The sequence below is a fragment of the Rhinoderma darwinii genome, chromosome 4 (genome assembly GCF_050947455.1).
Source record: "Rhinoderma darwinii isolate aRhiDar2 chromosome 4, aRhiDar2.hap1, whole genome shotgun sequence".
NCBI classification, from domain to species: domain Eukaryota; kingdom Metazoa; phylum Chordata; class Amphibia; order Anura; family Rhinodermatidae; genus Rhinoderma; species Rhinoderma darwinii.
In genome coordinates this window covers 294,961,287-295,227,184 of record NC_134690.1, presented here as the reverse complement: position 1 = coordinate 295,227,184, position 265,898 = coordinate 294,961,287, and the positions used below count along the sequence as shown (strand labels likewise).

The 265,898-nt window shown below is 42.4% G+C and overlaps 1 protein-coding gene across 3 annotated transcripts; it reads left to right on the top strand.

The window, feature by feature from the left end:
* Positions 1-33,940: 33,940 nt before the first annotated feature.
* Positions 33,941-255,752, top strand: CEP170 (centrosomal protein 170). 3 transcript variants are annotated; one of them, XM_075862609.1, is made up of 18 exons: positions 33,941-34,278; positions 51,471-51,616; positions 63,693-63,782; positions 83,073-83,154; positions 105,532-105,587; positions 105,693-105,816; positions 115,507-115,635; positions 129,413-129,886; positions 131,084-131,691; positions 166,520-166,646; positions 172,147-173,874; positions 175,613-175,859; positions 180,642-180,789; positions 186,448-186,612; positions 194,427-194,515; positions 210,986-211,079; positions 234,906-234,957; positions 251,104-255,752. In XM_075862609.1, exons 2-18 carry the CDS (start codon positions 51,512-51,514, stop codon positions 251,385-251,387), a joined length of 4,602 nt encoding a protein of 1,533 aa, XP_075718724.1. In that variant the 5' UTR covers positions 33,941-34,278; positions 51,471-51,511; the 3' UTR covers positions 251,388-255,752. The 3 variants fall into 3 exon arrangements, with proteins under 3 accessions (XP_075718724.1, XP_075718723.1, XP_075718725.1); XM_075862608.1 differs by having other exon boundaries at positions 105,666-105,816; XM_075862610.1 differs by having other exon boundaries at positions 33,942-34,278; positions 105,666-105,816; positions 131,084-131,244.
* The last annotated feature ends 10,146 nt before the right edge of the window (positions 255,753-265,898 follow it).

Here is a 265,898-nt window from a genome sequence, read left to right as displayed (position 1 = left end):
TTTTCACACCGTCAGGGACCGTAAATGGGCCTACCAGCTCTCTCCCCATGATTCCAGCCCAAAACATGACTCCGCCACCTCCTTGCTGACGTCTCAGCCTTGTTGGGACATGGTGGCCATTCACCAACCATCCACTACTCCATCCATCTGGATCATCCAGGGTTGCACGGCACTCATCAGTAAACAACACGGTTTGAAAATTAGTCTTCATGTATTTCTGAGCCCACTGCAACCGTTTCTGCTTTTGAGCATTGTTTAGGGGTGGCCGAATAATAGCTTTATGCACACTTGCAAACTTCTGGAGGATCCTACACCTTGAAGTTCGCGGGACTCCGGAGGCACCAGCGGCTTCAAATACCTGTTTGCTGCTTTGCAATGGCATTTTAGCAGCTGCTCTCCTAATCCTATTAATTTGTCTGTCAGAAACCTTCCTCATTATCTGAACGAACCCATCTGTGCTCTAAATCAGCCTCAAATCTTTTCACAGTACGATGATCATGCTTAAGTTTTCTTGTAATATCCAATGTTTTCATACCTTGTCCAAGGTATTGCACCATTTCACGCTTTTCGGCAGCAGAGAGATCCTTTTTCTTTCCCATATTGCTTGAAACCTGTGGCCTGCTTAATAATGTGTAACGTCCTTCTTAAAGGACGAGTGTCGCGGAAATTATTTTTTTTTAGATCAATTTGCTTTTAGTGTTTTATTTAAAAAATGTTTATTTATTTGTGTTTTACTTTTTTTTATTTTTTCACTTTTTCTTGTCTATGGGGGCTGCCATATTTTTTTCCATCTCTGTATGTGTCGATTAACGACACATACAGACATGGAATACGGCACATACAGCCCCATAGTGAATGCGAACGGTGCCCGTTCCATCCACTATGCTGTACGCCGTCTGTGTGGGAACGGCGCATGCGCCGCTCCCACACAGCCCAAATTGAAGGTCTTCGGCCGAGCGACGTCCGGCGCCATTTTCTTGTGGACCGGAAGCCGCGGCCGGACAGTAAGATTACTACTTTCGGTCGCGGCTTCCGGACTTGTGCACTTGGAGCGGAGGGAGCAGACGGAGCGAACGGACCGGAGGGAGCGGCGGCGGCAGGAGCAGGTAAGTTAGGTCTGTGTATGTACGTGTTTTACTGTGTGTTTACTACTGTATGTTACTGTATGTTAACCTACTACACTGTGTGTTAGCTCAAAAAATGGCGACACACAGTGTAGCATGTACCATCCATGAGTTTAATTGAAAAACTAATAATTAAATGTTTATGACACTTAAACCCAATGTGCATTAATAATTTGGAACACAGTGTAGATGTAATAAAATTCTGTTTCAAAGCAGTTAGATATAGATGATATAGGGCTAGGCAGCAGCACATTAGTGTTTTGATGTAAATAAGTGCCTGCTCCATTACCATTCAATGAATATTGCAAAGTTGCTATGATTCACTAAATACTGTCAAAAAGTCTGTGATTCACTGAATATCGTCAGAGTGGCTATATTCAGTAATCTAGCCCCCAAGGACTACTATTATAAATAAGAAGGAAGAACATGCACAAAGAGAGATAATAATTTTTTTTAGATAAAACTTTCTATCTGGAGGATCCTCTTCCAGTCACCTCCCCTACAATGTTGGGGAACAGTTTGGATGCTAACAAATTTAAGTGATTTGGGATCTCCATTATGTACCAAGCGTACATATCTTGAGAAAAAATTACTCAATCAACCTGGTATAAAGAAGGCACTCGACTCGTTTCTGTAATGATGGGGGTAATCAGGAGGCAGAGACGCCCCCCTCGCACGCATCTATAACTGCCCTTGTAATGACAGGGATAGGGAAACAGACAAGTGAGCCCTAATCTACCCGCCACTCAGTCCCTGCCTACTTGCAACGACCCGCCCTAGGCAACGGGGTACAACTGGGCGACGGTCCCTACGCTCAATAAGTGCACGACAGACAAACAGACAAGGGTACACAGAAGCAAGGGAAAAGGGGTAGTTGCCCACGGCAACACCGTGAGCAACAAGAGTGGTGAACGAGCCGAGTCAAACCAGGAGTGTACGAGGTACCAAACGCAGAGCAGGAGAGTAGTGAACAAGCCGAGTCAAACCAGGAGTGTACGAGGTACCAAACGCAGAGCAGGAGAGTTGTCAGTAAGCCAGGGTCAATATGAAGCAGGGTCAAATAGTTCAAGAAGCTGCAGCAGGGCCAGGAAAAACCAAACGAGAAGAATCACAAGCAAGGAGGAAGAGGAAAGGCAGGTATAAATAGACAGAGGGCGGGAGCTAGCTCTGTCTGGCCAGGCTGTGATAGGCTCTCCCACTCCTAAGCCTGCCATCCTGAGCGGTGGAAGATGGAGTCAGTCTCACAGACATAGAAGCAGGTGCAGACTGATTACCTATGGGCGTAGATACAGAAGCTGTGCCTGGCAGATCCTTAACAGTTTCTTAAAAAATAGAAAATTCTTTATTCGTACAAAGTCATATTAAAAATGTAGCGTCCATGGCCGCAATCCGTCGGGTTTACTCACCTCCCGACGCCCGCAGCCATGGATCCGTGAGCGCTGGTCCCCATCTCCTTCCTAGGAGTCGCCAGCGCTCACTTCCGCTCCGTTCTGCTGTGTCCCGTAGGGTGCGAGCGCACGCTCGTGCCCGGCCTTAAAGGCCCAGCGCGCGCACATCAGGAAATCATCATCAACGGCCCATGATTTCCTGGTCTATAAGAAGCCCCCAGCCCTTCTGATCCTTGCCTGAGCGATGTTAGTTATCCGAAGTCAGTCTTGCAAATGGTCCCTTAGTGTTTCCCGTTCCGGTTGTTACCCGTACCTTGTTACCTGTTCCTCGTACCTTGTTACCTGTTCCTCTTTCCCATGCTGTTCTTGTTCCTGTGCCTACTAGTGTCGGAGTCGTGTCACGTCCTGTGTCATCTGCCACGTCCGGAGGTATTCGCCACGTCTGGCGCAACCTGCGGCACCTGTGTCATCCGCCATGTTTGGCGTTACCTGCTGCACCCATCTCCATCTGTAGCAGAGCTGCGGCCACTGTTTGGACTATCCAGGTACCCTTGTGCGAGACATTGCATTGCTGGGGTTCCCTGTTGTTTGGCCAGCTGCCTCCCCGCTATGGTGGTACGGCTTAGTAGGTCCACAAACCCGCTACGTGACAGTACGCTCAGGCCATGGACACCGCTAGTCAACCTGAGACCTTGAAGACACAAGCCATGCTGACCGAGATTGAGGATCTCCAGTCACGACAAGACCAACTCCTCCTGTCGGTGAACGCCATCGCCCATCGGCTGCTTGCTCTAACCACAGTCGTCACCGCACCCATTCCTGCTGTTCCACCTGCTACACTTCCTGTCTGTACCAGTACAAATCCCCTGTGCTTCCTGCCACTACCTCCACGCTATGACGGAGATCCGAGGTCCTGCAGGGGATTTTTGAATCAGTGCCAGATCCACTTCAAACTACATGCCAGGTCCTTCTCTTCGGATGACGTCAGGATCGCCTTCATCACTCCCGGGATGACTCCCGGGACCCTCACCAATCAGCTGTTTTGAAGGGGGTGCATAGCTCGTACGAGCGATGCTTCCCCTTTATTTCCCTCACTGTGAATCGCTGACACCCCCTTCAAAACAGCTGATTGGCGGGGGTCCTGGGTGTTGGACCCCGACGCATCAGCTCCAGCCAGACCGTAATATTAAATTTACCCACCTCTTCGGCCGCAGCGGAGGTCCTCACTCCATCGAGTGTCGGGATGTTGTGCGCAGCGCATAGCGTCGTGATGTTATGCTCTGCGCACAGCGCTGTGACGTCAGAACCTCCACTGCACTCCGGAAAGAGGGAAGGTAAGTACTGTCAGTTCTTATAGTAACGGGCCCATGTAGTTTATTACATAGGTCCCAGTTACTATAGTAACTTTTTATTGATGTGGCGAGGTGGGCCTCAGGCCCCCTGGCTTCGGGGCCCGGTCGCAATTGCGACCGCTGCGACCCCTATAGTTACACCACCGTTGGTGGTGGTTTACCCATAGCCATACAAATCCCTGTAAGGATTTTCAAGCCTTAGGCCTAATTCACACGACCGCGCGTCTCACGGACCTATGTTAGTCAATGAGGCCGTTCAGACATTCCGTGATTTTCACGCAGCGTGTGTCCGCTGCGTAAAACTCCCAACATGTCCTATACTTGGCGGTTTTTTGCGCATCACGCACCCATTGAAGTCAATGGGTGCGTGAAAATTACGCGCAGCACATGGAAGTACTTCCGTGTGTCGCATGTGATTCGCGCAACAGTAGATAAAGTAATGAAGGAAAAAATAAAAACACTTCCCTAATTTCTTTTTCTAAACATCAAAACCGTGTGTCATAAGGATGGCATATGCGTGAAAATCACGCAGCCACGCACCATTCACTGATGATACACGGAACTGCAACGGGCGAAAAAAACGCTGCATTTTTTGCACGCGCAAAACTCACACGTTCGTGTGAATAAGGCCTTACTACTGGGCTCTTATAAGGTCCTGGTGAATTTTTTATATAGATTAGCTCAATCGCCTGGACATTTCCTTTCAGCCCTAATAAAAACTACTTTGAAAGTTTGGCAGATGTCCTTATTGTTACTCCGCACTGACGAGGTGACTTGGTCACCTGTGACACCGCTGTGATATAATCCACTTCTTCCACATCTACGAGGACTTACTGACCCTGTTGAATGGGTAGATATGGGTATAATGACTTTGGGAGATGTAGCTGTGGATGACAAAGTCTGACATGTTTCACTTTATGTGGTAATAACTTTGGAATGCTTTTACCTATCCAAGCTATTCTGAGATTGTTTTCTCGTCACACATTGGACTTTAAGATAGTGGTAAAATTTGGTCGATACATTCAGTATTTAATTGTGAAAAACACCAAAATTTGGCGAAAAATTGCAAAAATTAGAATTGTTATCATTTTAAATGTATCTGCTTGTAAGGCGTTATTTACACGAGCGTATTTCACATCCGTGATATGTGCGTGAAAATCACGCACATCGCACGGACCTATGCAAGTCAATGGGGCCATTCAGACATTCCGTGTTTTTCACGCAGCGTGTGTCCGCTGCGTGAAACTCACTGCACGTTCTATACTTTTCTAGCGCACCACACACCCATTGAAGTCAATGGGTGCGTGAAAATCACGGACAGCACACGGACGCACATCCGTGTGCTGTGCGTGATTCGCGCAACAGTTGCTCAAGAATTATGGGAAAAAGAAAACCACCTCCTTCATTTCAATTTGTTAACGTCAAAACCGCGTGCCATAAGGATGGCATACGCACGAAAATAACGCAGACACACAACAAACACTGATGACACACAAAACTGCAACGCGCGCAAAACGCTGCGTTTTTTATGCGCGCAAAACGCACACGTTCATGTAAATAAGGCTTAAGGGAGGCAGTTATACCACACAAAATTGTTGCTAATTAACATCCTCCATATGTCTACTTTAGATTGGCATCGTTTGGACGTTACAAGGCTTAGAACTTTAGCAGCAATTTCTCAAATTTTCAAGAAAATTTCAAAAGGCTATTTTTACAGGGGCCAGATCAGTTGTGAAATGGCTTTGAGGGCCTACACAATACAAACCCCCACAAGTCACCTCATTTTAAAAACTGCACCCCCCCCCCCCAAAGTATTCAAAACAGCATTTAGATTTTTTTTTTTTTTTAAATCAAATAGTTTTTATTAACACAAATTTTTCAGATAATACAAACATATATCACATGAAACATGAACACCCCACCCACCCCCCTGGCAAAGAGTACTATGCACTTTATCGTCTTATCAAGGTACATCAAACATTTCAATATTCCCCTACCAACCCGCTGTCCTCTAACAAAATAGTATCCAACCTAGCCCACTAACCCTACAGAGAGCGTAGTCAGAAGAGACATCAATGGCAACCCTGGGGTCTGCAACCACTCAGTCCCCTGACCCACAAACTTTTTAATGCACTGCGTCCAGTGGCGGATTAAGTAGACCATGGGCCCTGGGCTGTTACCAAAACTTGGGCCCCCCCCCTTCCTCACCGCCGCCCTGCCGCGCCGTAACTATTTTTAACACTACTTTTTTGTGCAAGCATTAACAGTGTTACGATTTCCCTTGTCACAGGGCAGTGTCCCTACATACTGACAGTATCACACTGTGCTGGGACACATCCTCCTGACAAGGGGAATTGTCTATCAGTCCTGGACTGCAGAAAGACTTTTTGTGAAATACAAGGATTTCCTATAATAAACATGTCAGGAGAGGTGACAGATTCTCTATAAGGGCATGACCACACGTGGCGGATTTCCTCCGCAACTGTCCGCATCAATGCCGCACAGAATCTGCGTTGCAGATTCTGCTGCGGATCTGCACAAAATGTGCAGAAAATTGATGCGGACTAGCTGCTGCGGACTGCGGGAAAAGTGCTTCCCTTCTCCCTATCAGTGCAGGATAGAGAGAAGGGACAGCACTTTCCCTAGTGAAAGTAAAAGAATTTCATACTTACCGGCCGTTGTCTTGGTGACGCGTCCCTCTTTCGGCATCCAGCCCGACCTCCCTGGATGACGCGCCAGTCCATGTGACCGCTGCAGCCTGTGCTTGGCCTGTGATTGGCTGCAGCCGTCACTTACACTGAAACGTCATCCTGGGAGGCCGGACTGGAGACAGACGCAGGGAGTTCTCGGTAAGTATGAACTTATATGTTTTTTTACAGATACATGTATATTGAGATCGGTAGTCACTGTCCCGGGTGCAGAAACAGTTACTGCCGATCGCTTAACTCTTTCAGCACCCTGGACAGTGACTATTTACAGACGTCTCCTAGCAACGCTCCCGTCATTACGGGAGCCCCATTGACTTCCTCAGTCTGGCTGTAGACCTAGAAATACATAGGTCCAGCCAGAATGAAGAAATGTCATGGTAGCAAAACCAATACGCTCCGCAGCACACATAAGATCTGCGGACTTCATTGCGGAATTTTGACTCTCCATTGAAGTCAATGGAGAAATTCCGCCATGAGTCCGCCACTGCTCCGCAACAGACAGAGCATGCTGCGGACACCAAATTCCGCTCCGCAGCCTATGCTCCGCAGCGGAATTTTACGCCTCGTCTAAACGAACACTGCTAAATTAAAGTGTAAGTCAATGGACAAACGGCACCGCTGCGGATTAACGCTGCGGAGTGTCCGCAGCGGAATTTAAGTGAAATTCCGCCACGTGTGAACCCGCCCTTAATCTAGTGACTCACAGGTCACGACATCTCAGATTCTAGTAGATTTTTTTCTCTTTTCTTCTCTATCCGGTCCAGCGCTCATGACGACTTCTCCCGGCTATGACTCATTTCTGCAGAATTTGACACTCAGACGTCTCCTCACTTTTCCAACATTTCCACACCTATAAACGAAAATAAAGTTATCATGGTGCCACATACTGTACCCCTAAATATAATAGCACCAAACACTGCATGCCTGAATATAATAATACCACACACTGTAAAACACCACATACACACAGCCCCCTGTACATAGTGCCACACACAGCCCCTGTAGATATTACACACCCCCATAGACATCGCCATACACAGCCCCCTCTATATATCACACATCCCCCCCATAGAGAGCGTTACACACAGCCCCCTATAGATAGTGCCATACAGCCCCCCCTGTAGAGAGCGCCACACAGCCCTCCCCCTCTTGTAAATAGCACCAAAAAGCCCCCCCTATAAAGAGCGCCACACACATACCACTGTGGATAGCACTACACAGCCCCCCCTTGTATATAGTGCTACACAGCCCTCCCCCTTGTATATAGTGCCACACAGTGCTCCCCTTTGTATATAGTGCCACACAGTGCTCCCCCTTGTATATAGTGCCAAACAGCGCTCCCCCATGTATATAGTGCCACACAGCGCTCCCCCTTGTATATAGTGCCACACAGCGCTCCACCTTGTATATAGTGCCTCACAGCGCTCCCCCTTGTATATAGTGCCTCACAGCGCTCCCCCTTGTATATAGTGGCACAAGGTTATTTGCACATTTAAAAACTTTATATTATAATTTTATATATATATATATATATATATATATATATATATATATATAATGTATGTGTGTGCATCAGTGTGATTGATGGATTTTATTAAAAAATATTTTAACTTTTTGAGATAAAGCTGCTTTGTATCCTGTATCTGTCAGGTCAGCAGGACTGACAGGATCAGTGACACGCAGGATCCACCTCAAATCTATCACATCTAAGATTTTAATTTAGCGCAGGGCCCGTTTCACTGATCCCGTCAGTCCTGCTGACCTGACGGATACAGGATACAAAGCAGCTGTATCTCAAAAAGTGAAAATATTTTTTAATAAAACGTAATTTCAAAGTTGCACCAAACACACATTTTTATTTTAAAAAAATATATATAATAACTGCTGACAGCTCTATGGGGGGGGGGAGAGTTAGGGTATGTTCACACGGCCAAATTACAGACGTAATTCGGGCGTTTTACGCCTGGAATTACGTCCGAAAATACGGCTTGAAAGTGTTGACATACATCTGGCCATTGAAAGCAATGGGCTGACGTTTATCTGTTCACACGAGACGTATATTTACGCGTCGCTGTCAAAAGACGGTGTGTCAAATAGTGTCATGTCACTTCTTCAGACGTAAATGGAGCCGTTTTCCATGGACTCCATGGAAATCCAGCTCCAGTTACGTCCGTAATGGACGCGGCGTTCAAGCGCTTGCACATGCCGTTACGGCTGAAATGACGGGGCTGTTTTCTCCTGGAAACAGCCCCGTAATTTCGGCCGTTACGGACGCTGCCGTGTGAACATACCCTTATACTGCAAGGGGGTCTAACCATCTGACTGCAGGCAGAGGGGAGGGCTCTAGGAATAATCCCCCCTTCCCCCATAGGGTCCTCAGTAGTTACTATACTGCAAGTGGGGGGGGGTTGAGCGTCTAACTGACTGAAGAGAGCTCTATGGGGGGAAACTATTATCCCCCCCATAGAGCTAACTGCCATCAGTTAGATGGATAGCCCTCCCCCTTACTGCATAATCCCCCACCTAGCGTCGGCCAGTGACTTTACCCAGTTCAGGTCCGAGCTATTTTGAGCCTTCAGGACCAGACACCGTTTAGCCATTTTTAGCACGCATTAGTTAAATGGCTCTAACTTTTTTATTTGTTGGGCTAACGATGTGATTTTTGCAATGTTTTTTCCGTAGACAATGCAGGTTTCTTTTTTTATCGTTTTTATACACACCTTTTTTGCTATTTTAGAATTTTTATTCATAAAGTTTGAAAATAATAGTAAAAAAATAAGGTTTTTTAAGTTTCAGCTATTTTTTTGGGGTAATAACATAGTTTTACCCTAAAATAGACCTTTTATTTGTAATCGTCATAGTTTACCGTAAATTTTAATATATTACATGTCTATATTAGGGTAATTGGGTCAGCGCTAGCGTTACAACAATGATTGGCGGGGTGGAACGTTTTTTTTTGGGGTGGGTATTTTATGTGTATTTATTATTTAATTTTTTTTTGCACTTTACTTTACTATTTTTTTATTACTATGGTCTGTCCCTCAAAGGTCAAAAAAGACCTTTGGGGAACTTTATATATATTTTTTCTTTATTTTACACCATGTTTTTCCACTGTAACTGGAGCTGCACAGCAGCCCCAGTTACATGGGAAATCAGCCCTCTCATAGTGACGATTGTCACTAACTGGGCTGTGCTGGGTCTAGTAAGACCCAGCAGCAGTCTGTCAGTAACGGCACCCGGCGATCATGTGACCAGTCACATGATCACCGGGAGGAATAGAGACAGCGCCGCTGCTGCTGTCTCTACTCCTGTACACAGCGTTCATTGAGCGCTGTGTAAAAGAGATCGGAGCAGATAGAAGCAGCGAAAGCTTCTTCTATCCTCTCCTCAGGGTCCCCGGCAGTCACTGACAGCCGGAGACCCGACATTCAGCTGCCCGATAGCGCGGGCAGAAAGTTAAAACCCGAGCCGTAAAAAGTCTATGGCTCGGGTTTTAAGGACCCGTCCCTGACCACTGGCCGTAAAAATACAGCCAGCGGTCGGGAACCAGTTGGGAAGGAGGATAAGCCAGTACTAACCTCAGCGACGGTGATCGCCCGCCCGGCTCTTCTCTTCCAGCTTTGGAGTAACAGAACAGCCGTCCGTCGCTGTTCTGTTACTCAATGGCGGCGCCCGCTCTGTCAGGGAGGCGTGTCCTAAGCACTTGCAGACGTGCTTAACGCCTGCTACCTACCCCTATCCCGGCCAATTCCCTGCTCCTCCCCATCTTCGTAGCGGCAGTTAGCAGCGCTAGCGCGCTGAATAGTTTTATAAGACGATGTGCGCCCATATGATAATCCGCCACTATCTGCGTCTGTGGTAAATTGCCCTCTCCATCCGTATAATATTATTCATATTATTTACTAATTCGCCATAAGGAGATGCAGAGGAGTCCAACCACCGTGTAGCTATCAGCTTACGAGCCTGATACAGTACTTTTTGAATGGCCAATTTTTGCAAAGCAGTAACGTCGAGATCCTCCACATAGCCCAGAACCCTTATCAGAGGAACCCGAGACATCCGGAGACTAAACACCTCCTCTATCAATACAAAAATCCCTTCCCAATACCTCTGTAAAGTAGGACATCCCCACATCATATGGAAAAGGTCTGCCTGTTCCGCCGAACATCTTGGATACCTCGCATCAGTCCGGAGGCCCATTTTCTGCAGAAGCACCCGTGTGCGATAGACTAGATGCAGTAAAAAGAGCTGAGACCTGCGGTAAGCCACATTAAGTGAAATCAACGGGACATCAGCCAATATACTTTTCCAAACCTCCTCAGTGATAGGGCCTACATCCCGCGACCACTTCACTCTCACCTTCTCCAAAGGTGATTGCCACACAGACGGCAGTAATTGACCATACAAGAACGAAATGACACCCTTCACACTACCTGCAGTCTCAAGCACACGTATAACTACTAAAGTCTGTACCTCCGGAGAAGAGTCACCATATTGTAAATACTGATAGAAAAACGTATTGGGTAAAGTAAACTCCTCCTGCAATTGCTGAAAGGACTTAAGGACACCATCTTCATATAATTGCACAACATACTTAACCCCAAGATTATCCCACAGGTCAAACCCCTGTAAGTTATACAATTCCCACAAACGCACATTATGCCACAGAGGGGTAAATTTAGTGATCCCCGTTATATTTTGCAAATCTCGGGTCTTCCACCAAATCTTGTGGAGCAAAGAAACCGTCGGCATAGGACTGGAAGAAAATCTAAAACAATGTGCCTCAAGTAGAGACTGTAGGGTCCCCTGACCTAACAGATGAGACAATATGGCTCCGCTGGAACTGCCATGATCTGAACCTCCCCAACCTTTAAGATGCTTCAATTGCGCTGCCAAAAAATATATTTGAGGATTAGGAACTGCCAGACCTCCCTCATCCGTAGCCAAATGCAAAGTCTCCAACTTAATCCTAGGAGTTCCCTGTCCCCAAATAAACCCCCTAAAGATTTGATTCATTCTGTTAAATAAAGAATTGGGAATTCATACTGGAGAGTTATGTAAAATATAAAGTAGTTGTGGCATCAAGATCATTTTTATTAAGCCAACTCTGCCCACCAATCCCAATGGCAATTTGCCCCAGGCATCAGTCTTCAACTTAAATTTGCCCAAGAGCGCCAAGATGTTCAGAGAAATGGAGTCCATAACTCTACGGGTAATCTGTATCTCCAAGTGTAATGACGGGGGTAGGGAAACGGACAAGTGAGCCCTAATCTACCCGCCACTCTGTCCCTGCCTACTTGCAACGACCCGCCCTAGGCGACGGGGTACAACTGGGCGGCGGTCCCTACGCTCAGTAAGTGCAAGAGACAAACAGACAAGGGAACACAAAGCAAAGGGAAATGGGGCAGTTGCCCACGGAAACACAGTGAGCAACAAGAGTGGTGAACGAGCCGAGTCAAACCAGGAGTGCACGAGGTACCAAACGCAGAGCAGGAGAGTAGTCAGAAAGCCAGGGTCAGTATGGAGCAGGATCAAATAGTCAGAAGCTGTAGCTGGGCCAGGAAACCACACGAGAAGAATCACAAGCAAAGGAGGAACAGGAAAGGCAGGTATAAATAGACAGAGGGCGGGAGCTAGCTCCGTCTGGCCAGGCTGCGATAGGCTCTCCCACTCCTAAGCCTGCCATCCTGAGTGGTGGAAGCTGGAGTCAGTCTCAGAGACATAGACTCAGGTGCAGACTGATTACCTATGGGCGTATACACAGAAGTTGTGCCTGGCAGATCCTTTACAGTACCCCCCCTTTTATGAGGGGCCACCGGACCCTTTCTAAGTGGACCTGGTTTATTGGGGAAACGAAGGTGGAACCTCCTGACCAATACCCCAGCGTGAACATCCCGGGCGGGTACCCAAGTCCTCTCCTCAGGCCCGTATCCTCTCCAATGGACCAGGTACTGGAGGGAGCCTTGGACCATCCTGCTGTCCACAATCTTGGCCACCTCGAATTCTACCCCCTCAGGGGTGAGAACGGGAACAGGAGGTTTCCTCGAGGGAGCCAAGGACGGGGAGCAGCGTTTAAGGAGGGAGGCATGAAACACGTCGTGTTTTCGAAAAGATAGGGGCAACTCCAGTCGGAAGGAGACAGGATTGAGGACTTCAATGACCTTATACGGCCCAATAAGCCGGGGGGCAAACTTCTTGGACGGGACCTTAAGGCGCAAGTTCCTAGACGATAACCACACCAGATCCCCGACCATAAACAACGGGTTAGCAGAACGTCTTCTATCAGCCGGAGTTTTTTTGTACGCTCTGGGACGCCTCTAGGTTCTTCTGAACCTGGGCCCAGACTGTGCACAGTTCCCGATGAACAACCTCTACCTCGGGATTGTTGGAACTACCAAGTGAGACGGAGGAGAACCGTGGATTAAACCCAAAATTACAAAAAAAAGGGGAGACCCCTTACGGTTATTAAGGGAAAATTCGGCGAGGGGAATGAATGAGACCCAATCATATTGACAGTCAGAGATAAAACACCTTAAATATTGTTCTAGAGATTGATTAGTCCTCTCGGTTTGACCATTAGTTTCAGAATGGAAGGCAGAGGAGAAGGACAGATCAATCTCCAACTTTTTACAGAAGGCTCTCCAAAACAATGAAACAAATTGTACCCCTCTGTCCGAAACAATATTGACAGGGACCCCATGGAGACGCAGGATGTGTTTGACAAACAAGGTAGCTAACGTCTTAGCATTGGGTAGTTTCTTGAGGGGCACAAAGTGGCACATCTTACTGAAGCGGTCTACTACGACCCACACCACCGACTTGCCTTGAGATGGAGGCAAATCGGTGATAAAATCCATGGAGATCTGGGTCCAAGGTCTCTGGGGAATGGGCAAAGAACGTAGTAAGCCCGCTGGTCGGGACCTGGGAGTCTTGGACCTAGCACAAACCTCACAAGCGGCGACGTAGGCCTTAACGTCTTTAGGCAACCCAGGCTACCAATAGTTTCTGGCAATGAGGTGCTTGGTACCCAGGATGCCTGGATGACCAGATAGTGCGGAGTCATGATTTTCCCTAAGTACCCTTAGCCGGAATTGCAGGGGAACAAACAGCTTGTCCTCAGGAAGGTTCCCGGGAGCTGAACCTTGATCAGCCGCAATTTCAGAGACTAAATAAGAACCAATAGAAGAAATGATTATACCAGGAGGCAAAATACAAGCAGGATCTTCCTCCGAAGGAGGGCTGGCCATGAAGCTACGCGACAGTGCATCAACCTTAATATTTTTAGACCCAGCCCTATAGGTAACCAAAAAGTTGAATCTGGTAAAAAATAGCGCCCATCGAGCTTGTCTCGGGTTTAGCCTCCGGGCAGATTCTAGGAAAACCAGATTCTTGTGGTCGGTAAGGACCGTTACCTGGTGCCTAGCCCCCTCCAGGAAGTGGCGCCACTCTTCAAATGCCCATTTAATGGCTAAGAGTTCGCGGTTGCCAATATCATAGTTACTCTCAGTGGGCAAAAACTTCCTGGAGAAGTAGGCACAGGGACGGAGATGGGTGAGGGACCTGGTACCCTGGGACAAGACAGCCCCCACTCCCACCTCGGATGCATCAACTTCCACGATAAATGGCTCCATTTGGTTGGGCTGAACCAGCACCGGGGCCGAGATAAAGCACTTCTTAAGGACCTCAAAAGCCTGGACAGCCTCAGGGGGCCAGTGGAGGAGATCAGCACCTTTGCGAGTGAGGTCCGCAAGAGGCTTAGCGATGACCGAGAAGTTAGCAATAAATCTCCTGTAATAATTAGCGAACCCCAAGAAACACTGTAACGCCTTCAGGGAGGCAGGTTGGACCCATTCCGCCACAGCCTGGTCCTTTTCACGCGGAATTCATGAGGAGTGAGGATTTTACCCAAAAATGGTATCTCCTGTACCCCAAACACACATTTTTCGGTTATCGCAAACAGTTTGTTTTCCTGAAGGACCTGGAGCACCTTCCTGACATGCTCAATGTGGGAGGACCAGTCCTTGGAAAACACCAGTATGTCATCAAGGTACACTACAAGAAATACCCCCAGGTAATCTCTTAAAATCTCATTTATGAAATTCTGAAAGACCGCAGGAGCATTACACAACCCAAAGGGCATGACGAGGTATTCGAAATGACTTTCGGGTGTGTTAAACGCAGTCTTCCACTCATCCCCCTCTTTGATGCGGATAAGGTTATACGCCCCCCGTAGATCAAACTTAGAGAACCATTGGGCCCCCTGAACCTGATTAAAGAGATCAGGAATCAAAGGAAGGGGATACTGGTTCCTTACAGTGACCTTATTCAAGTTACGGTAGTCAATGCATGGCCTAAGACCACCATCCTTCTTCCCTACGAAGAAGAAGCCAGCACCTACCGGAGAAGTAGAGGGGCGAATGTAACCCTTGGCCAGGCATCCCTGGATATACTCTCTCCTGGCTTCACGTTCGGGACAAGAAAGATTAAATATCCTACCCTTAGGGAGCTTAGCTCCTGGTACCAATTCGATAGCGCAATCATATTCTCTATGAGGAAATAACACTTCGGAGGCCTCCTTAGAGAAAACATCAGCGAAGTCCTGAACAAACTCAAGTAGCGTGTTCACCTCCTCAGGGGGAGAAATAGAATTAACAGAAAAACATGACGTCAAGCATTCATTACCCCATTTGGTAAGCTCCCCAGTATTCCAGTCAAACGTGGGATTATGCAACTGCAACCACGGAAGGCCTAAAACCAAATTGGACGATAATCCCTGCATCAACAGTACAGAGCACTGCTCCAAATGCATGGAGCCAACAAGGAGTTCAAAAACAGGGGAATGCTGTGTAAAATTACCATTAGCAAGAGGAGTGGAGTCGATACCCACTACCGGGACAGGTTTAGGCAAATCAATTAAAGGCATAGCTAGAGACATGGCAAATTCCACAGACATGATATTAGTAGAAGACCCTGAATCCACGAAGGCACTGCCGGTAGCAGACCTACCCCCAAAAGAGACCTGAAAGGGAAGCAAGATTTTATTACGTTTCATATTTTCGGGAAATACCTGTGAGCCCAAGTGACCTCCCCGATGATCACTTAGGCGCGGAAGTTTTCCGGCTGCTTATTCTTACGCCTAGGGCAGGTGATCACTTGATGCTTGTCATCCCCACAATAGAAGCAGAGACCATTCTTCCTGCGGGACTCTCTACGTTGTCGGGGGGACACGGAGGCCCCGAGTTGCATAGGTACCTCCGAGTCTTCCGTGGAAGAGCGAAGCAACGGGACCTCGGGAGGCATCATGGGGGAGTCAGAGGGGAAAACACAAAAACGTTCAAGTTGTCGTTCCCTGAGACGTCGGTCAAGTCGTACCGCTAAAGCCATAACCTGGTCTAGGGAGTAAGAAGAGGGATAGCTAACTAGCAGGTCTTTCAGGGCGTTCGACAGACCCAACCTAAACTGGCACCTTAAGGCAGGGTCATTCCACCGAGAAGCTACGCACCACTTCCTAAAGTCAGAGCAATACTCCTCCACAGGTCTCTTACCCTGACGTAAGGTCACCAGCTGACTCTCGGCAAAGGCAGTCCTGTCAGTCTCGTCATAAATGAGTCCGAAAGCAGAAAAGAAAAGATCAACGGAGGAAAGTTCAGGGGCGTCAGGAGCCAAGGAGAAGGCCCATTCTTGGGGCCCTTCCTGGAGCCGGGACATAATTATACCCACCCGCTGGCTCTCAGAACCTGAGGAGTGGGGCTTTAAACGAAAATAGAGCCTACAACTCTCCCGAAAGGAGAGAAAAGTCTTCCGGTCCCCTGAGAAACGGTCAGGCAACTTGAGGTGGGGTTCAAGAGGTGAGGGGCACTACTATGGTAGCATCAGGTTGGTTGACCCTCTGAGCCAGGGCCTGGACCTGTAGGGAGAGACCCTGCATTTGCTGAACCAGGGTCTCAAGGGGGTCCATAGTGGTGTGAGGGACCAGGGTAGAGTAGGTATATGGGCTTGTGATTATGTAATGACAGGGATAGGGAAACATTCAAGTGAGCCCTAATCTACCCGCCACTCAGTCCCTGCCTACTTGCAACGACCCGCCCTAGGCGACGGGGTACAACTGGGCGACGGTCCCTACACTCAGTAAGTGCACGACAGACAACCAGACAAGGAAACACAGAAAAAAGGGAAACGGGGCAGTTGCCCACGGCCACAACGTGAGCAACAAGAGTAGTAAACGAGCCGAGTCAAACCAGGAGAGTACGAGGTGCCAAACGCAGAGCAGGAGAGTAGTGAACAAGCCGAGACAAACCAGGAATGTACGAGGTACCAAACGCAGAGCAGAAGAGTAGTCAGTAAGCCAGGGTCAATACGAAGCAGGGACAAGTAGTTCAAGAAGCTGCAGCAGGGCCAGGAAACCAACAGAGAAGAATCACAAGCAAGGAGGAACAGGAAAGGCAGGTATAAATAGACAGAGGGCGGGAGCTAGCTCCGTCTGGCCAGGCTGTGATAGGCTCTCCCACTCCTAAGCCTGCCATCCTGAGTAGTGGAAGATAGAGTCAGTCTCATAGACATAGAAGCAGGTGCAGACTGATTACCTATGGGCATGGATACAGAAGCTCTGCCTCGCAGATCCTTAACACCAGAATCTTTTTTACCTCAAACACCCGGAACGACCTCGCTGGGAGCAACTGCAGACCTAGGAGCTTTAATGAAGGGGTTCAGGACCACAGGCTTAACCCCTTAGTGACCAGCCCATTTTAGGCCCTAATGACCAAGCTATTTTATTCGTTTTTCTATAGTCGCATTCAAAGAGCTATAACTTTTTTATTTTTTCGTCTACATAGCTGTATGAGGACTTGTTTTTTGCGGGATTAGTTGTACTTTTTAATAGCACCATTTTAGGGTACATATACATTTTTTATTAACTCTTATTAACTTTTTTGGGGGGGATTATAAAAAAAACCTGAAATTCCACCATTGTTCTATGCGTTTTTAAATTGACGCCGTTCACTGTGCGGCGTAAATAACATGTTACCTTTATTCTATGGGTCGGTACGATTACGGCGATACCACATATGTAGAGTTGTTTTATGTTTTACGAATTTTGCACAATAAAAACACTTTTGAACTAAAATTATTTGTTTTTGTATCGTCCATTTCCAAGAGCCGTAACTTTTTTATTTTTCCATCAATGTAGTGATTTTTTCGACTTGTTTTTTGCGGGACGAGACATAGTTTTGATTGGTACTGTTTTGGGGTGCATGGGACTTATTGATTCATTTTTATTATGACTTTTTTGGGGGGCAATGGAAAAAAATTGAAATTTCGCCATAGTTTTTTGTGCTTTTTTTTTACGGCGTTCACCTTGCGGTTTAAATTACATATTAACTTTATTAATGGAGTCATTACGGTCACGGCGATACCATATATGTGTACTTTTATTTAATTTTACACTTTTACTAAATAAAACCACTTTTTATGGAAAAAAATGGTTTTATTAATTTTTTTACTGTACTTTTTATTAATAATCTTTATTTCACATTGGTGACTTATTTTATTAGTCCCACTAGGGGACTTTACTGTGCGATCTTCAGATCACTGCTATAATGCTTTGGTATACTTTGTATACCAGAGCATTATTGCCTGTCAGTGTAAATCTGACAGGCAATCTGTTAGAACGTGCCTTCGGCGCGTCCTAACAGGCATATGTCCAGGGCAGACCTGGGGCTTTTATCAAGCCCCCGGCTGCCATGACACCCCATCGGAGACCCGCGATTGCATTTGCGGGCCGCCGATGGGTGACAGAGGGAGCTCACTCCCTCTGTAAACAAAGTTAAATGCCGCGGTCGCTATTGACGGCGGCATTTAACGGGTTAAACGGCCGCGATCGAAGTAAACTTCAATCACAAGCATTGGAGCAGGAGCCCAGCTGTCATCAGACAGCTGAGCCCCGGCTCCAGCCTGCACGGGAGACCCGTGCAGGACTTAGACTAGGCGAACGTGAAAAGGCGTCAGCCTAGCCTAAGGCCCCTTAGTGACCGACGTGAAAAGGCGTATTTGTGGTCACTAAGGGGTTAAGAAAGGACACGTGGAATCAGTTGGGGATTCTGAGAGTGGGAGGCAACCGAAGTTTATAGGATACAGGGTTAATCCGTTGCAGGACTTCGAAAGGACCGAGGAACCTGGGAGTGAATTGTGGGAGGGCATCTTGAGACTAATGATTCTCGGGGATAGCCAGACCTTGACTCCAGGAGAGAACTGAGGAGGAACTTTCTCCTTTTATCTGCATGCTTTTTCATGCGGTCCACTGCTTGGAGAATCGCAGACTTAGTCTCCTGCCAGATGTGAATAAACGTGCCAAAAGTAGAATTTGCTGCAGGGACCTAAGTCATGGCTGGCACAGGAAGGGGAACTTGAGGATGCTGGCTGTACACGATGTAGAAGGGAGACGAAGCAGTAGACTCACTTGTGTTATTATTTTACAAGAACTCCGCCCAAGGCAGAAGTTGCACCCTATTGTCGTGTTGGGCAGAAACGAAATGGCGGAGATACAGTGAAGGAAATAAGTATTTTATCCCTTGCTGATTTTGTAAGTTTGCCCACTGTCAAAGACATGAACTGTCTAGAATTTTTAGGCTAGGTTAATTTTACCAGTGAGAGATAGATTATATTTTAAAAAAAACAAAAAATCACATAGTCAAAATTATATATATTTATTTGCATTGTGCACAGAGAAATAAGTATTTGATCCCTTTGGCAAACAAGACTTAATACTTGGTGGCAAAACCCTTGTTAGCAAGCACAGCAGTCAGACGTTTTTTTGTAGTTGATGATGAGGTTTGCACACATGTTAGATGGAATTTTGGCTCACTCCTCTTTGCAGATCATCTGTAAATCATTAAGATTTCGAGGCTGTCGCTTGGCAACTCTGATTTTCAGCTCCCTCCATAAGTTTTCGATGGGATTAAGGTCTGGAGACTGGCTAGGCCACTCCATGACCTTAATGTGCTTCTTTTTGAGCCACTCCTTTGTTGCCTTGGCTGTATGTTTCGGGTCATTGTCGTGCCGGAAGACCCAGCCACGAGCCATTTTTAATGTCCTGGTGGAGGGAAGGAGGTTGTCACTCAGGATTTGACGGTACATGTCTCCATCCATTCTCCCATTGATGCGGTGCAGTAGTCCTGTGCCCTTAGCAGAGAAACACCCCCAAAACATAATGTTTCCACCTCCATGGTTGACAGTGGGGACGGTGTTCTTTCGGTCATAGGCAGCATTTCTCTTCCTCCAAACACGGCGAGTTGAGTTAATGCCAAAGAGCTCAATTTTAGTCTCATCTGACCACAGCACCTTCTCCCAATCACTCTCAGAATCATCCAGATGTTCATTTGCAAACTTCAGACGGGCCTGTACATGTGCCTTCTTAAGCAGGGGGACCTTGCGGGCACTGCAGGATTTTAATCCATTACGGCGTAATGTTTTACCAATGGTTTTCTTGGTGACTGTGGTCCCAGCTGCCATGAGATCATTAACAAGTTCCCCCCGTGTAGTTTTCGGCTGAGCTCTCACCTTCCTCAGGATCAAGGATACCCCACGAGGTGAGATTTTGCATGGAGCCCCAGATCGATGTCGATTGACAGTCATTTTGTATGTCTTCCATTTTCTTACTATTGCACCAACAGTTGTCTCCTTCTCACCCAGCGTCTTACTTATGGTTTTGTAGCCCATTCCAGCCTTGTGCAGGTCTATGATCTTGTCCCTGAGATCCTTAGAAAGCTCTTTGGTCTTGCCCATGTTGTAGAGGTTAGAGTCAGACTGATTAATTGAGTCTGTGGACAGGAGTCTTTTATACAGGTGAACATTTAAGACAGCTGTCTTTAATGCAGGCACCAAGTTGATTTGGAGCGTGTAACTGGTCTGGAGGAGGCTGAACTCTTAATGGTTGGTAGGGGATCAAATACTTATTTCTCTGTGCACAATGCAAATAAATATATATAATTTTGACTATGTGATTTTCTTTTTTTTTTAAATATAATCTATCTCTCACTGGTAAAATTAACCTAGCCTAAAAATTCTAGACTGTTCATGACTTTGACAGTGGGCAAACTTACAAAATCAGCAAGGGATCAAATACTTATTTCCTTCACTGTATTTCTCCAAAATTTGATTGGTCCTCTCCACTTGACCATTGCACTGTGGGTAATAGACACAGGAGAAGTCCAGTTTTACATCTCACAGGGATCTCCAGAACTTGGATGTAAACTGTACTCCCCGGCACGAGACAATATGCAGAGGAAGTCCGTGAGTAGCGCCCAAGGCCGCGGGCCGTCGGGTTCACTCACCTCCCGACGCCCGCAGCCATGGATCTATGAGCGCTGGCCTCCGTCTCCCTCCGAGGAGATGCCAGCGCTCACTTCCGCTCTCCGTCCGGCCGGCGCCCGCTCTTAAAGGGCCAGCGCGCGCACATGAAGACAATGATCATTAACCTACATGATTCCCTGCTCTATAAGAATGCCCCAGCCCTTCTGATCCTTGCCTGAGCGTTGTTAGTCTTTCCCTGTCTGTCTCGCAAATGGTCCCTTAGTGTCTCCCATTCCAGCTGTTACCCGTGCCCTGTTACCGTTCCTGTATTCCGCATTGTTCCTGTGCCTACCCATGTTCAAGTGCCATCTGCCACGTCAAGTGCCATCTGCCACGTCAAGTGCCATCTGCCACGTCAAGTACCATGTGCCACGTCAAGTGCCATCTGCTCATTGGATACTGCCCGCCACGTCTGGCGCCACTTTCCGCTCCTGCCTCCATCCGTGCTGAAGCCACAGTCACCGTCCGGACTATTTCAGGTACCTAAGCATTACTGTCTGCTATCTTACTTTCACATAGACTGTGACCTGGTCAGCTGCCTCCCCGCTACGGCGGAGCGGCCTAGTGGGTCCACAAACCCAGTGTCCGTGACACTGTGCAGACAGAATATGTGTAGAATAAACAGATTTCCCAGGCAAGGAGCAGACGGTAGACCAGTCAGTGGAACGAAATGTGCCATCTTTAAGAAACTATCCACTACTACCCAGATTGTAGTACATCTAGCAGAAGAAGGAAGGTCAGTGATGAAATCCATCGCAATATGCTGTCAAGGAGCATCAGGAACAGGCAGGGGTAGTAGAAGACCAGTAGGTTTGGAGCGGGTAGATTTGTTCGAGGCACAATTCATACAAGAAGAGACATAGTCCGCAACATTACCAGGCAGAGTGGGCCACCAATAGTGATGAGCTATCAAATCCTGTGTCTTCCGAACACCAGAGTGCCCAGCTAGTTTAGGGTTGTGGCCCCAGCGTAGAATTTTCTTCCTATCAGCAAGACGGACAAATGTTTTTCCATGCGGAATGTCTCTGATTTGCAGGGGGTTAGCAGCAAGAATCCTAGAAGGATCTATGATGTATTGAGGGATCTCCTCAAAGTCATTGATCTCAAAAGAGCGAGACAGGACGTCTGCCTTCACATTCTTGTCTACAGGACGGAAGTGAAGCAGAAACTGAAATCGGACAAAGAACAACGACCATTTGGCCTGGCGTGGATTTAACCGTTGGGCCGACTGTAGGTATGTGAAGTTCTTGTGGTCTGTATATATGATAATCGGATGACTAGCACCCTCCAGCAAGTGTCTCCACTCCTCTAAGGCCAACTAGATGGCCAGCAATTCCCGATCACCGATGGAATAGTTGCGTTCTGCTGGGGAGAATAATTTTGAGAAGAAGCCACAAGTCACCATCTTGCCTTTGGAATTCTTTTGGCACAGTAGTGCTCCCGCACCTATGGAAGAGGCGTCCACCTACAGAAGAAATTGCAGAGTCCAGACCTTGGTGTTCACTCCCTTTTTGGTGGGGGCAGAGATTGGAGCAGTCAGAGATGAGAAGTTCTGAATGAACTGCGGATAGAAGTTTGCAAATCCCAGAAATCGTTGTATGGAACGAAGACACTGAGGTCGTAGCCACTCTAAGACGGATCTCACCTTCTCTGGATCCATCCTGAGACCACGGTCATACACGATGTAGGCCAGGAAGGGTAAAGAGTTCCTCTCTAATACACATTTCTCGAGTTTAGCATATAGACGGTTCTCCCTTAACTGCAAGAGGACTTGGCGAACATGCTTCCGATGTGTCAACAAATCAGGTGAGTAAATCAGGATGTCTTCCAGATAGACCACCACACAGACAAACAGTAGGTCTCGGAAAATGTCATTCATAAATTCCTGGAACACAGCTGGGGCATTACATAGTTCAAAAGGCATCACGAGGTATTCATAATGGCCATCTCGGGTGTTAAAATTGGTTTTCCACTCGTCACCCTTGCGAATACGGATCAAGTTATAAGCTCCGCGTAGATCCAGCTTTGTGAACACCTTGGCCCCATGAATTTTATCAAAAAGTTCGGAAATGAGTGGTAGAGGGTTACTTATTCTTGACCGTAATTTGATCCAAACCCCGGTAGTTGATACATGGGCGAAGAGATCCGTCCTTTTTTTTTTACAAAGAAGAATCCGGCTCCTGCTGGGGGGAATACTTCCAGATGAACCCTCTCTCGAGGTTCTCCTTCACATAGGCATACATGGCTAGAGTCTCTGGCAGGGAGAGAGGATAAACTCGACCTCAAGGTGGCGAGGTGTCAGGAAGTAATTCAACAGGGCTGTTAAGGATCTGCCAGGCACAGCTTCTGTATCCACGCCCATAGGTAATCAGTCTGCACCTGCTTCTATGTCTGTGAGACTGACTCCATCTTCCACCACTCAGGATGGCAGGCTTAGGAGTGGGAGAACCTATCACAGCCTGGCCAGATGGAGCTAGCGCCCGCCCTCTGTCTATTTATACCTGCCTTTCCTGTTCCTCCTTGCTTGTGATTCTTCTTTGTTGGTTTCCAGGCCCTGCTGCAGCTTCTTGTACTACTTGTCCCTGCTTCGTATTGACTGGCTTACTGACTACTCTTCTGCTCTGCGTTTGGTACCTCGTACACTCCTGGTTTGACTCGGCTTGTTCACTACTCTCCTGCTCTGCGTTTGGCACCTCGTACTCTCCTGGTTTGACTCGGCTCGTTTACTACTCTTGTTGCTCACGGTGTTGCCGTGGGCAACTGCCCAGTTTCCCTTTGTTCTGTGTTTCCTTGTCTGGTTGTCTGTCGTGCACTTACTGAGTGTAGGGACCGTCGCCCAGTTGTACCCCGTCGCCTAGGGCGGGTCGTTGCAAGTAGGCAGGGACTGAGTGGCGGGTAGATTAGGGCTCACTTGTCTGTTTCCCTATCCATGTCATTACATAATCACAAGCCCATATACCTACTCTACCCTGGTCCCTCACACCACTATGGACCCCCTTGAGACCCTGGTTCAGCAAATGCAGGGTCTCTCCCTACAGGTCCAGGCCCTGGCTCAGAGGGTCAACCAGCCTGATGCTACCATGCTAGTGCCCCTCACCTCTTGAACCCCACCTCAAGTTGCCTGACCGTTTCTCAGGGGACCGGAAGACTTTTCTCTCCTTTCGGGAGAGTTGTAGGCTATATTTTCGTTTAAAGCCCCACTCCTCAGGTTCTGAGAGCCAGCGGGTGGGTATAATTATGTCCCGGCTCCAGGATGGGCCCCAAGAATGGGCCTTCTCCTTGGCTCCTGACGCCCCTGAACTTTCCTCCGTTGATCTTTTCTTTTCTGCTCTCGGACTCATTTATGACGAGACTGACAGGACTGCCTTTGCCGAGAGTCAGCTGGTGACCTTACGTCACGGTAAGAGACCTGTTGAGGAGTATTGCTCTGACTTTAGGAAGTGGTGCGTAGCTTCTCGGTGGAATGACCCTGCCTTAAGGTGCCAGTTTAGGTTGGGTCTGTCGAACGCCCTGAAAGACCTGCTAGTTAGCTATCCCTCTTCTGACTCCCTAGACCAGGTTATGGCTTTAGCGGTACGACTTGACCTACGTCTCAGGGAACGACAACGTGAACGTTTATGTGTTTTCTCCTCTGACTCCCCCATGATGCCTCCCGAGGTTCCGTTGCTTCGTTCTTCCACCGAAGACTCGGAGGTACCTATGCAACTCGGGGCCTCCGTGTCCCCCCAACAACGTAGAGAGTTCCGCAGGAAGAATGGTCTCTGCTTCTATTGTGGGGATGACAAGCATCAAGTGAACACCTGTCCTAGGCGTAAGAATAAGCAGCCGGAAAACTTCCGCGCCTAAGTGATCATCGGGTAGGTCACTTGGGCACACAGGTATTTCCCATAAATATGAAACGTAATAAAATCTTGCTTCCCTTTCAGGTCTCTTTTGGTGGTAGGTCTGCTACCTGCAATGCATTCGTGGATTCAGGGTCGTCTGCTAATATCATGTCTGTGGAATTTGCTATGTCTCTAGCTATGCTTTTGATTGATTTGCCTAAACCTGTCCCGGTAGTGGGTATCGACTCCACTCCTCTTGCTAATGGTTATTTTACACAGCATACCCCTGTTTTTGAACTCCTTGTTGGCTCCATGCATTTGGAGCAGTGCTCTGTACTGTTGATGCAGGGATTATCGTCCGATTTGGTTTTAGGCCTTCCCTGGTTGCAGTTGCATAATCCCACGTTTGACTAGAATACTGGGGATCTTACCAAATGGGGTAATGAATGCTTGACGTCACGTTTTTCAGTTAATTCTATTTCTCCCCCTGAGGAGGTGAACACGCTACCTGAGTATGTTCAGGACTTCGCTGATGTTTTCTCTAAGGAAGCCTCCGAAGTGTTACCTCCTCATAGAGAATACGATTGCGCTATCGATTTGGTACCAGGAGCTAAGCTCCCTAAGGGTAGGATATTTAATCTCTCTTGTCCCGAACGTGAAGCCATGAGAGAGTATATCCAGGAATGCCTTGCCAAGGGTTACATTCGCCCCTCTACTTCTCCGGTAGGTGCTGGCTTCTTCTTCGTAGGGAAGAAGGATGGTGGTCTTAGGCCATGCATTGACTACCGTAACTTGAATAAGGTCACTGTAAGGAACCAGTATCCCCTTGCTTTGATTCCTGATCTCTTTAATCAGGTTCAGGGGGCCCAATGGTTCTCTACGTTTGATCTACGGGGGGCGTATAACCTTATCCGCATCAAAGAGGGGGATGAGTGGAAGATTACATTTAACACGCCCGAAGGTCATTTGAAATACCTCGTCATGCCCTTTGGGTTGTGTAATGCTCCTGCGGTCTTCCAGAATTTCACAAATGAGATTTTAAGAGATTACCTGGGGGTATTTCTTGTAGTGTACCTTGATGACATACTTGTGTTTTCCAAGGACTGGTCCTCCCACATTGAGCATGTCAGGAAGGTGCTCCAGGTCCTTCGGGAAAACAAACTGTTTGCGAAGACTGAAAAATGTGTGTTTGGGGTGCAGGAGATACCATTTTTGGGTCAAATCCTCACTCCTCATGAATTCCGCATGGACCCCGCCAAGGTCCAGGCTGTGGCGGAATGGGTCCAACCTGCCTCCCTGAAGGCGTTACAGTGCTACTTGGGGTTCGCTAATTATTACAGGAGATTTATTGCTAACTTCTCGGTCATCGCTAAGCCTCTTACGGACCTCACTCGCAAGGGTGCCGATCTCCTCCACTGGCCTCCTGAGGCTGTCCAGGCTTTTGAGGCCCTTAAGAAGTGCTTTATCTCGGCCCCGGTGTTGGTTCAGCCCAACCAAATGGAGCCATTTATCGTGGAGGTTGACGCGTCCGAGCTGGGAGTGGGGGTTGTCTTGTCCCAGGGTACCAGGTCCCTCACCCATCTCCGTCCCTGTGCCTACTTCTCCAGCAAGTTTTCGCCCACTGAGGGTAACTATGATATTGGCAACCGCGAACTCTTAGCCATTAAATGGGCATTTGAAGAGTGGCGCCACTTCCTGGAGGGGGCTAGGCACTAGGTAACGGTCCTTACCGACCACAAGAATCTGGTTTTCCTAGAATCGGCCCGGAGGCTAAACCCGAGACCAGCTCGATGGGCGTTATTTTTTACCAGATTCAATTTTTTGGTTACCTATAGGGCTGGGTCTAAAAATATTAAGGCTGATGCACTGTCGCGTAGCTTCATGGCCAGCCCTCCTTCGGAGGAAGATCCTGCTTGTATTTTGCTTCCAGGTATAATCATTTCCTCTATTGATTCTGATTTAGTCTCTGAAATTGCTGCTGATCAAGGTTCAGCTCCCGGGAACCTTCCTGAGAACAAGCTGTTTGTTCCCCTGCAATTCCGGCTAAGGGTACTTAGGGAAAATCATGACTCCGCACTATCTGGTCATCCAGGCATCCTGGGTACCAAGCACCTCATTGCCAGAAACTATTGGTGGCCTGGGTTGCCTAAAGACGTTAAGGCCTACGTCGCCGCTTGTGAGGTTTGTGCTAGGTCCAAGACTCCCAGGTCCCGACCAGCGGGCTTACTACGTTCTTTGCCCATTCCCCAGAGACCTTGGACCCATATCTCCATGGATTTTATCACCGTTTTGCCTCCATCTCAAGGCAAGTCGGTGGTGTGGGTTGTAGTAGACCGCTTCAGTAAGATGTGCCACTTTGTGCCCCTCAAAAAACTACCCAATGCTAAGACGTTAGCTACCTTGTTTGTCAAACACATCCTGCGTCTCCATGGGGTCCCTGTCAACATTGTTTCTGACAGAGGGGTACAATTTGTTTCTTTGTTTTGGAAAGCCTTCTGTAAAAAGTTGGAGATTGATCTGTCCTTCTCCTCTGCCTTCCATCCTGAAACTAATGGCCAAACCGAGAGGACTAATCAGTCTCTAGAACAATATTTAAGGTGTTTTATCTCTGACTGTCAATATGATTGGGTCTCATTCATTCCCCTCACCGAATTTTCCCTTAATAACCGGGTCAGTAACTCGTCAGGGGTCTCCCCCTTTTTCTGTCATTTTGGGTTTAATCCACGGTTCTCCTCCGTTTCACCTGGTAGTTCCAACAATCCCGAGGTAGAGGTCGTTCATTGGGAACTGTGCACAGTCTGGGCCCAGGTTCAGAAGAACCTAGAGGCGTCCCAGAGCATACAAAAAACTCAGGCAGATAGAAGACGTTCTGCTAACCCCTTGTTTATGGTCGGGGATCTGGTGTGGCTATCGTCAAAGAACTTGCGCCTTAAAGTCCCGTCCAAGAAGTTTGCTCCCCGGTTTATAGGGCCGTACAAGGTCATTGGAGTCCTCAATCCTGTCTCCTTCCGACTGGAGTTGCCCCCATCTTTTCGAGTACACGACGTGTTTCATGCCTCTCTCCTTAAACGCTGCTCCCCGTCCTTGGCTCCCTCGAGGAAACCTCCTGTCCCCGTTCTCACCCCTGAGGGGATAGAATTAGAGGTGGCCAAGATTGTGGACAGCAAGATGGTCCAAGGCTCCCTCCAGTACCTGGTCCATTGGAGAGGATACGGGCCTGAAGAGAGGACTTGGGTACCCGCCCGGGATGTTCACGCTGGGGTATTGGTCAGGAGGTTCCACTTTCGTTTCCCCAATAAACCAGGTCCATCTAGAAAGGGTCCGGTGGCCCCTCATAAAAGGGGGGGTACTGTTAAGGATCAGCCAGGCACAGCTTCAGTATCCACGCCCATAGGTAATCAGTCTGCACCTGCTTCTATGTCTGTGAGACTGACTCCATCTTCCACCACTCAGGATGGCAGGCTTAGGAGTGGGAGAGCCTATCACAGCCTGGCCTGACGGAGCTAGCTCACGCCCTCTGTCTATTTATACCTGCCTTTCCTGTTCCTCCTTGCTTGTGATTCTTCTCTGTTGGTTTCCTGGCCCTGCTGCAGCTTCTTGTACTACTTGTCCCTGCTTCGTATTGACCCTGGCTTACTGACTACTCTTCTGCTCTGCGTTTGGCACCTCGAACTCTCCTGGTTTGACTCGGCTCGTTTACTACTCTTGTTGCTCACGGTGTTGCTGTGCGCAACTGCCCCGTTTCCCTTTGTTCTGTGTTTCCTTGTCTGGTTGTCTGTCGTGCACTTACTGACTGTAGGGACCGTCGCCCAGTTGTACCCCGTCGCCTAGGGCGGGTCGTTGCAAGTAGGCAGGGACTGAGTGGCGGGTAGATTAGGGCTCACTTGTCTGTTTCCCTATCCCTGTCATTACAAGGGCAGTTATAGATGCGTGGGAGAGGGGCGTCTCTGCCTCCTGATTACTGAAGACGTCTGCAAAACTGGCATAGTGTGACGGTAGATTGGAAAGTGACTGAGGCAGTGGAGGCAAAACAGGACGAACCTGTGGGAGGCAGCGGGTAAGGCATTTGGGGCCCCATTGGAGGACCTCTCCGGAACTCGATTCGAGCATCGGAGCATATAGTCGCAGCCAAGGCAGGCCCAGCAGGACAGGGTTGATGGCTTTAGGCAGGATGAGGAAGGTGATCTGTTCCGAGTGAAGGACTCTGATTTGTAAGGTCAACAGTTCAGTGATGGACACAATAGGATCTGGCAATGGCAGTCCATTCACAGAGGATACAGCCAGGGGTCTCTCCAGAGGAACTGTGGGTAGATGTAGACGATCCACTAAATTCTGCTGGATGAAATTTGCAGCTGCCCCGAAATCAAGATAGGCAGAGGAGGAATGTGATGTCTCTCCAGAAATGAGGGTTACAGGTTTAGATAATTTGGAAGAGGTTTTGATGTTAGGCGTCCCATCCCCCCCTAGAGTTGCCTCTCCAACCAACCCTAGGTGCTGGAGTTTTCTGGCTTCTGTGGACATTGGCACACAAAATACACAATAAAGGCATAAACCAGAAGAGTGTCTGCACTGTTTCTGCCGCTCAGACAAGTTGACTGTCTACCTGCATCGGCTCTTCAGGTAGCGCAACAGGGGAAGGCAATAGTGGTCTCTGGGCCGAGGGTACCAGTCTGTGAAACCGTCTCTCCTGCCGAACCTCCTGAGTGCATTCCTGAATCCTCATGTCGACCCGGGTGGCCAATAGGCTGCTAGCTCATCCTTGAAGCGAGAGGAAAATCCCTGCCAAAGGGTCGGCACCAACGCCTCGTTGTTCCAAGCCAAATCTGCTGCCAGGGTATGGAAAGAGATAGCATACTCTCCAACTCCTTGTTTGAGGGCTAGCAGAGTGGCTGCGGCAGAAGATGTTTGGCCCGGCTGCTCCAACACGGCACGGAAAGACTGCAGGAACAAGGCTAGGTCCGAGGATTCAGGTCCCTGCTGTTCCAAGATGGGGTTCGCCCATGCGAGGGCCTTGCCAGAGAGGAGGGAGTCAATAAATGCCAATAAATGCAACTCAAGGAGTTCATCCTGATGTACCCGTAAGTCATGCATATCCGTCTGTATCGTCTGAACTGCGGTCTTAGTCTTGCCAGCGGGTTCCATGGCCTGAGCATACTGTCACGATCCAGGGGTATGTGGACCCACTAGGCCAGAGAGGCAGCTGACCAACTCACAGTCTACACACAAAGTCTATGGTAGGAGTGTAGCACACTGGTACCTGGGATAGTCCAGATGGCGGCAAAGGGCTCTGGCACAGATGGGGCTGGAGGTGGTGGGTTGCGCCAGGCGTGGTAGCTGGTATCCAGAAGGACAGGCGACAGCCGACGTGGAGAATTCCAGCAGGCAAGGTACTGCTCAGGTATTACACAGGCTCAGAACAAGGCACAGCACAAGATACAGGATATAGGAGGCAGGACAAGTAGCTGTAATATGCTGCCCTTACATGCCCTGGATGGAGTCAGGACCTCCACTGCGACCGAAGAGGAGGGTAAGTTTAACCCCTCACCAACATTTGACGTATCAATACGCCAAAGTTTGGTAGGGGAAGTATGGAACAGGCTCACGGAGTGAACACGCTCCATACGATGCTGTTGTCGGCTGTATGTTACGAGCGCTGCACCCCCGTCAAAACAGTTGATTGGCGGGGGTCCCAGGTGTCGGACTCCGACCCATCAGCTATTGATGGCCTATCCTGAGGATAGTCCATCAATGTTTAAGGTTTGGACAACCCCTTTAAGCCTACCATGTGGCAGGCTTAGATCCAGGACTCCAGCAGACTAATCTTATACTGTATAAGATTACGGTCTGCTGGACCCTGTATCTAAGCCTACCATATGTGTTAGGCCTCATGCACACAAACGTATTTTTGTCGTCCCGTAAATACTGGCATAAATACGGGTCCTTGGTCACACGTATTCGACCCGTATTGCACCAGTATTTACAGACCCGTGCCCGTAAATACAGGGTCCGGTGTCACCCGTATTGTCGGGCACGTTTTCGCTGCAAAATTACACTGCAGTAATCGGCAGCCCTTCTCTCTATCAGTGTAGGATAGAGAGAAGGGACAGCCCTTTCCGCAGAAAAAGTAATTCATACTTACCCGGCTGTTGTCTTGGTGACGTGTCCCTCTCTTGACATCCAGTCCGACCTCCCTGGATAACGCGGCAGTCCATGTGACCGCTGCAGTCTGTGATTGGCTGCAGCGGTCACATGGGCTGAAACGCCATCCCAGGAGGCCGGACCGGAGGAAGAAGCAGGGAGTTCTAGGTAAGTATGAACGTCTTTTTTTTTTTTACAGGTTGATCTATATTGTGATCGGAAGTCACTGTCCAGGGTGTTGAAACAGTTACTGCCGATCCTTTAACTCTTTCAGCACCCTGGACAGTGACTATTTACTGACGTTGCCTAGCAACGGTCCCGTAATTACGGTTGCACACACGTAGTCACCCGTAATTACGGGAGCCCCATAGACTTCTATGGGCCTGCCCGTGCCGTAATTATGGCCTGAAATAGGACATGTTCTATATTTTTCAATGGCACGGGCACCTTCCCGTAAGCATACGGGGAGGTACCCGTGGCCAATAGAAGTCCATGGGCCCGTAAAAACATGCTGTAATTATGGCCCATAATTACGGGCATTTTTAAGTTTGTGTGCATGGGGCCTTAGGCTGTGTTCACATCACTGTTGCCCTTCCTTTGAGGGGTTCCGTCGGGTAACCCCTCAACGGAAAGGCAAACTGAAACCTCAGCTTCCGTTTCCCTCACCATTGATCTCAATGGTGACGGAAATGTTGCTAAAGGCTTCAGTTTGTCACCGTTGTGATAGGGTTCTATTGTTCTTGACGCAGCCAATAGCGCAGTCGAATGCGCTATTGACTCCGTCAAAATAACGGAACCCTGTCACAGCGGTGACAAACGGAAACCTTTAGCAACATTTCCGTTACTATTGAGATCAATGGTGAGGGAAACGGAAGCTAAGGTTTCAGTTTGCCTTTCCGTTGCCGTTGATGGGTTATCCGACAGGAAGGGCAGCGATGATGTGAACAGGCCCTTACTAATGTGGTTTTTTTTACAGGTTCGGTCGTTGGACTACTTCGATAACAGCTTTTTTTTTTTTTATTAATAAAATGGTTAACGAGGTTTTTTTTTTAAAATTTCAATAAACCTATTTTTTCTATGTCTTTGTATTTTTTTTCAACTTTAGAACTACCGCCTTAGTAAGGGCCGCTGACTGATTGACAGAGTCCATTATTAAGGCGGGGCTTAGTGTGAGCCGGTGAAAAGGCCAACACTAACCCCAATTATTACCCCAGTACCTACCGCCACCAGGAAGAGTCGGGCACTGGGGTGGCTGTAGGCTGGTGTTATTAGGCTGGGAAAGGCCAAACACAGTGGCCCTTCCCACCCTGGTAATGCTAGGCTGCTGCATTGTATCTGGCTGGTTATGAAAAATGGGGAGACCCCATGTGATTTTTTTTTTAAATAAATAATTGGAAAGAACGATGTGGGGTCCCCCCATTTTTATAACCAGCCAAATACAACATAGCAGTAACAGGCTAGCATCACCAGGGTGGGAAGTGGCACTGTTTTTGGGCTTTCCCACCCTAATAATATAAGTCTGCAGCAACGCCAGTGCCCCTCCATCACTACAGATGATCGGGTACTGGATCGTACCCGGCTCTTCCCTGGTGGTAATGGGAGCCGGGGTAATAATAGGGGTTAGTGTTAGCCTCTTTATGTCTAACATTAAGCCCCGCCTTAGTAATGGACGCTGTCAATCAGCCAGCGGCCATTACTAAGGTGGCAGTAATAAAGTTTAGAAAGATACAAACACATAGAAAAAATATTTTATTTAAAAAAAAATCCCACACACAATCCTCGTTATCCATTTTATTGAGAATAAAAAAAATGCAGTAATCGAAGTAGTCTTCGAATCTGAAGTAGTCCTCGAATCCGAAGTAGTCCAACAACCGAACCTGTAAAAAAACACGAACACACGAAAATAATTAGTAACACATAAAAAAGCAAAATAATTCTAAGGCTGGGTTCACACGACCATGTTACGTCCGTAATGTACGGAACGTATTTCGGCCGGAAGACCCGGACCGAACACACTGCAGGGAGCCGGGCTCCTAGCATCATAGTGATGTACGATGCTAGGAGTCCCTGCCTCGCTGCAGGACAACTGTCACGTACTGTAATCATGATTACAGTACGGGACAGTAGTTCCACGCAGAGGCAGGGACTCCTAGCGTCGTACATCACTATGATGCTAGGAGCCCGGCCCCCTGCACTGTGTTCGGTCCGGGTCTTCCGGCCGAAATACGTTCCGTACATTACGGACGTAACATGGTCGTGTGAACCCAGCCTTATACTTACCTTTCCTGGGTCCAGCGCTGGAGCCGCAATGTCAGCGAGCTAGGCCCTATATCTAAGCTTATCATGTGTGATACTGTCTGCTGAGCCACTGTATCTAATCCTATCCATAGCTATAGGGTCATAGTGCTATAGATATGCGGTCTCCTATATACACATATACATACTTTTTTTTTGGGGGGCAGGTATAGTATTGGGGTCATTTACCCTGATGTTTCAAGACCTTAGTGACGCCCCTGGCTGCTAGTGCTGCTTCGTTGGGTCACTTAGGAGACCCAGCGATGCAGCTGAAAGCTGTGGGCCGTCGGCCATGGGAAGTTGAGGGGGCCCTTTGCATCGGGGCCCATAAGTCCTTAGCTACGCCCTTGTCCAACCTGTAGTACACAGTTTATCGTAGCTGCGTAAGTCCTCACAACCTAGGGTATGTTCACACCTGTTGGATTTTTTAGAAAATCTTCAGCCGAGATCAAAGACTGAAACTGGCATTTCTGCCTCGGATTAGGCCAGCGGATCTGCATGTTAGGGCTAATCCGCAGATTTTCAGAGCGGAACCCCCGCCAATGTTGAACATGCTGCAGATTTTAAAATCTACAGCTCGTTGATTATTTCACAGCATGTGAATGGGGTTACAAAACCCCCATTAGCTTGCATGTAATTCAGAATCTCAGCAGATTTGAGGAGAACTTTGGCGCGCATAAATTAGCATTAAATTCCAACCGAGTAAACTTGGCCTACTCCACTCTAGCTGCCAGATGTAATGGAGAGGGGGAGACGTGAGTCTGGGGGCTCCTGGCCGGGCATCCAGGATGCAAAAGTGCAGCTGTCCGCAAACGACGAAACATATTACCAGTCCAAGTGCTGAGCCCAGCAGTACCACACACACCCTCCTCCTGACCAAACGTTGCAGCAACGTAGCTGATTAGTGCGCATGCTCTGTAAATGGTCTCTTCTCTCTCCATCCTTCCCAGCCCCGCCCTTCTTCTCGGTGCCGTTAGTCGTCGATTGTCGTTGACAACCTCCATCTCGATGATACAAGGGCGATAATTTATGGGCACAAAGGGTTTCTTAATTAACTCTATAAGTTCTGGAGACCAGAGGGGACGCGCGGTGACCTGCTGGCGGTGAGTGATGACTCCATACTGGCGGCCTTTATCATGCTTGTCAGAGTTCAGGGAATGTTCCGGGAAAAATCACGTCTATTACCGCAGCCTTTGTGTTGCTATGCACTAGAATACTAGAATCCATGTGAGCTTTATTTGTTTCCTATGCTTCGGTCAGAAAGCTGCAGAACAAAGCCGAGCAGCTACTTCTCCCTTTTTGCCACGACTGTGCCCATATTCGCTGGTCATGTATGTGCCAGACAATCATCTTAGTTCTGGTTATGGGATGACGTTGAGTTACTTTGGGTGAGGAGTCATATGATGTTACATGGTCGCAGGGCTCTGAATAATGAATGGCTGCTGTCTGGTAATACAGTATCTGGATTGAGGTTGTGGATTCTGTTGTAGAATATACACAATATCTTAGAATGGAATAAAGCATAACTGATAGAAATCCGAAGACTCTTGTAAAAGGGTCCTTGACTTGTCCTCTTGCCATATTGTGCCGCTTCTTAGCTGTACTGTATCTCTTCCTGGGAAAGCAGAGTAACAACCAATATTGTCCCACAGCTCCCGCCTGTTCCTGCCTAGATATGTACAGTGATATGTACTCCAGTACCACATCTCATACTGTGCTAGGAATATATATATAGGCCGAAGCAGACGAACGCGGGGAAACTCGGACGTGAAAAACGGCCGTTTTCACGGATCCCCATAGACTTGAGTCTATCGAGGGGTCTGCGAAAACAGAACAAAATAGGACATGTAATAATTTTTTCTACGGACTCTTCACACGGACATATACTACAGTCATCTGAATTCGGCCTAAGGGCTCGTTTACACAAGCGTGATATACGTGCGTGCTTTTCACGCGTGTCGTACGGACCTATGTAAGTCTATGGGGGCATGCAGACAGTCCGTGAGTTTTGCTCAGAGTGAGTCCGCTGAAAAAAAACCACGACATGTCTTATCTTTGTGCGCTGTTCGCGCATCACGCACCCATTGAAGTCAATGGGTGCGTGAAAATCACGCATGCCACACGGAAGCACTTCCGTGTGACACGCGTGATTCGCGCAACAGCTGTCAAACTGTGAATGTAAACAGAAAAGCACCACTTGCTTTTCTGTTTACAAACATCCAAACGGAGTGTCATAATGATGGCGGCTGTGCGAAAAGCACGCAGCCGCGCATCATACAGGGCTGACACACGGAGCTGTCAAGTGACTTTTGCGCACGCGAAATGCCACGGTTTTTGCGTGTGCAAAACGCACACGCTCGTCTAAATGAGCCCTTAGACACAGGCCAATGCACCTAGAACCTTGCAACTGGCATAACTTTTTGACATGTTTTCTATTAATGCGTATGAAAGTTTATATTGCATGTCTTGGAAATTCTTTTTAAGGCTGCATTCACACTACAGTGAAAAACAACCGTGTGACGAACGTTTTTTTAACGGCCGTCACACGGCCGTTTTCACTGGAATAAAGTTCTATGGGTGTATTTACACAACCGTTTTTTTTAATGGCCCGTGAATACAGGCCGTCAAAAAATAGGACATGTCTTATTTTTGTCCGTTTTCACAGTCAGACGGCTGCCGTAGTAGTCAACTGATCAGTTTTTACCGGCCGTTTTTCAGGAAACAATCCTTGTAGCGGCTGGTAAAAACTGATCCTGGCCGAGGACTCACCGCACATAGAGCTACTTTGAGCACTGAGACCGGGGATGCCCTTGACATTACGGTCTATATAAGGACAGTGAAGTGAGGGCTGTCAACAATGGAATCCCGGGCCAGGGCATTGCAAGATCTCTGGCCGGGGACTCCTGTCTTGTAGATAGCACCCCCCATCCCCCGTAGATAGCGCCACTGTAGCTCCCTGTAGGAGTAGAATCCTCAGCGGCCAGACCCCACTCTGGCCTAAATCCGTTCCCGGAGAAGCCCCCGGCGTCGCTATCCATATATGGAGAGTGACGTCAAGGGGTAACTCCTGGAGCGGCCCACTGCAGGGGATTCCGCTCTCCTGACGTCACTGTACATATATGGACAGAGACGTCAGGGGCACCGTCTTTGAGCGGAATGCCCGGCCCGCTCTGGCAGGGGATTCCGCTCTCCCAACGTCACTGTCCATGTATGGACAGAGACGTCAGGGGCTCAGTCTATGAGGAATCCCCAGCCAGAGGTATTCAGCTCCTAAAGTGAGCTACAGTGGCGCTATCTACAGGGGAGGGGGTTGTATCTACAAGTAGGGGTGCTATCTACAGGGGGCATGGTACTATCTACAGGGGACACTGGCACCATCTACATGGGCACTGTCCCTTTATATGCGGGCACTGCAGCACTATCTACAGTGGGCACTGTGGTGTTTTCAGGGGTTCTGAGCAAAAAAACAAAAAGAACTGACAAATGAAATCCATCATTCTTTTTTTTTTTTTTTTTTTTTTAACGGCCATGTAAGACGGACTGGAAATAGATGAAAGTTTTGAGACACACTAATGCAAAATGGCCAAGAAAATCTGACAGTTGATCCGTCTTTAATGGCCATTTTTTTTCACTGTCGTGTGAATGTAGCCTAAGGGTATGTTCACACGCAAACTCAAAAACGTCTGAAAATACAGAGCTGTTTTCAAGGGAACACCGCTCCTGAGTTTCAGACATATTTTAAGCCACTGCCGTTTTTGGAGCTGTTTTCAATAGAGTCTATGAAAAATGGCTCCAAAAACGTCCCAAGAAGTGACCTGCACTTCTTTTTCGCAGACGGTTTTTTTACGCGGCCTGTCGGAACAGAACGGCGTTTTTCCCATTGAAATCAATAGGCAGATGTTTGGAGGCGTTCTTACGATTTTTTGGGCGTTTACGGCCCAAAAAACGGTCGAAAATAAGCCATGTGAACATACCCTAAGAGTATGTTCACATGGCAAACGAAAAACGACCGTAAAATACGGAGCCGTTTTCAAGGGAAAACAGCCTCTGATTTTCAGCCGCTTTTTATGCATCAAGCGTTTTTTGATGCATTTTTTTTTACGGCCGCTTTTTTATTGAGACAATGAAAAGCGGCTCCAGAAAATGGCTCATTAAGTGACATGCGCTTCCTTTTACAGAGCGTTTTTTTTTACGTTCCGTTTTTACAAGCGGCCATGTAGAAAAATGCCCCATGGTTACGAAACGCAGTTTTTCCAGTTGAAATCAATGGCCAGATGTTTGGAGACATTCAGCCCGAAAAACGGCTGAAAATAAGCTGTGTGAACATAGTTTGGAATTTTTGACCGAATACTTCTAGCAGTTTTCTCCTTGGGCTTGTTATAAACAGCTGTCATTTATTTTTTTATGCTATGAAAGGGATTTTTATGTCTTTTTTCGGGACAGATCGGGCTTTATTTTCTTTTACCATTGTAAGGGTATGTTCACACAGAGTTTTTTGCAGGCTGAAAATTCTGCCTCAAAATTCTGTCTGGAATTTTGAGGCAGATTTTGATCTGCCTGCACGCCGTTTGACCCGTTTTTCGTCTGCGGCCATTGAGTGCCGCGGGCAAAAACGCAGTGAAAAACGCTTTCTCTACCTCCCATTGATGTCAATGGGAGGTCAGAGATGTAAACGGCCGAAGATAGGGCATGTCGCTTCTTTTTCCCGCGAGCCGGATTTACTGCTCGTAGGAAAAAACGCCTCCGCCTCCCATTGAAGTCAATGGGAGGCGTTTTTGGCGCATTTTCCGACGCGTTTCCGCATCAAAAAACGCTGTTTGAATAGGGCCTTACACATGTAGTATTTTTTTTACATTAGCGTATGAAAATTAGTAAATTATAAAGAGAAACCCCAAAATTGATTTTACATTTGTGTTCACTATTGTCTACCTTTTATTTTGACATAACGTAGCCCCTGATCTAGTTAGATAAATTGTGTCGGAGCTGAGTCCCCGTTCAGTTTTTTGCAGGCAGAAAAAAAAATTTTTTTTTGTGATGTTTTTTGCCCACGGCCATTAAAGCCAATACAAGGACCAGGGTGAAAAAAACAAACTAAGAAACAAGCGCTGCAAAAATCGCAACTCCAGAGAAAAAAATAATAATACTTACCCAGAATGCTCTGTCTTCCTGCAGCCCAGCCTCCTGGGATGACGCTTCAGCCCATGTGGCAGTACAGTGGTAACTCCCCAAAAGTGACTCCATTTGGGCAACTACACACCTTGAGGAATCTAGGGGTTTAATGAGAATTGTTTTTGTTTTTTTTGCTGAATTAATAAGGGTTAAAGTATAGCTAAATGTTTGACAAACCCCTGACATGTCATAGTGACATGTCAGAGGTTTGGATTGGTGGGGGTCCGAGCACTGAGACTCCCACCAATCGCTAGAACGAAGCAATTCTCATTTAACCCCTAGATTCCTCAAGGTGTGTAGTTTCCCAAATGGAGTCACTTTTGGGGGGTTTCCAGTGTACTGGTTCCTCAGGGGCTCTGTAAATGTGACATGGCGGCCAGAAACCAATCCAGTGGTCACATGGTCTGAAGCCATAATCATCAACATTAAAATAAAAAAATGCTGGAAATTGATTGGCCAGCAAACTCGCCTGCCCTAAACCCCATAGAGAATCTATGGGGTATTTGCGAGAGGAAGCTGAGACACCAGACCCAACAATGCAGATGAGCTGAAGGCCGCTATCAAAGCAACCTGGGATTCCATAGCACCTCAGCAGTGCCACAGGCTGATCGCCTCCATGCCACGCCGCATTGATAACACCTCAGCAGTGCCACAGGCTGATCACCCCCATGCCACGCCGCATTGATGCAGTAATTCATGCAAAAGAAGCCCCGACCAAGTATTGAGGGCATATACTGTACATACTTTTCAGTAGGCCAACATTTCTGTATTAAAAATAATTTTTAAATTGGGCTTATATAATAATCCAATTTTCTGAGAGACTACATTTTGGGTTTTCATTAACTGTTACCATAATCATCAACATTAAAAGAAAAAAATGCTGAAAATAGATCACAATGTGTGTAATGAATTTATATAATATATGAGTTTCACTTTTTATATATACATAGATATACACACACACACACACACACACACACACACACACACACACACACACACACACACACACACACACACACACACACACACGTGTGTATATATATGTAGATATATATTATATATGCTTGTGCGTGTATATATATGTAGATATATATTATATATGTGTGTGTATATATATATATATATGTGTGTGTGTGTATATATATATATATATATATATATATGTAGATATATAATATATGTGTGCGTGTGTGTATATATATATATATATTATATGTGCGTGTGTGTGTATATATATGTTTGTGTGTGTGTGTGTGTGTGTGTGTATGTATGTATATATATATATATATATATATATATATATATAACTAGGCAGCCCCTTTCATTTAAGCCTGTGCTGCTGGATTCTATTTTTGTGTATATATATATATATATACAGTCCAATGGTAGATGAACACAGCACTCCAATGGTTTCCAGAAAATCAGGCCATGTGCTCGTTACCTGGGGGTGAATCAATTCCCCAAAAGAATAGAGAAAAGCATAGAACACAGTAACGGCACCAGGACTTCAGAGTAGATGAAAGCAAAAAGTGGATTTATTCACCTCAATAAAGCAACGTTTCGGTTCAACAGGAACCTTTCTCAAGCCATCATGGCTTGAGAAAGGTTCCTGTTGAACCGAAACGTTGCTTTATTGAGGTGAATAAATCCACTTTTTGCTTTCATCTACTCTGAAGTCCTGGTGCCGTTACTGTGTTCTATGCTTTTTTCTATATATATATATATATATATATATATACACACACAGAGCAAGAGCAAGTAAACACAGCACTCCACGAATCCAGAAAATCAGGCCATGTGCTAGTCACCAGGGGATGAATCAATTCCCCTTCTTTTTAGACTGAAACCAGCATAGAATATAGTAACGGCACCAGGACTTCAAGGCAGATGAAAAACAGGGTGGATTTATTCACCTCAAACACAGCAACGTTTCGGTTCAACAGGAGCCTTTCTCAAGCCATCAATGCTCGAGAAAGGTTCCTGTTGAACCGAAACGTTGCTGTGTTTGAGGTGAATAAATCCACCCTGTTTTTCATCTGTCTTGAAGTCCTGGTGCCGTTACTATATTCTATGCTGGTTTATATATATATATATATATATATATATATATATGTATATGTATATCTATGTATATGAGAGAGAAACACAAAGAAGGCAGCACATCCAGTCGTAGTTAGAAGAGAAAGAGCTTTATTAGCCCAGATGTAACGTTTCGGCTCAAACACCTAGAGCCTTTCTCATGATTAAGAAGGAGTGTTTGCTCGTTCGTCGGCTGATCATTGCCCTGCTTACATAGGGCAATGATCGGGAACAAGCGTTCATAAGAAACGCTCTTTTGCCTGATCATTGGCCCATGTGGAAGGGCCTTAACTGTAAAAAATCATTTCCGATATTGATGTCTGAAACGTCTTTCTTTGACACACAATGAATGTACGCATGTCCTTTGTAGAGTCTTTGGAAAGAACAGATTACATGAGGGAAGTGAATCACATTGATTTAGCAGATTTACTACTTATCAGCCACTAGCAGAATTACTGCGCCGCTGCGTTCACCATAACCTCTCTCGCTGGCTCCCAGAAGCTGCACAGTGTATAAGGCTGGGTTCACACACCCTGTTTACGGACGTAATTCGGGCGTTTTAGCCTCGAATTACGTCCGAAAATACGGCTCCAAAGCGTCGACACACATCTGCCCTTTCATTTGAATGGGTTTTACAATGTACTGTGCCGACGGTCATTTTTTTTACGCGCCGCTGTCAAAAGACGGCGCGTAAAAAAGACGCCCGCGTCAAAGAAGTGCCTGTCACTTCTTGAGACGTAAATGGAGCCGTTTTCCATTGACTCCATGGAAAAACAGCTCCAATTACGTCCGTAATGGACGCAGCGAAAAGCGCCTGCACATGCCATTACGTCTGAAATTCCGGAGCTGTTTTCTCCTGAAAACAGCTCCGGAATTTCAGGCGTAACGGAGGCTGCCATGTGAACATACCCTTATTCTGCAGCCTGCCCATACAAACCAATCGGCTTGTATGCTTTTCAAAGCAAAAGCTCTTAACTAGCCTCTGGCGCTGCCTACCATTAACTGCAAGTAAGGAGCTTTCTTATTTGCTCTCCTGCCTCGGCTGAACGCTGTTGTAGCGCTGCGGCGCTCCTCAGTACATGGCTCCGTCTCATGCGTAGAAATATGCCTGAGACTGTTTTTAAAGTGTAAAATTGTCTACACAGTTGCCAATGACGTTTGTGAAGGGCATTATTACGATCAATATATCTGACAGTATCTCTTCAACCTGTTTGTGACATATAACGTAACTATGTCATAGCCGCCAAGGGGGGAGTATGGAGCAGGCTCACTGGCAGAGTCCACTCCATACTTGCCTCAATGCAACAACAGCTGGGATTGGAGATAACTGTGATCCCAGAGGTTTAACTTCTTATAAAAACCACCTTAGCCTCCTTTGTCAGCCCATCCCACCCCATTACAGGATCGCGGGTGGTGATGGTCGTCATGACAGCCTGGGAGCATAATGAAGGCGGTAAATAGCACAATACACTGCAATACATAGGTATTGCAGTATACTGTATCAGCGATCAAACTATCACTTGTTCAAGTTCCTTAGGGGGACTAGAAATAAAAAAAAATAAACAGTTAAATACATTTTTTATGTAAAAAAAATATATATTAAGGCCCCATGCACACGAACGTTCTTTTGCGGCCGCAATTCCCCTGAAAATCCACGGGAGAATTGCGGCCCCATTCATTTCTATGGGCCCAGGAGCCTGCACCGCAGAAAGAACGGACATGTCTTATTACGGCCGTGTTCTGCGGTCCAGGCTCATAGACAATAATGGACGCGGCCATGTGCACGGCCCGCGATTTGTGGGCGGGCCGTGGGTGACACTGTCCCCGGCCGACCCGAAAATCACAGCTGTGTTCATGGCTATGGTCGTGTGCATGAGGCCTAAAAGTAGAAAAAAACTTTTTTCTTCATTTTCCTCTAAAGTGATGTAACAAATAATAAAAGCAAAACATAATTGGTACCATAAAAGTGAGAGCTATTAAAATATGTTTGTTTTTTTACCCGTAAGATGAGATCTGTAGGAAAAAAAATAAAATTTGAAATGCCAGAATTTGTGTTTTCGTCATCTAGTTTCCCAAAAAAATTGGAGTGAATAGTGATCAAAAAGTCGTATGTACTCCTAAATGATACTATGAAAAACTACAGCTCGTCCCACAAAAAACAAGCTCTCAAACCGCTCCATAGATGGAAAAATAAAGTTATTGATCTAAAAATGTGGCGACAAAAGCTTTTTTATTTTTTTCCCTTTAAATAGTTTTTTTTCGTAAAAGTGTACATCATCAAAAAAAAGTTAGATAGAAATAGGGCATTGTCGTTTATCGCATTGACTCGAAGGGAACTCGAAAAACAATGGAGCAATTGAAGGTTTTTCAACTCCACCCCAGAAAGAATTTTTCTGTTTGTTTCCTAGTACATTATATGGAACTTTAAATCGTGACGATTAAAAACTACAAAAAACATACACTCATACGGCTATGTCGACAGAAAAATAAAAAGATATATGGCTTTTGAGAAGAAAATGAAAAACTGAAAAATGTCTGTGGCACCAAAGGGTTCAGCTCCCATTTAGTGGCGCTGTAGGGAAATTGTAAATCTTCTGCCGGTCTCCACACAGATAACAGCTGGTCGCTTGGTGATCATCCTATTAACCCCTTAACGCTCAGTGACGTACTATTCTGTCATGGAAACCGCCTTGTTCGCTCTCCATGACGGAATAGTACGTCACGGGAGTAACGGCCATTTCGGCCGTCCTCCCGACACATACAGGAGCTGTGACAGTTGCTGCCTCGTACAGCAGCTGTCACAGCTCCTACAGCGGGGACCGATCGCTGTGTCCCCGCTGATTAACCCCTGAAAATACGTGTTCAATAGCGATCACGGCTTTTTAGGGGTTAAGCTGCCTTCGCCGGCCTGCTACACGATAGCGGCCGGTGATGGTGACTATGGCAACCGGACACCAAACAATGCCATCGACAGAAGCCTAGTGGGTCCTGACGAAGTCAGGACCCACTATGCTTGCTGTCACTGAGTAGCTGACAGCTCTGATACACTGCACTACGCATGTAGTGCAGTGTATTAGAATAGCGATCAGGGCCTCCTGCCCTCAAGTCCCCTAGTGGGACAAAGTAATAAAAGTAAAAATCCCCCCTTTTCCCTTATCAGTCCTTTATTATTAATAAAAATATATAAACAAACAAATAAACTATACATAATTGGTATCGCCGCGTCCGTAACGGCCTGAACTACAAAATAATTTCGTTATTTATGCCGCGCGGTGAACGCCGTAAAAGAAAATAATAATAAACCGTACCAGAATCACAATTCTTTGGTCACTTCACCTAGCAAAAAATGGAATAAAAAGAGATCAAAAAGTCGCAGGTACCTAAAAATGGTATTGATGGAAACTACAGTTCGTTACGCAAAAAATAAGTCCTCGCACGGCTTTATTGATGGAAAAATAAAAAAGTTCTGGCTCTTAGAACATGGTAACACAAAAAGTAAATGATTTTTTACAAACGTATTCTGCAAACGCCATAAGACATAAAAAAAACCTATAAACATCTGGTATCGCCGTAATCGTATCGCCACGCAGAATAAAGTGAATATGTCATTTATAGCGCACGGTGCACGCTGTAAAAAAAATAGAATAAAAAAACAATAGTAGAATTGCTGTTTTTTAGTCACTGCGCCACTTAAAAATAGAATAAAAACTGATCAAAAAGTTGCATGCACCCCAAGAAAACGACAATAAATTCCTCAAGGTGTCTAGTTTCCAAAATGGGGTCACTTTTGGGGGGTTTCCACTGTTTTGGCACCACAAGACCTCTTCAAACCGGACATGGTGCCTAATAAAAAGGAGGGCTCAAAATCCACTAGGTGCTTTTTTTCTTCGGAGGACGGTGCTTCAGTCCATTACCGCACTAGGGCCACATGTGGGATATTTCTCAAAACTGCAGAATCTGGGCAATACGTATTGAGTTGCGTTTCTCTGGTAAAACCTTTTGTGTTGTAAAAAAAAGTGGTATAAAAAGGATTTTCTGACAAAAAAAAAAATAGATTTCACCTCTACTTTGCTCTGAATTCCTGTGAAACACCTAAAGGGTTCATAAACTTTCTAAATGCTGTTGTGAATACTTTGAGGGGTCTAGTTTCTAAAATGGGGTGTTTGATAGAGGTTTCTGATATATGGGCCCCTCAAAGCAACTTCAGAACTGAACTGGAACCTAAAAAAATAAATAAATGAGGCAATACTTTGCTTCTTACATTATACTGATAATGAGCCGTGCCCACCCCGAGATGACCCCAGTTTTGACCATTTGTATAAATGGAGACCCCTATTAGACCGTTTCAGTGCCCGGTTTTCCTAAGCATACACCCCCGAGAAGTGTATTTCTATTGACGAGTCCTTGGCATATTTTAAAGGGAGGGTTCAATTCCGCCAGTACCTGCTGGGTAAGAGGGCAAGGTATGGCGTAAAGATGTATAAGCTGTGCGAGAGAGCATCAAGGTATACCTACAAATTTAGGATATATGAAGGGAAGGACACCAGTGCTCAGCCCCCAGAATGCCCCCCCCCCCCTTTACTGGGAGTTAATGCAAAAAGTGTGTGGGATTTGGTGCACCCACTGCTGGACCAGGGTTACCACCTCTACCTGGATAATTTTTATACCAGCGTCCCACTCTTCAACTGCCTCGCTCGCAGAAGTCCTGCGGCATGCGGAACTGCTAGAAGAAATCTGAGAGGCCTCCCTAAGACTCTGCAGGGCAAACACCCAGAAGGGGTGAGAGCAGGGCACAATCCAGCAGCAACATATTGTCCTTGTACTTGACACACAAGAGTGATGTCACACCAGTACCCATGTACCTCTACGAGGTACCAGTACAGAGACCTCCAAACCAGACTGCATCTTGTACTACAATAGGTACATGGGAGGGGTGGACTTGTCAGATCAAGTCCTGAAGCCCTACAGCGCCATGCGGTGTGGTATAAGAAGCTGGCCGGGCACATCATACAGATGCCATTGTACAACGCGTACGTGCTACATCGATATACAGGCCAGACGGGAACTTTCCTGGAATTTCAAGAGGTGGTTATCAAGAAACTAATTTTTAGGGACCAAGAAGGGGGGCACCCAGTACTTCTGGAAGCGAGGCCACACGCATCGTACCAGGGCAACACTTTCCAGGAGAAGTTCCCCAAACTGGCAAGAAAGGAAAAAGTCGAAAGAGGTACAAAGTCTGCTATAAGAGGGGGATAAGGAAGGACACAATATATCAATGTGACACGTGTCCCGAAAAACTAAGGCTCCGTATGAAAGAGTGCTTCAAAATGTATCATACATCCCTTGATTTTTAATCTACCCCAGTTTTACTTACCCTGATGTACTCCACACAGCTTATCCCCCCTCGTCTTTCCCCTCTGAGCCCTGCTGCGTGCCTAGGCAGCTGATAACAGCCACATTGAGGGTATTGACGTACCCGTGAGAACCCACATTACAGTTTATGGGGTGTATGTCTCCGGTCAAAATGCTCACTACACCTCTAGATGAATGCCTCAAGGGTGTAGTTTTTAAAACGGGGTCACTTCTTGGGGGTTTCAACTGTACTGGTACCTCAGGGGCTTCTGCATACATGACTTTGCACCCAAAAAATCCCCAGTAGGCCAAATGGTGGTCCTTTCCTTCTGAGCCCTCCCATGGGCCCAAACAGCAGTTTATCACCACAAATGGGGTACTGCCGCACTCAGGACAAATTGGGCAACAGAATGGGGTATTTTATTTCTTGTGAAAATTAGAAATTTTCAGCCAAAACGACATAATATTGGAAAAAAAAATTTGTTTTAATTCCCAGCCCAATTCAAATAAGTTCTGTGAAAAAACTGTGGGGTCAAAATGGTCACAACACCCATAAATGAATTCCTTGAGGGGTGTAGTTTCCAAAATGGGGTCCCTTCTGGTGGGTTTACATTGCTTTGATACCTCTGGGGCTCTGCAAATGCGACATGGCACCCGAAAACCAATCCAGCAAAATCTGGACTCCAACAAACACATAGCATTCCTTTGCTTCTGAGCCCTCCCATGAGCCCAAATGGCAGTTTATCACCACAAATGGGGTATTGCCTCACTAAGGACAAATTGGGCAACAAAATGGGGTATTTTGTTCCCTGTGAAAATAAGACTTTTTGATCAAAAATGACATCTTATTGGAAAAAATGTCATTTTTTTTATTTCACAGACCAATTCAAATAGGTGCTGTGAAAAAACTGTGTGGTCAAAATTATAACAACAACCATAAATGAATTTCTTGAGGGGTGTAGTTTCGAAAATGGGGTCACTTCTGGTGGGTTTCCATTGCTTTGATACCTCTGGGGCTCTGCAAATGCGACATGGCACCCGAAAACCAATCCAGCAAAATCTGGACTCCAACACTCCAACAAACACATAGCGCTCCTTTCCTTCTGAGCCCTCCCATGGGCCCAAACGGCAGTTTATCAACACAAATGGGGTATTGCCGCACTCAGGACAAATTGGGCAACAAAATGGGGTATTTTGTTCACTGTGAAAATAGGAAATTTTGATCATAAATTACATCTTATTGGAAAAAATGACATTTTTTAAATTTCACAGCCCAATAAAAATAGGTGCCGTGAAAAAACTGTGCTGTCAAAATGATAACAACAACCATAAATGAATTCCTTTAGGGGTGTAGTTTCCAAAATGGGGTCACTATTGGGGGATTCCTACTGTTTTGGCACCTCAAAACCTCTTCAAACCTGGCATGCTGCCTAAAATATAAATATATTCTAATAAAAAAGAGGCCTCAAAATGCACTAGGTGCTTCTTTGCTTCTGGGGCTTGTGTTTTAGTCCACGAGCGCACTAGAGCCACATGTGGGACATTTCTAAAAACGGCAGAATCTGGAAAATACATATTTAGTAGTGTTTCTCTGGGAAAACCTTCCGTGTTACACCCAAAAAAATTGAATAAAATTGAAATTCAGCAAGAAAAATGAAATTTGCAAATTTCACCTCCACTTTGCTTTAATTCCTGTGAAATGCCTGAAGGGTTAAAAAACTTTCTAACTGCTGTTCTGAATACTTTGAGGGGTCTAGTTTTTAAAATGGGGTGTTTTATCGGGGTTTCTAATACATAGGCCCCACAAAGCCACTTCAGAACTGAACAGGTACCTTAAAAAAAAGGCTTTTGAAATTTTCTTTAAAAAAAAGAGAAATTGCTGTTTATGTTCTAAGCCTTGTAACGTCCAAGGAAAATAAAATAATATTCAAAAAACGATGTCAATCTAAAGTAGACATATGGGAAATGTGAACTAGTAACTATTTTGGGTGGTATAACCGTCTGTTTTACAAGCAGATGCATTTAAATTCTGAAAAATGCTATTTTTTATAAATTTTCCCTAAATTTTGCAATTTTTCACCAATAAACACTGAATATATCGTCCAAATTTTACCACTAACATAAAGCCCAATGTGTCACGAGAAAACAATCTCAGAATCGCTTGGATAGGTTTAAGCATTCCGACGTTATTACCACATAAAGTGAAATATGTCAGATTTGAAAAATGGTCTGAGCCTTAAGGCGAAAACAAGGCTGCGTCCTTAAGGGGTTAAAGGCCTGGACAGGTCTAGGAGCCAGAAACAACGCACTGTAGTTCCGGGTCCACACAATCCAGTTGAGGAGCAATCACTGCACACTAAAAACAAATGCAACAAACACAGTGCAAACAAGAGCCTGACCTTAAACCTCACTTGAGGTGCCCGTCCCTCTTTTCATTCTAGTTCCGTTTCACGGAATTTGCCGCAAAAATTCTGCCGTTTGAACTAACACTTAATTTATCCTCCCCTATAGCAGTAAAAATTGTGTTCCACTACTCCTGTCGATGTAAAACTGACAGATGTATTACACTGTACTCTATAAGTAGTGCAATGTATTATAAGAGCGATAAAAGGTTCAGGCCTTCAAATTCCCTGGTAACCTTAAAAAAAAATAAAAAAATAATGCTTTGTAAATATAAAAAAAAAAAAAGTTTTAAGAATTAAAAATCGCCCTCTTTTTTTAATCTTATCAGGTCCTTTATTATTGGAAGAAAAATAAAAAATTAAACAAACTACATAATTTGTGTCGCTACATCCATAATCACCTGAGCTAGAAAATATTACATTGTTTATCCCGCCCGGTGAACGGCATATAAAATTATTATTATTTTTTGCCAATGCTAGAATTATGGCTTTTTTGGTCACCAAAAATAAGAAAGTTTACACAAACAAAAACAAACATTTTTACAAAAAGTACATTTATTGTGAAAAAAATATGTAAAACCTATATAAATTTGGTATTACTATAATCGTACTGACCCACACAATTAAAGTTAACATATCAGTTAATAACGTATGGTGAACGCCGTAAAAAAATAAATCACAAAACACTAAAAAATCATGCCACATATATTTTTCACTTTTCTATTCTTTTGGCTTTCTGAATAACAGTCAGAAAGATTCTGTGACTTGATTATGCTGAACTAATTTTCACTTATGTGACTGACTCTTGTTCTATTGCCAGGTTTGTATTTTCTTAAAAAAAACTGCCATAGTTAAACATAAAAACGATATAAATTTGGTATAGCCATAATTGTACTGACCTGCAGAATAAAGTTAGCATTTAATTTATACAAAACATTTCTCACTTTGCCTCCCAATTTTTTTTATAAAAAGTGATCAAAAAGTTGCATGTACCCCATAATGGTACCAGTAAAAACTACCAGTTTCACATTATGTGGTACAATAAATGATACCATGAAAAACTACAATGTTTGCCACAAAAAATAATTATTATTATTATTACTAAACAACCAGCTACACTGACCTTTAAAACTGTTGCCATACGCAAGCGCCACCGTTTAGCTCTCTGACATTTGGTGATTTATCTATCACCTCACTTCCTGTCACCACGCATGCGCATTTATTCGTATGTTCACTGGTGGGTTCTGCATAGCCCTGACATTATCGCTGTGTGGTCCACAGTGATTATTTCTATCACTTGCGTTTACTCTAATGCGCCTGCGCATCTAATCATACATCCATTGGCCGCTCCTACAAGCTGGTAATTTGTGGCGCCGGCTGTCTATTACAGAACAGGCCTAGCCATTCTCCAGACATTAATCCCATCGAAAACTTATGGAGGGAGCTGAAGATCCGAGTTGCCAAGCGACAGCCTCGAAATCTTAATGATTTACAGATGATCTGCAAAGAGGAGTGGGCCAAAATTCCATCTAACATGTGTGCAAACCTCATCATCAACTACAAAAAACGTCTGACTGCTGTGCTTGCCAACAAGGGTTTTGCCACCAAGTATTAAGTCTTGTTTGCCAAAGGGATCAAATACTTATTTCTCTGTGCAAAATGCAAATAAATATATATAATTTTGACTATGTGATTTTCTGTGTTTTTTTAAATATAATCTATCTCTCACTGGTAAAATTAACCTAGCCTAAAAATTCTAGACTATTCATGTCTTTGACAGTGGGCAAACTTACAAAATCAGCAAGGGATCAAATACTTATTTCCTTCACTATATATATATATATATATATATATATATATATATATATATATATATATATATATATATATATATATATATATATATATATATATATATATATATGATATTATCTGTCTTACATCAGATACATTCAAATTTAGAAAAATGTACACTTTTTTTCAAATTTTCTCTAAATGTAGATGTTTTTCACAAATAAACACTAAAGGTATCCACGAAATTTCACCACTAACATAAAGTACAATGTGTCACTAGAAAACAATCTCAGTATTGCTTGGATAAATAAAAGCAATCCAAAGTTATTACCAGATAAAGTGACACGTGTCAGATTTGAAAAACTGGGTCTGAGCCTTAGGCTGGATTCACACGAACGCGGCGTTTTGCGCGCGCAAAAAGCACTTGACAGCTCCGTGTGTCATCCGTGTATGATGCATGATTTTCGCGCTGCCGCCATCATAGAGATGATTCTAGTCGACGTCAGTCACTGTCCAGGGTGCTGAAAGAGTTAACTGATCGGCAGTTAACTCTTACAGCACACTCGACAGTGAATGCTGATCACAATATCGAGAAACCTGTTAAAAAAGAAAAAGTTTGTGCTTACCGAGAACTTTCCTCCCGGCCGTTGCCTTGGTGACGCGTCCTTGGTGACGCGCCTCTCTTGACATCTGGCCCCACCTCCCTGGATGACGCCGCAGTCCATGTGACTGCTGCAGCCTGTGCTTGGCCTGTGATTGGCTGGAGCTGTCACTTGGACTGAATTGTCATCCCGGGAGGTCAGACTGGAGGAAGAAGCCGGGAGTTATCGGTAAGTCAGAACTTATTTTTTTTTTACACGTTCATGTATATTGGGATCGGAAGTCACTGTCCAGGGTGCTGAAACAGTTTAACTCTTTCAGCACCCTGGACAGTGACTATCTCCTGACGTCGCGTACCGGAAATTTTTTTGCCGGGTTCGGCCGAACCCGGTGAAGTTCGGTTCGGTTGTCCAGTTTCGCTCATCTCAAAGATACTCCGTTTGGATGTTTGTAAACAGAAAAGCACGTGGTGCTTTTCTGTTTACATTCATCCTTTTGACAGCCCTTGCGCGAATCACGCAGTTCGCACGGAAGTGCTTCCGTGCGGCATGCGTGGTTTTCACGCACACATTGACTTCAATGGGTGCGTGATGCGTGCAAAACGCCGAAAGAACGGACATGTCGTGACTTTTTTTCAGCGGACTCACGCTGATGAAAAATCACGGACATGTCTGCACGGCCCCATAGACACATATAGGTCCGTGCAACGCGCGTGCAAATCACGCGCGTTGCACGGACGTTTTTCCCGTTCGTCTGAATAAAGCCTTATGGTCTAAACTAGGCTGCGTCATTAAGGTGTTAAAATGGTTCAAAAACACATCTTAGGTGATCATCCACAAAAGTAATGCGCTTTTGTATTGGTTGTATTGGTAAAATATGTTTCTTTTTTTATTTAGAGAATTTCCACATATGAAAGATTAGGAACAGAAGTTTAAAGATGAGTTTGACATCGTGGTTTTTAGTGAGCAGTGGAGGCACACGACATAGACTACCAAGGGAAATGATTTTCGTTGGAAGAGATGATTGTGAGCTTATGTTACAGGTAAGTTTCAACCTTTACTATTTATTATTTCTGCCTAATACAGTCCGGTATAAAGTAGAGGTTTCTCCAAAGCAAGTTTTTTAAATGGCCACTTTCTATGGCATCTGCAGTTATAGGGGAAATATCTAGTTTAAAGGGGTTTTCCCATCCGGGACATTTATGACATATCCACGGGATATGTCAGATAGATGCGGGTCCCACCTCCGGGAACCGCACCTGTCTCTAGAACGGGGCCCCCTAAACCCTGTTCTACCTCTGTGTTCCCGCTGAAGCGTGTGATTTCCGACTATGAAGAACAAAACGGCTACGCTGTTTCCATAACTCCCATAGTGAATGGCAGCTACGGAAGCATTGTAACATGCATGCTGCGCTGTTTCCTTAATTACCATTGAGTTCTGAGCTATGCTGTTTTCTTCTTCATGGTTGAGAATCACACGCTTCAGCGGGAACACAGAGCGGTAGAACGGGTTTAGGGTGCCCCGTTCTACAGATTGGTGCGGGTCCCAGATGTGGGACCTGCATCCGACATTTATGACATCTTGTGGATATGTCATAAATGTCCCTGATGGGAAAACCCCTTTAACCCCCCTACATCTGCAGCCATTTTTTTGGATTTTCACTTTCCTTTTTGCCACCCAACCTTCCGAAAGCCATTAACTTTTTTTTTTTCCCGCTGTCTATATAGCTGCACGAAATACTTGTTTTATGCTGGACGAGTTGTCGATTTTCATGGCACCATATAATTTAGTGGAAAACGTGAACATTTTTCTTTGTGGGGGGGAATAGGAAAAAACTGCGATTCGTAAATTTTTCGTTGGGCTTCCTGTTTTTTGTTTTTTTTGTACAGCGTTCACCGTGTGGTAAAAAATGGCATGTGAACTTTTATTTTGTGGGCCAATGCGATAATGACAATACCAAATCTATGTAGTGTTTTGTTTTTTTTTTGTTTTCCTACTTTTACAAGTATAAGGCCATGTTCAGACGTGGCGGAATTTTTCCGCTGCAAATTTTGGTGCAGATTCGGGCCAATTACGCAACGAATCTGCACCAACATTTGCATATTTGACAGGTAATTCAGACATTGCAGATATCACAGTTTACTTGACACCGATTTCAGTTTTTGCATTGCAAAGGCTGAAATCCGCAGTGAAATTCTGCTTCTTCTCTGCAACATAATGAGCATGCTGCGGAGGGAAAATCCTGCACCGGAGCCTAAATTCCGCAGTTAATTACAGCAACAGCAATTCCGCCACGTCTGAATGTGCCCTAAAACTGATTGTTCTGTGGGTTTGAGCAGTGTGAGGGCTTATTTTTTGTGGGGCAAGCCAATCAAAATCTGCGCTCCAAAATCCAAATGCTGTTCTCTCCCTTTAGACCCCTACATCCTGCCCAAACAGCAGTTCACATCCACATACATGTAATTTCCATGCCTGGGAGAACCCGGTTAACAGTTTATGAGGGATTCGTCTTCAGTGACACAAACTGGTCACAACATATTGTGCACCAGAATAGCATATCTGTGGAAAATCCACTGCACATTATTTTCTAGTAAAAGAGTAGTATTGGGTCAAAATACTCACTGCACCCCTTAATAAATGCCTTGAGGGGTGTATTTTAAAAAATGGGGTCTCTTCTTGGGGGTTTGTTTTTCTATTTGACCTCCGAGTCCTGCAATTGGTGGCCAATGCTGTGAAAAATCTTCAAACCAGACCTAAAATGTGCATGGTTCCCTTTTCGCTCATAAGCCCTGTCATATGTCCAGGCAAATGATAAATGCCTTGAGGGGTGTAGTTTCCAAAATGGGGTCACTTCTCGGGGCTTTCAACTATACTCTGGTACCTCAAGGGCTTTGCGAATGTGACATGGAGCAAAGCAAAGGCTGAAATCTGTGGCAAGTCCGTTATGATATCCGCCACGTCTGAATTACCTGTCAAATATGGAAATTTTGCTGCAGATTAGGAGTAGGAGTGCTATTTGGGCATGTTCAGGCGTTGCAGAAGTTTTCCGCTGCAGCTGAAAATTTCTGCCACGTCTGAACATGCCCAAATAGCACTCCTACCCTTCTGAGCTCTGCCATCTGCCCAAACTGCAGTTTAGGGCCACACATATGATATTACTACACTCGCGAGAAATTGGGCAACAAATTGTGTGTTTTTTTTTTTTTCCTATTACCCCTTGTAAAAATGAAAAGTTGGGAGCTAAAACACAGTTTTGGGAAAAAATATATTTAGCATTTTCACCAACTAATTCTAATGAAATCTATGAAAAACCTGTGTGTGAAAATGGTCACTAACCCCCTATATGAATGCTCTGACGGGTGTAGTTTGCAAAATGAAGTCACTTTTCAGGGGTTTCTACGGTACTAGTACCGCAGGTACTCTGCAAATGCGACATGGCACCCAGAAACCAATCCAGCAAAATCTGCATGCCAAACAGTGCTCCTGCCATTATGAGCCCTGCCATGTATCTAAACGGTAGTTTAGTTCTTAGCGATTAATGAAAAGTAACATATTCTGGGAGGGCAGTTAGAAAAAATAAATATATAGCAAAAAAAGGTGATTTTAAATATCTGGGGATTAACGTCTCTAGTGATATAAAGGAGTACGAAAAGTTAAATGTAGCCCCACTCTTGAAATACATAAGAGAAAAGGTTTAGATATGGAAAAAAATAGATATGCAAGGGTGGTGCTGATTAAAATTATCTTATTACCACAAATTTTATATGTTTTGATGAATAGTGTGATTTGGTTGGCAGAAGCGATATACAAAACTTCTGATAGTTTGTTCTCAGAGTTGGTTTGGAGGGGGAAACGTCCTAGAATAAAACTTGAACAGCTGAGGAAACCAGTTGATAAGCATGGTTTGGCAATTCCAGCAATGAGAGACTATTTTTTGGCTGCGCAAGTTAATAAGTTTATCAAAATAATAAACTAATAATGTTTGGGTAAGGGCCCTAGGACATAGATTCCCAATCTGGCAGAATTATAACATGCTTGAAATTCTGGAATCCGGAATGCTGAGAAGATACAGGATTGAGTTTCCCTCTTTGTATATGTACACTATGGTATGGAAAGTAGTAGCTTAGAGACTGGAAGCGTGTGGTTACTATAGTGGCACACCTATATGGGGGAATACAAATATGGGAGATGATCATTTTACTAATGAGAATAAAGTTTGGAAGCCGAAGGGGATATATAAATTAGGACAGATCCTTAACCCCTTCGCGCCATTTCACGTACAGTTACGTGATGGGAGATGGCCTTTTCGCGCATCTCCACGTAACTGTACGTGATGGAGATGAAGCTGGCTCAGGAGCTGAGCCAGCGACATCACCGCCGGGTGACAGCTGTATGTTACAGCTGGCACCCTGAGGTATCGGCCAGGACCGGAGCTAGCCGCCGATCCGACCGATTAACCCCTCACATGCTGCGTTCAATAGAGATCGCAGCATGTGAGGAGTTTATAGCCACCGGCGCCCCAGCAACGTGATCGCTGGGTTGCCGTTGGCTGCAAAGGCGATCGGAGGGCTAATGCTTACCTCCCGATCAGCCTGTAACGGAATCCTCCTATGCCCCGTCGTCGGCGGGGCCCAGGAGGCTTCCGGTACCATCGGCAAGATGGCGCCGGCTCAGCTTCCGGCTCAGAAGCTGAGCCGGCGTCATCAGCAGTGGGTGTCCGCTGTATGTTACAGCGGACACCCCGATCTATCGGCAGGAACCGGAGCTAGCTCCGATTCCTGGCATTAACCCCTTCAATGCAGCGATTCAATGCAATCGCTGCATCAAAGTGGTTTGTATGCAATTGGCAGCCTTGCCATGCGATGGCAAGGCTGGCGACTGCTACTATGGCAACAGGATGCCTAACAATGGCTTCCTATCTGCCATTACGTTAGCCGATTAGGCCCCGCCCGGAGGCGGAGCCTGATCGGCTTGCTGTCAGTGAACAACTGACAGTTCTAATACATTGCACTACATAGGTAGTGCAATGTATTAGAACATCAAACAAACAGTTGGACCTTCAAGTCCCCTAGTGGGACCAAAGAAAAGTGTAAAAAAAAGTGTAAAAAAAGTAAAAATAAAAGTTGTAAAACATACAATAAAAGTTTCAAATAATAACACAAAACACAATCGCCCTTTTTCCTTTATCAAGTCATTTTATTATTGAAAAAAATAATAAAGCCATACATATTTGGTATCGCTGCGACCGTAACGACCTGAACTATAAAAATATTATGTTATTTATTCCGCACAGTGAACGCCGTAAAAAAACAAAACTAAAAAATACTGACATAATTGCTATTTTTTGGTCACTTTGTCTTCCAAAAATTTTAATAAAAAGTGATCAAAAAGTCGCATGTACCTAAAAATGGTACCTATAAAAACTATAACTCGTCTCGCTAAAAACAAGCCCTCATAGAGCACCGTCGACGAAAAATTAAAACCGTTATGGTTCTCACAACTTGGCGACAGAAAAAATCCATTCGCTTTACAAAAGTTATTTTATTGTGCAAAAAGTTGTAAAACATAAAAAGTGCTATAAATTAGGTATCACCGGAATCGGACTGACCTGCAGAATAAAAGTAACATGTAATTTATAATGCGTGGTGAACGCTGTATAAAAAAAACTAAAAAAATATGCCAGAATTGCTGTTTTTTGGTCACCTTGCCTCCCAAAAAAAAAAGGATAACAGGTGATCAAAATGTCGCATGTACCCCAAAATGGTACCAATAAAAACTACAGCCCGTCCCGCAACAAACCAGCCGTCATACCACTACGTCTATGAAAAAATAAAATTAGTCAAGGCACCAATAAATCAGGAAAGAAAAATATGTAGTTGTGCCGGCTCGAGGGGAACATTTCTTCTGTTTCAAGTGGCGAATTATCAAGGCCCCTAAAATTAGGGAACCAGGAAGGGGTGGGCCCAAACATATCTGCTGGAAGTGAGGGCGCCCGTATTATACTTGGACAACACTTTCCCAGCAAAATTCCCCAAACTTCAAAGGTGCCGAGTGTGGACCAAAAGGGGAATAAGTAAAGACCATTTATTAGTGCGACACCGGCCTGTGCAGAAAGGATTGTGTCACAGCATAACACACATCTATGGATTATTTTATTGTTTTTTTTTACCCCACTATACCACCTGACTATGCCCCTTATATACTCCGCCCGCCTTACATGTGCCCCGACATTATAAACGGAAACACCAGTAAGACTCAAAACAAAACTACTACAAGCAAAATCCACGCTCCAAAAGCCAAATGGCGCTACCTCCCTTCTGAGCCCTACAGTGTGCCCAAACAGCAGTTTACTTCCACATATATGGCATCGCCATACCCGGGAGAACCCTTTTAACAATTTTTGGGGTGTGTGTCTCCAGTGGCACAAGCTGGGCGCCACATATTGGCATATCTATTGAAAAACCATTTTCACTCTGCAATATCGAGTGCACACCAATTTCTGCCAATCACCTGTGGGGTTAATATGCTCACTACAGCCCTAGGTGAATACCTTGAGGGGTGTAGTTTCCAAAATGGGGTCACTTCTGGGGGGTTTCCACTGTTTTGGTCCCACAGGGACTTTGCAAATGCGACATAGCGCCCAGAAACCAATCCAGCAAAATCTGTACTCCAAAAGCCAAATGGCGCTCCTTCCCTTCTGAGCCCTACTCTGTGCCCAAACAGCAGTTTATGACCACATATGTGGTATTGCCGTACACAGGAGAAGTTGCTTTACAAGTGTTGGGGTGCTTTTTTTCATTTATTTGTTGAGAATATGAAACATTTTCAGCTAAAACTACGTCTTATTGAAGAAAAAGGATTTTTTTTATTTTCACTGCCCAATTCTAATAAAATCTATGAAACACCTGTGGGGTCAAAATGCTCACTACACCCCTAGATGAATTCCTCAAGGGGTGTAGTTTCGTGAATCGAGTCACTTTTGGGGAGTTTCCACTGTACTGGTACCTTAGGAGCTTTGCAAAAGTGACATGGTGTCAAGAAACCAATCCAGCAAAATCTGTGCTCCAAAAGCCAAATGGCACTCCTTCTCTTCTGATCCTTGCCGTATGCCCAAACAGCCGTTTATGACCACAAATTGGGTATTGCCGTACTCCAGAGAAGTTGCTTTACAAATGTTGGGGTTATTTTATTCCTTTATTTGTTGAGAAAATGAAAAATTTTGAGCTAAAGCTACGTCTTATTGGAAAAAAATGTTTTTTTTTTATCTTCACTGCCCAATTCTAATAAAATCTATGAAACCCCTGTGGGTTCAAAATGCTCACTACACCCCTAGATGGATTCTTCAAGGGGTGTAGTTTCCTAAATGGAGTCACTTTTTTGGTGTTTTCACTGTTTTGGTCCCTTAGGGGCTTTGCAAATGTGACGTGGTCTCCGCAAACCATTCCTGCTAAATTTGATCTCCAAAAGACAAATGGCACTCTTTCCCTTCTAAGCTCCGCCGTGTGTCCAAACAGCCGTTTATGACCACATGCGGGGTATTGTTTTACTCGGGAGAAATTGCTTTACAAAAGTAGTGGTGCATTTTCTCCTTTTAGTCCTTGTGGAAATTAGAAAAAATTAGCTAAACCTACATTTTCTTTGAAAGAATGTAGATTTTCATTTTCACGGCCTACTTCCAATAATTTCTGCAATAAACCTGCGGGGTCAAAATGCTAACTATACCCCTAGATAATTTCCTCAAGGGGTGTAGTTTCCAAAATGGGGTCACTTTTGGGGGATTTCCACTGTTTTGGCGCCGCAAGAGCCTTTCAGACCCGACATGGTGCCTAAAATATTTTCTAATAAAAAGGAGGCCCCAAAATCCTCTAGGTGCTCCTTTGTTTCTGAGGCCGGTGCTTCAGTCAATAAGTGCACTAGGGCCACATGTGGGGTATTTCTAAAAACTGCAGAATCTGGGCAATAGATATTGAGTTGCATTTCTCTGGTAAAACTTTCTGTGTTACAAAAAAAATAGATGAAAAATGAATTTCTGCAAAAAAAAAAAGAAATTTGAACATTTCACATCTACTTTGCCTTAATTCCTGTGAAACATCTAAAGGGTTAATAAACTTTTTAAATGCTGTTTTGAATACTTTGAGGGGTGAAGTTTTTAAAATGGGGTGACTTATCGAGGGTTTCTAATATATAAGGCCTTAAAATCCACTTCACAACTGAACTGGCCCCTGTAAAAATAGCCTTTTGACATTTTCTTGAAAATGTGAGAAATTGCTGCTAAAGTTCTAAGCCTTGTGAGGTCATAGAAAAATAAAAGGATGTTCAAAAAACGATGCCAATCTAAAGTAGACATATGGGTGATGTTAATTAGCAACAATTTTGTGTGGTATTACTATCTGTCTTACAAGCCGATACATATAAATTTAGAAAAATGCTAATTTTTGCAATTTTTCGCTAAATTTTGATGTTTTTCACAATTAAATACTTAATGTATCGAGCAAATTTTGCCAGTAACATAAAGTCCAATGTGTCACGAGAAAACAATCTCAGAATCGCTTGGATAGGTAAAAGCATTCCGGAGTTATTACCACATAAAGTGACACATGTCAGATTTGAAAAAATAGGCTGTGTCCTTAAGGCCAAAACAGGCTCAGTCCTTAAGGGGTTAAAGAAGGAGGACTAAAACTATTTCATGAGCTAACTAGGGAATATGAACTTGAGGAGAAAGATGGATTATTATTCTTAGAGCTCAGACATGCACTTTGGTCATAAATGGAGGGAAATGACTGAGGATTTGGAGGAGAACCCATTTGTAACCTTGATGTTGGGTTTAGAGGAATGTGGTAGGAAAGGGAGACTCCAAAAGATATGAGTTATATATAGAGTAACATTATTCTAATCCCTGGTCAGGGGAGATGGATACCAGATATGGGGGGAGATAGGAGAGCTCCAATGGAAGAGAATACATGGAAATATTGCTAAACTATCTCATGGACCTCAGCTTAGGGTCACACAACTCTTTATTGTTATGTTGTAGTCATGTCCCCAATTAAAGGGATTCTGCGAGGACATCCTCAAAGAAATTGTATAGAGATATGGGGTGGAAATCCCTTGGAATCCGGTTATTTGCGTTTTGGGTTATGATGGACTTAACGGTACAAGAGATATTAACCCCTTAGTGACCAGCCCATTTTAGGCCTTAATGACCAAGCTATTTTATTCGTTTTTCTATAGTCGCATTCAAAGAGCTATAACGTTTTTATTTTTTCGTCTACATAGCAGTATAAGGTCTTGTTTTTTGCAGGATTAGTTGTACTTTTTAATAGCACCATTTTTGGGTACATATAATTTCTATATTAACTTTTATTAACCTTTTTGGGGGGGATTATAACAAAAATCTGAAATTCCGCCATTGTTCTATGCGTTTTTAAATTAACGCCGTTCACTGTGCGACGTAATTAACATGTTACCTTTATTCTATGGGTCGGTACGATTACGGCGATACCACATATGTAGAGTTTTTTTATGTTTTACGACTTTTGCACAATAAAAACACTTTTGAACTAAAATTATTTGTTTTTGCATCATCGCTTTGCAAGAGCCGTAATTTTTTTATTTTTCCATCAGTGTAGTGATTTTTTGGGCTTGTTTTATGCGGGACAAGACGTAGTTTTGAATGGTACTGTTTTGGGGTGCATGGGACTTATTGATTTATTTTTATTATGACTTTTTTGGGGGGCAATGGAAAAAAATTGCAATTTCGCCATGTTTTTTTGCGTTTTTTTTTTACGGTGTTCACTTTGCGGTTTAAATTACATATTAACTTTATTAATGGAGTCATTACGGTCGCGGCGATACCACATATGTGTACTTTTTTTTTTTTTTTACACTTTTACTAAATAAAACCACTTTTTATGGAAAAAAATGTTTTTTTTTTTTTACTGTACTTTTTATTAATAATCTTTATTTCACTTTGATGACTTATTTTATTAGTCCCACTAGGGGACTTTACTGTGCGATGTTCCGATCTCTGCTATAATGCTTTGGTATACTTCGTATACCAGAGCATTATTGCCTGTCAGTGTAAATCTGACAGGCAATCTGTTAGGACGTGCCTCCGGCGCGTCCTAACAGGCATATGTCCAGGGCAGACCTGGAGGCTTTTATCAAGCCCCCGGCTGCCATGACACCCCATCGGAGACCCGCGATTGCATTTGCGGGCCACCGATGGGTGACAGAGGGAGCTCACTCCCTCTGTAAACAAAGTTAAATGCCGCGGTCGCTATTGACGGCGGCATTTAACGGGTTAAACGGCCGCGTTCGAAGTAAACTTCGATCGCGGGCGTTGGAGCAGGAGCTCAGCTGTCATCAGACAGCAGAGCCCCGGCTCCTGCCTGCACGGGAGACCCGTGCAGGACTTAGACTAGGCTGACGTGAAAAGGCGTCAGCCTAGCCTAAAGCCCATTAGTGACTCACGTGAAAAGGCGTATTGGTGGTCACTAAGGGGTAGAATGAAGTCCTAGCGAAATTGCTATATTGGGTGCGTAAGACCATTATGTGTAAATGGATCAAGCAGCTATGGGAAATTGCTGGAGGAAATACACTACCGTTCAAAAGTTTAGGGTCACTTAGAAATGTCCTTATTTTTTTAAAGAAAAGCACAGTTTTTTTCAATGGAGATAACATTAAATTAATCAGAAATACACTCTATACATTGTTTAATGTGGTAAATGACTATTCTAGCTGCAAACGTCTGTTTTTTAATGCAATATCTACATAGGTGTATGGAGGCCCATTTCCAGCAACCATCACTCCAGTGTTCTAATGGTACATTGTGTTTGCTAACTGTGTTAGAAGGCTAATGGATGATTAGAAAATACTTGAAAATCCTTGTGCAATTATGTTAGCACCGCTGTAAACTGTTTTTCTGTTTAGAGGAGCTATAAAATTGACCTTCCTTTGAGCTAGTTGAGTATCTGGAGCATTACATTTGTGGGTTCGATTAAACTCTCCAAATGGCTAGAAAAAGAGAGCTTTCATGTGAAACTCGACAGTCTATTCTTGTTCTTAGAAAAGAAGGCCATGCGAGAAATTGCCAAGAAACTGAAGATTTCCTACAACGGTGTGTACTACTCCCTTCAGAGGACAGCACAAACAGGCTCTAACCAGAGTAGAAAGAGAAGTGGGAGGCCCCGCTGCACAACTGAGCAACAAGACAGGCACCTTAGAGTCTCTAGTTTGAGAAATAGACGCCTCACAGGTCCTCAACTGGCAGCTTCATTAAATAGTACCTGCAAAACACCAGTGTCAACGTCTACATTGAAGAGGCCACTCCGGGATGCTGAACTTCAGGGCAGAGTGGCAAAGAAAAAGCCATATCTGAGACTGGCTAATAAAAGGAAAAGATTAATATGGGCAAAAGCACACAGACATTGGACAGAGGAAGATTGTAAAAAAGTGTTATGGACAGACGAATCGAAGTTTGAGGTGTTTGGATCACACAGAAGAACATTTGTGAGACGCAGAACAATTGAAAAGATGCTGGAAGAGTGCCTGACGCCATCTGTCAAGCATGGTGGAGGTAATGTGATTGTCTGGGGTTGCTTTGGTGCTGGTAAAGTGGGAGATTTGTACAAGGTAAAAGGGATTTTGAATAAGGAAGGCTATCACTCCATTTTGCAACGCCATGCCATACCCGGTGGACAGCGCTTGATTGGAGGAAATTTCATCCTACAACAGGACAATGACCCAAAGCACACCTCCAAATTATGCAAGAACTATTTAGGGAAGAAGCAGGCAGCTTGTCAATGTCTTGACTATATATTCTAGAAATTTTGCAACTCATTTGATAAATATAATTGTGAGTTTTCATGGAAAACACAAAATTGTCTGGGTGACCCCAAACTTTTGAACGGTAGTGTATGTGAGGACGATGCCACAATACGAAAAAAATCTACCTAGCAAACAATAGGAAGGTAGAGTTTGAAGAGTAGTGTGGAAGATGGCTGCAATAGGATGGAGGATGGAGGATGGAGGAGGAGGAGGAGGGAGATGGAGATGGAGATGGAGGAGGAGGAGGAAGGAGATGGAGGAGGGAGGAGTAGTAGTAGTCTTGGTCTTTTTTGGGGGGAAAAAAAACCCCAGCAGTTTATGACCACATATAGGGTATTGCTGTAGTCTGGACAAATTGCTTTACTAATGTTGTTGTTTTTTTTTTTTTTTCCCCTTTTAACCCGTGTGGAAATTAAAAATGTCTACATTTTAGTGGAAAAAGTTTTGTATTTTTATGGCCTAATTCCAATACATTTTGCAGAAACCTGCTCACTATACTTCTAGTTAGATTCCTTGAGTGGTGTAGTTTCCCCTAATGGGGTTGCTTTTGGGGGGTATACACTGGTATTCGGGTGCCATGTTGCATTTGCAAAGCCCCTGAGGGAGCAAAACATTCTGGCAAAATTTGAGGTCTAAAAGCCAAATGGCGCTCCCTTGCGGTGTGTCCAAACAGCAGTTTATGGCCACATATGGGGTATTCTACTCAGAAGAAATTGCTTTACAAATGTTTTACAAAAAATACAAAAAATTCCAAATTTTCTATAAAAGAGGTGTTTTTCACAAATAAACACTAATGTATCAACCAAATTTTACGATTAACGTAAAGTACAATGTGTCACGAGAAAACGTTCTCAGAAAAGCTTGGCTAAATAAAAGCAATCCAAAGTTATTACAAGTGAAAGATTGGACAAATGGGGTCTAAGGCTTGAGGCCCAAACTAGGCTGCATCATTAAGGGCTTAAACAAGCAATTCTTGATGCATTTTTTAAATCCGTTTTTTCATAAAAATGTGGATGGGATAAAAAAAAAAAAAAAAGAGGAGATGGTGCATATAGTAACACTGTGGGTCTGCTGAACACAGATTCATACTGTCGTCTTGCTTGCCACTATGCAGCACTGTATACTTTCCTAGAAGCGTATGGGCTATTTGAAAATTTGTTTTTTTTAACCTCATACACACAGGAGAGTCCTTATGATACAGCAAACATTTTATCCTATAGGTAAGTTTTAATCATGTTTTTTCAAGAAGTTTACTAACTTACTGCAATTCTTCCATTATTTAATTTTTGTAGTCAAGAAGTGTGGACAAACAGCATGCAGTTATCAACTATGAAGCATCTAGTGATGAACATTTAGTGAAGGATCTGGGGAGTCTTAATGGGGTAAGTATACTAGTTATTGCTCCAAATCTGAAAGTATGTTTTCAAGAATACTAACATGTTCTGTGTATGGTGATTCTATCAAACTGCCCAAAAAAAGGTCGTTTTTTTTTTTGGTGTTCTATATCTCTTTATAATAAAGCTTCATGGTACCTCGAATAAGTTATGGTCATCTGTACATGGAGTTTTTCCAGAGATGTTATGGGAAAAATCCACCCAGGCACGTCATTTATTTTATTAAGCCAGGGTCATCATGCTAGAGGGTAAATTAAAATATGGATTGCACTAGTGAAAATGGAAAACAGCACTCTTAAAACCCTTCCCAACATCCGGAATATATATACGGCAGAGGTTGGGTGGGGGGAGTATGGCTGAGCCACTTTCCCCGAAAGCAATATAAAAAAATTAATAATGGAATAAAAGGTGATCAAAATAGTTAAAAAAATAAACTACAGCTCGCCCCGCAAAAAATAAACCCTCACACTACTCAATCGACGGAAAAATGATAACGTTTATGGCTCTCAGAATATGGCGACACAAAACAAATTTTATTTTTAACAATTTTATTTTTCCTTGTAAAATTAGTAAAACATAAAAAAATATATACATTTGGTATCGCCGTAATCGTATTGACCTGCAGAATAAAGTTAACAAGTCATTTTTACCACGCAGTCAACGCTGTAAAAACGAAACCACCCTTCCATAAAATGGAGGAATCCGTTTTTCTTCATTTTACCCAACAAAGAATTTTTTTCCCAGTTTCTTATTATATTATTTGGTACAATAAATGGTTCCATGAAAAACTACAACTCGACCTGCAAAAAACAAGAACTTACACGTCTATATTGACTGAAAAATAAAAAAGATATGGCTTTCAGAAAGGTGGGGAAGAAAAAGCGAGAGTGAAAATGGCTGTGGCAGGAAGGGTTTTACCCCTTCCCGACATCCAACGTATATATACGGCGCTGTCGGGCAGGACTTCCCGCAAAGCGCAGTACCAATACATTGCAGTGATAGTGCAGGCTCAGGAGCTGAGCCCGCACCATCACTGCCGGGTGACAGCTGTATGTTACAGCTGGCACCCTGAGGTATCGGCCAGGAAAGGAGCTAGCAACCGATCCGGCCGACTAACCCCTCAGATGCTGCGTTCAATAGAGATCGCAGGATGTGAGGAGTTTTTAGCCACTGGCCCCCCAGCAAAGTGATCGCTGGGTTGCCGGTGGCTGCAAAGGCTATCGGAGGCCCAATACTTACCTCCCGGTCTGCCAGCAACGGACACCTCCTATGCCCCGCTCGGCAGCGGGGCCTAAAAGGCATCCGGTATCATCGGCAAGATGGCGCCGGCTCAGCTTCTAGCTCAGAAGCTGAGCCGGCGTCCTAAGCAGTGGGTTCCGCTGTGTATTACAGCGGACACACCGATGTATCGGCAGGAACCGCAGCTAGCTCCGATTCCTGCCATTAACCCCTTCGATGCAGCGATCCAATGCGATCGCTGCATCAAAGTGGTTTGTAGAAAATCGGCAGCCTGCCATGCGGTGGCAAGGCTGCCAACTGCTACTATGGCAACAGGTGGCCTAACAATGGCCTCCTGTCTGCCATTACGGAAGCCGATTAGGCCCCGACCGGAGCCTGACCGGCTTGCTGTCAGTGAATAACTGACAGTTAGGGTATGTGCACACACACTAATTACGTCCGTAATTGACGGACGTATTTCGGCCGCAAGTACCGGACCGAACACAGTGCAGGGAGCTGGGCTCCTAGCATCATAGTTATATACGATGCTAGGAGTCCCTGCCTCTCTGCAGGACAACTGTCCCGTACTGTAATCATGTTTTCAGTACGGGACTTTCAGTACGGGACAGTAGTTCCACAGAGAGGCAGGGACTCCTAGCATCGTACATAAGTATGATGCTAGGAGCCCGGCTCCCTGCACTGTGTTCGGTCCACTACTTGCGGCCGAAATACGTCCGTCAATTACGGCCGTAATTAGTGTGTGTGCACATACCCTTATAATACATTGCACTACATAGGTAGTGCAATGTGTTAGATCATAAATCAAACAGTTGGACCTTCAAGTCCCCTAGTGGGACTAAAGAAAAGTGTAAAAAAAGTAAAAATAAAAGTTGTAAAAAATAAAATAAAAGTTTCAAATAATAACATTAAAACACGATCGGCCTTTTTCCCTTATCAAGTAATATATTATTGAAAAAATAATAATAAAACCATACATATTTGGTATCACTGCATCCGTAACGACATGGACTATAAAAATATTATGTTATGTGTCCCTCGCAGTGAACGCCGTAAATAACAACTTTCAAAAATTTAAATAAAAAGTGATCAAAAAGTCTCATGTATCCAAAAATCGTGCCTATTAAAACTATAGCTCGTCCCGCAAAAAACAAGCCCTCATACAGCTCTGTCGACTAAAAAATTAAAAAGTTATGGTTCTCACAACATGGCGACAGAAAAAGTCCATTCTTTTTACAAAAGTAATTTTATTGTGCAAAAAGTTGTAAAACATAAAAAAGTGCTATAAATTAGGTATCGCCGGAATCGTACTGACCCTCAGAATGAAGGTAACTTGTAATTTATAACGCATGGTGAACGCTGTATAAAAAAAACTAATTAGCAGAATTGCTGTTTTTTTATTACATTGTCTCCGAAAAAAATAAATAACAAGTGATCAAAAAGTCGCATGTACCCCAAAATGGTATCAATAATAACTACAGCTCGTCCCGCAAAAAAGCAGCCCTCATACCACTATGTCTATGAAAAATAAAATTAGTTAAGGCTCCAATAAGTCTGGAAAGAAAAATATGCAGTTGTGCCGACCCGAGGGGAACATTTCTTCTGCTTTCAAGTGGCGATAGTTTTAAGGCCCTAAAATTAGGGAACCAGGAAGGCGAGGACTCAAATATATCTGCTGGAAGCGAGGGTGCCCGTATTATACCAGGACAACACTTCCCAGCAAAATTCCTCAAACTGCAAAGGTGCGGCGTGTGGACCAAATGGAAGATAAGTAAGGACACCTATTTATGGATTATTTTTATTGTTTACCCCATTATTATACCACCTGACTATCCCCCTAATATACTCTGCCCAGCTTACATATGTGCCCAAATTATAAAACTGAAATACCAGTAATACTCCAAACAATACTACTACCAAGCAAAATCCACGCTCCAAAAGCTAAATGGCGCTCCTTCCATTCTGAGCCATACAGCGTGCCCAAACAGCAGTTTACTTCCACATCGCCATACCTGGGAGAACCTTTTTAATTTTTGGGGTGTGTCTCCAGTGGCATAAGATGGGCACAACCTATTTCCCACTGAAATGTCACATCTAGGAAAAAATTTAAATTTTTACTTTGCATCATCCGCAGCTCAATTCTTTATGGAAAAGAACTGTGGGGTAAAAATGCTCACTACACCCCTTAATAAATGGGTTCACTTCTCAGCGATTTTCTTTTATTATTTTACATCAGAGCCTCTGCAATCGTGAACCAATACTGTGTAAGTTGCCAAATTAGGCCTCAATTTCGCATGGTACTCTTTCACTCCTGAGCCTGGTCGAATGTCCAAGCAAAAGATTAGGGCTACATGTAGGGTGTTTCTAAAACCGGGAAACACAGCATAATAATTAGAGAGCTGTCTTGTTATGGTGGCACAAGCTGGGCACCACATATTGGCATATCTATGGAAAAATTGACATTTTCACTGTGCAACATCGAGTGCACACTAATATCTGCAAAACACCTGCGGGGTTAAAATCCTCGCTACACCCCTAGGTGAATACCTTGAGGGGTGTAGTTTCCAAAATGGGGTCACTTGTGGGGGGTTTCCACTGTTTTGATCCCACAGGGGCTTTTCAAATGCGACATAGTGCCCAGAAACCAATCCTACAAAATCTGCACTCCAAAAGCCAAATGGCGCTGCTTCCCTTCTGAGCCCTACAGCAGTCTATGACCACATATCTGGTATTGCCCTACTCAGGAGAAATTGGTTCACAAACGTTGTTGTCCCTTTTTTAATTATTTATTGAGAAAATGTTGTTGTTTTTTTAGCAAAAGCTATGTCTTATTGATGAAAAAGGATTTTGTTTTTATTTTCACTGCTTAATTCTAATAAAATCTATAAACCCCTGTGGGGTCAAAATGCTCACTACACCCGTAGATGAATTCCTCAAGGGGTGCAGTTTCCAAAATGGGGTCACTTGTGCGAGGTTTCCACTGTTTTGTCCCTTCGGGGGCTTTGCAAATGCGACATTGCCTCCGCAAACCATTCGCTAAACCTACATTTTCTTTGATAGAATGTAGATTTTAATTTTCACGGCCTACTTCCTATCATTTCTGCAATAAACCTGTGCGGTCAAAATGCTCACTATACCCCTAGATAATTTCCTTGAGGTGTCTAGTTTCCCAAATGGGGTCACTTTTGGGGGATTTCCACTGTTTTGGCACCGCAAGAGCGCTTCAAACCTGACATGGTGCCTAAAATATTTTCTAATAAAAAGGAGGCCCCTAGATCCACTAGGTACTCCTTTGCTTCTGAGGTCGGTGCTTCAGTCCATTAGCACACTAGGGCCACATGTGGGATATTTTCTAAAAACTGCAGACTCTGGGCAATAAATATTGAGTTGCATTTCTCTGGTAAAACCTTCTGTGTTACCCAAAAAAAAAAAAAAATGGATTAAAAATGAATTTCTTCAACAAAAAAAAGGAAATTTGTAAGTTTCACCTTCTACTTTTCTTTAATTCCTGTGAAACGTCTAAAAGGTTAAGAAACTTTCTAAATGCTGTTTTGAATACTTTGAGGGGTGACGTTTTTAAAATGGGGTGACTTATTCGGGGTTTCTAATATATAAAGCCCTCAAAGCCACTTCACAACTAAACTGCCCCCTATAAAAATAGCCTTTTGAAATTTTCTTGAAAATGAGAAATTGCAGCTAAAGTTCTAAGCCTTGTAACGTCCTAGAAAAATAAAACGATATTAAAAAAAAGATGCCGATCTAAACTAGAGATATGGGGGATGTTAATTAGCAACAATTTTGTGTGGTATAACTGCCTGTCTTACAAGCAGATACATTTACATTTAAAAAATGCAAATTTTTGCATATTTTACTAAATTTTGGTGTTTTTCACAATTAAATACTGAATGTATCGAGCTAAGTCCAATGTGTCACGAGAAAACAATCTCAGAATCGCTTGGATAGGTAAAAGCATTCTGAAGTTAATACCACATAAAGTGAAACATGTCAGACTTTAAAAATGAGGCTCTCTCAGGAAGGTTAAAAGTGGCCAAAGCGGGAAGGGGTTAAGGAGGGCATACCAACTCTCCTGACTTGTCTGTTTTAGTAAATGCTTGTATTCCCCATGAAATAACAATTCTGAAACCTCTTTCCTTAGAATTCTGCATTGTGCCGCTTGTCTGTTATTCTTTAGGGTATGTTCACACGAGGGCGTCCGTAACGGCTGAAATTACGGGGATGTTTCCGCCTGAAAACATCCCCGTAATTTCAGACATAACGGCATGTGCAGGCGCTTGAACGCCGCGTCCAATACGGACGTAATTGGCGCTGCTATTCATTGGAGTCAATGAATAACGGCTCCAATTACGGCCAAAGAAGTGACCGGTCACTTCTTTGACGCGGGCGTCCATTTACGCGCCGTCATTTGACAGCGGCGCGTAAATATACGCCTCGTGTGAACAGACAAACGTCAGCCCATTGCTTTTAATGGGCAGATGTTTGTCAACGCTATCGAGGCGCTATTTTCAGACGTAATTCGGGGCAAAAACGCCCCAATTACGTCCGTAATTAGTGCGTGTGAACATACCCTTAGGGAAATCTAAAAATAAATGGACAACTAATTTCCCTTGTCAGTGGGAGCATCCTCACTCCGTACAATGCTGTCAGTGATGCATCCTATTGACAAGGGGAATGGAAAAACTCAGTTGTCAAATTATTGATATATTTCCAGGAGGAACTCTAGAGGCCCTTTTCATGGGACGAAGATCGCCTGAGTGTTCATTTGTACGAATGTTTGTTCTTGATCATTGCCCAGTGTAAACATTCCCAGTGATCAAACGATAAACGATAAAATGAGAGGGTAAAAATATAACTGAACAAACGATCGTTGACACATGAAAATGAAAGCAAACAAGCGACAATCGATTTCCTATATCATCGATTTTTGATCATCATTTTGATTTTTTAACTGTAATGCACTGGCATATATTTATATGCCAGTACATTAGCCTGTGTACTGATTCTACACAGGCACTTGTTAGGGCATACACGGTTGTCACACTGGACGAGAATACTCATCCTAATGTGCGAAGTACCTGCCGCTCAGGACGAGTATTCTCGTCCTGTGTCGGCAAGTAGTTAAAGAAGACCTGCCACCTCTCCTGACATGTCTGTTTTTGTAAATAATTTTGTTCTACTTGAAATAACAATTCTGGAACATATTTTCTTAGAACTGTACATTGTGCTGCTCACCTTTTATTTATAAATAAATTGACAACTGAGTGTTACCAGTTGGGGATGTGTCCTTACACAGACTCTTGATGTCCAATTAGTGCTGACAGAGTGAGATTGTGTAGGGACACCCCTTTTACAAGGGGAATAGTAACGCCTGGTTGTCAATTCATCAATACGTTTCTTGGAGGAATAACAGACGAACGGCACAACGCAGAGTTAGGCTATATTCACACGACAGTTAAAAACGGCCGGTGACATTAAATACGGCCGTTTTCAGAACAATGACCTTCCTGACAGAGCCTCGTTTTTCAAATTTGACATGTTTCAGTTTATGTGGAAATCACTTCAGAATGCTTTAACCTATCCAAGCGATTCTGAGATTGTTTTCTCGTGACACATTGGACTTTATGTTACTGGCAAAATTTGCTCGATACATTCAGTATTTAAATGTGAAAAACACCACAATTTAGAGAAAATTTGCAAAAATTAGCATTTTTCTCGATTTAAGTGTATGTTTGTAGGACAGGCAGTTATACCACACAAAATAGTCGCTAATTAACATCCCCCACATGTCTACATTAGATTTACATCGTTTTTTGAACATCCTTTTTCTAGCATGTTACAAGGCTTAGAACTTTAGCAGCAATTTCTCACATTTTCAAGAAAATTTCAAAAGGCTATTTTTACAGGGGCCTGTTCAGTTGTGAAGTGGATTTTAGGGCCTTAAATATTAGAAACCTCCAAAAAGTCACCCCATTTTAAAAATTTCAACCCTCAAAGTATTCAAAACAGCATTTCGAAAGTTTCTTAACCCTTTAGACGTTTCACAGGAATTAAACCAATGTACAGGTGAAATTTACAAATTTCACTTTTTGTTGTTGCAGAAATTCATTTTTAATAAAAATTTTTGTAACACAAAGTTTTACCAGAGAAACGCAACTCAATATTTATTGCCCAGGTTCTGCAGTTTTAGGAAATATCCCACATGTGGCCCTAATGTGCTAATGAACTGAAGCACCGGCCTCAGAAGCAAAGGAGCTTCTAGTGGATTGTGGGCACCATGTCGGGTTTGAAGGACTCTTTAGCAGGAATGGTTTTAAGAGGCCATGTCGCATTTGAAGCTCCTAGTGTTGAGGTATACAAACAATGCTAGTGTTCCCAATGCTAAAAAATTCCTATTCACAATACTCATCATCAGGGGTCTGTAGCTTGGTCACTCTGGCCGGGACGCCAGCGATATTTCGTTCAGCAGCAGGTATTCTGCTGTACTCCACTCATGCCGCTGACATCTATGCGAGCATGCTTCCGTGGAGTACAGCAGAATACCTGCTGCTGAACTAAATATCGCTGGCATCCCGGCCAGAGTGACCAAGCTACAGACCCCTGATGATGAGTATTGAAACGCGTAGGGTCAGTTGTGAATAGGAATTTTTTAGCATTGGGAACACTAGCATTGTTTGTATACCTCAACACTAGGAGCTTCCGGTGCGGTTATCACGGACTCTAGTGTGAATTAGGGTCAAGACTATTGTTATGCCCATTTTTCAAATGCTGATTCCGTATTGATATTCTTGTTGAACACTGAGCTATAGTAGGTTCACTATTGAATTAGAACTCAGAGTTTATTATTTAATACGTTTTTATACACACGGTGGGGCTTTTTCACAGTGGTGATTGTACCCCTGTTTTTAGAGAGTTATAAATAAATGTTATATTTTACTCATATATCACACCAGTGAATCCTTTAACCCCTTCCTCCTGCTGGCATTCTGGGCCCTAATGTCCAAGCCATTTTTTAGATTTTTCCATTGTCACATTCGAAGAGCTGTAACTTTTTTATTTTTGCGTCGGCATAGCTGTATAAGGTCTTGTTTTTTGCGGGACGACTTGCAGTTTTTATTGGTACCATTTGAGAGTAGATGCGACTTTTTGATCACTTTCTATCACATTTTTTTTAAGTCAGGATTAACAGAAAACAGCAATTTTTCCATTGTTTTTTATTTTATTTTTTACGGCGTTCACAGTGCGGGTTAAATAATGTAACAGCTTTATAGTCGGGGTCGTTACGGACGCGGCGATATCAAATATGTGTAACTTTTTTGCTTTATTGTAGTTTTTTTTAATAGTAAAGCATTTTGTAAGGGGAAAAGCTGGGTTTTTCATTTTTTTTTTTTCACTTTTTTTTAAAATTAACTTTATTAAACTTTTTTTACTTTTTTACTAGTCCCACTAGGGGACTTCACTATCCTCCGATCGCTATTATAATACACTGCAATACTTTTGTATTGCAGTGTATTACTGCCTGTCCGTTTAAAACGGACAGGCATCTGCTAGGTCATGCCTGCGGCATGATCTAGCAGGCATTCTCTGCAGGCAGACCTGGGGGTCTTTATTAGACCCCCGGCTGCCATAGAAGACACAGACACTCGGCGATTTTATCGCCGGGTGTCAGTGAGATGAGAGGGAGCTCCCTCCCTCTCTCCAAAACCATTCAGATGCGGTGCTCGCTATTGTGCACCGCATCTGAAGGGTTAAACAGGTGAGATCGATACTAATATCGATCTCACCCGGCAGAGCAGGGACGCCCCCAGCCCTCAGCTGCTTCTGGCAGCTGAGAGCAGGGAGATTTCACGGCTCCCTGCTCTGTTTACTTTATTCTACAGCAGCGACGTAGTTTGGCGGCGCTCTAGAATAAAGCCCACTAATGACCGCCGTAAAAAGACGTATCGGCGGTCATTAAGGGGTTAAAATTGTTATGTTGTGGGAGCACAATTGAATATATCTTTGAAATACAGTGAATTCATGTCGCATTTGCAAAGCCCTTGAGGGACCAAAACAGTGGAAACTCCCCACAAGTGACCCCATTTTGGAAATTATCTAGTGGTATAGTTAGCATTTTGACATGCAGGTTTTTTGCAGAAATTATTGGAAGTAGGCCGTGAAAATGAAAATCAACATTCTTTCAAAGAAAGTGAAGGTTCAGCAAATTTTTTCTCATTTCCACAAGGACTAAAGGAGAAAAAGCACCGCAAAATTTGTAAAGCAATTTCTCCCAAGTAAAGCAATACCCCATATGTGGTAATAAACTGCTGTTTGGATACACGGCTGGGCTTAGGAGGGAAAGAGCGCCATTTGGCTTTTGGAGCTCAAATTTAGCAGGAATGGTTTGTGGCGGCTATGTCGCATTTGCAAAGCACCTGAGGGACCAAAACCATGAAAACGCCCAAAAATTTACTACATTTAGGAAACTACACCCCTTGATGAATTCATATATGGGTGTAGTGATCATTTTGACCCCACAGGTGTTTCATAGAATTTATTAGAATTGGGCAGTGAAAATAAAAACATTCCTTTTTCTTCAAGAAGATATATCTTTAGCTCAAAATTTTCATTTTCTCAACAAATAAAGGAAAAAAAAAGAACCCCAACATTTGTAAAGCAACTTCTCTGGAGTACGGCAATTCCCCACATATGGTCATAAACTGCTGTTTGGGCACATGGCAAGGATCAGAAGAGTAAGAGCGGCATTTGTCTTTTGGAGCACAGATTTTGCTGGATTGGTTTCTTAACACCATGTCGCATTTGCAAGTGGAATCTACCCAAAAGGAACTCCATTTGTGATACTACACCCCTTGAGGAATTAATCTAGGGGTGTAGTGAGTATTTTGACCCCACAGGTATTCCATAGATTTTATTTGAATTGGGCAGTGAAAATAAAAATTACACTTTTTTTCCAATAAGACATAGCTTTAGCGCAAAATTGTTAATTTTCTCAAAAAATAATGCAGAAAAAGAACCCCAACATTTTTTAAGCAATTTCTCCCGAGTACGGCAATACCCCATATGTGGTAATAAACTTTGGGCACACGGCAGGGCTCAGAAGTGAAGGAGAGCCATTTGGCTTTCGGAGTACAGATTTTGGTTTCTGGTCGCTATGTCACATTTGCAAAACCCCTGTGGGACCAAAACAGTGGAAACCCCCCAAAAGTGACCCCATTTTGGAAACGACACCCCTCAAGGTATTCACCTAGGGGTGTAGTGAGCATGTTAACCCCGCAGGTGTTTTGCATAAATTAGTGTGCACTCGATATTGCAGAGTGAAAATGGGATTTTTCCATAGATATGCCAATATGTGGTGCCCAGCTTGTGCCACCATAACAAGACAGCTGTCTAATTATTATGCTGTGTTTCCCGGTTTTAGAATCCGCCTATATGGGGCCCTAATCTTTTGCCTGAACATTTGACAGGGCTCAGGAGTGAGAGAGTACTATGCGAAATTGAGGCCTAATTTTGCGATTTACACAGAATTGGTTCACAATTGCAGAGGCTCTGATGGGAAATAATAAAAGAAACCCCTGAGAAGTGACCCCATTTTGGAAACTACACCCCTCAAGGCATTTATTAAGGGGTGTAGTAAGCATTTTCACCCCACAGGTCTTTTCCATAAATGAATGCGCTGCGGATGGTGCAAAGTAAAAATTAAATTTTTTCCCCAGATATGCCAATTCAGTGGCAAGTATGTCGATCCCAGCTTATGCCACTGTAGACACACACACACACCCCAGAAATTGTTAAAAGGGTTCTCCCGGGTGTGGCGATGTCATATATGTGGAAGTAAACTGCTGTTTGGACACACTGTAGGGCTCAGATGGGTGGGAGTGCCATTTTGGCTTTTGAAGCGTAGATTTTGCTTGGTAGTAGTTTTGTTTGAGTATTGCTGGTGTTTCCGTTTATAATGTGGGGCATATGTAAGCTGGGCAGAGTATATCAGGGGCATAGTCAGGTGGTATAATAATGGGGTAAACAATAAAATAATCCATAGATGTGTATTACGCTTTTGAAGCAATCCTTTCTGCACAGGCTGGCGTCGCACTGATAAATGGTGTCTTTACTTATCCCCATTTTGGTCCACACTCCGCACCTTTGCAGTTTGGGGAATTTTGCTAGGAAGTGTTGTCCTGGTATAATACGGACGCCCTCACTTCTAGCAGATATGTTTGGGCCCTCCCCTTCCTGGTTCCCTAATTTTAGGGCCCCGATAAATCGCCTCTTGAAACAGACTAAATGTTCCCCTCTGATCTGCACTGCTGCATATTTTTCTTTCCTGACTTATTGGAGCCTTAACTCATTTTATTTTTTCATAGACGTAGTGGTATAAGGGCTGTTTTTTTTAAAGTGACGAGCTGTAGTTATTATTGGTACTATTTTGGGGTACATGCAACTGTATGATCACGGTTAATCCAATTTTTTGAGAGGCAAGGTGAACAAAAAAACAGCAATTCTGGCATAGTTTTTTTTAATGTTTTTTTTTTAATGCAGCTTTCACCATGCGTCATAAATTACATGTTAACTTTATTCTGCAGGTCAGTACGATTCCGGCGATACCAAATTTATAGCACTTTTTTATGTTTTACAACTTTTTGCACAATAAAATTACTTTTGTAAAAAGAATGTATTTTTTCTGGCGCCATGTTGTGAGAACCATAGTTTTTTAATTTTTTCGTCGACGGAGCTGTATGACGGATTATTTTTTGCGGGATGAGCTATAATTTTAATAGGCACCATTTTTGGATACATGAGACTTTTTGATCACTTTTTATTTAAATTTTTGTAGGACAAAGTGACCAAAAACCAAAAGTTTTTTTTTACGCCGTTCACCGTGTGGAATAAGTAACATAATATTTTTATAGTTTGGGCCGTTACGGTTGCGGCGATACCAAATATGTATGGTTTATTTAATTTTTTTCAATAATAAAGGACTTGATAAGGGAAAAAGGGCAATTGTGTTTTATTTTATTACTTAAAACTTTTATTATATATTTTTACAACTTTTTTTCACTTTTTTTTTACACTTTACTTTAGTCCCACTAGGGGACTTGAAGGTCCAACTGTCAGATTTGTTTTTTCTAATACATTGCACTACCTACATAGTGCAATGTATTAGATCTGTCAGTCATTCACTGACAGCAAGCCGATTAGGCTTCGCCTCTGGGCGGGGCCTAATCGGCTTCCGTAATGGCAAACAGGAGACCATTGTTAAGTCTCCTGGAGTCATAATAGCAGTCGGCAGTCGTGTGATTGCAGGGCACAGCTGGCGATCTGCTAGCAACCACAAAGATGCAGCGATCGCATCCGATCTCTGCATCTGAGGGGTTAATGGCAGGGATCGGAGCTAGCTCCGGTTCCTGCTGTTACAGGTGGATGTCAGCTGTAACATACAGCTGATATCCACCGCTGATGACGCCGGCTCATCTCCTGAGCCGGCACCATCTTGCCGGAGGCTACAGAAGAATTTCACACCCCACCTCCGGTCAGGAGATGGAAGTTTTCCGTGCTTTGCACACCGGGAGGCCAGTATTAGGCCCCCGGTTGCCATTGCAGCCACCGACACCCCCGGTGATTTCATTGCTGGGGTGTCGATGAGCTGCAAACACCTTAAATGCAGCAATCGCTTTTGACGGCTGCATTTAAGGGGTTAATGGCGGGGATCGAAGCTTACTTCGGTCCCAGCCGTTACAGCAGGATGTCAGCTGTCAGATACAGACATCCGGGGATGATGGCACCGACTCAGCTTCTGAGCCGGTGCCATGCATTTGTCGTAAGTATACGACATTTTGCGGGAAGCACTGGCTTTCCATGACGTATACTTACGACATATGTCGGGAAGGCGTTCAAAACGGACAGACGGACTTGAAATGGATGAAAATTTGGAAGCACACTGATGCAAAATGGCCATGAAAAACTGACAGTTGATCAGTTTTTAATGGCCAGTTTTTTTTTTCACTGTCGTGTGAATGTAGCCTTATAAGAAAAGATGCTCCAGAATAGTTATTTCTAGGGGAATGCAAGTATTTACTAGAACAAACATGTCAACAAAGGCGACAGGTCCTTTTTGAAGCCCTGTTCACATCGTGTTTGTGATGTATGTTTAGCGTGTATGTCAGGAAAGCTCTAGGCGAACATGCTAAATGTGTCCATAGGGTTATATTACCCCTATGGAGGCCAAAAATAGTACTCTTTTGGCCTTTATCGGGCCGGTAAAAAAAAAAAAAAAAGGTGTGGAATACCGTAGTACATTTGTCGCTACTTTTCCCTCCCCATTGAATTTAATGGGTAAAACCGCATCAAAAAAGCAGCGAATATAATTGACATGCTGCGTATTAAAAAAAAAAAAAAAGATCTCACTTCAGGTCAGTTTCTGAGCAGTCATAGTTCCGTTCATAGTTTACGTAGCGTTTGGATGACATTTGTTTAAATCTCATCCACTTTGCTCCTACTGTATTATGCTGTGGATTTTCCGCAATTTAATCCGTTGCGGAAAATCCACAGGTTTTTATGCTACGTGTGAATTTACACATACGATGAGGAGGTGAGCAGTTGCTTATCTAATCACCCTCTACACCTAATCAGGCTATTTGTTAGCTCTCACCTAAAAATGTCATTTAGAGATCTTTAGTCTTTGCTGTTCTGACAATTTTGTGAATACGGTTTGAAATCTGCACATCTTGAACTCTTATATTAACAGGTTCCCGACCGCTGGCCGTAAATATACGGCCAGCGGTCAGGGTCTCTAAAGTCCGCCGTATAGACTATTTACGGCGGCACTTCAGAGACTGTGCACGCGCGATCGCGTGCACACAGCTCTGTGCCCTGGCTGTTGCTAACAGCCATGGGCACTGGGCAGAATGTCAGGGGTCAATCTTTTGGCCCCTGAACATGTGATCGCTGTGACAACCAATCACAGCGATCACATGCATTTCTGCATAGAAAACAGCTCTGGGCACTGGGCAGAGTATCAGGGACCAATCTGATGGTCCCTGAACATGTGGTCGCTGTGAAAACCTATCACAGCGACCACATTTGTTTTATTTTGACTTTTCTGGCAGTAAATCTCCTGCCTCTTTTCTTCTCCTCAAACATTGTTTCAGTTTGAGGAGAAGAAGAGACTCGGGAGAATTGCTGCCAGAAGATTACAGTTACAGTTACAAAAAAATACAGTTACACTCTAAAACATTCTCTGTATAGATAGATTTCTATCTATCTATACAATCTATCTATCCATCTATCTTTTTTTCTATATATCTACCTTTCTATCTTTTATTCTATTAGAGTAGGCAGGTAGGGAGTATATAATTATATATATATATCCACATATATATAATATATATATAGCAATAGCGGTTTATTTTTTTGTTAGCGGTAGTGTAGATATATATAGCAGTTAGTTTGTGTGTTTTATATAAAAAAAACAAAAAAAAAACAACAATTTGTTTAGTTAGTGTTAGTGTTAGTTACGTTATGGCGAGGAAGTTGTTTAGCGCCGAGGAGGCATACGCCATGCTGTGGTCTGAGTCGGAGACCGCATCATTGATGGCGTCCGAGATGGAACCTGTTTTAGGTAGTGACGATGACAGCGTCACTTCAGGTTCATCTTCAGGGGACGTTGTCCCTGATGCAGTTGAAACTGCAGAACTTGAAAGCGCAGGGCCAAGTAGCGCTGTAGCACGGGACAGCCTGGTCCCTTCAGTCCAGGCTCTTGTATGGGCACCTGCCCCATCTTTTGGGCCTAGAATCCACGGATTTACTGCCACTCCTGGCATAACCGTGGACAATACAAATTTTGTCCAAATGGATTACTTCCATTTATTTATAACGGACGACATCCTAAATCAGATTGTCCACGAAACAAATTTATATGCCACTCAATATATAAGGCAGAAACCTTCATCCACCCATGCCAGAGATTGGACGCCCACCAATTTGCTGGAATTAAAAAAAAATTTGGGGCTCACCCTAAATATGGGTATTGTCAAAAAGCCCTCCATTAGGTCTTACTGGTCAACAAGACCCGCCCAAGCCACCCCAGTATATTCTGCAGTAATGCCCAGGTCTCGTTATGAGACAATAATGAGGTTCCTCCACTTCAATGACAACGCACAGGCCCCCCCAAGTACCGATGCAAACCGGGATCGGTTGTTCAAAATAAGACCGCTAATAAATTCCCTGAATAATTTATTTCTGCAACTTTACACCCCTGAGCAGAATGTAAGTGTGGACGAATCCCTCCTCAACTTCCATGGCAGACTTAGCTTTCGCCAATATCTACCTTCCAAAAGGGCAAGATATGGCGTTAAGCTCTACAAATTGTGTGAAAGCGGGTCAGGATATACCACCGCCTTCAGAATTTATGAAGGGCGGGACCGCACAATAAATGTTCCTGGATGCCCCCCTGATCTTTCCACCAGCAGTAAGATCGTGTGGGAGATAATGCAGCCTCTGCTTCACAAGGGGTACCACCTTTACTGTGATAATTTTTATTCGAGTGTGCCCCTGTTTAGGCATTTGCATGCTGCAAGGACTGGGGCATGTGGTACCATGCGCAAAAACAGAATTGGTTTTCCACAGCAATTAGTGGGGAAGCGCATGGTAAAGGGGGACTCCTGTGCTTATGCATCTGAGGAATTGCTGGCGGTCAAGTTCAGGGATCGCAAAGACGTGTATGTGCTAAGCACGATTCATACCGCAGGAACAGTGGCAGTGAGGGAAAGAGGGGCAACATCGGACAAGCACAAACCAGTGAGCGTGTCCGAATATAACAAGTACATGGGGGGGGGTGGATTTAAGCGACCAGGTTTTACAGCCCTATTTAGTGAAGCGAAAAACAAAAACCTGGTACAAAAAAGTGGCCATTTATTTGTTACAGGTGGCCATCCACAACTCATTTGTGCTCTACAAAAAAAACAGAGGCAGAGACACATACCTGGATTTCCAGGAAAAAATTATTGAAGGCCTCATTTTTGATGTTCAGGACACCCGAGAATGCCCCCAGTCTGAGGATGTCACGCGACTGACTGAAAGACACTTCATCAGTCGGATTCCCCCAACACCAACCAGAAGCAACCCTCAGAAAAAGTGCCGCGTCTGCAGAAAAGACGGGCACCGCAAAGATTCCCGATATTTCTGTCCCTCATGTCCCTCACAACCAGGCCTGTGCATTGAGCCATGTTTTAAAAAATACCACACTGTTCTGAATTATTAGATTTTAGTTAATTCGTTGAAAATATATTTGCCCTACATTACGTTTTTATTTTTCCCCTGATTTTACTCCAAGGGTGAGGGAGGGAATGGGTGGGGGGTGGATGTCATGTTTGCATATTCTCTAAAGTTCATCTGCTGGATAGCTCCATTTGCATAAACCTGCAATTTCTTATTTTAGAAAACCCCAAAAAATTAATTCCCATTATACCCCTAGATGAATATTTTGGGATTTCTGCTTCAAGAGCAGATATTTTGGAAGTGTTATAGAAACTCTGTTGAGTTTTGTAAAACCAGCTTTGAAAAAAAGCGATATGTGAAATAATCTTCTTCTATCCTCCGCCCTCCTACATCTCTATGTGATAAATAAGACACACATATTTGGTATCCCCATGCTCAGGAGCAGTGGCAGAATGTGAAAGGAGATGAATTTTGGCCGTGGTCTATACCGTGTGTGAAAAATGCTGGTATAAACTGACGCATTTGCTAAAAAATTGCTAATTTTATTTTGATCCATCTTATTCAAGAAACTTTCAGAAGAAAACTGGACTGTCTAAAAATATGATAAACCCCTTGAAGAAAACCTTGTGGGGTCTACTTGCGTGAATGAAGTAATTTATGGGGTGATTCTAATCTTTCAGCAGCATTAGGCCCCCCAGAAAACAGTATGCGGCTATAAAATCAAGTGCAGAATTCCTGGACCGAAAAGGCCAAAAAGCCTCCTTTTATGCCAAGCCCTGGCACATGCCCGTGAATAAAGCACACATATTTGGTATCCCCATGCACAGGAGAAGTGGAAGAATGTGAAATGCGATGAATTTTGTCCGTGGTCCATTTTGTGTGTGAAAAATGCTGGCATAAACTGACGCATTTGTTAAAAAAAAAGGTAATTTTATTTTGTTCCATCTTATTCAAGAAACTTTCAGAAGAAAACTGGACTGTCTAAAAATATGATAAACCCCTTGAAGGAAACCTTGTGGGGTCTACTTGTGTGAATGAAGTCATTTATGGGGTGATTCTAATGTTTCAGCAGCATTACGCCCCCCAGAAAACAGTATGCGGCTATAAAATCAAATGCAAAATTCCTGGACCGAAAAGGCCGAAAAGCCTCCTTTTATGCCAAGCCCTGGCACATGCCCGCACAGTGAATAAGGCACACATATTTGGTATCCCCATGCACGGGAGAAGTGGAAGAATGTGAAAGGAGATTAATTTTGTCCGTGGTCCATACCGTGTGTGAAAAATGCTAGCATAAACTGGCGCAATTGCTAAATTCTTGCATTTTTTTCCAATTTTGCCCACTTTAGAGAAAAAAATAAAAATGATATATACTGACAAATGCCACTAAAACAAAGCCCTATCTGTCCTTTAAAAAGAGTGTAAAATTCAAAGATGAACTTTATTCACCTACAGAGTTATAGTCATCTAAAGAAGCGCATAGCAAAATTGTGAAATTTGCTCTGGTCATTTAGCTGTAAAACAGCCTAGTCCTTAACCGGTTAAGGAGGTGTTGTTTGTCTCCGGCCTCTGGTCAGATTTTTAACCACAAACATGAATTTGTATGCATTATTTTTTTTTTAACAGTTTTAATGCAAATTTGTATGAGTGTAAAGTGCAGGGTGGGATTTTTAGAATGTGTCAGGTATCTTGTTTCAGAAAATATTTGAGTATGTCAGAAGTCTGAAAATTATACTGAAAACCCTGGCAACGAAGATTTTTGTTTTTTTTTAAGAACAATGTATATGTGAAAGGCTTCCATTTAAATGCACCTATTGGTTTAAAATGCGTGTTAAAAGGGTTAACCCATGAATCATTTTCATACCAAAATTTCATAAATACTGTTTGTTTGGTACTTACAGCAGAGGAAGCGTAATCTCGCGAGATCTCGCTGTAAATGACAGGTTACAGCGAGATTACACTTTGCTCTGCTGTAAGTACCAAACATACGTTAACGAAGTGCAGGGATTGTGAATAGACATCCTGTCCTGTCTGGAAGGCATGTCTAGTCACTGTCTAAACACTTCAGTAACGTTAATATGTCCGTATAAGACAGCACATAGTGAACAACCCAGTGTCACTATGTACTGACTAAATGAATTTAGAGAACTTAAGTGCATGATGCTGGTTGGTCACTGATTGGTCAGTGTCATACTCTGTACAACGCCCACTTGGTCTAAAGTAAAAACACGCCCACTTGGGCATTAAGAAACGAATTAGCATAAAGCTAAAATCGCTCCTAATGTGGTGAAAATAGATAGTTTTTCTAAATAAAAAGCACTGCTGTCACCTACATTATAGCGCCCATCTCCTTATGTAGGAGATAGGGCACTTATAATGTGGTGACAGAGCCTCTTTAACAATGCTAACATGCTGAGAAGATTCCCCACAGCTATTCTGACAGGTTATTACAGAGACTCTGCTCATTCCCTGACAAGCTGGGCAGAAAGCTATTTCTATTGGCTGATCTGCAGTAAACAGAGAATTATGCAGAGAACTGCCTGTGGGGAGAGAGACTGAGCATGCCTGTCCACCAACACTCTGCTTATTAGGTGGACATGTACATTGCTATACACTATGAACACCAGGTGGTGCCAAATTACGTAAGTATATGTAATAACGCTATACTGGATAATTTTTTAACAACATGTAAATGGAAAATATTGTTCATTGTTTATGATCTATACAATGAAGATAATAATAGATGTTTTTAGTACCTATCTCTGTACATTTGGTATTTTATATTCATATTCCTCCATCATTTTGATCTCTTTACAGACTTTTGTAAATGATGACCGGATTCCTGAGCAAACGTATGTTACCCTGAAGCTTGAAGATAAGCTGAGATTTGGTTATGATATCCTTTTTTTTTTTTTTGTGAACTGCTTTTCAGGTTTGACAAATGTTAAATTAAGTAAAAAAAAAAAAAGAAGTGCACACATTTCCAAATTATACTACAAATGAACCGTAAGCCCATCTGGCACTGGACCCGTGGGCTAACGTAAAGGGGTTGTCACACAAAAAATATATATCACCTCGCCGTAGGTGATAAATGCTTTTTGTGTGCCAATTCCTTTAAAGGGGTTGTTCTAGAGTTTATTAGAATAAACTAGTAGAAGGAAATGTTATAAAATAAAAAAAATTAAACAATACTCTGTAAAATTCCTAGCTGTTTTAGCGCCGATGCTCCGTTAAAATGGTTGTCTGACGACAGAAAATGTTCCTAAATGGTTAGGAAATGTAAAATGAAGACACTTACTAATATTCTTTTACTTTTAAAATTTGAAGGTAGTCCAGATTTCCCTACCATGTCAAGTCATGTGGTCCCGGATGTGGACCTTCTCCGCTTAAAGAGGCTCTGTCACCAGATTTTGCAACCCCTATCTCCTATTGCAGCAGATCGGCGCTGCAATTTAGATAAGAGTACTGTTTGTTTTTTGTTTTTTTTTTAAAGCGAGCATTTTTGGCCAAGTTATGACCATTTTTATATTTATGCAAATGAGGCTTTCTAAAGTACAACTGGGCGTGTTTAAAGTTAAAGTACAACTGGGCGTGTATTGTGTATGTACATCTGGGTGTGTTTACTTCTTTTACTAGCTGGGCGTTGTGAATAGAAGTTTATGATGCTGACGAATCGGCATCATCCACTTCTCTTCGTTAACACCCAGCTTCTGGCAGTGCATAGACACACAGCGTGTTCTTGAAAGATCACGCTGTGACGTCACTTTATGCCCCAGGTCCTGCATCGTGTCGGACGAGCGAGGACACATCGGCACCAGAGGCTACATTTGATTCTGCAGCAGCATCGGCGTTTGCAGGTAAGTCGATGTAGCTACTTACCTGCAAACGCTGATGCTGCTGCAGAATCAACTGTAGCCTCTGGTGCCGATGTGTCCTCGCTCGTCCGACACGATGCAGGACTTGGGGCAGGAAGTGACGTCACAGCGTGATCTCTCGAGAACACGCTGTGTGTCTGTGCACTGCCAGAAGCTGGGTGGTAACGAAGAGAAGTGGATGATGCTGATTCGTCAGCATCATACACTTCTATTCACAACGCCCAGCTAGTAAAAGAAGTAAACACACCCAGATGTACATACACAATACACGCCCAGTTGTACTTTAACTTTAAACACGCCCAGTTGTACTTTAGAAAGCCTCATTTGCATAAATATAAAAATGGTCATAACTTGGCCAAAAATGCTCGTTTTAAAAAAAAAAAACAAAAAACTTTATTCTTATCTACATTGCAGCGCCGATCTGCAGCAATAGGAGATAGGGGTTGCAAAATCTGGTGACAGAGCCTCTTTAACTTTGACGTGCCGACACAGACTCTGGATACAGGGAGCCCCCTTCCATTTTTTTTGTCGGTGAGGTGATGAAGGGGATTGCTGCTTGGCCCAGTTCATTAGCTAAGCCAGTCCCATCTCTCTCTGCTAATAGACAGTAGCTTTATGTTTAGTCTGCAAGTGTTCCTTCTCCTTCTGCTCTCCTCATTTTCTGTTATCTCACTTAGCTCCTTGCTGACAGTCAAGGGGGAAATCTGATTTTAGAGTGGGCCAAACACCGCAATAAAAATAAAGACGGCTCAGTTCTGACAGTCAAGGGGGAGAAGTAAGATAAAATAATAAGGAGAGGAGGAAGAAGGACAAACAAAATATGATTGCAGTACGGGACAGTATTATTGCGGGGAGGCAGGGACTCCCTGCATCATAGATGTCTGAATTCGGCCTAAGGCTGTGGCTAGACCTAGACTTTTGTTTTGTAGTGAGCGATAAATCACTGTCAATAGGAATGCATTAGACTAGGGCTATATACAGAGTATTTATCTCACTAAAAAAAATACTACTTCCCTCAAAGTGCAATACAGTTACTGCGTGTAACACACATGGCCACCTGCCGTCAGGATTTCTCACCTCCCGACAGCCGCAGCTATGGATCTGTGAGCACTAGCCCGCATCTCCTCCTCAGGAGACGCCAGCGCTCACCTACGCTTCATTCTGCTATTTCCCGTAGGGTGCGCGCGAACGCAAGTGCCTGGCCTTAAAGGGCCAACGCGCGCACATGAAGTAAATATGTAATTAGCCCAAACTCACCCTGGACTATAAGAAGGGCCCTGCCCCCTCCCTCATTATCTAAGCATTGTTGTGTTTACCCGTATTAGTCTTTGCAAATGGTCCCTTAGTGTTTTCCAGTTCCCAGGGTTCCCGTATCTGCTACCTTTATCCCGTGCCACCTTGTTCCTGTGCCATAGAGAGTTGGAGTCGTGTTGTGCCATATACTACGCCTTTTGTGTTACACCGCGCCTGGTGTCTGCCTGCTGCCAAGGTCCCATGCGAGCCTAACATCGCTACTGTCTGAACTACCACAGGTACCCTTATTCGAACTATAGACATTGACTTGGAATCCTGTTGGCCACCTACTATCCCTCTCCGGCGGTACGGCCCAGTGGGTCCACATACCCACAGCCACATAACCACAGATTGTGACACTGCGTAGCGCGAAGTGGTCACCGTGTCTAATGGCATTATGACAAAGTAAAGATAACTGCTGTCCCTGCAGCCCATCTCTACTAATTGCCCAGGGGTTGCCATTTTTGTCCTGGAGTTACGGGGCATAGTTAGATGGGGGTGATTGGTGCTGTCTAAGACCGCAACCGTCACCACCAACATCAGGTACCGTCTATTTAAAATTCATACCAATACCTGCCCAATAAGATGGCAAGGTATGGAATTTAATTGTACAAAATTTGTGAGAGTACCTCCGGGTATACACACAGGTTTAGGGTATACAAAGGGAAGGACTCCATGATTGAACCCCAACCTTCTGTGTTAGAAGCCTGATGAAGACCCAGGTTCTGTGTCGAAACGCGTAGCACACTAGTACTGTTTTATTTGTTTTTATTGTTTCATAATATATATGGAATGAATTCAAAATTTTACCCAAACGAGAAGTGAGTGGATCGTTCCTTACCTAACGGAAGGGAAACCACTAAATATACCACCTACATACAGGAGCGCCTCGAGAAGGAGTGAATTTTTCTGCATAATCCATTGGATATGTGTTACAGAAAAAAAAATGAATTACAAATTAATTTTGGCAAAAAAAATAAAATTTGTAAATTACATCTCTACTTTGCTTTCATTTCCGTGAAACGCCTCAAGGGTTAAGAAACTTTCTAAATGCTGTTTTGAATACTTTGAGGGGTGCAGTTTTTAAAATGGGGTGATTTTGTGTGTATTTTATGGGCCCCTCAAAAGCCACTTCCCAACTGAACTGGCCACTGTAAAAAAAAGCCTTTTGACATTTTCTTGAAAATATGAGACATTTCTGCTAAAGTTCTGAGCGTTGTAACGTACTAGAGATATAAAAGGATGTTCAAAAAACGATGCCGATGTAAAGTAGACATATGGGAAATGTTAATTGGCAACTATTTTGTGTGGTATAACGGTCTTACAAGCAGATACATTTAACTTTATTCAAATTAAAAATTTTCGCAAAATTTGGGTGTTTCGCAAAAAAAAACAACAATCTCAGAATAGCTTGGATAGGTAAAAGCATTCCAAAGTTATTACCACATAAAGTGAGACATGTCAGATTTGAAAAATGAGGCTCTTGTCAGGAAGGTGGCTGCAGCGGGAAGGGGTTAATAATCTCTTCAAAATGCTCCAGTTATGAGATTTGCTAGCAATTCATTTTTATTGCTACATGCTGGGATTTCAGCGCTATAAACTTCTTTGGCACGATTTTGAAGAGATTTTCAATCTACTCAATGCATTCCTATAGACAGCGATTTATAACAGCAATATGACAGCCATTTTTTTTTTGTAGTGAGATAAATAGCCCTAGCCTAATGCATTTCTACGGAAAGCCATTTATCACTCACTTAGGCCTCATGCACACGACCGTATTTTTTCCCACCCGTAAATACTGGCGTAAATACGGGTCCGGTGTCATACGTATTCGATCCGTTTTGCACCAGTATTTACGGACCCGTACCCGTAAATATGGGTCCGGTGTCACCCGTATTCCACCCGTATTTACGGGCACGTTTTTGGCTGCAAAATAGCACTGCACTAATTGGCAGCCCCTTCTCTCTATCAGTGCAGGATAGAGAGAAGGGACAGCCCTTTCTGTAATAAAAGTTAAAGAAATTCATACTTACCCGGCCGTTGCCTTGGTGACGCGTCCCTCTCTTCACATCCAGCCCGACATCCCTGGATGACGCGGCAGTCCATGTGACCGCTGCAGCCTGTGATTGACCTGTGATTGGCTGCAGTGGTCACATGGGCTGAAACATCATCCAGGAATGTCGGGCCGGATGTCGAGAGGGACGCGTCACCAAGGCAACGGCCGGGAGACCGGATTGGAGGAAGCAGGAAGTTCTCGATAAGTATGAACGTCTTCTATTTTATTTTTTTACAGGTTGCTCTGAATTCCGATCAGAATATACTGTCCAGGGTGCTGAAAAAGTTACTGCCGATCAGTTAACTCTTTCAGCACCCTGGACAGTGACTATTTACTGACGTCGCCTAGCAACGCTGCCGTAATGACGGGTGCACACATGTAGCCACCCGTCATTACGGGAGCTCCATAGACTTCTATGGGCTGTCCGTGCCGTTATTACGGCCTGCTATAGGAATGTTCTATCTTTTTCAACGGCACGGGCACCTTCCCGTAAGAAAACGGGAAGGTACCCGTGGCCAATAGAAGTCTATGAGCCCGTTATTACGGGTCGTAATTACGACCCGTAATAACGGGAGTTTTTACGGTCGTGTGCATGAGGCCTTAAAAAAACAGAAAAAAAAAAGGTATATGTCTAGCCCCAGCCTAAGGCTAGGTTCCAACGTAGCATAAACGCTGCGGAATTTCCGCAGCATTTACAATAGTAGCAAGGTGAATGAGATTTGAGCAAATTTCATGCACACGCTGCAGAAAAAATCTGCAGCAAAAACGTTCATTAAGTTTGCAGTGTGGAATCTAAATCCGCAACATGCCAATTTATGCTACAGATTCGTTGCTTTTCTGTTGCGGGTTTACCCCATTTAATTCAATAGAGATTTAAAACTCGCAACAAATAGCCAAGTGTTGCGACTTTTATGGCGAGAACGCTACGTTTTCGTTGCAAATATCACAAATAATAAAAAACTTTTTGTGTAAAATTAATAAGAATTAAGTTAATACTTACAGCCCTGCTGATGTAATAGCAATTCTTACTTCTGTTGTCTGTCCAGTCCCTCCTACTGGGGTGACATTTCATCCCATGTGACTGCTGCAGTGTCCCAGGAGATTGCACGGACAACGGCAAGTATAAATGGAATTCACTACCGGTACAAGGTTGGATACGCTGCGTTATTTTACTCAGTGTATCCGACCCGTGGGAACCCAGCCTAAGGGTAAACAAAAGCTTTTTGCAGCGCTGCTGGCCACAAGACGGCATATAACTCAATGTAATCATTTGGACTGCAGCTGTAGATCACTGTGCCGCCTATTTGTCATGGGGGAGCCTGACTGGGACTGGCACATTGTCATGGGAGCGTAATAGGTGCGGGCACAAGGTCACGGGAGCCTGTCTGGGGCTTGCACGATGTTGTGGGAGAGACTGACTGGCTCCCACACTGTTGTGGGAGAGCCTGATGGTGGCTGGCATAGTGTTGTGGGGGAGCCTGATGACCTGGCACATTGTTGAGGGGGAGCCTGACAACCTGGCACACTCTTATTAGGGAGCCTGACTGGGATTGGCACACTGATGTACAGAGCCTTACACACTGTTATGAGGGAGCCTGACTAGGGCTGTCACACTGTTGTGGGGCAGCCTGACAGGGGTTGGCGCACTGCTGTGAGTTATCTTGACTGTTGCTGGCACCCTGTTGTGGGGGAGCCAAACGAGCTGGCACACTAAGGTGGGTGAGAAATTCAGGCTAGAACACTTATTAGGGAGCCTGTCTGGAGCTAGCACACTATTAGGGTAAGTTCACACGGGGCGGATACGTTGCTTAAAGGTACACAGTGTATCCGCCTCTCTGGCTTCTGGGAATGCTGGCCGAAAAACCGCACCTAGTTGTGGTCCAGTCTTTCGCCCTGAATGTCCGCTGCAGAAAACTGCCATCATTAGCAGGCTGACCACATAGAATGATTCTTTATACCGGGAGACCGCTGCAGCCTGTGATTGGCTGCAGCGGCGGTCACATGGGATGAAGCGTCATCCCAGGAGGCTGTCTCTATGACGTCATCCAGGCCGGCCTCCGAGGGTGACGTTTCAACCCAGGTGACCGCCACTACAGCCTGTGATTGGCTGCAGCGGTCACATGGGACGAAACGTCATCCCAGGAGACTAGGCCTGCAGAACGTCAGAGGTAAGTATAAGTTGTGATTTTTGTGGCGTCTGTGATTCCGCTGCAAAAGTCGCAATACTTGACTGTTTGTTGTGGGTTTTAGAACCCCATTGAATTCATTGGGGAAAACTTGTTACAAAATAGCAGCGATTCCCCAACCGCATGCTGCGGCTTAAAAAAACGCACCATAGGTCAATTTGTGTGAGGAATCTCCGCATATCACATACGTAGCGTGTGGATGAGATTTCTTGAAATCTCAACTACTCCTCTGCAACTGTATTATGCTGCGGATTTTCCACAACTAAATACGTTGCGGGAAAAGCCGCAGTATTTACGCCAAGTGTGGACTTGCCCTTATGGGTGAGCCTGACTGGGCTGGTACACTGCTGTGGGGGAACCTCACTGAGGCTGGCACACTGTTTTGTTGGGGAGAAAAAAATGTCTGGAACACTGTTATTAGGGAGCTTGGCTGAGGTCGGCACACTGTTGTACAAAGCCTGACTGTGGCTGACACACTGTCATGGCAAGCCTGAATGGGGCTGGTACACTGTTGTGGGGTAGCCGGAAGGGCTGGCACACTGTTGCAGGAGAGCCTGACTGAGGCTAGCACACTGTCATGTGGAGCCTGACTGAGGCTAGCACAATGTTATGGAGAGCGTGTCTGAGGTTAGCATGCTGTCATGGGGAGCTTGACTGGAGTTGGCACACTGATGTGGGGGAGCCTGACTGGAGCTGGCACACTGTTGTACATGACTGGATCTGGCACACTGTAATGAGGAGCCTAACTAGGTCTGGCACACTGTTGTGGAGGAGCCTGACTGGGTCTGGGCAACCCTGCTGTAGGGAAGCCAGACGGGCTGGCTGGCACACTGCTGTAGGGGATGCCTGACTAGAGCTGGCACACTGCTTTGGGGGAGCCTGACTGGGGCTGGCACACTGCTGTGGAGGAGCCTGACTTGAACTTTTGGCAATGCCTGACTGGGGCTGGCAAGCTGTTGTGGGGGAGTCTAAAGGTAGGTGGCACACTGTTATGGGGGAGCCTGACAGGGTCTTGCACACTCTTGTGGGGGAGCCTGATGGGTTTGAACACTTTTGTGGGGGAGCCTGACTGGGGCTGGCTCACCGTTGTGGGGGAGCTGGACTGAGGCAAGCTCACTGTTGGAAGGATGCCTGACTGGAGCTAGCACACTGTTGTGGAGGAGCCTGACTGGAGGTAGCACACTGTTGTGGGCCACCATAACTGGAGCTAGCACACTGTTATGGGGGAGCATGACGGGGGCTGTCACACTGTTATGGGGAGCCTGACTGTGGGTGGCTCAGTGCTGTAAACTGTTGTGGGGGAACCTGCCTGAAGTTAGCACACTGTTGTTGGGGGGCTGGCTGTGCCTGGCACTGTTATTAGGGAACCTGACTGGGGCTGGCACACTGTTGCACAGAGCCTAACTGGGGCTGTCACACTGTTATGAGGCAGCCTGACTGGGGCTGGCACACTGTTGCACAGAGCCTAACTGGGGCTGATATACTGTTGTGAGGGAGCTTGACTGAGGCTGGAACACTGTTTATGAAGGACTGTTGTGGGGGAAGCCTGGTGGACTGGCACACTGTCGTAGGGTAGCCTGACTGAGGCTGGAACACTGTTTATGAAGGAGCCTGAGTGGGCCTGGCACACTGTTTATGAAGGAGCCTGACTGGGCCTGGCACACTGTTTATGAAGGAGCCTGAGTGGGCCTGGCACACTGTTTATGAAGCAGCCTTAGTGGGCCTGGCACACTGTTTATGAAGGAGCCTGACTGGGCCTGGCACACTGTTTATGAAGGAGCCTGAGTGGGCCTGGCACACTGTTTATGAAGCAGCCTTAGTGGGCCTGGCACACTGTTTATGAAGCAGCCTTAGTGGGCCTGGCACACTGTTTATGAAGCAGCCTTAGTTGGCCGGGCACACTGTTTATAAAGGAGCCGGAGTGGGCCTAGCACACTTATGAAGGAGCCTGAGTGGGCATGGCACACTGTCATACAGTATGGAGCCTGACTGGGGCTGGCACACTGTTATAGGGGATCCTAACAAAGGCTGGCATACTGTTATAGAGGAGCCTCACGGGGGCTGGCACGATGTTATAGGGGAGCCTCACTGGAGTTGGCACACTGTTGTGAGGGAGAATGACCGGCTCGCACAATGTTATGGGGAGTCTGACTTGGGCGGGCACAGTGTAGTGGGGGAGCCTGACTGGAGCTGGCACACTGTTATGTGTGACTTTGGCTGGCACACTGTAATGGGGAAGCCTGAATGGGTCTGGCACACTATAGTAGGGGAGCCTGACTGGGGCTGGCAAAATTTTATGGCATTGCCTGACTGGGGCTGGCACGCTCTTGTGGGGGAGCCGGACTGTGACTGGCACACTCTTGTGGGGGAATCTGATGGGTTGGCACACTGTTGTGGGGGAGCCTGACTGGGTCAGACACACTGTTATGTGGAGCATGACTTGGACTGGCTCACTATTGTAGGAGGGCCTGACTGGTGCAAACTCACTGTCGTAAGGGAGCCCAACTAGAAATAGCACACTGTTGTAGAGGAGTCTGACTGGGGCTGATATAATGTTATGGTCGAGCTTGACAGGGGCTGGCACACTGCTATGGGTGACGTTTACTGGGGCTGGCATACTTTTATGGGAGAGCCAAGCTATTCTGGGGGAGCTTTATTGGAACTAGCACACTGTTTTGGGGGAGACTGACTGGAGCTACTGTAGCACACTGTTGTGGGTGGGCATGACTGAAGCTAGCACACTGTTACAGGTGAACGTGACTTAGGCTGGCATACTATTATGGGGGAGCTTGACATAGCTGGCACACTGTTGTGGGGGAGAATGAGGGTCTGGCACACTGTTATGGGGGAGTCTGACTTGGGCATCATTCTGATCGCTACAGGGGCCCTGGCTGAGACTGACTGCCTGGCTCCTGCTGTACAGGTCTGGGAACGGAGTAAAAGGGGTTTTCCCAGGAGAGGCGTTTATGACACATCCACAGGATATGTCCTAAATGTCAGATAGATGCAAGTCCCACCTCTGGGACCCGCACCTATCTCCAGAACGGGGGCCCCTAAACCCCGTCCAGCCGCTTTGTGTTGCGACTGAATGAGGTCAATTCCGACCATGAAAAACGTTATATGGTCGGGAGTTAAGTAAACGCGTAACTCGCTGAGCTACGCGGTTTCCGTAACTCCAATAGTAGTGAATGGCAGTTACAGAAGCAGCGTAGCATGCGAGCTACGCTGTTTCCGTAACTGCCGTTCTGAGACTTACGGAAACAGCGTTTTTCATGGTTGGAATTTACCTCATTCAGCCGCAACACACAGTGGCTGAACAAGGTTTAGGGGGCCCCGTTCTGGAGATAGGTGCGGGTCCCAGAGGTGGGACCCGCATCTATCTAACATTTATGACATATCCTGTGGATGTGTCATAAATGTCTCTCGTGGGAAAACCCCTTTAACTCAGATTCCTTCCATTTAACCTCTTAAGAGAAAATATATTTGTTTAATAAAATCAGGTTTATAAAAAAAAAAGTGTTCATAGAAATATTATTAAAAAAATACGTTTTACAGGCCTCATACGGCTATATCGACTGAAAAATAAAAAAAGTTATGGCTTTTGGAAGATCGGGAGGAAAAAACAAAAGTGAACGGCTGCGGCGGAAAGGGATTAAATGCATATATTGTTTGTTTTTTTTATACTTTCATACTATATTTTTGATTTATGAACCTTTTTTAGATGTGTATAATAGCTGTAATGTTTTGTGTTGCCCCATGATCCATGTCATACGTTTAATATTTGATCATCGTCATAATTTCTACTACTTTTATGCAGCATTACGGTGTGTGTATATATTTATCTATGTGTGTGTGTGTATGTCTGTATATATAATATATATCAGACAAAGAAATGGCGACAGCACACTGCGAACACTAATGCCACCTAAGCCACTAAATATAAATAAATATGCATTACTGCTAAATCTACTTACAAATAGGGAGGTTCTTAGTGCACATTTTGATCAAAAAGTGGACAAGGCGACCTCTGTAAGGTGGGAACCTACTCTGCACATAAATATATATATATTAGCTCTGTGGCGGTTGGCAAAATGAGTCCAAATTGCAGTCAGATACAGTGACACAGAAGTTTGAAACAAACAGGCAGGTTTCCTGTTCTTTTTTGGTGGCAGAATAAAAAAATAAACGTACAGCCTTACATTCAGGAACAAACCCACAAAATAAACTCTGCTCGGCTTTGCGCTAACTAAATAAATTTTTCCCTCACTATACGAGTGGCATACTACCAACCACCTGAAACAAGACCCAAAATCGTGTGTTACCTCACACAAACTCTAGATGCCAGCAGGAGGCCAGCAGACCTCAATATTATTGTTTCCAGAGGAACAGATTCTGTCTTTTTTTTTTCTCCACATCGCCTCACCAAATGCACAGAGTGCACATCTTTTATAGCTCCGTGATGAGCTGAACTGCAACACCGGTAGAAAAACCGTACTGGCCCAGAAGTGAATAATAGGCCTGCCAACCTGCTTATCATTCCATAAAAATTCAAGCCAAAACTTGGAAATAACCAAAGTTCTTCGCAAATTACTCCTTGCTAAGGATACTCTGCTTTCCTGGAATCCTTCTATCTCATCCAGCTTTCCCTGAATGGGACAGATACTTCCTGGAGCCCAGTACACATATCTTTGAGAAATATAGCAATCCCCTACAACTTTTCCTGTCACGGTCTCACATATCCTCCCCCTTTGTTTGAAGCTGTAGGGACGGACACTTTTAGCCATCAAGCAGTGTGTTCTGGACAGGGCATCTGCATTCCCTTGCAGTTTGCCGGACCTGTACTCCAATGAAAATGTAAAATTTTGTAGTGTGAGAAACCACCTTGTGACTCGCGTTTCGCTCTTTGGCGTCGCTCATCCAAGTCAGAAGAGTGGGGTCTGTAACTAACCTGAAATTTTGGCCCAACAAGTAATACCTCAGGGATTCTAGGGCCCACTTAATTGCCAAACATTCACGTTCAGCAATACTATCGTTTTTCACAGGGGGTGGAAGCTTTCAGAAATGTGACAGGGTGTTCTTTTCCCCCAATCTCTTGTGAACGGACTGCCCTGAACCCTACATAAGAGGCGTCAGTCTGAATTATAAACACCTTGCTAAAATCAGGGGTAATCAAAACTAGTTGTCTACAAAGGACAGACTTCAACTCCTCAAACACACCATCAGCCTCTGTGCTTCACTTGACCATGACTGATTTACTTTCCTTGGTAAGATCTGTCAAGGGCTCAGCTATGCAAGCAAAATTTGGTATGAACCTGCGGTAACAACGCACAATTCCCACAAAAAGCCCTCACTTGTCTTTTGTTTGAGGGTCGGGCCAATTTTAGATGGCTTCCACTTTGTTTATTTAAGGTTTTATTACACATCTTCTTATTACATATCCCAGGTAACGTGCCTCCTCAAGACCCAAAGCACACTTTTTAGGGTTTACTGTTAACCCCACAGCCCTAAAGAAATTCAGTACTGCCTGCACTTTTTGCAAATGACTTTCCCAGTCGTCACTAAAAATTATAATTTTGTTCGTACAGAAGCATATCTACGATGTGGTTTAAGTACTTTGTCCATTGACCTTTGGAAAGTTGCCGGAGCCCCATGCAACCCAAAAGGCAAACAGACATACTGTAAGAGACCATATAGGGTGACAAATGCAGTTTTCTCTTTAGCACTGTCCGTGAGTGGAACTTGCCAGTATCCCTTGGTTAGGTCAAGCGTAGAGAAATATCTATCATGGCCGAGTCTCTCAATTAATTCATCAACAATTGGCATTGGATATGTGTCAAACTTTGACACTTCGTTCAATTATCAAAAATGATTACAGAACCTCAGCATTCCATCTGGTTTTGGAATCCGTACAATGGGACTTGACCACTCACTTTTTGATTCCTCTAAAACCCCAAGGTCCGACATCTTTTTCACTTCTTCAGAAATAGCTTTTCTACAGGCTTCAGGTACCCTGCACGGTTTCAAATGAACTCGTACCTGTGGCTCAGGGACAATGTAATGTTTTACCACTGAGGTATGCCCAGGCAACTCTGAGAATACATTAGTGTTTCTTAAGACAAACTCGTGTTTCATGCATCGGAGCCTTGGATAGGGATTCTGGTATATGCACATCTTGTCTGATTTTGCATGGGGTGTTTACCCCTGTCACAAGCATCTCTGGAGTAACATTGCAGCTCACCGCTGACACAGTCTCTCTGTCCTTCCAAGTTCACGTGGTACAGCTGTTCTGGCTAACGTATTTCTCCCACTTTCTCAATTATCTCGTACGGCCCTTGCCATTTAGCCGGAAATTCACGCCCTACAGTTGGTGCTAACACCAATGCTCGATCACCAGGGTTAAAGTTTCTCCCGAAGGTATTTTAAACCTTAATGACCGAGCAATTTTTTAAGTTTTTCCATCGTCCGCGTCAATGAGCTATAACTTTTTTATTTTTCTGTCGACATAGCTGCATAAGGACTTTTTTTTGCGGGACAAGTTGTATTTTTTAATAGCACCATTTTGAGGTACATCTAATTTATTGATTAACTTTTTATTGACTTTTTTGTGGGGTAGATTAAAAAAACCCAGAAATGTCACCATTCTTTTTTGCATCTTAAATTTACGCCGTTTACCGTGTGGTATAAATATCATAATAACATTATTCAGCGGGTCGTTATGATTACGGCAATACCATATTTATATAGGTTCGTTTTTAGGTTCAACTACTTTTACACAGTAAAAAAACTTTTTTTTTTTTCAAAATTATTTGTTTTTGTGTCTCCATATTTGAAGAGCCATAACTTTTTATTTATTCCGCTGAATCAGCTGTATGAGGGCTTTTTTTATGCGGGGACAACTTGTAGTTTTTATTGTTACAATTTTGGAGTACATGCGACTTCTTGATCACTTTTTATCAAATCTTTTTGAAGGCAGGATGAACAGAAAATAGCAATTTTGGCATTGTTTTTTTGGTTTGTTTTGGGGTTCACCGTGCGGGTTAAATAATGTAATTATGTTATAGTTGGGGTCGTTACAGATGCAGCAATACCAAATATGTGAAATAATTAACTTTTTTTCATAATAAAGTATCTTGGGGAAATTTTTTTTTATTTTTTTAAATTGCATCGCGGGATGCCAGTGGCTGAGAGTGAGAGCCTCCTCCCTCCAAACGCTTGTTATTGAGCGCCGCATCTGAGGGGTTAAATATAATCAGAGACCACTGCTAGTTGCCCTGAAGCCCGAGACTGTTAGCAATAGTTTCAAGAGATCCCCGCCCACTTCAGAATAACTACCCTGAACGGCCGCTGTACAAAGGCTATACGGCGGTCGTGAAGGGGTTAAGCTAACCTGTTGACACAACTTTAAGCCTCTTGAGCTGTTCTAAGTGTTCCTTGACTATTGGCATAACTGCAGCAATTCTGTCTTGCATGAGAGTGATATGTTCTATTTCACTTCTGTAGGATGTGTGCTACTGTTCCCAGGCTTCCTAAGCAATGTCAGGAAGTACACTTGGGTGTCTGCCATACACAAACGTTAAATAGGGCAAAAGACAATCCCAATCCTTCCCATCCTTGCTAACCACCCTTTTTAACATGCCCTTTAGTGCCTTTTGAACCTTTTAAACAGGACATCTGTTTGTCGATTTACAGATGTACACAGATGTTTATTTTTCAAAAGCAAACACATTTCTTTAGTGACTTTTTAGACATGAAAGGAGACCCCTGGTTTGTAAGAATCTCCTTGTGTTTGACTGTATGAGAAAACATCTAAAATAGCTCTTTGACAATTACTTTAAGGGAAGTGTTTCTTGACCTGTTGCCGCACTACGCCGCAACTCTAAGTCCTGGTGAGGGGTTGCTTCCTGCCCCTGGACTGCGTGGTTCCCGGTGACACTGTCCTAACCGACAGTGTTTGGGAATCAGGAAGTCAGCTGTCCCCGACAGCTGAAATTCCACTCTTGCCGGCCAGCGGTACATTTTGGCAATTAACCCCTTAAATGCGGTGATCAAACAATGGCCTCCGGGTTTGCCATGTACGGAAGCCTATGAGAACAGCTGGTCCTGATAGGCTTCCTGTCAGAGTGACAAAGTCACTGAATGGTTCCCGGTGCACACTGTCGATGACCGTGTGCACCAAGAACCGACAGCTGACACTCTGCTGTTGCCGGCCAGCTGTCCATCGCCGCTGATTTCGGCAATTAACCCCTTAAATGCGGCGATCGATTGCGACTGCCGCATGTAGGGGGTTTGTAGCAGATCGGCAGCCCACACTAAAGATCGTGGTGGTTGTGGATGGTTGTCATGGCAACCGGAGACCAGACAACTATTCGGCTGGTCCTCTTAGGCTTCCTGTCAGAGTGACTGTCAGCGTCACAATGACAGTTGGAATACATTACATTATGTTAAAAAACAGTACACATATTTGGTATCACCGCGTTCGTAACGACCCAAACTAAAACTAGAATGTTATTTTTCCCGCACGGTGAACACCGCAAAAAATTAAATAAACGAGAAACAATGACAGAATCACAGTTTTTTGGTCACCACGCCTCCCAAAATATAGAATAAAAAGTGATCAAAAAGTCGTATGTACCCCAAAATAGTACTAATAAAAACTACAACCTACAAACCAAAAATTTTTCTTTAACAAATAGTTTTTTTTCTTTGTAAAAGTAGTAAAATAAAAAAACTATATAAATTTAGTATTAGCGTAATCGTATTGAGCCGCAGAATACGTTTTAAGTTGTCGTTTTTACCACACAGTGAAAGCAGTAAAAAACGAAACCCCAAAAAATTGGAGGAATCGCTGTTTTTTCCAAATTCAGCCTGCAAAGAATTTTTTCTCCTTTTCCCAGTACATTATTGGGTACTTTAAATGGTGTCAATAGAAACTGCAACTCCTCCCGTAAAAAAATAAGCCCCTACACCGCTCTATTGATGGAAAAATAAAGTTATGGCTCTTGGATGGCGGGGAGTGAATAACGAAAATCAAAAAGCAAAAAATGGATCAGTCCTGAAAGGGTTAATTAATTTCTAATGAAAATAAAACATTCATGACCACATGTGGGGTATTGCCGTACTTGGGAGAAACTACTTTACAAATTTTGGGGTGCTTTTTGCTCCTTTTATCCCTTGTGAAAATGAAAAAATTCAATATTTTAGTGGAAAAAATGTTGACATACATTTTCGTGGCCTAATTTGAATAAATTCTGCAAAAGACCTGTGGGGTCTAAATGCTCACTATACCCCTAGATAGATTTCTGAAGGGGTGTAGTTTCCCAAATGGGGTCACTTTTGGGGTGCTTCCTCTGTTTCGGTCCATCAGGGGCTTTACAAATGCGACATGACACCCGAAAACCATTCTATCAAAATATGAGCTCCGAAAGCCAAATAGTGCTCCTTCCCTTCTAAGCCCTGTTCAAAAAGCCGTTTATTACCATATATGTGGTAATTCCATAATCGGGAGAGATTGCTTTACAAATGTTGGGAAGCATTTTCTTCTTAATTTCTTGTAAAAATTAAAAGTTTATAAGTTTTTTCCAAAAAATAGTAGATTTTCATTTTTAAAGACTAATTCCAATAAAATTAGCATAAAATCTTTGTGTTTAAAATGCTAACTATACCCCTAGATAAATTCATGGAGGATTGTAGTTTCCAAAATTGAGTCAATTTGGGGGGCGCGTTTCCACTGTTTTGGCACCACAAGACCCCTTCAAACCTCACATGGTGCATAAAATATATTCTAAGAAAAGGAGCCCCCAAAATCCACTAGGTGCTCCTTCCCTTTAGAGACCTGTGTTTCAGTCCATTAGCACACCAGGGCCACACGTTGGATATTTCTAAAAACTGCAGAATCGGGGCAATAAATATTGAGTTGCATTTCTCTGGTAAAACCTTCTGTGGTACAAAGTAAAATGTATTAATAATTATAAATGAAAGAATTTTGGCAAAAATAATGAAATGTTGTTAATTTCACCTCTATTTTGCTTTAATTCCTGTGAAACGCCTAAAGGGTTAGGAAACTTTCTGAATTCTGTTTTGAAAACTTTGAAGGGTGCACTTTTTAAAATGTGGTGATTTATGGAGGGTTTTCTAATATATAAGGCCCTCAAATCCACTTCAGAACTGAACTGGTCCCCCTGAAAAAATAGCCTTTTGAAATTTTCTTGAAAATGTGAGGAATAGCTGCTAAATTCTAAGCCTTGTAACGTCCTAGAAAAATAAAAGGACGTGAGGCAAACATAATCTAGACATATTGGAGATGTTAACTAGTAACTATTTTGTGTGGTATTACTCTCTGTCTTAGGCCTGATTCACACGAACGCTGCGCATCTCTGACGTGAAAAACTGCCAATTTTCACGTCCAAGGTGCATCCGTGCTCAGCGCTGCGGGGTGCGATGTCACGCATCCCTCATAGTTGAGAGTCTATGGAGGGATGTGTGATGCGTGAAAAGATAGGACACGTCCTATTTTCCCACGGCCCTTCACACAGTCTGTTGAAACAACAGCTGTGTGAACAGCCACATTGAATAACATAGGTCTATGGGACGGCCACTGTTTCAACGGCCATTCCACGGACGTTTAACACGTTCGTGTGAATCAGGCCTTAGAAGCAGATACATTAAGATTTAGAAAAATGCTAATATTTTTGCAAAATTTCTCAATTTTGGTGTTTTTCATGAATAAATATTGAATTTATCGACCACATTTTTTCACTAACATAAAGTACACTATGTCACAAGAAAACAATCTCAGAATCGCTTGCATAGGTAAAAGCGTTCCAAAGTTATTACCACATAAAGTAACACATGTCAGATTTGAAAAAAAATTGTCTGTGTCCTGAAGGCCAAAACAGGCTGGGTCCCGAAGGGGTTAAAGGCACTTCTTAAGGATACTGTGTTGCGTAGTCGAACACAACCAGTATATACTGATGTCCCCTAGCAGACTTTACTAAAGGACCCAGCAAATCCATTGCCATCCTTTCAAATGGTACCTCTATAATGGGCAATGGTAACAAGGAGCTCCTGAAATGTCACACAGGAGCAGTTAGTTGACACTCTGGGCAGGACTCACAGTACCTCTGCACTTCAGCAACAACCCCTGGCTTAAAGAAATGCTGCAGGATGCTCTCCCTGGTCTTCTCACTCCCTAGGTGTCGCCCTAGCAAATGCTTGTTTGCCAGATCTAAATAAGGTTGTGGCACCACCAGTTGCTCAACAATTTCCCCATGTATATTGTCTACCAAATACAGTAGATCCTGGTTAACAGCGATATGGGGAAACCCCTTGTTAGTGCCAGGGAGTTGTAGCACGTCAATTTAAAATTTTTACGTTTTCTCTAGCTTATAGCAACGTGGGATCTCCCAACGTGGGAAGTCCCAAAATTTTCACGTGACACCTCTAACATATCAGGAACTTCCTGCTGCTCTTCCCCATCTCCAGCTAGTACAGCTGGGGGAACCTTTTCCAGTTCATTGATGGTCACCCAATACTGCTGGTACCTCACTATCTGGGTCAAAAATTTCGGGGCTAACCCCAGGGCACACAACATCAGTACTATTTTCAGTATAGGTTACATTTCTTCCCCGGACTAACTACCAGAATAGGGGAAAGTCTCTTCTCAGTATTACACTGCATTAGTGACTTCACCACACTCACTTTATGACATGCTGTACCACAGGTTGTGTCTATTGTGACCACAGCAGTAGGGTACACTCTAGTTTCTCCGTGTATCCACGGTACCCCAATAGTATGGTCACTGTATGACCCAGGGTCTACCAGAGAGAGATGTACCAAAGTCACTAAACTCACAGAGTCCAGCAATGCAACAACTGCACAACTTCCTATTCACACAGTAGCACTTGCTCTGCCTCTGAGCTACCTCACTCTAAGACATTACTCACCCCTCTCCCAGTTAGCACAGGCTTACCAGTCGTCCTGGATGATTTGCTGTCCCTGGGACTGGTTCACCAGCTGGTCGGAATTTGTAGGCCCTGCTTGTCCTACCCAATTCTTGATCCTAGTTGGCAAGAACCTGATGAACCTGTCCAGGACCACTCTCTTCACCATCTATCCTGGGGTGGTTTTTCTCATGTTGTAGCCACTTTATCACCAGATGAAAGAGGTCGTACATCTGTGATCGCGGTGACAAGCTCTCTGCGAAGTTCCAACTGCGTACCCGTCTTGCATGCACATGCTTGTTGACCCCGAGTCGGGTAAGGATCAACCATGAGATAGGTTTCCACTTCATCCGTGGGTGTCATCTTTTCGAGTGAAGTCTATACTGCAGCCCATAAGTATGGTATCACTCCTGGGGTCTCTTGTACGGCGTGGTCTTCTTCTGTATCTTGCCGAGCCAACATTGCCTCTCCAAGCACAGATAGCCTTTTTACCAGAAGCCACCTCTTCTCATCTTGCTTGGCCTGGACTTGTTGACACCATTGTTCAGCCTGGGCGAATGCTTGCTGCTGCTGCAACATCATTTGTTGTTCCTAAAGGACGGCCTGTCCAAACTTCTTAACCAAGTCCTCCATTTCAGCAGCCGCTTTATGAGGTTTTCCTGCGGCTTTTGCCCAGAACACGAAAAGAAAACTCTTTGCAAAAAGTCCTTTAAATGTGTGTTTGTCTTTAAAAACTGCAACTTTTCTCACAGTTTTAGGCCTCATGCACACGACCGTATTTTTTCCCACCCGTAAATACTGGCGTAAATACGGGTCCGGTGTCACACGTATTCCACCCGTTTTGCACCAGTATTTACGAACCCGTGCTCGTAAATATGGGTCCGGTGTCACACGTATTCCACCCGTATTTACGAGCACGTTTTTGGCGGCAAAATAGCACTGCACTAATCGGCAGCCCCTTCTCTCTATCAGTGCAGGATAGAGAGAAGGGACAGCCTTTTCTGTAATAAAAGTTAAAGAAATTCATACTTACCCGGCCGTTGTCTTGGTGACGCGTCCCTCTCTTCACATCCAGCCCGACATCCCTGGATGACGCGGCAGTCCATGTGACCGCTGCAGCCTGTGATTGACCTGTGATTGGCTACAGCGGTCACATGGCCTGAAGCGTCATCCAGGACGTCGGGCCGGATGTCGAGAGGGACGCGTCACCAAGGCAACGGGCGGGAGACCGGACTGGAGGAAGCAGGAAGTTGCCGGTAAGTATGAACGTCTTTTATTTTTATTTTTTACAGGTTTATACTGATCGGTAGTCACTGTCCAGGGTGCTGAAAGAGTTACTGCCGATCAGTTAACTCTTTCAGCTCCCTGGACAGTGACTATTTACTGACGTCGCTTAGCAACGCTGCCGTAATGACGGGTGCACACATGTAGCCACCCGTCATTACGAGAGCTCCATAGACTTCTATGGACTGTCCGTGCCGTTATTACGGCCAGAAATAGGACATGTTCTATCTTTTTTAACGGAACGGGCACCTTCCCGTGAGAAAACGGGAAGGCACCCGTTGCCAATAGAAGTCTATGAGCCCGTTATTACGGGTCGTGATTACGACCCGTAATAACGGGAGTTTTTACGGTCGTGTGCATGAGGCCTTACCAAACTTCTACTTTTTGCACTGATTTTACAAAAACTGTGGTGAAACGCGTGACAAAACCATGACAAATCAGGCACATGTGAATACCTAAATATTATTATTTTTTTGGCCTTATGGATGCTGGCGCATTTTTATTTTAGTTTTCTATGTAAGCCTAAGGTGAGGATTCTTTTCTGTGCTGCTTGCATTTTTCTTTTCCTGGTACAATGGTGCTCAAATAAACAAATATTTCTGAATTTTGTCTTCCTATTTCCCAGAGATGTGAACAAAGAAGGTAAAGTGCTGTGACATAAATACAGTTAGAGTTGTGCAGCAAAATTTTTGTAAAAGACGGATCAAAAATTATGCTCATGTTAATGCACCCAGCAAGCTTTTCTCTATTTCTACTTTATTTTCTTGGATAAGGCTCCCTGCTACACTACTACTACTACTACTACTACTACTACTACTACTACCACTGGTGGATAGAACTTAATGTTAGCCTACCTTCCACGATTCTAATAGAACTCTTCCCAGTCTGTCTTTTGGGGGCCTCTACTCGCCACCAGGCTAACTTTGCAGATCTAGAAATCTGTCAGTGGCTGAATGAGTCTGCCGACCAAAACATATCAATCAAGTACAGAGCGGAGAGCGACACAGCCAATCGCAGTCCAGCATAGGAAGGTGAAGTGGAGGGAAATTTGCCAGTTCCGGCAGTCCGAAGATTCCTCCTTTTGCGGGTGTCTCCTGGACATTTCAGGAGAGTTGGCAATTTTTATGTAAATCAAATACCGCCAACAGTCTTCGTGTATTAATAACGTTCAGGCCGGGGGTTTATGGGCCAGGATAACAACCCTATCTACTTGGCAGGAGGCATGAAATGGGGATAAGGCTGCAGCAACTGACGTGCATTACAAGGTGTTTTTCGTTGAGCATAACTACCAAAGGCTAGCAGTATTTCTTTTGCAGTTTTACCTTGGTATAGTATTTTTTTTCCTAGTACAGACATATTGCTCTATTGTCAGGAGAATGACCAGACATCTCCTCCAGCCAGGAGGCGGCTGGAAGCGATGTCTGGTTATTCTCCTGTTGCTGCGGTGAAGGAACTGCAGTGCGGGGGTAAATGACGGCACAGCGTGATCTCGTAAGATCACGCTGTGCTGTGAATAAAGCTGGACACGAATGAAGAGAAGTGTATGATGCTGATTGGTCAGCGTCATACACTTTTCTTCACAATGCCCACATGGTTTAAGTAAAAAAAAAAAAGTCCCAGTTGGGCTTTTACAAAAAATAAGCATAAATGTTAAAATGATCATAACTTTGTCACTAATAAACGGTTTCTTAAAAAAAACACAGTAGTTATCTACAACATCGATTAGGTAGGAGACAGGGAAGTATGAAACTGGTGAAGAGCCTCTTTAAATCTGTCACTAGCTTAGTAATAACCAATCTACTAGCTAATCTAATGGGTGCTACCACACTGATAATGCTAGTGAAAATTGTGTCCCAAAAAGTTTATATTTTTAAAAGTAATGAGCATTTTTCTAAACATGCAATTGAGGCTATATTAGACAAGTGGGTGTCCACACCAGCGATTCTCTTGAAGTGGACAAAGATAGAAATGGAGGCAGTACTCCTATGATCGTATCAAAAATTATTTATTCACCCATCAGTCCTGAGGTAGATCTACCTCACAGCCCATTGACGTCCTCTCAGAATGAAGCACAGTGTGAGGGACTGAGGCTGGAGGGAAGGGGGATCACTTCAAATAGCCATATCTCGGGCTGTGGACCACCTAGAACAGTGGCATATGAAAGATCAGATTCCAATCTTCCATATGGCACCAGGATTGCAGTTCTAGCTGTAAAACAACTGGAGATTTTAAAAACACAGTCAGGAATGGACGCTGTATACTATATGATCACACTGTGTTGCTGGGCTGGGTAGAGGAGAACTTTATGACGCTAATTGGACAGCGTCCTATAGAAAATATTACACCGCCCAGAGTGAAAAGAAAGAGTAACCTCCCGTTTGGCAAGTATAGACACATTAGAATATTTAGAAAAATGTGCATAACTTTCCAATAATAAAAAAAAATAAAATAAAAATGTACACTGTAGTTATCAGCATCATAGTGCCTATTAGATTAGTTAGGAGTTAGGGAATTATTAAACTAGTGTCAGATCCTCTTTAAACTCCACAAACAACTTTCTTAGTAGAAATAAAAAGGTTCACTCTTACTTTGCAAACTTGTTACTGAGATATCAATTGCTAATTCCTTAATAAAATATACATACCAACCTTTTTTCTGTTGTACGTGGAGAATTGAAAGTACCTGAAGAGGCTCTTAAGGTAATTTTGAAATTTGTTCTATTTTTTTCTCTCATGACATTCATTTTTCTTATGAGTCTTGATTTCCTTATTTTATAGCATGAAAAGTTTACAAGTCAGCTTCAGTTTTCACAGAAACATTTGGAATCGGAGGGATCAAAATCGAAAGGAACTGATGTAAAGATTAATGTTTCTACCGAAGCATACCAGAGACCATTAGACCAACATAAATCTGAAGAAAAAGTGTTAGGTATGTTTGTTTGAATTTACCAAACAGTAAGGCTGTATTCACATACATTGGTTTTGTGCACGGCAAAACTGCTTTTGTTTTTCCTGCACATTACTATGGTTTTACAATGAAATTTGTGGCCATGTGGTTTTTAAAGGAGAAACATTTTAAATACACGTGTTAATACTAGGCAGTCAAAAACCGCAATGCTATTTGCTATTCTATTTGCTGGACAGTTGGACTATAGAATTATATATGATGATATGTAATATATATATTATTATAATATATATGATTATAAATGATATTGAGAGCCACAAGTATATAGAAAGGCTTCCAGGTCTGTCATCAGTTCTCCATTGTTAAATGGACACTTACTTTTCAAACAACCTATGCTAATCTAATAGTATGCCTGATCTAGATTAACTTTTTAATTACATTTTTGTTAGAATTTAGTTGTTCAATCCATGCAAATTCTGTTTGAAGTTACTGCCACTAGGTGTCTTCAGTTGTATAATCTGCTGTCCACCCCCTGTTGTCAAGCAAAGTCTGTCGATAGTTACAGAGCAGAATTGATGGACTGCAGAAGGTGGGGGTGTGGCTCATACCTGCCTGTCTATACGAGTCTATGGAGAAGGTAGGGGGAGTAGAGAGAGAGTTAAAGGCTATATTTTCTTGTATTCTCTATTATTTAGCCGTTTTCCCCCTCTGCAGGCGCTATCTCTATTTCTTAGTTTTTCCTGATCTAGTGGGTTGAGCCTAACGGCTATTATGTACACGGGCCACATGGAAGAAGAGAATCCTGCTCTTCTTTCTCTATCACATATATAGCAGCAGCATGGATGACCTTTATATAGCAGTAAAGAGTAGTGTAGCGTAGTATCCTGCACTGGGGTGACATTGAAATCTTAGCAGCATGTCTCTGTCTTTCTCACTCTGCTCCGGCTTCCTCTCCCTGCTCACCCCTCCATAGACTTGCATGCAGCATGTTTGCTGCTGACTCTCTCTCTTCTCCCTCCTAATCCCCCCTCCATAGACTGTTCTAGCCAGACAGTGAAGAGACACACCCCCACCTTCTGCAGCTGTAACCAGGTACCATTGCTTGACAACAGGTGGTGCATAGATTACCGGGAGATCAAGGGAGACACCTAGTGGCTGTAACTTCACACAGATTTTGCGTGGATAAAACATAATTTTAAAGCAGTTACTAAATTACGAGTTGATCTATATTAGGCATACTATTAGATCAGCATAAGTTGCTTGAAAAGTTTATACGAAAGCACAAATAAAGGCAATAAACTACCATTGCATGAGCAATCCATAGATCGCAGTCCCTTAGGTTTTTAATAATGTTTTTAAAAATATTTTTAAAAATAAATATATAACTGCAAGTTCCAAAAAAAACACCTTTTGTACTTTTTCACAAAAAATTATGTAAGCAATAAAAAAAAGTAAACAGAATTGGTATCGCCGTTTTCCTAAAAGACCAAACTATTAAAATATTGTGTTACTTAACCTGCGGGTGATTACCGTAGGGGAAAAAAAATACACCCCTCGATCAACAGAAAAATCTATAAAAGTTATGGTTCTCAGGATATGGCAATACAAAACAAGTTTTGTTTTTCTTTCTTAGTAGTACAATACAGCATAAAAAAAATAAAAATAATTTGGTGTCGCTGTAATCGTTTTGACCCCTAGAATAAAGTTAGCATGGAGGAATCGCTGTTATTTTTTTCCCATTACACCCCACAAATATATATTTTTTTGTTTCCCAGAACATTATATTGTACATTAAATAGCACCATTAAAACCTACAACTCGTCCCACAACAGACAATCAACCATACAGCTATGTTGACAGAAAAAAAAAAAAATTATGGCTTCTGGAATGTGACAATGAAAATTAGCGAAATTGGCTGTCTATGAGGGGTTAATATATATGTATATTTTGTTTTATATATATATATATAATATTTACATTAACACCATAGGCTACATTAGGAAGTTTGTTTGGTTAGGAAAGAAAATATCCAAAATTTATCCTGTGGCATTTCCGTGGGCTAAATGTGTGCCAGAAATGTGTCCCTTTGGCATACGTTTGACAGGTTGACATCTGGATACTGTTTCATTAATTTAAAATATATACTTTTATTTTCTAGTTTTTATTTTATTTTTCTCATTTATATCCTTGATGAACACGCCACCATAGGTATAGGCCCTTACCACTAGAAGGCTGACACTAGCAAAAAAAAAAAAGACTTTGCTTCGTCCAGTCAGGCCATACCCTTCCTGCAGACACTAAGCTAATGTCTATAGGAATCAGACAATGTATTTTTTTTATTCTAGTTTTCTTTCTTTTCTGTCCTTATCTGCAGGTGGGTTGTCAGCTCTGGGGCTGATGTTTTTTTTCTAGGAATTACTTTTTTTTATTAAGTCCAATTATGCCTGTGGCGGATGTAATAAAAATTTCACCTGCTTTCAAACTTCATGTCCCTCCTTCCCCTTCCCTAGATGATACACAACCTACTTTGAATCAGAATCAGTCTCTTTCCCCAGTGTATCCTCCGATTCGCATTCTAAATCAGAGCAGCACTTACAATGTAAAGCTGCTATGCAGGCATGAATATGTGCTGTCAGGGACACCTTTCATTTAAAGGACGTCCTAACATACCTTCTCAGGAAGAGGCGCCCATGCTGCTAAGACTATGCTTTTCAAAACATAATGAGTTTGAAGAAATTTTAACTAAGGAATGGAAACGTCTTCTCAGATGTCTAATTGATTCAAAACACATTCATTGTCCTTTTCATTTCCAAGGGGGCTTGATCTCAAAATGGGTGGATCTGCTTAGCTTCCAGCTGTCAAAGAGCCGCACCATCCCACTGTCAGATTACTTGTGATCTGCTTGGCATAAAAATGTATTCCAAAACCAAGTCTGCTTTTCTTTCGGCAGGTTTTGGAGAACCAGCTGCGCAGCGGTATCCTGGAAGGAGCGCCGTAGCTAAAGATGGCTGATATTGCAGCTCAGGTTATCCAAAATTATTTTTCTGGCGTTTCTTGAGACCGCTTGTTTCAATGCACGTGTGTCATCTAGTTTAAAAGCCATTTTATGTGACTGAAATACTGGGCAGCCGATCAGGTTTTTTAAAGAACCATCGTTGGCTTTCCCTTTGTGGGTGGCAGGTTTGTTTTATTTATTTTTGGTAAACATCTGGATGATATTTTTTTCTGAGGCTACTGGCAGTAAGAGTTCTCTTTTTACATCATAGTCATCCTTGTCTTTCGCAGCTGTTCTCTGCATGTGGAGATCTTAATCCTGGCTTATCTTCTCCTCAGTGAATCCAGTGGCCCATCTTTCAAACCCAGACCTGCCTTGCAACAGCGTCCCAGGGTCAAAAAGATCAAATCATCTTCAGCCTGAAGGTGTTTCCCTACTCGTGTCGGCTTTCCGATTTACAGGGACAACTGTTTTCATTTCAGGGGACATGGCTCACTCATGTGGACAACACCTGGGAACGTGAGGTAGTTATGTAAATGCAAGTAGAGCTATACCTCAAGGCTGTTGGGGACTGCTGGGAGAGAGCGTGCACGTAAACCTGCAACCTTTAATCCGTAACCACTCTGGTCGACAGAGTCTAAGGCTACTCTAAGGTCAGCGCTGACCGCAAGGTGAGATGGACTTTGCTGCTTAGAACCCAGGTTGGCTTAACAGAGTGTAGTTTTGGAAAAGAGGTGCAATGCAGGAAAACCTAAGCAGGAAACCAGACAAGCCAGTAGGTTAGCTGAAATTCCAGAAACTGGGTAGAGGTAATCAGACAAGCCACGGTAAAAACCAGTCGGGAGCGGATAATCTGAATCGGTAGGCAGAGGGTTAACGAGAGACAAGCCAAGGTGCAGTCAGGAGCTTCATCATGAACCAGTAAATAGGAAGATTCACGAGCAAAGACAGGTGGGAAGAGACAGGTATAAATACAAGCCCACAGCAGATTGGCAGGACAGAGAACAGATCGGCTCAAAGCAAAAGAAGAACCGCCCAGGAGCTAGACATGTTGTTATAGCGACCTTAAGGGAACAGATGTTTTCCTAACAGTAGTGTTGACAGGCTACCAGATAGAGTTCTCTTCCCTTCCCTATGGAAGTTTTTTTCTGTTGAATCAACCATTCGCAGATCGGTGGTTGCAATGCTGAATCCACATTTGCGATGCATACCTCCACATCCCTATCGCAAGGACCCACCAGCGCTTCTTTCCTTTTGCAATAGGTTTCTCTACATTTCTAGTTTGCCACCCTCCCCTTCAGCTCGCCACGGTTTCCTAGGTCTTCTCCAGGGTCCTGGCGACTCTCATGTCGCTTGTCTGTATCAGGGAAGTTGCTGTCATCTCTTTTCAGAATGACCTCTTAGTGAATGCTCCCTCCAAACAGGACAATTTTTACACACTCTGTAGGAAAGTTTTGACTGGTCTACAAGTGTCCATCTCCTGGGAAACCAGATCAAAGCCCTTCGGGCAGGAGTAGCCCTACTTCGCCGTAACAGTCCATCTTCCATCCGCTCCACCATCTTGCATGCGAGTGTTGGATAGAATGGTGTTGACCTTTTAGGCGGTTCCATGCCAGGCTCCTCCAGGGGTGATACTTTCGTGATGGGACAAGTCCCTCTCTCATTCTTGCAGATCAACCTTCTGGAATTAAGGGTTGCCTCCCATTGAACGCTCTGTCACCCGGTCAGGATCAAGACCGCCAATTCCTCAACGGCTGCTTATCTGAATCACCAAGATGGCAGCAGGAGTCAATCTCAGATTTTTCTCTGGGCGGAGTGCCATGTACCAGCGCTGTCAACGGTCCACATTCCAGGAGTGGACAACTGGGCTGCAAACGCAGGATAGACTGGATCAGGGAGAGTGGTCTCTTCAACCAGATATCTTCTACCACCTTTGCGTAATGTGGTTCACATCAGACATGGAGCTCTTTGTGTCTCAACCACAAGACTCCAACTTACGTAGCCAGGGCGAGGGATCCCAGGGCTATCGCCGTTTGCGCCATGGTCTTTACGTGAGATTATTTCATACTCCTGTCCCTCGTCACCCCTTCGGCTCTCGAGATTTAATAGAGAATGGGTTCTCGCAATCCTGGTGGTGCCGGACTGGCCTCGTCGGGCCTTGTACACCGACCTAGTCAACCTGCTTACGGCACCATGGAGTTTTCCAACTCTACCTGACCTCCCCTCCCAAGATCCGCTATTTCACCTCACTTTACATCAGATCCGTTTAGCGGTGTGGCTGTTGAAGCCTAGGTTCTGAGAGCTAAGTGTCCCTGTGAGCCAGTTTCTCAGACCATGTTGAAGATCAAGAAATCTCAGCCAAAGTGTACCACTGCATGTGAAAGACTCATTTTTCCTGGTATTGACAGTGTCGTTTTTGACGGTACATTCTTCACTTAGAATCCTGTCTTTCCTGGAGTCAGCCCTTGATCTCAGACGGGACTTGAATTGTCTAATCTTGAGTCATGTTTTCTGCTCTATTGTTTTCCAGTGGGCCTTCCTTGGCCCTTCGTTCACAAGGTAAGATTTTCCTGCAAGGGGTAGTTAATGTCCCTCCATTCAGACATTCCATTGAGCTTTGGAATCTCAATTTGGCCTGCGGAGCAATTCTGGTCTCCCCTTTTAAACCCATGAGGGACATTTATGCTGTGTTTCCTTTCCTGGAGGGTTGTCTTCTTTGTGGTCGTCACTTTCATCAGACTGGTTTCAGAACTGGCTGTAAGTCCCCCTTTTTAGTCATCCATAGGAATAATGTGGTGTCCAGCCTGTTCCATTTTTTCTCCCGAATGAGAAGATTGTCATATCTTTTTTTTTTCCTTTCTCCATTTTATTCAAGGGAACGAGCGTTTCGCATTACCTTGACATGATGAGAGCAGTCCACGTCTATCTGACTGTGATGGAGTTGTTTTGACGCTATGATTCTCTTTTTTTATGGTTCCTGAACGGCCATGCAGTTTCTTGGCAGCGACCATGGTCACTATTACACGTTAGTTATGGTCTGTGATTTTGGCAGCCTATCCGTCCAAGGGTAAAGTTCCTCCCCTTCGGGTCAATGCCAATCTACTAGGGCTGTTGGTGCCTCCTGGGCAGTTAGGCATCGGTCTTCAGCTGCTCAGGTCTGCAAGGTTGCTACCTTCACTTTGGTTTACATATTCACCAGATTTTACCAGATTGGTTCTGTGTTTTTTCCTTTATTGTTACTCCCACCCTCTGGGACTGCTTTAGAATGTGCCTTGGTGCTATGTCCCCAATGATATAAATGAGAAAATAGGATTTTTGTACTACCCATATCATTTTTACATTGTATTTATTGGGGGACGCAGATCCCGCCCTATTGTTTGCTTTGTTCCAAACCTGACTTTAATTGTTTTTTCTCCCGGGACCAACTGATTAGCGAAGTGTCTGTGGGAATGAAATGGTCTGCCTGGGCAGAGCTGTCAGCCTCCTAATGGCAATGATCTATAACAATGGGGCTGCCCCCCCCCCCCCCCACCCAATCAATACAGGGAGAAAAAGATTTTATGGCGAGTACAAAAATCCTATATTTGACATGAATATGGAGTAAGCGAGCTTGCTGTAACAGCAGTTCCAGAGATTAGCTTTCTTCTATGCGAAGAATCACTTTTTTTAAGTTCTGGCCACCTGAGCTAATGCAACACTCAAATGTTTTTTTCATTTATTAATTTAATTTTTTTCCCCTTTATTTTATTTAATTCAATAGAAAGCAGTTTGTAGATGCTGCTTTGATTTTACAAATAGCATTGATATTTTTAATAGTGTACGTTTTCTATATATTGGAAATGATCTAGCGATAGAAAACAAGAACAGGTTCTCTCAAATGGTGGCGTAAACGAATAAATCATCTGTAAGAACTTTTCACGCCACCTTTGGACGTACAGTTGGAAGTTTACATTTGGATAATTAATAAAAAAGAAGTATGCAGATGTATTTTGTACAGTATTTTTAATTTTTGCTGGTCTACGCCTGGATTCCTTTTTTTTTTCCATAGTACTGAAAGCATAGGCCGTACTGCTTTTCAAAACGTAAAAATCACAAAAAAGTATACATTAAAGTATATATTAATGGAAGTCAATGTCTGATTTAAACAACCATACTGGTGTATGTTTCCATAAATTTGCACTATATACATTTAGATACGTATGAATAAAAAAGCAAAAAACTAAATTTTCCCCTTAGAAATAAAACCGATTTGTCAAGTGGTTACCTGATAAAGGGCACAAATGTGTTGTGAATCTTGCCTTATTAAACAAATACATTGAGGAAGTTCCTTTGCTTGGGCACCCGATGCTTTATCACCAGAAAATTTACCTGTTAAGACTTCCTTAACATTCACTTTTTATGTGGCCTTTTTTGGCCAAAAAAATGCATAGAAAAAAACTCAAAAGGTACCTATCGCGTTTTATGGCTTTGTTTTAGGGTTGGGCGATTATGGCCTAAATAAAAATCACGATTAGTTGAACATGTGTTTTTTAAGTAGTTTTTAACATTGCAAATCATGTTCAAAGATTATGTGTTGCAATGATTACTCATTACAACACATGGTTTAGGCCATGTTCCCACGTAGCGTAAATGCTGCAGAATTTCCACAACGGAATTCTATGCGGAATTTTCCCATCATTTAAAGTAGTAGCAAAGTTTATGAGATTTAGAAAATCTCATGCCCACGCTGCAGCAAGAAACGCAGCGAAAACGTTCATAAATTGACCTGCGGTGAAGATTTTAAATCCGCAGCATGTCAAGTTATGCTGCGTTTTCGCTGCTTTTCTGTTGCAGGTTTTCCCCATTGAATTCAATAGGTATGTAAAACCCACAAAAAATAGGCAGCAATTCTAACGCAAAAATCGCAACTCAGAAAAAAAATAAGTATACTTACCACCCAGGCGTTGTCATAGCGATGCTGTCTTTGTTCTACTTCCAGGGCGGCCTCCTGAGATGACGTTTCCATCCCATGTTACTGCTGCAGCCAATCACAGGCTGTAGCGGTCATATGGGCCTTGCAGCATCATCTTGGGAGGCCGGACTGCGCGTCAATGGAGACATGCGTCACAATGACTACAGCCGAGGTAAGTATGAATGTTTTTTTTTTATTTTCTTATGGCGCTTTTTTTGTGGGAAATTCCGCCTGAAAAACTGCACCACAATGTGCTGTGGGTGCTAGGTCGGATACGCTGTGTAGTTTTATGTAGCGTATCTGACCCGTGGGAACCTGGCCTTATTCTGAGAAAATGCCATAAAAAAGCAAGAAAAAAATAAGCCAACTTAAAAAATAATTTTAGTGCATTTTATATTTTTCAGTTGACTTACATTTTTGCCACAAGAAATGCGCGGAAAGAAAACGCCACTGAAAACGTTGCATGTGAAGCAACTCTAAGGCTGAGTTCCCACACAGAATTCAGTGCGGGAATTCCGTAGCATTTACAGTAGCAGCAAAGTGAATGAGATTTTGGAAATCTCAGCCACATGCTGTGGATAAAAAAAACGCAGAAAACTCGGGCAGATAGTGTTCTGCGGTGTGACTTTCAAATTTGCAGCATGTTAATTTATTCTGCGAAGATGCTGCGTGTTTGACCTAAAGACTTCAATGCGGAGCATAAATTATGCGTAAAAGTACCCAGAACTAGAACCTGTCAGGAATTTCGCCCCCAAAAAATGGACAAATTTATGGTTCAGATTTTCAGGCCGGATCTTCGCTGCAGAAATCAGTGTTGAAAAGAATAAAATAAATAAATACTACTTACCCCCCCGGGCGTTGTCATAGTGATGCGTTCCTCTGCTCTCCGGGCAGCCCGGCCTCCTGGGATGATGTTGCATTCAATATGGCTACTGCAGCCTGTGATTGGCTACAGCAGTCACATGGGATGAAAAGTCATCACAGGAGGCTGGGCTGCACACAAAACAGAGGAACGCGTCACTATGACTACGCCCGGGTGTTGGTATTGGCTTTTTTATAAATTTAAATTTAAAAAAGTTTTTTTTTATCTTTTCAAATTTGCGATTTATGCGGAATCGCAGCATTTTCCGCCACAAAATCGCAACATATGCTATTTATTGAGGGTCTTACCTACTAAGATAGTTCGTCCCCATACGTTTCTATCATGTCGGCAAGATGTACTGCTCACTAGGGACCATTTTATTGGCTGTATAAACAAGCAGATCTGCATTTGCTCGTTCATCGACCGGGAATGAGCATTCGTATAAACACTCGTTTGCCCGATCATTGGCCCATGTAAAAGTGCCTTTAGTGAGGTATCCATATGAAAGCCCCATAAAACTCTGCAGTGGTAATCCCTGTACTGTACTCACATGTTCACAAGGGGTATGTGCTAAAGACAGGTTGTCATTCACCATAGGCTTGAAACGTTTAGGGAGATACAGATGGCTAAGTCTGTGGGCGGTATGCAAATGCCAAGCATTCGACTGATCCCATTACTCTTCACAGAGTGCTTTATAGACAAATACCAGTTTGAGGGCAGCACTTGGAGACAGAAGACCCTATTCTCCCTATCGGTGATATCCCAGAGATCGGACACCCACCAATCAGACTTTCCACTGAAACACCCCTTTAGCATACTTGGAAAATAAGTGTACTGACGGACTACATTTATTTAATAGTTTAGTATCTTTATAAGTATGGTGGTTTGTTCCATTTCTCTCAGTGGACCTTTCTGCACTGCCTCGTGGGACTCCCCTGTATGGACAGCCATCTTGGTGGGGTGATGAAGATGCTGCAAGAAGTACAAATAATCAAGATGAGGAAAGCAAACTTCACGATTCTAGTACTACAGGTATAATACATTTATTATTGTAAAATTTTTAATATTACCTTACAGCCTTGAGTGAGGCAGACGTTTGTCCTTGATTTGTCATAAACCTTTTCTTACAAACTTGTTGAATTGTGTTTATACATCTCAAGGTTATTACAGTAGATGGAATCTATAAATGGTAGCAGGTTATTCTTGTAGATAAATTACAATTGATACAATGATATGCTGCCCTTAGAAAACAATCTTATGAATTAAAGGCTATGTACACCTTTGACATGTTTTATATTTTTTTCTTTTTTTTTTTTAAATAAAAATGTCTATTAGTGTGCTTGGTGTAACTTTTGTATTAAAAATTGTTTTTACTTTTTGAGATACAGCTGCTTTGTATCCTGTATACAGAGCAGCTGTATCTATAGCGCTGAGACCTGAATACGTCAGGTCAGCGGCACTGACGGGTTCCGTGAAAGAGGGTGCTACGTGTTTTCTGACACGCAGGATCAACCTGTTATCAATCACATCTAAGTTATGAACACTGGTAGTTTTTTTTTGTTTTTTTTAAATGTCTATTTTAACGTGGTACATAGCCTTTAAAGGTGTTGTCTCATTAGAGACAATATTTTTCAGACAGCCAGGAGGGCGCTGATTTTACCAGTTCTAATAGGGCATACGAACTGGGGCTATGTTGATGAGACAACCCCTTTTAAGCATTTATTTTGTATGTCCTCTATAGTTTTTTTTTTAAACTCGTTTTATTAAGAACTGTTACAGTAACAAGTATAAAAATAGTCACACATTGCTAATTACAATATATGGCATATTAGATCAAGGATATGTACAAATAGTAAAGTAATGAGTACATATAAAGCATTACAAACAGATGATTTCCCATTAATAATGGCGCTTAGACTGGTTTGCTAGGACGTATGTATGACAGTTCAACAAAAAGACAAAAACCAAAAACAGATATACAGGAAAACAAAACAACCTAGGACCCATGTTACCCATGAGCAACTGATAGATCTGGTACAGCCAGTCCATGGAGATACATAATAAAAATTTGTGGGTCACCTATATTCCTATCTATGTCCTCTATAGTTGGTCGTTGTTTCTTCAATAAATTAAAATTCCTCTTTATCTTAACTAATAATTAATTCTGGTTAACGTTGAAAAGATGTGTAAAGGATGTTCAATATATATCTGTATATATACAGGTGTAGCCATGTAGACTTTTAACGCATTAAATACACAGTGTCAGGAAACTTAAACTACTTTTTCAATGGCCTTTGTCGTGTGATATCGTGCTATATATATATATATATATATATATATATATATACACACACACTACTGTTGAAAAGTTTAGGGTCAATTAGAAATTTCCTTATTTTTGAAAGAAAAGCACAGTTTTTTTCAATGAAGATAACATTAAATTAATCAGAAATACACTCTATACATTGTTAATGTGCTAAATGATTATTCTAGCTGCAAACGTCTGGTTTTTAATGCAATATCTACATAGGTGTATAGAGGCCCATTTCCAGCAACCATCACTCCAGTGTTCTAATGGTACATTGTGTTTGCTAACTGTGTTAGAAGGCTAATGGATGATTAGAAAACCCTTGAAAACCCTTGTGCAATTATGTTAGCACCGCTGTAAACAGTTTTGCTGTTTAGAGGAGCTATAAAACTGACCTTCCTTTGAGCTAGTTGAGAATCTGGAGCATTACATTTGTGGGTTCGATTAAACTCAAAATGGCTAGAAAAAGAGAGCTTTCATGTGAAACTCGACAGTCTATTCTTGTTCTTAGAAATGAAGGCTATTCCATGCGAGGTCTTCAACTGGCAGCTTCATTAAATAGTACCCGCAAAACGCCAGTGTCAACGTCTACAGTGAAGAGGCAACTCCGGGATGCTGGCCTTCAGGGCAGAGTGGCAAAGAAAAAGCCATATCTGAGACTGGCTAGTAAAAGGAAAAGATTAATATGGGCAAAAGCACACAGACATTGGACAGAGGAAGATTGGAAAAAAGTGTTATGGACAGACGAATCGAAGTTTGAGGTGTTTGGATCACACAGAAGAACATTTGTGAGACGCAGAACAACTGAAAAGATGCCGGAAGAGTGCCTGACACCATCTGTCAAGCATGGTGGAGGTAATGTGATGGTCTGGGGTTGCTTTGGTGCTGGTAAAGTGGGAGATTTGTACAAGGTAAAAGGGATTTTGAATAAGGAAGGCTATCACTCCATTTTGCAACGCCATGCCATACCCTGTGGACAGCGCTTGAGTGGAGGCAATTTCATCCTACAACAGGACAATGACCCAAAGCACACCTCCAAATTATGCAAGAACTATTTAGGGAAGAAGCAGGCAGCTGGTATTCTATCTGTAATGGAGTGGCCAGCGCAGTCGCCAGATCTCAACCCCATAGAGCTGTTGTGGGAGCAGCTTGACCGTATGGTACGCAAGAAGTGCCCATCAAGCCAATCCAACTTGTGGGAGGGCCTTCTGGAAGCATGGGGTGAAATTTCTCCCGATTACCTCAGCAAATTAACAGCTAGAATGCCAAAGGTCTGCAATGCTGTAATTGCTGCAAATGGAGCATTCTTTGACGAAAGCAAAGTTTGAAGGAGAAAATTATTATTTCAAATAAAAATCATTATTTCTAACCTTGTCAATGTTATTTTGCAACTCATTTGATAAATATAAGTGTGAGTTTTCATGGAAAACACAAAATTGTCTGGGTGACCCCAAACTTTTGAACGGTAGTGTATATATTTCAAAACCGATAATATTGACAAATTAAATGTACTAATTCTTTCTGAATAAATCTCAGTCTTATTTTCAAGACTGTCTCAGTGTTTTTAAACGAAGTAGTCATATTTTGTGTCTTTTATTGTAAAAAAGTGCATGCTTTCTTCGTTCATTCGGTCTCTGTGGGTTATTAGTGGATATTGTTATATATAACGAATTTATCAATTATCTATGTCTAATAGACCCCATCTAAAATAGATTCATTGTATTAAATTATTGTCTCTGTGATTTCATTAGGACCTTCCGGTTTTAGGGTCCTAAGTTTATATATCCAGAAGATTTCTCTTTTACAGAGCAAATCGAACCTCTCCACTCGACTTTCGTTTATATGTTCAATAGGTATGATACTAAAACATTTAAAAGTTTAGAAATACTATGTAGGAGGAATTTGTTTCTGCAATTGGATCGATGCTTATTTAAGCGACAGTGTAAAGGTTGCACTGTTCTTCCCACGTATTGGAGACCACAAATACAATTAATGAGATATATGACATAATTTGATTGACAGTTTAGATGTGTATCTATTTGATATTCATTTTTCGTTTGATTAGGTTGAAAAATGTCTGTGGTGAGAATGCTAGAGCAACATAAGCATCTCTTTTTTCTGCATTTTGAGCTAACTTTTGTATGTAAATATGGATTAGCGGTAATTTGTTGTAATGGTTTTGTGTTTACCAGAAAAATTTATCCGGCTAGGTGCCAAGATATTTTTAACCGTTTTTGCTCTTTTAAATGTTATTATCGGTTTCATTGGTAAACTATTTTTTAAAGAAAAGGGTCAACATGTAAAATGTGCCAGTGTCTATTCATAATATTTTTTATATTTTTGTGTGCCGAGTTATATTTTGTTACAAAATTAAAGGAAAAAGAGTTATTATGTTTTTCCTTCGCCTCTTTTGTACTAATTGCATTATTCTCTTTGATTCTATTTGATGCTATATCGTTAGTGGGTAGGCAATCTCTTTGGCTTAAATCTACTGTCTTTTTATATGCATCTGAAAGGAGTGTATGTGGGTAGTTTTTTTCTTTAAACCGTTTGTGCAAAATACGGCTTTGATTGCCATTTCAGATAGTGACCGCTCTTATAATCCAGATAGCTGTTGCTGTCAACCTTTTTAAAATGTGTATGGGTAATAATTTTGTTTGTTGTTTTGGCTATAGTGAGATCTAAAAAATCAATTTCAGTCGGCTGTATATTAAAGGTAAAATTTATCCCCCAAGTATTGTTAATCAGTGTCTGGCAAAAAGCTGTAGCTGTTGCTATATCCCCTTCCCAGATCAGAAACAGGTCATCTATATACAGTGAAGGAAATAAGTATTTGATCCGTTGCTGATTTTGTAAGTTTGCCCACTGTCAAAGTCATGAACAGTCTAGAATTTTTAGGCTAGGTTAATTTTACCAGTGAGAGATAGATTATATATATAAAAAATAAAATAAAATCACAGTCAAAATTATATATATTTATTTGCATTGTGCACAGAGAAATAAGTATTTGATCCCCTACCAACCATTAAGAGTTCAGCCTCCTCCAGACCAGCTACACGCTCCAAATCAACTTGGTGCCTGCATTAAGGACAGCTGTCTTAAATGGTCACCTGTATAAAAGACTCCTGTCCACAGACTCAATTAATCAGTCTGACTCTAAGCTCTACAACATGGGCAAGACCAAAGAGCTTTCTAAGGATGTCAGGGACAAGATTATAGACCTGCACAAGGCTGGAATGGGCTACAAAACCATAAGTAAGACGCTGGGTGAGAAGGAGACAACTGTTGGTGCAATAGTAAGAAAATGGAAGACATACAAAATGACTGTTAATCGACATCGATCTGGGGCTTCATGCAAAATCTCACCTCGTGGGGTATCCTTGATCCTGAGGAAGGTGAGAGCTCAGCCGAAAACTACACGGGGGGAACTTGTTAATGATCTCAAGGCAGCTGGGACCACAGTCACCAAGAAAACCATTGGTAACACATTACGCCGTAATGGATTAAAATCCTGCAGTGCCCGCAAGGTCCCCCTGCTCAAGAAGGCACATGTACAGGCCCGTCTGAAGTTTGCAAATTAACATCTGGATGATTCTGAGAGTGATTGGGAGAAGGTGCTGTGGTCAGATGAGACTAAAATTGAGCTCTTTGGCATTAACTCAACTCGCTGTGTTTGGAGGAAGAGAAATGCTGCCTATGACCCAAAGAACTCCGTCCCCACTATCAAGCATGGAGGTGGAAACATTATGTTTTGGGGGTGTTTCTCTGCTAAGGGCACAGGACTACTTCACCGCATCAATGGGAGAATGGATGGAGCCATGTACCGTCAAATCCTGTATGACAACCCCCTTCCCTCCACCAGGACATTAAAAATGGCTCGTGGCTGGGTCTTCCAGCACGACAATGACCCGAAACATACAGCCAAGGCAACAAAGGAGTGGCTCAAAAAGAAGCACATTAAGGTCATGGAGTGGCCTAGCCAGTCTCCAGACCTTAATCCCATCGAAAACTTACGGAGGGAGCTGAAGATCCGAGTTGCCAAGCGACAGCCTCGAAATCTTAATGATTTACAGATGATCTGCAAAGAGAAGTGGGCCAAAATTCCATCTAACATGTGTGCAAACCTCATCAACTACAAAAAACGTCTGACTGCTGTGCTTGCCAACAAGGGTTTTGCCACGAAGTATTAAGTCTTGTTTGCCAAAGGGATCAAATACTTATTTCTCTGTGCACAATGCAAATAAATATATATAATTTTGACTATGTGATTTTCAGGTTTTTTTTATTTTTATATATAATCTATCTCTCACTGGTAAAATTAACCTAGCCTAAAAATTCTAGACTGTTCATGTCTTTGACAGTGGGCAAACGTACAAAATCAGCAAGGGATCAAATACTTATTTCATTCACAGTATCTCCTAAATTGTAAAATATTAGTGGTTGCCCACGGATGTTGCCAGATGTATTCTTCCTCAAACATTCCCATGAAAATATTTGCATAACTGGGTGCTACTTGACTTATTATGCAAAAGTATGGAATTCATCCTAAAAAAACAATATCTTTACATTTGACCAGAAATGATACCATCAAGTAAAAGACACAGCTTTGGGGACCATAGCTGTGCCTTTTACTTGATGGTATCATTTCTGGTCAAATGTAAAGATATTGTTTTTTTTTAGGATGAATTCCATACTTTTGCATAATAAGTCGGTTTGTGCAGATTGTACTTCAGTATCTCTCTCTAGTCTTATTTTCAGATTTTCCAGACCTAATGTATGTTCAATATTACTGTAAAGTGAGGTCACATCTAGTGTGATGCACAGTAAGTTTTCTTTGATCGAGATTTTGTTTAGGTCCTTTATCAGTTGTGTTGAATCTTTGAGGAAGCTTGGGAACTCCATCACATACTTTTGTAAAATTAGATCCAGATAATGGGAGAGATGGCAGGTGGGAGATTGCATACCTGATATAATGGGTCTACCTGGGGGATTAGTTGGGTTTTTATGTATTTTTGGTAAGTGGTCGAAAAAAGGCATATTGGTGTTTAACGGAATCAAATGGTTATTTTTATTGAGGATATGATTGGAAAAAGCTTGGTTGACCATGATTTTGAGGTTAGCCATGATTGTCGATAGTGGGTTATGGGTGAGGTTAATATAATATAATATAATATAATAATTAATATAATAATTCCTATCTGATAAAATTTTAATTGCTTCTGCATGATAATCCATAATATTTTGTACTACTGTTCCCCCTCCCTTGTCTGCTGATCGAATGCCGATTTGATTATTATTTTTTAGAATTTTTTAGCGCTCATTTTTCTTTATAGGTTAAGTTATTTTTCCCACGAATTCTATATGAGTCCAAATTCTCCAGATCTTTAAGAACTAGATGATGGAAAGTGTTAATAAAATTTCCTTGGTTACCCACAGGATAAAACTTGGATGTGGGTTTGAGATCTGTGTGTCTAAATAAATCAGGTGTGTCTGTGTCCGGGGTTGCATTTGCCTTATTAACATTGTCTGTATTTGAAGAGTTATTTTTTGTAGCTATGATTCGAAAGTGTCTATGGAGTGTTAGTTTCCTAGTAAATTTATGTAGATCTAGGAATAATTCAAAGCCATTGGTACTGGCAGTTGGACAGAAAGCCAAACCCTGGTTCAGGAGTGACTTTTCCGAGTCGTTCAAGATATGATTTGAAAGATTGAAAATAGATGTTTGTTGTACGAGGGAGGTCATTTTTATTTTTTTTATTTTTGCCTCCCCTGGTTCCTCTATATCGTTTTTTCGGGGTGAAAGAAATGAGTGATTGTTAACATTTGTAGGTTGGACGGGGGAGTTAGCTCTAAAAAAAGTGAGGGTTGAGAACTGGAAGGTATAGGCTCTTCCAGATGGGTGGAAAATGCAGAAGCTAGGAACGGAACGGACATATTTGAGCCAGCTTTAGTATTGTAAATAATATTGGTTCCCGAGGAGAAGGAACAACCATTGGTACAATTCGATGGAGGATTGGGGGAAGGTACAGGTGTATTGGGCAGGTAGGAGGGGGATGGATTAGATTGGGTTCTAGTTGGGGAATTGTCAGGTGAATTATGAACCGTCAAGATAGACATATCAATTGATGATTTTCCTAAGGATGAATTTGGAGATAACAAGAAATCGGAGGAGCTTGGGTTAACTAAATTTTCATTTTCTAATAATTTGGGCTTATTTGTTGATGAATTTCCCTGATTTATTTTGCCATATTTGCTGTTAAGGAAAATTCTACATGATCTGATAGCTTCAAATCTTTTTTCTTGTTCAATTTTTTTGGGGTCTAGTTGGGGGAGAGTGCTGATAGATTGGGAGGTCTTGGTCATTGTGTGTATTCGTTCGGGGCGGGTATATTGGGAAGGGTGTTTGTTCCAAGATCTAATTTGGTTAGTTTGATAGTCTATTCAATCTCTGGTGAGTTTGTTAGCCTTTTTTTCAATTAGGTCCTGTCCAGATTTGAAAATTCTATTATTAATATTATGATTAATATGATGAAACTCTTGGTGTTTGAAACAATTATAGAGCAACTTAAATTTTACTCTAATTTTACTAGTAAGTTTGACACATAACATTTTGCTTTTGGATAACAATCTCATGATCATCCCCTTAGTGCATTCTTCCCAGTCTGTTGTGAAGATAATATCATCTTTAAATGTAGATGAGAAAGGCATTCTAAGCCCTCTTGGTGTAATTTTTTCCTTTAAATAGATAGATAAAAACATTTTTAGATAAAGCCACAGTGCTCTCTGTAGATACTGACACTCCCCACCCCCATAGATAATGGCACAGTGCACTCTGTAGATACTGACACTCCACACCGTAGATCATGCCACAGTGCCCTCTGTAGATAATTACACCCCCTATATAATTCCCTAGTGCCCTCTGTAGATAATGCCACAGTGCCCTCCGTAGATAATTCCTTAATGCCATCTATAGGTAATTCCCCAATGCCCTCTGTAGATAATGCCACAGTTCCTTCTGTAGATAATGCCACACACCCCCTTTTGTAGATTGTTCCACACACACCCCTTTGTAGATAGTGACACACACACACACACCTTTGTAGATAGTGGCACACATATCCCCCTATAGATAGCTCCATTGGGGCTCCCTCTAGGAGTGGAATCCCCAGCCAAAGCGTTGCTGGCACGTTGGCTGGGAATTCCTCCTGGAGGAGCCACTGACGTCATTGTCCATATATGGACTGTTACGTCAAAGGCCTCGTCTATCAGTGGAATCCCCGACCAGTGTGTCAGCAACACACTGACCTGGCATTCCGGTCCAGGAGGAGTCACTGTCCATATAGGGACAGTTACGTCAGAGGCCTCTTCTATCAGTGGAATTCTCGCTAAGAGCTCTCTGGCTAGGGATTACACTCCTAGAGGGAGCCCCAATGCAGCTTTCTTTATATGGGGGTGTAGCACTGTCCACAGGGTTGGAGTGTGTGGTGTGGCACTATTTACAGGGCTGGTGTGGCGCTCCTCCGGCCTGCTCTCTTGCTGTTAGCAGGCCGCAAATGACAACTTCAGGGGCCGCATGTTTGAGACCTCTGGTCTACGTCTAGGTTTATTGTATGTTGTATATTTATGGCCAAGTTCCCAGCAGAAGAAGAGGATCAGTATTATATGCTCTGGTTGGAGGGTCAGCACTTCTCTGTGTGGTAAAAGGGCCTGAAAGTTCACAGGTTGAAGCCTGACCGCAGATAATTAAATATTGCAAACCTGGAGAGATAGGCTTCTCTAGAATAGACCGTCCTCAACACAAGGTCAACCAGCAGATCTACGTCCTGGGTTTCAACAGGCCTGTTGTGTTCAGGTTGGAAGGGTAAGTGACACTCCTTAAGTGCGGGTGTGGTTAGTTACTCCCGCACAAGATAAAAGCTGTCACCGGAGTAAGCGGGTAGACTGAGGCATTGAGGTCTTCCCTGAGCATGGCTTGGATGGGCCAACCCGAAAAGAACCTGCAGGTTCTCTAGATTCCCGGAATGTTAGTTGGGCATAACCGTAAAAGCTCTCCCCACCAGATGGTCAATTGGAGACTAAATTTAAAACTTGGGTAGGCTGTGTTTGTTGACTATGGGGTAGGTTGCAGGGCATACTGATAGGCAGCAAGATTGCCGTGGAGTAGTGCGGGCCAGAGGTTTTGGGAGCAGAGTTTTCGTTTCCGGAATCTAGAAATGGCTCCCTCCCCAGGTCATCGGACAGGACTAGGTTGCAACTAGACCAATTCTAGCAGTGGATGAAGCAAGATGGCATCCATTTACTACGGATTCGGCTTCAGGGATACTAAAGCTACTGTCAAATGCAGCCATCCAGGATTTCTCTCTTCCGGAAGCTAAATAAAATATTTTTTAAAGCATCTCAAGTTTTATTGTGAGAGGTACTCACTTTATGGGAATAAAATGGATATGAACAGAAGAAAACCAATGTGGATAAATAAAAATGTAAAGGGAAAATAAATGATAAAAATAAGCATTTAAACTACTAAAATAAAAAGGCAGTGAAGTAGCGCTAAAAAGCTATAGGGAGGAAAACTATTATGTAAAAAAAACAGATATAGCAGCAAAGCTGGAGACAGACTCCTTGCCAAAGACACTAACACTAAATACAGATTTATTATATCCCCGCCCAAAACTATGATCACTCTCGTCATCTCTCTATACACAGAGAGAGAGAGAGAGAGAATATAGATATATTTTAGTGTGTATATACACATCACTCTCAAGCAGTGTCTCAGGTGGCATATACAACCACTCTACAGAGATACATAAATATGAAATATATATATATATATATATATATATATATATATATATATACATAAGGCACAGAAATATGTATATACCATACCTCCCAACTTTAAAGTATCGCAAAGAGGGACAACCAAATTATTTTCCTTTTAAGCCACGCCTCCAGCTGCGCAATCCCCACCCATACACACCTGGTTCAGCCCACACAGTATAATGCCCTCATAGAACCCCCACTATAGCTGCCCCCCACACAGCATAACCCATAGTGCCTATATTGCCCCTAAAGCTGCCCCATACAGTATAATGCCCACACAAATGCTTATTTACAGTATAATGCCTCCATAGCTGCCCCCATACAGTATGATGCCCAACAGTGCCTAATAAAAAAGTAATAAAATAAATACATGGGCTACATTCACACGACATTCAAAAATTGCCATTAACAACTGATCAAGTGTCAGGCCTCATGAACACAACCGTATTGATTTTGCGATCCGCAAAACCCGAGTCCGTTGCGGTTTGCAAATAAATCCTTGTTGTGCATCCGAGAGACTCCTTGCCAAAGACACTAACAAAATTTAGCCAGGAAACAAGAGAGAATCACAGGCAAAGACAAGAAGCAAATTAAAGTATAAATAGACTGAGGGCGGGAGCTAGAACCGTCTGGCCAGGCTGTGATAGGTTCTCCCACTCCTCAGCCTACCAGCCTGAGTGGTAGCAGATCGAGTCACTCTAACATATCTAGGCACAGATGCAGGCTGATTAACCACGGGCGTCGACACAGAAGCTGTGTCTGGCAGATCCTTTACAGTATATTAGTAAGTTACTTTGGTTCACATAAATATATTATTGCAATGCAATTTTTGGTCCCCGGATAACCCCTTTAATTTTTCTGACAGAGTATACCTCAGAGGCTAAAGTATTTTTTTTATACTGGTGGATATCTTATGGTCCGCAGCAACAATCATACTAGGGTCATAACAAGGAATAGAGCCGGAGGACATCCACACCTCCAACTGTTATAGTAGGAATCTCATATCTGAAGAAATCCACACCTAAGTGACCACCACTGCCCATTACAATGCTGGGCTCCCCAAAGTATCTGACAAGCTTTCTGTTCTGCCAAGTAATTACCCTGTAATGCTAAAACACCACTACCTCCTCGACCATTTTCCTCCTGTGCCGCTGCTGCTCTATTTTGAATGTTACTGTATATGATTCTACTTCCTTCCTAGAATTTACTAGGCTGCTTTGCTTAGAATTATTATTTGCATGCACAGTAGTACATGTGAATACCTAAAATGTTGTAATATATCTTAGATGGGAAGTGCCATACCCCTCACCCTTTGGTGGCCTGTAGTTCGCTTCTCCTTGTAATTATTCAGAAAAGTCCTCTTTTCTCCTCAAATCTATGTAGAGTAATACAGTAAGTAGAGGACTAAGTGAGAGTAGCAGTTGAAACTGCATAAACTACAGCGTTATTATAATTTTTTTGTCGATATAGTGCAGCATAGGCTATCATTAAAGAATGATGTAGAGGCTCTCTTCTATTCCTATTTTAGATGATGCGCTATTTATTGATTGTCTGCCATCTTGGTTATTTCTTCCCCTCTAATATGGTTCTCCTGATGCAGCCTACATTTTCCATAGAGCTTCTGGCTTGGCAGATGGGCCGGAGTCTCATCACAGTGCACTTGCTCTGCTCTTAGTCCTATCTAAGTGCAGCATGTGATAAATCAGTGGCATAGAACTTCTGACCGAGTCTCAGTACATCCTATGTGATGCAGCTTCACACTGCTCTCCTCTGCCTCACACTAGTGATAGATTTCTCCCAGTTTTTACACAGGAGGCAATGAGGAGCAGCATCTCATAGAAATACTACGGAAGCTCTGCACACAGCCTTTACATGTAGTATAGACACTTATGTGAGTCAGGGGAGTTCTATATCTGCAGCTAATCATTGTATGGACTAACATAATATATTACTGCATTCCTTCACTCTTAGGGCCTAAATAATCTCTTCAACAGCACTATATGCGTAGGTGATAGATAGAGATACAAAAATAGTGGAGCTGGTGGGGAGGGGTCTGAGATCTTCTAGGAGGCATTCCATAGGTGAAGATGTAATCCTGTAGTTCACAGTAAGTCAGCCACACAGGAGAAACTGTCTACACATGACAGCATGGTCTGTTTGGTGGTCAGACTTAGATCACATGACACAGCTGCCCATAATGAAAGGGTTCAAAATGTATAGATGCAACTAAACTGGGAAAAAATAAATGACATGGCTAGAATATTGCTGGTGAGTTAGCATGGTGTATGCAAAAAAAAAAGGAAAAATTTGCAGGAGAGCTTCTTTAACCCGTTAGTGACCGCCAATACGCCTTTTCACGGCGGCCACTAATGGGCTTTATTCTGATGCATAAGCCTTTTTACGGCGCTGCATCAGAATAAATAAACAGAGCAGGGAGCCGTTAAATCTCCTTGCTCTCCGCTACCAGAGGTAGCTGAGGGCTGGGGGCATCCCTGCTCGAACGTGTGAGATCGATATAAGTATCGATCTAGTCCGTTTAACCCCTCAGATGCGGTGCTCAATAGCGTGCGCCGCATCTAAGTGGTTTTGGAGAGAGGGAGGGAGCTCCCTCTCATCCCACCGATAGCCGGTGTGAGATCACCAAGTGTCTGTGTCTCCAATGGCAGCCGGGGGCCTAATAAAGGCCCCCAGGTCTGCCTGTAGTGAATGCCTGTTTTAAACGGACAGGTAGTAATACAAAAATATTGCAGTGTATTATAATAGCGATCAGAGGATCGCATACTAAAGTCCCCTAAGTGGGACTAGTAAAAAAATTAAAAACCCACTTTTTTTCCCTTACAAACTGCTTTACTATTAAAAAAACAAAATAAAGTAAAAAGTTACACGTATTTGGTATCGCCGTGTCTGTAACGACCCCGACTATAAAGCTATTACATTATTTAACCAGCACGGCGAAGGGCGTAAAAAATTAAATAAAAAACTATGGAAAAATTGCTGTTTTCTGTGAATCCTGACTTTAAAAAAAATGTGATTAAAAGTCACATCTACTCCAAAATGGTACCAATAAAAACGACAAGTCTTCCCGCAAAAAAAAAAGCCCTCATACAACTGCATCGACGGAACAATAAAAAAGTTATGGCTCTTCAAATATGGAGACACAAAAACAAATAATTTTGAAAAAGAAAAAGTTTCTACTGTGCAAAAGTAGTAAAACATACAAAATATATTCAAATTTTGTATCGTTGCAATCGTAACAACCCGCTGAATAAAGTTATTGTGTTATTTATACCACACGGTAAACGGCGTCGATTTAGGATGCAAAAAAGTGTGGCGAAATTTCAGGTTTTTTTTCTATTCCCCCCCCCCCCCAAAAAAGTTAATCAATAAATAATATGTACCTCAAAATGGTGCTATTAAAAAACACAACTTGTCCCGCAAAAAACAAGACCTTATACAGCTATGTCGATGCAAAAATAAAAAAGTTAGAGCTCTTGGAATTCGACGATGGAAAAACGTAAAAAAATACCTTGGTCATTAAGGTTTAAAATAGGCTGGTCATTAAGGGGTTAATTAAATTTCTCTGTTTCATTGCAGTAGTTTTTATTCACACATTATATTTTTTAAACAAAGAACTTGTTTCACCAAATTAAATAATTGATACATATTTTTGTTATTTTCTAGGCTGCTGCAAAGGTGGGAAAAAAGCTGGTGAACAAGTAACATCAAAGGATGAAGCTCTTAATTCATATTGCAGAGAACCTAGCTATTTTGAAATTCCTAATAAAGAGCTTCAACAAAAATCTGATGAAGAAGGAAATGTTGTATATGAAATCACAACACTAGAGCCCGACTGCCAGCAAGTCTCAGGTGCAGGACATGCTTCCTTTACAATAGAGTTTGATGACAGTTCTCCAGGAAAGGTAACCATTAAAGATCATGTAACAAAGTTTACAGATCATCGTCAAAAGGCAAAGAAGCCTTTATGCTCTGGAGATAAGGACCTTGCTGGGTTAAATACAGAACTGATTGCTGCAGAAAGTAAAGTAGCTGACTGGTTAGCTCAGAATAATCCACCCCGTTTGCTGAAGGAAGCAGCTGAAGAAGATACAAAAAGCGTTAAAAGTGATGTACCGGTATACTTAAAAAGGATACAAGGTAGTACATTTTAAACAAAATACTGTACTTCATAATGGAGTGCTTAATGTTTTGTATTTAAATTTTCAGAGCACATGTTATCATTATTGATAAGAAAAAATAATTGATACAGTAATAGAATAAATTGCATAGTTTTTTCTTCGCTTAATTTATTATATAGTTTTAGAATAAGGTCAAATTTTTAAAGGGGTTTTCCATGCTTTAAATATGGGCAAATATTCTAAATTACACATCTTTCAAATCTAATGCCCTGGCTGTTTAGTGGTCCTCCTCTGGTCCCATCACTGGACGTAGCAGTGGTGTGTTTACCTTATTGACATAACCGCTGCGGCCAGTGAATGACTGCCGTGGTCATGTGTCTTTGTCACATCATTGATGTCACAGTGTAAAGGTGAGTAAATCATAATTTCTTATTTTAACCCATATCCAGCTTTTTAAACCTGGAAGACCCTTTTAAACTAAAGACAGGATTTTCATATATTCAGTCAGTTAATAGGACCTGTCTGTGATTGGCCAATAAATTTAAATTTATGTGTGCATTGGAAGCAATGTGCAATCCCTTGAACTCTTTTGTATAGTGGCCACATATAGCGTCATTAGGTAAACCTTTTATGGTCATCAGTTAATGCTCAAATTCAAAATTAAAGATGCATTTGAATGAGACAAAAAAAATTAATAAAATGTTATAACATTTTTGCTCTGTCGGGTGAAATACTGAAATTCGAGTTATATTACTTTATTGACCTCTTTTTATTGAGGATCTGAACATCTCCTGACACATCTGTTTTTGTAAATACTTGTATTCCCCATGAAATAACAATTCTGGAGAATCTTTTCTTATAACTCTGCGTTGTGCCATCCCTATGTTACTTCTCCTAGAAATTTAGGGACAAATTGACAACTGGGAGTAACCATTTCCCTTGTCACAGGGGTGTGGCGCTTCACAGTCTCACTCTATCATCACTGATTGGACATTGCCAGACTGTGTAGGGATACACCCCTAACTAGTAACACTGTCATCAATTTATTCATACATTTTTGGAGGAATGACAGAGGAAGGACACAACATACAGTTCTAAGAAAAGATGCTTCAGAATTGTTGTTTTATGGGGAATACAGTGTTTACTAAAACAGACATGTTCTGATGGGTGACAGGTTCTCTTTAATTGTTTTCTTTACGAATCTATTTTTTTATAGGTAACAAACATGAAGATGGAACTCAAAGTGACTACGAAAACAGTACATCTCTTAAACGTTTAAACAGATCTACCCATCTGCAAGACCATGCAAAACCAAAAAGCTTAGAACAGAGAATGTTGGATCTTAAAATTCAGACAGGGCGAAGACAGCAGGACACGGCAAGTCAAACAGCATTTCTTATAGAGTTTATTGATGATGACCATCCAAGAAAGAGACGTTCGTATTCATTTTCTCTAAATGCTAGTGCCACAGGTCCAGAAGCGCCATACCCTATTCCGCAATCTAGAATAGAGCAAGCAAAAGCTCATTCTGTAGATCCGAAAGGGTTGTCCCTAGGTCTGCAGTCAGGTTCATCATCTCACAGAGTAATTCATAGTACCCAGCATGCAAAGTTGTTGCTAAAACAGAAATCCGAAGAGCCATGTACATCTTTATTTTCACAAAATATTTTACTGAGAAGTTCTGGGAGTCTTGGACACCGACCACCAAATAAGCAATCTACATTGAACAATATTCAGAAAACTTCTGTGAGTAAAGATCACAGAAATAGTCAGCTCAATGAAAGGGCAAATACAAAAGAAGAAATGGGCACATCAGATGCAAAGGTAAATCAGATTATAGATTAAATTTGTTTGCAGGTATTTCTATTGGGCAACAAGTTATTATGTATTAAATATGGTTTTACCGAAACACAGCTCTGACAGTGCTGTAAGTGCCCTGATGAGCGGTAGCTGCTTTTCTCTGCACCTTCTAAGCTAAAATATATTAATTTATGCTGAAGAACACTTTTCCCAACGATCAAGGTGAAACTGTCTGTTTTCTCTACTTACTCCAATATCGTCCCCCTGTGCTTCCTCAGATGCTACTTTTCTTATCTCTCCTTCAATCTACCTGTCCCTCCCATTACTTCATCCCCTCTTTCCTGGCTTTAGCAATGAGGGTATAGTGGACCATCATACAGTCAATTTTGGCTCCCCTGCAGCCTCCTCTGTGCTTAAAGGGGCTCTGTCACCACATTATAAGTGGCCTATCTTGTACATAATGTGATCGACGCTGTAATGTAGATTACAACAGTGTTTTTTATTTAGAAAAACGATCATTTTTGACTGAGTTATGACCTATATTATCTTTATGCTAATGAGTTCCTTCTTTTTTTTTTAACAAATTTTATTGAAAATATACATTGCACAAGGTATGATAAACATAACATTTTGGGTGACATGCAAGAAACCCATTATTTCAATGTAACATAACCATACAAACAACAACATCGATCTCCGTTACACATTTGAGAATAAGATTTGGTACAACCGTTTCCGGTATGTTACTGAGTATAACCATTACATTTATAGGAACAAAAGCAATGCAAATATATACAACCCTGTTATAAATAGTTGTACAATCCAGGACTGACCTCGTCCAACCCCCTATCGAACCTCCCCCCCCCAGTTAGGGCCCGCTACCACGTCCCTGCTTACTCAATTAAACCCCCAGACTGTTTAGGGAGGACCTGAGGTCACCTACATTAAACGATGCAAGAGGCGATGAGCAGCAACTACCCCACACTTCCAGAAATTTATACGGACATCCCCGATGTTTGTATACTAGATTAGCGTAAGGTATTACTGAGTTGAGCAGTGATTTCCATTGTGGAACCGTTGGGTGAAGATCTCCCATCCAACGAAGTGCAATAGCCTTCCTGGCCATGAACAGGGTCTCCCGTAAAAATATACCTTCATAGTGTGTCCAGGAGTTCGGTGGGAACAGACCCAACAAACATAGCCCCGGCTCACAGGGGACTCGTTTACCTGTTACTGATGAGAGAAAGTCCGTGACCCCTCTCCAGAATTTAGCTATTACCGGGCAGTGCCACACCATATGGTCGAAGTCTGCCCGACCATGCCGGAATTTTTTACAACTAGCCGAGGAAAATCTGCCCATATGCAATAGCCTGGTAGGAGTTATATAACATCTATGGATAATATATAGCTGCGTCATTTTATTATTAGCCGCTGGTGAAACCGCAAGATGTGAAGACATTTCATCAAGCCAATCCTCCTCAGTCAGGTTCGGAATCAGCCCCTTCCATCTAAGTTCCACCGCACAACCCGTGTGTGCTAACCTTTGAGACAGCAGGAACGTGTAGACTACTGATATCAGGCCCCGCGGGCCTTGTGTTCGAAGCACCCCTATAAGGGGTAGGGAAGATATCAAAGTCTGAGCGTGTCTGAATTGGGCCCTGAGAGCGTGGTGCAGCTGTACACATCTAAATGTATCCCTCTCTGGCACCTGAAATGTATCTTGTATCTCCCTTGCTGATAACGCGTGTCCATCTCCAGTACTCAAATGTTTCATTTGTGTCACCTCTAAACCCTCCCAGAATGCATGATCCTGAAATCCCAAAAAGTGAGGTAACCCATGGTTGGACCACAGCGGCAACTCTGCTACCGTATCTTTAAATTTCAACAGTGATTTTGCATGAGCCCACACCTGCTTTGCCAGTTTAATCAACGGTAACGTATGCTTAGGGCTAAAATCATGTGGTTCCAACACGGGCCATAAGTTAGGTACTCTGAGAAAATGTGCTAGATGATGTTCGGCATTGGGCAATGGATCATCCAACATCCACAGCCTAATATATCTAAGTTGACCTGCCAAATAGTACAAAAACACATCCGGTAGGGCCGCTCCCGCCCTCTGTTTGGGCCTCTGCAGAGTGTCTATTTTGAGCTTATGTCTATTCTTTCCCCAGATAAATGGAGTAAATATAGAGTTGACCAAATTAAAGAACTTTTTAGGAACCATTGTGTCCGCGTGTTCCAAGACATATAGCAATTTAGGTAGCACTACCATTTTAAATAGGTTAATTCTACCCGCCACTGATAAGGGGAGTGATTTCCATACTGCAAATTTATCTTTCAAATATGAAAGTAGGGGGTACACATTTATATCGTATGAGTGTGAACTATCCCTAGATATCCAAACTCCCAGGTATTTAAAACTATGCACCACTTGTAGACCCTGAAAATGTGAGCCCCACCCACAATTGTTAGAATGGAGAGGCATGAGATAGGACTTACTCCAGTTAACATGCAGGCCCGAAAAAATGCTAAACACCTCCATCAATCTCATAGCCCTAGGTAATGAGGCATTCGGGTTGGCCAGGAACAGCAGCATATCGTCAGTGTAAAGTCCTATGCAGTCTTCTCGCGGTCCGATCCGAATGCCCTGAAAGGCCATATCTCTTCGAATCCCTATAGCCAGGGGCTCTATGGCAAGTGCGAACAATAGGGGGGACAATGGGCACCCCTGTCTTGTACCCCTATGAAGCAAAAAGGAGGGGGACAAAATCCCATTAACCACTACCGAGGCTCTTTATATATGATTGTAATCCATTTGATAAAGGTAGTCCCGAACCCGAATTTCCTGAGCACCTCACATAGGTATGTCCACTCTACAGAGTCAAATGCCTTGGCTGCATCCATGGATGCCAGCGCCCAATCCTGCTGCTCCCACCACCCCATCTGAGTAACCACCTGAGCTCTACGAATACTATCCGAAGTGGATTTCCCTGGTATAAAACCGGTCTGATCAGAGTGTATGACATCATTGATGACCCGCGCTAGTCTATTGGCCATTAATTTAGTCAGTATCTTATAGTCTATGTTAAGCAGTGATATGGGGCGGTAAGAACCACAATCCTCTGGGTTCTTGCCTGGTTTTAGAATAACTACTATGGTAGCTTCTTTCATAGAATCCGCCAGGTCACCCGCCAATAAGCACGCCTCAAATAGAGAAAGAAGTTGGGCTGACATAACCTCAATGTATTGAATATATACTTCCAGAGGAATCCCATCCGGGCCCGAGGCCTTACCCTTAGTCATATCCAATATACACTCAGAAATCTCCTCCACTGTGAAGGGGGACTCGAGTAACTCACACCCCTCTTCCGACAACTGTGGAAACTGCATGTCATCCAAATATTTCCTTCCCCAACTCTTCCATTGAGTGCCCAGCCCTAGACGTATATAAGTCCCTATAGAAGTCTGCAAATTGAGCCACTATCTCCTGGGAGGTATGGACCAAAACATTCTGAGCATTTCGATTATTCAGCACTGGAGGAGACATGGTATTCTGTCTAACCACATGAGCCAAGAGTTTGCCGGATTGGTTACCCAATTCAAAAAAGGATTGGCCAGTGAAGAAGAGTCTACGGTCCGCCTTCTCCTGCAGTACTAGAAGATAATCTCTCCCCACCGAGAGCCAAGCCTCCCTGTTTTGTGGGGAGGGATCACCCACAAACGCGGACTCCAATTCTCCACACTTTCCCGCCAAATCCTTTTCCCTTTGGGCCGAGGAGCGTTTCACAAATTATATTGATGATTTCAGGCAGCCTCTCAAATACGCTTTCAGAGTATCCCATCGTAGTAACCCATTCTGCTCCTGCCTATGTGCTTCAAGAAAGACATCTAGCTGATCTGGGATCCTATCATTTGGTTTGATTAATTGGAGCCAAAACGGGTGAATTTTAAGGGCCCCCCTCCTACCCACCTCCGGTAGTGACATTTGCAGGAGAATCGGACTGTGATCAGAAATTGCTCTGGGGAGATGTTCAATACTTTCCATAGAATTATATACAGAGGACGTGCCAAAAATATAATCTATACGAGACAGTGCATCAAATTGTGGTGTGTGACATGTGAATTCACGAAGTCCCATATGACTAACTCTCCATAGATCTACCCAGCCTATCTCCTCCATTAATGAGGCTAATGGGGAGACCCCTTGTCTTGCGTCACCCTCTCCCCTCAACAGGAACCGATCAATAGACTGATCCATTATAAGGTTCAGGTCTCGTAGGAGGATCACTCTGGCTTCTTGATATGCGGAAGCAAAGGAAACCGCCTCCCTAAGAAGTGCCAGAGACCCTGGCGGTGGGTTATATATCCCCATTACGACATAAGGTGTGGAATTAATGTTGGCATGCACAAATACGTATCTCCCCTCAGGATCAATTCTGGTATGCATCACTTCCCACCTAAGAGTTATATGTATTAATAGAGATACCCCTCTAGATGCAGAAGTTCTAACAGAGTGTCTACTCCACTGAATCCAGTGCTTACCTAAAAATTGTACTGTGTCTGCTGTCAGATGCGTCTCCTGAAGACAAATTATATGTGGGTTCACTTTCTTAAGCACAGAGAAAATCATATTCCGTTTCCTTGGAGTCCCCATGCCCCTCACATTCCAGGACAAGAACTTAAGTGACGCCATACTTAGAAAACTCTCTATGTACTGATAACATCCCTTCCCTCTCCCCCCTCCCCCTCTCCCTAGGTAGTGCCATTCCCTGATATGCAGCTCTCAAAATGTAAGGTACTCGTTGTCTGACATAGTGTAAAACAGAGATCAAAAACATGAACCACATAAAAACCCAGTTTGCCATCAGGAGCTCAACAGGAGCTCAAGAGCTATATACTATATATGAAAGGGGTAGCTTCCACCGCTAAGGAATATACACAGTGGAATCACAAATCAGACTGCGTGCTCCAGCAGATTCCCCCCTATAATGTGCTTTACTGTGCCACAGAATTATAGGAACAACAACCCATTGGTCAGAATCCCCCTATTAACACTTCGGTAACCTACTACAATCACATATCGTAACAAGAGTAATATATGATCTGGAACCATTCTGAACTCCGGACCCCCTTATAGGCATATTACAGGAAGATAATGCATTATGAGGGGAAACTTTAAACATTGTCTCCCCCATGTATAACCTCTCCCCACATGGAAGACATCAAATAACCATTCAGGATACATATTCACCATTCCCGCGCTTAAGTCCCCCAAAAAATCTTCATCTTCTAGGCGACCTCTTATTCCTCAGCAACCATTCATCCGCCTCCTCAGGGTTGGCAAAAAATACAGCTCGATCTCCATCGACGACTCTCAAGCGGGCCGGATAAGCCATAGAATATGGAATTTGTCGGTCTCGCAGCTTTCGTTTAATCATCACAAACGATGCGCGTTGATGTTGTAGTTCCGGAGAGAAATCGGGGAAAATCGACACCGTGACGTTATCCACTTTAATAGTCCCCTTGCGTCTGGCTGCCTGCAGGACCAGATCCCGGTCCTTACAATTTAACAATCTATCCAGGAATGGTCGAGGGTTTGCTCCAGGGGGTGGCGGCCTCGCCGGAACCCTGTGCGCTCTTTCCACCGCAAAAGCCTGCGAAAACACGGTATCTGGAAACATATCTTTCAGCCATTTCTCTGTAAACTCGTCCGGGGGGGATCCTTCTGCACGTTCTGGTAGGCCTATGATGCGAAGGTTGTTCCTCCTCAGCCTGTTCTCCAAATCATCCGCTTTCTGGCGCCATAAATCCACCTTGCCAGAGAGGTCCCGAAGTGTGTGGGGTATATTAGCTGTACGGTCCTCCAGATCCGACAGCCTGGTTTCAGCATGTGCGACTCGGTCCCTCAAGTTGTGCAAATCCTGCCTCAGGAGACCCACATCCACCTTAACCTCCTCTATTTTTGTTGTGACCGAGGTCTTGGTCTCTAATATCGCCGCCAGCAGCGTCTCCGATACTTGCTGCAATGTCAGTCCAGGCTGTGCTGTTACCTCAGCCGCAGGGAGTGACTCCGACTTCCCTCCAGAAACTTTTGCCTGCCCCTCTGCTCCATGCTGTGAGGACTCGCCGCGGGCGCCATCATGGACCGCACCCCGGGCAAACTCCTTCAACTTCTCCGCAGCTCCTGTCGCTTTTGACGGACCCATTTTGCTCCTCGTGGGCCTCTTACCCTTCCTCCGCAAGTTATAAGGAATGGTGGCCACAGTAGTTCCTCCGCAGGATAAATAATAGGGGTCTTTGGTCAGAGCCGAAGTTCCGTGCGACCGCTCACATCAGTGCCTGGCCACGCCCCCGCTTATGAGTTTCTTAATGGACAACTGGGCGTGTTTTACTTTTTGACCAAGTGGGCGTTGTGGAGAGAAGTGTATGACCGTGACCAATCAGCATCATACACTTCTCTCCATTCATTTACACATCATATAGTTATATCACTATGTGCAGCCACATACACACACTAACGTTACTGCAGTGTCCTGACAGTGAATATACATTACCTCCAGCCAGGACGTGACGTCTATTCAGAATCCTGCCACTTCACTAACGTTTCTGTGAGATTTACAGCAAGGCAAGCGTAATCTCGCGAGATTACGCTGTGAAGTGTAATTTAAAACGAGATTACACTTGCCTTGCTACATTACAGCGCTGATCACATTATGTACAAGATAGGGCACTTATAATGTGGTGACAGAGCCTTTTTAACTGTGTGGCCCTAACCATACAAAAAAAAAAACTGTAATGCAGCTTTTCATTTAATTGGGCTGTTAGCAGAAAGGAGCTGCATATCAGTTACTGTCAAACTTTAGTCACATTTGTCTGCACTGTCTGTTCTGCCTAACATAAGTAATATATACCTTATGGGAATAAACAAGCTAGAAGCAGGATGAAACTGATGTGGTTAAATAAAACAGTAAGGGGGCAATAAATGATAAAAAGAAAGCTTTCAAACCACTAAAGCAAGACGGTAGTGACGTGGCATTAAATAATTATAAAGAAAAAAATAAGTTGTGTAAAAGACAAATAAAGGCAGCAAAAATTGAAACCGAAAGACTTGTAAAAAACAAGTATAAATAACCCAAAAATATTTTTCAAATACATAAATAAGAAACAAAGTGTTGGCCCTCTCAAAAATAATCTGGGTATAATGGTGGAGGAGGATGAGGAAAAGTCCAATCTGTTACACCTTTTTCGCTACTGTATTTAGACTGGAAAATCCAATGTCAGACGACATGATTACGGATAAAGTAAATTCTCCATTAAATGTCACCTGCTTAACCCAGCAATAAGTGCAGGGACGCCTTAAAAACACTAAAATAGAGAAATCACTGGGTCCGGATGTTATACAATACTACGTTTTGCAGGAATTAAGTACCGTGATAGACAGACCTCTATTTCTGATGTTTAAGGTTTCTATCGTGACTGGTTCTGTTCCACAGGGCTGGCGATTAGCAAATGTGGTGCCAATATTCAAAAATGGGTCAATAATTGAGCCCGGAAACTATAGACCTGTAAGTTTGATCTCCATTGTGGGTGAAATACTTGAGGGTTTTCTAAGGCTGGGTTCACACGACCATGTTACGTCCGTAAAGTACGGAACGTATTTCGGCCGGAAGACCCGGACCGAACACAGTGCAGGGAGCCGGGCTCCTAGCATCATAGTGATGTACGATGCTAAGAGACCCTGCCTCGCTGCAGGACAACTGTCCCGTACTGTAATCATGATTACAGTACGGGACAGTAGTTCCACGCAGAGGCAGGGACTCCTTGCGTCGTACATCACTATGATGCTAGGAGCCCAGCCCCCTGCAGTGTTTTCGGTCCGGGTCTTCCGGCCGAAATACGTTCCGTACATTACGGACGTAACATGGTCGTGTGAACCCAGCCTTAGAAAACCCTCAAGTATTTCACCCACAATGGAGATCAAACTTACAGGTCTATAGTTTCCGGGCTCAATTATTGACCCATTTTTGAATATTGGCACCACATTTGCTAATCGCCAGCCCTGTGGAACAGAACCAGTCACGATAGAAACCTTAAACATCAGAAATAGAGGTCTGTCTATCATGGTCGTGTGAACCCAGCCTAAGAGATGCTATTCTCAAGTATCTCAATGTAAATAAACTTTTAACGCAGCATCAGCATGGGTTTATGAGTAATCGGTCCTGTCAAACCAATCTGATTAGCTTCTGTGAGGAGGTAAATTCTAGACTGGACCTGGGTAAGGCTGTGGATGTGGTGTATCTAGAGTTTTCGAAGGCATGGGATACTGTGCTGCATAAAAGGTTGGGATATAAAATGAAAATGCTGGGACTGGGGGAAAATATGTGTAACTTGGTTAACAATTGGCTCAGTGATCGAAAACAGAGGGTGGTTATTAATGGTACATCCTCAGAGTGGGTCACAGTTACTAGTGGGGTTCAACAGGGGTCAGTATAGAACCCTCTTTCTTTTTAATATGTTTATTAATAACCTTGTAGTGGGTTTACAGAGTATAACTTCAGTATTTGCAGATGATACTAAGCTCTGTAATGTTATCGACACGGAGGAGGATAATGTAATACTACAGAGGGATTTGGGGAAGCTGGAGGATTGGGCAGAGAAATGGCAAATGAAGTTTAATGTGGATAAGGCTTTATTCAGACGAACGGGAATTACGTCCGTACAATGTGCGTGATTTGCACGCGCGTTGCACGGACCTATATTAGTCTATGGGGCTGTGCAGACATGTCCGTGATTTTTACTCAGCGTGAGTCCGCTGAAAAAAAGTCACGACATGTCCGTTCTTTGGGCGTTTTGCGCGAATCACGCACCCATTGAAGTCAATGGGTGCGTGAAAACCACGCCGCACGGAAGCACTTCTGTGCGAACTGCATGATTCGCGCAACAGCTGTCAAACTGAATGTAAACCGATAAGCACCACGTCCTTTTTCTGTTTACAAACATCCAAATATGAGTGTCATAACGATGGTGGCTGCGCGAAAAGCACGCAGCCGCGCATCATATGCTGCTGCCACACGGAGCTGTTAAGTGGCTTTTGCGCACGCAAAACACCACGTTTTTGCATGCGCAAAAACGCCACGCTCTTGTGAATCCAGCCTAAATGTAAGGTTATGCACTTGGGCCGAGGAAACACATTTTACAATTATGCATTAAATGGTAAAAAGCTGGGTAAATCTACTACTGGAAAAGACTTGGGGATATTGGCATACAGTACATTTATCTTTAGCAACCAGTGCCAGGCAGCTGCTGCCAACGCAAATATAATCATGGGATGCATGATTATATCGCTCATGACAAGAACGTAGTTTTGCCTCTTTACAAATCACTAGTCAGACCACACATGGAATATTGTGTACAATTTTGGGCACCTATGTATAAGATGGACATGGTTGAAGTAGAAGGGTGCAAAAAAGGGCGACCACAGTAATTAAGGGAATGGGCGGATTGCAACACCATGAAAGGTTATTAAACTTGGGGCCATTCAGTTTAGAAAAAATGCAGCTTAGGGGCAATCTAATTACAATGTACAAATATATATTTGGACAGTACAGAGATCTTTTTACACCTAGGCCTGTAACAAGGACAAGGGGGCATCCTCTACGTCTAGAGGAAAAGAGGTTTCACCACCATCACAGACGGGGATTGTTTACTGTGAGAAAAGTGAGACTATGGAACTCTGTTCCAGAGGATGGTGTGATGGTTGATTCTTTGAACAAGTTCAAGAAGGGCCTTCATGCCTTTCTTGAAAAATATAATATTACAGGTTATGAGTACTAGATTCTGGAGATGGGACGTTGATCCATCCAGGGATTTATTCTGATTGCCATATTTGGAGTCAGGGAGTTATTTTTCAAAAGGACCACATGGTCTGTGCATCAGTGCCTATAAGATGGTGCACGCAGCTGCACGTGTCTGGGGTAGTAAAAGGTTCTCTTTAAGACAGGGTCATAAAGTCGAAACACTCCTCTATGACGTCCATATGGCCTAATAGAGTAAATGGACAGGAATTGTCTAAATGGGTTAATCCTTTTTATTTCAGGGAGCATTGAATAACAGATCAATCAGCAATAACACTAAAAGCACTGAAAGGTGATGTCAATAACATTGATTATCTTGATACAATGGTGCATGTCAATGGGTGGGATATATTAGTCAGCAAGTAATCGGTATGTTTTTTAAGTTGACGTGTTGGAAGCAGGAAAACTGGGCAAGCGCAAGGATCTGAGTGACTATTACAAGGGTCAAATTGTGATGGTTAGACGACAGGTCTTATAGGGAGTTTTCCCGGTATGCAGTGGTTAGTACCTACTAAATTAGTCCAAGATAAAAACAACTGGTGAACTAGCAACAGGGTCATGGGCGACCAAAGCTTATTGATGTGTGTGGGGAGCAAAGACTACTTTTTCTGGTCGGATCCCACAGAAGAGCTACTGTAGCACAAATTTCTGGCTATGATACAAAGGTGTCAGAACACAGTGCATTGCAGTTTGCTGCTTAATGAGTGCTCATGCTGGGCATGTGAGCATCAGAACTGGAACAAGAAGCAATAGAAGAAAGTGGCCTGGTCTGATAAATCACAATATTGTCATGTAGACGGCCGTGTGTGTGTCGCTTGCCTGGGGAAAAGATGGCATCGGAATGCACTATGGGAAGCTGGTGGAGGCTGTGTGATACTCTGGGTAATTTTCTGCTGGGAGACCTTGGGTCCTGGCTTTCATGTGGATGTTACTTTGATTAGTACCACCTACCTAAATATTGTTGAAGACCAAGTACACTTCCCTTAACCCCTTCCCGCATTTGGGCGTAACTGTACGTCCGAAAACCACGTGATTTCCCGCATTCGGGCGTACAGTTACGCCCTGCAGATAAAGCGAGCACAGGAGCTGTGCGCGCTTTATCTTCAGCAGCTGTCAGCTGTTATACACAGCTGACATGCCGCTGCAATGGCTGCGATGGCTGTTACCGCCGATCGCAGCCATTTAACCCCTTCAATGCGGCTCTCAGTGACGTCCGCCGCATTGAAGTGGTTTACAGAGGGAGGGAGCTCCCTCTGTAACCCCCGGGCCCCCCCGCGATGGATCGCGGGTGGCGATTGTTGCTATGGCAACCAGGAAGTCGTTACTAGGCTTCCTGGTTGCCCAGGTACGGTAGCCTATTAGGTCCTGCCCGAGGCAGGACCTAATACGCGAACTGTCAAATGAAAAATGACAGTTACGATGCCCTGCACTACATAAGTAGTGCAGAGCATCGTAGCGGGGATCAGAAGATCAGATCTTCAAGTCCCCAGGTCAGTGTAAAAGAAAAAGTAAAAAATGTAAAAAAAAATGTGAAAGAAAAATAAATAAATAAAAGTTAATAAATAATAAAAACAACACTTGCCCTGTTTCCCTGATCAACTCCTTTATTATTAGAATGAAAATATGAAAAAAAACTATACATAATAGGTATCGCTGCGTTCGGAACGGCCTGATCTATAAAAATATCACATTATTTTTACCGCACGGTGAACACCGTAATTTTTTTTAATAAAAAACAATGACAGCATTTTATTTTTTGGTCGTCTTGTCTCAAAAATTTTTTAATAAAAAGTGATCAAAAAGTTGCAAGTAACGCAAAATGGTACCAATGTAAACTACAGTTCGTCACGCATAAAACAAGCCGTCCCGCAGCGATATCAACTAAAAAATAAAAAAGTTATGGCTGTCAGAAAATGGCGACACTAAAACATGATTTTTTTAGAAAAGAGTATTTTTATTGTGGGAACGTAGTGAAACGTAAAAAAATGAAATAAATTTGGTGTCGCTGTAATCGTATCGCCCCGCAGAATAAAGTTAACATGTTGTTTATACTGCACGGTGAACACTGTAAAAAAAACAAAAAAGAAACGTGCTGGAATGGCTGTTTTTTGGTTTCCTCATCTCCCAAAAAATGGAATAAATCGCATGTCCCCCAAAATGGAACCAATAAAAATTGCAGCTCGTTCCACAAAAAACGCGCCCTCACACAGCTCCGTCACCGGAAAAATAACACGTTATGACTCTCAAAACGCAATGATGCAAAATGATTCTAAATGACGGCCCAGACTAATTTTTAGGTCCAGTAGAATTTCACTAAATACCCCACATCGTCATCTGCTGGGCCCCACAGGTGGACCCCGTAGATGCAGCAGAGATGAGGAAACTTTAGGGCCTTGTGCGGCTTATAGGGCTAGTGAAGAAGTCAAATATAAGGCAATACTGGAGCGCAGATATTTTGTATAATACCCAATTATCCCGGCCTGTGTATAAAGGATTGGTTCAAAGCGACCACACCAATCCATGGATTATTCATTCACCCCATTATTACATCCTATTATGACCTGTTGCACTCTGCCAAGCTTACATATACCCTGTTGCACTCAGCCAAGCTTACATATGCCTTGATGCACTCCGCCAAGCTTACATATACCCTGATGTACTCCGCCCAGCTTACATATACCATGATGTACTGCGCCCAGCTTACATATACCATGATGTACTGCGCCCAGCTTACATATACCCTGAAGTACTCCTCACAGCTTACATATATCCTGATGTACTTCGCACAGCTTACATATACCCTGATGTACTCCACACTGCTTACATATACCCTGATACACTCCGCCCAGCTTACATATACCCTGAAGTACTCCTCACAGCTTACATATATCCTGATGTACTTCGCACTGCAGAATCAACTGTAGCCTCTGGTGCCGATGTGTCCTCGCTCGTCCGACACGATGCAGGACCTGGGGCAGGAAGTGAGTGACGTCACAGCGTGATCTCTCGAGAACACGCTGTGTGTCTGCACTGCCAGAAGCTGGGCGTTGTGAAGAGAAGTGGATGATACTTCTCGTCAGAACGCCCAGCTAGTAAAAGTAGTAAAAACGCCCCGATGTACGCACATAATACACGCCCACTTGGACTTTTGCAAGACTCATTTGCATAAATACAAAAATGGTCATAACTTGGCCAAAAATGCTCGTTTTTTAAAAATAAAAACGTTACTGTAATCTACATTGCAGCGCCTATCTGCTGCAATAGCAGTTAGGGGTTGCAAAATCTGGTGACAGAGCCTCTTTAACTAACACGTGCTAAAAATGGCTAAACGGTATCTGGTCCTGAAGGCGCAAAATAGAGCAAAAGACATGTATCCCCTATCCACAGGATATCCACAGGACAGGGGATACATGTGTGATCGCTGGCATTGATAGGGAGAACGGGGGACTGAAAGTCCCCTGAAGTTCTCCATCACAAACCTCGGACTTCCGGGGTCTGTGTCGGCAGCTCCGTAGAAATGAATGGAGCGCCGGTCGTGCTTGTGCGCATGCGTGACCAGCGCTCCTTTCATTTTTATTGAGCTGCGCAGACGCCGGAAGTCAGAGGTTTGTCATGGAGAAGTTCAGGGGACTTTCAGTCCCCCGTTCTCCCTATCGCTGCCAGCGATCACACATGTATCCCCTATCCTGTGGAGATCCTGTGGAGAGGGGATACATGTATTTTGTAGGACACACTGTAGGTCGCATTTTTTTGGGAGGGGGGACGTTGTATGGCGTTCCCTACAGGGGGGGGGAACGCTGTATGGCGTTCCCTACAGGGGGGGTGGCTGTATGGCATTCCCTACAGGGGGGAGCTGTATGGCGTTCTCTACAGGGGGGGCTGTATGGCGTTCTCTACAGGGGGGGCTGTATGGCGTTCTCTACAGGGGGGGGCTGTATGGCGTTCTCTGCAGCGGGGCTGTATGGCATCTACAGGGGGGCTGTATGGCGTTATCTACAGGGGGGCTGTATGGCGTACTCTACAGGGGGATGTATGGTGCTATCTACAGACGGGGGTCTGTATGGCGTTATCTACAGGGGGGGGGCTGTAAAAAAGGCACTATCTACAAGGGGGGGGGGGGTTGTGTGACACCCAGGGGAGGGGGGGCCCCAGTCAAAAGTTTGCTATGGGGCCCAGTCTTTCCTAGTTACGCCCCTGCTCCTCACATCTTACATATACCCTGATGTACTCCGCACAGTTTACATATACCCTGATGTACTCCGCACAGTTAACATATATCCAGATGTACTCCGTCCAGCTTACATATACCCTGATGTACTCCACAGTTTACATATACCCTGATGTACTTCGCACAGCTTACATATACCCTGATGTACTCCACAGTTTACATATACCCTGATGTACTTCGCACAGCTTACATATATCCTGATGTACTCCACAGTTTACATATATCCTGATGTACTCCGCCCAGCTTACATATACCCTGATGTACTCTGCACAGCTTACATATACCCTGATGTACTCTGCATAGCTTACATATACCCTGATGTACTCCGCCCAGCTTACATATACCCTGATGTACTCTGCACAGCTTACATATACCCTGATGTGCTCCTCACATATTACATATACCCTGATGTACTCCGCACAGCTTACATATACCCTGATGTACTCCTCACAGTTTACATATACCCTGATGTACTCCGCACAGCTTACATATATCCTGATGTACTCCACAGCTTACATATATCCTGATGTACTCCGCGCATATTACATATACCCTGATGTACTCCGCACAGATTACATATACCCTGATGTACTCCGCACAGATTACATATACCCTGATGTGCTCCTCACATATTACATATACCCTGATGTACTCCGCACAGCTTACATATACCCTGATGTGCTCCTCACATCTTACATATACCCTGATGTACTCCGCACAGTTTACATATACCCTGATGTACTCCGCACAGTTAACATATATCCAGATGTACTCCGTCCAGCTTACATATACCCTGATGTACTCCACAGTTTACATATACCCTGATGTACTTCGCACAGCTTACATATACCCTGATGTACTCCACAGTTTACATATACCCTGATGTACTTCGCACAGCTTACATATATCCTGATGTACTCCACAGTTTACATATATCCTGATGTACTCCGCCCAGCTTACATATACCCTGATGTACTCTGCACAGCTTACATATACCCTGATGTACTCTGCACAGCTTACATATACCCTGATGTACTCCGCCCAGCTTACATATACCCTGATGTACTCTGCACAGCTTACATATACCCTGATGTGCTCCTCACATATTACATATACCCTGATGTACTCCGCACAGCTTACATATACCCTGATGTACTCCTCACAGTTTACATATACCCTGATGTACTCCGCACAGCTTACATATATCCTGATGTACTCCACAGCTTACATATATCCTGATGTACTCCGCGCATATTACATATACCCTGATGTACTCCGCACAGATTACATATACCCTGATGTACTCCGCACAGATTACATATACCCTGATGTGCTCCTCACATATTACATATACCCTGATGTACTCCGCACAGCTTACATATACCCTGATGTGCTCCTCACATATTACATATACCCTGATGTACTCCGCACAGCTTACATATACCCTGATGTACTCCTCACAGTTTACATATACCCTGATGTACTCCGCACAGCTTACATATATCCTGATGTACTCCACAGCTTACATATATCCTGATGTACTCCGCGCATATTACATATACCCTGATGTACTCCTCCGCACAGATTACATATACCCTGATGTACTCCTCACAGATTACATATACCCTGATGTACTCCTCACATATTACATATACCCTGATGTACTCCTCACATATTACATATATCCTGATGTACTCCTCACATATTACATATACCCTGATGTACTCCTCACATATTACATATACCCTGATGTACCCGCACATATTACATATACCCTGATGTACTCCGCACAGCTTACATATACCCTGATGTGCTCCTCACATCTTACATATACCCTGATGTACTCCGCACAGTTTACATATACCCTGATGTACTCCGCACAGTTAACATATATCCAGATGTACTCCGTCCAGCTTACATATATCCTGATGTACCCGCACATATTACATATACCCTGATGTACTCCTCACATATTACATATACCCTGATGTACCCGCACATATTACATATACCCTGATGTACTCCGCACAGCTTACATATATCCTGATGTACCCGCACATATTACATATACCCTGATGTACTCCGCACAGATTACATATACCCTGATGTACTCCTCACATATTACATATACCCTGATGTACTCCTCACATATTACATATACCCTGATGTACTCCGCACAGTTTACATATACCCTGATGTTCTCCTCACAAATTACATATACCCTGATGTACCCGCACATATTACATATATCCTGATTTACTCCTTACAGCTTACATATGCCCTGATACCCCATATGGGGTATTCTGGAGAACCCGCTTAACAATTTATGGGATGTGTGTCTACAGTGGTACAAGCTGGGCACAACTCATTGGCCACTGAAATGGTATATCTGTGGAAAACAGCAATTTTCAATCTGCAACATCTATTGTTTACTCATTTTTGAAAAACACTTGTGCGGTCAAAATGCTCACTACACCCCTAGATCAATTCTTTGAGGGATCTAATGGGGTAATTTTTCGGGGGGTACCACTGTACTGGTACTATAGCTCAATGCAACATGGTGTCAAAAAACGAATCTTATAAAATCTCCACTCCAAATACTAAATGGCGCTCCTTCCCTTTAGAGCCTTGCTGTGTGTCCAAATAGCAGTTTATGACCACGTGTGGGGTATTTCCCTACTCTGAAGAAGTTGCTTTACAAATGTTATGGTGCTTTTTCTCCTTTATTTGTTGAGAAAATGAAAACATTTTAACTAATGCTGCGTCTTATTGGAAAATAATGTAATTTTTCATTTTCACTGCCCATTTCTAATAAAATATATGAGACACATGTGGGGTCAAAATGCTCACTACACCCCTAGATGAATTCCTCAATGGGTGTAGTTTGCCAAATGGAGTCACTTTTGGGTAGTTTCCACTGTACTGCTACCTAAGGGGCTTTGCAAAAGCGACATGGCGCAGAAAAACCAATCCAACAAAATCTGCTCTCCAAAAGCCAAATGGCGCGCCTTCCCTTCTGAGCCCTGATGTGTATTCATACAGTACTTTATTACCACATATGGGGTATTTCCGTACTCTGGAGAAGTTGCTTTACAAATGTTACGGTGATTTTTCTCCTTTATTTGATGAGAAAATGAAACATTTTTACCTAAAGCTACGTCTTAGTGGAAAAAAATGAAATTTTTCATGTTTACTGCCCAATACTAATGAAATCTATGAAACACCTGGGGGGGGGTCAAAATACTCACTACACCCCTAGTTGAATTCCTCTAGGGGTGTAGTTTCCCAAATGGAGTCACTTTTGTGGGGTTTCCACTGTACTGGTACCTTTAGGAGCTTTACAAATGCGACATGGTGCCGAGAAATCAAACCAGCAAAATCTGTACTTCAAAAGCGAAATGGCGTGCCTTCCCTTCTGAGTCCTGCCGCTTCCCCAAACAGCCGTTTATGACCACATGTTTGATATTTCCGTACTCTGGAGAAGTTGCTTTACAAATGTTGGGGTGCTTTTCATCATTTATTTGTTGAAAAAAATTAAAATTGTGAGGTAAAGCTACATCTTATTGGAAAATAATGTCATTTTTCACTTTCACTGCCCAATTCTAATGAAATCTATGAAACACCTGTGGGGTCAAAATGCTCACTACACCCCTAGATGAATTCCTCAAGGGGTGTCATTTCCTAAATGGAGTCACTTTTGGGGGGTTTCCACTGTACTAGTACCTTTAGGAGCTTTACAAATGCGACATGGTGCAGAGAAATGAATCCAGCAAAATCAGCGCTCCAAAAGCTAAATGGCGTGCCTTCCCTTCCGAGTCCTGTCGCTTGCCCAAACAGCAGTTTATGACCACATGTTGGGTATTTCCGTACTCTGGAGAAGTTGCTTTACAAATGTTGGGGTGCTTTTCCTCATTTATTTGTTGAAAAAAATACAAATTTTGAGGTAAAGCTACATCTTATTGGAAAATAATGTAATTTTTCATTTTCACTGCCCAATTCTAATGAAATCTATGAAACACCTGTGGGGTCAAAATGCTCACTACACCCCTAGATGAATTCCTCAAAGGGTATAGTTTCCCAAATAGAGTCACTTTTGGGGGGTTTCCTTTGTTTCGGCACCACAAGACCTCTTCTAACCTGACATGGTGCCTGAAATATAATTTAAGTAAAGGAAGGCCCAAAAATCCTCTAGGTACTCCTTTGATTCTGGGGCTTTTGTTTCAGTCCAGTAGCGCACTAGGGCCACATGTGGGATATTTCTAAAAACTTCAGAATCAGGGCAATAAATATTCAGTTGTGTTTCTCTGGTAAAAAAAAAACCTTCAGTATTACAGGAAAAATGGATTAAAATGGAATTTCTGCAAAAAAAATTTAAATTTGCACATTTCCCTTCCACTTTGCACATTTCCCTTCCACTGTGAAACGCATAAAGGGTTAAGAAACTTTCTAAATTCTGTTTTGAGTACTTTAAGGGGTGCAGTTTTTAAAATGGGGTGATTTGTGGGGGTTCCTAATATATAAGGCCCTCAAAGCCACTTCAGAACTGAACTGGTCCCTAAAAAAATAGGCTTTTGAAATTTTCTTGAAAATGTGAGAAATTGCTGCTAAACGTATAAGCCTTGTAACGTCCTAAAAAAATAAAAGGATGTTCAAAAAACGATGCCAATCTAAAATAGACATATGGGAAATGTTAGCTAGTAACTATTTTGTGTGGTATAACTATCTGTCTTAGGCCTCATTTACACGAGCGTATTATACGCGCGTGCGACGCGCGTGCTTTTCACGCGTGTCGTACGCACCTATAAATAATAGTCTATGGGGCTGTTTAGACGATGCGTGAATTTTGCGCAGCGTGAGTGCGTTGCGTAAAACTCACGACATGTTCTATATTCTTGCGTTTTTCACGCAACACGCACCCATTGACTTCAATGGGTGCGTGAAAACAACGCATGCCACACTGACGGTCCTGCGTTGCATGCGCGAAAATCACGCAAGAGCTGTCAAACTCCTGAATGTAAACAGAAAAGCACCACGTGCTTTTCTGGTTACAAACATCCAAACGGAGTGTCAAATTAGAGAAGAGCGCACCGAACTTCACCGGGTTCGGCCGAACTCGTTTTAACCGAACCCGGCAAAAAATGTTCGGGTACGCGACGTCAGGAGACAGTCACTGCCCACGGTGCTGAAAGACTTAAACTGTTTCAGCACCATGGACAGTGACTTTCGATCACAATATACATATACGTGTAAAAAAAAAAAAGAAGTTCTGACTTACCGATAACTCCCGGCTTCTTCCTCCAGTCCGACCTCCCGGGATGACAATTCAGGCCAAGTGACAGCTGCAGCCAATCACAGGCCAAGCACAGGCTGCAGCCAATCACAGGCCAAGCACAGGCTGCAGCCAATCACAGGCTGCAGCGGTCTCATGGCCTGCCGCGTCATCCTGGGAGGTGGGGCCGGATGACAAGTGAGGGACGCGTCACCAAGGCAACGGCCGGGAGACCGGACTGGGGGAAGCAGGCAGTTCATGGTAAGTGTGAACGTCTATTTTTATTCACAGGTTGGTGTATATTGTGTTCGGCATTCACTGTCGAGGGTGCTGAAAGAGTTACTGCCGATCAGTTAGCTCTTTCAGCACCTTGGACAGTGACGGGCGTCGACTACCTCATCTCTATGATGGCGGCTGCGCGAAAATCACGCAGCCGCGCATCATACACGGATGACACACGGAGCTGTCAATTGCCTTTTGCGCACGCAAAACGCAGCGTTTTTTTGCGTGCGCAAAACGCACACGCTCGTGTAAATGAGGCCTTACAAGCAGATACATTTGAATTTAGAAAATGCTAATTTTTTGCAAATTTTCTCTAAATTTTGGTGTTTTTCACACAAAAATATTGAATATATCGACCAAATTTTTTCACTAACTTAAAGTACAATATGTCACGAGAAAACATTCTCAGAATCGCTTGGATAGGTAAAAGCATTCCCGAGTTATTACCACATAAAGTGACACATGTCAGATTTAAAAAATGAGGCTGTGTCATAAGGTCCAAAAGTGGCTGCGTCCTTAAGGGGTTAATGGCAACGGTATTCCCTAATGGCAGTGGCCTTTTTCAGCAGGATAATGCACTACGGAATGGTTCGAGAAATATGACAAAAAGTTCAAGGTTTTGACTTGGCCTATAAATTCCCCAGATCTTCATACGATCAAGCATCTGTGAGAGAGGCTGGTTAACCCCTTCCCGACCACCCCACGTAGATTAACCCCTTAAGGACGCAGCCTAGTTTTGGCCTTAAGGCTCAGAGCCCATTTTTCAAATCTGACATATTTCACTTTATGTGGTAATAACGTCGGAATGCTTAAACCTACCCAAGCGATTCTGAGATTGTTTTCTCGTGACACATTGGGCTTCATGTTCGTGGTAAAATTTGGTCGATATATTCAGTGTTTATTGGTGAAAAATGGCAAAATTTAGAGAAAATTTTGGAAAAATTGCATTTTTCAGAATTTAAATGCATCTGCTTGTAAAACAGATGGTTATACCACCCAAAATAGTTACTAGTTCACATTTCCCATATGTCTACTTTAGATTGGCATCGCTTTTTGAACATTCTTTTATTTTTCTTGGACGTTACAAGGCTTAGAACATAAACAGCAATTTCTCATATTTTTAAGAAAATTTCAAAAGCCTTTTTTTTAAGGTACCACTTGAGTTCTGAAGTGGCTTTGTGGGGCCTATGTATTAGAAACCCTGATAAAACACCCCATTTTAAAAACTAGACCCCTCAAAGTATTCAAAACAGCATTTAGAAAGTTTTTTAACCCTTCAGGCATTTCACAGGAATTAAAGCAAAGTGGAGGTGAAAGAAGGTTTTACCAGAGAAACACTACTAAATATGTATTGTCCAGATTCTGCAGTTTTTAGAAATGTCCCACATGTGGCCCTACTGCGCTCGTGGACTAAAACACAAGCCCTAGAAGCAAAGAAGCACCTAGTGCATTTTGAGTCCTCTTTTTTATTAGAATATATTTTAGGCAGCATGCCAGGTTTGAAGAGGTGTTGAGGTGCCAAAACAGTAGGAATCCCCCAATAGTGACCCCATTTTGGAAACTACACCCCTCAAGGAATTCATTTAGGGTTGTTGTTACCATTTTGACCGCACAGTTTTTTCACAGCACGTATTTGAATTGGGCTCTGAAATGAAAAAAATGTCATTTTTTCCAATAAAATGTCATTTGTGATCAAAATTTCTTATTTTCACAGGGAACAAAATACTCAATTTTGTTGCCCAATTTCTCCTGAGTGCATCAATACCCCATTTGTGGCAATAAACTGCCGTTTGGGCCCATGGGAGGCCTCAGAAGGGAAGGAGCGCTGTGTGTTCTTTGGAGTACAGATTTTGCTGGTTTGGTTTTCGGGTGCCATGTCGCATTTGCAGAGCCTCAGAGGTATCAAAGCAATGAAAACCCACCAGAAGTGACCCCATTTTGGAAACTACACCCCTCAAGGAATTCATTTATGGGTAATGTGACCATTTAGACTCCATAGTTTCTTCACAGAACTTATTTGAATTGGGCTGGGAATTAAAAAAATATATATATTTTCCAATAATATGTAATTTTAGCTCAAAAATTATTATTTTCACAAGAAATAAAATACTCCATTTTGTTGCCCAATTTGTCCTGAGTGTGGCAATACCCCATTTGTGGTGATAAACTGCCGTTTGGGCCCATGGGAGGGCTCAGAAGGAAAGGAGCGCTGTGTGTTCTTTGGAGTACAGATTTTGCTGGATTGGTTTTCGGGTGCCATGTCGCATTTGCAGAGCCCCAGAGGTATCAAAGCAATAGAAACCAACCACAAATGACCCCATTTTGGAAACTACACCCCTCAAGGAATTCATTTATGGGTGTTGTGACCATTTTGACCCCATAGTTTTTTCACAGAACTTATTTGAATTGGGCTGGGAATGAAAACAAAATTATTTTTTTCAAATAATATGTAGTTTTGGCTGAAAATTTCTTATTTTCACAAGAAACAAGATACCCCATTGTGTTGCGCAATTTGTTCTGAGTGCCGCAATACCCCATTTGTTGTGATAAACTACCGTTTGGGCCCATGGGAGGGCTCAGAAGGAAAGGACCACCATTTGGCCTACTGGGGATTTTCTAGTGCGAAGTCATGTATGCAGAAGCCCCTGAGGTATCAGTACAGTTGAAACCCGCAAGAAGTGACCCCGTTTTAAAAACTACACCCTTAAGGCATTCATCTAGAGGTGTAGTGAGCATTTTGACCGGAGACCTACACCCCATAAACTGTAATGTGGGTTCTCCCGGGTATGGCAATACCCTACATGTGGCTGTTATCAGCTGCCTGGACACACAGCAGGGCTCAGAGGGGAAAGACGAGGGGGGATAAGCTGTGTGGAGTGCATCAGGGTAAGTAAAATTGGGGTAAATTATAAACCAAGGGATGTATGATAAATTTGAAAACACTTTCATACAGAGCTCTGGTTATTCGGGACACGTGTCACATTGATATATTGTGTCATCCATTATCGCCCTCTTATAGCAGACTTTGCACCTCTTTTGACCTTTTTCCCTTCTTGCCAGTTTGGGGAACTTCTCCTGGAAAGTTTTGCCCTGGTACGATGTGTGTGGGCTCGCTTCCAGAAGTACTGGGTGCCCCCCCCTTCTTGGTCCCTAAAGATTAGGTTCTTGATAATCACCTCTTGAAATTCTAGGAAAGTTGCCGTCTGGCCTGCACATCGACGTAGCACGTACGCATTGTACAAAGCCATCTGTATGATGTGCACGGCCAGCTTCTTATACCACACCGCATAGCGCTGTAGGGCTTCAGGGCTTGATCTTACAAGTCCATCCCTCCCATGTACCTATTGTAGTCCAGGATGCAGTCTGGTTTGGGGGTGGCCTTTCCTTCATATATCCTAAACCTCTAGGTATACCCTGATGCACTCTCACAGCTTATACATCTTCACGCCATACCTTGCCCTCTTACCCGGCAGGTACTCGCGGAATTGAACCCTCCCTTTAAAATGTACCAGGGACTCATCAATAGAAATACACTTCTCGGGGGTGTATGCTTGGGAAAACCGGGCACTGGAACGGTCTAATAGGGGTCTCCGTTTATACAAACGGTCAAAACTTGGGTCACCTCGGGGTGGGCACGGCTCATTATCAGTATAATGTAAGAAGCGAAGTATTGCCTCATTTATTTATTTTTTTAGGTTCCAGTTCAGTTCTGAAGTTGCTTTGAGGGGCCCATATATTAGAAACCCCTATCAAATACCCCATTTTAGAAACTAGACCCCTCAAAGTATTCACAACAGCATTTAGAAAGTTTATGAACTCTTTAGGTGTTTCACAAAAATTTAGAGCAAAGTAGAGGTGAAATGTAAATTATTTTTTTTTGTCAGAAAATCCTCTTTATACCATTTTTTTTATAACACAAAAGAATTTATCAGAGAAACGCAACTCAATACGTATTGCCCAGATTCTGCAGTTTTGAGAAATATCCCACATGTGGCCCTAGTGCGGTAATGGACTGAAGCACCGGCCTCAGAAGCAAAGGAGCACCTAGTGGATTTTGAGGCCTCTTTTTTATTAGGCACCATGTCCGGTTTGAAGAGGTCTTGTGGTGCCAAAACATTGGGAACCCCCCAAAAGTGACCCCAATTTGGAAACTAGACCCCTTGAGGAATCCATTGTAGTTTTCTTGGGGTGCATGCGGCTTTTTGATCAGTTTTTATTCTATTTTTAGGTGGCGTGGTGACTAAAAAACAGCAATTCTACTATTGTTTTTTTTTCTCGTTTTTTTTTACAGCGTTCACCGTGCGCTATAAATGACATATTCACTTTATTCTGCGGGGCGATACGATTACGGCGATACCAGATGTTTATAGGTTTTTTTAATGTCTTATGGCGTTTGCACAATAAAATACGTTTTGTAAACAATCATTCACTTTTTGTGTTACCTTATTCTAAGTGCCATAACGTTTTTATTTTTCAATCAATAAAGCCGTGCGAGGACTTATTTTTTGCGTAACAAACTGTAGTTTCGATCAGTACCATTTTTAGGTACATGCGACTTTTTGATCTCTTTTTATTCCATTTTTTGGGAGGTGAAGTGACCAAAGAATTGTGATTGTGGTACGGTTTATTATTATTTTATTTTACGGCGTTCACCGTGCGGGATAAATAATGAAATAATTTTGTAGTTCAGGCCGTTACGGACGCGGCGATACCAATTATGTATAGTTTGTTTGTTTATATATTTTTATTAATAATAAAGGACTGATAAGGGAAAAGGGGGGATTTTTACTTTTTATACTTTTAAATCTTTTATTTTCTTATTTTTACACATCTTTTTTTAACTTTTTTTTTACTTTATTACTTTGTCCCACTAGGGGACATGAGGGCAGGAGGCCCTGATCGCTATTCTAATACACTGCACTACATGCGTAGTGCAGCGTATTAGAACTGTCAGCTACTCACTGACAGCAAGCATAGTGGGTCCTGACGTTGTCAGGACCCACTAGGCTTCCGTCTATGTCATAGCCGGACGCCATTGTTTGGTGTCCGGTTGCCATAGTCACCATCGCCGGCCGCTATCGCGTAGCAGGCCGGCGATGGCAGTTTAACCCCTAAAAAGCCGCGATCTCTATAGAACGCGGCTTTTAAGGGGTTAATCAGCGGGGACACAGCGATCGGTCCCCGCTGTAGGAGCTGTGACAGCTGCTGAACAAGACAGCAGCTGTCACAGCTCCTGTATGTGTCGGGAGGACGGCCGAAACGGCCGTTACTCCCGAGACGTACTATTACGTCATGGAGCGCGAACGATACAGCTGCGATGACGTAATAGTACGTCAAGGAGCGGGAAGGGGTTAACAGGCTGCAGCACTGGTCCTTGTGCCTGCAGCACGTTAATCTACGTGTGCTCCTTACAGAGCACACAGGCGGTCCCCGCAGCCCGGCATCTGCCAGTACAGGCTGCTACTAACAGTCTTAGTACTGGGCGAAAACATCGGGTCGGATCACAGCGGTGATCCGAACTGATTTAACCCCTTAAATGCGGCAGTCACTAGCGACCGCCGCATTTAAGTTGTTATAGCAACATCGGCACCCCGCTACCCGATTGCGGGGGATGATTGTTGCGGGGGGAGGGAGGGGGGGGTGATTGCTATGGCAACCGGAAGCTTAACAAAGGATTCCAGTCTGCCATCTATGGTAGGTGATTAGGTCCTACCAGAGGCAGGACCTAATATGCCTCCTGTCAGTGTGTAACTGACAGGTATAATACCCTGCAATAAATAAGTATTGCAGGGTATTATAAAAACGATCCAACAGTTGGATCTTCAAGTCCCTAGTGGGACTAAAAAAAAAAATATTACAAAAAAATGTACAAAAGTAAAATGTCAAAATAATAATATTTCAAAATCGCCATTTTTCCCTTATAAAGTCTTTTATTATTAGAAAAAAATAAAAAACTTCTGGCTCTTAGAATATGGCGACACAAAAACAAAATAATTTTTTTCAAATTGTGATTTTATCGTGCAAACTAGGGATGTCACGATACCAGAATTTGGACTTCGATACCGATACTTCGTTTAATATTGCGATTTCGATACCAATTCGATACTTTGCCAAAAGTAATAAAAAAAAAAGTTCTTCCATTTTCTGAGGTGCGGCGCGTGGTGTGATGATGAATTTAACCTCCATGTGCCTCACATTAATTGTAATTAACCCCATCATGTTTCTCAGTCAGAATGGGTAAATATGTAAGGTACATGATGGGGTTAATTACTATTAATGTGAGGCACATGGAGGTTAAATTCATCACACCTTGTGCCCCACAATAAGTGAAAGAAAGCAGTTATTATTTTATTTTTTTACAGCGTACACATCATAAATGATGCAAAAAAATTGATGTGCAGGTTATTACAGCCGCGCCAATACTGAATGTGTGTATATTTTATGTATTGAGACTTATTTTAATGTTTATTGTAAAAAAAGGTGTGTGTATTTTTTTTTTTAATTTAACATTACTTTATGTTTTTACTTTATTTTTTAAACTTTAATGTACTGTCATATATCTATATACTGATAGTACACAGGCATATATCTATATGCCAGTACATTAGCCTGTGTACTGATAGGTATGTCCGAACAACTGACTGTGTACTAAGTATGCCCTAACAGGAAAATATGGTACGACAGCCCTGGGGTCCTTTAATGCACCCTGAGCTGTCTGCCCATATATGGTATGTCCCTCAACCGCGTCACAGGAATTCCCTGTGACGCAATCCAAGGGGCATCCCCCCTTCTCATTTTCCCATGAATGCTGCAGTCCGCTGTGATCGCAGCATTCACGGAAATAACAGCGGAGATGAGAGGTTTCTCTGATCTCCGCCAGCGGGGCTGCGGCTGTGTAATACAGTCATTGCCCCGCTCCTGACAGGAAGTGCGTGCGCGGTCAGCATGAGGAGATGCGGCCGGCGCTACACTAATGAGCAGCGGCGCAGGCACTGAAGACAGAACACAGGGGTGTTTTTCAGTGCGCCCGCCATGTTCTGTTTTCAGTGCCGCCGCTCATTAGTGCAGCGCTGGCCGCATCGCATCATCCTGACGGCGCTTTTACTTGTTATCAGGACTCAGGAGCGCGGCAATGACTGTATCACACAGCCGCAGCCCCGCTCTCATACATTCATGTGTTACAATACTGAGCTATGTCGGCTGCACAGCTAAGTATCGAAATACATGAAATAACGGTATCGAACCGTCTGGGGATGCAGAGTATCGAAACAGTATCGAAGTTTCGATGCATCGTGCATCCCTAGTGCAAACACCGTAAAACATAAAAAACCTATATACATATGGTATCGCCGTAATCGCATCGACTCACTGAATAAATTAAATATGTCATTTATAGTGCACGGTGAACGCCGTAAAAAAAAAGAAAAAAAAACAATAGAAGTTTTGACGGCCTAATTACACTAAATTCAGCAAAAAAACTATGGGATCAAAATGCTCACTATACCCCTAAATAAATTATTTTTGGGCTGTGGTTTCCCAAATGGGGTCACTTCTGGGGGGTGTCCACTGATTTGGTCCCTCAGCGGCTTTGTTAAAAATGCGACATGACACCCGAAAACCAATTGAGTAAACTTGAGCTACAAAAGCCAAATAGCGCTCCTTCCCTTCTGAGCCCTGCCGTGTGTCCAAACAGCCATTTGTTACCACATATGAGGTATTTCCGTAATCTGGAGAACAAATCTTGGGGTGCTTTTTCTTCTTTATTCCTTGTAAAAATTGATAATTTATTGGAAAAAAATTAGATTTCCATTTTTACGGACTAATTCCACTAAATTCAGCAAAAAACCTGTGGGGTTAAAATGCTCACTATACCCCTTGATGAATTCCTTGAGGGGTGTAATTTTCCAAATGGTGTATTTTTGGGGGTGTTTCCACTGTTTTGGCACTACAAGACCTCTTCAAACCTGACATGGTGCCTAAAATATATTCTAATAAAAAGGAGGCCCCAAAATCCTCTAGGTGCTCCTTTGCTTCTGAGGCCCGTGCTTCAGTCCATTAGCACACTAATGCCACATGTGGGATATTTCTAAAAACTCGAGTATCTGGGCAATAAATATTGAGTTGCGTTTCTCTGGTAAAACCTTTTGTGTTACAGAAAAAAGTGGATTAAAATGGATTCTCTGACAAAAAAAATTAATTTGTAAATTTCACCTCTACTTGCTTTAATTCCTGTGAAACACCTAAAGGGTTAAGAAACTTTCTAAATGCTGTATTGAATACTTTGAGGGGTGCAGTTTTTAAAATTGTGTGACTTATGGGGGTTCTAATATATAAGGCCCTGAAAGCCTTTTCAGAACTGAACAGCTACCTATAAAAATAGGTTTTGGAAATTTTCTTGAAATTGTGAGAAATTGCTGCTAAAGTTCTAAGCCTTGTATCGTCCTAGAAAAATAAAAGGATGTTCATAATACGATGCCAACATAAAGTAGACATATGGGAAATGTTAATAAGTAACTATTGTTTGTGGTATTACTATCTGTATTACAAGCAGGTACATTTAAATTTAGAAAAATGCTAATTTTTGCAAATTTTCTCTAAAGTTTGGTGATTTTCACGAACAAATACTGAATTTATTGATCACATTTTTCCACTAACATAAAGTACAATATGTCACGAGAAAACAATCTCAGAATCGCTTGGATAGGTAAAAGCCTTCCCAAGTTATTACCACATAAAGTGACACATCAGATTTGAAATAATTGGCTGCATCCACAAGTCCAAAACAGGCTCAGTCCTGAAGGGGTTGAACAAGTCCGATCCATAGATTTCCCACCTCACAACTTACAGGACTTAAAGGATCTGCTACTAACCACAGGACACCTTCAGAGGTCTTGTGGAGTCCCTGCCTCAACGGATCAGAGCTGTTTGGGTTGCATCAGGGAGAGCTAAACAATATTAGGCAGAGAGTTTTAGTGTCATTGTTGATCTGTGTATGTTCTGAAGAACTTTTTATTATATTTAAAAATCATATCCGTTAAAAATTCGTAAGATAATTTCATAATTTTTTCTCTGAACTGACTCATCCCCTAGTACTCAGGGAGGGAAATTTAAAATTAAAAAAACTATTTTCTCCTCTCTTCACATGGCCCACGTGATGCATAAACTATACAATGTACCTAATTTTCCCCATTCTAAACACAAAGGGGTAGATTTACTAATGTTGTCTAAGATTTAACCCCTTCACGACCAGCCCACGTAGATTAACGGGCTGCCGTGCTGGGCTTTTCTACTGCAGCCCGTTAATCCACGTGGTGCCAGAACAGAGTGCACAGCGCTCTCCCTGTGCCCTGAATCTCTCAGCACACGCTGCTACTAGCAGCCTAAGTGCTGAGAGAAGACATCAGGACCGGGTTGGTGTCGGTCCTGATGACGTGATCACCATGATAAAGCTATCATGATGATCACAGCAAAGTTTGTTGCAGCAACAAACTTTCGTGCTGTTTGCTACAATGTTTCTCCTCCCTCCCTGTCAGATCGTTCTGAGACAGTGGGGGAGCAGAAGCTGTGCCGAGCAGCTGCTGTGTGTCTCCTATAAAGACACAATGAATGTGAAACACACAAAAAACACCTCCACATAGATAGTTTAGTGTAGGCAGCTAGTTATAGTTTAGGTAGATAGTACTCAGACTAGGACAATTAATTAGTTAATTAATAATCAATTAGGGATTATAATGTGTGTGTGTGTATATATATAATGTATATAAATATATATATATCTACATGATTTTATATATATATATATATATATATATATATATATAGAGAGAGAGAGAGACAGATATATATATATATATATCTGTCTCTCTATGTATATGTATATATATTTATATACTGTGTGTGTGTGTGTATATATATATATATATATATATATATATACATACACATACACGTCTATATTATATTATATATATATATACACACATACACACACACACACAGACACACGTAATATTATATTATATATAGACATATATTTGAAATTTGATAATACTAAAAATTAATAATTAGGGATGTTATATATCTATAAAATCATATAGATATATACGTATACACACATATACTTATATAAATCTCTTCATATATTTTACACGTCTGTAAATTCTAAATATATTGATTCATTGTTAGGCTGTGTTCACAGTGAGTTTTTTGCAGGAGGAAAATTCCTCCTGCAAAAACTGCTCCAGACGTTTTTTGCACAGTGGTTTGCCAAAAACTCGTCAAAACACTCGTCGAGGTGTTTTTTTTAACCCTTCTGACTGATTGAAATGGGGTTTTGGAGGCGGAAACCGCCTCAAGATGGGTCATGTCGCTTCTTTTTACCGCGATGCGTTTTTTTTGCTCACGGTAAAAAAGCTCGTCCAACTCCCATTGAAATCAATGGGAGAAATTTTCGGGCGGTTTTTGACAAGTTTTGCGGAGCGGTTTCCGCGCCGAAAAACTCGTTAAAAAAACTCAGTGTGAACAGGGCCTTAGGGTTGTTCATAAATTTATTGATCAATGGATTAGTGGACTTTTTCTTTGTTACTTTTATTAAAACTGTTACAAAAAATAAGTAAAAAGAAAAATACGTAAAAAATGGCACGCAAGCTATATACCACTGAAGAGGCATTTGCTCTCTTGGATTCTGATAGTCAATGGGGTCACTTTTGGGGGGTTTCTGCTGTTTTGGTCCCTCCAGGGCGTTGCAAATGGGACATGGCACCGAAAACCATTATAGCAAAATTTGAGCTCCAAAACCCAAATGGCGCTCCTTCCCTTCTGAGGGCTGTAATGTGTTCAGATATAAGTTTATGACCACATATGGGGTATTGCCGTAATCAGGATAAATTTCTTTACAAATGTTGGGGTGCTTTTTCTCCTTTATGCCTTGCAAAAATTAAAAAATGTCTATGTTTCTTCAGAAGAAATGTAGATTTTCATTTTCACAGACTAAGGGCAGATTCACACGAGCGTTGCGTTTTTGCGCGCGCAAACAACGCGGCGTTTTGCGAGCGCAAAAACCATTTGACAGCTGCGTGTGTCATGCGTGTCTGATGCGCGGCTGCGTGATTTTCGCGCAGCCGCCATCATAGAGATGAGGCTTGTCGACGCCCGTCACTGTCCAAGGAGCTGAAAGAGCTAACTCTTTCAGCACCCTCGACAGTGAATGCCGAACACAACAGCGAAAAACCTGTAAAAAAAAAAGATAAAGTTCCTACTTACCGAGAACTTCCCGGCCGTTGCCTTGGTGATGCGTCCTTGGTGACGCGTCCTTGGTGACGCGCCTCTCTTGACATCGGGCCCCACCTCCCTGGATGACGCGGCAGTCCAAGTGACCGCTGCAGCCTGTGATTGGCTGCAGCCTGTGCTTGGCCTGTGATTGGCTGGAGCTGTCACTTGAACTGAAGTGTCATCCCGGGAGGTCGGACTGCAGGAAGGAGACAGGAGTAATCGGTAAGTTAGAACTTCGTTTTTTTTTACAGGTTCATGTATTTTGGGATCTCAAGTCACTGTCCATGGTGCTGAAACAGTTTAACTCTTTCAGCACCATGCACAGTGAATCTCTCCCGACGTCGCGGACCGGAAATTTTTTTGCCGGGTTCGGCCAAAACGAGTTTGGCCGAACCCGGTGAAGTTTGCCTCGGTTGTCGGGGTTCGCTCCTCGCAAAGACACTCCGTTTGGATGCTTGGAAACAGAAAAGCACGTGGTGCTTTTCTGTTTCCATTCATCCTTTTGACAGCTGTTGCGCAAACACGCAGTTCGCACGGAAGAGCTTCCGTGCGACCTGCCTGGTTTTCACGCACCCATTGACTTCAATGGGTGCGTGATGCGTGAAATACGCAGAGTTATTGAACCTGTCGCGTATTTTGCGCAGCGAACAAACGCTGCGCAAAATACACGGACTGTGTGTACTGCCCCATAGACTTCTATAGGGCATTGCGTGCCGCGCGAAAACAACGCGGTCTACACGCTGCCAAATCACGCTCGTGTGAATCCCCCCTAACGCCAATAAATTCAGCAAAAAACCTGTGCGGTTAAAATGCTCACTATACAACTAGATAAATTCCTTGAGGGGTGTAGTTTCCAAAATGGGGTCACTTTTTGGGGGTTTCCACTGTTTAGGTACCACAAGACCTCTTCAAACCTGACATGGAGCCTAAAATATATTGTAATAAAAAGGAGGCTTCAAAAGGGGCTCCTTTGCTTCTGAGGCCGGTGTTTCAGTCCACGAGCACACTAGGGCCACATGTGGGATATTTCTAAATACTGCAGAATCTGGGCAATAAATATTGAGTTGCGTTTCTCATGTAAAACCTTCTGTGTTACAGAGATTTTTCTATTACAAATGAATTACATTTGTAAATTTCACCTCTACTTCGCTTTAAAGAGGCTCTGTCACCAGATTTTGCAACCCCTATCTGCTATTGCAGCAGATAGGCGCTGCAATGTAGATTACAGTAACGTTTTTATTTTTAAAAAACGAGCATTTTTGGCCAAGTTATGGCCATTTTTGTATTTATGCAAATGAGGCTTGCAAAAGTACAACTGGGCGTGTTTAAAAGTAAAAGTACAACTGGGCGTGTATTATGTTCGTTACATCGGGGCGTGTTTACTACTTTTACTAGCTGGGCTTTCTGACGAGAAGTATCATCCACTTCTCTTCAGAACGCCCAGCTTCTGGCAGTGCAGACACAGCGTGTTCTCGAGAGATCACGCTGTGACGTCACTCACAGGTCCTGCATCGTGTCAGACGAGCCGGCACCAGAGGCTACAGATGATTCTGCAGCAGCATCGGCGTTTGCAGGTAAATCGATGTAGCTACTTACCTGCAAACGCTGATGCTGCTGCAGAATCAACTGTAGCCTCTGGTGCCGACACGATGCAGGACCAGTGAGTGACGTCACAGATCTGACCTGCCAGAAGCTGGGCGTTCTGAAGAGAAGTGGATGATACTTCTCATCAGAACGCCCAGCTAGTAAAAGTAGTAAAAACGCCCCGATGTACGCACATAATACACGCCCAGTTGTACTTTTACTTTTCAACACGCCCAGTTGTACTTTTGCAAGCCTCATTTGCATAAATACAAAAATGGCCATAACTTGGCCAAAAATGCTCGTTTTTTAAAAATAAAAACGTTACTGTAATCTACATTGCAGCGCCTATCTGCTGCAATAGCAGATAGGGGTTGCAAAATCTGGTGACAGAGCCTCTTTAATTCCTGTGAAATGCCTAAAGGGTTAAGAAACTTCCTGAATGCTGTTTTGAATACTTTGAGGGGTGAAGTTTTTAAAATGGGTGAATTATGGGGACTTTCTAATATATAAGGCCCTCAATGCCACTTCAGAACTGAACTGGTCCATGAAAAAATAGGTTTTGGAAATTTCTTGAAAATGTGCGAAATTGCTGCTAAAAATCTAAGCCTTGTAACGTCCTAGAAAAATAAAAGGATGTTCAAAAAACTATGCAAATATAAAGTAGACATATGGGGGATGTTAACTTGTAACTATTGTGTGTGGTATTACTATCTGTTTTGCAAGCAGATACATTCAAATTTAGAAAAATGCAATTTTTTGCAAATTTTCTATACATTTTGGGGTTTTTCACAAATAAATATTGAAATTATCGACCACATTTTTTCACAGACTTAAAGTACAATATGTCACGAGAAAACAATCTCAGAATCGCTTGGATAGGTAAAAGCATTCCCGAGTTATTACCACATAAAGAGACAGATGTCAGATTTGAAAAAATCGCCTGCGTCCACAAGGCCAAAACAGGCTGTGTCCTGAAGGGGTTAAACAACATTAGACCAGGCAGTCAGATCTAGGGTTTCAAATTTAGGGATTTATTCATCTGTATCTTGAATCTGATAACTTGCTGCAGTGTGATATCACACAACAAAAGGTATTGAAAAGCCATTGAAAAAGTCAAGATAAAGGATTTTGCCACTGTGTATTGAACACGTTAATGCTATGTTCACACGGAGTATTTTGGGGGAGGAATATCTGCCTCAAAATTCCGTTTGGAACTTTGAGGCAGATTTTCCTCTCCCTGCACGCCGATTTTCGCAGCGATTTTCGCGCCGTTTTTCGCCCGCGGCCATTGAGCGCCGCGGGCATAAAACAGCGCGAAATACGCTTTCTCTGCCTCTCATTGAAGTCAATGGGAGGTCAGAGGCGGAAGCGCCCGAAGATAGGGCATGTCGCTTCTTTTTCCCGCGAGGCAGTTTTACTGTTCTCGGGAAAAAGACGCCGACGCCTCCCATTGAAATCAATGGGAGGCGTTCTCGGGCCGTTTTTGCCAAGTTTTGCGACGCGGTTCCCGCGTAAAAAAACTCGGCAAAATACTCCGTGTGAACATAGCCTAAAAGTCAAGATAAAGACGGCTACATCTATATCACAGTGGCGCACGCTGTATGATAAATTTGGTGCATCTAGCTATATATATTAGACGCTTTTCTCTTCATAATACCACTTTTTGTTGGCTTTGTTTACGACAGTTTTATTGCACCAATTATTGATGCATATCCACCCCACATTTTTGCTACGTCACATCCCATTTGTGAGACAATTTCGAAAAGTGTCTAGTGAGGCGCAAACACTGGTTCTTTTTGGCACATTTGCTTCATAAATAGGTCTAAAACGTGATGCAACATTATGCGCCACAATTTGGTACATTTTATTACAAAGTCTAGGCGCAATCTCATTAGTAAATCTGCCCCAAAATATTAATCTTGTAAAACATTTCAAGTTGATGTGACCTTGGATTTATCAAAGAAGGATATTTTCCCTCCAGAAGAAAGTTAGCAATTTTTTTTCAGTCAGAAAGAGCTGCTGGAAGCTGGTGAATCCCTTTTTATCCAGAGGATAGGAGTTTCTTCAGGTCTCCGTATAATACACAAAGTTTACAGTTAAACAAAAGTTATTCACCCTGACCTTATTTCCAAAGGAGACACCAGTAGATAGCAGTACAATACTTGAATTGAGTTGAATTCATAAAAGCCATAAGCTATGTAGCAGTGACTAGTACTAGAGAGAGACCTGGATTTGCAAGATGTTTGCATCAGCTGAGATACTTGTGTTGATAGACATGACTTATTTATGACATATGATTTGTATTTGAGATTTTATTTTGTTGGTTTTCGTTTATAAAAAAATTCTATTTTTGTCTTATTTTAGGATGTTCTCTCTGTAATTGGCAGAAAACGTTGGGCATCCCAATGGGCAAGTCTGGCCTCTAACCATGTGTGTTATGATCAAGAAAATGGGCAAAGTGAATTCAGTACGTTGGCTTTTGTTGAAAAAGGTAACTTCTTATAAAAAAAATTTGAACTATATCAACTTTATCTTTATTATATTTTTTATTATTCTTTATCAATTGCAGAGTAAGTTAAAGGGGGTATTTCCCACTGTCGCTTGGTTCTGGGTCTGAGTTACGAGATGGCTAGGAGTATGGAAATAGCCAAGACGAGCTTTGCTGTTTCCATAATGGCCACCTCGTAACTCAATGGCCGGATCCCAGGGAATGTAGGATGGAAGTCAGAGGACCCCATTCTATAGATAGATATAGATCCCATAGGTGGATCACGCAAAAAATCGGATATTTATGGATATGCCATAAATGTCCACAATGGAATTATCCTTTTATAGTTTAACCCTTTCACTGCCAGAGACTTATGAAATATGCCATCATGTTAAATGTTTGTTATGACTAGAATATGAGGGCTAGAGCTTAGATGTTTATATTTTATTAAATATTAGGTGCAATATTCGGGGTGCAGCACTCATTTAAAGTTGGGGAGCAGAATTTAAAGTTTTACTTCCTTGTTCTGTGTGTGTTGGTGGAGGGGAAAGCTGCAAGTGATCGCAGAAAGATAGACCACTATTACTGTGTTGACTCAATCTAGTGCAAATTATATTAGACTGAAGTTTAGATGGGTGTGTCAATGGACACCCTTCAGTCACTTGCCCAGATCCAGATTTATTTGTTATATCGATGTGTCGGAGAGAAGTAAGAGACACAAAGACATGCCCACAATCCTTCTCTAGTTTTTTGTTAGTATGCAATTACATTATATCTCACAAGTAGGGAGTTGGCTCGAGCTGAGCCAATCATGAGTAAGACAAGGTTCTCCTGAGAAACTAACAGCAATGCAATGAGAAACTTAGCACCTTACTTACTTTCACATACTGTCATCTCACCCACTGTACAACCTTTCAGTGACCCCATAGGGGTGATATAGGAAATTTTCTTCATGTTATCACCAGCCTTTCTGCTGCTTGAGTCAAAAAGTGGAATGGCGCCCCCCAGCCGCCCCCCCCCCCCCCAAATAAAGCCTTTAAATTCTCTCTTTTGGCTGTTCCACAGTCAGCAGTCATCCTGCCTCCTACATCTTGTCAGGATAACTGAACACAATAAGCGTGCTCAGGTTTGTGCATTCATTCTGCTGCCTGTCATATTGCACAGTACGGGGATCTAGAGGGGGTTTTACACAGGACGATTATCATGCAGACGCGAGTTAAAATAACGCTCGTTGCCGATAATTACCCTGTGTAAACGGGAACGATCATCTTCTGGTCGTATCGTTTTAAAAAATTAAAAGATTCTCGTTGTTAGCAGCACATCTCCCTGTTTAAACAGGGATTCGTGCTGCCGACATGATGATAATGGATAGGGACGAGCGATCGGTGTAACGACCACTCATCCCCATCCATAGCTCCCTGCGACAGGAGCAAGAAAATGCCGATCAACGATGTCTCGTTCATCGGCGCTCGCTGCATCGGCCACTTATCGGTCGGTCTAAAAGGGCATTTACTCTACTTCCATGCTGGTCTCTACTAGACAGATGTGTAGCTAAAGTCCCATGGGCCCTGGAGCAAAATTACAACTTGAGCCCTCATCCCCTCAAATCACTATCGTACCACCACTTAGCACAAAATTCTAAATAGCAATTATGTAAAAGTCAATTATATACATATTAAAAATTTTCCTTGACCTCTTTACAAATTCTATCCAAAATAGACGAACCTCAAACAAGCTCCTCAAGTTAATCACAGTCCATATGGACATGACAGAGGGGTTCTTCGTCTTTGAGTGGAAGTTCTGCTGCGAAGAGTCTTATTATAGAGTACTCAATGCATTGCTCATTCATTGATACATACTGTATGCTATACTGTGAAGGGGTCTGGGAGTAAAACTTTAATGACCTAAATGTGCGTTTTAAACTTAAACAGATTACATATATTGCTCAGAAATATATAAACTGATGCACATACAGACATAAATTGCATGAGGTGGACACTGACACTAAAATGCAAAAAGTGTGTACTTTCAAAGTCAAAAACTCTACACTGACTCTGCACCCATGCCACACACGCTACTGAGACGCAGGTCACATGCCACATACACTGCTAAGACGCAGGTCACATGCCACACGCTGCTAAGACGCAAGACACATGCAAAACACACTGCTATGACGCAGGGCACACGCTGCTAAGGCGCAGGTCGCATGCGGCATACGCTACTAAGACACAGGTCACATGCCGCACATGCTGCTAAAACACAGGACACATGCTACTAAGACACAGGACACATGCTACTAAGACACAGGACACATGCCACACACGCTGCTAAGACACAGAAAACATGCCGCACCCGCGGCATAGACACAGGCCACAAGCCACTAAGACACAGGCCACATGCCACAGACGCTATTATGAAACTGGACACGTCACTGAGACATTAGATACATGACACATGTCATTGACACATTCGATACATGATACACATGTCAGATACATTAGGTATATAACACACGTCACCGACACATTAGATACATGATACACATGTCACAGATACATTAGGTATATGACACACATGTCACTGACACATTAGATACATGATACACAGCCACGACACCCCTCGATCGGCAGCTGTATACTTAATACACCCACATCACTGTGAAGCCCGACCCACTTAACACACAAAAGCTCCGCCTATGTTTTGCATGTGGGGTGTAAAAAAATATATCCCTTTTATCACCTACCCCATTAGATCCCATCTGCAGCTGCACAGGAGAGGTACCTTAGCCGAAAAGGGGTGGGAGGAAAGAAGTGCAGATAGCGACACCATTCACTACACACTGGAGCCAGGGCCGGGGTGTAGATTCTGCTCCTTCCACTTACAACACCTACCCCCGCCAGCATGCAAACGTGATTGATATGCAAACTTTAGCCCTTACTGGTGGCAGCAGCTGATTAAAAAAAACATGAAACAATTTTTACTTTTTGAGATACAGCTTCTTTGTATCCTGTATACATAGCTCTATCTAGCCTTTAGACCTGAATCCGTTAGGTCAGCGGCACTTATGGGTTCAGAGACAGCGGGTCCACGCACTATCCACCTGTTATCGATGACATCTAAGTTATTAACTTAGATGTGATCGGTAACAGCTCTATGCTGCGTGGACCCGCTGCCACTGAATCCGTCAGTGCTACTGATCTGACAGATACAAGTTTCAGCGCTAGATACAGCTGCTCTGTGTACAGGTTACAAAGCAGCTGTATCTCAAAAAGTAAAAATAGTTTTGATGTTTTTTTTAATCAGCCGGATTACTCTGGAGCGGGGCAGCAGGTAAGTTGTTTATACATTTCTAATGTATAGTCACATTTTTTTGTTTGACTGGGGGTCACTTTAAGTCACTATTCAGCAATTCAGACCTGACATTTCTTTTTTTCAAAAGAATATGTAATTAGAAAGTTACCTATGATTTAAAAAAAAGTTTTTTAAGAATTTCTGATTATTTTTTTACATTTTTCCATTATCTATATATATAAAAAGAATCCTGAATTTTTGCAGTTTTCACTCTGGCCACTGAGCCTCATAACTGACTTAGGGTCCTTTTACACCGGCCTATTTTGGCCATAACAACGAGCGCCGATCAATGAGACCGCTCATTGATTGTCGCTCTTTTGGTCTTTTCACATGGCGCTATGTATGTGGACAGGCGTTCGTTACTACACTCGCTCTCCTCCATACATTTCTATCATGTCGGCAGCACACCTCCCTGTTTGCACAGGGAGATGTGTTTCAGATAACAATAATATTTTAGGCTGCAGAAACTATACGATCAGCCGATGAACAAGCGTTTGGAAAAAGTATGTTGGCAAATATGTTCCTTAAAGTGGCTGCACGCTTTCAACAAATTACTGTTATTTTTTTGTCTAATTAAAAGTTATACTATTTACCAATATCATTTCTGTATTAATTTCTCGCTGTTTTCAAGATCTTTGCTTGTTGTTATTCAGGAGTTACATTCCAGCGGATAAAATTTTGTCCATGGTCATGTGATGGACAACCAGGTGTTGGGATCGTTGGAAGATACACCTCTGATACACATACTCTAAGGTCCAGTTCACGCTGAGTTTTTGTGATACTTATGCGGAAATAGAGCTGAAAAACTCCCCAAATATCTCCCTATTGATTTCAATGGGAGGCAGAGGCTGTTTTTCTCCGGGGCAGGTTTTGACGGCTCACAGGGGAAAAAAAGCGGCATGCCATTTCTTGTAGCAGTTTCCGCCTCTGAACCTCCATTGAATTTAATGGGGGGGGGACGACCCGCGCCACTTGTTTGAAGCGTTTTTTTGTTTTTTCGCCACTGGCATTTCACAATCTGCCTCAAAAATCCTGAAGAAGTTTTGAGGCAGATTTTTTCTGCGTAACAAATGTGAACTTACCCTAACTGTAATGAGCCCAATACCTGTGTGATCATCACATGACCATGGGCAGAATTCTGTCCGCTGGAAGTAAACAATGAATGGTGCTACTGAATAACAACAAGCAGAGATCTTGAAAACCATGACCAATTACTACAGAAAGTATATAGGAAAAATGTTGACTTTTAATTTTACAAAAACTAATATTAAGTTGCTGAAACCGGACAACCTCTTTAACCCTCTCACTGAGGGGTTTCTGGACAAATTGCAGCTTTGATAGCCTAGACAATTTTAACAATTGTGACATATACAAATATAACCTGAGTAATGGGAAAAAAAAGCATATTATACCCCATACCATACCCAGCACATTGTTAAAATGCCACCCAGCACTTAACTCTCACAAACGCTTTTATGTAGTTTTACATCAATGCTTACTCAGGCAAACCAAGATAATTTAATTTACAAAAACTGTAAGTTATAAAGAGTTTGAACATACCACACATGTCTGTGATTTCACTGGCGCATGTGTTTATAAAATTGGCAGAACTTCAAGTATGACAACTTCAATTTGTTCCACTTGTCAGAAATGTATTGGGTATTCTGTTTTTAGCAGCATTATCTCTACGATTTTTAGGAGGTTAAAGATTATGCTTCAATACATGCCATACTACGGAATTATTCTTTCCTAGACTCAATGCTTCTGGAGTAGAATACAGTTCTTCGTGTCCACACAGTTAATGCCTACGGGTTCTTTATACGGACCCATAATGCATTCAGTGCACTGCCGTAAAGGTTGTTTCTGACTGGCGGTAATTTTATCCATTGGACAGAAATGTATTGGACCTCCTTCCCCCAATATGAGTGTAATGCATATTGCCAGTGAAAGGTTGATGTGGATTTACGTTTAAGTACTGGTACGGTAAGCATCTGGATTGTTGTTTAGGCTTAAGGCCCCTTTTTAGAATAACCCCCTCTCACCTCCCCAAAAAAAGGTGTCGAACTAGGGGCAATATTTGCTACAACTGCAACAAGAATGCAATGTGTAAACAAGACATAAAAAAGGAATGATTATTCTTTTTTTCATATAGATGCTGATATGAGTGAATGTGGAGTTTCACTTAAAAGTAGTGGATCCATCACCTCTGCCCAAAGTGTTTGTAAAAGAAGAACTTTACCAAAACTTCCTAAAGAAGAAAGTAATTCACATACTTTTACCAATAAACATGGCTTTAGGTCAGAAATTGGAGAAAAACAAGATACTGAATTACAGGAGAAAGAATCCCCTGCCCATGTCAGCAAGAAAGAAAAGCTGTATTTCTCTAATGGAAGAATGGATACAACAGGTAAACCAGATAGCAGTTCTTTTGAAAAAACTGCTAACTCCAAGGATTATCCGCAACAAATTCTGGAGCATTCAAACAAAGCTACTATTTCAGCAAACACTGTAAAAAAGCCAGTTGCATACAAAACTCAACAAGAACAGATGAAAGATCAATTGAAAACTGGAAAATTATCAAATAAGCCACCAACTGTTCTACTCAGCAAAGGTGAATCATCAACTCAGACTGCTTATAAATCACAGATATGTTTACAAGTGTCCCATAAAAAAGGAAATCAGAAAAATGACGCTGTATCAAGCTGTGTTAAAAGTGTTGAAACTGAGAGAAGAGAATCCATAAAACCACTAGTTAGGCAGGGCAGCTTTACCATTGACAAACCTAGCACAAATGTACCAATAGAACTTATACCACATATCAGTAAGCAATCTGCTGTGACACCTGTCTTTCCATTTACATCTGTAAACAATATAAGAGAAAGAAATGACTCTGTAGACACTGACTCTAACTTGGACACTACTTTGCTTCTGAAAGATACGGAAGCAGTCATGGCTATCCTTGAGGCCAGACTGCGGGACGAAAGCAAAGCTGATGATGATCCCAAAACACCAAGCTACACCCAAGATAATTCTATATCACCTGAATCAGATGTTGATACAGCAAGCACAATTAGCATCGTTGCTGGGGATTCAGATAAAAAGTGTTCCCAAAAACGAAAAAGTCTCAGTAGTTTACACAAAGATAAATCTTCTACTTCTTCTAAAGACTTTCATAGCTCATCAACTGTGTACCGAGAAAGAAATGAAAGAAAAAATAAAACACATGAAAAAGATGTTGGAAGTAGAGCTGAAATCCGTAAAGTGCTCCGAACAAGTGGCAGAAATCGTCAACCATCTCTTGACCTAACAGATGATGATCAAACTTCTAGTTTACACTGTTCAGCTGTTTCAGATATTTTGTCATCTGACCAAGAAAATTATTCTGGAAAGTCCCTTTCCAAAGCTCAGTTTACTTCTTCAGATGACAAATTTACGGCATCAAAAACGACTTCTGCTAGTAAGTCAATTACACTTCCGAGACCTCGTCCAACAAGGACTTCGCTGTTGCGTAGATCACGTTTAGGTGAAACATCAGATACAGAGATTGTCGACACTGATAGGGCATCTGTTGCCTCTGAAGTTTCAACGACAAGTTCAACATCAAAACAAACAGCAGGTAAAAAATCTCTCTCAAGGATTGATTTGCTTGCACAACCACGTAGAACAAGACTAGGTTCCTTATCTGCACGTAGTGACTCTGAAGCAACAATATCAAGAAGTACTGGATCTTCTCGAACTGTAGAATATGCAAGCAGGGGTATTCCTAAAGCTTCTACAACAAATGACGTTAAAGGCTCCCCACGAGCCAGAGCTAACAGCATTTCTCGTCTATCAGATGCTAAAACAAAGACATCTGTACCAACTCACAGCTCTCCTTCAGGTAAGAATTTCAAAATTGTGTATTGTCACTGTTTATTTCCTGGATGTATCATATGGTAAAAATAAAAGTATTGGAATCGGGTCATTTATGGGGTTTATCCACAGATATTAAATTGAGAATAGGCCATTAATTGTATCTCTCTGGATAACCCTTTTAAGACTAAACACCCACTTTGACAGAAATCACAGCCTCCAAATGATTGTTGTAATCCAACTAATAATCTTTCTATTCCTGCTTTGGGAATGTTAAGGTCCTAGAACACGGGCCAATGATCTGGCAAACGAGCGTTCATATGAACGCTAATTCCCGATCATTGCTCTGTGTAATCAGCCCTGGGCTGATCTGCTCTTTTATGCAGAATTAAAAATCATTGTTGTCGGCAGCACATCTCCTTGTTTAACCCCTTCCCCCTGCTTGCAATCTGGGCCCCAATGAACAAGCAGTTTTTATAGTTTTTCCATCGTCACATTCGAAGAGCTTTAACTATTTCATTTTTGCGTCGACATAGTTGCATAAGTTCTTGTTTTTTGCGGGACAAGTTGTATTTTTTAATAGCACCATTTTGGAGTAGATGCGACTTTTTGATCACATTTTATAAAAAAAAAATTAAGTCCGGATTCACAGAAAACAGCAATTTCTCCATTGATTTTTATTTTATTTTTACGTCGTTCACCGTGTGGGTTAAATAATGTATATACCTTGAGAGTGCTGGCTTTCCGAGCCCCTTTCATATTATGCATTACATATGATGGAGTAAATGTGCTGAAATTTGTAATCCTCTGTTTTTACTGTTTATCTCTGGCTATAGATAAGGCTTCATTCACATCTGCGTCAGGGCTCCATTCCGACGGTCTGTCGGAGCTTTCCCTCAGAACGGAGACCTAACTAACGCAAACGGAAACCATAGGTTTTTGTTTCCATCACCATTGATTTCAATGGTGACGGATCTGGTGCCAATGGTTTCCGTTTGTCTCTTTTGTGCAAGGGTTCCGTCGACTATGCTATTGATTCCATCAAAATGATGGAACCTATGGTTTCTGTTTGTGTCTGTCATGGCTCCGTTCCGACCGAGAGCTTAGTCGGAACGGAGCCCTAGCATAGATGTGGACGAAGCCTTACTCTTTGATGGGGGCTCAATTTGACTTTTGTTTCTGAACTGTGATTGTTACTAAGATACTGTGGTCTTGTAAGTTGGTTTTACACTTTGCCTTTCTCCTTCAACAAAACAAGAAACAACACAGATCAGGAGACCCACCATTTGCCCTGAGATATGCACTATAGTATGAGTGCTACAGGAAATTTAGAAAAAACAATTGCATTCAAGTGTCTTTGTGATATTTATAGTCTCCATTTGACTTTTAAAGGGACTCTTGTCACTTCCAAAAACTCCACTTGCATTTAATTACTTTAAGCCCGCAAATGGGTCATTCGCTGAATGCTGATAAGTCCTAGGAGTCCTCTCCATTATATTATTGAACTTAGGAGTCCTCTTTAGTGCATTAGCCTATAAAGCGCATGGCTCGTTCGCGGGCTTGTAGCAGGGGACTGCAAGCGAGTATAAAAATAAAAATTACTGTTTCGGAATCAGCGTCTTTTAAGCTATATACTGTTAATGGTAGTCTAGGGGGTTTTTGAACCGACCGAATCTCTTTAATTTTGCATTCCTTACTATAGTTTTAATATCTGTTTTATGTAGAAAAATAAATAAATATATTTTTTCCTTTGTACAAATACATAGTCAATGCCCGATGGAGACGATTACCACCAGAGTATGCTTCTACTTCTGAAGATGAGTTTGGAACGAATCGTAATTCTCCTAAACACTCAAGGCTACGTGCCTCTCCGACAATAAAAGTTCAGAGGTCACAAATGAATGGAGTCATAGCAACATCTGGTGCTTTAAATGTGTCAACATTTAAAGAAAAGGCAAAAGAACAGGAAGATTATATACGTGACTGGACTGCACATCGTGAAGAAATAGCAAGGTAAAGACATTTATTGCAGCCATGGACTTTACTCTTTACAAAACATGACATAGTTAAAGAAATAAAGTTTAAAACTGTATAACGCCCTGTTCACAGAGTTTTTTTTACGAGCTTTTTGGCGCAGAAACCGCTCTGCAAAACTTGTCAAAAAACGCCCGAAAATGCTTCCCATTGATTTCAATGGGAGGCGGAGGCGGTTTTTTACCACGAGCGGAAAAACCACCTCGTGGTAAAAGGAAGCGACATGACCTATCTTGAGGCGGTTTCCGCCTCCAAAACCCCATTTCAATCAGTGGGAGAAGGAAAAAAAACGCCTCGATGAGTGTTTTGACACGTTTTTGTCAAACCACTGTGCAAAAAACGCCTGAAGCAGATTTTGCAGGAGGAATTTTCCTCCTGCAAAAAACTCTGTGTGAACTAGCCCTAACACGTGCTAATGTATTGAAAGTAAAGAAGTAAACCAATGTATATAAATGCCACTCTGGATTAGATGTATTTTTACTTTTGCTGGGTAGTGTGATTTGACACTTCATAACAGCATTTAGCTGCAATGTCAAAACACTTATGTCTTGCCTGGAATGCTTGTTCGAATCGCTGGAATAAGCTGCATGTAAACAATGCAGCTCAAACCATACATGGGGTCCAACACTTCCTGCTGTAACATTGTACATGGCTTATTTCCATAGATTAGAGGCTGTGGTTCTACAGTTTAAGGCCCTTTTACACAGGCCAATTATCAGGCAAACGAGCGCTCACACGGTGCCAATCAGCAGAGCAAGCGCTCGTTCATTGTTTAGTTTATGCAGCCTAAAATATTATCGTTGTCGATAAACAGGGAGATGTGGTGCCGACATGATAGAAATGTATGGGGACGAGTGATTGTAGTAATGAGCACTCTTCCCCATACATAGCTCCTTGTGAAAGGAGCAAACGAGCGCCGATCAATGAGCTTTCTCTCGTTAGGACCCTTAGGGGGGATTCAGACGAGCGCGATTTGCGCGCGTGCAGGCCGCGTATTTTCTGCGCATCACGCACAGCACTATAGAAGTCAATGAGGCAGTTCAAACAGTGCGTGATTCTTGCGCAGCGTTTGTTCGCTGCGTACTATACGCGACAGGTTCAAAAACTCTGCGTATTTCACGCATCACGCACCCATTGAAGTCAATGGGTGCGTGAAAATCACGCGCACCACACGGAAGCACTTCCGTGGGACGAGCGTGATTCGCGCAACAGCAGTGAAAAGGATGAATGAAAACCGAAAAGCACCACGTGCTTTTCTGTTTCCGAACATCCAAACGGAGTGTCTTTGCGATGAGCGAAGCCGGACAAGCGTACCGAACTTCACCGGGTTCGGCCAAACTCGTTTTGGCCGATCCCGGCAAAAAAATTATCGGTACGCGACGTCAGGAGATAGTCACTGTCCATGGTGCTGAAAGAGTTAAACTGTTTCAGCACCATGGACAGTGACTTGCGATCCCAAAATACATTAACCTGTAAAAAAAAAACGAAGTTCTAACTTACCGATTACTCCTGTCTCCTTCCTGCAGTCCGACCTCCCGGGATGACACTTCAGTTCAAGTGACAGCTCCAGCCAATCACAGGCCAAGCACAGGCTGCAGCCAATCACAGGCTGCAGCGGTCACTTGGACTGCTGCGTCATCCAGGGAGGTGGGGCCCGATGTCAAGAGAGGCGCGTCACCAAGGACGCGTCACCAAGGACGCGTCACCAAGGCAACGGCCGGGAAGTTCTCGGTAAGTAGGAACTTTATCTTTTTTTTTTACAGGTTTTTCGCTGTTGTGTTCGGCATTCACTGTCGAGGGTGCTGAAAGATTTAGCTCTTTCAGCACCTTGGACAGTGACGGGCGTTGACAAGCCTCATCTCTATGATGCCGGCTGCGCGAAAATCACGCAGCCGCGCATCAGACACGCATGACACACGCAGCTGTCAAATGGTTTTTGCGCTCGCAAACGCTGCGTTGTTTGCGCGCGCAAAAACGCAACGTTCGTGTGAATCTCCCCTTAGTCTGTGTGTTTACAAATCAGTTTATTGTCATAGGACCCTTCTAACAAGTGGGAGTGGTCCAAAGCAGAGAATGCCTTTAACCCCTTAAGGACACTGCCAATTTTGGCCTTGAGGACAGAGCATTCTTTTTACATTTCCCTCTTTGCATCCCGACGCTCATAACTCTTTTATTTTTTTGTACGACGTAGTTGTATGAGACTTTGTTTTTTTGCGGGACGAGTTGTACTTTATGTAGGTACCATTTTTTGGTACAAATACATTATCGTTTCATTTCTATAAATTTTTATTTTGGCGAAAATGCACAAAAAAAGCAGTTGCGCAGCAGTTTTAATATTTTTTTTTTTTACACCATACACCGATCATCATAAATAATGTTATACATTTGTTGTACAGGTTGTTACGGTCGGGGCGATACCAAATATGTCTATATTATTTCATGTTTTGGGACTTATATTTAAAAAAAAATATTTATTATAAAAAATGTGTGTTTCTATGTATTTCTTTTACTTTTTATTTATTTATTTATCATAAATTTTTTTTTACATTCATTTAACTTTTTTTTTTTAATCCCATAAAGGGATTTATCATTTTGATTTTGTAACTGTAATGTACTGGCATAGATCTATATGCCAGTACATTAGCCTGTTACTGATTGTACACAGGCAGTTGTTAGGGCACACCTCAGTATGCCCTAACAACAGGAAATATGTTCAGACAGCCCTGGGGTTCTTCAATGGACCCTGGGCTGTCTGGCCATATGAGTTGTGGGCTTTGATCGCGTCACAGTTATCTTCTGTGACGCGATCAATGTGCAGTCCCTGCTCTTTGAATGCCGCAATCAGCTTTCATCGCGGCGTACAAAGTGTTAACGGCGGAGAGAAGATGTTTGTCTCCTCTCCGCTGTCAGAGCGGGGCCGTGGCTGTGTATTACAGCCGTTGCCTCGCTCTCGATCGCGCGCAGAGACGGCTGTCACACAGGACGAGTATGCTCGTCCTAATGCGCGAAGTGCTCGCAGCTCAGGACGAGTATGCTCGTCCTGTGTTGGCAACCAGTTAAACAGTAAACTTTGTAATACAGGTCACAAGGGTACTTTTCTTATAACCACATTTGACAATAAACAGTTTTGACTACTTTTTGGGTATGGTCTTTTGTCCATCTTTTTATTCGCTAGCAAACAATTCTACCCAATAGACCTTGATTATTTATTGCATATACTGTAAATCCTCTTTCTAGATTCCTGCTCCCTTCTTCTTTAAAAGTAAGTAAATTTGTCTGACCAGACCTTCCTTTCATAAAGCCATTCTGGCTGCTGGTGACTTTATCATTATCTAAACCATACGGTTCCTATCAAACCTTCCTTTTACAAGATGTTAAAGAGGCTCTGTCACCAGATTTTGCAATCCATATCTGCTATTGCAGCAGATAGGCGCTGCAATGTAGATTACAGTAACGTTTTTATTTTTAAAAAACGAGCATTTTTGGCCAAGTTATGACCATTTTTGTAGTTATGCAAATGAGGCTTGCAAAAGTCCAAGTGGGTGTGTTTAAAAGTAAAAGTCCAAGTGGGCGTGTATTATGTGCGTACATCGGGGCGTTTTTAATACTTTTACTAGCTGGGCGCTCTGACGAGAAGTATCATCCACTTCTCTTCAGAACGCCCAGCTTCTGCCAGATCACGCTGTGACGTCACTCACAGGTCCTGCATCGTGTCAGACGAGCGAGGACACATCGGCACCAGAGGCTTCAGTTGATTCTGCAGCAGCATCGGCGTTAGCAGGTAAGTCGATGTAGCTACTTACCTGCAAACGCTGATGCTGCTGCAGAATCAACTGTAGCCTCTGGTGCCGATGTGTCCTCGCTCGTCTGACACGATGCAGGACCTGTGAGTGACGTCACAGCGTGATCTGGCAGAAGCTGGGCGTTCTGAAGAGAAGTGGATGATACTTCTCATCAGAACGCCCAGCTAGTAAAAGTATTAAAAACGCCCCGATGTACGCACATAATACACGCCCACTTGGACTTTTACTTTTAAACACACCCACTTGTACTTTTGCAAGCCTCATTTGCATAACTACAAAAATGGTCATAACTTGGCCAAAAATGCTCGTTTTTTAAAAATAAAAACGTTACTGTAATCTACATTGCAGCGCCGATCTGCTGCAATAGCAGATAGGGGTTGCAAAATCTGGTGACAGAGCCTCTTTAAGCTTGTTTATATAGTTGTCGTGTTTTAATTTTTAATCTTTTTGAAAACAGAGATAACACTAAAGGCCCTTTTAGATGAGTAGATTCTCGTCTAAAAAATTTGTTAGATGGTGCAAAAGTGCGCGATCATCGATCTTTTGTTCGTATATCGGTGATCGCATCTTTTTTGCTGACAAAAATATTGTCGTTCAATAAATTTTCAAGTGCAAAAAGGAATCGTTAGTTTTTCCGCGACAAACCAGTAGGCAGTTATTTTCTTTCTCCCGATTGTAATTCAGAATATTTAAACGATAATATACACAGTAAAATACAGCTAGTTTGGCCCTGAACGAATTGCTAAAGAATCGCTATTTGTTGAATCGTAACAATTTTACTGTTGTTCTAAAAGGACCTTACATTTTCACCAGTCCATTTGTACTTTAACTGCTGAACTACGTTTTCTAAGGACATGAGGAAATAATTAGGAGCTTTATTATACCTTTTTGGAATATTTTATTCAGCCACTACAAATCGTTTGTTATGATGCGAGTTAATCTCTGTTTTGTTTTTTAGGATTAGCCAAGACTTGGCCCTCATTGCTCGAGAAATTAATGATGTTGCAGGGGAAATAGATTCAGTGACTTCATCGGGCACTGCGCCTAGCACCACAGTAAGCACTGCAGCTACCACACCTGGTTCAGCTATAGACACCAGAGAAGAGGTAGGAGATCTTCTTGAAGATGCACAGGCTCTTCCTTGTCTTGCTTTTTACTTATACTGTTCTTTGGGTCAAATTATAAAAAGTAACATGTCCCATAGCATTAAGAAAATTAAGCAAACATTCAGGTACTGGTAGATTTTTCACAACTCATTTGCGAATGCATACTAGGATCCTTTTTTGTTTTTTCTGTTCTATTAAAAGTATTGGCATGTTTCTGACTACAACTCAGTGTGAAGTTTCACATGATAACACGGTAGTTGCATTGTAGTGTAACAGATTTACTGTTCGCAGCTTTTTATTTTACAGAAGTGGGTATTAGCTGTATTTCTGCAGAACATAACTAGGAAAAAAAAAACTATTTCCACTTTACAATATTAATAAGAAAGACCATGCTCACCTCCCTTGGCACTCCGGTAGCGACATGTTTCTTCTCCCTCGGGTGGTCTATGTGTACCTTGCCTCTTGGGATGATATTTTGTCCCATGTGACTGCTGCAGCCAATCACAGGTTGCAGCGTCACATGGGACAAAACGTCATCCCAGGAGGCTGGCTCAACAGACCAGCCAATGGGAATAGCGACGCCACACTGCAGGAGGGCCAGGGGAGGTGAGTGTGGTCTTTATTTGTATCCCCTCTTCTTCTCAACAGTGGCAAATCACACAATTTGGTGCAGACTTTCAAACAGAATTCCCTGCAAAATCTTGGTCAGATTTTCTGCCGTTTTTTACAGCGGTTGCCGCAGCTCCTATAGCGGGGACCGATCGCTGTGTCCCCGCTGATTAACCCCTTAAAAGCCGCGTTCAATAGCGATTGCGGTTTTTTAGAGGTTAAGCTATGGCAACCGGACGCCTAACATTGGCGTCCGGCTATGCCATCTACGGAAAACCTAGTTGGTCCTGACAAAGTCCAGGACCCACTATGCTTGCTGTCAGTGAGTAGCTGACAGCTCCAATACACTGCACTACGCATGTAGTGCAGTGTATTAGAATAGCGATCAGGGCCTCCTGCCCTAAAGTCCCCTAGTTGTGTAAAAATAAGAAAATAAAAGTTTTAAAAGTAATAAAAGTAAAAATCCCCCCTTTTCCCTTATCAGTCCTTTATTATTAATAAAAATATATAAATAAACAAATAAACTATACATAATTGGTATCGCCGCGTCCGTAACGGTGAACGCCATAAAATAATAATAAACCGTACCACAATCACAATTGTTTGGTCACTTCACCTCCCAAAATATGGAACAAAAAGAGATCAAAAAGTCGCATGTACCGAAAAATTGTACTGATCGAAACTACAGTTCGTTACGCAAAAAAGAAGTCCTCGCACAGCTTTATTTAATAATAAAAAAGTTATGGCTCTTAGAATAAGGCAACACAAAAAGTAAATGATTTTTTACAAAAAGTATTTTATTGTGCAAACGCCATAAGACATAAAAATACTATAAACATCTGGTATCGCCGTAATCATATAACCCCGCAGAATAAAGTGAATATGTCATTTATAGCGCACGGTGAATGCTGTAAAAAAAATATAATAAAAAAACAATAGTAGAATTGCTGATTTTTAGTCACCACGCCACTTAAATAAAATAGAAAGGAAACTGATCAAAAAGCTGTATGCACCCCATGAAAACTGCAATGAATTCAACAAGGTGTCTAGTTTCCAAAATAGGGTCACTTTTGGGAGGTTTCCACTGTTTTGGCACCACAAGACCTCTTCAAACCGGACATGGTGCCTAATAAAAAGGTCTCAAAATCCTCTAGGTGCTCCTTTGCTTCGGAGACCGGTGCTTCAGTCCATTATCACCAAAGGGCCACATGTGGGATATTTCTCAAAACTGCAGAATCTGGGCAATAAGTATTGAGTTGCGTTTCTCTGGTAAAACCTTCTGTTACAGAAAAAAATGGTATAAAAAGGATTTTCTCATTAAAAAAAAATAATAATATAAATTTCACCTCTACTTTGCTCTAAATTCCTGTGAAACACCTAAAGGGTTAACAAACTTTCTATATGCTGTTGTGAATACTTTGAGGGGTCTAGTTTCTAAAATGGGGTTTTTGATAGGGGTTTCTAATATATAGGCTCCTCAAAGCAACTTCAGAACTGAACTGGAACCTAAAAAAAATAAAAATGAGGCAATACTTCGCTTCTTACATTATGCTGATAATCAGCGGTGCCCACCCCGAGATAACCCTAGTTTTGACCGTTTGTATAAACGGAGACCCCTATTTGACTGTTTCAGTGCCTGGTTTTCCCAAGCATACACCGCTCTGGGAAGTGTATTTCTATTGATGAGTCCTTGGTACATTTTAAAGGGAGGCTTCAATTCCGCCAGTACCTGCCGGGTAAGAGGGCAAGGTATGGCGTGAAGATCTATAAGCTGTGCGAGAGTGCATCAGGGTATACCTACAAATTTAGGATATATGAAGGGAAGGACACCAGTATTCAGCCCTCAGAATGCCCCCCCCCCCCCTTACTGGGAGTTAATGCAAATATTGTTTGGGATTTGGTGCATCCACTGCTGGACCAGGGTTACCACCTCTACCTGGATAATTTTTATATCAGCGTCCCACTCTTCAAGTGCCTCGCTTTCAGAGAAATCTGAGCGGCCTCCCTAAGACCCTGCTTGGGCAAACACTCAGAAGGGGTCAGAGCTGGGCACAATCCAGCAGCAATATATTGTGTGTCAAGTACAAGGACAAGAGAGATGTCCTTGTATTGACAACAATACATGGCCACACCAGTACCCATGTACCTGTACGAGGTACCAGTACAGAGACCCCCAAACCAGACAGCATCCTGGACTACAATAGGTACATGGGAGAGGTGGACTTGTCAGATCAAGTCCTGAAGCCCTACAGCGCCATGCGGTGTGGTATAAGAAGCTGGCCGTGCACATCATACAGATGGCATTGTACAATGCGTACGTGCTACGTCGATGTACAGGCCAGATGGGAACTTTCCTGGAATTTTAAGAGGTGGTTATCAAGAAACAAATTTTTAGGGACAAAGAAGGGGGGGCACCCAGTACTTCTGGAAGCGAGGCCACACGCATCGTACCAGGGCAACACTTTCCAGGAGAAGTTCCCCAAACTGGCAAGAAGGGCAAAAGTCAAAAGAGCTGCAAAGTCTGCTATGAGATGGGGATAAAGAAGGACACAATATATCAATGTGACACGTGTCCCGAAAAACCGGTATGAAACAGTGTTTTAAAATGTATCATACATCCCTTGATTTTTAATCTACCCCAGTTTTACTTACCCTGATGCACTCCGCACAGCTTATCCCCCCTCGTCTTTCCTTTCTGAGTCCTGCTGCGTGCCCAGGCAGCTGTTAACAGCCACATTGAGGGTACTGCCATACCCGGGAGAACCCACATTACAGTTTATGGGGTGTATGACCCCGGTCAAAATGCTTACTACACCTCTAGATGAATGCCTTAAGGGGTGTAGTTTTTAAAACGGGGTCACTTCTCTGGGGTTTCAACTGTACTGGTACCTCAGGGGCTTCTGCATACATAACTTCGCACCAGAAAATCTTCAGTAGGCCAAATGGGGTATTGCCGCACTCAGGACAAATTGGGGAACAAAATGGAGTATTTTATTTCATGTGAAAATAAGAAATTGTTAGCTAAAACGACATATTATTGGAAAATTTTTTATTTTTTTAAATTCACAGCCCAATTCAAATAAGGTCTGTCTAAATGGTCACAACACCCATAAATGAATTCCTTGAGGGGTGTAGTTTCCAAAATCGGATCACTTTTGGGGGGATTCCTACTGTTTTGGCACCTCAACACCTCTTCAAACCTGGCATGCTGCCTAAAATATATTCTAACAAAAAAGAGGCCTCAAAATGTACTAGGTCCTTCTTTGCTTCTGGGGCTTGTGTTTTAGTCCACGAGCACACTAGATCCACATGTGGGACATTTCTAAAAACTGCAGAATCTGGACAATACATATTTAGTAGTGTTTCTCTGGTAAAACCTTCTGTGTTACAGAAAAAAAATGAATACAATTTTAATTCAGCATGAAATTTGCAAATTTCACCTCTACTGTTATGAATCTGGGTAGGGAGACGGCCAGGTGAGCCCTAATCTACCCGCAATTCAGTCCCTGCCAACTTGCACGGCCCGTCCTAAGTGACGGCGTACAACTGGGCGACGGTCCCTATGCTCAGTAAGTGCAAGACAGACAACACAAGACAAGGGCACACAGAAGCAAAGGGGAAAGTAGGGACAGTTCCCCTCGGAAACACCGTGAGCAACAGGCAGTGGTGAACGAGCCGAATCAAACCAGGAGAGTACGTAGTAGCAAATCAGAGCAGGAGAATAGTCAGGCAAGCCAGGGTCAATAAGTAACAGCGGTCAATCAGGTAAATAGCAGGAATCGCAGAGCCAGGAAACCAGACAATCACAGGCAAGGAACATACTGCAAGTGAGGGTATAAATAGACCAAGGACGGGAGCCTGAACTGTCAGGCCAGGCTGTGATAGGTTCTCCCTCTCCTGCAAGCCTGAGTGGTAACAGATCGCGTCACTCTAGCAGACCTTGGAGCTGATGAAGGCTGATTAACCCCGGGCGTTGACACAGAACCTGTGTCTGGCAAACCCTTTACATCTACTTTCTAATTGCTGTTTTGAATACTTTGAGGGGTCTAGATTTTAAAATGGGGTGTTTGATGGGGGTTTCTAATACATAGGCCCCTCAAACCAATGCGGAACTGAACAGGTACCTTTAAAATAAGGCTTTTGAAATGTTCTTAAAAATATGAGAAATTTCTGTTTATGTTCTAAGCCTTGTAACGTCCAAGAAAAATAAAAGATCGTTCAAAAAAACTATGCCAATCTAAAGTAGACATATGGGAAATGTGAAGTAGCAACTATTTTGGGTGGTATATCCATCTGTTTTACAAGCAGATGCATTTAAATTTTCTCTAAATTTTGCAATTTTTGCACCTGAAAAGTACTTTGTGGGGTCAGCAATATGTCTACATCTCTACCCCCAATGTTCCCAGATCTAGATGCGAGACTGAAGTGAGGGCTACTATATGATAAAACACCAGTCGAAGCCATTTCAGGGTAAAGGATTCAGGTTTCATTGAGAAGCAGTAGGTTAAGAGCGTCTTAAATCATGGATCAATGCAAGTTTTTTTTTGCATATTATTCCTAAGAATAGAATAGAATTCCAAAGTGATCATTTGAAAGGGGTAGGGAGAGAGGACAAATGTGTAATGTTGATGAGGTCCAAAAAGTTTACTAGAGATGGCTATTAGAGAGTTGAAGACCTGCATTGAACGGACCTGGATTTGGAGAAGTATACTCAGTTGCAGGTGAGCAGGATAGTAATTTTTGTGTGTTTTAGGGGTCATGCACACATATTATGACTCTGTGCAACCTCAGAGTTTACGGAACCATAATACGGCACCTCATGGATTTGTATGCATTTTTGTGCATACATTGTACAGTTGAGACTGTAATCTGCAATCTTTTCCATTTTATAAATGTGTTGATAAAGCAACTTTTTTTATATACATAATTACCACTGTTACCATTTGTATTATAAAAAAAAGCATTCAGACAACTGAAATCTTACAACAACTTGCTATTGGTTTTAAAAATACAACTGTATTTTTGCTATATTATGCTTTTTTCTTTTAGCTGGTAGATCGCGTTTTCGATGAAAGTCTAAACTTTCGAAAGATTCCTCCTTCAAACCTGTCTAAATCAGAGGCAGTTTTTCGAGCAAATAATTCAAAGTCTCAGCCTAAGGAATCCCCTGAACCACAAATTATCACTAGAAGAAAAACTTGGAGCAGAGATGAAGTAAGTTCAAGTGTATGAGCATTCAAGTCTAAATACAACTGCAGGACTTTCACCTTATAAAGCATTTTACAGTGTTCATATAGAATTACCCTCCGATAAAAGTTGAGTACGTTTTTAAATACATTGTTTAACTTATCACTCTGGTCCTCAGATATAGCTTGTTTTATGGTCCAGAGTAGTAGTTACAATTCTGCAGTTAAAATAGCTGAAATCTCCCAATATTCCTCCCAGGAGTCTGCATCAATGTCTGAATTTAGTTTTTTTTTGGTCATTTGCATTCTGTAAAATTAGCGTTTACATCAGGCACTGTAAACTAATATGTTTTATCAAAAGCTAACCCTCCCGCTGGATTGAAGGACGTAAAGGAACACTAAACATATAAAATGCACAAAAAATATCCCAGCACTTCCTCCTTCCGTCTACTGCTTTCCTATGATCCTACTTTTGCAATCATCTCCCAATTCCTCCCCAAATTTAATCTTCGGTCCTCACAAGACCTTCCGGTTTATTCTCTTTTTGTGTGCTCCTCACATCATTGTCTCCAATATTTATTCCGTACATCCCCCATACTCTGGAAAGTTCTACCCCAACGCACCAGACTCTCACCGTCTAAACCTTCAAAAGCAACCTGAAAAGCCACCTCTTCAGAAAAGATTACAACCTGCAAAAACCCTGCTGCCACTACACTATCGAATGAACTGCTTAGATCCTCACTCTCTGTCTCCTTCCCTTGTAGATTGTAAGCTCTCAAGGGCAGGGCCCTCTCTCTATCTGTACCAGACTGTCCTTCTTTAAGCTTATATTTATTGTACTTGTTTTTATTGTCCTCATGTCATGTACTTAAACTCTTTTTTTTATATGTGCAGCACCCTAAAAATTTATAGCGCTTTAAAATAAATTATAATAATCCTGAAGAAGACTTCTATATGTGTTCCAGGAGATCAGCCTCTTTCCACCTCCTTATCCTCAATCCTTTTGAAAACGGGCACACTTTCGAACTTCTCGATCATTGACTCATTTAAACATGGCAGCGATAAGCCGTCAATCGAGCAAACGTTCGTCAAACATTGTTGTCTGATCGGATTTTTTATGCTGCTTAACCCCTTCCCGACATTTGCCGTACATGTACGTCATGGAAAGCATTGACTTCCCGCATCTTGCCGTACATGTACGCTGAATGTTTGGGACCGGCTCAGAAGCTGAGCCGGTGCCATCATCACCGGATCTCAGCTGTATCTTACAGCTGACATCCGGCTGTAACGGCGGGGACCGAAATTAGCTTCGATCCCCGCCATTAACCCCTTAAGTGCAGCGCTCAAACGCGATCGCTGCACTTAAGGTGTTTGCAGCTCATCGGAACCCCAGTAATGAAATTGCCGGGGTTCCGGTGGCTGCAATGGCAACCGGAGGCCTAATACTGGCCTCCCGGTCTGCCTAGCACCGAAGCCGGTCAAGATCCGCCCGGCGGCGGAGCCTGATCGGCTTCCGTAGCTGCCGGCAAGATGGCGCCGGGTCAGGAGCTGATCCGGCGTCATCAGCGGTGGAAGTCAGCTGTACTGTACAGCTGACATCCACCTGTAACGGCAGGAACCGGAGCTAGCTCCGATCTCTGCCATTAACCCCTTCGATGCAGCAATCGAAAGCAATTGCTGCATCGTAGCGGTTACTAGCAGATCGCCAGCCCTGACAGGCAATCGGGACTGGCGACTGCTGTTATGGCAACAGGAGACACAATGGTCTCCTGCTCTGCCATTACGGAAGCCGATTTAGGCCCCGCCGGGAGGCGAAGCCTAATCGGCTTGCTGTCAGTGAATGACTGACAGATCTAATACATTGCACTACATAGGTAGTGCAATGTATTAGAAAAAAAAAAAATCTGACCGTTGGTCCTTCAAGTCCCCTAGTGGGACTTGAGAAAAAGTGTAAAAAAAGTGTAAAAAAAAGTGCAAATAATAAAAGTTTGAAAACAATAAAAGTTTCAAGTAATCAAATAAAACACAATCCCCCTTTTACTCTTATCAAGTCCTTTATTATTGAAAAATAATAATAAACCATATGTATTTGGTATCGCCGCGACCGTAACGACCTGAGGTATCAAAATATTATATTATTTATTGCACGCGGTGAACAGCGTAAAAAAAACCATAAAAAACGTTACCAGAGTTTCTGTTTTTTAGTCACTTTGCCCTACAAATGTTAGAATAAAAAGTGATCAAAAAGTCGCACGTATCCAAAAATGGTACCTATAAAAACTATAGCTTGTCCCGCAAAAAACAAGCCCTCATACACCTCCGTCGACAAAAAAATTAAAAAGTTATGGTTCTCACAACTTGGCGACAGAAAAAATACATTCTTTTTACAAAAGTAATTTTATTGTGCAAAAAGTTGTAAAACATAAAAAAGTGCTATAAATTAGGTATCGCCGGAATCGTACTGACCCGCAGAATAAAGTTAACATGTAGTTTATAATGCGTGGTGAACGCTGTATAAAAAAAAACGAAAAAAGCTGTGCCAGAATTGCGTTTTTTTGTTTACCTGGCATCCCAAAAAATAGGATAAAAGGTGATCAAAAAGTCGCATGTACCCCAAAATGGTACCAATAATAACTACAGCTCGTCCCGCAACAAACCAGCCCTCATACCGCTACGTCTATGAAAAATAAAATTAGTTATGGCTCCAATAAGTCAGGAAATAAAAAAATATGCAGTTGTGCCCGAGGGGAACATTTCTTCTGTTTGAAGAGGCGATTTATCAAGGACCTAAAATTAGGGAACCAGGAAAGGGAGGGCCCAAACATATCCGCTGGAAGCGACGGTGCCCGTATTATACCAGGACAACACTTCCTAGCAAAATACCCCAAACTACAAAGGCGCGGAGTGTGGATCAAAAGGGGGATAATAAAGGACGCCACATATCAGTGCGACACCGGCCTGTGCAGAAAGGATTGCTTCACAGCGTAACACACATCTATGGATTATTTTATTGTTTTTTTTTACCCCATTATTATACCACCTGACTATGCCCCTTATATACTCCGCCCGGCTTACATATGCCCTACATTATAAACGGAAACACCAGTAAGACTCCAAACAAAACTACTACCAAGCAAAATCCACGCTCCAAAAGCCAAATGGCATTTCCTCCCATCTGAACCCTACAGCGTGCCCAAACAGCAGTTTCCTTCCACATATATGGCACCGTCATACCCGGGAGAACCCTTTTAGCAATTTTTGGGGTGTGTGTCTCCAGTGGCATAAGCTGGGCACGACATATTTGCCACTGAATGGCATATCTAGGGAAAAATATAAATTTTTAATTTGCACCATCCACAGCGCATTCATTTATGGAAAAGACCTGTGGGGTGAAAATGCTCACTATACCCCTTAATAAATGCCTTGAGGGGTGCAGTTTCCATAATGGGGTCACTTCCCAGGGGTTTATTTTTATTATTTCACATCTGAGCCTCTGCAGTTGTGAACCAATACTTTGTAAATCGCCAAATTAGGCCTCAATTTTACATGGTACGCTTTCACTCCTGAGCCTGGTCGACTGTCCAGGCAAGAGATTAGGGCCACATGTAGGCTGTTTCTAAAACCAGGAAACCCAGCATAATAATTAGAGAGCTGTCTTGTTATGGTGGCACAAGCCGGGCACCACATATTGTCCACATATCTGTGGAAAAAATCCCATTTTCACTCTGCAACATCGAGTTCACACTAATTTCTACAAAACACCTGCAGGGTTAACATGCTCACTACACCCCTAGGTAAATGCATTGAGGGGTGTAGTTTCCAAAATTGGGTCACTTCTGGGGGGTTTCCACTGTTTTGGGCCCACAGGCGCCCAGAAACCAATCCAGCAACATCTGCACTCCAAATGGCGGTCCTTCCCTTCTGAGCCCTGCCGTGTGCCCAAACAGCAGTTTATGACCACATATGGGGTATTGCCGTACTCGGTAGAAATTGCTTTACAAATGTTGGGTTCTCTTTTTCCTTTATTTGTTGCGAAAATGAAAAAATTTGCGCTAAAGCTTCGTCTTATTGAAGAAAAAGGATTGTTTTTATTTTCACTGCCCAATTCTAATAAATTCTATGAAACATCTGTGGGGTCAAAATGCTCACTACGCCCCTAGATGAATTCCTCAAGAGGTTTAGTTTCCTAAATGGTGTCACTTTTTGGGCGTTTTCATTGTTTTTTTGTGTCTCCAAACAGCCGTTTATTACCACATGTGGGGCATTGTTTTACTCGGGAGAAATTGCTTTACAAATTTTGTGGTGCTTTTTCTCCTTCAGTCCTTGTGGAAATGAGTAAAAATAAGCTAAACCTACATTTTCTTTGAAAAAATGTTGATTTTTATTTTCAGGGCCTACTTCCAATAATTTCTGCAAAAAACCTGTGGGGTCAAATCGCTCACTATACTCCTAGATAATTTCCTCAATGGGTGTAGTTTCCAAAATGGGGTCACTTGTGGGGGGTTTCCACTGTTTTGACTCCTCAGGGACTTCGTAAATGTGACATGGCCTCCGCAAACCATTCCTGCTAAACTTGAGCTCCAAAAGCCAAATAGCGCTCTTTCCCTTCTCAGCCCTGCCGTGTCTCCAAACAACCGTTTATTACCACATGTGGGGTATTGTTTTACTCGGGAGAGATTGGTTTACATATTTTACGGTGCTTTTTCTCCTTCAGTCCTTGTGGAAATGAGAAAAAATTAGCTAAACCTACATTTTCTTTGAAAAAATTTAGATTGTCATTTTCAGGGCCTATTTCCAATAATTTATGCAAAAAAACCTGTTGGGTCAAAACGCTCACTATACCCCTAGATAATTTCCTCAATGGGTGTAGTTTCCAAAATGGGGTCACTTGTGGGGGGTTTCCACTGTTTTGTCCCCTCAGGGGCTTTGTAAATGTGACATGGCCTCCGCAAACTATTCCTGCTAAACTTGAGCTCCAAAAGCCAAATAGCGCTCTTTCCCTTCTCAGCCCTGCCGTGTGTCCAAACAACCGTTTATTACCACATGTGGGGTATTGTTTTACTCGGGAGAAATTGCTTTACAAATTTTACGGTGCTTTTTCTCCTTTAGTACTTGTGGAAATGAGAAAAAAAATCGCTAAACCTACATTTTCTTTGAAGAAATGTTGATTTTAATTTTCACGGCCTACTTACAATAATTTCTGTAAAAAACCTGTGCGGTCAAAATGCTCACTGTACCCCTAGATAATTTCCTTGAGGTGTGTAGTTTCCCAGATGGGGTCACTTTTGGGGGATTTTGACTGTTTTGGCACTGCAAGAGCCCTTCAAACCTGACATGGTGCCTAAAATTTATTGTAACAAAAATAAGGCCCCAAAATCCACTAGGTGTTCCTTTGCTTCTGAGACCAGTGCTTCATTCCAGTAGCACGCTACGGCCACATGTGGGATATTTCCTAAAACTGCAGAAACTGGGCAACAAATATTGAGTTGCATTTCTCTGGTAAAACCTTCTGTGTTATAAAAAAAATTGTACTAAAAATTTATTTCTGCAAAAAAATATGACATTTGTAAATTTCACCTCTACTTTGCTTTAATTCCTGTGACATGTGTAAAGGGTTAAGACATTTTCTAAATGCTGTTTTGAATACTTTGAGGGGTGAAGTTTTTAAAATGGGGTGACTTTTTGGGGGTTTCTAATATATAAGGCCCTCAAAGCCACTTCACAACTGAACTGGCCCCTGTAAAAATGGCCTTTTGAAATTTTCTTGAAAATGTGAGAAATTGCTGCTAAAGTTCTAAGCCTTGTAACGTCATAGAAAAATAAAAGGATGTTCAAAAAACGATGCCAATCTAAAGTAGACATATGGGGGATGTTAATTAGCAACAATTTTGTGTGGTATAACTGCCTGTCTTACAAGCAGATACATTTAAATTTAGAAAAATGCTAATTTTTGCAATTTTTCGCTAAATTTTGGTGTTTTTCACAATTAAATACTGAACATATCGAGCAAATTTTGCCAGTAACTTAAAGTCCAATGTGTCACGAGAAAACAGTCTCAGAATCGCTTGCATAGGTGAAAGCATTCCGGAGTTATTACCACATAAAGTGACACATGTCAGATTTGAAAAATGAGGCTCGGTCAGGAAGGTCAAAAGTGGCTAAAGAGGGAAGGGGTTAAAAAACTATTGTTTGTCAGCAGCACATCTTCTTGTGTAAATAGGGGATCTGCTGCCGATAATATATATGTCAACTTTTTGGGGATAAACGATTGTGTTCTCGATCTATCGTTTCCATACTGACAATCTTTGTTTCATGTAAATGGGGCAAACGAGCACCAATTGAAATGTTATTATCTTTGATCGGTTCTTCATTACTGTCCACGAAAGCTCGCCATGTAAAATGATCCTAAGTCAGCTGGCTCCCACAGGAGCCTTCCCCCTCTGCAATGTACAGGGGAAATGTGCTGACAACAATCAACCATTTTTTGATCCGATCAGCGATCAAACAAGCTTTTGCTGCTTTGTCGGATGATTGCTGCCCTGTTTACACAAGGCAATGATTGGGAATGAGCGTTCGTACAAGGGGCCTTTAGTATTTCTTTAAACCATTATGGGTGTACTGTATCTATCAAAGAAAGCTCGGCAACTGTTTACTATAACAAGCAGATTAATGATTGCAGCTCTGGACTTTATTAGAGGCTGAAACTCTGGACCAGTGCAAGATAAGCAAATTCAGTATATCTTCAAAGGTAATGATAACTGTTGTTCAAAGGTGAAAATACACTCAAATTAACTAAAAGCCCCTAATTCTAATAGTTTCCAATCCGCTGTGTAAAATATTATAATGGTTCTGCATTTATTTTTCGTTTGCAGTACCACCACTGTATGGTGAAAATATTGTGAATTGAGACTATAAATCTATGGAATGGTCTAATTCATGTCTTCTATCACACATTTCCCACACTATTGCCATAGAACTAAAGTGCTTCAGGACCACAATTGATTGGCTTTTGTTCTAGTCAAATAAGTAAGTCCTGTTCACAACTGTATCATGGCTTCTTTTTATAACAGAGGCCACGATAAAGTTCCTGAGCCGTCACACAACAGACACCAACAGCGCCCGACGGACCCCATTGACATTTCCCCCCATTTTCCTGTAATTGGAGTCCGTCAGGTTCCCACAGAGGTGTCTGTCGCTTTGACGGAATCTACGACAGAGGCTCTGGAGTTAACCTCTGACGCAGATGTGAATATAACCTTACAAAAATCATGAAACAGACAGGATTTCTGTACATTTAAGCCACCTTTAATTCTAAATATAAGTGTAAGTCTTACAGGAGATGCAGTGTATAATACTAAAGTCATATTAATTTACAGTTTGGTAAACTTAATTGCCTTATGGAAAGACCAGATTCATTTTACAGTAAACATTTGCTTCTCACTTTGTCTATACAATTACATTTTCCAATGAAAGGCTGCCAATTACTGAGAACACCTAGGATCTCAACCTCTGGTACATGTACCCCAGAGGATACACGCCATGTCCCTAGGGGTACTCCACTTTCTTTGTGCTATACTTTTAATGGGTGAAGCACACTATATGATTATAGCCTTAAGGGTACTTTGATGTATTTTATTCAGAGACACTTTTTAAGAATTATACTTGCAGTGTAGCTGGTAGCTAACAGTTTACAGCATGGTATATGTTTATTTTACAATGGGAAGTTTTCCATGGGGTAAACGCCAGCAATGTGATGTGGTGTGAACGGAGCCTACATTTTATCAGCACAGAATAAATGATGCATTGATTTTTTTAACTTCTGGCTTGTTTTATTTTATTTAGGTAATGGGCGATAGTTTACTGCTTTCTTCTGTATTCCAATTTTCCCGGAAAATTAGACAAACCATTGACAAAACAGCAAATAAAATAAGGTATGACATGTTCATTTTATGTTTTTTTCAATATGCCATGCATGAATTTGAATGTTAATGTCCCTACAATAAAAAAAACAACAACCCGTAAATATAAGTCACTGAGTTATCATATTGTCTTTCAATATTCTGTTCATTTGTTTTGTGTTGTATCCGTTTCTCAAAAATCTAGATTACCAATATGGGTGTCATTGTTAGTATAGCCCCCAAAGGGCTTGTCACCAAGCTTTGCCAGTCTTCTAACCAGGAAAACTTCCTGATTGCTGCATAGCTAGGCAGATTCCTAGCCTTTTTACTGCACCAATATATATATATTTTTTTAAAATAAACTTTCATTTAGACCACACGGTACAAAAGTAGTGTAAAAGAATACAAAATCAGCATATACATTATGCCAAAGTAACTTTAATTAAAAACACATGTTAAAAAGGTAGGGAAGAAAATACAAAATCAGCATACAGTCCTGGTCAAAAGTTGAGACTGACACAAATTTTGGTTTTCACAAAGTTTGCTACTTCAGTTTTTATAGCGGCAATTTTCACTCTAGATTGTTATGAAGAGTTATCAGATGAATCGCAATTAATTGCAAAGTCATTCATTTCCATGAAATTTAACTTATTTACAAATAGACAACATTACCACTGCATTTCTGCCCTGCCAGAAAATGACATGCCGACATAATTTCAGTGACCTTCTCGCTAGTTCAGGAGAAAGTGGACGGAGGAAAGAAGAGAGGACAAGGCAGCTGATAGCGCTCTGTCATGCTGATTGAATTATAAGAGCAGACTGTTTGCTTTAAAAGGGGGATGGTGCTTGAAATCATGGTCTTCTGTTAACCATGGTTACCTCCAATCAACCATTTATCGTATCATCAAGAACTTTAAGGAGAGAGGTTCAATTGCTGTGAAGAAGGCTTCAGGTCACCCAAGAAATTCCAGCAAGTGCCAGGATAATCTCCTAAAGAGGATTCAGCTACGGAATAGTTTCAACACCAGTGCAGAGCTTGCTCAGGAATGGCAGCAGGCAGGTGTCAGTGCATCTGCACGCAGAGTGAAGCAGTCTTTTGGAGGCTGGCCTAGTGTCAAAGAAGCCACTTCTCTCCAAGAAAAACACCAAGGACAGACTCACACTCTGCAGGAAGTACAGGAATTAGACTGCAGAGGACTGGAGTTATTCTCTCTGATGAAGCCCCCTTCGGTTGGGACATCTGGAAGAATGATTGTCCAGAGAAGAAAAGATGAGCGCTACCATGTGTCATTCTAACAGTAAAGCATCCGGAGACCATTGTGGGGAGTCGCTTTTCATCCAAGGGAGTGGGCTCACTCACAATTTTGCCTGAATAAAGAACAATTTCTCCCAATGATCCAGGAGCAATTTGGTGATGAACAATGCTTTTTCCAGCATGATGGAGCACCATGTCACAAGGCAAAAGTGATATTTAAGTAGCTCAGTGAACGAAATATTGAAATTTTGGGTCCGTGGCCAGTCAACTCCCCTCATCTTAATCCCATTGTGAACCTGTGGTCAATCCTCAAAAATCGGGTGAACAAACGCAGAAATTGTGATAAACTCCAAGCACTGATTAGGCAAGAATTGGTTGGCATCAGTCCGGATTTAGCCCAGAAGCTGATATCCAGCATGCCTGGGCAAATTGCAGAAGTCCTGAAAAAGAAGGGTCAACACTGTAAATATTGAGTGTCTGCATAAACTTGATGTATTTGTCAATAAAAGTTAAAAAAATTATAAAATTCTTGTAATTGTACTTCAGTATACCATGGGAATATCTAACAAAAACATCTAAGAACAGTGAAGCAGCAAACTTTGTGAAAACCTAAATTTGTGTCATTCTCAAAACCTTTGGCCAGGACTGTCTATATAATGCCAAAGATGAGTACCAGAGCATATTGGAGTAAAGAAGAAATATGTAGTTATGATAAAACGTATAACAAAGAAAGATGAAGAAAAGAAAACACAAAATCAAAAAAACTTTCTAATACAAAATAGCATTGACATAATACAGTCTATAGCAAGATACCATGTAGTTACAGTGGAGGTAACTTAATAAGGTAGGACCTTATAATATAGTGAGCGCTCTATGGAGAGAAGCAAGTGGAGATGATGAACTAGTATGAAGGTTAGCCACCCATGGCTGCCATATCTTTGCGAACTTATCTGGCTTTATAGGTGAATTTTTAAAAACGGGGAAGTATGCCATTGCAATCTACGCCTGTAATATAGGAACTTTAGGATGTTTACAGTGGGTAAGATTGTGTTTTGGCATAAAATAGGCAGACCCTCCTTATGTTAAATAAATTCCATAATATCCATCCTACAATAGTGGCAGAGTCCCAAAACATATGCAAGGAAGAGCAATCTTACATAAGACAACGAGAGCAGACAGGAGAGCTAATTCTACGTACTACGATCAATATTAATTAATGTCTGTTGTTTGATAGAATGCACACCTGTGAATGCTGTAATTAATTGAATTGGGACATCACATAAAATAATACATTTACATCAGGCAACCCCTTTCCATATACCCTATATTCACATGTGGACAGTATAGAGGGGGGCCCACCGCTACGGACATTCCTCTGTAAGCAAAGAGCAGAGCGCTTCAGGAAACAATTGCTGCCATAATGAAAAACTCAAAGCAACCATGCTTTACATGATTTGAATGGGCACCAAGTTATAATACATTTCTCCTGCAAATGTGTGGTCACACTCGCATGCAATAGTATCTAATCACCAGGGTTTGTTACGTTGTCAAACTATTTCTGAATGAAGTATTCCTAAATGTCGTTTCTGTAATATACAGCCAACATCCCGTCGCAACGGCCAGGATTAGACATAACACAGATCCCAGCTTTTTAACCACTTAGATGCAGCAGTCAATGTCGACTGTGGCATTTAAGTGGCTACAGAGGGAGCGGTCTTCCTCCGTCACCCATTGGTGCCCCGCAACACCAAGCTAAAATGGCTAAACGCCATACTGAGTATACCAAAACATTATAGAAGTGATCAGAAGATTGTATTTTTAAGTCCCCTACTGGGACTAAACAAATTGTTAAACACAGTTTAACCCCTTCAGGACCAAGCTCATTTTGGCCTTCAGGACCAGACCCATTTTTTCAAATCTGACATATTTCAATTTATGTGGTAATAACTCCGGAATGCTTTTACCTATGAAAGCGATTCTGAGATTGTTTTCTCCTGACACATTGGACTTTATGATAGTGGAAAAATGTGGTCGATAAATGCAATATTTACCAGTGAAAAACACAAAAATTTGGTGAAAAATTGCAAAAATTAGCATTTTTCTAAATGTAAATGTATCTGCTTGTAAGACAGGCAGTTATACCACACAAAATTGTTGCTAATTAACATCCCCCACATGTCTACTTTAGATTGGCATCGGTTTTTGAACGTCCTTTTATTTTTCTATGACGTCACAAGGCTTAGAACTTTAGTAGCAATTTCTCACATTTTCAAGAAAATTTCAAAAGGCTATTTTTACAGGGGCCAGTTCAGTTGTGCAGCGGCTTTTAGGGCCTTATATATTAGAAACCGCCAAAAAGTCACCCCATTTTAAAATCTTCACCCCTCAAAGTATTCAAAACAGCATTTAGAAAGTTTCTTAAACGTTTCACAGGAATTAAAGCAACGTAGAGGTGAAATTTTCAAATTTCATTTTTTTATTTTTTTTGTGCAGAAATTCATATTTTTTTTTGTAACACAGAAGTTTTTACCAGAGAAATGCAACTCAATATTTATTGCCCAGATTCTGCAGTTTTTAGAAATATCCCACATGTGGCCCTAGCGTGCTACTGGACTGAAACACTGGCCTTAGAAGCAAAGGAGCACCTAGTGGATTTTGGGGCCTTATTTTTATTAGAATATATTTTAGGCACCATGTCAGGTTTCAAGGGCTCTTTCGGAGCCAAATCAGTGGAAATCTACCAAAAGTGACCCCATTTGGGAAACTACACCCCTTGAGGAAATTATCTAGGGGTATAGTGAGTATTTTGACCCCGCAGGTTTTTTGCAGAAATTATTGGAAGTAGGCCGTGAAAATGAAAATCGACATTCTTTCAAAGAAAATGTAGGTTTAGCTAATTTTTTCTAATTTCCACAAGGACTAAAGGAGAAAAAGCACCGCAACATTTGTAAAGCAATTTCTCCCGAGTAAAACAGTACCCCACATGTGGTAATAAATGGCTGTTTGGACACACGGCGGAGCTTAGAAGGGAAAGAGCGCCATTTGGCTTTTGGAGCTCAAATTTAGCAGTAATAATCTGCGGAGGCCATGTCGCATTTGCAAAGCCCCTAAGGGATCAAAACAGTGAAAACGCCAAAAAAGTGACTCCATTGAGAAAACTACACCCCTTGAGGAATCCATCTAGGGGTGTAGTGAGCATTTTGACCCCACAGGTTTTTTGCAGAAATTATTGAAAATGGGCCATGAAAATGAAAATCTACATTCTTTCAAAGAAAATGTAGGTTTAGCAAATTTTTTTCTAATTTCCACAAGAACTAAAGGAGAAAAAGCACCACAACATTTGTAAGGCAATTTCTCCTGAGTAAAACAATACCCCACATGTGGTCATAAACGGCTGTTTGGACACACGGCAGGGCTTAGAAGGGAAAGAGCGCTATTTGGCTTTTGGAGCTCAAATTTAGCAGGAATGGTTTGCGGAGGCCATGTCGCATTTGCAAAGCCCCTAAGGGACCAAAACAGTGAAAACGCCAAAAAAGTTACTCCATTGAGAAAACTACACCCCTTGATTAATCCATCTAGGGGTGTAGTGAGCAATTTGCCCCCACAGGTGTTTCATAGATTTTATTAGAATTGGGCAGTGAAAATAAAAAAAATCCTTTTTCTTCAATAAGACGTAGCTTTAGCTCCAAATTTTTAATTTTCTCAACAGATAAAGGAAAAAAAGAACCCCAACATTTGTAAAGCAACTTCTCTGGAGTACGGCAATACCCCACACGTTGTGATAAACTGCTGTTTGGGCACACGGCATTTGGTTTCTGGTCGCTATGTTGCATTTGCAAAGTCCCTGTGGGACCAAAACAGTGGATCCCCACCTGAAGTGACCCCATTTTGGAAACAACACCCTCAAGGTATTCACCTAGGAGTGTAGTGAGCATGTTAACCCCACAGGTGTTTTGCAGAAATTCGTGTGCACACGATGTGGGAGAGTGAAAATGGGAATTTTTCCATAGATACGCCAATATGTGGTGCGCATCTTGTGCCACCATAACAAGACAGCTCTCAATTATTATGCGGTGTTTCCCTGTTTTAGAAACACCCTACATGTGGCACTAATCTTTTGCCTGGACATTCGACAGGGTTCAGGAGTGAAAGTGTACCATATAAAATTGAGGCCTAATTTGGCGACATATAAAGTATTGGTTCACAATTGCAGAGGCTTTGATGTGAAATAATAAAAGAAACCCCTGAGAAGTGACCCCATTTTGGAAATTGCACCCCTCAAGGCATTTATAAAGGGGTGTAGTGAGCATTTTCACCCCACGTGTCTTTTCCATAAATGATTGCGCTGCGGAAGGTACAAATTAAAATTTTTCCCTAGATATGCCAATTCAGTGTCAAATATGTCGTGCCCAGCTTGTGCCACTGGGGACACACACCCAAAAATTGTTAAAAGGGTTCTCCCGGGTATGGTGATGCCATATATGTGGAAGTAAACTGCTGTTTGGGCACACTGTAGGGCTCAGATGGGTGGGAGCGCCATTTGGCTTTTGGAGCGTGGAATTCGCTTGGTAATAGTTTTGTTTGGAGTATCACTGGTGTTTCCGTTTATAACGTGGGGCATATGTGAGCTCGGCAGAGTACATCAGGGGCATAGTTAGGTGGTATAATAATAAGGTAAAAAAAATAATAAAATGATCCATAGATGTGTGTTACGCTGTGATCGATCCTTTCTGTACAGGCCGGTGTCGCACTGATAAATGTCCTTCCTTATCCCCCTTTTGGTCCACACTCCGCACCTTTGCAGTTTGGGGAATTTTGCCTGGAAAGTGTTGTCCTGGTATAATACGGGCGGCCTCGCTTCCAGCAGATATGTTTGGGCCCTCCCCTTCCTGGTTCCCTAATTTTAGTGCCTTGATACATCGCCTTTTGAAACCCAAGAAATGTTCCCCTCGGGCCGGCATATATTTCTTTCCTGAATCATTGGAGCCTTAACTTATTTTATTTTTTTCGTAGACGTGGTGGTATGAGGGCTCTTTTTTTACGGGACGAGCTGTAGCTTTTATTGGTACCATATTGGGGTACATGCGACGTTTTGATCACTTGTTATCCTTTTTTTGGGAGGCAAGTTGACAAAACAACAGCAATTCTGCAATATTTATTTTTTATTTTTTTATATATACAGCGTTCACCATGCGTTATGAACTACATGTTACCTTTATTCTGCGGGTCAGTACGATTCCGGCGATACCTAATTTATAGAACTTTTTTATAACTTTTTGCACAATAAAATTACTTTTGGAAAGAGAATGTATTTTTTCTGTTGCCATGTTGTGAGAGCCATAACTTTTACATTTTTTCGTCGATGGAGCTGTGTGAGGGCTTATTTTTACGAGACGAGGTATAGATTTTATAGGTACCACTTTTGGATACATGCGACTTTTTGATCACCTTTTATTTCAATTTTTGGAAGACAGTGACCAAAAAAACAGTAATTATGGCAGTGTTTTTGAGGTTTTTTTTTACGTCGTTCGCTGCGCTGGATAAATAACATAATATTTTATAGTTCAGGTCGTTACGGTCGCAGCGATACCAAATATGTATGGCTTTATTATTTATTTCAATAATAAATGACTTGATAAGGGAAAAAGGGCGATTGTGTTTTATTTTATTACTTGAAACTTTTATTGTATGTTTTACAACTTTTATTTTTACTTTTTTTACACTTTTTTTTTTTTTACACTTTTATTTAGTCCCACTAGGGGACTTGAATGTCCAACTGTTTGTTTGATGTTCTAATACATTGCATTACCTATGTAGTGCAATGTATTGGAAGTCAGTTGTTCACTGACAGCAAGCCGATCAGGCTCCGCCTCTGGGCGGGGCCTAATCAGCTTACTTAATGGCAGACAGGAGTCCATTGTTAGGGTTCCTGTTGCCATAGTAACAGTCGCCAGCCTTGCCATCGCATGGCAAGGCTGCCGATTTGCTACAAACCTCTAGGATGCAGCGATCACAATGGATCGCTGCATCAAAGGGGTTAATGCCAGGAATCGGAGCTAGCTCTGGTTCCTGGCGATAGATCGGGGTGTCCGCTGTAACATACAGCGGACACCCACTGCTGATGGCGCCGGCTCAGCTTCTGAGCCGGAAGCTGAGCCGGCGCCATCTTGCCGATGGTACCGATGGTACCGGAAGCCTCCTGGGCCCCGCCGGCGACGGGGCATAGGAGGATTCCGTTGCTGGCAGACCGGGAGGTAAGTATTAGCCCTCCGATCGCCTTTGCAGCCACCGGCACCCCAGCAACGTGATCACTGGGTTGCCGGTGGCTATAAACTCCTCACATGCTGCGATCTCTATTGAACGCAGCATGTGAGGGGTTAATCGGTTGGATCGGAGGCTAGCTCCGGTCCTGGCTGATACCTCAGGGTGCCAGCTGTAACATACAGCTGTCACCCGGCGGTGATGTCGCTGCCTCAGCTTCTGAGCCAGCTTCATCTCCATCACGTACAGTAACGTGAAAATGCGGTAAGACAGCAGTTTTAATCACGTTGCTGTACGTGATTCGGCGGGAAGGGGTTAATAAAGTGTCAACAGGAAAAAAAAAAAATAAAAGCATTAACATGTTATTTTAACGACACGTTGAATGGCGTAAAAAAAAAAAACAATGGTGAAATTGATATTTTTTTTCTCCTTTGCCCCTCAAAAAATTAATATGTACCCAAAATGGTTTGATTAAAAATTGTCCTGCAAAAATCAAGCCCACATACGGCTACATCGATGTAAAAATAAGTCTTGTTCGAAGTTGCTGAATGCCATTGAAAATTCTGTCAGTTGCTTTTCACTGTCATTGTTTTTGTCTTTTACATTACAACGTATGTTGACTGACAGTTTGACGTCTGTTGCTAAGGAGACAGAAGTAACTGAAAGAATTTAAATTGATTTAAAAAAAATAGATGACACAGCTAGTGTTATGCAAAGAGTTATATTAATTAAAAGGATAATAAAATATTTGACCAACATCATCTAGCAACTGTGCATCAACCCAACAAACATGTACTTGATAGGAAAGAAACAGTAAAGACACAAATATTGCCTTACTCAAGATAAACACACCTTGTCATGCAGACATGCGTTTACTTGCAAACGATTCATTAAAATACATAAATATAGTCTGCATACGGTTCCAAATAATAAAAAAAAGTATGTCCACTTCGTAATATCAGTGAAATAATCAGCCTCCTTTATGTTATAGATATTTAATTTCAATGTCCCAATACGGCAGCGCTCCCATAGATAAATAATATTGCTCCACAGCGGTAAAATTAAATTAGTTTTCCGGAACTTTGATATTAATGACCTATCCGTAGGATAGGCCATAAATATCAGACTGGTGGTGGTCGGACTCTCAGCTCCCCCACTGATCAGCTCAGTGGAAGGGCCGCTGTGTTCTGGTCAGCGCCACGTCCCCTTCATTGTTTACTAGTTACCACATTGTACATTTTTGGCTGTGCCTGTTACTGCAGCACCGCATCCCCTACACTCAGCTGATCGGTTGGGGTGCTGGTTGTCAGACCCCCACCAATCTAATATTGATGGCCTATCCTAAGGGTAGGCCATCAATATCAAAGTCTTGGAAAACCCCTTTAATTGCAAGCTGTAGAAGTCCAACTACCATCCAGCGCTTGTTTACACTACATTTATTCACCTTTGCTTAACCCCTTCCCGACATTTGTCGTAAGTATACGTCATGGAAAGCCAGTGCTTCCCGCAAAATGTCGTATACTTACGACAAATGTTTGGCACCGGCTCAGAAGCTGAGTCGGTGCCATAATCGCCGGATCTCAGCTGTATCTGACAGCTGACATCCGGCTGTAATGGCGGGGGCCGAAATTAGCTTGATTAACGTGATCGCTGCACTTAAGGTGTTTGCAGCACATCGGAACCCCAGCAATGAAATTGCTGGGGTTCCGGTGGCTGCAATGGCAACCGGAGGCCTAATACTAGCCTCCCGGTCTGCATAGCATGGAATCCGGTCAGGATCCCCCCGGCGGCGGAGCCTGATCGGCTTCCGTAGCCGCCGGCAAGATGGCGCCGGCTCAGGAGCTGATCCGGCGTCATCAGCGGTGGAAGTCAGCTGTATGTTACAGCTGACATCCACCTGTAACGGCAGGAACCGGAGCTAGCTCCAATCCCTGCCATTAACCCCTTCGATGTAGCAATCGAAAGAGATTGCTGCATCGTAGCGGTTACTAGCAGATCGCCAGCCCTGACAGGCAATCAGGACTGGCGACTGGTTCTATGGCAACAGGAGACACAATGGTCTCCTGCTCTGCCTTTACGGAAGCCGATTTAGGCCCCGCCGGGAGGCGAAGCCTAATCGGCTTGCTGTCAGTGAATGACTGACAGATCTAATACATTGCACTACGTAGGTAGTGCAATGTATTAGAAAAAAAGTATAAAAAAGTGCAAAAAATAAAAGTTTGAAAACAATAAAAGTTTCAAGTAATAAAATAAAACACAATCCCCCTTTTACTCTTATCAAGTCCTTTATTATTGAAAAATAATAATAAACCATACGTATGTGGTATTGCCGCGACCGTAACGACCTGAGGTATCAAAATATTATATTATTTATTGCACGCGGTGAACAGCGAAAAAAAAACGTAAAAAACTTTACCAGAGTTTCTGTTTTTTGGTCACTTTGCCCTACAAATATTGGAATAAAAAGTGATCAAAAAGACGCACGTATCCAAAAATGGTACCTATAAAAAGTATAGTTCGTGCCGCAAAAAACAAGCTCTCATACAGCTCCGTCGACAAAATAAATTATGGTTCTCGCAACTTGGCGACAGAAAAAATAAATTTTTTTCAAAAACTTAATTGTGCAAAAAGTTGTAAAACATAAAAAAGTGCTATAAATTAGGTATCGCCAGAATCGTACTGACCCGCAGAATAAAGTTAACATGTAATTTATAACACATGGTGAACGCTGTATAAAAAAAATTAAAAAGCTGTGCCAGAATTGTGTTTTTTTTGTTTAGATGGCCTCCCAAAAAATTGGATAAAAGGTGATCAAAAAGTCGCATGTACCACAAAATGGTAACGATAATCACTACAGCTCGTCCCGCAACAAACCAGCCCTCATACCGCTACGTCTATGAAAAATAAAATTAGTTAAGGCTCCAATAAGTCAGGAAATAAAAAAATATACAGTTGTGCAGGTCCGAGGGGAACATTTCTTCTGTTTCATGAGGCGATTTATCAAGGACCTAAAATTAGGGAACCAGGAAGGGGAGGGCCCAAACATATCCACTGGAAGCGATGGTGCCCGTATTATACCAGGACAACACTTTCCCAGCAAAATTCCCCAAACTGCAAAGGTGCGGAGTGTGGACCAAAAGGGGGATAAGAAAGGACGCCATTTATCAGTGCGACACCAGCCTGTGCAGAAAGGATTGCTTCACAGCGTAACACACATCTATGGATTATTTTATTGTTGTTTTTTTTACCCCATTATTATACCACCTGACTATGCTCCTGATATACTCTGCCCAGCTTACATGTACCCCCACATTATAAACGGAAACACCAGCAATACTCAAACAAATCTACTACCAAGCAAAATCCGCTCTCCAAAAGCCAAATGGCGCTCCCTCGGCTCTGAACCCTACAGCGTGCCCAAACAGCAGTTTCCTTCCACATATATGGCATCGTCATACCCGGGAGAACCCTTTTAACAATTTTTGGGGTGTGTGTCTCCAGCGTCATAAGCTGGGCACGACATATTTGCCACTGAAATGGCATATCTAGTGGAAAATATAAATTTTTAATTTGCACTATCCGCAGTGCAATCATTTATGGAAAAGACCTGTGGGGTGAAAATCTCACTACACCCCTTAATAAATCCCTTAAGGGGTGCAGTTTCCATAATGGGGTCACTTCTCAGGGATTTATTTTTATTTTTTCACATCTGAGCCTCTGCAGTTGTGAACCAATACTTTGTGAATCGCCAAATTAGGCTTCAATTTGACATGGTACGCTTTCACTCCTGAGCCTGGTAGAATGTCCAGGCAAAAGATTAGTGCCCCATGTAGGGTATTTCTAAAACCAGGAAACCCAGCATAATAATTAGAGAGCTGTCTTGTTATGGTGGCACGAGCTGGGCACCACATATTGGCCTATCTATGGAAAAAATCCCATTTTCACTCTGCAACATTGAGTGCACACTAATTTCTACAAAACACCTGCAGGGTTAAAATGCTTACTACACCCCTAGGTAAATGCATTGAGGGGTGTAGTTTCCAAAATTGGGTCACTTCTGCGGGGTTTCCACTGTTTTGGGCCCACAGGCGCCCAGAAACCAATCCAGCAACATCTGCACTCCAAATGGCGGTCCTTCCCTTCTGAGCCCTGCCGTTTGCCCAAACAGCAGTTTATGACCACATATGGGGTATTGCCGTACTCGGGAGAAATTGCTTTACAAATGTTGGGTTCTTTTTTTCCTTTATTTGTTGAGAAAATGAAAAAATTTGTGCTAAAGCTACGTCTTATTGAAGAAAAAGGATTATTTTTATTTTCACGGCCCAATGCTAATAAATTCTATGAAACATCTGTGGGGTCAAAACGCTCACTACGCCCCTAGATGAATTCCTCAAGAGGTGTAGTTTCCTAAATGGAGTCACTTTTTGGGCGTTTTCATTGTTTTGTCGCCTCAAGGGCTTTGCAAACCATTTCTGCTAAATGTGATCTCCAAAAGCCAAATAGTGCTCTTTCCCTTCTAAGCCCTGTCGTGTGTTCAAACAGCCGTTTATGACCACATGCGGGGTATTGTTTTACTCGGGAGAAATTGCTTTACAAATTTTACGGTGCTTTTTCTCCTTCAGTCCTTGTGGAAATGAGAAAAAATTAGCTAAACCTACATTTTCTTTGAAAAATCTTAGATTGTCATTTTCAGTGCCTACTTCCAATAATTTATGCAAAAAACCTGTGGGGTCAAAACGCTCACTATACCCCTAGATAATTTCCTCAATGGGTGTAGTTTCCAAAATGGGGTCACTTGTGGGGGGTTTCCACTGTTTTGTCCCCTCAGGGGCTTTGTAAATGTGACATGGCCTCCGCAAACCATTCCTGCAAAATTTGAGCTCCAAAAGCCAAATAGCGCTCTTTCCCTTCTAAGCCCTGCCATGTGTCCAAACAGCCGGTTATTACCACATGTGGGGTATTGTTTTACTCGGGAGAAATTGCTTTACAAATTTTGCGGTGCTTTTTCTCCTTTAGTCCTTGTGGAAATGAGGAAAAAAATCGCTAAACCTACATTTTCTTTGAAAAAATGTAGATTTTAATTTTCACGGCCTACTTCCAATAATTTCTGTAAAAAACCTGTGCGGTCAAAATGCTCACTATAGCCCTAGATAATTTTCTTGAGGTGTGTAGTTTCCCAAATGGGGTCACTTTTGGGGGATTTTCACTGTTTTGGCACTGCAAGAGCCCTTCAAACCTGACATGGTGCCTAAAATATATTATAACAAAAATAAGGCCCTAAAATCCACTAGGTGCTCCTTTGCTTCTGAGGCTGGTGCTTCAGTCCAGTAGCACGCTACGGCCACATGTGGGATATTTCCTAAAACTGCAGAAACTGGGCAACAAATATTGAGTTTCATTTCTCTGGTAAAACCTTCTGTGTTATAAAAAAAAATTGTATTAAACATTTATTTCTGCAAAAAAATATGACATTTGCAAATTTCACCTCTACTTTGCTTTAATTCCTGTGAAATGTGTAAAGGGTTAAGACATTTTCTAAATGCTGTTTTGAATACTTTGAGGGGTGAAGTTTTTAAAATGGGGTGACTTTTTGAGGGTTTCTAATATATAAGGCCCTCATGAAAATGTGAGAAATTGCTGCTAAAGTTCTAAGCCTTGTGATGTCATAGAAAAATAAAAGAATGTCCAAAAAACAATGCCAATCTAAAGTAGACACATGGGGGATGTTAATTAGCAACAATTTTGTGTGGTATAACTGCCTGTCTTACAAGCAGATACATTGAAATTGAAAAAAATGCAAATTTTTGCAATTTTTCGCTACATTTTGGTGTTTTTCACAGTTAAATACTGAACATATCGAGCAAATTTTGCCAGTAACTTAAAGTGCAATGTGTCACGAGAAAACAATCTCAGAATCGCTTGGATAGGTGAAAGCATTCCGGAGTTAATACCACATAAAGTGAAACATGTCAGATTTGAAAAATGAGGCTCTGTCAGGAAGGTCAAAAGTGGCTAAAGAGGGAAGGGGTTAAACCTTTGCCGACATCTGCTGTATATGTACGGCAGATGTCGCCAGTGTATGTATGGAGCGGGCTAAGGAGCTGAACCCGCTCAATACGCAACGGGTGTTGGCTGTATACATAAAGCAGATGTTTTAACACTTAACTTTCACTTAGATTTCACGGTCAATAGCGACCAATGCATCTAGGAGGTTAGACAGAGGAGGGACCCCCACTGTCACCCTATCTGTCCTCTTACGACGTGATTGGGGGTGCTGGTAGGTTGTCATGGGAACTAAAAAGAAATGTATGGGACCGAAAAAGAATACTCACTGTATGTAAGGTCATATAATCAGTACACAATTGCTACATATGGGAACCCATATAATATATATAAACCAACAAAATTTACCCAAATGCAAAACATAAAAGAAAAATCCTTCAATATTTAGAGAAAAGTACAAAATCTTTATTTAAAGACACAGAGATAGTTAAACATACTGTTTCAAAAAACACACCCATAAAAACACATAAAGAAAGACCGTGTATACTGAAAGGCAGGGCATAAATGGTGATTTCACACAGGTCAGTATTAACAGATGTCAGAACATACCTTGTATACATGTAACCAATATGTGCACATCAATTAGTCCAACAAAGGACCATGCTACATGTAGCGTATGGTCTTAGTTTTTTTTATTAATTATTTGTTCGGACAGTTGATATGTTGTAACTGAGGCTTCTATGTTTTACTAATTGATGTGCACATATTGGTTACATGTATACAAGGTGTGTTCTGACATTATTAATACTGACCTGTGTGAATCACTATTTATGCCCTGTCATACGGTATACTCTGTCCTTCTTTATGTGTTTTTATGGTTGTGTTTTTTTAAGCAGTATGTTTAACTGTCTCTGTGTATTTAAATAAAGATTTTGTACTTTTCTCTATATATTGAAGGATATTCCTTTTATTTTTTGCATTTGGGTAAATTTTGTCGGTTTATAAAAAGAAATGTAAAAGGAAGTTAATAAAATTTTCAAGAGTATATAATTGGAAAAACATTAAATATTAAAATAAAAAAACTCTAATAATGAAACCTTTAGAAAAAATAAACATAATTGGTATTGCTGCGTCCTTAACCCCTTAATGACCAGCCTATTTTAGACCTTAATGACCAAGCTATTTTTTTAGTTTTTCCATTGTCTCATTCAAAGAGCTATAACTTTTTTATTTTTGCATCGACATAGCTGTATAAGGTCTTGTTTTTTACGGGACAAGTTGTATTTTTTATTACCATTTTGGGGTACATAGAATTTATTGATGAACTTCTATTAACTTTTTTTTTTGGGGGGAATAGAAAAAAACCTGCAATTTCGCCACACTTTTTTGCATCCTAAATTTACGCCGTTTACCGTGTGATATAAATAACACAATAAATTTATTCAGCGGTTGTTGCGATTGCAACGATACCAAATTTATATATATTTTGCATGTTTTACTACTTTTACACAGTAAAAACACTTTTTTTTCAAAATTATTTGTTTTTGTGTCTCCAAATTTGAAAAGCCATAACTTCTTTATTTTTTCGCCGATGCAGTTGTATGAGGGCTTTTTTTTTGCGACTTTTAGTTTTTATAGGTACCATTTTGGGGTAGATGCGACTTTTTCATCACTTTTTATCACAATTTTTTTAAGGCAGGATTCAAAGAAAACAGCAATATTTGCATTGTTTTTTATTTTATTTTTTACGCCGTTCATTGTGTGGGTTAAATGATGTCATAACTTTATAGTTGGGGTCGTTACGGACGCGGTAATACCAAATATGTGTAACTTTGTTACTTTATTTAGTTTTTTAATAATAATGCAGTTTGTAAGGGGGAAAAAGTGGGTTTTTTATTTTTTTTCACTTTTTTACTTCAACTTTTACTTTTTTACTAGTCCCACTAGGGAACTTCACTATGCGATCGCATTTTATAATACACTGCAATACATCTGCAGTGTATTATGCCTGTCCGTGCAAAACGGACAGGCATCTGCTAGGCCATGCCTCTGGCATGACCTAGCAGGCATAGACTGCAGGCAGACCTGGCTGCCATCGAAGACACAGACACTCGGCGATCTTATCGCCAGGTGTCGGTGGGAGAGAGAGGGAGCTCCCTCCCTCTCTCCAAAACAACTCAGATGCGGCGCTCGCTATTGAGCGCCGCATCTGAGGGGTTAAACGGGTGAGATCGATACTGATATCGATCTCACCCGTTATAGCAGGGATGCCCTCAGCTACCTCTGGCAGCTGATAGCAGGGAGATTTAACGGCTCCCTGCTCTGTTTATTTATTCCGATGCAGCGCCGTAAAAAGGCTACCGCATCGGAATAAAGCCCGTTAGTGGCCGCCGTAAAAACACTAAGGGGCGGCCACTAACAAGTTAATGGGCCGAACGATTAAAATATAACGTTATTTATCCCCCGTGGTGAATGTGTAAAAAAATTTAAACGGCCAGAAAACTTGTTTTCAAAAAGTCGAATGTACCGTACCTCAAAATGGTAGAAATTAAATCTACAGCTTGCCCCTCAGAAAGAAAGCATTCACACAGCTCCATTGATTGAAAAAATTAATAGTGATGGGTTTCAGAATATGGCAACACAAAGTGTTTTTGTGTAAAAGCAGTAAAACATTTTAAAAAAAATTATATAAATGTGGTATCGCAATATAAAGTTCACGTCATTTTTACTGCACAGTGAATTCTGTAAAATCAAAACCCAAAAATATTTTTTTTTCAGTACATAATATGGTAAATTAAATGTGCGATTCAAAAATACAACTCGTCCAGCAAAAAGCAAGCCCTCATATGGCCATGTCGACGGAAAGGTGTTATTGGATTCATCAAAAGAATTATACGATTAATTTATTCTAATGTTAATATTTATTAAATGTTTAATGCAGCGAATTTATAGGATGTTTACATGTGTTTTATTCTTTCATTTAGATTATTATTTAAAGACAAAGAACAGAATTGGGATGAGATTGAGAATAAACTAAGATCAGAGAGTGAAGTACCTATTTTAAAAACTTCATGTACGGTATGTTGAAATTTTCTCATTCTAATTATCCATATTAAAATTAGGCACTATGTTTACACTGCTTTCAGCTCTTGGAAATTTCCTGGAGCATACGTTGAACATGTTCATAGATGACTGGGCTGTGACGGTTGCCCAAAAATTGTCCTATTGCCATTTACTGAATGATATACGTATAAGGTTTTTTTCCCCATACTATTAAAAAGCACAGAAAAAAGCGTATAGTTCTAAGCATACATTGTTTTTCAATGGTAGCTTTTGAGCAATGCTTGCAACTTTGTGGCATACAGTTGCATCTGTCAGAGACATCTATCTGAGGTATATGTTGGAAATATTTACTGACATATACATTAACCACTTATCGACATTTACCATAACTGTACATCGTAGTTGGTAGGGGAAAGTATAAAACAGGCTCACGGGTTGGGTCTACCCCATACTAAGCTGGTGTTGGCTGCATATATAGCTGACAACCTCGCGCTAACAGTCGGGATCGGATCGCAGGGTGCCGATCGTTGTCATAGCAGCCTGGGTGCCTTATGATGCCCCCAGGTCTGGTATCTTGGTGCACCTATTAAGCCCTGCAATTGCATTTTGAAGCTTCCTAGTGGGACTTAAAGTAAATGAAAAAATATATAGTTTTTAGTATTTTACAGAGAATTATTTGTATTAAAAGTAAAAAAAAACAAAGAAAAAAATGTTCCCCTTAACTAATGACAAAAAAACAAACATAATTGGTATTGCCGCATTCATAAAAGTATGAACTATTACAGTATAATATTTATCCCCCAAGGTGAACACCGTAAAAAAAAAAACAGAATTGCTGTTTTTTTGGTTATCTTAGCTTTCAAAAATGTAATAAAAAGTTATCAAAAAGTCGTATGAACCAAAAAATGTACCAATAAAAACTACAACTCGCAACACAAAAAACAAGCCATCACACCACTCCGTCGACGGAAAAATTAAAATGCTTCAGCTCTCCGAATATGGTGGCACAAAGCTAATTTTTGTTTAACAAATAGTTTTTCTTTGTAAAAGCAGTAAATCATAAAAAAAAGTATTTAAATTTGGTATCGCCGTAATCGTATTGTTTTGAAATACATGTAAAATCTGTAGTAACGAAACCCTAAAAACTATGGAGGAATAGACATTTTTTTTTTTTTTCTCTTCCACCCCACAAATAGTTTTCTTTCCATTTTTTAGTACATTATATGGTAAAATATAAAACTAAAATTCATATTGCAAAAAAACAAGCCTTCATACAACTATTTTGGAAGAAAATAAAAAAAAAGTTAGGGCTTTTGGAAAACCGGGAGGAAAAAATGAAGATGAAACAAATGAAAAATGGCTGTGGTGCCATGGGGCTTGTGGTGCCCTAAAATTTAATGTGAACAGCTCCTTAGGCAAACGAGGATAATAAGCTATTCTTACTGTACACATTATCGAACTGGGTAGATTTTGTGCTTTATGGCATGCAAACAATCCCACTTATAACCTCTGAAAAATGGAGTTTAGACCCTGACATATAGACCTCCACAAGGATGAAAGGATAGAGCGTTAACTGACTCTCAGTACCAAATAAAATCTTATAAGGGAGGGAATATATAGGGTGCTGTCATGAGCTCCAAAAAAACTATTACAGGTAATTAAGTAATTATTGTTTTTCCATCGCCCATGACCGCACCTATTCAAGACTACACTAGTAGTCATCAGGGAGGGACAACAGCCTGCAGGACTTTGCTACCAAAGGAAGCTTCTGCTCCAAACAGAACCTCCGGATGATCATGTCTTAAAAAAATGTATGCGGAGAACACTACGTAGCTCCCTTACAAATTTGAGAAAGAGAGGCTCCTGCTTTCTCAGCCTAGGAAGTGGACACTGACCTAGTTGAGTGAGCTCCAAACCCTACTGGCGGAGGATGAGATAAGGATATATAAGCTAAATGTATTGCCTTCTTAATCCATCTGGCAATGGATACTGTAGAAGCTTTACTACCTCTACGAGGTACCTGAAACTGTAGGAGAAGATTATCATCTTTCCTCCAATGAGAAGTAACCTCTAGATATCTCAGAAGACATCCAGGCAGAATCTTTCTTCCTGAATGTTCTCTGGGTCAGGAAAATAGGAAGGTAGAATAACATCCTGCGAAGTATGGAACTTTGAAACTACCTTTGGAAGGAAGGAGTAGAGAGGTTTAATGATCACCCTGTCATACAATACCTTTGTATAAGGTGGGGGGCTGAAAAAAAGTCTGCATCTCAGAAATCCCCCTGGAAGGAATAATGGCCATAAGGAAAGTACATTTTATGGTTTCCAGACTGATAGAAATATTTTCAATAGCCTCAAAGGGACTTTGAGAAAGGCCCGAGAGGACAGTAATTAGATCCCAAAGTGGTACTACAGACCTAAGAGTGGGACTCTTGTGAGACGTGATGTTGCCCATATAAACCTCTTTACCCAGGGATGTTCGGCTAGCCTAACATCAAAAAAGGGACTCAATGCCGTGATCTGGACCTTCAGAATATTGGGTCTAAGTCGTTTGTCTATACCTGCCTGTAGGAAATACAGAATGACTGGTATCTTAGGATCGGTCAGAGGATCTTGTTCTGAACCTACAAACTTAGTAAAGGTGTTCCAAACTCTCAAGTAGATGTTAGATGTCACTTTCTTCTTACCTAAGAGTTTTTCTACTACCTTGCCTGAAAGACCTTTTCTAGAGAGAATTAACCTCTCAAAGTCCATGCCACTGATTGGAGTTTGTTGAGAGGAGGATGGATAAAGGAGACCGTAATGGGAAGGACCCAAGGAGGAGCTACTGACAGGGACATGAGCCAAGGGAACCAGGCTCCACTTGGCCACCTTGGAGCAATCAGAATCACTGCAGCCCTGTCTTCCATGATTTTCTTTAGTACCCTGGGAATAAGACAAAGGGATGGGAAGGCAAATCCCAATTCCTGACCCAAGGGCTGACTCAAAGCGTCCACAGCTAGGGGATGATCTAGAGGGTTCAGAGAGTAAAATTTCCCTACTTGATTGCTCTCTCTGGTGGCAAAGAGATCCATCAGAGGAAGACCCCATCTGGAAACAATTTGCAGAAAAATATCCCTGTTCAAGCACTACCTGCCTTGCCTGATTCTGACTCTGCTAAGGAAATCTGCAACATAATTGTCTGAATAAATTCTGACATCCTTTCCCTGTAATAGGGGACTTGCAGCTAGGAGACCCTTCTTTATGGAGAAATAGCTGCTCAAAAGATCCCATCCCTGCCAGAGATCCTCCCCCAAGTGAGCCCCATGGCATCTGTGGTGAGGCTGACCAGGTTGTGAACTGACCAGGGCATCCCAGACTGGTGATTATCTACCTTTGTCCACCACAGAAGAGAGTCTCAGACTGGTGTCCAAAGAGAGGGAGGAATCATCCAAAAGGCCAAGAATATCCCCCTAAAGCGGCCTTGAGTGATGCTGAGCCCACCTTATTGCTGGGACAGCTGAGGTCATAAGGCCTAGAATGAACATTGCTTTCCGGAGAGAGCACTGGTGGGAAATAAAGAGATCCATTACCCTGCTCTTTAGGGACCGGACTTTCTGAGGGGGGAGAAAGCACTTCTGACAAGTGGAGTCTAGCTGAATTCCCAAAAGAAAACCTTGATTTTGGAGGGTCTAGAGCGGATTTTTATATACCACCCCAGGTCCCAGAGGGTGGAGAAGAGGAGTTTACAGTGGTTGGTCAAAGATTGGTGACAGGACGAAATCAGTAGAAAGTCGTCTAGATAGGGTACTAGAAGTAACCCCTGGATTCTGACAAAGGCCGCTATTTCTGAAATTACCTTTGTGAAAAATCTCGGGGCCTGAGAGACCCCAAAGGAAAGAGCATTGTACTGGAGATGGAGAAGGCTTCTGTTTATCCAGATAGCCAGCCTTAAAAACCTCTGGGACGACGCATGCATTGGTATATGGTTATACTCATCCCCTATGTCTGATGTGGCCATTACACAGTGGGGAAAACAACAGACTGTGTTAAGGCAATAGTTTCTATTCTTAATCTTTTGTATGTTAAAAACTTGTTCAGGGACCTGAGGTTGATAATAACCTGAACTTGTCATTGGGTTTCTTTACAAGAAATAGGGGGTGAGTAAAAACCCCTTCCAATCTCTGCCAGGGAAACCCTTCTGAATCATGGATTGGACTTCCTCTAGTAAGTAAATATCCCTTGGAATTTTTGTTGGGATAAGTTTTCCCCAGGGGGAGAGAGAAACTTTCTAGTCTGAAAACCCTCCCCACCTCACAGGAGGCCTGACGTCATTGCTGGCTGGTTTTATTTTTTATCCTGCAGGGAAAAAAAATAAATGTTTTACCTTCCTTCCCACTCAGGGTATGGATCTATTATTTAGGGGGGAGAAAACTCCCGGGGGGGGGGGCGCCTGAGGGACGGGGAACACCCTTTTTTTTATCAGATGACTTATCTAACATATCATCCAAACGGGAGCGAAATAATAGATCTCCCTTATAGCCTATTTTTGGATCCCCTCTTCTATGATTTAACCCATAGAGCCCTGCAGGCGGAGTGAGACATAGCCGCAGCCCTAGCTGATAATATTACTGCTTCAGTCAATGCATCTGTCAAAAAGTCTGCAGACTTTGCAAAGGAAGGGAGAGAGGCAATAATTTTTTTGCTCTTGGAGTATTACCCGTTAGCTGTATCTCTAACTGCCCCAACCAGACCTTCATAGACCTAGCCACACAAGTAGCAGCAATGCTAGATCTAAGGCTACCTGCCGCAGATTCCCAGGACCTCCTAAGGTATATATCTGCTTTTCTATCCATGGGATCCCCTAAACTCCCCAAATCTTCAAATGGGAGGACCCCTTTTCTCGACACTTTAGCTACTGTAGCGTTCACACTAGGGGCCTTATCCCAAGTAGCTGAGTCCATTTCAAAGGGATATTTCCTTTTTATGGAGGAAGGAATGAAGAACTTTCTGTCAGGATTCTTCCATTCTCTGTAAATGAGGGCTTTCGCATTCAGGTACTGGAAATACCCTCTTTTGTCTAGGAACTAATCCATCAAACATTAAATCTGACACGGATCTTGATGATTCCTTGACATCCTCTAACCCCATTGTTGTCCTAACTGCTTTTAGCAAATGTTGAGAATCTTCTGCCTGGAAGGAGGTACTACCAGACTGTTCTTCTTTCGATGAGTCTGATTCAGAGGCTACTACGCCCTCATCTGAACGCTAAGCACGAGTCATCAGCATTAAAGGGAGCAGAGTGTGTACCCGAGGCACTAGCCTGAGAACTATTGTTCTTAAAAGCTTCCAATGAGGAAGCCACTTCATCCTTCACAATTTGTTTGATACTGTCTATCAAAGAAGCTGCCTGCTCAGCAATGACCCTATCCAGGCAGTCTTGACAAAGGGGTTTAGAGTAAGAGGATGATAAAGACTGAGAAGAGCGCTCTCTGCAGAACCAGCGGCGTGTGTGTGTTCTCGCGGGAGGGAGCACAGCGCAAGCCGCCCTGACACTGTCCGTAGCTGATTGGACAGTGTCAGAGCGAAGAGTTCACACCCCCATTTAGTTAGATAGAAATGCCCCATTGACAGTTCAGGGGCTAATTTACATATCGAGCGCCAAATATAACGGCACTGATATCTAAATAACGGAGGAAGATTGGAAAAAATTTAAAATGAGACCGTGTTTGTGAAGCCCTGCCTATTACATGCTGCACTCAGCTGGACATGTATGGGCAGGTGAAAGTTTCTCTTTAATGATACAATCGAAGACACACATAGATAAATATACTACATCCACATAAAGCCACGCGTTAAGATTCTAAATGTTCGAATTCATCATTCAGATGATCAAGCCATAGGGCCAAACCTACAGGAATTCTGTTGATATACATCTAACAAAACAAAAAGCAAAAAATTACACATACTGTTAAAGGGCTGGTATAATGGCGGGGTTCACTTACTCGTGTCACCCACTATTACTACCTCCTTTATAATCTGGGTCACTAGTGTTATGCCTAGCTTCCCTACCTTTCTCTTGTATTAACATTAGTCTATTTGCTTTGCTACTAAGTAAGTGTATACGACTGCATAGTAAATAAAGTGTAATATTTATTAACACAAACAGTAGTCACACTTAGATATGAAATACACCAAACACAGTAAGTAATCACAGTATAGTATCAGTGCATCCCAATACACATAACAACTTAATATGTATTGAATACACTGACCCTACACGGCACAGTGTAAACAAGGTAACACAATCCTAATCTATACCACCACCCACTTACCTAACATAATTCACGACATAGCTTCAGCATTCCTCAATGCATATAATAACTACACGTGACACAGTACCAGTACAATATATTATAATACTATACTAGCACCCACCAACATACATACAAGTTACAGTGTTACTCATGCATGCTTCTGTGACCCACCTCCACCAGGCTCTAACTTTTCCTAAACACTCAAGGGGTTAGATACCAGGGGAAATCTGTAGACCAGGGAAGGACCAGGGAAAGTAGGGATATGGGGTGGGGTAGGAGAGGGGGGAATACTTAGCACATGTGGTAGTCAGGAACAGAGCGTTGGTGTCTGGTCAGGTATAAGGAGCAAGAGGCAAGAGAGAGAAGTGTGGGAGAGTTTGTCTTTTTAAACCCTCCTGTGCACTTCTGTATGACATCACATGCTCATGCAAGTGGGGGGGGGGGGGGCATGGGACTGTTTATTGCTCCCCCATGGAATTTCATTACCGTTCAAAAGTTTAGGGTCACTTAGAAATGTCCTTATTTTTGAAAGAAAAGCACCGTTTTTTTCAATGAAGATAACATTCAATTAATCAGAAATACACTCTATATATTGTTAATGTGCTAAATGACTATTCTAGCTGCAAACGTCTGGTTTTTAATGCAATATCTACATAGGTGTATAGAGGCCCATTTCCATCAACCATCACTCCAGTGTTCTAATGGTACATTGTGTTAGAAGGCTAATGGATGATTAGAAAACACTTGAAAACCCTTGTGTAATTATGTTAGCACCGCTGTAAACCGTTTTGCTGTTTAGAAGAGCTATAAAACTGACCTTCCTTTGAGCTAGTTGAGAATCTGGAGCATTACATTTGTGGGTTCGATTAAACTCTCAAAATGGCTAGAAAAAGAGAATTTTCATGTGAAACTCGACAGTCTATTCTTGTTCTTAGAAATGAAGGCTATTCCATGCGAGAAATTGCCAAGAAACTGAAGATTTCTTACAACGGTGTGTACTACTCCCTTCAGAGGACAGCACAAACAGGCTCTTACCAGAGTAGAAAGAGAAGTGGGAGGCCCCGCTGCACAACTGAGCAACAAGACAAGTACATTAGAGTCTCTAGTTTGAGAAATAGACGTCTCACAGGTCCTCAACTGGCAGCTTCATTAAATAGTACCCGCAAAACGCCAGTGTCAACGTCTACATTGAAGAGGCGACTCCGGGATGCTGGCCTTCAGGGCAGAGTGGCAAATAAAAAGCCATATCTGAGACTGGCTAATAAAAGGAGAAGATTAATATGGGCAATAGCACACAGACATTGGACAGAGGTAGATTGGAAAAAGTGTTATGAACAGACGAATCGAAGTTTGAGGTGTTTGGATCACACAGAAGAACATTTGTGAAACGCAGAACAACTGAAAAGATGCTGGAAGAATGCCTGACGCCATCTGTCAAGCATGGTGGAGGTAATGTGATGGTCTGGGGTTGCTTTGGTGCTGGTAAAGTGGGAGATTTGTACAAGGTAAAAGGGATTTTGAATAAGGAAGGCTATCACTCCATTTTGCAACGCCATGCCATACCCTGTGGACAGCGCTTGATTGGAGCCAATTTTATCCTACAACAGGACAATGTCCCAAAGCACACCTCCAAATTATGCAAGAACTATTTAGGGAAGAAGCAGGCAGCTGGTATTCTATCTGTAATGGAGTGGCCAGCGTAGTCACCAGATCTCAACCCCATAGAGCTGTTGTGGGAGCAGCTGGACCGTATGGTACGCAAGAAGTGCCCATCAAGCCAATCCAACTTGTGGGAGGGGCTTCTGGAAGCATGGGGTGAAATTTCTCCCGATTACCTCAGCAAATTAACAGCTAGAATGCCAAAGGTCTGCAATGCTGTAATTGCTGCAAATGGAGCATTCTTTGACAAAAGCAAAGTTGGAAGGAGAAAATTATTATTTCAAATAAAAATCATTATTTCTATCCTTGTCAATGTCTTGACTATATTTTGATAAATATAAGTGTGAGTTTTCATGGAAAACACAAAATTGTCTGGGTGATATATAATACGTATATCCTGATGTCCCAGTACATATATGATGTCCTACACATATATACATATACACACTACACATACCCCCCCTCCATCTCCATTGAAAGGGGACACTTCCTTTTACACTCACCCTGTTGTCGGGTACACGACAATGAAATTTGTGGAAGTGTTTGTTCTGGATTTACCCCGACAACCTTGTTACTCTTTACCGGTAATGGTCATAGATGGAATGAAGTGTAATTTTGGATTTAGGTACTCCGGTCATCACTTATCCCCTCAAGGACACCTTCCTGCCAGTCCTCAAACTCAAAAGTCCATAAAAACGCAAAGCCCATCGAACAAACCTCAAAGTCCATAGAACGAACATCAAAGTCCATAAAACAAAGCTGAAAGTCCAAAGAAATTCAAAGTCTATAACAAAACTCAAAATCGTGGATCTTCTTCTTTCTTTGATTTTGATCTTTCTTTATGAATCTTTTCTACTTTAGTGGCCTCAGCAGGTCTTTCCAGCGGCCGATCCCATTTTAGCGTGCCGACCCGTGTAAGGCTACTTATTCCCTCACACGGTCAGCCTTGGAATGTCTTAGTCCTGCCTTTCGACAACCTTCCTTCAACACAGTTCATTAGTCGACCCTTGCGGTACCATCTTTAACTGGGTGTGTGGTCAACCTGACTTCTTCCAAATCTCCCAAGAACCTTGATTGAAGACGCAGTCTTTGTAGGCCGGTACCCGATATCTAATTGTGGGGTGGAACATTCTTCCATTTCCCCTGTACCGAACATTCAATCCGTCATCTTATGAACCAAACAAGTTCTAAGGTTGAGGTGGCAATTACCTACATGGGTGTGTGTGTACCTTACCTGTCCCTAAGGGTTCCTATACACTACCCAATCATACACACAAAATGTAAACTAATCAAACATACAAAAATATTCTCCCGAAACCATAGGTATATGTACATATGGAGATTCACACTCAAACAGTATCTCTCACTTCTCCTCCATAAACACGTGAAAGGTACACCTGTAAATGGGGTGACTACAGGCTGTAAATATATGCCCGCCTACACATACACGCTCACTCACTGTGGGACAGGCATGTCCTCCCTGAGTATGCCTATGCTGCAGACACATATCTACACCTAGAATGTCTATGTGTACACCTTGAAAGTTTTTGTACGACACATTGATTCATATTACACTACACAAATATAGGTATATACAACTCGACAATTATGGGTCGTAGGACAGTATTGGTAGTATGTCCTTAATCCAAGTCCATTCTTTTACACCTGGCCTAGTTTACTTGTTCGGCAAGTATTTTCACCCATCAGTACTATCACAAGGTGGATGAGCAGGTTGAAGAACAAAATTGCTTTGGGGTTGTACCCAAACAGGCTCTCCCACCAGGACACCTCTGAGTCTCTTTTCAGGGAATGGGATGGAGGCTCGATTCTCAGACTCTTTAAGCTTCCCCACGATATCCTCTTCCTCACTGAACTCAAGAGGGATCATCTGGAGTCATAGAGGAGCATCTGGGCGGAAATCGGGCCTCTACTCAGGGGTGACAGGAGTTCTTCCGTTCTGCTACATCGATACCTGTGTCATTACAAAATTCTACAATGCTCCTTGGAGGAGTATTCCTCTTCCGGTGCAATTAGTCGCACAGATGGTGTAGTAAACATATTGCACTCGGTACCAACTCCAATACCCTTGACCCATGTATCTTAACCCCTGCACGCACGTGTAAGTAACTATACGTCATTGTGGGAGGTTACTTCCCGCACGAGGACGTATAGTTACTGAGTTGTTTCCAGTGCACACAGTCGGCGACCGTGTGCACCGGGAACCGGGAGGTCAGCTGTCGCCGACAGCTGACATTCCTCTCTTGCCGGCCAGCGGTCCTTTGACGCTGATTTTGACGAAATAACCCCTTAAATTCGGCGATTGGTTGCAATTGCCGAATTTTTGGAGTTTCTAGCTTATCGGCAGACCCCGGTCCGAAATCGCGGGGTTTGCCGATAGCATGGCAAACGGAAGCCAAACAATAGCTTCCGTGTCTGCCATGGACGGAAGTCACTGTGTCGTTCCCGATGCACACTGTCAGCGACAAGGCTTCTGATTTTGGCAATAAACTCCTTAAATGCGGTGATCGATTGCGATCGCCACATTTAGGGGGTTTGTAGCACATTGGCAGCCCTCATGTAATTGTGGGGGTTGCCGATGGTTGTGACGCCATCCGGAGGCCATACAACGGCCTTCGGGTGTACCATGTATGGAAGCCTATGAGGACCAGTCACATTGACCGTTGGAATACGTTACACTACCTAGGTAGTGTAATGTATTCTTGTAGCAATCATTGCTTTAGGTAAAAAAAGAAAATGTAAAATGTTTTTAAAAAAAGTTAATAAAACTGTTTTACAAAATAAAAGGTTCTTTTCCCTATAATAAGTCTTTTATTATAGAAAAAAATGAAAATGTTAAAGAACAGTACACATATTTGGTATCGCCGCGTTCGTAACGACCCAAACTATAATGTTATTTTTCACGCACGGTGAACACCGCAGAAAAATAAATAAACGAAAAACAATGACAGAATCACTATTTTTTGGTCACCACCCCTCTCAAAATATAGAATAAAAAGTGATCAAAATGTCGCATGTACCCCAAAATAGTACCAATAAAAACGACAACACGTCCCGCAAAAAACAAGCTCTTACACAGCTTTTTTGACTGAAATAAAAAAAAAGATGGCTCTAGGAATATGGTGACACAAAAAATAAATTATTTTATAAACACGTGATTTTATTGTGCAAACGCTGCAAAACATTAAAAAAACTATATACATATGGTATCGCCGTAATGGTACCGACCCGCAGAATAAAGTAAAACTGAAATTAAAACGCCAAAATCACTGTTTTTTGGTCACCTTTGCTCTAAATAAAATGTAATAAATAGTGATCAAAAAGTTGTACGTACCAAAAAATGGTACAAATATAAACTACAGCTCGTCCAGCCAAAAATAAGCCCCCACACTGCTCAATTAACCAAAAAATAAAAAAGTTATGACTCTCAGATAGTGATTTTTTGTTTTTTAACAAACCGTTTTTTCTTTGCAAAAGTAGTAAAATATGAAAAAAACGTATTTACATTTGGTATCACCGTAATCGTGTTGAGAAGCAATATAAAGTTAAGTTGTCTTTTTTTTTACCGCACGGTGAAAGTGGTAAAAACGAAACTCTAAAAAACAATGGAGGAATCTCAGTTTTTTCCAATTTCACCCTGCAAAGAATTTTATTTTCAGTTTCTCAGTAAATTATATGGTACTTTAAGTGATGTCAATAGAAAGTACAACTATTCCCGCAAAAAATAAGCCCTCACACCACTCTATTCATGGAAAAATACAAAAGTTATGGCGTTAGGAAGGTGGGGAGTGAAAAACTAAAATGGATAAGCAAAAAAGGATCAGTCTTGCAAAGGTTAATTAATTTCTAATAAAAAAGACAATTATTACCACATGTGGGGTATTGTCGTACTCGGGAGAGATTGCGTTACAAATGATGGGGTGCTTTTTCTCCTTTATCCCTTGTGAAAATGAAAAAATTAAACATTTTAGTGGACAAAAATGTTGATACTAATATTCACAGCCTAATTCCTCTAAATTCTGCAAAAAACCTGTGGGGTCAAAATGCTAACTATACCCCTAGAAAAATTCCTTGACGGGTGTAGTTTCCCAAATAGGGTCACCTTTGGGGTGTTTCCACTGTTTTGGTAGCTCCAGTGCATTGCAAACGTGACATGGCACCGAAAACCATTCCAGCAAAACCTGTGCTCCAAAATTCAAATGGTGCTCCTTCCCTTCTGAGCTCTACTGTGGATCCAAACAGCAGTTTATTACCACATATGGGGTATTTCCTTAATCAGAAGAAGATGCTTTACAAATGTTGGGGTGCATTTTCTTCTTTATTCCTTGTAAATATTACAAATGTCTGTTTTTTCAGCGAAAAAGTTGATTTTCATTTTCACAGACTAAGGCCTCATGCACACGACCGTAAAAAAACTCCCGTTATTACGGGTCGTAATTACGACCCGTAATAACGGGCTCATAGACTTCTATTGGCCACGGGTACCTTCCCGTTTTCTTATGGGAAGGTGCCCGTGCCGTTGAAAAAGATAGAACATGTCCTATTTCAGGCCGTAATAACGGCACGGACAGCCCATAGAAGTCTATGGAGCTCCCGTAATGACGGGTGACTACGTGTGTGCACCCGTCATTACGGCAGCGTTGCTAGGCGACGTCAGTAAATAGTCACTGTCCAGAGTGCTGAAACAGTTAACTGATCGGCAGTAACTCTTTCAGCACCCTGGACAGTGAATTCCGATCAGAATATAGAGCAACCTGTAAAAAAATAAAATAAAAGACGTTCATACTTACCGAGAACTTCCTGCTTCCTCCAGTCCGGTCTCCCGGCCGTTGCCTTGGTGACGAGTCCCTCTCGACATCCGGCCCGACATCCCTGGATGACGTTTCTGCCCATGTGACCGCTGCAGCCAATCACAGGTCAATCACAGGCTGCAGCGGTCACATGGACTGCCGCGTCATCCAGGGAGGTCGGGCTGGATGTGAAGAGAGGGACGCGTCACCAAGGCAACGGCCGGGTAAGTATGAATTTCTTTAACTTTTATTACAGAAAGGGCTGTATTACAGAAGGGTCTCTTTATCCTGCACGGATAGAGAGAAGGGGCTGCCGATTAGTGCAGTGCTATTTTGCAGCCAAAAACGTAAATACGGGTGGAATACGGGTGATACCGGACCCATATTTACGGGCACAGGTCCGTAAATACTGGTGCAAAACGGGTCGAATACGTGTGACACCGGACCCGTATTTACACCAGTATTTACGGGTGGGAAAAAATATGGTCGTGTGCATGAGGCCTAACTCCAATAAATATAGCAGAATACCTGTGGTGTCAAAATGCTAACTACACCCCTGGATAAATTCCTTGAGGGGTGTAGTTTCCAAATGTGGTCACTTTTGGGCGGTTTCCCACTGTTTTGGCACCACAAGACCTCTTCAAACCTGACATGGTGCCTAAAATCTAATCAAAAAAAAAATGGAGGCCCCAAAATCCTCTAGGTGCTCCATTGGTTCTGAGGCCTGTGTTTCTGTCCATTAGGACACTAGGGCCACATGTGGGATATTTCTAAAAAAAACTGCAGAATCTGGGCAATAACTCTTGATTTGCGTTTCTCTGGTAAAACCTTCTGTGTTATGGTATGTTCACACGGCTTATTTTCGGCCATTTTTTGGCCCGTAAATGGCTGAAAAACAGCCGGAAAATCGGAAGCAGAACGCCTCCAAACATCTGCCCATTGATTTCAATGGGAAAAACGGCATTCTGTTCCAACAGGCCGTTTTTTTACGTGCCCGTTTTTAAAAACGGGCGCGTAAAAAAAACAGCCACGAAAAAAAAGTGCATTTCACTTCTTGAGCCGTTTTAGGAGCCGTAAAAAAAACGGCCGTAAAAAACGCGAGTATGATTACAAAATGGCTGAAAATCATGAGCTTTTTTCCCTTGAAAACAGCTCCGTATTTTCAGACGTTTTTGATTTTGTGTGTGCACATACCCTTACAGAAAAATATTTATTAAAAAAAAAATACAATTTGTAAATTTCCCCTCTACATTGCTTTATTTCCACTGAAACACCTAAAGGGTTAAGAAACTTTCTGAATGCTGTTTTGAATACTCTAGGGGTGCAGTTTTTAAAATGGGGTGATTTATTGGGGGATTCTAATATATAAGGCCCTCAAAACCACTTCAGATCTAAACTGGTACCTGGAAAAATAGCCTTTTGAAATTTTCTTTAAAATGGGAGAAATTCCTGCTAAAATTCTAAACCTTGTAACGTCTTGAAAAAATTAAAAGACGATCTAAAAATTATGCAAACTTAAAGTAGACCTATGGGAAATGTTAACTAGTGACTAATTTGTGTGGTATTACTATCTGTTTTACAAGCAGATCCATTTACATTTAGAAAAATGCTAATTTTTGCAAATATTCCCTAAATTTTGGCGTTTTTCAATAATAAATATTGAATTTATTGACCACATTTTTCCACTAACATAAAGTACAATATGTCACGCGAAAACAATCTCAGAATCGCTAGGATAGGTAAAAGCATTCCCAAATTATTACCACATAAAGTGAAAAAATCGGCTGTGCCACAAGGCCAAAACAGGCTGCGTTCTGAAGGGGTTAAGTCCCTCCAAGATTGTCTTGTTGATGATGCTGCGATTGAAAGCCTCATCAAGAATGCAACACAATTCAAGTTTAACGCCTTCGGGACAAAGCCATTTTTGTGATTTTTCGTTTTTCACTCCCGCATTCCAAAAGCCATAACTTTTTTATTTTCTGTCAATAGAGTTGTGTGAGGGCTTATTTTTTGCGGAAAGAGTTGTCGTTTCTTTTGGTACCATTTATAGTTCCATATAATATACTGGGAAACGGAAAAAAAATTCTTTGCGGGCTGAAAATGGAAAAAACTGAGATTCCTCAATAGTTTTTTGGGTTTACTTACTTTACTTTCAACTTATCTTATTCTGTGGCTCAATACTATTACGGTGATACCAAATTTATATAGGTTTTTTATATTTTACTACTTTTATTGATAATAAACTTTTTGTTAAAAAAAAAAAATGTTTTGTGTCGCCACATTCTGGGAGCCATAACTTTTTTATTTTTTAACCGATTGAGCGATGTGAGGTCTTAGGCTGGGTTCACACGACCTATTTTCAGACTTAAACGATGCGTATTATGCCTCGTTTTACGTCTGAAAATAGGGCTACAATACGTCGGCAAACATCTGCCCATTCATTTGAATGGGTTTGCCGACGTACTGTGCAGACGACCTGTCATTTACGCGTCGTCGTTTGACAGCTGTTAAACGACGACGCGTAAAAATACAGCCTCGTCAAAAGAAGTGCAGGACACTTCTTTCAGACGTAATTTGAGCCGTTCTTCATTGAACTCAATGAAGAGCAGCTCAAAATTTACGGCTGTCAGAGAAGCCTCGCAAAATTCTAGGAGGAGCAATTACGGCTGAAACGAGGCAGCTGTTTTCTCCTGAAAACAGTCTGTCTTTTCAGACGTAAATGCCTGCTATCGTGTGCACATACCCTAATTTTTTGCGGGACGGGCTGTAATTTTTATCTGTACAATTTTTTTGATACGTAGACCTTTTTGATCACTTTTTTATAAAATATTTTTTTAAAACTAAGTTGAGCAAAAAACAGCCTTTTTGGCGTTTTTACATCTTTTATTTGTTACGGTGTTCACCGTGCACGTTAAATGACGCTACATTGTAATAGTTCAGACTTTTTACGGACAGCGATACCATTTTTGTTAACTTTTTTTTATTTTAGGGGAAATGGGATAAGATTTTTTTTTGAACTTTTAATATTTAATTATTTTTTCACTACTAAAAGCTTTTTTTTACTTTTTTTCACACACTTTATTAGCCCGACTGGGGGACTAATGTATTGCAGTATATCGTCATTTTTACAGGCATCTGTTAAGCCCTGCCCTTCATTAGGCCCCTGGGCTGCCATAACAACCGTCGTCACCCCCCAAACTCACTCCGGTGGGGGCGATGAGCTGTTGGAGATGGCCGCACTTCTCTTTTCAACGCCTCAGATGCTGCAGTCGCGATTGACTACATAATTTGAGGGGTTAAACAGCCAGGAGCAGCACGATCGCTGTTCCTGGCTGTTAGTCCCAGGTGTCCGCTGTCAAATACAGCCGACACCCGCAGCATATGGAGCGCTCTCAACGCGTGAGCGTTCTCCAAATATTACCACCCGCATGTAATGGCACGTCAGGGTGCGCGAAGGTGTTATTACATTTCTATGTGGGGTTCTGCTGAAGCGCTTCGGGTCCTTCAACTTTCTAAATGCCTCTGTCTCATAGGATTCAACAGGCCACACCACCACATTTCCACCTTTGTCCACTGGTTTAAACACCACGTCCTTCATGGCTTTCAGTTGTCTAAGGCCCAGACGTTGGTCACCAGTCAGATTGTCATATTCCCGCTTGGAGGCAAGCTTGCATATTCCTTCTGTAACCAGACACACAAACATCTCAATGGGTGGACTCAGCGACAAAGGGGAAAATGTGGTGGGGCTACGACGAATATGCTGAGGAAGTTTGTCATCACTTACCATTTGTTCCTCCAATAATGACTCTAGCCAGAGCGCTTCCAATTCCTCCTGGGCTACAAAAGAACCAGGAATATCTCTTTTAGAATATTGTTTATTAACCCCTTAATGACCAGCCTATTTTAAACCTTAATGACCAAGCCATTTTTTACGTTTTTCCATCGTCGCATTCCAAGAGCTATAACTTTTTTATTTTTGCGTCGACATAGCTGTATAAGGTCTTGTTTTTTTGCGGGAAAAGTTGTATTTTTTAATAGCACCATTTTGAGGTACATATTATTTATTGATTAACTTTTATTAACTTTTTTGGGGGGGGGGGGGAATAGAAAAAAACCTGAAATTTCGCCACTCTTTTTCGCATCTTAAATCTACGCCATTTACCGTGTGATATAAATAACACAATACCTTTATTCAGCGGGTTGTGACAATTGCAACAATACCAAATTTGTATAGTTTTTGTATGTTTTACTACTTTTACACAGTAAAAACGCTTTGTTTTCAAAATTATTTGTTTTTGTGTCTCCATATTTGAAGAGCCATAACTTTTTTTATTGTTCCGCCGATGCAGTTGTATGAGGGCTTTTTTTTTGCGGGAAGACTTGTCGTTTTTATTGGTACCATTTTGGAGTAGATGCGACTTTTTGATCACTTTTTATCACATTTTTTTTAAGTCAGGATTCACAGAAAACATCAATTTTTTCATCGTTTTTTATTACATTTTTTACAGCGTTGACCGTGCGGGTTAAATAATGTAATAGATTTATAGTCGGGGTCGTTACGGACGCGGCGATACCAAATATGCGTAAATTTTGTTTTATTTTGTTTTTTTAATAGTAAAGCATTTTGTAAGGGGAAAAAGTGGGTTTTTCATTTTTTTTTAAAATGTTTGTTAAACTTTTTTTTTACTTTTTTACTAGTCCCACTAGGGGACTTTAACTGGTTCCCGACCGCTGGCTGTATTTTTACGGCGAACGGTCAGGGTCCTTAAAACCCGAGCCATAGACTTTTTACGGCTCGGGTTTTAACTTGCTGCCCGCGCGATCGGGAAGCTGAATGTCGGGTCTCCGGCTGTCAGTGACTGCCGGGGACCCTGAGGAGAAGATAGAAGCAGCTTTCGCTGCTTCTGTCTTCTCTGATGATTTGTACACAGCGTTCAATGAACGCTGTGTATAGGAATAGAGACAGCAGCAGTGGCGCTGTCTCTATTCCTCCCGGTGTTCATGTGACTTGTCACATGATCGCCGGGTGCCGTTAGTGGCAGACTGCTGCTGGGTCTTACTAGACCCAGCACAGCCCTATTAGTGACAATAGTCACTATGAGAGGGCTGATTTCCCCTGTAACTGAGGCTGCTGTGCAGCTCCAGTTACAGTGGAAAAAGATGGTGTAAAAGAAAGAAAAAATATATATAAAGTTCCCCAAAGGTCTTTTTTGACCTTTGAGGGACAGACCATAGTAATAAAAAAAAAATATAATAAAGTAAAGTGCAAAAAAAAAAATATGAATAATAAATACACATAAAAGACCCACCCCCAAAAAAAACGTTCCCCCCCGCCAATCATTTTTGTAACGCTAGCGCTGACCCAATTACCCTAATATAGACATGTAATATATAAAAATTTACGGTAGACAATGACGATCACAAATAAAAGGTCTATTTTAGGGTAAAACTATGTTATTAGCAAAAAAAAAATAGCTGAAACGTAAAAAAGCTTATTTTTTTACTATTTTCAAACTTTATGAATAAAAATTCTAAAATAGCAAAAAAGGTGTGTATAAAAATGATAAAAAAAGAAACCTGAGTTGTCTACGGAAAAAACGTCACAAAAATCACGTCGTGATTATAAAAATTATAGCCATTAAACTAACGAGTGCAAGAAAGGGCTAAACGGTGTCTTGTCCTGAAGGCGCAAAATAGCCCGGTCCTGAACTGGTTAATATGCGATTCTCCGATCGCTATTCTAATACACTGCAATACTTTTGTATTGCAGTATACTACGGCCTGTCCGTTTAAAACGGCATGATCTAGCAGGCATTCGCTCCAGGCAGACCTTTATTAAGGCCCCCGGCTGCCATTGGAGACAGACACTAAATCCTCAAGTTGTTTTTTTTCATGAGCTATGAGCAATTCAATGAATGTACGAGAACACGATTTACAAGCCCCTTCCCATCTTGTGCGCAAAATATATCACTACATTGGAAATGACGGCTATACCTGGACATGTAACCCACGTGGAATCAAATCCTTAATTACAGTTAGGTCCAGAATTATTTGGACAGTGACACAAGTTTTGGCATTTTAGCTGTTTACCAAAACATATTGAATATAGAGTTATATAATCAATATTGGCCTAAAGTGCAGACTCTCCGTTGTAATTTTAGGGTATTCACATCCTAATTTGTGGAAGGGTTTAGAAATTACTCTTTATATGTAGCTGCCTCTTTTTCAAGGGAGCAAATATAATTGGACAATTATCTCAAAAGCTATTTAATAGGCTGCATGGGCTATCCCCTTGTTAATCCATCAATAAAGCAGGTAAATGGTCTGGTGTTGATTCCAGGGGTGGCATTTGCATTTGGAAGCTGTTGCTGTGAACCCAGAACATGAGGTCAAAGGAGCTCTCAATGCAAGTGAAACAGACCATCGTTAGGCTGAAAAAAAATGAACAAATTCATCAGAGAGATAGCACAAATGTTAGGAGTGGCCAAATCAACAGTTTGGTACGTTCTTGATAAAAATAGCGCACTGGTGATCCCGTGAACTCCAAAAGGCCTGGACGTCCACGGAAAACAACAGTGGTGGATGATCGCAGAATCCTTTCCATGTTGAAAAAAAACCCCTTCACAACATCTACCCAAGTGAAGAACACTCTCCTGGAATTAGGTATATGAGTATTTAAGTCTACCATAAAGAGAAGACTTCATGAGAGCAAATACAGAGGGTTCACCACAAGGTGCAAAACCATTGATCAGCCTCAAAAATAGAAAGGCCAGATTAGACTTTGCCAAACAACATATAAAGAAGCCAGCCCAGTTCTGGAACAGAATTCTTTGGAAAGATGAAACTGAGAGCAATCTGTACCAGAATGATGGGAGGAAGAAAGTATGGAGAAGTCTTGGAACGGCTCATGATCCGGCTTTGTTCCACCACAACTTCAAGCGGCGTTTAAGTAAATCTTTTAAAAGTCTTTGGGTAGCCAAAATATCCTGTGGCACACCCAGATCATTCCCTGTGGTATCTCTCTTAAAGACACATGTAAGCTGAGACAGCCATGACTCAACTATATTGCCACACTGTGACTGTAATGATCTCTGCCAGAATATGAAAGTAAGTAAGAGCCACTTGTAAAATACTGGAAGGTACCTGCAATAAATTCATATGATAAGAGTGAAGTATTGGCCATCACCAAATCCAGTGAAAGTACACATTTAATATTACCTCAAAAATATAACAGTTGATATTTTTGAATATTTATTAGAAAATAAAACAAATAAGCAATTGTACGCCATTATGTGAATTTCATGCCGATAGCATTGCTGTTGAGTATAGAGACAAAGTCCTCGAATAAAGAGCTTTCTCCAGCCAACAAAATGAGGATATCATTGATATAACGCCCCTCAAAATGTGACTAGGTGTACTAAGATAAATCATCAGAAACCGTACCCATAGCAGTACCTTGTAATTGGTGGTAAAATGTAATATTTAAGATAAAGTAATTATGTATTAACAAAAATTCAAGAAGTGATAGTAAAATTTTGATATGTGAACAAAATTTAACTCCTCTAGTGTAAAGAAAGTGTACTGCAGCAAGGCCAAGATCATGGTCAATACATGGTATAAAGTGACTCAACATCAATGCTGGCGATGAGAGTGGAAGGAGTGGTTTATCTCATGGATCTTGATCAAAGTGTCCTTGGTGTTCTACAAGAAAGATGGAAGAATGCTGACATACAGGAACAAAATCTCATTGACATAGGAACTGATACCCTGAGTAGGGTTATAATTTCCTGATACTATAGGCCTGCCAGGGACAGGGCAAACATTTTTTTTATGGTTCTTTGGCAATATCGAATTAATTTATTTCAGGTACCTTCCAGTATTTTACAAGAGGATGTCACTTACTTTCATATTGTAGCAGGGATCATTATAGTCAGTTTATTATACTAATAAAATATATGTGCACAATTCTCTGGGACCAGATGGTTTACACCCAAGAGTTCTAAAGAACTTAGTACAGTTACTTCTGTCCCCCTCTTCATAATAATCAGAGATTCTCTAGTGACTGGTATAGTGCCAAGGGACTGGCGCAGGGCAAATGTGGTGCTTGTTTTCAAAAAGTGCTCCAGGTCTTCCCCGGTTAATTATGGACCAGTAAGCTTAACATCTATAGTGGGAAAAATGTTTGAGGGGCTATTGAGGGACTACATACAGGAGTATGTGACTAAAAATAGTATTACAAGTGACAGCCAGCACGTATTTCTTAACGACAGAAGTTGTGAAACCAACCAGATTTGTTTTTATGAAGAGGTGAGTAGAAGCCTAGACAGAGTGGCCGCTGTGGTTATAGTGTTTTTGGACTTTACAAAGGCCTTTGACACTGTCCCTCATAGACGTCTAATGGGAAAATTAAGGACTATAGGTTTAGAAAGTATACTTTGTAATTGGATTGAAAATTGGCTCAAAGACGGTATCCAGAGAGTCGTGGTCAATGATTCCTATTCTGAATGGTCCCCGGTTATAAGTGGTGTACCCCAGGGTTCCGTGCTGGGACCACTATTATTCAACGTATTTATTAATGATATAGAGGATGGGATTAAGAGTACCGTTTCTATTTTTGCAGATGACACCAAGCTATGTAGTAAAGTTTAGTCAATGGAAGATGTTCATAAATTACAAGCTGAATGTTTGGGCATCCACTTGACGAATGAGGTTTAGCTCCTTTAGGACCCAGCCATTTTTGGGATTTTCGTTTTAATTTTTTCCTCCCTTGTACCATATAATGTATTGGGAAACTGGGAAAAAATTATTTGTGGGGTGGAATAGGGAAAAAAACTCTGATTCCTCAATCTTCTGAGGGGTTTTGTTTTTATAGCTTTCACCATGCGGTAAAAATGGCATGTTAACTTTATTCTACTAGTCAATACGATTACAGCGATACCAAATTTATATCGTTTTTTTTTATGTTTTACTACTTTTACAAGGCGGAAACTAATTGTTAAAAAATGTTTTATCCCCACATTCTGAGAGCCATAACTTTTTTATTTTTCCATCGATTGAGCAGTATGAGGGCCTATTGTTTGCGGGACAAGCTGTAGTTTCTATTGATACCGTTTTAGGCTACATGAAACTTTTTGATCACTTTTTATTTAATTTTTTGCAAGATATGTATTGACCAAAAAACAGTGATTCTGGCGTTTTTATTTTTACGCTGTCTGCTCCGAGACTCAAGCTCTGGGCAAGCCCCTGACATCACTGTCTTTATATAGCACTGCGGCAGCATCTACAGAGGGCACTGTGACAGCATCTACAGAGGGCACTGTGGCAGCATCTACAGAGGGTACTGTGGCAGCATCTACAGAGGGCACTGTGGCAGCATCTACAGAGGGCACTGTGGCAGCATCTACAGAGGGCACTGTGGCAGCATCTACAGAGGGCACTGTGGCAGCATTTACAGTGGGCACTGTGGCAGCATCTACAGTGGGCACTGTGGCAGCATCTACAGTGGGCACTGTGGCAGCATCTACAGTGGGCACTGTGGCAGCATCTACAGTGGGCACTGTGGCAGCATCTACAGTGGGCACTGTGGCAGCATCTACAAAGGGCACTGTAGCAGCATCTACAGAGGACACTGGCAGCATCTACAGAGGACACTGGCGGCATCTACAGTGGACACTGTAGATACTGCACAGTTCCTTCTGTAGATATTGCACAGTGCCTTCTGTAGATGCTGCCAGTGTCCTCTGTAGATGCTGCCACAGTGCCCACTGTAGATGCTGCCACAGTGCCCACTGTAGATGCTGCCACAGTGCCCACTGTAGATGCTGCCACAGTGCCCACTGTAGATGCTGCCACAGTGCCCACTGTAGATGCTGCCACAGTGCCCACTGTAGATGCTGCCACAGTGCCCACTGTAGATGCTGCCACAGTGCCCACTGTAGATGCTGCCACAGTGCCCACTGTAGATGCTGCCACAGTGCCCACTGTAGATGCTGCCACAGTGCCCACTGTAGATGCTGCCACAGTGCCCACTGTAGATGCTGCCACAGTGCCCACTGTAGATGCTGCCACAGTGCCCACTGTAGATGCTGCCACAGTGACCTCTGTAGATACTGCACAGTGCCTTCTGTAGATGCTGCCAGAGGGCACTGTGGCATTATCTATGGGTGAGTGTGTGGCAGCCTCTACAGAGGGCACTGTGGCAGTATCTACAGAGGACATTGTGGCATTATCTAGGGGTGTGTGGCATTATCTACAGAGGGTACTGTGGCAGCACCTACAGAGGGCACTGTGGCAGCACCTACAGAGGGCACTGTGATAGCACCTACAGAGGGCACTGTGGCAGCACCTACAGAGGGCACTGTGGCAGCATATACAGTGGGCACTGTGGCAACATCTACAGTGGGCACTGTGGCAGCATCTACAATGGGCACTGTGGCAGCATCTAGAGTGGGCACTGGCAGCATCTACAGTCGGCACTGTGGCAGCATCTACAGTGGGCACTGTGGCAGCATCTACAAAGGGCACTGGCAGCATCTACAGAAGACACTGGCAGCATCTACAGAGGACACTGGCAGCATCTACAGAAGGCACTGTGCAGTATCTACAGAAGGCACTGTGCAGTATCTACAGTGTCCTCTGTAGATGCTGCCAGTGTCCTCTGTAGATGCTGCCAGTGTCCTCTGTAGATGCTGCTACAGTGCCCTTTGTAGATGCTGCCACAGATAATAGGACTAAGTTCTATTTTTTAAACTGACCCTTCAAACGGTCCATTGAAATACATGCGTCCGTGTGACGGTCGTTGTTTTAACGGCCATCACACGGACGTATTCAATGCTCGTGTGAATAAGGCCAAAGGAGGCCTTTTGTTTTATATTCTTAAAGGGTTAGAAGATCTCTTAACTCCTTGCACCTAATCGGTTTTGATGATTTTTGTGATTAGGAGGTGTTTTGTGTCTTTGACTCTGCTTCGGTCAGACTTTTATTAACAAGCATGCATTTTTTTTAAATGTTACATTTTGATGCAAATTGCATGAAGGCACCCATAATTGTAGATATAATAAACTTGTTTTTCTTTTCAGGAAATTTTATCAATATTACAAGAACTGAAGCGGATAGAAAAACAGTTACAAGGTATTCCAGTTTATATGTAGTGAATCCAAATTTATAAATATAATTACTAGTTTCATTTAGAATATAAAAAATAACGTTTTCTGCTTTGCATGAAGAAAGCAAAAAAACATGTGCCATTAAAATTCTGCTATACTATGTACTAGGGATGTCACAATACCAGATTTTGGACTTCGATACCGATACTTCGTTTAGTATTGCGATTTCGATATCAATTCAATTACCAACAGTAATAAAAATAAAATTCTTCCATTTTCTGATGTGAGGCGCGTGGTGTGATGATGAATTTAACCTCCATGTGCCTCACATTAATAGTAATTATGTTTCTCAGTCATAATGGGTTAATATGTAAGGTACATGATGGGGTTAATTACTATTAATGTGAGGCACGTGGAGGTTAAATTCATCACACCTTGTGCCCCACAATAAGTGATAGAAAGCAGTTTTTATTTTATTTATTTACAGCGTACACATCATAAATTATGCAAAAAAATTGTTGTGCAGGTTATTACGTGTATACTTTATGTATTGAGACTTATTTTAATGTTTATTGTAAAAAAGGTGTATGTGTATTTTTTATTTATTTAACATTACTTTGTTTTTACTTTATTTTTTAAACTTTAATGTACGGGCATATATCTATATGCCAGTACATTAGCCTATGTACTGATAGTACACAGGCAGTTGTTAGGACATATCTAAGTATGCCCTAACAACAGGAAATATGGTAGGACAGCCCTGGGGTCCTTCAATGGACCCTGGGCTTTCTGCCCATATATGGTATGTCCCTCAATCGCGTCACAGGAATTCCCTGTGACGGCGATCCAAGGGGCATCCCCCCTTCTCAATTTCCCCTGAACGCTGCAGTCCGCTGTGATTGCAGCATTCATGGGAATAACGGTGGAGATCAGAGGTTTCTCTGATCTCCGCCAGCGGGGATGCGTCTGTGTAATACAGTCATTGCCCCGCTCCTGACAGGAAGTGCACGCGCGGTCAGCATGAGGAGATGCGGCCGGCGCTGCACTAATGAGCGGCAGTTCAGGCACTGAAGACAGAACATAGGGGCGTTTTGCAGTGCGCCCGCCATGTTCTGTCTTCAGTGCCGCCGCTCATTAGTGCAGCGCCGGCCGCATCGCATCATCCTGACCCCGCGCACTTGTTATCAGGACTCAGGAGCGCGGCAATGACTGTATTACACAGCCGCAGCCCCGCTCTCATATATTCATGTGTTACAATACTGAGCTGTGCGGCCGCACAGCTAAGTATCGAAATACATGAGATAACGGTATCGAACCGTTTGGGGATGCAGAGTATCGAAACAGTATCGAAGTTTCGATGCATCGTGCGTCCCTACTATGTACTTTGTACTCATCTATTTGAGCATACATCAGATATGTACATATGAACACAATGGGGGGGGGATTTATTAACCCCTTCTCTCTGCAGCCATTTTTCGGATTTTCAGTTTCATTTTTTCCTCCCCAATTCTAAAAGCCATAACTTTTTTATTTTTCTATCGATATAGCTGAACGAGGGCTTGATTTTTGCGGGCCGAGTTGTAGTTTTTAATGGCAACATTTATTGTACCCTATAATGTACTAGAACTGGTAAAAAATAATATTTGTGGGGTGGAATATGAAATAAACTGTGATTTCTCCATTGTTTTTTACGCTTAGTTTTTACAGCGTTTACCGTGCAATTAAAACGAAATGTCAACTTCATTCTGAGGGTAAATAGAATTATTGCGATACCAAATTTATATAGTTTTTTAAAAATATTTTACTATTATTTTTTTTTAAAACTAATTGTGAAAAATACAATTTATGTTGTGTCGATACCTTCTGGTGGCCATAAAATTTTTATTTTTTTGTCAATTGAGCAGTATGAGGGCTTATTTTTTGCGAGAGATCCTATATTTTTTGATGCCACCATTTTGTGGTACGTGCGAGTCTTTGATCAGTTTTTATTTAATTTTTGTCAGAGATGAGGTGACCAAACAAACAGATCTTTCAATTTTTTGTTTTTACAGCATTCACCGTGCGGGTTAAATAATGTTATTTTGTCATAGTTCAGACTTTTCCGGACGCAGCGATACCAATTATGTTAATCATTTTGTTTTTTACAATGTTTTAGGGGGAGAAATGTTTTTTTCTTTAACTTTTAATATTTTCTTTGTACATGAAAAAACCTTTATTTTATTTTTGTTTTCTAGTCCCCCTAGAAGATCTCCCCATCTCGCGAGATTACGCTGTAGATGACAGGTTACAACGAGATTACGCTGTGCTCTGCTGTAACCTCCATAGACACATTAACGAAGTGCAGGGATTGTGAATAGACATCCCGTGGAATGTCTATTCACTGTCTAAACACTTCAGTATTGTTAATGTGTTCGTATAAGACAGCACATAGTGATCTAAAAGGATCCCTATGCGCTGCCTAAATGAATGGAGAAGAATGCATGACGCTGATTGGTCAGCGTCATACACTCCTCTGTACAACGCCCACTTGGTCTGAAGTAAAAACACGCCCACTTGGGCATTAAGACACTCATTAGCATAAATCTAAAATCGCTAATAAAGTGGTGAAAATAGATTGTTTTTTTAAATAAAAAGCACTGTGGTCACCTACATTATAGCGCCGATCTCCTTATGTAGGAGATAGGGCACTTATAATGTGGTGACAGAGCCTCTTTAAAACAGCGATAGTTGGGTCACTTGCACTATATATTGCAATACTAGTGTATTGCGGTATATCGTGTTTCTGACAGGAGTACAAAGATGGCACACCTGGGGGCTTTTATTAAGCCCCCAGGCTGCCATGTCAAGCATCGGCACTCCGCGCTCGCCCCCTCTTGCTAACACTTTAGATGCCGCGATCGCTATTGACCGCGGCATCTAAGGGGTTGACCAAACAGGATCGTGCTCAAGCTCTATTCCAATCATTATAGTGAAGTGTTGGCTGTAACATACAGCTGACACACGCGTTGTATGTAGCAGGCTCAGCCTGTGACACCGCTCCAAACTTTCCCTTTTGGCGTAATATACGTCAAATGTCGTGAAGGTTAATATTGTGAGAGCTGTGCGCCTGTGTCATTCACCCGTCCAGTAAATACCTGGTTCATGTCCTGTTGGTGAATGTAATGTGAGATAAGAACAACAGCAGGTCAGGCTCTTAACCCCTTAACGACCGTGTGCTGTCTTTTGACAGCGGGCGTTGCAGGTCTCCAGTCTACAGTGACATGCACTCATTCTCTAAGCAGGAGCTGTAACTAACAGCTCCTCAACTTAGGGAAGCCTCCTGAGTACAACTGGGATCAGAAAAAAACTCAGACCCCAGCTGTTTAACCCCTTGATCACTGTGGTCCATGACCGCAGCATGATCAAAGGGTACTCCCCTCTTAGTTCATGTAACCGGAAATCTGATGACGTGATAAGAGACTGGGGGTACCCTCTGCAGTCTGCCCTGGGGTCCTAGAAAGGAATCCATGGCTGTCTGTGCAGTATGCCTGCTGTTATGGCACACTATGTATTTCCCTAACAGCAGCCTTTGTCAAAGGTGACTCAGTATAATGTTTTAGCACACAGAAGTATGCTAATACATTATGAATAAAAAATAAAGTTGTTCCTCCATGGGATTGAATTTTTTTTTAACAAAAATAAATGAAAAGTCATTTTTTTGCATAAAATATATTTTATTGCTCATACACTACATAAAAACAATAATCTATAGAAAATTAAGTCTACATGACACCAATGCAATATAAAGTACATAAGCTTTATTAAAATACAAAAACATTAAAAAGTGTGTGTGTGTGTGTGTGTGTGTGTGTGTGTGTGTGTGTGTGTGTGTGTGTGTATATATGTGTATGTATATATATATATATATATTTATAACACAAACTTAAAATTTACAGATGATTCCCAAGTAGACGCCAAGCAGCAAAAGAAGTTGTAATCTACACAATGAGAAAAATAAGCCCCAGTTAAAAGTGATGTCTATATTGAGCAACCCCAATTTATCACATCCTTGAATGAGTCTAACATGTATATAGAAAAAGTATCACAGAATGACTGATTTGAAAAGAAACCAGATAAATAATTCTAAGTTATAATAATGCACAAGAACACCTTAACGATAAGGCTTTATTCACATGAACGTATTTTACGTCCGTGATGCGTCGCACGGACCTATGTTATGCAATGGGGACGTTCAGACTGTCCGTGATTTTCATGCAGCGTGTCCGCTGCGTAAAACTCACGACATATCCTATACTTGACAGTTTTTCACGCAGCACGCACCCATTGAAGTCAATGGGTGCGTGAAAATCGCGCACAGAAGCACTTCCGTGTGCCGCGCGTGATTCGCGCTACAGTTGTAAAATAAATGAATGAAAAAAATAAAAGCACCTGCTTTTATGTTTGTAAACATAAAAACAGAGTGTCATAATGATGCCATATGCTCGAAAATCACGCGGGCACGCACCAAATACTGATGCCACACGGAACTGCTACGCGGGCAAAACGCAGCGTTTTTTGCGCACGCAATATGCACATGTTCATGTGAATAAGGCCTAAGGGTGTGAATGGCTGCCTGGCGTCACTCAGTTGATGGAAATTATTAATTAGTGATTTGCATATGTGAGACACCAGTGGCCTGTGTCAGAAAAAGTGCCCTAGGAACTTTATAAATCTTCTTTATTTCTGCATAGGCTCAAAGGAAACATTAGCAAATAATCCAATGCAGAGTAGATATTCACAATGAATGGCTCCTGTTGTCTTATGCACCCTAATATATTTTGTTTATTTGATCTATTTGATGAGGGCTAATTTTTTTAACCTATTTAAAAATAAAAATAAATTTTTTTTCTTAATATTTATTTTTTTATTCATCTTTAGATCAGCATAAATCAACAAAGAAAAAGTGGCAGAGACATAGTGTAGTACAGTAATAAGCAGATTGATGAGGCAACCTGTCTGATATATCATACTTCTCAACTGTCCCGGATGCGGCGGTAAAGTCTCGGATTTCAGGCGGTGTCCCTCTGTCCCTAGCAGCCGGTGGTATGTCCCTGACTCCCGATGTCAACTGTATCTGCGTCCTCATGACGCAGATACAGTTGAACCCGGCTCCCTCCTTCAGCATTAGTACATAGGACTCCCCAGGCACAGCAGTACTATAAGCATTGAGCCCGGGGAAGCCATTGATGTCACTGTCCATATAAGGACAGTGACGTCAGTGGCTCTTCCAGGAGCGGAATCCTCGGCCAGATCATTGCGGACGCTCTGGCCAGGGATTCCGCTCCTAGAGGGAATACCTGGCATCACTGTCCATATATGGACAGTGACGTCAGTGGCTACTCCTGGAGCGGAATCCCTGGTCACAGCGTTGCCGATGCTCTGGCTGGGGATTCCACCCCAAGAGGGAGTCCCAATGGCTACAGGAGGGTAGTGCTATCTACAGGGGGTGTGGCATTATCTTTAAAGAGGTGTGGCACTATCTATATGGGCACTGTGGCGCTATCTACAGGGTCACTGTGGCGCTATCTACAGGGGACACTGGCACTATGTACATGAGCACTGTGGCACTATCTGCGTGGGCACTGGCACTTTATATCTGGGCACTAGCACTAGGGACAGCTAAGGGGGCATTATACTTTATGGGGCAGCTAAAGGGGCATGATACTGTATGGTGGCAGCTAAATAAGCATTATACTGTATAGAGGCAGCTATGGGGGCATTATACAGTATGGCGGAAGCTATAGAGGCATTATACTGTATGGGGCAGCTTTGGGGGCATTATACTGTATGGCGGAATCTATAGGGGCATTATGTATGGGACAGCTGTGGGCCATTATACTGTATGGCTCAGCTATGGGGGTATTATTCTGTTTTGGGGGCATTATACTGTATGGGGGCAGCATGCTGTGTGGGGAAATTTGTTTGGGCATTATACTTCATGGGGACATCTGTGTGGGCATTATACTGCATGGGGGCATCTTTGTTGGATTTATAATGTATGGGTGCATCTGTGGTGTCATTACACTGTATGTCGGCAGCTATGGGGCATTATACTGTATGGTGGCAGCTATGGGGGCATGATACTGTATGGTAGCAGTTAAAGAAGCATTATACTGTATAGAGGCAGCTATGGGGGCATTATACAGTATGGCGGAACTATAGAGGCATTATACTGTACCGGGCAGGTGTAGGGCATTATACTGTATGGGGGCACCTATTGGGGCATTATACTGTATGGGGGAATCTATAGGGGCATTATAATGTATGGGGCAGCTGTGGGCCGTTATACTGTATGGATCAGCTATGGGGGCATTATACTGTATAGGGCAGCTATGGGGTATTATACTGTATGGGGACATCTGTGTGGGCAATATAATATATCAGGAAGCTATGGGGGCATTATACTGTATGGTGGCAGCTATGGGGCATTATGCTTTATGGTGGCAGCTATAGGGCATTATACTGTGTGGGGGCAGTTATTTGACATAATACTGTGTGGGAGGCACTATGGGAGCATGAAACTGTATGTTCTACACCCAGTCTGTATGGGCGGGATTAGAGGCATGGCTTAAAAGGAAAAAAATGTCCCTCTTTGCGATACTTGAAAGTTGGAAGCTATGGATAAGTTTGCAAATCAGTAATATATAACGTGCTGAAATTGAAAAAAAAATGTCCCCTCTTTTCAGAGTTACATAGTTGACAAGGTTGAAAAAAGACACAGGTCCATCAAATCCATCCTATAATACTACTGTGTTAATCCAGAGGAAAGCAAAACCCCTATGAAGTTGATGCCAATTTTGCAAGAAAGGCATCAAGGCCCTTGAACTTGTTCAAAGAATCAACAATACAACATCTTCTGGCAGAGAGTTCCATAGTCTCACTGCTCTCACAGTATAGAATGACCATCTGTGATGATGGTGAAACCTTTTTTCCTCTAGATTTAAAGGATGCTTCCTTGTCCTTGTTATAGGCCTAGGTGTAAAAAGATCATTAGAAAGACCTCTGTACCGTCCAATTATATATTTGTACATTTTAATTAGATCGCCTATTAGCCGTCTTTTTTGTAAACAGAATATCCCCGGGGTTTGATAACTTTTCTTGGTATTGTAATCAAACCATTCCCTTAATCACCTTGGTTGCCCTTCTTCACACCCATTCTAGTTCAGCCATGTTCTTCTTATACACAGGTGCTTAAAATTAGGGGAAAAAATCCTAACCGACTCCAAATAGTGTAATACTACCAAGGGATATGGGGAAGCTGGTGGTTTTGGCAGAGAAATGTCAAATGAAGTTTAATGTCGATAAATGTAAGGTTATTCACATGGGCCAAGGAAACAAATTTTACAATTATGCATTAAATGGTAAATCACAGGGTAAAGATTTGGGGATATTGGTGGACAGTACATCTACCCTTATCAACCAGTGCCAGGCAGCTGCTGTCAAGGCACATAAAATCATGGTATTCATCAAAGGAGGCATAGATGCTCGTAACAAGAACATAGTTTTGCCACTATACAAATCACTAGTCCGATCACACATGGATTATTGTGTACAATTTAGGGCACCTGTTTAAAAAGAAGAACATGGCTGAACTAGAACAGGTGCCAAGAAGGGCGACCAAGGTAATTAATGGAATTGGTGGATTGTAGTACCAAGAAAGGTTATCAATCCCGGGGCTATTCAGTTTAGAAAAAAGACAGCTTAGGCGCTAATTAAAATGTACAAATATATAATTGGACAGTACAGAGATCTTTTTAATGATCTTTTTACACCTAGGCCTATAAAAAGGACACGGGGGCATCCTCTACGTATAGAGGAAAAAAGGTTTCACCATCATCACAGATGGGGATTCTTTACTTTGAGAGAAGTGAGACTATGGAACTCCCTGCCACAGGATGTTGTGATGGTTGATTCTTTGAACAAGTTCAAGAAGGGCCTTCATGCCTTTCTTGCGAAATATAATATTACAAGTTATGAGTACTAGATTCTGGAAATGGAACTTTGATCCAGGGATTTATTCTGATTGCCATATTTGGAGTCGGGAGGAATTTTTCCCCTAATGAGGTAATTGACATCAACTTTATGGGGGTTTTGCCTTCCTCTCGATTAACACAGTGGGATTATGGGTTGGACTTGATTGACCTGTGCCTTTTTTCAACCTTATCAACTATGTAACTATGACAATCAGAGTAAATCCCTGTATGAACGTCCCATCTCCAGAATCTAGTACTTATAACTTGTAATTAGAACTCATGTTTTTCAAAACCACTTGAACTCTAAAGGGCCTTTTACAGCGAACGCCAATCAACGAGACATCGTTGATCGGCGCTCGTTTGCTCCTGTCACACGGAGCTATGGATGGGGATAAGCGGTCGTTACTCCTATCGCTCCTCCCCACACATTATCACAACGATAATATTTCACTTTTTTAAAACTATGCGATCAGAAGATCGCATATGTATAATGGACAAAAGCAGATGTGGAAAACATTAATCAAGGGTTAGGGTCTAATGTAGGTGACTTGATATGTGGTTACTTCTCTTATGTCCCACCATCAGCACAATATTGGGGTATTTCTGCCCCTGTGTACTAGTAGGACAGATGGAATTTTTAATTGAATCAGATTAAACTCTAATTAACTAGAGCCCTCTCCTTAAAAGATGACATCTAGTCGTCCCCCCCACCTTGTGGTTTTTTTTTTGTCCTGTGTGGACTTGGATAGATGGTTTAATCTGCTTGTTTGCTTTGCATTATGTTTCGGTTTTCATTCATTATGCTGGACTTCCTAGATTCAACTGGAAGGTGTACAAGGGTGTTTCTTAACCCTATGCAATCTGTGAAGCTGCTGCTAGCAGCCTTCTATTGAATGTTTTAGCCTGTTGTTGCACTAATGCACCGTAACATTTTCCTCCCTCTACAGTCCAAGTTAGCGGGAAATAGCTTGTGAGCAGTCAATTTTGAGTTTCACCAGACAGGAGGACCCTCTCTATGTGGTTAATTCTTGCTAAATCTCCATTATTGTGCTGCTGTGGGATGCAAGGGAAGTGTAGATTTCTAACATTAATCTGTTTTCCCTTAGTCCTAACAGCAGCAACACAAGCTTCCCGCTCTAATTAAGGCTACTACTATATACTAAACACAAGGTGGGTGGGGCTAGATGTCCTTTTTTAGGGAGGGTGCTCTAGTTAATTAGTAAAAATTCCATCAGTCCTACTAGTACACAGGGTCTGAAATACCCCATTATTGTGCTGCTGTTAGGTCTAAGGGAAAACAGATTAACGTTAGAAATCTATACTTCGGGTCCATTTGAAATATCCCGGTTGCAGGCATTGAGGGATCGAGTAGAAGGTTGGAAGCCAGAGTGCAAGTAGAAGTACTAGGCACCAGTTTGGAACAGCAATATCCGGTAACTCCCAGGCCCGAAGGAAGTGCAGCAGTTTAGATTGTTCTCATAGAGCGAAGGGATTTCCCCACTTATAGGGGATGTTCTTCTCCTGAAGATAGGAGTTAATAGGACATAATGTCACCCTTTACTGTAGGGTATGTTTTGAAGGATCTGTGAGTGATTAACAGATGACATTTCTCGTGTTGGTTATGGAAGGTGAGGAGGTCCTAGGGAGAAGTAGGACACGAGTCATAATTAAATCAACTTCACTTTCCCAGGCTAATAGTTTACAGAAAATTGTTACAATGCAGAAAGCAAGCCCAGTTGATGAATAGAGGTCAGCATGCCTCTCACCTTGAGGTTAAGCAAACGAGATTTGTTACGGTATCCACGTCATAGTCATTGTGAAAGTCGGATCTAGCCAACATGTTAGACTTTTGTTGGTGCAACTGCAGGTGGGTGTCAGAAATCAAAACCGCTTCCTCAAGGCGATCTACCCTAGGGACAATTCCGTTTAAAGGGACACTTCCTTCAACATTTATTTTTTCTATAACAATTAATGTTCCAATACGCGGTGAGTCCCAAGACATAGAGACTACATACCGACAATAGAACAAAGTAGTGGACTCCCCTAATGCAATAATGGTTGCATATACAAATGGCATATATATATATTTATTTTTTGCGCTGTTTGCAGTGTCTGAAAAATAACCTTATACTTTTATAGATTGGGTCGTTACGGTCGCGGCGATACCAAATATGTGTACTTTTTTAATGTTTTCATTTTTTTTCCTATAAATAAAAGACTTATTACAGGAAAAAAAGGCAATGTTTGTTTTTATTAACATGAAACTTTTCTTTTTACACTTTTTTATTAAACTTTTTTCCCACTAGGGGACTTGAGGGCCTGCACCTCTGATCTTTACTCTAATGCATGGCACTAACCATGTAGTGCAATGCATTGGAGCTGTCAATCTTTCACTGACCACAAGCCTATTAGGTTCCGTCTGTGGGCGGGGCCTAATAGGCTATCATACGTGGCAGTGAGGAGGCCGTTGTTAGGCCTCTGGTCTGCCGGAGCAGTCCTCAGTAACCCTGCGATTTAATTGCGGGGTTCCGATCTTCTTGTAAACGCCATAGATTCAACGCTCACTTTTGGAGTACCGCACAACGTTACAGGCAGAATATTTCTGCATGGAGGGGGCAGAGATCCCAGGTCAGATACATTTACTGACCGGGTTTCTACTATTACTTTGATGGACAGTAAGAAATTCCAGGTCAGCGTTGACAGACTGCCCAGACTGAGTACTGCTCTTCTCACTGTTCCTCTGCCACTCTGGCCACAGTGAGGCAAAGTTTGTTATTGTTGTTGCCCTTGGATACCATCAGCAGCTGGCTTCTTTAGCACTTTGAATACAATTGTATCCTTTAGAGTTTAGCGTTATCTACTGCCGAGCGCCACTGACCCAGCACAGGTCAGCGTTGACACAATGACCGGGCTATGAGTACACTGCTCTCCTCGGGATTCTAGGCCGTCTGTCAGGGTGATCAGGGCCAGTTTTAGACAAAGTGTGGCTCCGGGCAAAGTTAAAGGTGGGGCCCCAAATGCTGAATCATTGTATCAATAATGCAGCCAATACAGAAGGCGGTGTGCAGAGAACTGCATCGCTGATTTCTAGTGCATCCAGGAGTGTTGCAAACCCCAATGCATATTCCCCCCCCCCCCCTCACACAAAAAATTATTTATATACGTACATATACAGTTACCACAATACCAAATTTGATTTATATCTGCATGCTTTTACTGAACACAACTCACTATTATAAGGCCCCCCTCTGGTAGGTAGCACCACACAGCCCCCCTTGTAGATAGCACCCCACCTTGTTAATAACGCCACACACAGCCCCCCTCTTGTAGTTAGTGCCACACACAGCCCCCACGCCATGTATAGATCGGCACACACACCCCCCCTCTTGTAGATAGTGCCACACAGCACCCCTCTTGTAGATAGCGCCACACGCAGCCCCCATCTGGTAGATAGCGCCACACACAGCCCTCCTCTCTGGTAGATAGCGCCACACAAAGCCCAGCCCTCTAGTAGATATCTGCACACACAGCCCCCCTCTGGAAGATAGCGCCACACAGCCAACCCCCCCCTCTGGTAGATAGCGCCACACAGCCCGCCTTTGTAGATAGCACCACCCACATCCCCCCCTTGTAGATAGCATAACACACACCCCTCCTCTTGTAGATAGTGCCACACAGCCCCCCATGTAGATAGTGCCATGCCCAGTGGCAAAGAAAATGTGGAAAAAGGAGACCACCTTGGGCAAAAAAGAGGGCACTGTGCAGAGCAACCTCTTATCTTGATGTCAAGCTAAATACGGAGGATGACAAGATAGTTTATAAGCTGACGGAGCTATCAGGGTGGAGGTCACTGCCATAAGGAACACCAATTTGCAGGTGAGCAGGGGCAACAAAATCTCAAGAAGAGGGTCAAAAGGAGCCGACTGCATTGCAGAGAGAATGAAGTCAGATCCCAAGATGGAGTTAGGGGCCAATAGGAGGGCACCGCGTGTTCAATCTCCTGCAAAAAAGTTTAGACCTCAGATTTGGATGCCAGGGGGTGGTCGAAAAAAAAAGACATCGCTGATATCTCCCCCATTAAGAGAGCGAAGATAGAAGACAACTTAGAGTATTGCTCATTATCCAGCCTATTGCAGTTTGGCTTCAGCATTTGGCATGGAAGTTGCTAAGATGATTGGGCCGGCATGCTTCGCACAGAGGTGTAGGTTGACCGCATGAAAATTTTTGGCCATATGGGGAAGAGAAACTGAGTTACGTAAGGTACCTGTAGGGAGGATTCTCTTCTGGTGTCTGAGATGGCAGTATAGAGGGTCACCCCATTCCTCAGTTACAACTGTGAAAAACTAGTGACTCTGAGTCCACTCAATATATTGCTGGAGACAGGACTGCGACTCCCTTAGAAGGGGGTAATGAGAGTCTGAGGTTACCTAGAGTGTTCTAGGTTTATGCTTCTCTAATGTAATTTTCTAGTTTAGTGCCTGAGAAGGGTTTAGGAATAAAGCAGGGGATGCGAAAGACAGACCCTACCCGTTTGGAGAATAAACAACACATTCCCAACGCCAACAGGAGCAGCCTTTGAGAACTCCTGTGATGCTGTGTCCCTGCTTGTCTATGAGAAGCAGAGAGCTGGAGATGATGACCCACCTCCTCTCCTTGCCGCAATTGGTTGCTAGCTGCGTGACGGCTAGCCGGGAGCAGAAAAAGACGGAAAGCCAAAAAAGGTTGCGGCGCGCATAGGGAAATAGTGGTAGAGGACGCAGGACATAGGGGAACGTGTACCCACCGGAGGTACCCATGAGGGCTGGAGCCTGCTGCCCGCCTGTAGTGGCACTGCGTGCAAGGAGTCTTCTGATGCTGGAGCGCCGAGAAGAGTAGTATGCCAGAGGAATTCGCCAAAAAAAGGGTGGCAAAATTGTGCCAAGCGCACAACTAGAGTAGAGGGTGGGGGAGGTAATTCTTACCTATACTGAAGTCCACTTCATCCCCACATTGTAAGACAACCAGGGAAGTCCCCTCCATGTGCAAGATGCAGTGAGCTGGGCCACTGATGGTGAGTAAAGGGGGGCGACTGGTGGGCGACAAAGGAGCTTGCACTCTTGCCCCTCCTGTGTTCAGCATGGCAGGGGGACAACAGTGCGTTTATACACTGATTGCCCTCCAGATGTTCTAGACTGTCGGGGGACAGTGTCGGCTCTCTTACCCCGCTGTAAGAAAAGAAGAGAAAACACAAACTAGCATTAAATAAAGAAAAAGACAGCTTGCTTTACCAGCTAAGGGTGTCTTCCTTCTACGGACACTAAGCTAAGACTGTCTACCTCAGTGCCTGTAAGAAGTGTATATACTGTAGGAGGGGGCCAATCATTTTTCTTTATTCTTAGTTTCACATCTCCTATTGGCAACAGCATATATCCACGGTCTGTGTCCCCAATAAGATGAACAAGAAATATAATTTGTTTCATTTTGTATTTCAATCATTTTTTATTGAATTTTGACATAAACAGGAGCAAAGTTATATCAGAAGCATTACAGTGTCTTGAGAAAATAAGTTTAAATAGAGAGAAGTCAGTAGACGGCTTTGAACCTGCAATGTAATATGAAAGCAGTCATGTGAACAATAAGAGAAGCATGGTCGCTTTTTTGGACCACACGGGTCAAGTCAGGACAGGCCAAAACAAACAGAATAAAACAAAGCAAGAGCCGGTAATGGAAGTTGGAGTGAAGGAGTAATCAGCCTTTTCTGAATTCGATTTTTATCTCTTGGAGCAGAAAGTACTACCTGACCAAGACTCCCAGTATTTGGTGAAGGTCGGAAATGAGAAGTTGCCAAATGCAATGGTTTTCTCATAGGTGTAGGTTGTGTCTATTAAAGATATGAGCTCATCCAAAGGTAGGATCTTAGAGCTTTTCCAATATCTAGTCATAACAAGTTTAGCCATGACTAGGATACACACCACTCTTCCATTTTGCGTAGGTATAATATCTATTTCTAGGGAAAGCAGGACTAAGTGGGGAGAGGAGGGGATATGAACTTGGAATAATTCGTTGGGGATTTTGAGTACTTCTTCCCAGTAAGTTTTAATAAGAGGGCACTCGCACAATACATGGAAGAGGGACCCTCTATGACCACAGTTTCACCAACATAGTGGAGGGGTGTAGTCGATCGTGAGTATAGTACCACCGTAGGATTGTTTTGGTGGCCGCTTCAACGTGTAGAGAGGTATATATCCATCAAAAGGCATTAGTCCATTGTTTGTCATCAAATATTTTCCCCAGATTTTTTTACTATTGCTCAATAGGTGAGTTTTCGTAAAAAAATGATGTGGGTAAATGGTGTTGTATATAAATTTAAGGCCTTTAGGTCCCCTATTATACAAACTTAAGATTGCACAGGGAATTAAGGTTGTTGTGGTGCTGGGCAAAATGTTTAATTTGTATATATCTGAATAACTCATTCTGGGGTAGGGAAAATTTTGAGCACAGGTTCTCGAAACCTAATAGTTGGTTTGTTATCCAATAGTTTGTTGTCAAAAATCTGAGCACAGTTTGAGATGCCCTGTCGTCTCCAGCAACTTAGATTCAGGTCAGCCCTGGATAGTTCTAAGATGTCTATGGGGATATCGGACTTAAGTAACAGCAAACGGTCAGATGCTGTCGCATGCATTTGTGTTCAGCAAGTCAACGTGGCTTTGGTAAGAGGGTAGATTTGGGTCGGGTATGGTATGTTCCAAAATGGTAGAAAAACTAATGCTTTAAGACTCAAGGAGCCTAGGTACGAGGATTCAATGTGAACTCAGGGTTTAGTTAGGTCAGTTTTCCACCAGGGGGAGATCTGTGCGGCTAGGGCAGCAACGTAGTAACCATATATATTAGGGACACCCAGTCCCCCTGACCTAGTATCTTTAATGCGGAGACGAGAGGCGATTCTTGGTTTCTTCCTCCCCATATAAAATGCTGGATTTGTCGGAAGTAGGACTTGGGGAGCATTATAGGGAGGGTTCTAAACAGGTATAGAAGCTTTGGGAGTAGAAGCATCTTGAATGTAGCTATTCTACCTATGCAAGAGACCTCAAATGTATGCAGTCTAGTAGTTTCGGCTTGTATCTCACGGGCAAGTGTGATATAGTTTTCCCCGTGGAGAGCTCTGTGTTTTGGGGTCAGAATAAGGCCTAAAATGAAATGTCTTCAGATTTCCATAAAAATTGGTGTTTGGACTAGAGGAAGTAAAGTGAAGATTGCAGCAAATGGAGAGGGAGGATCTGAGACTTGTATATTCAGTTTATATAGAGTTAGATTCATTTAAGTATGCATTCCAAGGCAGTTTCCAGAGAAAGTTCCGGGTTTCACAGTGATAGGATGACATCTTCTGCATACAGAGAGATAGTGTGGGTTCTAGACCCGACTTTTATTCCATGGAAATCTTTATATAATTTCAGGAGTTGGGCCAATGGCTCCATCGAAAGGATGAATATGTGGGGTGATAGGGGGCATCCCTGTCAAGTACCATTAGAAATTTGGAAGTTATCAGATAGGACTCCGTTTGTGTAAACCATTGTTGAGGGATTTGAGTATAGGTATAGTTTAATTTTCAAACAAACTATCCACAGCAGAAAAGTAGGGCAGCCAAAGGTAGTATAACCTCACATTGGGGATGGGGGTGATTTGGTATGGAATTTTGAAGACCCGTAAATGACAAAGCTGATCCCACAAAAGTAAAGCATGTGCTACCTGTATCAGTTGCAAACGTACTTGGGTTCAATCTAGTGCCCCTTACATCACTACCCTGTAATTCATGTTTGAATATGTATTTCCCAACCTCTCCCTTATTACTGTTTCTTATTTGTTCTCTTCTCCAGTTATCAAAACTGAAAATGTAAAGGGATTTTCTCAACTTAGACATTAATGGCATATCCACAGCATATGAAATAAATGTCCAAGATGAGCATACCCCTTTAATGAACATTATTTCAAAAGTAGTTCTGCTACCTATTGAATTTAATTTTACATTTTATATTTCAGGCTTATGATTTTTTAAATTGACTTGTTTGTTGGTTAAAATGTTTGTTGAATTCTCGTGACATATTTTGCACTGAATGATCCATTTTATCTGGGTAGGTTTAAAACAAGCAAAGTGTTTTACTGTGTATGTCCTTCTTTCCTAGTAATTAATGCAATGATCGATCCAGACGGCTCACTAGATGCCCATAATGCCCTGGGATTTGGTACTTCATTCCCTTCAGGACAGTCAAAGCTGAAACAAAGTTCCTCAATGCACACGGTCATTTCAACTTTACCAAGCCATTGTCAAAGTGAAAGCAGAACCAGTCTACAAAACATTACACGTGTTTCTTCGAACATGGATGGTGCGAAGGCTAATGCTCATTTTGGCATAACATTAAATAGGTTCAATCCTGATGGCAAAGAAGATTCTGCTTTACATGAATAATTCCTGTGTTACATCACTAACACAAGACTGAAAATAAAGTGATACTATTCTGGCTTCAGTTTTATGCATGTATGTTAAGCTGTTAAACAACATTTCCTCTTAGAGATGAGCTTCATTCTCATACTACTGCTCTAACAAAGATATTATTCATTTTTAAAACAAGGCTGGTGGATACAACTGATGACAGCAGTACATTTGTTCCATACTACTGCAAAAGTTACAAGTATACTTTATATATATTTATTTTTTAAGGACACAAAGACAATGCTGTGTGTTTTTTGTTTTTGGGAGATATAACATGCAAGTATACAGTTAGATTTTATGGTCACTGCACTCGTAGTTTATTTGACTTTATTTTCTGATCTCAAAATTGACAGTGACATAAAAATGACATTTAATAGATTTTATTCATTATTAAGAATAATATATTCAACCTTATTTCATTAAACGTGTTCTATATCGGATGCCCTGATTTTACCAAATATGAAAAGTGCCCTAATTTATAACATAACACCACTTATTATAGTGTTAAGGTAAAGGCTATGGACACCTTGAATGTTTTTTCTTTCATTTTTATTGCATTCTACTGATTTTGGGGTAAAAATAATTTCCCCAATAGGTCTTTATTAAAAATGTTTTAACTACTTGCTTGTGCAGCCTGCTTGTTTTCATACATTGCAGACTGCTCTGCCCCATTCCCAATCAAATCACTGACAGGACAAGAGAAAGATGGGCTGAAGATTGAGCCAAGTGCTCATAAACACTAATTTTATCTGATTTATGATCAAAGGTGTCCATATCCTTTAACGCTAAAACTGTATATAAAACAATTGTAATATTTGTTTTGCAAACTTTTAGATTAAACTATTCATGCAAAAGCTTGCTGAGAAATTTAAAAAAAATTACTTTGCTGCTACAATTTGTAGTTTATTGAAATAAAACATATTTTACACTGAACATGAAGTAAAGCCAAACTAAAGCAGCAGGTATGATTATTGAAAACCAAGTCATTTATAATGTTTGTAATCTTTAGATTTTTGACCCCTTCACTGCTTTATAAAACTGCTAAGTTTTTTTTTCTCATTAGAGGCTCTGTCACCAGTTTATAACTTGCCTATCTCCTACCTAATCTAATAGGCGCTTTGATGTAGATTTTTTTTAAAAAACAACAAAAAAACAGTAGTTATTATTGAGCAAGTTATGATCTTTTTTTCTAGTTATGCTAATTTCTTCTAAATGCCCAACAGAGAGTTTTTGTTTTTTTCACCAAGTGGGTGTTGTATAGAAAAGTTTATGACGCTGACCAATCAGCGTCATATACTTTTTTTATTCATGCCCAGCTTGTTTCACAGCACAGTGTGATCTCGCGAGATCGAGACTGTGCTTCCAGCCATAGGTCCTTCACCGAAGCAGTGGAAGACTGAACAAACATCCCCTCCAGCCACTGCACATTCGAATAAACGTCCTAGAATGGTTGGAAGAGATGTCTGTTGACTCTTACGTCGCTCTGGTGAAGGACCTGTGTGAGGAAGTCCCGTCACAGCGTGATCTCGCGAGATCACGCTGTGCTGTGAATAAAGCTGGGCATAAATGAAGAGAAGTGTATGACACTGATTGGTTGGCGTCATACACTTCTCTTTATAACGCCCACTTGGTGAAAAGAAAGAAAACGCCCATTTGGGCATTTAGAAAAAATTTGCATAATTAGAAAAAAAGATCTTAACTTTGGCAATAATAAAAGTTAAAAAAATAAATAAATCTGTGGTTATGTACATCAAAGCGTTTATAACTTGCGTGTCTCCTACCTAATCTAATAAACTGGGGACAGAGCCTCTTTAACAAGATATTGTGTACATGATTGTCTAATTTCTTTAGATGTACATGGAGTGTTTTTATAATAGACATAAATAATTACAACATTGCATTTTGCTTGGTCACTGTTCCTGTGACTATTCATATCAGTAAGGGCCAGTTCACATCTGTGTTGAAGGCTCCGTCACGGGTCTCCGTTGCAGATCTGGCCAAAAATACCACAAACAATAGCGCAGCAGATTGCACTATTGTTTTCGATAAAACCAAGGGCAACCCAACAGAACCCATTAATCAATAGGTCTGTCGAGCGCCAGTTGTCTTCGTTATTTAAGCCTTGCTTCCGGTATTTTTGTTATTCAGCTTGTCTGGCGGAGCTTAACAAGGGAAAGCCGAAAACTGATGTGAACAGGCCCTAAAATGTGGAACTTTGAATGAACCAATTCAAGAAGGCCCAAGCCACTAGCTGTTTGTGTTAGGTTGTCCTGAAGGTAGGTTGCTACTTTGAGCCATACACAATTCGTCTCAATGTTGGGTCCCAAAATTGTCACAATTACCCATAACAGCTAGTCAAGATACTTTGGAAAAAGTAGAACCAAAATCTCTGGTTGCTATGGACATTTAGAACAGTTTTCATGTATGAGGTCCATTGTGTTGCTTCTTGTTAAAAAGTTAATGCAACATCGTCTAAGGACACCTAGCAATTATACATGAATAGCAGGAGTTATTGTGGAGCCAGTTGTGTATGAGATTCTCATCTAGTTTTTTTGCTTGCTTTTTGTGAATTGCAAATTTCAATTCACACTGTAAAGGTATATTTTAATCTTAAGCATTTTGTGGATATGCCAAAATTTCCTGATAGGTGCAGGTCCCACCAGATTTTTCCACTCTTCAATGGAGGACTGGATGCAAGCCATGCCACCTCTCCATTGAAGTGTATTGAGAATGCAGCCAGGAATCTGTGAATGGGGGTAACTAAATTCAATTTATCCTTATAAGTGAGGGTTCTACAGGTGGGAGCTGCACCTATCAGGCATTTATGTGATATCCTGTTTATATGCCAGAAATGCCTAAGATTACCCCTTAACTGGATATTAATATTAAGAGTGCCAGTAATGAAAAAAATTGTTAAAAACTTGGCATGCTAAAAAATAAAAGTTATGGAACTGAAGAGGCTAATAGATTACATATACAACTGGAGTTGTATAGACTTCTAACTTTTCTAAAGGAACATGCTGAATGTTAGAAACACCTTAAAGATGCTGTCCCATGAAAAACAATTCATCCAGAGGATAAGTCATAAATGTATGATCACTGTGGGTCCAACCACTGGTATCCCCAGCGATCACAAGAACGAGGGTTTTGTGTCTCCTATTTATTTGGAGCGGTGGTCAGGATAGGTGATAAGTTTGTGAGCGCTAGGGAGCCTACTGCTGGGATCCCTACACATTACAAGACCCGGTCCCAAGTCCCCTGTTTGAAAGGAGCTGCGGTCATGCAGGCGCGCTGCCGCTCCATTCACTATGTTTGGGACTGATGGAGATTGCCGAGTACAATCGAGCTGGGCAATCTCAGTCAGTCTCATAGAGAATGGATAGATAGGTGATACATTGTACTGGTGCAACTACCCCTTTAAGTAGCAAGTTACAATTATTTAATTTTTATTAAGCATTTCTGTTTAAAATATCCTATGTATATCCACATGTGATCTCTTCTCTGAACCACTCAGCAAAGTAGTTTCCGCTACTTGTATGTAATTAATATTTGCAGACATATTTAATGTGTATTTAAGAGATAAAATAGCACATAAAACACGTGCTGCAACTGGTGAGATTTAAGTTTTCTTCAGTCCACTGAAAAAGTGACACAATTTTTTCAAATTATAAGGTTCTGGAATCATTTAATATAAAAAAAAGAACTGGACACAAACTGGATTTTTTTTCCCTTAGAGCTTTATTTATTTATGTTTTGTCCATATGAATGTTTGTTTTTATTTTTACTGGATTTTTATAAATATATTTTCATTACAGAACAGAAAACCATAAATTGTACTCTAAATACAACACTTGTTTCTAGGGTTTCATGTCATTAGCCAAATGGAATTAAAGAGGTTTTCCAGGCATTTTATATTATGAACTATCCTTAGGATAGGCCATCAATATCAGATTGGTGGGGGTCCGACTTTCTGCCGCTCAGCTAACTGAAGGTGTCGTACACATGCGTAGTGGCTGTGCCTGGGATTGCACCTCAGTCCCATTCAATTGAATAGAACCATAACTGCAATCCTAGACACAGCCACTACGAAAGTGTACGGCGTTGTGAACTGGGAAAAGGCTGCTGTGGCCCCATCAATCAGCAGATAAGCGGTGGTGCTGGGATTCGGACCCCACCAATCTGATATTGATGGCCTATCCTAAAGATATCTCTTAAGTGTTAGCAGCATAGATTTGCTAGGATATGAACAACACTTAAATACAGTGTGCTTTATGTATATTCAACAATATAAGAAATGTACTTGTTTTTTTTCTATTAAATTGAATTAGATTTTTTGTTGAATTGTACTCTTTACTATTAAAATACTTTTGTAACTCTAAAAAAGACAAATAAAAAATAAATTAAAAACGTAATTTACTTTAAATACATGTTATTTATCAATTTACCTTATTGATGACTGTAAGTTCTGATTAAATATTACTTTTTGCTATATGGCTGTCATAATGAGGATTACCCTAAAATGTGTGTTTTGGGAGGAAATGTTATTAGAATCTTGTGTCTTAGCCTAAATATCAGATATGTATAAAAACAGACAAAAAAATTGTTTTCGTGCTTTAAGGCTAGTTAGTAGGCGGAGACGCTGCCTAAAACTACACAGCGTATCCACCCTGGAACACGCAGGGAATTCCATCCGAAAAACCGCACCAAATTGTGATGCCGTTTTTGGGACAGCATGTCAGCTGCGGAAATCCTGCAGCAATAAAAAAAAAGTTTTTACTTAACCATGCTGTAGTCATGACGACGCATCCCTCTCTTCTGAGCGCAGCCCAGCCTTCTGGGATGACGCTACAGTCCATGTGACCGCTGCAGTCTTTGATTGGCTGCAGCAGTCACTTGGAATAAAAAGTCACCCCAGGAGGCCAGGCTACGCTTAGAAGAGAGGATCACATTGCTAGGACTACAGCCGGGGGTAAGTATAAGGGTATGTTCACACGCAGTGACCAGAAATGTCTGAAAATACGGACCTGTTTTCAAACGTTTTTTACGGCTGTTTTTGGAGCTGTTTTTCAATGGAGTCAATGAAAAACGCCCCCAAGAACGTCCCAAGAAGTGTCCTGCACTGTTCACTGTATTTTGACAGCGACGCGTAAAATAAAGGCTCGTGGGAACAAAACATCGTAATTCCCATTGAAAGAAATGAGCAGATGTTTGTAGGCGTATTAGGGGCGTTTTTTCAGGAGTAATTCGAGGCGTAAAACGCCCGAATTAAGTCTGTAAATAGGCCGTGTGAACATACCCTAAGCTTTTTTTTATTCATTTCAAATAAAAAATGCCTTTTTTTTTTTTTCTATCTCCCCACAACAGAAGAGCAGCAATTCCACAGCATAAATTGACATGCTGTGGCCTAAAAACTGCACCGTAAATGTAAGAACGTTTTTTTTTTTGGGCTGATTTTTTTTTCCGCTGTGTGTGAATTTGTTCAAATCTCATGCACACTGCTGCTACTGTATTAAGCTGCGGATTTTCTGCAATTAAATCAATTCGGAAAATCCGCAGTGTTTACGCCTAGTGCGTTCCTACCCATAGGCCGGGTTCCCGCGGGTCGGATACGCTGTGTAAAAACTGTGCAACGTATCCAACCTGGAACCCGCAGCAAGGAAAGAGTTCTGGATAAGTGCGATTTTTTTTATTTTCCTGAGTTGCGATTTTTCTGGCAGAATTGCTGCGATTTGCTTTCTGTTGCGGGTTTTGCAACCCTATTGAATTCAATGGGGTAAACCTGCAACAGAAAATCAACGTAAATGCAGCGTTAATTCCGCAGATTTAAATTCCACACCACAGGTAGATTTCTTAACGTTTACGCTGTGGGTTTTTTCCGCAGCGTGGGTATGAGATTTTCGGAATCTCCTCCACTTTGCTGCTACTGTAAATGCTGTGAAATTTCCGCACGGAATTCTGTTGCGGAAATTCAGCAGCGTTTACGTTACGTGGAAACCCAGCCTTTGTGTAAATTTAGGCTGGATTTAGCATTAGGTCAGGTTTTTGAGTTGTTTTTTTTCAGCCAATTTTTATTTTTTCTAAAAAGAGGACAATATGAAAGCCGACTTTTAAAAATGTTGAATCAGCACACTACTAGAAATATGGTGTAAAATGTAAACCTCAAAACTTGACAAAAAGCACCAGTCCTTTTCCAGTATAACATGCGACAAATTTAAATTGCACAAATTCTGGCACAAAATAAAAAGACTGACTGAGAATAAGCCAATATAGATACATACACCGCATTCCAAATTATTATGCAAGTGTTATTTTTCGCTGATTTTCCTAAATAGTCAATGCAAATGACAGTCAGTATAATCTTCAAGCCATCAACCGTTGGAGTATAATGCGAATTTTATTGAATAAATCTCCTAATAACAGATTTTTTTTTAGAAGTAAAAAAACTCAAAATGCAGTGTTTCAAATTATTATGCACGACAGAGATCAAAACATTTTAAAGGTTGTAAAGAGAGCTAAAATGGTAATTTGTTGAATTTGCTGCATCAGGAGGTCATATTTACAGAAATCAAAAGCTCTTTCAATCAAAAAAAAACTTAGCAGGCCAAGTTACATGTTAACATAAGCCGCCTTCTTTGTTATCACCTTCACAATTCTTGCATCCATTGAATTTGTGAGTATTTGGACAGTTTCTGCTTGAATATCTTTGCAGGATGTCAGAATAGCCTCCCAGAGCTTCTGTTTTGATGTGAACTGCCTCCCACCCTCATAGATATATTGCTTGAGGATGCTCCAAAGGTTCTCAATAGGGTTGAGGTCAGGGGAACATGGGGGCCACACCATGAGTTTCTCTCCTTTTATGCCCATAGCAGCCAATGACGCAGAGATATTCTTTGCAGCATGAGATGGTGCATGGTCATGCATGAAGATAATTTTGCTACGGAAGGCACGGTTCTTCTTTTTGTACCACGGAAGAAAGTAGTCAGTCATAAACTACGTACTTTGCAGAGGTCATTTTCACACCGTCAGGGACCCTAAAGGGGCCTACCAGCTCACTCTCCCCATGATTCCAGCCCAAAACATGACTCCGCCACCTCCTTGCTGACGCCGCAGCCTTGTTGGGACATGGTGGCCATTCACCAACCATCCACTACTCCATCCATCTGGACCATCCAGGGTTGCACGCCACTCATCAGTAAACAACGCGGTTTGAAAATTAGTCTTCATGTATTTCTGAGCGCACTGCAACCGTTTCTGCTTGTGAGCATTGTTTACGGGTGGCCAAATATTAGCTTTAATTCATACTTGCAAACCTGTAGAGCAGGGGTCTCAAGCACGCGGGCCGCATGCGGCCCCTGGGGCTGTCATCTGCGGCCCGCGGGACACAGCCGCTAGTATCAGCTCTGCTCCGAGACTCTGGAATTCCCTGACATCGCTGTTCACATATGAACAGCGATGTCTGGGGCTTCCCCAGAGCCGGAGTCCCGAGCAGAGCGCTGGTGTCGGCTCTGCTCCGGGACTCTGTGGAATTCCCTGACATCGCTGTCCACATATGAACAGCGATGTCTGGGGCTTCCCCAGAGCCGGAGTCCCGAGCAGAGCGCTGGTGTCGGCTCTGCTCCGGGACTCTGTGGAATTCCCTGACATATCTGCCCATATATGGACAGTGTGTCAGGGTCTTGCCCAGAGCGGAGCAGAGCGCTGGTGTCGGCTCTGCTCCTGGACTCTGTGGAATTCCCTGACATCGCTATCCACATATGAACAGCGATGTCTGGGGCTTCCCCAGAGCCGGAGTCCCAAGCAGAGCGCTGGTGTCGGCTCTGCTCCGGGACTCTGTGGAATTCCCTGACATCGCTGCCCATATATGGACAGTGTGTCAGGGTCTTGCCCAGAGCGGAGCAGAGCGCTGGTGTCGGCTCTGCTCCTGGACTCTGTGGAATTCCCTGACATCGCTGTCCACATATGAACAGCGATGTCTGGGGCTTCCCCAGAGCCTGAGTCCCGAGCAGAGCGCTGGTGTCGGCTCTGCTGCGGGACTCTGTGGAATTCCCTGACATCGCTGTCCACATATGAACAGCGATGTCTGGGGCTTCCCCAGAGCCGGAGTCCCGAGCAGAGTGCTGGTGTCAGCTCTGCTCCGGGACTGTGGAATTCCCTGACATCGCTGTCCACATATGAACAGCGATGTCTGGGGCTTCCCCAGAGCCGGAGTCCCGAGCAGAGTGCTGGTGTCAGCTCTGCTCCGGGACTCTGTGGAATTCCCTGACATCGCTGTCCACATATGAACAGCGATGTCTGGGGCTTCCCCAGAGCCGGAGTCCCGAGCAGAGCGCTGGTGTCAGCTCTGCTCCGGGACTCTGTGGAATTCCCTGACATATCTGCCCATATATGGACAGTGTGTCAGGGTCTTCCCCAGAGCGGAGTCCCGGGCAGAGCGCTATTATCGGCTCTGCTCCGGGACTGTGGGGAAGCCTCTGACATCGCTGTCCATACATCGACAATGATGTCAGGGGCTTCCCCAGAGCAGGAGTTCCAGTGATGTTAGGAGCACAGCTGGAGTCCCAGGAAGAGCCTACTAGCGCTCTGCCTGGGACTCCAGCTCTGGGCAAGCCCCTGACATCACTGGGGCGGCCTCTACAGAGTGCACTGGGGCAGCCTCAACAGAGGGCACTGGGGCAGCCTCTACAGAGGGCACTGGGGCAGCCTCTACAGGGGGCACTTTGGCAGCCTCTACAGAGGGCACTGGGGCAGCCTCTACAGAGGGCACTGTGGCGTTATCTACAAGTGGGTGTGTGACAGTATCTGAAGAGGACACTGGCATTATCTAGGGGTGTGTTGCCTTATCTACAGAGGGCACTGTGGCCTTATCTACAGAGGGCACTGTGGCCTTATCTACAGAGGGCACTGTGGACTTATCTAGGGGTGTGTTGCATTATCCACAGAGGGTACTGCGGCAGCATCCACAGAGGGCACTGCAACAGCATCCACAGAGGGCACTACGGCAGCATCCACAGAGGGCACTGCGGCACTATCTAAAAAGGGGCTGCCCAATCTTGACATGTGTGCTAACTGAGCCGCCGGACTGCATTTAGCGACACTTAAACTGGAAAGCTGGATTGTTGAAATAAGCACGTGGAGAAATATCTCAAATTTTAAACCTAGCGCTATTATTATAGTAATGTAGTATTATTATTCTAGTAATATAGTGTTATAGTAGTTCAAATAACTAAATTGATTAACAATAATTTAGTATTGTATCAAATTTGAAAGTAATGCGGCCCGTCAACTTCACATTTTTTTATATGCGGCCCACTTACGCGGCCGAGTTTGAGACCCCTGCTCTAGAGGATCCTACACCTTGAGGTTCGCGGGACTCCAGAGGAGTGAAATACCTGTTTGCTGCTTTGCAATGGCATTTTAGCAGCTGCTCTCCTAATCCTATTAATTTGTCTGGCAGAAACCTTCCTCTTTATGCCTTTATCTGAATGAACCCATCTGGGCTCTGAATCAGCCACAAATCTTTTCACAGTACGATGATCACGCTTAAAGGGTTATTCCCAAGTTGAGTCCAAAAATTTTTTTTAGACATTCTAAGCAGGAAATTATTTTTAGAACATTTGCTGTTTACATTTTTAAAAAATTCATTTCCGAAGTACCTTTTTTTTTTACACTTGATAACTCAGCAAGTGCTGGTTATCTTTTCAAAAAAGGGGCATGAGCGGCTCGATGTCAATCAAGCCGCTCTGCTCTGCAGTGTGCGCGCTCCCGACATTGCTAGATACTGTAGTTCTAGCAACATCGGGAGAATGTTCGTCTCAAGTGGGCATGGTAAGCCCGGTTCAGACGAACTTACCGTGAATGTCAACTACACTACACTACATTCCCCCCCCCCCCCGTTTCGGTAACCAACTTTTCCCTCCCCCACCCTGTCACTACATGTCATTTTTGTTTTTGTAGCCGCCGCACCGGTGCTGCATCAGCACCCGGCGAACAACAAAAAATATATAAAAAAAAATAAACTCACCTAAGACGTTCCTACGGAGCTCTGAACGTTCCCGTCACTTGCCATCTTCCTTCTACTTGTCGCCGCTCGCATTCATAGTAACAATGCGTTGTGGCGCAGATGACGTAATCATATCAGGCTCACGTGATTACGTCATCTGCGCCCACCGCTCTGTTACTGTCAATGGGAGCAGTAAGAAGAAACGTGACGGGACCGTTCAGATCTTCGTGGGAACGTCTTAGGTGAGTTTATGTATGTATGTATGTTGTCATGTATGTTTGTATGCATGTATGTATGTATGTTGTCATGTATGTATGTGTATATATGTATGTATGTTTGTATGTATGTTTTCATTTAGGTATGTTGTCATGTATGTATGTTTTCATTTATGTATGTGTATATGTGCATGTATGTATGTTGTCATGTATGTATGTGTATATGTGCATGTATGGTGTCATGAATGTATGTTGATATGTATGTATGTATGTGTATATGTGCATGTATGTTTGCATGTATGTATGTTGTCATGTATGTATGTGTGTATGTTGTCATGTATGTATGTTGTCATGTATGTATGTATATGTGTATGTTTGCATGTATGTATGTTTGCATGCATGTATATGTGTATGTATGTTTGTGTGTATGTATGTTTGCATGTATGTATGTTTGCATGTGTATATGTGCATGTATGTTTGCATGTATATATGCTTGCATGTATGTTGGCATGTATGTATGTATGTTTGCATGTATGTATGTTTGCATGTACAATGAAGGAAATAAGTATTTGCTTGCTGATTTTGTAAGTTTGCCCACTGTCAAAGACATGAACAATCTAGAATTTTTAGGCTAGGTTAATTTTACCAGTGAGAGATATATTATATTAAAAAAAACAACAGAAAATTACATTGTCAAAATTATATATATTTATTTGCATTGTGCACAGAGAAATAAGTATTTGATCCCTTTGGCAAACAAGACTTAATACTTGGTGGCAAAACCCTTGTTGGCAAGCACAGCAGTCAGACTTTTTTTGTAGTTGATGATGAGGTTTGCACACACGTTAGATGGAATTTTGGCCCACTCCACTTTGCAGATCATCTGTAAATCATTAAGATTTCGAGGCTGTCGCTTGGCAACTCGGATCTTCTGCTCCCTCCATAAGTTTTCGATGGGATTAAGGTCTGGAGACTGGCTAGGCCACTCCATGACCTTAATGTGCTTCTTTTTGAGCTACTCCTTTGTTGCCATGGCTGTATGTTTCGGGTCATTGTCGTGCTGGAAGACCCAGCCACGAGCCATTTTTAATGTCCTGGTGGAGGGAAGGAGGTTGTCACTCAGGATTTGACGGTACATGGCTCCATCCATTCTCCCATTGATGCGGTGAAGTAGTCCTGTGCCCTTAGCAGAGAAACACCCCCAAAACATCTCCATGCTTGACAGTGGGGACGGTGTTCTTTGGGTCATAGGCAGCATTTCTCTTCCTCCAAACACGGCGAGTTGAGTTAATGCCAAAGAGCTAAATTTTTGTCTCATCTGACCACAGCACCTTCTCCCAATCACTCTCAGAATCATCCAGATGTTCATTTGCAAACTTCAGACGGGCCTGTACATGTGCCTTCTTGAGCAGGGGGACCTTGCGGGCACTGCAGGATTTTAATCCATTACGGCGTAATGTGTCACCAATGGTTTTCTTGGTGACTGTTGTCCCAGCTGCCTTGAGATCATTAACAAGTTCCCCCCGTGTAGTTTTCGGCTGAGCTCTCACCTTCCTCAGGATCAAGGATACCCCACGAGGTGAGATTTTGCATGGAGCCCCAGATCGATGTCGATTGACTGACAGTCATTTTGTATGTCTTCCATTTTCTTACTATTGCACCAACAGTTGTCTCCTCAACCAGCGTCTTACTTATGATTTTGTAGCCCATTCCAGCCTTGTGCAGGTCTATGATCTTGTCCCTGACATCCTTAGAAAGCTCTTTGGTCTTGCCCATGTTGTAGAGGTTAGAGTCAGACTGATTAATTGAGTCTGTGGACAGGAGTCTTTTATACAGGTGACCATTTAAGACAGCTGTCTTTAATGCAGGCACCAAGTTGATTTGGAGTGTGTAACTGGTCTGGAGGAGGCTGAACTCTTAATGGTTGGTAGGGTATCAAATACTTATTTCTCTGTGCACAATGCAAATAAATATATATAATTTTGACTATGTGATTTTCTTTTTTTTAATATATATATATATATATATATATATATATATATCTGTCTCACTGGTAAAATTAACCTAGCCTAAAAATTCTAGACTGTTCATGTCTTTGACAGTGGGCAAACTTACAAAATCAGCAAGGGATCAAATACTTATTTCCTACACTGTATGTATGTTTGCATGTATGTATGTTGGCATGTATGTATGTATATATGTGCATGTATGTATGTTTGCATGTATTTATTTTTGCATGTATGTTTGCATCTATGTTTATATATGTGCATGTATGTAATTATGTTTGTATGTATTTATGTTTGCATGTATATTTGTGCATGCTTGTATATATGTATGTATGTATCTTTGCATGTTTGTATGTATGTATGTTTTCATGTGTATGTATGTATGTATGATAGTTTGCATGTATGTATATATGTGTGTATGTATGTATATATGTGTGTGTTTGCATGTATGTATATTTGCATTCATATATGTGCATGCTTGTGTATATATATATATATATGTATGTTTATATGTATGTTTGTATATATGTATGTTTGTATATATGTTTGTTTGTATGTATGTTTTTGTATATATGTATATATGTATGTTTGCATGTATGTTTGTATATATGTATGTTTGCATGTACGTATGTTTGTATATATGTCTGTATGGCCATGTATGATACTGTCTGCTGGCGCCCTGTATCGAAGTCAACTTCGTGGCAGGCTTCTATACATGGTATAACAGTCAGTATCACACATGAAACTGAAACTAAGCCTGCGACATGTTTTATTTCATTTTTTACAGGTTTGGTGTTTGGACTACGTCGGTTTCGAGGACTACTTAGATGACGTCTTTTTTTTCTACAATAAAATGGTTAATGAGGGTTGTGTTGGGGGTGCTTTATTTCAATAAAATATTTTATATTTGTCTTTTCTTTTAAAATTGTATTACTACCACTTTAATAATGGCCGCAGTCTGAGTGACAACGTCCATTACTAAGGGGAGGCTTAGTGTTAGCCAGTGCAGAGGCTAACACTAACCACCATTATTACCCCGGCACCCACCACCACCAGGGGTGCCGGGAAGAGCCAGGTACGATCCAGTACCCGACCATCTGTTGTGATGGTCGGGCTCTGGGGTGGCCGCAGGCTGGTATTATGAGGCTGGGAAGGGCCAAAACAGTGGACCTTCCCACCCTTGTAATGCTAGGCTGCTGCTGCTGCTGCTTTGTATCTGGCTGGTTATAAAAGTGGGGGGGACCCCACGTAATTTTTTAAAATTATTTATTAATATTTTTTTTTTTAAAAGACATGGGGTTCCACCCAATTTATCATAACCAGCCACATACAACACAGTGTTATTAGCCTGGGAATGGACAAAACCAGTGGCCCTTCCCACACATGTAATGCCAGACTGCTGCGGCCTTGTATATGGCTGGTTATTAAAAATGTGGGGGACCCAACATCTATTGTTAAATTTTAAAAATAAAATGACGTGGGGATCCCCCCCATTTTTATAACCAGCCCGATACAACACCGCAGCAGCAGCCTAGCATTACAAGCGTGGGAAAGTCCACTGTTTTTGGCCCTTACCAGACTCATAATACCAGCCTGCGGCCGCCCCAGTGCCCGACCATCACAACAGATGGTCGGGTACTGGATCGTACCAAGCTCTTCCCGGCACCCCTGGTGGCGGTTGGATACCGGGGTAATAATGGGTGGTTAGTGCTAGCCTCTGCACCGGCTAACACTAAGTACCGCCTTAATAATGGACGCTGTCAATCAGCCAACTGCCATTATCTAGGCACTAATAAAGTTTAAAAAAAAACACACAATTGAAATAAGAGATCCCCAACAAAACCCTCGTTAACCATTTTATTAAAATTTGAAAAAACTTAGATCTACGCAGTAGTCCAACGAATCGAAGATGTAGTCCAATCGGTACATCAAAATCTGCAACAACATCAAGTTATCAATGTGAACAATATCAATACTTCTACTCACCTACACACATATATACACGCACACACACACACAAACAACCATACACAAACACACACACACAGTTACACAAAAACAACAAGATATACACACACACACACATATACACGAACACATATACATAAACACACATACAAACAAAAACACACATACCCAAACACACACATATACACAAACACACACATACATATACACAAACACACAGATATACACAAACACACAGATATACACAAACACACACACAAATATACACAATGCTGGTGCTTTTGTTCTGCCGATAGCT

Excerpts from the sequence above, each read along its gene's own strand:
- CEP170 (XM_075862608.1), top strand. The coding sequence starts at position 51,512 with ATGAGTTTGACATCGTGGTTTTTAGTGAGCAGTGGAGGCACACGACAT. Across the intron at positions 105,817-115,506 it reads ATCTGAAGAAAAAGTGTTAG|TGGACCTTTCTGCACTGCCT; the intron begins GTATGTTTGTTT and ends CATTTCTCTCAG. Across the intron at positions 211,080-234,905 it reads TTTTAAAAACTTCATGTACG|GAAATTTTATCAATATTACA; the intron begins GTATGTTGAAAT and ends TTTTCTTTTCAG.